Below are 243,793 nucleotides of genomic sequence, written 5' to 3' on the forward strand. Positions count from 1 at the left end.
CAAGCCCGTTCCTGGCATCAACTATGGTACTGGCCCCAACTTCCCTGTGAACTGGGAGCCCCGGTACGTCATGGCTGCTGGTATGGCTGCCCATCCTGATCACCGTGAGGACTACCGTGTCCGTAAGGACGGTCCCCGTGCCGCTGTTCTGAGGGTCCCTAATGAGACTGGCGGGAGAGAGATTTATGCCAACCCTGAAGATTCAACCAACGGTTTCGTAATCAACGGTACCATCCATACTGCTAGAGCCCGCGGTGTCCACTCGATGACCGACGTGCCTGTATATGCCCATGGCCCTTGCCAGTACGACTTTGGCGGTATCTACAACAATATCGACCTCTTCTACAAACTCGCCCAGTGTTTGGGCTTGGGTACAAATATTAATGCTGATGGCCAAGAAGACTCCCAGCATGAGGCCCGCTAGGCTACTAACCGCTTCTAAGAAGCACATGATCTTTACTGTTGCATTGGAGAGCGAGTAGGCGACAACTGTGTAGGGTTTAATGGGATTTACATTGCATTTTTTAGAGCATTTTCATTTTTATAACTTTTTTCTTTGTTAATTCGGTTTTAGGGGCAGGAGTAGATAGATAAGTGAGAAGAGCAGCTTCCAAACAAATGACATCACATTATTGATTACCATGCGTGATAAACGTGCGTCGCGCAACTCTCCCTCTTTCAACCTTGTTTCCCTCTCCATATACCTCAATCTCGACTGAGGACTGGCTTTTATGGCCATCGAGGAGCAGAACAGGATGTCGGCTATTCTTTCGCTTAGATGTACACCGATCGAAGTGCTTTAGCCACCCAAGACCTATATCATTACAAGCTCACTTAATTTGGGTCGTGCCAATAGCCCAATCACCCAGGAGGCAGCTGCTTTCCCACTACCTTGTTGAGATTGATTACCATTCTGTTGGCCAAGAAGGGCATGAGAATCCATCTGGCGTAACCTTGCGACAGTTGAGACTTAACTGCAAATTATTTTGAAGGCCCCGAAGGCCAAGAACCACATTAGCCTCGTTGTTTGGTTGCAGCATGGCCCCTGGTTGACAGAAATTTAATTGGACGTACAGAGGAGAGAATGGGGAATTTTTGATACACTCTCTCATCCAGACGTCATATGTAATGACGTACATATGAACTTCTTACTACTTACCACTGGTCCATGTAATAGATGGCCCCGTCACCAAGTATAAAGCTTCACATATGGATCACCCAGTCTCTCGTACTGCGCATTTGTCGCAGTTTTGTTTTCTACATGGCTAAATCCCTGGAAAGAAAGCTAGGGCGAGAGTGGGTAGCTAATATCGATCGATAACGAGTTCACCAAAAGTCTCCCAATCTCCCATCTTCATATCTAACAGTAGATATTAGGTGGACGTACTGAATGTCCTGTGAAGAAAAGGAAGAAGGAAGAAGTGATTATTGAAGTTGTTCTGTATCTGTCCAAGTCTAGTCTGAGGACCGCTTCTCAGCCGGTTTATATATCTAGGCACATGGGGCCTTGGAAGAAAACCCTTGATGTCTGATACTAACCCTAACATTTGGGCAAACTGGATCAGGGTCAGCAATACTGGTAACCATGACTCGTTGGCACGCGCTGGGGATCAACGTTCGTCAAGCGACACCCAGACCTCAAGACGTGTTTGTCGGAAATACGACTACTAGAGAGCTAAGTGCAAGGATCCAGCCCTTATTTGCGATTGGTTTAGGCTTGTGGAAAGCACAATTGCGAAGTATGGTATCAACGTAGCTGACATCTATAATTTTGATGAGACTGGCTTTACCATGGGCGTTCTTGCAAGTGGAATGGTTGTCACAGGCGTGGAAAGACATGGAAAGGCGAAATCAGTTCAGCCAGGAAACCGAGAATGGGTTAACGTCATCCAGGCGATCAATACTGAAGGCTGGGCAATCGCGCCGTTCATCGTGGTTGCAGGCCAATATCACCTCGCCAGCTTCTATCGAGAAAGCAACCTCCCGGACGATTGGGCTACTGCGACAACCCATAATGGCTGGTCTGATGATGAGACAGGTCTCGAGTGGCCAAGGCACTTTGACCGACATACCAAGGGCCAATCAACTGGTCACTATCGCCTTCTAATCCTCGATGGGCATGAAAGCCACTATTTAGTCGATTGTGAGCAATATTGTGAAGACAACCAAATAAGCACACCCTGTATGCCAGCTCATTCACACCTACTTCAGCCTCTTGATGTTCGGTGCTTTGGGCTACTTAAAAAGGCCTATGGTCGAGAAATTGAGCATCTAATCAGGTGCTCAATAATCCACGTTTCCAAGACTGATTTCTTCCTAGTCTTTTATGCTGCTCACTAAACAGCTATGACACAAAGTAATATCAGGGGGGTTTTAAAGGGGCTGAACTTGGTTCATTGAATGGAGAAAGTGTGATATCAAAGCTTGATGTGCAGCTACGAATTCCAACACCGATCGAGAAGGAGGCCGGCCTCCCTGACCCTTGGATTCCTAGGACCCCAAAGACAGCAATTGAAGCTAGCTCTCAGTTTGAATGCCTCTAAAGATGAATCAACAGGCATAAGAGCAGCTCGCCTGCATCTATCTTTGAGGCACTCACAAGGACCTTGGACAGGCAAATGAGATCCTCAGCAAGCGGCGCAGAGCCGAAAGAACCCGATTACATCATGAGGGGAAGATGGCTGTAGGTGAGGGAAAGGATAATATTAACCAGGAAGATGTTGATGCACAGGTGAGGGCGGAATTATCGAGAGTTGGGGGTTCGGGAAGCTCGGCAGCAGCGAGGGAAAGGCGATGTGGAAGATGTGGTACAGGTGGCCATAACTCAAGAACATGTCAAACTGCTGTTGAAAGGTCTAGAGAACAGAATAGTAGTTAATTTCAATTGATTCATGTTTTTTTTCTTTTCAACTTTATATAGAATCCTGTCCAGAGGGTGCCGATTTCTTTCCGACTTCCTATACTTTGCGACTTGCTATGCACATACGTTACTAATTTAGGCATATTATACTCCCTTGTGGGTGTTACGCCTGCGTCTATGATACGGCAGTTGTAACCCTGCAGCTATTGACCACAGTAAACAGAACGCTATAATCACTCACGGTTGATGCGTATGTACAGCAATCATATGTATATTTCGATTATTCTGATTCTTGATGCCAAAGGAAGAAAACTCCGCGACAGAGTTCCGAAGCTGACGCTTCGTAAGTCTATCTCAGAATAGGGTTAGTGTCAGACTGTCATCTGACCCTGAACACACAACCCTGTGTGTTATTTCGATTCAGCACAACATTATATTGTAAGACGTGCTCTTGCCCGTATGCTCCCAAGTGAACCCGTGCATAGCGGATGAGCTGTTCTGGAAATGGCGTAGGGTAGATGGTACGTATTTAACTGTGGGAAACGAGTATAACGCGTCATGACTGGAGTCCTAAATAACGTCTTCCTTCGAATAGCCTTGGTTTTCGCAACATCTTGCTACCCAGGATGGGGGCAAAAAGGTCTAGACTACGGAAAAGAGGGGGGAAAGAGGTAAGCAATGGATGGAACAGATGTTACTAAGCAGATAGCGCTGGAACCGTTAAGGACTGGTGGTCGAGATAGGTGCGCGTGACTGGATGCTTGAGACTGTAGTTGAGAGAACTTTCGCCATCCTTCCGGATAGCCTTCGGGTAAACTGATTAGGGCCTGACTTATCAGAGGAAAGAGGAGGTGAATATGAATATAAGAATAAGGGATAGTTAAAATAACTTGGTATCTTAAAAGCATCAAAGACCAATTTTATCAAGTCCCCTCTCCCAGACCTTCGAACAGACGGATAATCCACAACAAATATCAGTAAGCCCCGAATATTCATCCTCGATCAAAGTATCAATTTCAACTATACTGTCTTCCTCAAGTTATTGCCCAGTGTCTGCGTTCATTTTTGAAGCTGACAAGGAGTTTTAGGTTGGCTATGAACCAGACAACATTTCTAAAACAAAAGCTCCTAGTTCAACACACCATCCTTGACGTCGCATATTATGGCAAACAATGGAGGTTCTATATCTCCAGAGGAGGAGATCCGCCAGCTTCGACAGGCCCTCCAAACCCAGAAAGAACAGGCCCGCATTGAGAAACAACGGGCCGACAAAGCAGAGGCAATCACTCGGCCCATGGAATTCTACGAATGCTTGGCATTTTGCCATAAGTTTTCTATGAACAAAAGGATGTTAACCATTCCCTGTACCACCTACAGCGCCACCAAACCAGAGGGTCGACTTCGCCCCGAATGCCTCAATCAATGGCTAGAATTTCCAGCCATGAAACTTGAAATGTTGAAGAAGGTCGGAGACGCTATCCCTCGAGGCACAAGAGTCTTTCTTTCCCAATCAGACATAGAGGCTGTAGTTAGTAACACCTCCTGTATGGTCATAGATTCTGAATCTAGCTTAGGATCTTTTCAGACAATACACCTCGAAAACCCTTTGACCACAATAGCGGAGCAACTACAGAGTATTCCTGAAGCCCGGCGAGTTCTCGCCGATACAAGCAGCCCGTTTTTCCGCTCAAGCACCAACAATGAATTCATTGACTTGTTTGAGGAGGAGAGGTTTGCGCAGGAAACTTCGTCTATGCTTGACATTTCGAGGCTACAGCCTAGCAGGGTTTGTCTAGCCAAAACAAATACCGGGGCAAATGCCGAAGTGGAAAGACTTGCCTATATTGTCAAGTGCAAGTCACCGGCAATCTTTACCATGGACCGTATCAGAGCTGCCATGCGCCCTATGGATCTTGCTCGGGAGGTTATAAACAAGAATGATACACCCACAGATGACACCGAGCTCTTTGTCCATCAATCTACCCATCACGTGGCTGCCGCGGTTGTGGAAACATATAACTGTATGATCTGTGGCGGGCTTGAGTATGGTCTGTTGACGACTGGCGAAGCTTATATATTTTTGAAGATTGATTGGGCAAATCCCAAAGTTGTCTACTATCACGTGGCTGACCCCGAAAGTGAGGTACGTGAGAATGGCGATGGTACCTTCTTGAGTGCTATTGCACAAGTTCTTGCGTTTTCCTTAATCGCACTTAATGCACCAATCCATGACCTCGACACGCGCAATAGGGTTATGGATGCACTTCCTACTTGGGGCGCTAATTCCGACGCAACGGATTCTTTGAACAATGAGAAAAGTCGGGGCAGTATGCACTCTAGACCACGCGGTCCTAATGATAAGCATAACTCACTGCAGCTAATTGGCCGTGATTCCGATATCGCAAGTTCCACAACGGGGCCCAACGCCGGCACCACCTCCACCATTCCTTATACAACAACAAACTCTGACTGCAGCTCCCAAAGCTCCTCCACATGGCGAGGCGATAGCCCACCACCCAATAAACATGGTTCTAGTGATGGCGATTGTACGCACGAAAGCACTCCAGTTCCCGGTGCTTGGCAAATGGCTCATAGTGATGTGACTTCTGCTACTGGAGGAACTGCACAAAATGAGAGCAATAGTCAAAGCCAGGGCCAAGACGGACAGGTCAGGCTAAACAAAGCAGCTATACCTCTATATTGCACTAGTAAGTGCCTCTCTGGACTTGTTAATGGGGCTGAGATGGACCCCCACTGCCCTAACTACCACCATCACCTCCATTGGCGACATCCCGGCGACATAGGGCCAACAGGCAACGAAGGCATCAAGTCGCAAGATAGGCATGGCGGTGAAAAGAAACTTGAACGCTTGCACCCAGTAGATCATACTACCTGGCTTTCTCTCTTACACACACAGCTCAGCCATACTGTTGTTCAAGGCGTTACGCCCTTGGGTATTGTGGGATCCTCTGGTGCGCTGTTCCGTCTGACGCTTATTGAGTATGGCTACACCTTTGTAGCAAAGGGGACAGTTGAGTGGATGATTTATAAGCTGAGACGTGAGGAGGATGCATACCGAGTGTTGAAGCCGATTCAGGGACAGCTTATTCCTGTTTATCTAGGGTCTGTGGACCTGCGATGTCTTCATACGAGGGTCTTCATAGACTTTGGCATTGACCTTGTTTACCTAGTTCTTCTTTCATATGGAGGAAGGGAGCTTAGATCGTTGTTGAAAGAAAGGACACAGGAGCAAGGCCAAGAGCTAGACAAGGAAACTCGACTTTCCATTGGTCAGCAAGTCGTTGATGCGGTCTTGGCGCTTCATGTTCTTGAAGTTGTGCATACTGACGTGCGGAGTGCAAACTTCTTGGTGGATGATTTGAACAATGTCATGGTAATCGACTTTGAACGAGCTTTAATACTGCCGTATTCTCTAGAAGCATGCCGTCGGCAGTTAAGGGAAGCACAGGAGAGTCAAGAGATGCAGGATTCGGAAGTTAGGAGCAGGAAGAAACCGAAGGCAAAACAGAACCAAAACAGAACCCAGCGCCCAAAAAGAAAGGGTCACACACGTCAATACAGATTTCTGTCAAGATGCGTTGGAACGAGCGAGCAAGATATTGGCTTGGCTAAGGGTTTACAGCGTGAGATTGAGGGTGAGTGAAGCGAGCTTTTCGTTTTTTCATGTAGGGTAGAGCGGGACATGGACATTTTCTTTTCAATTTCACGCACCAGGTTCTGTCCCTTGTTATCGGTCTTGCGACTCCGTTATTTAGTGCATTATTGAAACCTCGTATCGACTTTTATTTTGATATCATTGTACGGTAGCTTTAAACCCAGCCAATCATATCACATGAGCAGTTAAACCAGTCATAGTAAAGGCTCCGGTAAGTTCAGGGCGACGATGATACCGCAAGTAGCCTTGAGTTCAGTTATTAGCAAAGTAATTTATGTCTTTGTCAAGGCACACTCACTAATCGGTTTCCAGCTACCAGGGCGGATCGTGAACTGGTGCAATGATACATATTTTGGGGCCTATAAACCAGCAAACACTCATGTTTGGCACAAATGACGATATTTGGCTACGTAATACAGACCAATGGTGATTCGAGACGGTCAAGTGCGGGAGATCAGATGTGAACAACTTAAAAGCAATGCTGATGATATTTTGCTGGGTTTGCTGAAGCCTTTTTGTGATAACCTCGTCAAGATAACCCTTCTCATTGATATTGCTCTCTCTAGCTCTAAAAATGGGCACATCTCACATGAATGGCAACGTATCTTAGGGCTCCGGTGTTGTCAGAGACTTTGTTTTTCATAGGAAAATAATACTGTTGCAGCTCAGGCTATTTCAAGCCCTTTCGGTGCTCAAATGCCGTAGATTGAGAACGATCTTATTTGTGAGTATCCATTACCTACCATTGCTTGCCTTATGATATGCCCATTTTTGTCTTCAAGCTATGGCTTCGACCATTAATTTCACCAGGCATGAAATGAACTCCATGTACACCCATACAGTCTGAAATTCAGTGCGACCTACAACATTCACTATGTGAGTATTCATGATCTATCATGCAATGCTTACCAGCATTGAGTTAGTTGTACCAAACTAAACAATCTCGCTTTGTGAAGAGCAATACATTTTGCATAGTACAAGTTACCATCTACGGCTTCATGATGAGTATCAATTGCTTACCAGAGAAAGGGGAAGGCTATGGCTCAACTTTATCGTTATTAATACACCTTCTTCTGAAGAAGCCTTGCCATACTAACAGGTCTGCGGAGACGTTTCCTACGACCACTTCATCGTGTGGTTTAGCTAGCCTCTTGTTGATTCCGCCCATACTTGTTGACTGGTGTATCTAAATGCCCACAACTTTCACAAGTGATAACATTGAGCTCGGGATCTCCAACAATTCCACACATTACAGTTTGCGTTGGTTGATGCTGAGACACATTCTTGTACTAGTGCTAGTTTACTAGAACGTTCCATACAGCCCGCAAGACCATGAAGCTCAGCTGGCTCTGTATTCTTAGCATCATCTCCAAGAGATTGCGGCTGGCAACCGGGTTTCTTTGACGCTGCAGCAAGGTCTTACTGTAGTTCGTGCATTCATTCGGCTTGCCTGCCCACGCCAATTTGCCACAACCATTGTTGTAACCTTGGAGTCCAAATTTCGCCAGCCATTGACTTTTCCCGAAGCCTCAGCGAAAGTCTCAAGTTCCTGAAGTGTATCGTTCTGTAGTCCACGCGCAAAGAAAGGCTAAGCTTAGCGAGATGAAACTGTTAGGTGGCCAGCCCAGCTGCTCAGACGAGGCCAGCAAAAGTAACTATTTTTGTGTGGACCAATGGCTCATGAGCTAGACAGCCACGTCTGTGATATGCTGTGAGGGGATTGTATTCGAATGATTATACGCCCAAAGCCAGCACACACTACAACCCAAGTCGCCTTGTTTTTCCCAGCTTGCTCCTACAGCCAAGTTCTACAATTCACATGATCGTTGCATGCTTTTTACTTCTATTTATCGGCCTCGCAAGCAAACGCCACGGATGGCTCCAGCAGCCAATAAAGGTCACGAGGGGCAATAGTTGGTTCTTGGCAGGCATGTTGGAGCGCTCTTTCTGTCAAAGGCGGCTACCAATCCCCAACAAGTGTCAGCATTTTCGTAAATCTTGCAGCAGATAACGGCGTGAACTCGCTTCGTCGGAATGGCTTCTTTGAAACTATCCCAACATCTCAACGCACCAAATAGGCTCGCATAAAAGCAACCTAGCTTTGACTAGGTTCGCTTCAGTCACTCCAAAGATTACATTTGCAGTACAACTCAAGCAATCCACTTCTCGCCATCGTTTTTGGGGGTACTTTTGCTGCTTTTTGGCCGCATACATCTGCACAATTTTCTGAATGCGGCTACGTGCAGTGTTATACATACACGAGTAAGGCCGAAGGTACTCCTGTGTTGTGCATAGGTGGCCCAAGCTCACAGGCTGCCCGATGTAATGTACAGAGTCTTCGGAAACCAGCCCCTCATGGCTAGGAAACAAGGAGCCTTCTGTCAGCCACGCGACAGCGAGGTTACTGTCTTGTACGTTGTCTTGAACCTGAGCTTGAAACTATTCGCTGTCTTGACATTGACACACGCCATGTCGATGTAATGCTCGAAGGGGATCCATAATGCAGACTTTTGTGCACAGTCTTTGAGTGCTAATACCGGTGCCATATCAATGTGCTTTTACTTCGGGCTTTGGAGCAGTTCTTTGTGCCGCCAGGCCTGGGAGGATGCTATCCCTTGGCTGAGCCTAATGGCTTTGGGCTTATGTGGACTGATTGGCACCATCCTGACTTAAAAAGTCGGGGGCGGTAAAAAGGAGCATACCCTAGATAGGTAAACTCATTATAATGTTGGGCCAAGAGAAGAAGCCGAGGAGAGAAGCCGAGACGCGATGGTATCTGCATGTGTGCATACTTACGAAATTGATGAATAGCTGAATGGCTGAATGGCTGATTCCGAACCATGTCATACTGCATGTGGAAGTAATTATATTGTATTGATATTTAGTGCCTGTTAAAATGAGGCTGCCTGTGATGTGATAAGGACGTGGACAGGGAAGCAAGGTTTTGATGCCAGAGAGATGATGTGTACTTCTTTGATGTGATAGACACCCTGTAATGGGGCGACAAGACTAATTTGAGCCAAACCTAAAGTGGACCAATGGGAAGCAAGGTTATTTCACATCTGAGTGGACCCACCTCTCAACCAACATTTAAGTGGACCCAATAGACAGTGGGTCTTGATAGACCAATGACAGTCTATGGAACCCCGAAAGCCCATTGAACAGCGTGAGACAGCCCCACTCGGCTTTGTTAACCCGCCTCACCCCCCACTCGCTCTCATCTACCCCCGCCTTTAGTAGCTTAAAAGGGACGGATTTTACCACGTTGAATTCCTGCTGATCTTGTGCGAGGTCATCTCACTTACCATTCATTTCTATTTCTCTCTACCTGAGACTCTGTCTCTCTAAGATTAATATTCTCTCTCAGACTCTCTCTTTCTTATACTTCGTTCTTTCAGACTCTCATTCTTCTACTTGCCTCTCATTTTTTCAGACTCTCTTTCTTATACTTCCTTCGTTCTCTCAGACTCTCTTTCTTCTACTTGCCTCATTCTCTCAGACTCTTCTCTCAAACTCCCCCTTTTTTCTCAGATCCCCTTCCTTTAAGACTCCTAAGACTCTCTTCTATCCCCCTCCCCAGGCTCCTCCCAAACTTCTCTTCTGTCATATTCTTCTTTGGGGCCCCCTTTAAACCAGCCAGACCCTTTTTCAGTTTGGCAGACCAACTCATTTTTAAGACTCATCTTATTTTTCTTTTCTCTATTCCTTCATCAGTGGCAATCATTACCAATGAGCCTCATCCCACAGGACTCTAGGTTTTTGGTCCCATTCTACGTCTGCTCCTGAGCGGGCTGGAAGCTTCGATGCCCCAGGAAAATCCCCTGCGCTTTTTTTTTTTCCGCAAAGTCATCTGGGCCGTAGGGCTGTCAAAGCTAACTCTTATCAACCAACCAAATGGCCGTCCGCCTAGCGTGGGACTACTCAGTGGACAACAGGGAAGACCCCACCTTGGGAGAATCCTGACCCTTAGCCGCTACATCTTTGGTTTGGTTTGGTGAACCTGAGGCTCTGCGTTGAATCGGCCCACTATTCCGCCGGGTGCTCCCGCATGGACTGCATTGTTATGAAGCATACAGTCCTTGACTAGGTATTTTCTTTCCCCTTAATCCACACATTGGATCCTGTAACCTCCTTCAAATCCTCGAGCATCCAATTTTGCTGGCAACTTGAATTGCCAGGGATTCCCCTTGTACAAACTCCGTGGACCTAACTCTAACGCATCGGCGGTCGGCAAGCAATTGATCAACCATTTCTTTAACACCATGAAGCCGGGGGTGGGAAATCCTCACGAATCTAGGTCGAGAATAAAGTTCTCAGGGCTCTGTTCCTCTAGATCAGATTGTCGACGCGTTTTATTGAAGGTATCGCTTTGAGATTGGATGCCTTGCTGGCGGCGATGTAGTTGACGCTCATCAATTTTATAGGTCCTTGCGGCGCGTCGGATACTTAGATTTGGGTTATTTTGAAGGGCCTGAAGGGCAAGAAGGGTTCTGGCTTCAATAGTAGTAGCTGACATCTTGAGTTGTTGAGAATCAATTGATCACATGAAAAGTTAGGTGTTGAAGGGAAAAATACGGCGCTCTGTTGACTGCGGCGCTCGGGTTACATGTATGTTATTCGTTTTGTAAGTCGCTCCTTCCCTGTACTATATCCATGGGGGACCAATAGAATCTTTGGTTCAACCCCGCAGGAATCCACTAATGATACTATAAAAAGAAATGGAGTGAGTGGGGCGTCATGTACGCCTGTACATACATACCATGACCCCCTCCACCTACCTTAATGTTTCTTTTCTAAAAAAGACAATAAAGCATCTTATCAATCAAAACTAATTGCAATTATCTTCGCTAGATATCTCGAAAATAATCTGACATATTCTTGAGTTATGACCAGCCTTACTACATGTTCCACACCGCCTTTCCCTCGCTGGCCCCGATCTTCCCTAATCACCACGTCTGGATAATTCCACCATAATCTGCACATCAAAGTCTTTCTGTTCCATTCCATCCCTTCCCTCACCTACAGTGACTTTTCCTCCATTCTGTAGCCAGTTCCTTTTTGCTCTACACAGCTTACTAACAGTCACATTTGCCTGTCAAAGTATCTAGTTCTCAGACTTCAGTAAGGCATTCTAATGCATCAATGCCCTTGTTTCCTTTGAAAACTACTTGAGTGCCTCGAGAATTGACGATGGGGGGCTACTCTGATGCCGCCTCACTTGTCTTTCGTCTTTCGAGGTATTCAGATTGTGAGCTGGCCTCAAGCACTGTCCTTGGGGTCTTTGAGACCCAAGGGTCAGGGAGGCTGGCCTCCTCTGCAGCTGGTGTTGGAGTCTGTAGCTGAACATCAAGCTTTGATATGGCATTTTCTGCATTCATGGGAACAATTCCAGCCTCTAGAAAACCTCACTCTACTTTAGTTCTTGTAATGGCGGCTTCATGGGTGACATGAAAAGCTGAAAAGAACTCAGTCTTGGAAACATGGGTTATCAAACACCTGCTCAGGTGCTCAATTTCTCAGCCATATGCCTTTTTAAGTGGTCGAAAGCATCCATAATCAAGAGGCTAAAGTAGGTGAGACGAATGAGGCAGCATACAAAGTGTAATAATGTGGTTGTCTTCTCAATATTTCTCAAAATCAACTTAGCAGTGACTTTCATATCCATCGAGGATCACAAGACGATAGTGACCAGTTGAGCAGCCCTTAGTATGTCGGCCAAAGTGCCTTAGCCACTCAAGACCTGTCTAATTATCAGTCCAGCCATCGTGAGTTGTCTCAATAGCCCAATCGTTTGGGAGGTTGCTTTCTCGATACCAGCTGGCGAGGTGATATTGGCCCGCAACCACGATGAATGGCGCGACTGCCCAGCCTTCAGCATAATTCGCCCGGATGACTGTAGCACATTCTCGGTTTTCAGGTTGCACTCATTTTGCCTTTCCGTGTCTTTTCACGGCTGTGACAACCATTCCAGTTGCAATGACGCCCATCATAAAGCCAGTCTCATCAAAGCTGTAGATATCAGCTAGGCTGATATCATGCTTTGGGATTGTGTTCTTCATAAGTGTGAACCAACTGCGAATGACTCGATCTTCGCATTTAGCCCTCTTATGGTCGTATCTACGATTAAACCGCATCTTGAGGTCTGGCTGTCGCTTGACAAAGTTAGAAGTCCAGTCCTTGCCAACGAGTAACTCGTCGCAGTCGGCGAGCAAGTCGATTGGCCATTTATTCAATACTACACAGCCATAAGGGGAATCCTCATGAATCCAGGTCTAAAATGAAGTGAAAGATAATCTGCTCCTCTATATCGGATAGTCTTCGTGAGCCAGGAATGGCATCACGTCGTGAAGGGATGCCATTGCATCGGCGTCGTAGAGTGTGATGAGAGACCTTGTAGATCTCTGAAGCGCGATAGAGACTTAATTTAGGGTCTTTCTTAAGGGCTTGAAGGGCAAGATTGATATTTGCCCCATGAATTGATAATGGAATTATATGTGGTGCAGAAAATTCACTTGAAAGACAGGAAATGGTGGTTAGGAGAAAACTGGACGCTTACTTGTTTTGGGCAGTCACTCGTGATGTACGTTACAAGCAATTCTACAACACATTACTCCGCCAAAGCAAATGGGATCATCTTCAATTGAATCAAGGCTATTGCTAACTATTCAAGCTACAAAACGAGACCCTAAAATAAGCACTAGGGCAGTAGCAAATCTTTGTAATGTTCCAAGGACCGCTTTCGTTTACAGAATGAACGGCCGATGCGCTCGAAAGTATATCCGCCCCAGTTCAATGAAGTTGAGAGAGCTAGCAGAGAAGACTCTTCTTGAATACATCCTTGATATGGATTTGCGAAGATTCCTGCCCCGGCTTATTGATGTGGAAGATATGGCGAATGTCCTTATGGCTGAACGCGATTCAAAACACATTGGAAAGCTTTGGGCTTCGAACTTCATAAATGACAACCAGGCCTCCAGACGCTTTTTAATCGTGCATAATAGCCCTTTGTGGACATCCTGGCAGAATAAACGCATGGTTTACACTTGTTCAGAGCATGAAGGCTAGATACAGTATCCAAGATGCGGATTTGTACACATCCGATGATATCAGCTTTGCAATGGGCAGCATCACTTCATTCATGGTTGTTACACATGCTGAAAGACGTGGACAGCGTGTAAACCGTCAATGAATTACTGTGATCGAGGGTGTCAATGCGGCCGGTCAGTCGATCCAGCCGTTTATCATGAGTGCAAGCAGATATCACCTTGCCGATTGGTACCAAGGAATGCGACCTCCCCAGCGATTGGGTTATTGCATTGAGTGAAGATGGATGGAATAATAACAAGCCGGGTCTTGAGTGGCTAAAGCACTTTCATTGGGCTACAGCTAAGCGAACGAACAGTCGCTATCGCTTCTTGATCGTTGATGGTCACGAAAGTCAATACTCCATCTAATTCAAGGAATATTGCAAGGAGAACAAGATTATCACGCTCTGTATGCCTATTCATGTCTCTCGTTTACTTCAGCCTCTTGAAGTAGGGTGCTTTAGGCCGCTGGAAAAGGCATACAGTCAACAAATAGAGCATTTGATTAGATGCTCTATAACCCACACTTCCAAGACCGAGCTCTTTCCTGTCTTCCACGCCGCCCGCCAAGCTTCTATTAGAGAAAGCAATATCAAGGGAGGTTTTAGAGGAACTGGGCGTGCTCCCTTTGACCCAGAAAATGTCATCGCGAAGCTTGATGTGCAGCTACCGACTCCATTGAAGCCGTGAAGCATTTTGAGAAGGCAATAACTGTTATTATGCACGAGATGGTCTTACTACAGGAAAGGGTTCGACAACTTGAACAAGAGAAGAAGAGAGTAGGACGGGGCTGGAGAGGAAGAAGGACTAGGATACAAAAAGAGGGAGGGGCCTTTAACTGTAGGGGAAGCATCACAATCAATTGATCAGATAGATATTGATGTGCAAGGAAGAGTTGAATCCTCGAGAGGTGGTCGCGGACAGTCACAAGGAGCAAAGGTTTGGCAGTGTAGTGTTTGCAGCAAGACCAGACATAATGCAAGGACCTGTCAGGAGGCCATCGAGGTCAATAGAGAATAGTATAGTGATTAATTTTAATTGATGATATAGATTATAGTGTTTCTGTTGTGAGTTTAATTCGGAACGTTGATAAAAGTGCATCGCCTGCTTGTCAGTATTGCTTACTTATGAAGCACGTTATTTTGTCATTTTTGCAAGAGGGGGAGTTAGTGAGTTCTATATACTAGTGGCATTACTCAACAAAGAAAGGGTTTATATACAGAGATTTAGGGTCATTATATCACGTGTCTGTGACAATCTCTACGCCACCCGGTCCGTCCCTTACTACAGCCACAATCTCTGTGGCAAAAGAAATCAATATTTAGGCTGCAGGATGGATGCCTAGAGTTAGCGCCCTGTTATAGTGACTTTTTGGGAGATATAAAACTTGGTTGTTTTTGAATCCTGTTGTTTTGTTTCCATAATGTGAGAACCAACTTAGCGAGTAGTCTGAGTCTTTAGTGAAGACTTAGGTGCGGGAGCGTGTGTAAAGTTGATCCTTTATTGTCTGTCTGTTCTATCTGCTAACGAGTGATGGTACGAGCTACTTAAGTATCTGGAAGTGAACCCCTTCTCCTAACCATACCTGTCCTTGTGACTGAATCTCCAACCATTAGTTCACGATTAGTAGTTGGAGTATACGATTGTGACGTATGAAGAGTAGTCACGAGGGAAAGATGTGACATGGGTGATTTGCGCTCAGACCCATCCTTGCGATCACATGTTTGCAGCAGAGCCGAGGAAATGCTGCCGACGGAAGCCGAATTTTCACACATAATAGTTACATCTCCTTCTCAATGATCCAGTGCCACCTTGGCTCTAAAGACGAAATAATCAACTCTACATAATGGAAAATTTGGATTTCACTGATATAGAAGCAGTGAAGGCTGCAATTGCAGCTATTGAACAGTGTGTGAGATTTGAGAACATGGAAATAGATGGAATGCAATCTAACCTGAATGTCTGGTGGATAGAGTAACAGATGCTGAAAAGAAACGTGCTGATGCCGAAAAGACACGTGCTGATGCCGAAAAGGAGCGTGCCGATGCCGAAAAGAGGCGTGCCGATGCTGAAAAGACGCGTGCCGATGCTGAAAAGATGCGTGCCGATGCCGAAAAGAGGCGTGCCGATGCTGAAAAGAGGCGTGCTGATGCCGAAATAAGGCGTGCCGATGCCGAAAAGAGGCGTGCCGATGCTGAAAAGACGCGTGCCGATGCTGAAAAGATGCGTGTCAGTGCTGAAAAGACGTGTGCCGATGCTGAAAAACAACGCGCCGCTGCAATAGACAACCAAATGGCGGAACACAGAGATATGATGGCTGATGCGTCCCTTCACGAATACATTTACTACTTCTACGCACATGGCTTTCAATCTTTCAGAATGCGTCCAGAAGGAGAACCAAATACTTCCACAGGCCCTACATTTATCCCTGGTCGCAACTGTCCTAGAAAGCTTCTGCCATGGGATGGTTTCCCAGAGCTCCACCAGCAAGAATTTACCAATCTTTCTAAAGCCTTTGATAATAGGCTAATACTTCCAGGACTTTTATCACCTGTTGCCATGCAAGGGATGGCTGAAGTCAGATTTGGTGGTAGTCAACCTTCGATGTTCAACTCCTTGATTATTGAACTACCTGTCAGCAAAATCGCTAATGCCTGGCGTAGGATTGTGTCGGAAGAAGGGGAGGGAATTCAATTCTGCCCAAACAAAGCATTTATCAAAAACGTTTCCAGTCAGTTGTGGGAGTGCGATATGAAGGTCTCGGATGGTGAGGCTCCAGGAGACGGATGGCTGGATTTTTCGAGAATTGGGGCTGATCTTCCAGATCCGATGACTGTTGTATCTGTCTTTCCCTCGCTTGATGATAAACCAGCAAAGCATGCTGCTAACTCACCTCCCGATGCTGACGAAGCGTGGTCAATCAAAGCGCAGTCACCCGAGCGCAACATCAAGCCGAGTGCTACGAGTGTAAGAATGACAAATCAATCGCCAAACATGAAAACCCTTCTTGTCGTCAATCACAAGCCTGCACATGTTTTTACACCAGAATTACTACGGTCTGCATTTGAGAATATTGTTGATTCAGGTAGTAGCATATTTATCGAATCAAGCAATCCTGCGGCAAGTACATCGACGTCTAGCGACACTGAGGAAAAGAAAAGCCAAGATCACCCGGCTGGCTCTAAACTAGTCGCAGAGGCTTTAGTACAGACATACCATGCTATGGTTACACTAGGGATTTCGTATGGCTATATCTCAACTATTCAAGCCACAGTTTTGCTCCACATCAACTACAAAGAGCCATCAGAGCTTTATTTTCGTCTCTGCATACATCAAGAAGACGTTAGTAACATCCCATCTCGCACTGTTGAAGAAACTTCATGTGTTCCTCACAGTCAAATATCTTCAGCACTAGAGAATGGTATCAAGAACACACCGTACGCAATCATGATGACAATGATTCAACTGGCTTTTAATCATGAAAATATTTCACTACAACAAATTGCAAGTATACAGAGCAGCCTTTCTAGATACTATGGGTCTGAAAAGCCACCATCTGATCTATCTCCTGGTTGTGTTAAAGGGCATGGAAACGCAGACTCTGATTCGTCTTCGCTACGAAACCCAGATCCGCACATTTCGCCACCCGATGAAAGGTCATCAGGCCAACACGAGCATGATCCATTCAAAAAGCACAGAGCATATGTAGACCTGTGCCACAATTCTGGCACACATCGTCCCCCTCGACTTGAGTACTGCTCGCAACAGTGTCTCTTGGGTCTGGTCAATGGAGACTATCTTGATCAATCATGCCCAAATGTCGATCTCCACTGCAAAGATCCTGCCATCAAAACTACTTCTACCTCCATCCAGGAAAAACACCCAATCTCATTGTCCCAGCTTGTTGCTATTGTCAAGGCCCAGCTCAACACCAATCTGGACTCTGACTGTGAAGTCCAACACACTAAGTCCGGTCTCTTTGGCATCCTTGTCAAGCTCACAGCTCATCCCTATGGCTATACATTTGTTGGTAAGGGGGTGGTGAACTTTGCCTTGCCATTCATTCAGCACGAGCTAAAGGTATATGATCGGCTGAGACCTGTACAAGGAGACATTGTTCCGGTCTGCCTCGGTCATGTGCCAATGCAACAGAGACTGAATGTTGGGTTCTGGCCTATTAGGCAAATGCTCTTGCTATCATATGCGGGTGAACCGGTCATACAGATGGACCATGATGTTATTAGCAATCTCGAATCTAAACTTCTGACGCTTGGAGTCGTTCATGACAATATCTGGGCGCCGAATGTCACACATGATGTCAAGTCTGGGCGCACTATGGTAATTGGTTTCCATCGATCCCACATCATGCAGCGTTCTCCCGACTCTCCACTTGTTGAATGTGAAGATGCGACTGTGCAAACGAACAAAGGCGGAGATGCTTCGCCAGAAGGTAGACCTATGAAGAGAGTTCACTTGGAAATCTAACGTGAACAACTTTTAACGTGGTACCTAAGGAAACTTCTGCCTGTCCTGAATGTGGAGATGCTTTGAGGTTATAAATGTTGTCCATACTCACCAGACATTATAAATGTGCTGACTTGGTCATTATGTAATGTAACGTATGTGATAAGTGAGCGACGACTGTTTATCAACCCTCTGAATTAAATTTGCAATACAAACAACATAATCTATCTGATTAACTAAAATTAATCACTATACTATTCTCTATTGTCAATAACCTAAGTCACGGTTACCAAGTTGTTGACCCTGATCCAGTTCACCCTTACGTTAGGGTTAGCATCAAGACATCCAAGGCCCAAGCGCTCGACCCAGAACATGGTAGCGATGAACTTCTCAACGCTGCCGAAGACTTTGACATACTTTGGTCATCTGCCGACTCCATTCCACCCATTGAGTTCGCAAGAAGACTCACCAATATTTTTGGGCTCTTCACTTACCTAAAGGCACCCACTGATACAAAGGTCATCATTGCACTACTGGGTAACAAAATCGGAAAGAGAAACCCAGAATGGCTCAACAAGGTCCGAAGCCTCTTCTTTGAGAAGAAACCTGAAGAATGGATGACCCCTAGTGACATGGTACGGCACATCAATGGAAACCTGGGAAGACCAACCTATGCTGTCGAAACCCGCAACACCACTCCAGTTGCAATGGCCACCGTCAACCAAGATGACAAAAATAAAAAGAAGAAGAAAGGCAACTGCCCTCGTCACCCCAAGGGTGTTCATGACGATGAAGAATGCCGAGAGCACCCCGACAACAAGAAAGCAACCGAACCCTCCAAAGCTGTGACAATCGGACGATCATCTGGAACTGCTCTGTTCACCTCCGTCCTATCTTCAATTGAAGGGGATCCCGTTCATCCCGACCTTTGGTTTGTCGACTCCTGTGCCTCCTTCCACATGACAGGAAACAGGAGCCTCCTCGCCAACTTCAAACCAATTGAACGTATACTCATCGAAGGATCAGGAGGAATGCTGTATACACTAGGTGTAGGCAGCATTACGATCAACACCAGAACGTCCACAGGAACAAAAGTCCTGCTGACACTGGAAGACGTCCGGCACGTTCAAGGGCTCAGCAAAAATCTAATCTCCACATCACAACTGTGGCAGAATGGAGGAGTACACTTTGATCAACGGGTTCCTGCACTGAAGGGCCCACACTCCGAAGAGGAACTTGCCATTGTGCGCCCACTTGGAGGCGTTTACCACATTCTGGGTTTTGCTGAAGTTCAGCCAGAACCATCAGCACTCGCCACCACTGCGCAAAACAGACCTCAGCCGATAGAGAGATCAAACACCGCTCCGACAAAACTGAGTCTCTGGCACCGCCGTCTGGGACACATTTCTCCGGCTTACATTCAGAAGGCAGTGTCTCGAGCCAAGGGACTGGACATTTCGGACGCCGATGTAAAATCAGGAGACAAGTGCACCCCGTGCTGGACGGCAAATCCGGCCAAACAGACCTACGGCACAGCTCCTGAGACCCGCACACAGAAGCTGGGCGACCGGATCCATGCGGACCTCATCGGACCCATCACTCCAGCGTCGTCAGAAGGGTACCGCTACGTCCTCCTGATCATCGACGATGCAACGCGACACGTGTGGACAAAATTCCTTGTTACCAAGCAAACAGACAGTGTTGCCGAACATCTTCTTAATCTGATAAAAACACGTTTTGATGGCCGCATCCGAGCCTTTCACGTCGACGGGGGCACGGAATTCAAGTCTCTCTTGAAAACCCTGGAACAGCAAGGGACAGAAGTGCGGATAACACCGCCCTACTCCCCTAGCTCCAACGGTTTGGCTGAGCGATGGAACGGAATAATCACGGAAAGGGCCAGGGCCATGATCCACGACTCCAACCTGCCACACTCTTTCTGGCCATTCGCCTACTCTGTGGCGACATACGTAACGAACCGACTGCCATGCAAAGCCAATGACAACATGATCTCTCCATACGAAGCTGTTTTTGGAATACAGCCCTCGGTTGGACATCTTGTAGCCTTCGGGGCCGCTGCCTACGTGTACATTCCAGAAGAGCAAAGGGTTAAGTCTCAGAAAATGGCTCCGCGTATCAAGAATGGTATCTTTGTAGGATACCAAGGGGACACGACCTACTGGATCTACTTGCCTGGGGAGAACAAGGTCATTTCCTCACGATCAGTCAGATTCGACGAAAACATACGGCCAAGCGTCTCTAACCGTATTTCTCCACATACGACACAGCTAGGTCAAGGGGGCACCTTGAGTTCATCACTCATACCCTCTGGTTCCTTACCCAGACCACGTAACTCACCACCAATTACATCGGAGCGTCTTGCGCAGACTCCTTCACCACCAACTCCATCAGCGCCTCTCGCGCAAACCCCTTTACCACCACTAATTCCATTTGCGCCTCTTGCGCTGACTCCTTCAGCTCCTACTCCACCTGTGGATCCTCTCGGAGTAACGGAAACACCAAAAAACTTTAACTCTATCCTAAACGATGTGAACATAATCCATAAAAGCCAGCCTACTCATCCTATAAGAAGCCACACCGTCAATCGGCATCCAAGGATTCGCAGAACAGCTGCACAGATCGCTGCCGGCATCTCTGTTCAAGCAATTCGAGAGCAACGGAACCTAGCTCACCAGTCAAGACAAGCCGCTGAAGCTGCAGCACACGCCGCACAGGCAGCTGCCAACGCAGCTCTAACAGCGTCCAACGCTACTGAAATCTCGATAATTGCAAACGAGCAAGCAAACAGGGCTGCTGCGGAAGCACAGACATCTGTGGATCAGGCGGGAGAAACAGCTCGGTTTATCGACGCACGGGCTGCCGAGCAACTGCTTGCAATCGAAAGGGCGTCCAGAGCGACTCAAGTAGATGTCACCATCGAAGAGCCACCATCGCCTCCCTGCCCTGCTGTCCTTCCTGAAAGAATCGAACACTACAGTGATGAGACACACGGAGTGGTCCTTCGCCGAAGTCAGAGGCTCGCCGAACAGGACCAATGGCGCCTCGAACAGCAGCTAATCTCCGACACGCCGGAAAGTCCTCTCCCCGATCCGATGGACATGTCGAACTTTGCCTTTGCACTATCGACCATCTCCTCTGATCCAAACACCTATCGCCAGGCCATGAAAACAGATAACTCGACCCTCTGGCAAGAAGCTTGTGATCAAGAAATGAACGTCCACCTTAAGATTCCTACATTTAGCTACAGGATTCTCCCTCCGGGGGCGTCAGCCCTGCCTTCGCGATGGGTACTCCGAACGAAAGATACGCCCGGCCAACCGCTCCGCTTTAAAGCACGATGGGTAGTTTGTGGCAACTTCCAATTAGCATCCGAATTTGAGACCTTCTCTGCAGTTACAAGTGCCGACACACTCAGAACGATCCTTGCTATTGCAACCATTCACAAATGGAAAATTCGGCAAGCTGATGTCACAACAGCTTTCCTACACGGCAAACTCGATCCTAGTGAGAACATATATGTCCGTCTTCTCGACGGATATCGAAAACAAACAAAGGATGGAGATGAGCTTGTAGCTAAGCTCCAAAGGGCGCTGTACGGCCTTCGGCATGCTCCGCGAAGATGGTTCGAATCTCTTGAGAACCTTCTTCTGTCACTCGGCTTCTTCTCTCTCAACTCGGACCCTTGCGCTTTCATCTCGTCAGGATGCATCATTCTCGTCCATGTCGACGACATGTTGTTCCTCGGCCCGACAACTGAACGTCTCCAGGAAATCTACGATCGAATCCATAGAGTCTACCCCATGAAGGGTTTAGAACAAGTCTCGACATACTTGGGAATCCAAATAACTTCGAAACCTGGTGAAACCTCACTAAGGCAGACGAAGTACATCCATGACTTACTCTCAAGATTCGATATGCTGACACCGACCTCGAAGGCTCGATCAGTCCCCATGACTTCACAAGTGTTCTCGACAATCTCGACTTCCGTCGGCACTCCCCTCGACGATCCCGACACTCAACGTTACCAGCAAATTATCGGATCTCTCCAGTGGTTATCATGCATGACCAGGCCCGATATCACATTTGCAACAAGCTTTCTGGCCCGGTACAGCAACCAGCCTACAGAAAGCCACATGGAAGCGGTGAAAGGAATCATGAGATACCTACGTGCGACGAACCTTAGAGGCATTTGCTATTCTGAGAGTGCCAACCAAGGATTAGAGGCCTACACTGACGTGGCTTTCGGTGACCATCTCGATCGCAAAAGCACTTCCGGCTACCTGTTCAAACTTGCGGGCTCCCCGGTCTCTTGGAGAACAGTCAAACAAACTATCCAAGCAGGATCCACGGCCGATGCTGAATACATCGCGGCTACCTTAGCCACCAAACAGGCTCGTTTCCTCCGCAATCTCCTAGACGAGCTACCCGCTCGCGAAATCGCGAATCTACAGCAGCCTCTGGTTCTACACTGCGACAGCACGAACGCCATAGCAAACATGAACCGCCCCGAGATCACGAAGCGATCGTTACACATCGACGCCGCCTATCATTTTGTTCACGATGAAGTCCAACAAGGATGGATCAAACCAGTACACGTCAGCACTCAAGACATGGCGGCCGACGGCTTGACTAAAGCCCTAGATAAAGTGAAGCATGCAGAGTTCACTTGACTTCTCGGCCTCACTGATTTTCAGGTTCATAAAGGCGTGTCAGTAACCTAAGTCACGGTTACCAAGTTGTTGACCCTGATCCAGTTCACCCTTACGTTAGGGTTAGCATCAAGACATCAAGGGTCTTCATCCAAGGCCCAAGCGCTGGACCCAGAACATGGTAGCAATGGATATATGTAGGATAGATCTTAAATGTTGAATCAGTTGGTTTATTAAAGGAGTTAAGTCTATGCTACGTCCTGGAACTATTCCTTATGTATTGTGGTGTCAACCATGTCACGTGATCAGCCACAATAGGTTCGGATAAGTGGGGCACGTATGGGACGCCACTTGACATATATACCACGCCACGCAACAATATATAAACCGGCTGAGATCTGTCCCTGGGACTAGACTTAGATAGACATAGACAACATCAATAATCACTCATTCTCCCTTCTTTCTCTTCTTCACAGGACATTCAGTACGTCCTCCTAATATCTACTGTTATCTATTGACCTCGATAGCCTCCTAACAGGTCCTTGCATTATGTCTGGTCTTGCTGCAGACACTGCACTGCCAAACCTTTGCTCCTTGTGACCGTCTGCGACCACCTCTCGAGGATTCAACTCTTCCCTGCACATCAATATCTATCTGATCAATTGATTGTGATGCTTCCCCTACAGTTAAAGGCCCCTCCCTCTTTTTGTATCCTAGTCCTTTTTCCTCTCCAGCCCCGTCCTACTCTCTTATTCTCTTGTTCAAGTTGTCGAACCCTTTCCTGTTGTAAGACCATCTCGTGCATAATAACAGTCGTTGCCCTCTCAAAATGCTTTATGGCTTCAATTATTGACTCCAGGGAGCTGCTCTTATGATTCCTAATCCTTCCTTGCAGATAGTTAAAATGCGATTGGGTCTCTAGCACTGTCTTTGGGGTCCTGGCAGTCCAAGGGGTCGATGGTATCGTGACCTCTACGGGGGGCGTCGGAGTCCGTAGCTGCACATCAAGCTTCGAGATGACAGAAGGATTAGAAATCATAAGAGCAGTTCCCTGGAGTCAATAACTGTGGCTGTGAAGGATTATGAGTAGGCAAAAACCATCATTATGCATGAGATGGTCTTCCTACAGGAAAGCGTTCGACAACTTGAACAAGAGAATAAGACAATAGGGCCGCACGAGAGGGGGAAAAGGACTAAGATATAGAAAGAAGGGCCTTGAACCATAGGGGAAGCATCACAGTTAATTACTGATGTACAGGTAACAGCTGAATCCTCAAGAGGTAGTCGCGGACGGTCACAAGGAGCAAAGGTTCGACAGTGTAGTATTTGCAGAAAGACCAGACATAATGCAAGGACCTGTCAGGAGGCCATCGAGGTCAATAGAGAATAGTATAGTGATTAATTTTAATTGATGATATAGATTATGGTGTTTCTGTTGTGAATTTAATTCGGAACGTTGATAAAAGTGCATCGCCTGCTTGTCGGTATTGCTTACTTATGAAGCACGTTATTTTGTCATTTTTGCAAGAGAGGGAGTTAGTGAGTTCTATATACTAGTGGCATTACTCAACAAAGAAAGGGTTTATATACAGATATTTAGGGTCATTATATCACGTGTCTGTGACAATCACTACGCCACCCGGTCCCTTACTACAGCCACAATCTCTGTGGCAAAAGAAATCAATATTTAGGTTGCAGGATGGATGCCTAGAGTTAGCGCCCTGTTATAGTGACTTTTTGGAAGATATAAAACTTGGTTGTTTTTGAATCCTGTTGTTTTGTTTCCATAACAGTTACATCTCCTTCTCAATGATCCAGTGCCACCTTGGCTCTAAAGACGAAATAATCAACCCTACATAATGGAAAATTTGGATTTCACTGATATAGAAGCAGTGAAGGCTGCAATTGCAGCTCTTGAACAGTGTGTGAGATTTGAGAACATGGAAATAGATGGAATGCAATCTAACCTGAATGTCTGGTGGATAGAGTAACATATGCTGAAAAGAAGCGTGCTGATGCCGAAAAGACACGTGCCGATGCCGAAAAGACACGTGCTGATGCCGAAAAGGAGCGTGCTGATGCCGAAAAGAGGCGTGCTGATGCCGAAATAAGGCGTGCCGATGCCGAAAAGAGGCGTGCCGATGCTGAAAAGACGCGTGCCGATGCTGAAAAGATGCGTGTCAGTGCTGAAAAGACGTGTGCCGATGCTGAAAAACAACGCGCCGCTGCAATAGACAACCAAATGGCGGAACACAGAGATATGATGGCTGATGCGTCCCTTCACGAATACATTTACTACTTCTACGCACATGGCTTTCAATCTTTCAGAATGCGTCCAGAAGGAGAACCAAATACTTCCACAGGCCCTACATTTATCCCTGGTCGCAACTGTCCTAGAAAGCTTCTGCCATGGGATGGTTTCCCAGAGCTCCACCAGCAAGAATTTACCAATCTTTCTAAAGCCTTTGATAATAGGCTAATACTTCCAGGACTTTTATCACCTGTTGCCATGCAACGGATGGCTGAAGTCAGATTTGGTGGTAGTCAACCTTCGACGTTCAACTCCTTGATTATTGAACTACCTGTCAGCCAAATCGCTAATGCCTGGCGTAGGATTGTGTCGGAAGAAGGGGAGGGAATTCAATTCTGCCCAAACAAAGCATTTATCAAAAACGTTTCCAGTCAGTTGTGGGAGTGCGATATGAAGCTCTCGGATGGTGAGGCTCCAGGAGACGGATGGCTGGATTTTTCGAGAATTGGGGCTGATCTTCCAGATCCGATGACTGTTGTATCTGTCTTTCCCTCGCTTGATGATAAACCAGCAAAGCATGCTGCTAACTCACCTCCCGATGCTGACGAAGCGTGGTCAATCAAAGCGCAGTCACCCGAGCGCAACATCAAGCCGAGTGCTACGAGTGTAAGAATGACAAATCAATCGCCAAACATGAAAACCCTTCTTGTCATCAATCACAAGCCTGCACATGTTTTTACACCAGAATTACTACAGTCTGCATTTGAGAATATTGTTGATTCAGGTAGTAGCATATTTATCGAATCAAGCAATCCTGTGGCAAGTACGTCGACGTCTAGCGACACTGAGGAAAAGAAAAGCCAAGATCACCCGGCTGGCTCTAAACTAGTCGCAGAGGCTTTAGTACAGACATACCATGCTATGGTTACACTGGGGATTTCGTATGGCTATATCTCAACTATTCAAGCCACAGTTTTGCTCCACATCAACTACAAAGAGCCATCGGAGCTTTATTTTCGTCTCTGCATACATCAAGAAGACGTTAGTAACATCCCATCTCGCACCGTTGAAGAAACTTCATGTGTTCCTCACAGTCAAATATCTTCAGCACTAGAGAATGGTATCAAGAACACACCGTACGCAATCATGATGACAATGATTCAACTGGCTTTTGATCATGAAAATATTTCACTACAACAAATTGCAAGTATACAGAGCAGCCTTTCTAGATACTATGGGTCTGAAAAGTCACCATCTGATCTATCTCCTGGTTGTGTTAAAGGGCATGGAAACGCAGACTCTGATTCGTCTTCGCTACGAAACCCAGATCCGCACATTTTGCCACCCGATGAAAGGTCATCAGGCCAACACGAGCATGATCCATTCAAAAAGCACGGAGCACATGTAGACCTGTGCCACAATTCTGGCACACATCGTCCCCCTCGACTTGAGTACTGCTCGCAACAGTGTCTCTTGGGTCTGGTCAATGGAGACTATCTTGATCAATCATGCCCAAATGTCGATCTCCACCGCAAAGATCCTGCCATCAAAACTACTTCTACCTCCATCCAGGAAAAACACCCAATCTCATTGTCCCAGCTTGTTGCTATTGTCAAGGCCCAGCTCAACACCAATCTGGACTCTGACTGTGAAGTCCAACACACTAAGTCCGGTCTCTTTAGCATCCTTGTCAAGCTCACAGCTCATCCCTATGGCTATACATTTGTTGGTAAGGGGGTGGTGAACTTTGCCTTGCCATTCATTCAGCATGAGCTAAAGGTATATGATCGGCTGAGACCTGTACAAGGAGACATTGTTCCGGTCTGCCTCGGTCATGTGCCAATGCAACAGAGACTGAATGTTGGGTTCTGGCCTATTAGGCAAATGCTCTTGCTATCATATGCGGGTGAACCGGTCATACAGATGGACCATGATGTTATTAGCAATCTCGAATCTAAACTTCTGACGCTTGGAGTCGTTCATGACAATATCTGGGCGCCGAATGTCACACATGATGTCAAGTCTGGGCGCACTATGGTAATTGGTTTCCATCGATCCCACATCATGCGGCGTTCTCCCGACTCTCCACTTGTTGAATGTGAAGATGCGACTGTGCAAACGAACCAAGGCGGAGATGCTTCGCCAGAAGGTAGATCTATGAAGAGAGTTCGCTTGGAAATCTAGCGTGAACAACTTTTAACGTGGTACCTAAGGAAACTTCTGCCTGTCCTGAATGTGGAGATGCTTTGAGGTTATAAATGTTGTCCATACTCACCAGATATTATAAATGTGCTGACTTGGTCATTATGTAACGTAACGTATGTGATAAGCGAGCGACGACCGTTTATCAACCCTCTGAATTAAATTTGCAATACAAACACCATAATCCATCTGATTGACTAAAATTAATCACTATACTATTCTCTATTGACCTCGATAGCCTCCTAACAGGTCCTTGCATTATGTCTGGTCTTGCTGCAGACACTGCACTGCCAAACCTTTGCTCCTAGTGACCGTCAGCGACCACCTCTCGAGGATTCAACTCTTCCCTGCACATCAATATCTATCTGATCAATTGATTGTGATGCTTCCCCTACAGTTAAAGGCCCCTCCCTCTTTTTGTATCCTAGTCCTTTTTCCTCTCCAGCCCCGTCCTACTCTCTTATTCTCTTGTTCAAGTTGTCGAACCCTTTCCTGTAGTAAGACCATCTCGTGCATAATAACAGTCGTTGCCCTCTCAAAATGCTTTATGGCTTCAATTATTGACTCCAGGGAGCTGCTCTTATGATTCCTAATCCTTCCTTGCGGATAGTTAAAATGCGATTGGGTCTTTAGCACTGTCTTTGGGGTCCAGGCAGTCCAAGGGGTCGATGGTATCGTGACCTCTACGGGGGGCGTCGGAGTCCGTAGCTGCACATCAAGCTTCGAGATGACAGAAGGATTAGAAATCATAAGAGCAGTTCCCTGGAGTCAATAACTGTGGCTGTGAAGGATTATGAGTAGGCAAAAACCATCATTATGCATGAGATGGTCTTCCTACAGGAAAGCGTTCGACAACTTGAACAAGAGAATAAGACAGTAGGGCAGCACGAGAGGGGGAAAAGGACTAAGATATAGAAAGAAGGGCCTTGAACCATAGGGGAAGCATCACAGTTAATTACTGATGTACAGGTAACAGCTGAATCCTCGAGAGGTAGTCGCGGAAGTTCACAAGGAGCAAAGGTTCGACAGTGTAGTATTTGCATAAAGACCAGATATAATACAAGGACCTGTCAGTAGGCAATCTAGGTCAGCAGAGAATAGTATAGTGATTAATTTTAGGTGATCAGATAGATTATGGTGTTTCTATTGCGACTTTAATTCGGAGGGTTGATAAAAGTGCGTAGCTCACTTATCTGCATCGCTCGCTTATCACACACGCTGTCAGAATAATCTACTGAGTTCAGTTTTTCACTTGTCAAGTCACTCGTGATTCTGTACAACTGCCCGTGGAACCGTGCTGGTATACAGATTGATCGAATTCGTGAAGCTTGCCTCTTTATTCCTTTTTCTAAAGTGTTAAATTCTTCTATCATGCACAACTAAGCTCAGGTATTCATGTTTGGGCTTACCCAGGGTCAATCCGACTAAAGGCAGATTCCTCACAATACCTATCCTCCATGTAGCTCATCCAACACACGTTAATACTTATTCTCTTACTTTTGTGTAGGAGAGTTCGGAGAGTTCTATGTCTAGGTTTTACATACTAGTGGTGTTACTTGAAAAAGGGTTTGTACACTGATACTTAGGGTCATTGTATCACGTGTCAATGACAGCCTCAACGCCACCCAAGTCCCTTGCTACAGCCACGCGGCAGAATCTCCACAGCGAACTACATCATTATTGGGGCGTTTTGAATCTTGATAACTAGTTGTTTGTTTTATTTAACTAACAGTTAATTTTCCTTCTTGATAATCTAATAGCTACCACCTTTTCTCTAAAGACGAAATAATCAACTCTACGAATTGGTAAATTTAGATTTCACTAATATAGAAGCAGTGAAGGCTGCAATCGCAGCTTTTGAAAAGTGTGCGAGATTTGAGAACATGCAAATAGACGGGATCCAATCTAACCTGAATGTCTGGTGGATAGAGAAAAAGATGCAGAGGTTGCGGAGGCAAAGGCTCGAGCTGATGCCGATAAGAAACGCGCTGTGGAAAAGGACTCACTCATTGCAGAGGCTAACGCCCGTGCCGATGCCGAAAAACAACGCGCTGCCGAGAAAGACAACCAAATCGCAAAACAGAACGCCCTCAATGCCAAGGTGTCCCTTCACGCATACATTTACTACCTCTACGCGCACTCCTTTCAAACCCTTAGAATATGCCCAAAAGGCCCGGAAACCACTGCCGCAGGCTCAACGTCTGTTCTTGGCTATTCCTTCCGTCAGTTCCAGACACTTGTGTGCTGCAAAGGATGGCTGAAGAGTGGTTACATGCTAGTGAAAATGAATCTTCGAGGTTTTGTTCCCTCGTTATTGAAACCCCTGTCGCCAAAATCGTTAATACATGGCTTCAAATCGTGTCAGAAGGAGTGGAGGAAGTTCAATTCTGTACAAACACAGCATATATCAAGGGGTTTTGTGAACAGCTGCAGGAGCGCAAGATGAGGGCCCCGGATGGTGAGAGTTCAGGAGACGAATGCGTAGATATTTCGAGTATTGGGGCTGATATTCCAGAGCCGGTGACCGTCGTATTTGCCTCTGCCTCGCGTGGTCGTAGACCATCTCTAGATATCTCGAACACGGCACGTAATCCAAAGCGGCCTGCCAACTCACCTCCAGATTCTGACGGAACGCGGTCGATTAAAGCGCAGTCACCTGAGCGCAACATCAAGCCGGATGGTACATGTGTGAGAATAACAAATAAATCGCCAACGTTGAAAAACCTTCTTGTTATCGAACACAAGCCTGCGCATGTTTTCACTCCAGATTTACTCCGGTCTGCGTTTGAGAATATTGTTGATTCAGGTAGCAGAATATTTATCGAATCAGCAGATCCTAGAGCCAGCCCATCGACATCTGGTGACACTGAGGAAAAGAAAAGCCAAGATCACCCGGCTGGCTCCAAACTAGTCGCAAAGGCTTTAGTGCAGACGTACCATTATATGGTTACTCTCGGGCTTTCGTACGGCTACATCTCAACTGGCCAAGCCACGGTTTTGCTTTACATCAACTACAAAGAGCCATCGGAGCTTTATTTTCGTCTCTGCATCCACCAAAAAGACGTTAGTGGCATCCCATGTCGCGGTTCAGAAGATCCACCAGCTCGGGACAGTCAGATATCTTCAGCACTGGAGAATGGCATCAAAAACACACCGTACGCTATGCTTACGACAATGATTCAACTGGCTTTTAATCGCGCAAATCTTTCGGTCCAATAAATTGCAAGCATACAGAATAGACTTCCTCGATTCCATGGGTTTAAAAAGCCACCGTCTGATCCATCTTCCGGTTCCGGCAAAGGAAATGAACGTGGAGACGCTGGTTCGTCTTCGCTACGAAACGCATATCCGCAACTTCAACCACCCGATGGAAGGTCGTCAGGCCAACGTGAGCAAGATCCTTCTAAAAAGCACGCAGCAAATGTAGACTCATACAACAATTGTGTCACATATCGACTTCCTCGACTTGAGTACTGCTCGCAGAAATGTCTCCTGGGTCTGGCCAATGGAGGCTATCTTGACCAATCATGTCCAAATGTCCACATTCACCGCAAGGTGCCTGTTTTCGAGTCCTTTCCTGTCTCCGTCCATGAAAAGCATCAGATCTCGCTGTTCCAGCTTGTTGATATTGTCAAGGCCCAGCTCGATACCAATCTGGACTCTGACTGTGAAGTTCAACCCAATAAGTCTGGTCTACTTGGGATCGCAGCGACCAAGAACTCTGCACACTTGCAGATTTTAGTGGATGAAAGAACTCTCCACCATGCATGCAACTTGTCACAATCAAATAGAGGGTAGATTTTTGGCAGCTCTCCATAATTTATAAAATGGTTCAAAGCTTCAAGCTTTGCTGTAAATATCTATGTACTCAACCCTAACCCTAATCCTTTAACTAGCACAACGGCATACAAGGTTAGACCAATAGCATTGTCAAATCACATCAACTATCCAATGGATAGCAATAGATTATTGTGCAGCTCGCTGTCTAAGCAGATTCAGGAACATTTCTTCACTCCTGCATAGTGTTGAACAAATGACTAACCAGTTTCTTGCCGGCCGCGACGGCTCATGTCTTGGCAAGTTCTAGGCTTTGAATTTAGGTAAGCTATGGCTAGAACTTGAGATGCTTGTTTTCACAGCTACACCTATAACAGGGGAAAGTATAAAAACACGACAATCATCAGAGATTAGCATATAAGATCTTAAGCAAAAGAATTAGGTATCAAGGCGACGACACAGGCCAAAGAGAGCCCGATTATTAGAAGAGTGAGCAGTGAAGGTGGAGGAAGAAAGAGAAGCAACTGAACTAATGAACATCAATGTGCGGGTAGCGGCTGGATCGTCAGGAAGTCGGCAAACAAGGACAGTAGATGTGACTGAAGGAAGCACATAGCAAAACAGACAAAAAGTTCAGGCATAAGGCAATAACTGGTCAAGGAGGAGTCTGTGTATCTCTAGGAGCCTGATGCTATTGGGTGGGATCATTGGCAGTAGTTATATGCCGATTCCTATTTTGCAGGTTAAGCAAGTGATGACGTTACACGTCTTATCGTCATACTTATCAAGTGCATTACTGTCTTTTGTGTCACCTCTCATGTGTTATCTTGTGTAACATCTGCATGTCTGAGTTCTATTCTTAGAAGTGGGATCCATACGTAGTTCTCCACTCTAGTGTTATTTCTTCTATTACAGCATATGGTCAGCTCTGAAAGCTTTGATGGGCTTACCTATCCTTTGTATACTGTATAGGCATACCCCATTTGTATTTCAAGTTGTCGCCTGATGTGACGTAGTATTTCGTTTTGGGAAGGTGAATAGGGTAAATGTCTGATTCATTGCCATTCCTCTTGGCAATATCCCCTCCTGCACATAGTTGATGTAAGTGTTTAAACAGCTTTGGGTTAAATTGGATGCGGTGTGTCTTTTCACTTAGTGTACATTCTTCTCAGCTTACGGTTGCTTGTATAGGCAGAATTTCCATTTGTGTCTTAGTACGTTAAACATGCTTTCATGGCAGATGTTCTTTGATTGTCATGCATTGAGTGAGTGGCAATGTGTAGCAACCACTAGGATCGTTGAAGTAGGCATGTTTGCGACCTTTGCTAATGCATGCAACTCGTGCTTAGTGACAAGCTTCATTCTTTGGACGCGAATTTTGGCGAGATATTGTAATAAAATCTTCCTAAAGCATACATTCCTTACACCACATATTTCTTCCCACTCCAAAGATCATCCTAACACATTGAAATGGCGTTCTTGGCAACTAGTAAGGAGCCTACCTGTTTATTGTCATATATAATGGCAGTAAACGATCATGATAAAATTTGCGCTAGAGGGTCCTTGATAGAGATTAAAACGGCAACTACATGCTTTGGTCACTTTTATACCTTCATTTTAAAGAGAGGGGGTGGGAAACTTCTCATAGAGCCAAATAAGACTACTCTTTTCTTTAGATGTAAGGGCCTGGTAGGACTGAATATCAGCTCCAGATGAATGAAATTACTCCCTGTCTGTGATCCTTATCTTCAGTGATGTTTAACTTGAACTAGAGAGACAGGTTAGTTCAGCACTGGTTAGAATAGCAGAATATCTGGTAAGCGATATCTGGATTCTGAGATGTGTCTGGCAATGGCAGGGGGAATTAAGCATTTAGCTAGCTGGTTAACTGTCAAATATTGAGACGATCAAAGTCCTTCAAATTATTCTACAAAGTCCATGCACTTTATACCATAATTTACTAAAACGCTCACATTATAAGACGTACGCGTGCACTAGGCTCTAGTTTCTGCGTGTAACGTTTACAGAACTTTGAGAGAAATATGTAATATGTCACAAAGTAGACTAACCATCAAGTCTTGGTGTAATAAAACTATAAACGATGTACAAAGTCTGAGGAAATTATGGAAGAACAAGATTATTTAGAAAGATAGTCTATAAGTATGTACAGTTTAATCCAGAGCATCATCCTTAACATAATACCGCTGTCTAGCCTAGGGGAGCTTCATCTTTATACTAGGCTCTTCAAGCTAGTCAGAAGATTAAAACCCTATGATGATGACACGACCAGACCCAGTACCGAGCCCTAGTTTTGCGTGGCATACTGTGGATGCAGCAGCCCGGAACGATGGTGGCATCCAAAGCAGCCTTTGTCCATTCTCCATGATCCATGATCCATCTCCATTGATACTGTATGTGCAAGATTTAGAGCGAAGCGAAGAAGATTTGCTAGCTGGCAGCCCGGATGCTATCATTGCTCCATCATTTGAGAATATCTTTGGTGTCATGCTACTGCCATGGTCCGTAAGAGTCTCCAGACACGCACCAGAAGTCGCATCCCAGATCTTGGCTGTGCTGTCATCTGACCTTGATGCCAGTCGCTGTCCATCATTTGAGAACACAACTGATGCCACACTACGGCCATGACCCTCAAGGGTCTGCAGACACGCACCAGAATTCGCATCCCAGATCTTGACTGTGTTGTCCCAAGACCCTGATGCCAGTCGCTGTCCATCATTTGAGAACACGACTGATGCCACACTACGGCCATGACCCTCAAGGGTCTGCAGACACACACCAGAAGTCGCATCCCAGATCTTGACTGTGCTGTCCCAAGACCCTGATGCCAGTCGCTGTCCATCATTTGAGAACACGATTGATGACACAGTACGGTCATGGCCCTCAAGGGTCTGCAGACACGCACCAGAAGTCGCATCCCAGATCTTGACTGTGCTGTCATAAGACCCTGATGACAGTCGCTGTCCATCATTTGAGAACACGACTGATGTCACGTAATGGCCATGGCCCTCAAAAGTCTGCAGACACACACCAGAAGCCGCATCCCAGATCTTGACTGTGCTGTCATCTGACCCTGATGCCAGTCGCTGTCCATCATTTGAGAACACGACTGATGTCACCCAGTTATCATGGCCCTCAAGGGTCTGCAGACACACACCAGAAGTCGCATCCCAGATCTTGACTGTGCTGTCATCTGACCCTGATGCCAGTCGCTGTCCATCATTTGAGAACACGACTGATGTCACCCAGTTATCATGGCCCTCAAGGATCTGCAGACACGCACCAGAAGTCGCATCCCAGATCTTGACTGTGCTGTCATAAGACCCTGATGACAGTCGCTGTCCATCATTTGAGAACACGACTGATGTCACGTAATGGCCATGGCCCTCAAGGGTCTGCAGACACGCACCAGAAGTCGCATCCCAGATCTTGACTGTGCTGTCATAAGACCCTGATGCCAGTCGCTGTCCATCATTTGAGAACACGACTGATGCCACACTACGGCCATGGCCCTCAAGGGTCTGCAGACACGCACCAGAAGTCGCATCCCAGATCTTGACTGTGCTGTCATAAGACCCTGATGACAGTCGCTGTCCATCATTTGAGAACACGACTGATGTCACGTAATGGCCATGGCCCTCAAGGGTCTGCAGACACGCACCAGAAGCCGCATTCCAGATCTTGACTGTGCTGTCATAAGACCCTGATGCCAGTCGCTGTCCATCATTTGAGAACACGACTGATGCCACACTACGGCCATGGCCCTCAAGGGTCTGCAGACACGCACCAGAAGTCGCATCCCAGATCTTGACTGTGCTGTCACAAGACCCTGATGCCAGTCGCTGTCCATCATTTGAGAACACGACTGATGTCACACAATTGCCATGGCCCTCAAGGGTCTGCAGACACGCACCAGAAGTCGCATCCCAGATCTTGACTGTGCTGTCCCAAGACCCTGATGCCAGTCGCTGTCCATCATATGAGAACACGACTGATGACACACTGGCAACATGGCCCTCAAGAGTCTGCAGACACGCGCCAGAAGTCGCATCCCAGATCTTGACTGTCTTGTCATCTGACCCTGATGCCAGTCGCTGTCCATCATATGAGAACACGACTGATGACACACTGGCAACATGGCCCTCAAGAGTCTGTAGACAAGCATCCCAATCTGCTACAGCTCTTGGCTTCAACTTAATCCAGTCTGGTTCTTCGTGCGCAAATGTCCGCCTTATTATGCTGTTGGTAGGGCTGAATACAAGCGCTGATGCGTAAACTTGCAGCGGGGCAATTTCAATCCCCCCTGGATTGGATAAGAGAAATCGGCTAGCATCTTTGACAATATCGTGAAGGTCCGTTGATGCTTTTTTCTATTGTTAAATGTTAAACATTGCCTTTTCCAAATTCTATGCACTTCTTGCGGAGCCACTTACCAGACAAGTTTCTAATTTTCTAATTGCTCGCACTCCAGTATAGATGTTACCCATAAGACTGAGAGCCTCCAACCACTGAAGATACTTTTCTTTGAAGAAGGCCAGTATTTTATCGTTTTCACTGGCTATAACATTTGCAGATGAGTCATGAAGATGGTCAACCCAAAATATGCAAGAATATTGAATACCAGCCAATGGGTCAGGATCAGGAGCCGCTGAAATCTCACTTATAAGACATCCCGGGGCCTGCAGGTTGTAAATATCGCGTTTTAATGTTTGTTGAAGCAGTTCCAGCGATCGTACGAGGACCACCTGATGTTGATGCGAGATGCCAGAAGGCAGTACCTGGCCTAAGGCTTCACCCAGGAAATAGTCTTTTGCTGACTGGTGTACAAAAGAGACAGCATTGTTGTGAAGAGTAAAAAATGACGCACACGACGCGACGACTTCTTCTATATCCTTTATGTTGAAGTCTTTTAGGGCTTCAACCATAGCGCGTAGCTCTTCTAACGTGATCGGTCGGTAGACAACAAGAACTTTGGCAATGACCTCCTTGTACAGTTGAGCATGTGGCGACTCGGAGATCTCCTTTAGCATTTGTCCGTACAAAGCATCAAGCCCAGGCGGAAATGACTTTAGCTTAGCTAGGGTTTCCCATCTTCGTGTTTTTGAGCTGAAAAGCTCTTGACAAACTAGGGCCACCCACAGAAAAGTGCCATGAGAATTCGATTGCAAATATTCCAAGACGGCGTCCTTCACCTCGTCACCGTATCCCTTCTTCTGCACAAGCTGATTCACCTTGTACTTAATAAAAAAGTTGACTGCCATAGACACTGAATCCTCGTTTATTTCAAGGTGTATCTTGACTCTTTGTGTGGCATCATTTAGACTTTGCTCGATTTCCGGCCGGTTACGGCTTGATACGATCCATTTGGCACTCGAGGTCTTGATGAAGTCAAGTAAGAGCCCCTGGCCCACAGCACACTCATCCAAGGCATCGACGATTAAAATGGCATTCTTCATGCTTGGATCCTCCAGCATAGCAGTTGCTATCTTGCTGATATGATACCAAGCACCTTCATTTTCAAATTGGTTCTTGGCAGTAGGATCGTACCCCTTTCGCACATGCTCGATAAGTTGTGGATTGAGTTTTGTAAGGTGATAGACCAGGCCGCGTAGCACAGATGTGGCCGTATTTAGTCGACTACCACCCGTGTCTTGGCAAAAGAAATAGTAGGGTGACGTTGAATGGTCTGACTCCAACTCATTGATGATGCCACAAAGAAGCATTGTCTTGCCCTTGCCGGGATCCCCTTTGATCCAAAGAATTCGGCTTTCCGCTTCGTTTTTGAACTTCTTGAAGCCCTGGTGCTCGAGAATCCATTTGTATGAGTCTTTCAGCAAGCCGCCTTTTCTATTTTCGATAATCTCCTTGTCTATCCGAGGATCGGTTACGTAAAGTTCCCGCAGACATTCATTGTTCTTGTCGTCTTCTCGCGCCTTTGCTTGTTGTTCTGCTAGGCTCTGTACCGCTGTATGGATGTTTGCCACGTTGGCTTGCATAGCAGCTGTTGAATCGTTGAGCTTTTGCATTTGCTGTTGGCTCTCTTGGGTGTTGTACTGCTCTATATCATGCTGCACAGCCTTTTCGGCTTCCTTGATGCTAATGACCTGGCCTGCCCAGTTGTCGATCAGAAACATATCCCTTATAAAGCCAACGACCTTATTGCGACGGTAGAGACAGATGCTTCTAATCTGATACGAAAGGAGCTGTTGAAAGAGCTGTGTGATGCTCTCCTCCAGCGCGTCTCGTAGGACAGTCGCGGCTGTACTTTTCTTGTTTTTGTCAAGCAGCAAGCTGGTCAAGTTCCAATACCATTCTATTCTGCCTAGAACATACTGGATTCCTTGGCGATTTTCCAGCGCTTCGGTGATGGGATTTTTCAAAACCTGCTTGATGTTAGCCAAGAACGGAACGCTTTATGTTCTTTTACATGGGCAAGTGACATACCTCTATCCCAAGGCAAACGGTTGCCCATATCACAGCGGCTTCTGGGGCAGCGCGAATAGCGGTATCCACGATTCCCATGACAGCCTGGACTGCTTGCCAACCACGATCAAGTTCTTGCTTGACAGAAGCCTCTTTCTTCGTTCGTTCGATCCCCCTCTCAACAAACTTTCTCATTTGATGCGGTGTGACCGTCGGCTTCGCTGTCGCCTTGCCTTCGGTTCGGTCAGTAGGTTCAGCGCTATCGTCGTCGAGCTGGGGTTCGGAGAGAATAATCGACTCGAACGCTTCCACCAACTTTGGCTCTTCCGATTTTAAACCTTGGTACGCATTATCCCAAATTTTCTTTTGCAGAGTATGCAATGGCACTGACTCGGACTTGGCTGGCGGTGGGGAGATCGTAACTAGTGATGGCGATCCAGCTGTTCCAAGTGCAGGCTGTACTGGAACCGACGAGGAGGCGGTCGTTGATGTAGCTTGGCTTGACCTTCGAATAGGCGCCTTTCCCTTTCGGAAGCGACGTTTGAATGAGCTGCGAAATCCCATATTTCTGATTCTCAAGGAGCGTGTATGGCAATAGCAAACAAATGTTAAACTTGGATAATGAATCTGTCAAAGTTTCGAGTTTTTGGTCAGGATAGGAGAATTTTTGTTCAGTATAGGAAAGTTCTTGATCCCAGAAGCGGGGAGAACTGAGTTGGCGCCCAAGGCTAGGTTGGGTGTTTGTTGGACCAATAACATGGTATCGCTTCAGTGGTGACCCTCAAATATACATGCATGGCTGCCAGCCAATGAGCCAATACATGATATGCACCATGGATTTCGCCCAGCTAGAGGCGTGGGGGGCAGCGGTTGTACCATGGAGCTCATGCATTGCACATAGCTTTCTCGAGCATTGCACTGCTCTACATCGTGCACAGCCTTTCCGGATTGCTTGCACTATCCTGTTCACTCGTCAATCGAACACAGTGATAGCCTGATTGCGGTGGTAGAGGCTGATACCACTTTAACAGTGAATGTCCCGTGATTTTCTAGAGCTTCGGCGATGGTGATTGTCAAAACCTATCTAATGCTAGTGCATACTTTCCTTTAAGGGTGGCAATTGTTCATACAACAGCGTCTTCTGGCACGCCGCGAATAGCTCTATCGATGATTCCCATAATGGCACGCAGTGCTCGCAAACCACGATTAATTTTTTACTTGATGGAAGCCTCTTGTATCGTCAGTTTAGGCACTTTCTTGACGTCGCGTTGCCTTCAATCCGATTAGTCCCAATGCTAGCCGTGGGGTCAGGGTCAGATTGTCATGTGACCCTGGACCCTAAAACCCACAGTGCGCTACCCACACCCCCTGTTGAGTGGCGCTCCAAGCTTGCCTCAGGCACGTGACTGTCGCGTGGCGCTTTGACAAGCACCCTTAGGCAATTGTGCACAGACCTATCCACTGTGGCTGAAAATATACAGAAGTATAAAAGCTAGAAGAGCTGGAAAACGAATTTAGAAATGGATGAGAAAATAGTCAGCGATTTATAGAGTCAATAAACAATAACAGTGTTAGGTCTGTCTATTCAACACTTTGGCCTTGGAAGAAGACCCTTGATGTCTGATGCTAACCCTAATGCTTGGACGAACTGGATCAGGGTCAGCAATGGGAGATGTTTGCCTCTCACGCAATTTACTCCAGTCACGGCTTGACTTTCTCCGTGTATCTATCCAAGCAAATGGACACTTGTCAACATGACTACATTGGCTCTCGGCTGCATACGATTGCCAAGCGCTGCAAAATCAGCCACTCCACTACTCGTCATGCGAAGCCAGTAATATGATGTGATGGGGTGGTTTTCCTCCCAGCCCCGTGTATCCCATGCGATAGCGATATACTATGATATTCCACAGCCATGAGAGCAGGTCTAGAGGCCAGGTTATGTGACCAAAAGATCTCCAGCCTAGCCCGGTATCCAGATAGTGCGGTTGCCACGTTCTAAAAGCCACACCATGTTCAACTGCAGCGCCGCTGAGAAGGCCATCCACGATACCCGAGCTTGGATCTGTTTAGCATCTACGACAGGCGCTGGAATTGAGCAGCCCTGGGTTTGTTTTTGCCAGACGCATTGCGCAAGTTTAATTGGAGAAGCGCAAGGCCAGGCCAGAATCTGCCCGTAGCTTCTAAGCGCATAATCAATCTATAATGTCTTTTGTGTTAAGTTGGAGGCATCCCATACTCATACAAGCCATGGACAGTTTTGTTTCAAAAACGAGAGAAAAATAGCCAGATCGGCCAATCTAAGCCCCGGTTGTCTCGATCTAATAGCCACTGCATTTATGTAAAATTGCACAGCCAGCGTCTTGGGGGTTTGTATAGCAGGGCTTCTGTGTCTCTGGGTGCTTCGTGCGCCTTGTGGCCGTGGCAGAAGGGGAATCAAGTATTACATTAACATAGGCATAGGCATAAGCAAGTGCCAAAGGCCTTTATTGCAGGAAAAGAACATGCGGCATGTGGGTGCAGAGGAGGCATCAGAGGGCAAATCGTGGAGTGTAAGTGGAGATAAACTTGCAAGGCCATGCCACATGTTTGGGTAGAGCCAGCTGCGCCCGCACCAGCGCGCAATACGCAAACAGCATTCTGCCTTGAGACGGAGGGCCAATCGTCGAGCCACCTCCTCGTCTTTTCACTCCTTCGTCCCCCCGTTCCTCCGTCCATATTTCGCGGTCTTAATAGAGCGCACTTGGTGCCTCACCGTCATCCGTCTTTTCACATGTGCTGACTTGGAATAGCCAAGACACCAACCACCACTGCTATACCCATGAGGCCTATACCAGCGCCCGCTGGGTTGAGTCTGTTGGATTCTCCAGTTCTAAGGGTAGCGACTGCCGTATGCCCAGGGTTTTGCTTGGCCTTCATGCATGCTCGTACTGCAGCATGTGGATTTGGGGGGTGCATTGATAACCTTGCTGCCCACAATGTGACGATTCTAGTGCATCTGATGAGTTCCTGGCTGTTAAATACCATGGGACGCACATATAGACAATTTCAACATGTGCCAGTCTGGCCAATCGGAATTTTAGCTTCTGGTGTGGAGAGGAGAGCAACGGCAGTGTTGGTGTGTTGGTGGGTAGTGTGCGCAAGGTTTTTGAAGCGCCAGCCAGCCAGCCAGACAGCCAGCCAGACAGCCAGCCACCCTGGGGACATCCAGTGCGCAAGATTGTGTTCCAAAAGCGTAGGACATGGCACGGGCAACAGAAGAGCTTGGCGTTGGAGATATCCTGTATCGGGCGGCTACGCGGCCGCAACAGCCCGCGCATAATGGGTTTTATTTGATTATATTGAACGTCGACTGGGGTTACTAAGATCAAACGACGCGGTCCGCGCATAAGTTCAGTACGTGGCAGGAAAGTGAAAACGAAAACGAAGATGAACGCACCATCTCTTTGCACTCAGCACTTGCCGTAAGGTCCGCGTCTTTTTCGTCTCTCTTGAGTCGGCAAAACCAGCAAAGGCAAGGGAGCCAGCCTATGGGAGCAGGCCTGCAGACCAAGATCACAAACACCTCGATTGAGCTGAGCTAGAATTCGGTAAGCTCGATACATACACTATATTCCGGCTCTAAAACAACGATTGCAGCCCAGGACGGAGAATAGGAGGCGGCCGAGCTGGGCCAGGACGCGGTGAACAGTTCGTTACCCCATACTTTGACAGCCCCCTTTTACGACCCATCGTGCAGTGCAATCAAGATCCTTTACGTCCAATAGGAACATTGCACAATACGCCGTATCGGCGTATTAATAATTCTATTCTAGCTGCAGCCTTGGCATAGCAGCAATTTCAAGCAATGCCCGATAGGGAATACCTGCCCTCTTCATCTGCGTCTACGAAACGTATTTTCTCCTAGCCCCAGATTGTTTTTCCCAAGTCTTGGCCGAAACCTGCGGACTCTGGTGCTCTTTCAATCCCGCTTCCGCAGCAGGGCAGGACTCTTGGGCGTCCTGAAATGTGATGAATCAATGGCATTATTGTAGGTGCATTATTGCGTTTCTATCGAGGGCAGGTAGGCCAGCAAGTAAGTGCAAGCAAGCCAGGCAACTGATACGGCTTCACGTATATCTACTCCCCGGCACAGCACACGGCCCCTGATTAATTCTAATTCACATTTGCTGGCCCTCGATCGTTTTGTCTGCAAGTTCCCTGGTTTTGGACAGAACCATGGTAGCAGGCCATCCACGACACACCACTGTTATCCGGGCGTCAGGCGATGTGCTCTAGCAAGTGTGGTATGTATGGCCTTTTCTTGGGGGAGGTGTTTCTCCTTTTTTTAGAAAAAGAAAGAAGCAAAAAGAAGGGTGCCTGACAGGATCAATAGCATTGCCGCATGCTAGATAGATCTCGCACTAAACCTAATTCCGACGCTACCGAGACGAGACGGGCCAGCCAAGGACCACCAAGCACCACCAAGCACCACCACCAAATACAACCCTAACAATATTCAGAGACTCGAGTTAGGGTCAAGCACAGTAACACTATCTTCTACGACGCCTAAGCGATGCCAAATTTGCCTTCACAATACTCAGTACAAAATAAAGGCCCGCCAGAAAGGAAAGAAAAAAATTCCCTCCAACAAGCTTCTTACCATGCTACCCTACGCCCAATGCCAGTCGCAAAAGAAGCGAATCCTAGAAGCATAGAACGATTCTGGAGGTACCCTAGGTCCAAAAGCGGAGCCAACTCCAAGGGTCTCGCAACTCGCCGTCAAGATTAATGCCCAGATTCTGTATGAGATTAGACAATTAATGGATCGATAAAAGGCCTACTACTGTTAGGGTTGGCATTCGCCCGACTATCCGATCAAGGAGGTGTTCGACTCCAAGGTATACCCTGCAGGCCTGTATGGGGAGAGGGCAGAGGGGAGAGGGTTACACAACACCGCGGCAATTTCTAAGCTTGGGCCGCAGCTTTCCCCCTTTTGCCAAATACCTGGGGATCCAAGCGCATGCTATAGCTAATGGGAGGATAATGGGTTCCCTGTCAGGAGACGGTCACTCCTTGCAATGTAATATGTTCTCAGCTTAGCCAAGCCCCTAGACGTCGTTTCAAAAGCTTTAAATAGTAGCCAAATCCATCTAATCTTCTCTTTCGCATCGGGCGATTCTGTGGCTGTCTATGCAGTGCGTTTTACATGTGCTACGCGAGTCCTGCCAAGACATCTCAAGATTGGCCTTTGGACTGAGTTTTCGAGGCGGGAGGAGCTAGTGGGATGGATTGCGGGCGTGGTAAGTTGGGCTTGAGGGCTTGAGGGGAGGAGCAAGACTCGTCCGTGAGCCGTATGTTATCGCCGTGGGCTAGTGGTCTGTATTTAACTCCTTCCGCCTTAACTCCGTGCGCTCAGTAGTTGTGTGTGGATCTAGAGTCTGGTAGGAGAGTGTGTAGTGTAGTGCGATGGCGCTCTTTCTGACCATAGGCGCTATGATAGCGTGGTGGGCAGTATCGCTCTGTATCGGATTAGAAATCCAACGTAGACGTCGCCAAGAGCGTAAGATCGGACTCTTGGCTTGATTGATGCCTTTTTCTCATGCTTGGATACGAGATGATCTATACCAAGGGAAAGTATTCTATTGACATGTCCGTGGGTTTTAAGCTTTGGTAGTTGGGGGAAAAGCACGTATCATGTTGATATAGGGGAGGCATCATAGCAGAGCCCACGACTAGGGAGGGGGCGCATAAAAGAATTGGGGGGCGCGCATGTAGGCGCCCCCCCGGGTCGCCGGCGGAGACAACTCTGACGTGGCTATATCGGTTTGCCAAGGCCGAGTGAGCATCGAAAAACTTTAAAAGGCGGCTAGTTTCCCATCTTTCAAGTATCTGTCTGACTTCCATCTCCATCATCATTCTTTCATTCTCATTTTCATTTTCATTCCCATTCTCATTCTCATTCTTTGACAGAGCACATTCATTTTCTCATCTTCATCTTTTATCATCTTTCCCCTTCTTGCATACAGATATCATTCTTTCCTGACTATTCAGTCACCTTTTCCTATCTCATCTCTAAGCCTCCCCTCTACGTTTGTACATACCTGTCTGATACTGGTTATCAGACGATACTTACCTCTTCTGGCTTTTCTTCTTCTATACATACTTCAACTTTGTATTTAACCAACTTTATACTTCAACCGCAACTATGAAGTACAACACCATCGCTGCTCTTGCTGCCATCAGCACGCCTGCCATGGTCAGCGCTGCATCGGGAACCCTGAAGGTCCTCACTATCAACGTTGGCGGTGACGGCAACGGTGTCACTGGTGACAAGACTATCAATGCTCAGACCATTGGCACCCGCATTGCTGAAAACAAATATGACGTTGTCAACATGCAGTCGGTAAGTTTCTCAGCGCCAGCCGATACTTACTTCCCAAATAACAAGCGCTAACTCAGACTCACCAGGACTTCACCCACCATGACTCTATTTACCAGACTGACGACCATGCCCACCGCACTACCGCTTCCAGCGATGGTCTCAACACTATGTCCAGCATGCCTTTCACTGACTTCCGTCGTGTCAAGTGGAACAAGTGCTCCAATGCGGAGGGTGGCGACTGCGATACGCCCAAGGGTTTTACCTTCATGCGTACCCGTCTTGCTGACGGTGTTTACATCGACATGTACAACCTTCAAACCGACGGTGGCATGCAAGCCGATGACACTGCTGCACGTGCTGACAACATCGTTCAACTGTCCGAGTACATCAAGACCTGGTCTGGCGGCAACGCTGTTATGGTCTTTGGCGACACCAACTCCCTCTTCAGCCGTGGCGGTGACAACATTCGCATCTTGAACGACGACAACGGCATGTCGGATGCTTGGTTCAACCTGGTGCGCAAGGATGATGCTTCTGCTGATGTCACTTGCGAGAACCCTTCTGGTACCCTGAAGTGCGAGTTGGGAGACAAGGTCTTCTCGCGCGGCTCTTCGGTGCTTACTCTCGATGCTAATGCTTTTGAGTATGTCGGCAAGACTTTTGCCGGAACTGGCAACATTCTGACTGACCGCGACCCCGTCCAAGTCAGTCTGACCTGGACGCAGAGCGAGACTCTGCGCCAGTCTGACATCTTTGGTACTTCCCTGGGTCAGTCTTGGTTCAACGATGCTCCTCAAATGGCTACCAAGTCAAACCGTCCCAAGGCTTCCAAGATTACCTTGTATGGCAACGAGCGTGTCGATAAGGTGTCTGTGACCCTTGATGATGAAACCTTGTTTGAGCACGGTGGTAACGGCGGTGACGCGAAGGAAATCACCCTGGCAGCTGATGAATACTGGACTACTATCGATATTTGCCAGGCCACGGGAGAGAGCAACAACCGCATCGTTTATGTCAAGGCAACCACTACCGGCGAGAAATGGGTGGAGGTCGGTAGAACCTCGACGTCCTGCCAGAAGTACAGCGCCCCCAACGGCTTCCAGATCGTTGGATTTGTTGGCCAGGTTGGCGACGAAATTGACCAGCTCGGTGTTGTCTACGGTCTCCGGTAAATCACACGCACAGCATGGCTTTGACAGATGGGTTAATTTCATACCGGGTTGCGATCGAGGATGGGCCGGTGTCTAGAACATCCTGAAGCAATTCTGGCTGTCACATGCTAAAGGACGCACCTATATATACATAACTTCAATAAACCCCACATCTATTGATTGGAATTTGGTCGGGACAGTAGCCCTCAATGTGAACATGTGAATAAGTGAATATCTACTGAAATCTCCTTTATGAGATGATGCATGCGAGGCTTTTTGGAGTAGCAACAATCGCACAATACTAATGCTCATCGAGTTCAAGTTTGTTTGCGTCTCGGTCTCCTCTCCCCCGCACTTCAAGTAGCACTAAAGATGGAACGTCACTATTATTTTTTCGTTTGTTTGTATTATTCATCGTCTACCTACGGGATTATTGTTGTCATTGTATGATTTAACGTCTACAAGATGGTACGGGTACGGTACGGGTACGGTACGGGTACGGTACAGTACGTATATACCGGAACAAGCAACTACGTAACTATTTCGCCACTTTTCTGGCAAATGACGGCAATAGCCCGATTCGATTGGATTCGTTAGAACTTTTTGAGTGGCCGAGTTGCGTTGCTAAGAGGCGAAGAATGCTGCTGTCCTGCTGTCCTGCTGTCCTGCTGTCCCGTTGCCCCTCCTACGACTCGACGACTTGTTGCGAGACTTTCTGGCTTGGCCATGTATTATTTTCGTTTTTCATTTTTTTTTTCCTAGCAAAAGTTGACCATCACCAACCAAGCCCTTTTTCTTCCCTTTCTTGTCTTTGTTGTTCTATTTCTTCCCTTTGTTGTTCTCTTTCTTCTCTTTGTTGTTCTCTGTCTTCTTTTTCTTCTTTGTTGCTCTCTCCCCCCCCCCCCCCCCCGTCTCTCTCTCTCTTGCTCTCTTGCTTTCCCTCATTCTCTCATTCTCCCTTCCTCTCATTCTTCTTTTCCCCCTTGTTCCACTGCCGACAGTTCACCATATACTGAGCATGGCTGGCAGCATGAACTCTTCGAGAAATCGGCAAACTACGATGATATCCGCTAATATCGATGCGCTAGATTCGCCCTCAGCTCAACACACCAAGCTTCGGTCGCAAACCTTGAACCAAAAAAAGCCGCCTACTTCCCAAGCTACAATACCAAGGCAACCCAAAATGGAGGAAGCAGCTGGAGACAGCGAAATGGAGGACACAAAAGTCGCACTAGGAAATGACGAAAATGCAAGCCAGTGCCCCTTGGGCCAAAATCTGTCCATACCAGCGCATCCAAGACTTGTTGAAGTCATGGCTATGGCTCTCGCCGTGCTATCAAACCTCGGCGGTTGGTGGGTAGGATATACCTTACTTCAAGAGTGGGCCAAACCACAACTCGCAGGGGTGGTCTACCATCCACAACCTGAAGAACTAGGCTGGCTTATTGGCTGGAGAGTGTAAGTGGCAATCGATCGAATGAACCATGTTGTTGATGGAGTTGAGCCCTTTTTTTTCTTTTTTTTTCTTTTTTTTTATTCTTTCTTTCCTTTTTCTTCTTTTGATCTGATCATGTTCAACATCTACTGGTCTTCTCTTGTGTTTGTTACTGGGTCATAGATTCTAACAGAAGAAAAAAAACAGCTTCTACACAGCTAGTGCATGGCTGGCAGCCTGTGATGCTGCCGACATAGCAGCTATGGGTGTTCTTGGTGCCAGTCCTACGGTAAGCGTTATTTTCCGCATCCTTTGTATGCCTAGGGCTTGTTTTTACTAAACTACCACTTTTTCCCATCTTGTTATAGATGTATTTGCTCGCGACATTTTACCACGTCCCGCCGTTTCTAGCCCTTCTAGCACTCGCAATAGAGTTTCTCGTTGTGTTTGTATCATGGGGTGTTTTTAGAGGTTGGTCAGAGACAGGGAAATGCACCAATGTTGTCCGGTCAAAACACACTGTCACGTCAGATTTTCTAGTTCAAATCGCCACTACCTCCTTTGCTGCGGCTATCTATGGTGTAATACTATTCTTCGCGTTCCAGTCCTTTGCACCTCGTCTGGTTTTGGAGTTTTTTACCGGCGGCCAGGTTGTTACTACGGCATATCCGTTCGGTTATATCACCATTCTACCTGCGGCGTTGATCTGTGGTACTGCATTGAACTGGCTGGTGTTCGTGCCTTATGTCGATATAGGGCTACGTCCAGAAGATGAGGAACTGGCTTGCTTCAATCCGTCAACAGCAACCCTGTGGGAGACGATAGTTTTCAATTTCTGGGGCTACACAACTCGCACCAAGGTTGGCCTAGGACGAATTCTAGCCGCTATGCTGTCTTCGGGCGTTGGGACGTGCATGTTGTTACAGTACGGCCTCAAAACTACCTACCAAGGCGCTGTTGCATACTCAAGTATCTGGGTGGTAGCTGCGCTTCTTGCTGGGATTGGAATGGGATATACTGGCAAACTGTGAGATGATGTGGAATGAGGCAGGCTTTTTTTTTCTTTTTTTTCTTTTTTCTTTTTTCATTTTTACGGTACTTTGAATGCGCATTTCACAATCTTGCGGCAGCTTTGGTATGTAATTTTACCATTTTGAGTTATCAAGGACTAGATGATGGAGAGGAGAAGTTGCACTGTACGCATATATGACGCGCCCTTATTCTACAAAAACATATACATGGGGAAAAAGAAAAAAGTCAGTACTCTGTGCCTATACAAGCACGTCGAAAATTCCAGCTACTGCAGGCGACGGGCAATGTCAAACCCGTAGGCAACTGTTGCGACAAAGGAACCCAAATTAAAGATGGACGAGATTCCATGAAGCTTGCCGAAGCGTTTGTTCAAGGCAGACATCTCGTCGGAGTGCGGGGCGGGGTCGTAACTGCGCTTGCCGTCTTTCTTTTCTGTTTCATGTGTTAATACCTGGTAATTCAATCGTGCATGACCAAGATAATAAAAGCTTACCCTGTGCCCAGCGGTCTGCCATGCACTGGGTCACGAGTGGCTCCATGACCAGCAGGTTAGCCGCACCGCAAGTAAGCATGGCCGCGAGGGGAGCCAAGGCGGTCCAGCGATTGCTATCATGGAAAATGCCTGCAAGACCTCCCGCGATGCCACGGAGCTTAGAGGCAGGGAAGGTCAGGGCTAAAAACAATGGAATGAAGGTCTGCGCGGAGAAATAGATGGGGAATATCTTCCGTTGCACAGCAGAGAAGTCAGGCCGTTGTAGCGTGCGGAACATGATAATGCCATTGACGAAGCTATGGAAGAAAGTGGTTCCTAGTAGTGTGCCGTAGGATATAATGTGGTACGGTGCCACGGAAAACAAAATGGAGGTTGCCATTGTTGCTGGGGAGTGTTCAGCTAAATTCCGGGATGCAGGGTGTCAATTTTTTGTAGATTTAGATTGTGGACGTTGAGATGATGAGATGATGAAAACGAAAATGGTAAACCTCGCCTTGACATTTCCAAACGTTGCATAGTACTATCAAACCTTGGTTTCATAGGAGGGAGGGGAGTGTTGTGTGGCACCATGCCATATTGATTAGTCATGCTTTATGTGGCGCGGGAGTGTGGCGCAGAGGGAAGGCAGCTGATTTTTCGATGACGATGTTCGCAAAAGCGGAAAAAAAAAAAAGAGCAGCGCCAAAACGGCCGTCACAGCCGCCCGATAAATTTGATTATTTCGCCGTCTCTAACGTTGCTGTTCCTGTGAACCCAAGATCCCAACATTCCTTGGATACCTCGACTTATTCATCATGACTAGCGTTCTTGCTATTGGAGCTGGTGCTGCCGTCGCAGCGTTCCTGGTATGTTCTTGGTTTCCCTTTTCACGCCACGCCACTTTCGCTCGTCACTTGCAGGAACATAGGCCAGTCATTTCTCATGGCAGCATAGCTAACATGATATTGTAAATTACAGGGCCGGGCGGGATTAGTTGCGTGGCGCCGTTCTCGCGGCGGTGTTGGTGCCCTAGGCAAGGCCTTTTACAAGGGCGGTTTTGAGTCGAAGATGACCAAGCGCGAAGCCTCATTGATTCTGTCGCTCAAGTATGTCCTCTGCAGCCGACAAACCGTAGGCTATTGTAACGATCCTGCAGGCTAACATATTATAACTTATCATAGCGAGCGTGGCATTAGTAAGGACAAGATTCGCAAGGCACACCGGACGATGATGCTTCTCAATCACCCCGATCGCGGCGGCAGCCCGTATTTAGCTACCAAGGTCAATGAGGCCAAGGAATTGCTAGAGAAGACATCCTGAACAATCACAAGCCAATAACTGTTCCAGGGCTGAATTGAATTGAATGTACGATGGCAACGAAGGTGTGATGTGACAATGGGCGAGGATGAATGGGGGTGCCGAGAGAACAGTCTCGTGTGTATTTATATTCCGACTTTGGCTTTTTATTTAGTTTTATTTTTTTAAGGGGGCGAGAAATCCAACGAGCGAAATCAGGGCAGCAGAGCAATATAAAGCATAGCAGGAAATTATCATGGAATTAGAACAAGGAATACAACTTGAGTACCGCTCTAATGACGAAGCAGCCCGATGACGAGGGAAACAACCTTTTGGCTACACCAGGAAAAGAAAACAGATACCACCCATCGCCCTTTGTCTAATAGGAGCCCTCTTTGTGACTAAAACACAACCAGGCTGTTTGGCTGCCTAGGGCTTTTATTTAATAATGATATGAAGCTTCAATATCCTATCTTTTTTTTTTTTTTTTTTTTTTTTTTAGATATATCGGACTTCCTTCTTTTCATTGCATCTTCGTTGCATTTCTTCTTTTAACCCCTCTTCCCTAGTCTCCTTTTATTCCTCTCCTAATCCCGTCATTATAATCAGTGTTGGTTGAAGATGGCGGAAAAAGAAGCACTAGTCTTTGTCATTGATCTTGGCCAAACTATGGCGGCTCACGAGTCCGGCCGCGATGAAAGCAACTTTGACTGGGGGATGCGGTACGTATGGGATAAGATTTCTCATATTGCGTCAATGAATCGCAAGACGCTCAATGTTGGCATCTTGGGGTTTCGGACTGAGGAGACAAACAACATCATGGAAGATGATGCATCGTATCACCACATTAAGGTCATCCAACCCTTGGGTCCTTGCATGATGAGTGATCTGCAGAAATTCAGACAGGCCATGAAGCCATCTCAGGAATTCATGGGTGATGCCATTTCAGCGCTAATTCTGGCGACATCTATGATCAATGAATTTACAAAGAAGCTCAAGTACATACGCCACATTATTCTAGTGACAGATGGCCGTGCCCCGATGGATGACAGTGACTTGCCGGCTCTTACTCAGCAAATGCGAGACTGCGGAATCAAACTAACTATTTTGTACGTGTTATCCCACACAAGTTTAGCGTTCTTGACTAATACGTTGCCTCTCTCTCTCTCTTTTTTTTCTTCTTCTCAGGGGCATTGACTTTGACGATGCAGATCAAGGGTTTAAAGAAGAGGATAAGGATGAAATCAAGGTAAGAAATAAGCCTTGAGGGTGGCGATGGTCTAGAAGGATGGGGCTCACAAATGCAATAGAAACAAAACGAAGCTTCTTTTAGGCAACTAGCGCTTCAAACGAATGGCGAGTGTGCCAATATTGACGAAGCTATCAACGAGCTCGATATCCCAGTAGTCAAGACCACGCGTCCCTACAAAGCCTATGACGGCTTTCTCAGTCTGGGCACCGAAGGGCATGCACCCACTGAATATGCGCCAAACAACTTGATGATTGGCGTAGAGCGTTATTTTAGAACAAAGATAGCAGCTCCAATGGTTGCCACAACCATAGTAGCCCGCCGTGACGGCCAAGAAAGCCTCAAGAATCCCACTGCCGAAGATGCGGACACGGGGATCCCCAGCCTTGAGGCAGTCAAGATGTCCAGAACGTACGTTATCAAGGATCCCAACGCTCCAGGCGGCAAGAGGGACGTTCCTTTCGAGAAGCTGGCAAAGGGATACGAGTACGGAAGGACTGCTGTGTATATCAGCAAATCAGACGAGAATGTCACGAATCTTGAAACCAAAAAGTCGTTCAGCATATTGGGCTTTGTCGAGAAGTCATCGGTAAGGACCGCGACGCTCCATAAGCTACTGCTTTAGACGAGATGTTCCTAGAGCATAATCTTACTATCAGCTAGGAATCTTACTAACTCTGGTTCTAGTATGATACTGTTTTAAACATGGGCGAGTCATGTGTTATTCATGCACGCTCAAGCGAACCGTCCTCCGCACTGAAGTTGGCTGCTCTAGCGACTGCTATGGAAAATTCCGGTGCATACGCAGTCGCAAGATATGTCGCCAAGGATTGGAAAGAGCCGCAGCTGTTGATCCTCATTCCAGATAGCCAAGAGCAATGTCTGTATGATGTGCCACTGCCATTCTCGGAAGACGTGAGGCGCTACCAATTTCCGCCTCTTGACAGGGTGCCGACTGTCGGTGGGGGTTCGTTGACAAAGCATCAGCTATTGCCCGAAAAGGCGCTAGACGATGCTATGAGTGACTTTGTGGATAGCATGGACCTATCCCAATGGGCCATAGACGAAGATGGGTAAGCTATTCACATCGCCAGCCCATGTGCTTGGGGTTTTGCAACAGCTGTATGGCTTTTCCATAAGCTTGTAGTCTCACCGGCTAACATTATTATTTATTTGCAGCAATCCCGCTGAATATATCACCACCGAAAACAGCTTTAACCCGCTCCTGCACAGAATTAAGATGGCGGTTCAAAATCGCGGAGTATACCCTGAGCGTCCTGTCTCCGGGATCCCTCCCAGTCTAATACAGTTCTCGCTTCCAGCCGATGAGCTTGTAGCGAGCGTCGAAAAGCAGATAAACGCCTTAGTAAAAGCCGCTGAGGTCAAGAAGGTTCCGCCCAAGGCGAAGGGTAAGCACCACAAGGAAGTCGCCAAGCCGCTCTCTAATCTCGATATTGATAGCTTGCTTGGCGTGCCAAAGAAGAGCGGCTTGTCCAACAAGAATGCGATTCCCGATTTTATCCGGCTCCTCGAGACTGCCAACGACAACTCGGACGTTGCAGATGCGGTCCAGCAAATGGGCTCCATTGTCTGTTCTCTAATTACCGACGGGTTTGGTGAAAATACCGATGATCGCATTATCGAAACCCTTGGGGTCATGCGTCGAGAGATGATTAGCCTAGAGCAACCTGCGCTCTACAACGACTTTCTCCGGGGCCTTAAAGCGCGCCTAATCTCGGGCGAGCTTGGTGGGGATCGCCGCGAGCTATGGTTCAAAGCCATCAAGATTGCCAGGCTGAGCCTCATTCGCAGCGACCAGTGCCAGAGTTCTACTGTCTCGGTACAGGAAGCAGCAGAGGTGAGTTTCCATTATAGCAACTCCTGCTTCCATTCCGTACTTAGCTCATTGCTAACACATATCGTAGTTTTATAATTCCAAGGAGATATAAACTCTTTGAAGTGATGCCCCAAGCAATAAAACAGGTTGCTCATGGAGCGCACAGAGCTAGGACTATTTGCTTTTTTGACGTCTCCCGAGATCCCCCCCCCCCCCCCCATTTTTCAGTTTGCGTTTAATATTGAGATTCACGCTTTTGTTAGCACAGGGAGATTGATAAACTGGCATTGCTCGCACCATCTAAAACGCTACAAAACACAGTCAATGCCTTAGCTTTAGTGACAGCTCTATAGTGTGTCTAGCAAGCATTGCTCTTGGTCAAAGTATCCACTGTCCATAATTTCGTTTTCCAAGTAATTTACTCATTTCATTTCAAACACACTCTTACATCATTAAGATGTTGTTGGTTGTATCATTTCGTGATGCACTTCAAATAAAAAACCTAACCACTGAGCGAGCTCTTTGAGATAAAAGTGGGCCAATAAGTCTAGCCAATCAGCTAAGGATACCCGGCCGATCTTTATGTAGCGTTAGTGCAAACGTTGTTCAAATTATCCTTATACACCTTATCAAAGATAGAAGGATTCTTGTCTTATCGATTAGATTAGAATCCGGCAAAAAAAATCTTGTCCCCATCTTCCTCCATTATTTCGGATCACCACAACTGGCATAACATTACCAACCCATTCAGTACTTAATCGTCACCAAAAATCGCCCAAGATGAGGTATGTCTACTCCTTTTTTTTTTCCATATCACCAGCTGGAATTATTGCTTCATTGAGCTCTGTTAAACCTAACATGATGCAACTATAGAATCGAAACCTGCTACTTCTGCTCTCGGCCGGCCTATCCCAGCAAAGGCATCACCTTTGTCCGCAACGATGCCAAGGTCTTTCGGTTTTGCCGCAGCAAATGTCACAAGAACGTATGTTTTTCCTCACTCAGTACCTAATAACCTTTTTGCCTGCCATCTCCAGCATATCCAAACGGGGTTTCACGCTACGCAAAGCCGATGCGATGTGATTCCAAGGCGGCCATAACATATATCCACCCCCCACAATCCAAGGCAGTCAAGTTAACAAATCCCCCCCTTTTTTTTCTCTGGTCATGAATAGTTCAAGATGAAGCGTAACCCTCGCAAGCTCAAGTGGACCAAGGCCTTCCGCAAGGCTTCTGGCAAAGAGTTGACTGTCGACAGCACATTGCAGTTTGCCGCTCGCCGCAATGTTCCTGTCCGCTACGACCGCGATCTTATGGCCAAGACCGTCAAGGCCATGGAGCGCATTTCCGAAATTCGTGCCCGCCGCGAGAGACGGCACTACAAGCAGCGCATGGCTGGAAACAAGCAGCGCGAACTTGCCCTTGCCCGCGAACTTGTCGCCAAGAACGAGCACCTGCTGCCCCGCCTGCGTGGAAGCGAAAAGCGTCGTCTCGCCGAGGCTGGTCTTACGGAAGAGGAAATCGCACAGATCGAGCCAGAGGCCCAGAAGTCCAAGGTGTGGGGTAAGGAGCTACGCCGCAAGGCTAAGCTTGTTGAGACCGCAGATGGAGATGTTGAGGAGGAGGCTATGGAGGCCGAGGGTGGCGATGGTTGGGACGATGAAGATGACAATGACGAGGAAGACGTCGACATGGACGAGTAAAGGATCCCTGCGACTAGCTGAATCCTTTTCGTCTTACTTTTTTTTGTTCTCCAAAAAAGAAGGAAACGAAGAAGTCGCGTCAGCAGGGTCGACGACATTCTTGCTAGCGCCCTTCTTACAAACGATGTCATCATCAAAAGTTAGGGGTTCTCTGCCTCTCTCCTGGGACTTGTTTCTTCTGCTTTCTCTTTCCGTTATGGCATGGCGTTTTTGGGACCTGGTTTCGGTCATTTTGATCACTATCATTCTATCAAATTATTTGCAACTCGTCGTTCAATGCTTCCAGGACAAAGCAAAACAACACACATGACAATTCAATTCATTGCTGGCTATAGATGGTTTTTTTGTAATGTAAATGGCGCAACTATCGCAGAATAAACAGTTCACTAGCAGAGCACATGGTTCGTCAATGCCCTGAGTATGCCTTGGGTGGTGCAGCGAGGTCACAGTTGACCATTTCCTCAACCTTGGCATCAATAGTAGCCATCATTTTTTGTCTGGCTGCTTCAGCCTGGCGATTAGTTTCCAATGAAGCTTCGGCGCTCCAGTTTCCAGCACCACCACGACCTGACCGCCCAGCTCCACTTGAGACTGAGGCGCGAGTCCGGGCCTGAACAGCATCTTCGAGTTGCTCGGTAAGGCTACCCGCATTATCGGATGGAGCAGCAAAGTTTCCCGCCCCGCCACGGCCACCACTCACATACTGAGATGGTTCTCTCTTCTTCGGGATACTATACGACTCATGAGTCTAAAGGAAACAAAGGAACAAGCAAGGAAGAATTCGGTTAATAACGCATTATCATCAATAGAAAGATGCATCGGAGCAATGGGCAATATTACTACAGCGCGACAGATAGTTAAGGTGGCTTGAAGTTCAGGGTCACGGACGAACCTCTAGACAATTGTTGAGGGACTCTTGACTTTGTAGGTTCCCGGCGCCTCCACGTCCGACACGTGTAATTTTTGGGGCCTCCATGGACAGCAAGCGATCGACGAGTTATGTTAGGCGGATGCTGGGTCCGACAGGGTTAAAATATCCGATAGGGTTATAACTATGAGGGGTTAACGTGACGTGGTGATTTATTGGACTTTTGAATTATGCAAAGTAGAGGACAAAAGAAATCCTGATGAACGTGAGACGAAAATAGAAGGGACAAGAAGAATAAGAGAAGTCTAGACCAACACAAGCCAATCCCCAAAAAAAAAGTACAAAAAGCAACCTGACAATGCAAACCGTTATTTTTTTTTATTTAAAATCAGGCCAAAGCCAAGGATAATGGCCCAACCTATGTTATCGTTACACACTACCTTGGTCCTATCACGGATGATAATTCCCGGCCTATCATAAGGCCGAAAGAAAGAAGGTCTGGTCCCATGAAGTTCCGGTGGGGTAATGAGAAGCTGCTGGTGAGTGGTTATTCCATCCTTCCTTTTCTTGTGCTCTAGTGTTGTTGACGTCCCGTTGGAGTTCTGTTGAAGTTCTGCTGAACCTGTGCGTGAATATTGGATGGGCTGATTTCTTCAGGGCAATTTAAATTACTTCACGCCTTAGTAGAGAGAGACAGGAGTAAGGCAAGGCCATTTGAACCTGCAAAACATCGATGAAATGTTCGGGCTTGGAATTTGCACTAAGCAGGTTGTGGGGTGGTATTGGAATGTTGATTGGAAGAGGGTGGTCATGAGAAGTTTGGTCTGAAGCCTAGAGAGGCGAAAGCGAGAGCCTAGTTACAGTGCTTCCCGTGGTCAAGTGATACGGCCAAGGGTCATTTGTGGTGTGTTCTAGCTGAAGTGGACCCCAGGTGATATTAGGTGGCCGCCCAATTCACAATCTCGCCTTCTATTTCCATGTTGGGTTAGACCTGGCCTTCAAAACTTTCTAGCACTAAGGATAATATGTTTTGTTTGCACTTTGGAAAAAAAAAATGAGGGGTTGAAAGAAGGGCTCTGACTAGTGTACGTATAACACTCCTAATTTCTAGGAGCATACACAGCAGTGAGGGGGTTTTGGAGAGTTGTGCTCTTCTTGTGTACAGGTCCAAAACGGGTTGCTTTGGAAGTTTGACGGAAGTTTGAAGCACTGACTTTGTTTGACATAACATGAAGGCGAAGCGGAATAGCAAACAAACAAATGGCAAAAAACTAGTTACAGGTGTGATGAAAATGCAAGAAGGGAAGAAGAGGGAAGGCATTATCACAAGCCTATTGGGTGTGTTTGGCTGCCTAACCTAGATGGGGCGGCCCGGCATTCACCATATTTTCTGCTGTTCTTCTATGTGTTTCTTTTTGCCCTGTGATTTGGTTTTACGTCTTTTTGACCCTGTCTACTTTTCATCTGGCTCCGCCATTCCTCCCTCATTCGGAAAGAACTAGGGGCTGCCTTTGACTCATAACGCCATTTTTCTTCCAGCCCACCACACAAGGCAGGCGCGCAAAAATACGGCCAGTACAGTGACCGTCATTGCCTTGTTTTTTTTTTATCTTTTTTTCATGTTTGTAAAAAGCCACGTAGTTGCTTATTCTCCCCATTTCTTCCCTTTCCCCTTCTATCTTTCTCAATTTTTTTTCTTCCCTTTTCCCTTTTCCCTTTTTCCTATCCTATTTCCCATTCCTTTTCTTTCCCCTTTAGCACCGTACGTTCTTTTATTGGAACGCTCGCTGGGCTACATCCCGGGAAAGGAACAACTAGCCACTAAAGTGGTTTACCCCGCTGTTGAGGCCCTTGGGCCTTACTTTTACTTTCTACGCCTTTCTGGGACCCGCTTCGTGACTCGTAAGATGAACTAGAGTCGTGATTGGATAGTTTTTTTGCAGGAAGATATCTCTTTTCTAATTGCTGCTTGCTCTGCTGGCTCTGTTGGCTCTGTTAGAACGTATCATTTTACTGTAGGAAGACGCTTCGCTGGACAGGTATTCTCTATTCCCTGTATTTTCCCCAACACAAGTTATTATTATAGGCTTGCTGTATTTCAGGTCCTTGTTTTTCTTTTCTAGATTGTGGCATGTGTGTTTGAAACCACTGTGTTGGGTGTGGATAATGCAACGTGTGGTACATGCAGGAATAAAAAAAACCACAAGTACATAGCCCGCAATTACACACGTAGGTAGACGCATAAGAGCACTACAGTATGGCAAATATCCTACCAAATGCAAATTCCTCCTTGTCTAACCCGCTGTGCCACTTCGCCTGGCTAGGCTCGCTTTTCATTCTGCTTTGTTGTTCTTCCGAACCGGAGCCCACGTACAAGTTCCCAATGTTTGACATCGCTTCTTTTGCTCAGTGCTTTACCAAAAGGAGATTTAATGTTTACCCCATGCTCTCAGTAGAACAAAAAGGGATGAGACGAGTGACAAGGGTTGCAGGTAGTAGCAGGGCCGGCACAGGGCTACAAAGCCTTGGGCTCAGGAGCGAAAAGAGCGAAAACCAGGGGAGAGCCGTTATCGCATCGCCATATCACTGGGGGCTCACTGTTTACAGCTTACTGATTAGATAAGCCATTGCACGTTCTGCTGAGGGAAGGGCATTCCAAAATTAACTAGTTACACCAACATGAGCAACATGTTGTTGACAGTCAAGATTACAGATGAACTTTGCAAACAAAAATTCCATGTTTTGAATAGCGCTATATGCTGCCTAAAACTGTTGTTCTGGGTGATTTTTATGCATGTTACTCTCAAGCAGGACTTTAACTGTCAAATGGGTTATCAAAATCCTGCCTGTTGGGGAGGGAGGGGGAGGGAGAGAGAAAGTGCATGGGTCCAGATTGAATTGCGACTTTCAATGCACATACGCCCACCCCCCTCTCATTACAGTAGACGCGATCTGGGCTAAGCCTGCCTTTAGGCCCTTGAAAGTTCCCAGCAAAATCAGCGGAAAGTCTTCATCCACGCCTTGTTTAACCCGAATGCCTGTGAGGCATTATCACCTAGAAGATAGATCATCAACAAAAGGCACAACTTTCTGTGTGCTAGGAGTTAGGGGACAGAAAATACGGGAGAAATTTAATAAGATAACATGGGGAATAGCTGATTAGCGGTATTATCATCAAGGCAGTCAAAATGTATTTCCCTGGGAAGCCTTTTGAGGAGGAAAACCTGGCGCAGGGCGACTCCGTCCGTGAAAGAGGAGAAGCGCAAAGCCAGTGAGTGTCCAGCCCGTGATCAGACGTAGCTGTATCACGGCCAGCAATAGTTAATCTGGAAAATCTCCTTCATTTTCCATTCTCTATAGAACTTAATGTAAGCGCAAGTGTCCGGCACGCCCGTTTAATATGGGATCAGGGAATGAAAAGATAATTTATACGATGTTTATATCTCGTCCCTTTCTCTCCTTTACCTCTCAAATCAGTCGTCTAAAAAAAGCACGAGATTGCTTATTACTAACGAGCCAACACGCATCATGTCCTAATACTACTAACTAAACCTACCGATTTTTCTCGTTCATGTAGTCTCACGAGGACGTATGTCATTGGTAGAACTTTGACGTCGTTTTATGTGTAGTTAGCGGTCCAGCCAGCTGGTCAGCCAGCCGACTTGCTCACTAGGAGGGCTTGCTGCCTACAGTAGAATCTTACAAAGAATCAATCATCACGATTAATGTGGAATGGTGTGTTTGGGTGTACGTGGGGAGAAGCAGGAAAAGACATCATCTGCGTGATAGTAGTTTCTTTGTCTACTACAGCACCTGTATACCAGTCCATCGCTCATCCGCTAACTCTCGCTAAATACCATTGCTAGCTCTCACTAACTTTTACTATCTCTTGATTTCTTTGTTATTTTCATTTCCTGTGTTCCAACAGGCATCCTCTTTTCGCCCTCTATCCTCCTTCCCCTCCCCTCCTTTCTTTGCCCTTCTTTCACCACTTTTGTTTCGGGGCTTGACCCCTAAGGAAATATACCTCTTTGGCAACACAAAGCACAAACCTAACTCTTAAGCCCTATCCTAAATAGACAGCTGTGGAAATGTCTGTATACTTGTGGTCCCATCTCCTCCACTTTGAGAACCTGGAGCTTAGCCTATGAAATCTCATAGTCTTATTTGTCTCCATAATTTATTTACCAACTGCTAGGCTATCCTATTCTGTCTCCCTTTTTGTACCTTTGCATCAAACCTGCTTCAAGGCCTTTCATACGTTGCAAGCTGGTGCAGAAGCTCAATGAAAGTACAGTACTTCCTGTTTACTAAACAAATTTCATTATCATGTTTGCCACGAGATTGCTCAAGCGCCACTTGTCCCACTGTTGCTTCACAAAAAAAAGTATATGGGAGTCCCACTTACCTCAAACATCAAAGAGAGTTCCACTCAATGGGGTTGTACTTGGTACATTCACGCCACACCCACACAGCCCTCACTCCCTATCCCCCTTCCTTCCTTGGCTTCCATAGTCTCCTGCTTGTTTCGTTCCGCCCCCTTCCAAGTCGGGTCAGTTATTATTGTCTGTGTGAATGTTCATGTGCCTCGTGCTTTCCTTTGACCTGATCTGAGTTTAAGTTCGTTTTTGGGAAAAAAAAACAGTTGCGACCTGCTCAACTTTTTTTTCTCCCATTTCTTTCCTTAACCACACCGATTCATATCCTCTTCTAGCTTCTTTCAACATCAAAGAACGACCGTATCTCTGCCTTCATATTCTTCTTTTAACGCCATTGACCCGCCCCTTCATCTGACTACCTCTTCATCATCAACACTACGGCTTTCGATTTCGAGTTAACCGGCCCGCTATACTATACTCTCAACTGTTTCTCCCCTCCCCCACTTCTCGTGCTATACTTATCCTGCCCCTCTTAACATCCTCACGTCTAGCAACTCTTGTGTTGTATATTGTCGGTTAGCACCGCTGCCGCCGCCGCCGTTGTCGTCGTCGTCTTTGTCGTTTTCTGTACTCTCTATTTACTCTAGGCTTGTCTTGTCACATTATCTCAACCACGGCAGGCGGACGTGTTACATGACCAGCTTCTCGTCGCTTGTATAAACACGCACCCGCCTTACTCGCAAGTTTCCTCTTCGGTAGCTATTCTGTTCCAAGGAAATAGGACTAGCAATGGCTTCGTCCAATGTAGGTTGAACCACCATTGCTGTGATGTCCTTGCCCTTGGCTCAACACAACATGCAGAGCTCCCTGCCATGTTCTGCTTTGTGCGATGCCGTTCTCTCCCCGTCTTTGAGTCCCCTCCCCCCTTCCGAGCGACTGACTCCTGAGCCCCCTGTGACTTGCTGCATTCATGTGAAAGAAGACACAATGTGGTGTCCTAACCAGCCCTTGTCCCGTCTACTTGTTGGTCTATGAACAAAATCACTGACTATCGGTTGCTCGCTTTGTCCCACCAGGAAATGCACCAGTCATCGAGGCCTTTTGCACAAGCTCAAACCTCGACTCTCTCAACTATGCCTGTGACTACGACTATGCCTTCTTCCACCCCTACGTTCGCCTCTGTCTCCGTGCCCGCCTCTGCTTCGGGCTTGGCTCCGGCTCCCACACCTATCACTGGCCTGCTGCTTCGTCCTGCTCATACTCGAACACCTTCTCATACATATACTCCTCTGGCGATTTCTCCTATGAACTCAAACAACCGGATCAACAGACGCAAGTCTGTTAGCAGTGTAACACACAGTACTGTTGCGGCTGTTGCTTCGGCTCTGGAGTCTTCGCCATTGGCTCTTCCAGGCCCAAGCTCGAAGCGCTATATGGCAACGGCACCAATGCCTTTGTCGTCATCAATGGGATGTGTCAACTCTGGAAGCTCTATGTCCCCCCCCCTCTGCTCAAAATTTTGCTACATCTGTCCCTAGAGTGAAGAAGGAATCTATTGAGCTTGGCGAGGATCGAATGTCTCAGACGCCACTGAGCCATGGCTCGCTTTCTCCTCCTGCTCCAGACACGTCTCTCGAGGAGCAAAGCCGCCTGCGCAGAGCTAGTGACGGACAACCGCTAGTTCGTGAAGGTGGAAAACGGTTCAACCGGGTTGAACTTCGCTGCGAAACGTGCGGGAAGAGCTACAAGCACAGCAGCTGCTTGACAAAGCATCTGTTAGTGACCCTATTCCTCCTCCCCCTCCCCCCTCCTGAAAGCCGAAGAGCTGAGGCTGCTCAGCGTTGGTATACCCCTTTCCCTACTGAATACGCCATTTGTCTGCATGTGATGTAGGATGTAATGCTTGTACGGTCAAATGACTGTTTAGTTGCATGCGTCCAAATCTTTACGAATGAGAGAAAAGGCAGTACAGCCCTTCCCCTGTATGTGTTTTCACGCTGAAATGCACAACAGCTACATGTCGGATACTGTCTGCCTTAAATCTTTGCTTAAAAATGGGGAAACAGAAAAGAGCGTTGAAGGCTTTGTTTTTCTACAGACTCGCTCCTAGATCTGAGCTCGTACCTTCGCTCTTGATCTAGTCGGTGCATGTCAGCTCGATTTTTGACCTCGCCATCACCCAGAACTCATTTACACGTGCACATATTTCTCCGCTACTACCGCAACTGGGAATTGACGGCTGACTTGGGTTTTCCTTTTTTTTTTTTTTTCCTTTCAGGTGGGAGCACACTCCAGAATGGTCCTACACTTCTAAGCTCCTCATTTCCAAGCACCAACAGGTACAACTACTTGAGGCTGCAAGTGTTCTGGTTGCTATGAATCACAACGACCCCAAATCCGACTCTATGTCGGAATCACTTTCAGACTCTACTAGTGGCTTCCATAGTGAGTCCGATTCTGTATCCACAGCAGATTCTGTTCTAAATCGCCATGAACGAACAAGCTCAACTGAGACTACTCCACCACCCATGGAAGGTCTGGGCTTGAAACTTAACTCTCATCAGTTTTCAGCAAAGCGCTACAGCACTGGTGGTATTTCCAAAGCGTACAAACTAGGAAACCACAAACCATCTACGAGCATACTTCAGGGTATTGCCTCCTCGGGTCCCAATGGGAGTTCGTCTAGCCATGGCCGCAAACGCAGTGAGGATATCCGCCCAACTTCATCAGGCCGTAGTTCTACGGGAAAGGTAGACCGGGAACTGGCTGCCGCAGTTGAGCTCCTTAGTTGTAGCTTCACCAGCAACAACGCAAAGTCGCCGTCTACGACTACCCTTGCACCTCCAGTTCCTGCGTTGCCTATTCAGTATCTTGAGCAATCTACGTCCTTTGCTAGCTCGGGCTTCCTCAGCAGCTTCCCTAGCCGACAACCAGAGAGTTTTACGCGCGGTGAAAGCTTCATTCGTGGCAGCAAGTCATTGCGCTCTGATGATGTGGATATGAATGACAGTAGCAATGAAAGTGTGTTAGGGGATTTTGATGATGATGATGTGCGGAGAGCACGCAATGATGAGGATGATGATGGTGTTTTTGGCCACATGGAAGAGTGAAGTTAGCTTCCATGTGTATGTCTTTGTTTTCTTTTTCTTTTGGCTTTTTTTTTGCTTGTTTCTTTTTGGGGGTATTTACGGTGCGGGTTCGTGTTTGTCTTATTCTCTACATTTGGGACGATGTCTTTTTTCCCCATTCTGTCCATGTCCCTCTTTTTCCCAATGTTTATAGCTTGACATGGGGATTTGCTCCTCGTTCTTTTTGTTTCCTTTTTTTTCTTTCTTTTTTCCCTCCTCTTGTTATCCTTTCCAGAGATACTGTTTACGATAACCGGTTGTGGTTTATCGTTTCCATATTCATGTTTCTATTATATTTGTCGAAGCTCTTTTGGGCTTAGATTATTGCGCAGGCGACAGTAGAATAATCTACTGCTTTTATTACATAACATATTTATTAATGACCTAGAGTGTTAAAAACTGATTTCAATATGATGAGTGAGGTGTTGAGACTGGTTCCGTGTAAAATTTCGTTACTATTTTTCCCCGTTGATAAAAAAAAAAGCCCCTCTTGATGCACAATCAAAGCGACTGTGCACTTTGTTTGCTGCAGAGCAACCCCTCTCTCTAGCTATGTTTGATTGGATAAGAGGAGCAGCAATAAACGGCTAGCAGCTCGTTTCCAGGAGGCGAGTGAAGCGCTATCACGTTTTCTGCCAGGCTGGCATCTACAAAGCGCCTCACCCTCTCCTACTAAATCACAATCAGCGAACATTCATCATCATGGGAGGAAACAAAAAATCACGAGAAAAACGGCGAGAGGAGAAGCATCAGCAACGGCAACACATGCTGCAGCAGTTGCAAGATGTCCTCGGCCTCACTCACCCGGAATTCCAGTCTTTCGACAGCTTGCCGCAAATCAACAGGCCAAAGGAAGAATGCCCAGTCCTGGTGGCTATCGATTTCGAACTTTGGGAGGTGAATGGCAGCACTATTACCGAGATCGGTCTCGCTGTTCTAGATCCTTTGCTCTTACGTGGCCTTGCTCCGGGCGATCGCGGCGCAAATTGGTGGTCTCTCGTATATGCAAAGCACATCTGGATAAAGGAGTGCCAGCATATGGTCAATCGCGAATATGTTTCTGGATGTCCCGAAAGCTTCAACTTTGGGTGAGTTAATTGCATGTGCCTGTTTCGCCCATGCGCCGCTTTGTCCACATGGAAACGGATGTCGTAAGCTAACACTTCTTGATCTCTACTAGTAAAACTGATATAATCCCACAACGCATCAAACTTGAGCTTACAAAATCCTTCCTCGAGGAGATACTCGTCCCCAGGCGTCCACTTTATGTAGTTGGACATGATGTTGGTCAAGATATTCAGTCCTTTGACAACATGGGGCTGATGTTGGAGTCACTAACCTCTGAGCTTACGCTGATTGACTCAAGGGAGATATATACGCTCCTTGCCAACACACATCAGGGTCCCTCCCTTGGCTCAGCGCTCACGGGACTGAACATGGACTCCCGCAACCTCCATAATGCGGGGAACGACGCTGTTTATACCTTGAGGGCGTGTCTAGCTCTGGCCCTCATCCTCAAAGAAAGTGACCCCCAAGCATACAAGACAAGAGAACTCTTAGATTGGAAGTAGAGGTCACGGATTATTTGCCAAGGCCAACTAGATAGCTCAATCAAAGCACATATGCTTCCTTTTGATACTAGCTACTATTTTTTGCTCTGGAGGCATGCAACGATGGGCCGTAGATAAGCCTATGTAGTGATAGCAGAAAAGAATGGTTGGCATTGGCTTCAAAACGACATGGCATGATGGATGGACAAGATAAAACAGAGGAAACAACCCCGGACTGCTACTGCCACTGTTGCTAGTTGTTGGCTAGTAATAATCAAAAGGGCGCTGCACATGCCTAGTGTATAGACTACCTACTAGCCTTCTTAGCTTAGCACTGAACCATCAGGTGTGTAACAAGTCACCGCATTTTCCCGTTTCCTTTATTCTTTTTCACTCTAATATTGACGTCATATTCTATGCTCTGTTGTTCTTCGCATATCTTTAGGCAGCTTTGAAGTTATCATGTTATGGCTTTACATTCACCTTATTATCGTACTAGAAGAGGTTTGAAGTAACATGGTTCTTTCAAGATTACTATTCAAGCGGCGAATAGCGTTAGCCTTTCTTCCCCTCAGGATATTTAGAATCTTTCATTCATGTGCAGATTGGCCTAAGGGTGTCTCAGTTCCGCCATTATTTGATCAGCTCATCTGATATGAGTTCAAGTCGGAGATTCGAGCTACCAGTTTTCAATAGGCAATCAATACACACTCTCAGGCTGTAAAATGGGGCTCGGAATAACTAAAAGAAACAAGCGCTACGTCAATCTTCACAACTTCAAAGCCCTTCTTGTCCTGAAGGGCACCTTTCAAGATGGAGCGCTCTCCCAGCCATCCTTCCGGATACTACCGATCAACAATGCCACAACTCTTGAAGCCAAGGAAGTGATTCACTAATCCAAAGAATCGTTCAGTGGGTGCTATACCTCTTCACTCTTCAGGTATTAAACGATTTTACGAAAAGGATTCAAAGATCCCGAAGAGTTCCATTAATCCTACCATTCTGGCAGTGCTGGGCTTTGTGAGATGCACTTGAATGCCAGTTTATAGAAACATACTGAAACTATTTGATTATCCCCTGACATACACAACGATTTCTACTTTTCTTGGCACGGAGAAAACATAGATACTGTCGAGCAGCTTACTGTCGAACATGATAAACATGTAACGTATCTCTGCTCCTAAACAGCCAATGTTCTTTCAAGCCTTGAATTGCCTATGCCTATCTCATTCTAGGAAACCTGGAGAAAGTGAATCTTGCATCCCGCCTCCTCGGCTAGTGCCTTGGAATAGTGTGAAAACAGTCTCTCATACTCGAGACACTCTTGCATTCGCCATATCAGCCTATGCCTCTAGAGTTAGCCTGAAGGAACCTTTCAATTCCTAGCCTGACTAAGGCTGTGCTTACAATGCAAATCGCGGGGAGTTTGCTAGTCCGTCATCAGGAACTTTATCCCTAAATCCAAATTGAACAATTGCATCACGGATGTAGTCTGTATCGTCCTGGAGTTTAAGGATGGATGTCGGGGTCTGTCGACGGCAAATACGGTGGAAAGAGAGTTTTCCAAAAGAGATCATTCTTCCATAGCGAGATACCGGCCTTGAAGATGATTTGAGCTGGTTTATCACAGACACTCCAAACAATTTTCTCCAAGGAAACTTTTGACAGAAATAGTACCAAGATCCTCACCTCGGCGCTCTTCAGCCATAACTGTATGGCGTGTAATAAGGGGAATAAGTCCCGCAACGAACTCAGTCCTATTTACACTAATAAAGCGCCGGTCAAGGGCGTCTCGGTAATCAAATGCGGCCTCACACGGGTTCCGCATGGCTATTAGGCCGGGGAGGATGGAGTCATCAGGCGGTGTCACCAAAAGCTGCTCCCTATTGGAATTTTAGACTGAGGAGGGACAGAGGGGACGGACCTCGAAAACAACGCAATCCCCCTTCAAGATCTCTGGCTTTGATTCCTGGTCATCAGCCAGCGGATTATCTAATGACATGATTTGGGTGGGCTCCGATGTCACAGGCCTGGGGAACTGGAAGAAAGGTGGGAAAAGCCTTTGGCATTCTAGCCTGTCGTTGGGTGGCCGCTGATCCGGGTCTTGATAAAAAGCAGGAAACAGCTTGGTTATTTCAGCTGACTTATCGACAAACATCGCGTTGCAACTGGACTAGTAAACATCTTTCTTTTGGCTACTACAATCACAGCCAACAAAGGAGAGATGACTGAAAAGAAAAAAAAAAAATGTGATAAGGTTAGCTGGGGCTAGTTTTGCAGTGACACGGTGCTGTTGTCTCCTACACAGTGTAAACAACTTTTTCGCGCACTGTTGGTACCGGTATTTTGGCCTTGCAGGCCTATTACCACTCGGCTCTAAACTCCTCTTCAGGACGGGCTGTTTCTACAAAGCTGTCCCGCCCAAATGCCCAGTGTCCTTCTTCAATGCCCCCGCAGTCCTATGTAACTCCATGCATCTAGCCATCTAGGCCAACCTTGTGTGAGTGGGTACGTGTTAACAACTTGCTGGCCAAGCAAGTCAGATGACAAGAACAGCAATTTCTTCGAACCTTAAGCAAATGTATGTGCACTGACTGATACAATAGCCGACTCAGAATATAGTTGCACAAGTGAGACCGTATTTCCCCATCAAGCCTGTGTTGTGTTATAGAGACTCTTCCTGTGTAACACACACTCTCTTTGTTCTCTTTGTTCTCTTTGCTTCCCAACGTAACCCTTATTTTCCCCTAAACCCCCTTCTCCGGCACAAATCCCGCCGGTATATTCGAGTTGCTGCATCAATCACGTTGCATATGACTAGGGCTTAGGAATTACCTAAGATGCTGTGCGTACCTTGCTCTCTCGTACTCCACCGGTCGGCCTATGCCTTCCTCGTCAGCCCGACGTGCTGTGTGCAGACAGGGGCAGGCGAGCTTCTTTGAGAAGAAGCAAGAAGCAAGAAGCAAGCAGCATGCAAGATGATGCAACTTCTTCGTTTTATCGCTATCTTTTTTTTTTCATTGGCCCTTGTGCACCGGGAATCTGGTTCTTGTTTCGAGTAATGCTCCTCCTCTTTTTTCATGCATCGTTCTAAATCATAGTATTTCTGTGCCTGCCTCCTTGACCGGTCTGTCCTTGTCCTTGCTCGCTCGTCTATCCCCGCCTATCTTTGTCTTGTGCTGCTCTGCCTTGTACTGTGCTGTGTTGTAATCTGTATGTACCTTCCTCTTTCATACACTACAACACGTAGCTGCCCCGATTTCTGCGCTGGCCTGATTGCGTTTGCTTGTCCTTGGAGGGTTCCTTCCTTTTTGTTGAAATATTCGCATGTCTCCCTTACAGTTTTCGTGTCCCCCGTCCCCTCTCCCTCCTTTCCCTTTGCTTCACCGTTCTTCTCTCCTTAACCTGCGTATTCCAAGTTCGTCCTGTCTCGTTTGTTCCCTATATTTACGGACTAATTTTTTACGTGTTAATAAGAGCGATTTGCCAGCAAAATGACATTCACTTATCGCTCGACCACAGCAGGCATTATTAACGAGCTGAAATACACATCTCCCCCGATCGAGTACCTTCGGATATACTGGAATGATCTAAGCTCAATTCCCCGTGCCCGTGTTTTCCCCATTGATCGGGTTCTGGATGCTTTAAACAACGAAGAACTCCATGTCGGCATAGCCAGTGCATGGACCGGACTTATGCCTGACGACAACTACATCGGAGACTCTGCTGCTGGCGAGCTCGATTTGTTCCCAGATTGGTCGAGTCTCCGAATCGGACCTCGCGATGGTCATGCTTCAGTGCAGGGCGAGTTCCGCAATAAGGATGGCAGCCAAAGCCGGCTGTGCCCCCGCTCGGAGCTTCGCCGGGTCGTACGCGAGGCCAAGGCTATTGGTCTGGACTTCCGGGTTGGGTTTGAGATGGAGTTCATGATCCTCGAGCGGGATCCTTCTGGAAAGCTGACCTCTAAATACCAGGGGTCTTGGTCCTACGCACGTGCCCTAGACACAGGCTACGCGAGACGGGTGATTGAGCCGACCATCAAAAAATTGAAGGAGAGTGGCATCAAAGTTGAGCAGTACCATGCTGAAGCTGCAAGCAGTCAATATGAGATTATCTTGCCCCATAAGCCACCCACAGAAGCCATTGATAATCTCCTGCATGCCCGTGAAATTCTCCATGCCACTGCCCTAAGCGAGGGCTTAGTTGTCACCTTCCATCCCAAATTTGACAGCGCTAAATGCGGTTCTGGAAGCCATGTTCACTTGTCTCTCTGCCAGCTCAATAACAATAAGAGCGCGTACGAGTCGTTTTATGCTGGTATCTTGAGCGAGCTGCCTACTTTGCTGGCCTTTACCTACTCCTCTCCGGCTAGCTATCTACGAATGCGCGACTTTTACTGGGCCGGAGGCTCGACAGTTACTTGGGGCAAACAGGACAAGGAGGCTGCACTGCGTGTAATTGAAGACAGCCATTGGGAGATGAAAACGATGGACGGCATGGCAAATCCATACTTGGCTCTAACTGCTGTTCTTACGGCAGGTCGCTTGGGCTACATGCAGAAGATGAAGCTGAGCATGGATGAGTGTACTACGAATGATGTCATTAAGCAGCCCGCTAGCGCTGTGAACAATGACCCTGGAAGAAGCCGCAGGCCACTCCCTCGGTCACTGAAAGACGCGCTCGGTGTCCTCAAGGAGTCAAGTCTAAAAGACTCATTGAGCCCTTTACTGATTCAACACTACATCAAGGTCAAGGAAGCAGAGATTGCAATGTACGAAAAAATGGACGAGGATGAGATGAGAGAGTTCATCTGTCGCCGTTACTAATCAAACGGATGAGATCCATGAGATATTATAAAAACGCATATCTACGCGACTCATACATATTAGCTAATACATTATTGAGATTTTTATTTGTTCCATTTAAATATACAGCGCTACAGATGCCCCCAACATCAATGCCAAATGCCAGGCCTTTCTCACCACCACCACCATACAATGCAACAACAGTACTACAACTTACTAACGGCACCTAAGCCAGCTAACAGTAGCTAGGGAGAAAACAGCACGGAAAGCCAGCATAGAAGCAAAAGTCAAACAATAAAGACCAATGACAAAGGAATAAGATGCAGGAAAAGCAAAACAAGACTTTTGGCTTTCAAAATCGAAATAATGACTATGCATCAACCTCCATCGCCACCGCAGGTGAAATAGCAGCGGCAGTCTTGGCGGCATACCGGTCTTGCTTTTGCGCCTGAGCCGTCTTTGAGTTCCGGCCAAAGCGCTTGTCATAACGCTTTTTGTCATCTTCGGCAAGCTCAACCTTGAGATCACGGCCCTTGAGCCGGGACACGTGCCACTTGCGCATAGCCGGCTTCTTCGACTTCACTTCCGTCGTTTGGCCGCCCTCGGACTTGGCCTCGGCTGCGGCAATAGCCGCTTTCTCCTCCTCAGTTTGGAAATCCTCCGGGTTATCTTCGGTCTGGGGGATTCGGACCCAGCCCTTGACGGCAGAGGCAGCAGCGGTAGGCTCCTTGAACTTGACCCAGCCATAGCCTTTGCACTTTCCAGAGTCTTCAAAATTAGCCACCTTGACCCAGTCAATCTCGCCACATTTCTCAAACAGCGTGTAAAGGTCATCTTCTGTCGCTGTGAATGGCATATTGCCTACATAAATCTTTTTGCAAGCATTGCGCTCACTCTTAGTCTGAGGTTTGGTCTCCTTGGCCGCCATTTGATCTGCGTTGGCACCTGTCACCGCTGTCGCGTCAGCCGCAGGCTTGGGCCGGCCCTCAAACGATGTAGAATCTTTGATCAGCAGCTTGCGAGTGCCAATCGAGTTTTCAGATAGCGCAATAGCAGCAACCTTGGCACCTAGGGTGTCAAAGTCGACATACGCAAAGCCCTTATTCTGGCTCTGGCCATTGGGAAGTTTGTGCTCCTTGCTGCTGGGCATCTTGACACGCGTGATAGAGTCCTCGAGGATTACGCCACCTGAGTTGTCTACCAGCCACTTGCGGAGCTCGGTGGTAGTTACTTGGAACGGCAAGTTACCAACCCACACGCAGTGCTCGGAACGGGGTCTCTTAGCGCTTTGCTTTTTGTCCCCATTCTTATCGGCATCCTCATCGTCGCCGGGACCAACGTCGAGCAGATCTTCATCACTGGCAGCGGCCTTCTTTTTCGCTTTGGATAGGGCGGTGGGATCCTTGCCCTTCTTCATCAGACGCTTGGCCTTCTTAGACGGTGGTTCGGGCAGGGTTAGATCGACTTGGATTTCCTCGAGATCAGCTTTGCGCTTCTTGGACGATGTGACTTCGGCATCGGTAGGAGGGGTGGAAGAAGCGGCGGGTGCCTCAGTAGTGGTTGCTATCTCGTCTTTTATCTTAGCCTCATCGGTGTCTTGGGAAGAGGTCTTGGAATTCTTCTTGTCGGACTTGTTCTTCTTGCTCTTCTTGACGGGGGTCTCGGCATTGGCGACAGCCGCCTCCAACTCCTGCTTCGCGGCGGCAGCAGCCTCCTCGGTCATGCGAACGCGCTTGCCCATTATGTTGTAGAATCAAATATCGGAATAAAATGTAGCCACAGAAGGAGAGTGAGGTTCGGGGGTCCGGACTACGAATTAAGTCCTGATGGTATGAAGTCAGAAAATAGCCTGATGGGTGACCGCCTAAACTTCTGGAGAGCTTCTAGTATGTCTACGACAAAAAAAAAAAAGTTTCTGCCACAAAGGCGGCGATAGCGATAAGATAAGCGGGAGGATAAAAGGCAATCAAAGTAGCCGCCCAACCTTAAATAGTGGCGCATTGTGGCTGCGGCGCCGCTTCCCTTTTTCTGCTGCTCTCATGGTAGCCCCACTATTTCTGTCTTAGGATCTGTTTATGACGTTAGACATGATGAAATTAGGCCCTGTGACAAGTCCCAAGTCACTAGACAAGAAGCTGATGATAGGATGGGGGTCATGACGTAGCTTTGGGGCTTTAGTTGACTTGAGTAGAGTAGAGAAGACGGTCTAGAAATTCACCATAGGATGCAGAGCTTTGGGGGTGCCTTGTCTGTAAAGTTGTGCACATGCATGCACATAATATTAAGTTAAAACGGATATTTAAACGATTACCTGCAATGTAGAATATGTTTATGTGAGAAAAAATAGCACAGCTAGCCTAGGCAGCCAGCCATGCTAGCCAAACTTTCACCAGTGATCAACCAATCCAAACACAGATTGTCATGATATGAGCCAACCACCATTTTTTCACCCGGCAGATTTATTGATGCGACTTACTGTTGTACTGTAGGCATGTCTGCATATCTAGGAGGGGCTGGGCCAGAGTTCTAGTTTGGATATGGATTAGAACCACTCCTCCAAGTGAAGGGCCCTAGCTCAGGCTGCAGGAAGAACAACAAAACCTACGATGAAGAAAAAAACAAAAAAAAAGAGGAGACAAGGCGAGACCGGTTAGAAACAGAAAAAAAAGGGAATCCCGCGGCATCCCATATTCATGCCTTCGAAAACGTGTTCTTTTGTTTCGTGAAGCTTTACATGCACACCACACTGCTCTACCATTGTGCTTGTTTCGTTTGGTGGGCGGATGGACAGACGTTAAAAAAGGACTCTGGTTGCTTGGCCATTAAGTGGGTCCTTGATTTTTAAGGTAGAGCCAAGTACGTCCTTCAGAGGGGGAAAAGAGAGGAGGGAGAAAAGAAAGGAGAGCAAGCTGAAGAACATCGTTCCATGCAGGCAGGTAAGGGCGAATAATTCTGCGCCAGGTGGTGCCAGTTGGCCCAGTCAGAGGGCTATAAAGGGGTGCCAAAAATCGAGCAAGGCAAGTCCAACATCTGTTTGTAGCATGTCGTTGTACCTGCTGGGCTTTGAGATTAGATGCATGAACCACCTACATGTACACACTGTGAGCAAGTGAGGTGTAATACTGTGGGTCTTTGCTGTATAGAAGGCTAATTTTTACAGTGCGATTTGCTGCCACTACAGCCGGACCATGCCGAGAATGAGATCAAGGCTCACTGAGAACAGGGCAGGGGAGGGCAGGACAGGACAGGACAGGCAAGGGGCTTTGGCACAGCTAGTTTGTAGCAGAATAGGAAAAATAGAAAATAGGGAGAATAAAGGGCAAAGCGCTGAGAATGAGGATAAGTCACGTGATGTATACAGCTGAAGCCTGTGTTATGGAGCTTCGCAGAATTTCGTAGTGGCTTTTCATTCTTCTACGACTCAAAGTAACATGGTAGAGGTAGGAGTGGAAAAAAAATAAAGCTCAAGAATAGATAGGGAGTGATGCCAAATTGAGAATGGGAGCCGTCAGGTCGCAGCGATAATATAGGGGGAAGAGCTTCCTGGGAGTCATAATCCGATATGCACTATTATATACACGATACGTAGTAGCACGTCGTTAAAAAGTCCAAATATACATTTCTCGGGTACTTAAGTAGCCTGGAATTGGACAGCCCCTAAGGTTAGGCCTTGGCTCGTCAAGTCCATTGTCACAGGTAAAATAGGCCAGCCATTGCAACACCAATCAAGATGCTAGCCCCACTTTCCAGGCCATAGGCTGCGGACCATTAATGGACGTGGGTATGGGTGTTAGTGTGATCAATTGTGAAGCAAGAGCCTTGAGTGTGTATGGCAATAGCATGGCCCATGTGCAATCTCATATGTATCATAAACAAGGAAGTGTGTAAATGTGTACAAGTGACGAGTGAGTGTATCAAAGGCTAGCAACTGCAACTGCACTACTTACTTAGAGTAGCACTTCCTTCCACCAACAAGCCACCAGTGGTCCTTGCTTCCTTCCGCCTTTGCTCGCTTTTGGCTATGACCCTTTTTTTTCTCGTAGTTTTTTATATCCCTGATCCCTGCGCCTGTTGAGTTCCTTCTCTTGTTTTTCCTGTGCCTGCCGTTTCTTTTCCTTTCTTACTAGCGCTACTATTTCCCTCCTTTTGTTGTTGTGTGCAAAATCTCTCCTTGTTTCTTTCTTCTTTTTTCTTCAACCTTCTTTTTTTTTCTTTTCGCTCCCTCTACCTTGGCCAACTACAATCAACAACCCATCCCACGAAGAAAGTCATAGCCAAGGCCAGACACCAGCAAGACTCATAATAAACCGAGCGAACTCCCGCCGTCCAGCGACCCAACGGGTCTTTATCACGAGAATCAGGCAACTGCCTCACAACATTTTGCTACACTGCCGTTGCGGCTAACGATCACGACTTTTTTGCTCGTCATTCTTTTCCTGTTCATTACAACAAGAAAGCCAACTCAAACGATCGCGAGACTTTGACCCGATCGACATATTCCCTAAACTACACATACACATACGTATTTCTATTTACTTCGCTGGGCCTGGCCGGTGGGCTCTCACTGTTCTTTGATATCTGGAACCTTCTACCATAAATCCAAGACGTCAACCTTTGAAACCACAGAAGAAAGAATACTTTTCCTTCATCTGTTGTGGTGTTGTGTTGGTACCTAGCAATAGATTATTTTATATTCTTTTACCACTAGGCTACCTCACCACTTCCCTTCTCCCAGTACATCCCATTTTCATATCTTTCCCATCATGAGTGCCGTTCTTCCCCCTCATAACGTCGTCTTCCCTCACAACCACGAGGCTCCCCGCCGCTCACCCCAGCGATCTAGTAAGTTGTATTGTCATCTTGTTTCTACTATCCCCGGTTTTCTAACTGCGTTCGACTCTCGTTGTAGTGTCTCCCTTCAATATGTCTACCTCTACCTCCCGCAAGAGAAAGGCTGATGATGATGATGAAATGACCATCTCGCCCTCTGCCTCGCCTGCTATCTCCCAACGTCAAATTTTACGGCCACAAAAGAGAAACCGTCAATCAGAGCTTGTCGGCCGCCAACTTTCCATGCCTAGATTACTCGAGACTCTCGATCCCGCCCAACTACGGACTGTCCTTGGACAAATATGCCAGCACCATCCAGAAATCGGCCATCAAGTGGCCATGTCAGCCCCCAGGCCAACCGTATCATCGGTTCTTGGCCTTCTCGACGAATACATGGGCCGTCTAAAAGATGCTATGCCATACGGCAACTCATCGCCCGACTACACGTACAATCGTGTAAAGCAGCCTCTGATTGCCCTTATCGACGCCCTTGCAGATTTCACCATGCAGTTCCTGCCGCCTGTTGAATCTCAGGTCTCTGCCTCGCTGCAGTTCCTCGATGGTGCCACCAAAATTATCCACTCCTTGCCCAACTGGGAGTCACCCTCATACACTCACCACAAAGATACCGCCTACGATGAAATTGCCAAAGCCTGGGCTCTCGTTTTCAATGAGGCCTCGAGCCGTGGCGCTGGCTTTCAGCTCTCTACCGGTGGCTGGGAACAGACCATTAACCGACACAATTCCCAGTCCGGTGGTCGTCTTGCTTCTGCCGTGACTGCTATGCAGGGTGCTGCCAACTGGTCCACACCTAACAACAGTGTTAACGATGCTAGCTGTATCAGAAACCAAATCATGTCTGGGACTTATGGTCTCCCCAGTGTTCGTGTGGGACCGTGGTAGTGGTGAACAAGTTCCAGACCTTTTTTGATCTCTCAAGACTGCTGTTATGCTCTCAATTCGGGACACCAGCTTTTTCTTTTCCCTTCTTTCTTTTACCTCTGCCTGGCCCATATTTTCCTGGGCGTCATTTAACGTCTCACATGTTTTCTCACAGAACTTGACCAAACTATTCTTCTCTCTTCTCATCTCTTTGTTCTTCCTTACATCCGGCATTTTTTTTCCACATCTTCCATTGCATCAACAACGCCATAGTTATCCCGTACTCCCTCATTATACGACGACCTTATTCCATCCCGTTATACGACCACTTTTCGGCCAGGCCATAATACCAATGCTGGTACAATCTTTGGCTGAGCTTAGCACGATAGTCATGCCAACAAATCAGCTCTTGTGTGCTCTGGGCCAACACCCTTGACGCACTGTCATGGATTGTCAAAGGGATTTCAATTTTGCCAGCTTACGCAAACTACGTAACGACTGTTTTTGGTTCTTTTTTATCTGTTTCTAGCCACGATACGCCCTGACTCACAATATGATGGCTGTGCTTTTATTATTCTTTGGTCTTTTCCTAGCTGCTATTCCGTTGGATTATTTTTATTTCTTCCTTTCCCTTGACTTTTTGGTTAGGATTGCGTCACAAGTGTTCACTCGTTATTTGCCTCTATCTCTTTTTTTTTGTGCTTTCGCTGACCCTCTTGGTCCCGTCTTTCATATGGCATGGACTTGTTATTTTTTTTGTCTTTGTGTCTTGGCTTGTTTTTCTGCGTCTTTTCGTTTGGGGGTTTCAGGTGTTTGATTTTGTTCTTGGGCATAGATTCTGAGCAAGAGGGAATAGGTGGTCTAGTTATTTCTTATTTCTTTGCATTTTTGTTGTTGTCTGAAACTTGCACTACTACACCGAGAGGCGGCAAGAACATGTTCCGAAAAAACAGCTAAAAAAATGAACCTTACCTGTTGGTCACGTTCTTGGTTACTCTTCTTTCTCTACTACCCATATTCTTAGTGACTGTTGCCGCTTGCTTTGTGCGACAACTGATATGGCGTTGTGTACATCAACATCAAGTTCTTTTGTTTGTTCTTATAATCCCTCTGTGTCGTGAATGGTAATGCCATGAATGTGTTTGTGTTTGTGGCTGTGACTGAATGCAATTATTGCATATCAACGGAGTCGTAGCATGCATGCAGCTATCACATACGTACCCTCCCTATATCGGTCACCCTACTCCCCCTTGCTTTTACAGACGCAATCCAAAACTAGGTAGCCAAACAAATGTCTAAACAGCCCAAGCTACAGGGGAAAGACCACATGGCTTGCATATCAGCCCAAGACTTGCCTCATCCTCTTCCTCTTTATTACTGCTCCTCCAGTTCCGCTTTGCCACCACAAGCCAAGCTAAATGCATCTATGTGCTGCAGGCCTGGCTGTATCAGCTTTCGTTTTGCGCCGCTTCAAGCATATCATGAATTTCTGCTCTCCAAAAAACATATATTGAGGTCAAGGTGAGAAAAGAAAAGTGGGCCTTCTATCCAATTGAGCTAACCCAAGCTTTACCCACCCAAGCTCTCAATTAAGGGTTATGCTCTTTACTTTAGTCACGCTTCCCCGGATTTTCTATCGATACCTGTCACGTGATTACCCGTCGCATCAGCCTTCCCTCGCCGCGTCGGCTGCCTAGAGCCAGCGCGTTCCGACAGCTCAAAATCAACCTTCACCTCCCAATAGCCAGCAACTGTCCGTTATCAAAGTGCAAAGCGCCTTCCCTTCTATCTTCATCTCTAACTTTCATCTCCATATCTCAGTGATCCGTTCTCCGCATCCCTTCCCCTTGTAATTGTTAATCTTTGACCTCCATACGCTCTTATTTTCAACTTTGTCCCGTTTATTATTAGTGAGGGGTGCCTCAATTCTCTTGGGCAATTGCCAAAACATCACCGAGCGGCACTGGGAATAGCCAGTCAGGAAGGAGGTGAAGTTTCTTAATTTTTCTATTGAATGAGAGGAAATATATGAGCTAAACAGCGCGCCTTTTGTTCTTTTGCTTCTCCTTTTGATCCTCTTCCCTTGTTAGCATCTTCTTTGCATCGACGTCTACCCTGACTGGAGCGGCCAGTCAGCCTTATCTTGGATACAGATAAATAGAGGCTCAATTACTTTTCTCATGTCGACCTAACTACGAATCGAGGCTCATACATCATACTACTCCCCAATCTCCTATTCAACCCTCACGATGCCTGCGTAAGCTATCCTTTCCCTCCTGAACATTGGCTTGACTAATTGCTGACCCAACATTTTCGCAGTGTGGGAGACCAACATCAGGTTGGCATCGTCAACCCATTTGAAGAAGTTCAGCCTCGCGTTTCCGTCTATACTGCCGAAGAAATTGCTCTTCTCCAGTATCGTCTAGACAAACAACTAGGCCCAGAGTATATATCCAATAGACAAGGCCCCGGCGGCGGTCGAGTACATTATCTTGCTGCTGACAAGGTCATCAATCTTGCCAACGAAGTACTTGGCTTCAATGGTTGGTCCAGCTCTATCCAAAATATCCAGGTTGACTTTGTGGACGAAAACCCCCAGACCGCACGTGTTAGCTTGGGCTTGTCAGTCATTATGCGGGTGACTCTCCGCGACGGCACCTTTCACGAAGACGTTGGCTATGGGCATATTGAGAATGCCAAGGGGAAAGCAGCCGCCTTCGAAAAGGCAAAAAAAGAAGGAACAACTGATGCTTTAAAGCGTGCACTTCGCAACTTCGGAAATGTCCTCGGAAACTGTATCTACGACAAGGAATATCTGTCAAAGGTCACCAAAGTGAAACATATGCCTGCCAAGTTCGATGAGCAAAATTTATACCGCCATGGAGACAGAAATCGGCTTAACCGCATCGAATCTGCATCTTCGGCTTCACGTCCCCAGATTACCACTCCTGTTACTGCACCATCCAGGCCATCATCCGTACCACCAGGGGGGCTCAAGTCAGCTCCTACTGCTCCTTTACAACAGATTACCGCCGTTGCCAACGGGGTTCAATCTAGATCTGCATCACCTGCACCCCTTATTGACTCCATAGATGACCTAGATAGCCTCATGGATGGTGTGTTCCCTTTTTCTCCTACCACATCCTCTTTCTTATGCTAATTCCTCCTCATTATAGATATCGATGATGCTGATCTATGCATGGCTGAAGAAGGACATCCGGACGAGATAATACTCCCGGGCACCACAGAGATTCTTAATGGAGGCAACCAAAACAGCAGTGGGGGTAGCAACTTGGCTCTTCAACAACCAAACAAGCAAGCCTACCAACCCGCTGCGCCACAAACACCCATACCTAACTCTCGCCAGATACCCCCAAAGCCTAATGGTAATGGTGCGGCAGCTGGGCGTGTCATGCCTTCGACACGCGCCCCACAGTTCAACCAAAACCCCAATTCCAATGGTCAAGCACAAAACGGCCCTGGCCCTGGCCTTCCCAAGCCACCAACTGGGAATGAGCCAGTCGCCTTCTTTTCTGCGCGCGCCTTTAGTCAACTCCCTGAAACCACTATCAACAATCCCGCCTCTATCCCTGTAGCACAATGCATCTTTAATCCCAAGGCTGAAAGTCCCTCAATCCGTAAGACTCCGGGCGTGGACCACACGTCTTCGAAGCCCGTGGCCCGTAACTTGCAACACGTGCCCCCGGCGTCTTCGCAGAAGGAACAAATAGCTATCGGACCCGGGCCTGGGCTCGGGTCCGGGTCTGCTCAACAACAGCAATATATGCAGCAGGCTGCTCAAAGCCCCTCACTCCAGCGATCCATGAACAACGCTCCTCCGCGAAACGGCGCAAATGTTGTCAACCCTCACCTAGATCAGACCCGCCGCATTGGTGCGCCTATGGCTGCCAACGCCAGCCCTCTAGGCAATAGAGGTCAATACAAACCACCCAAGATGATGAAACGCCTACCACCAGGTGTTCCACAGTATCCGCAGCTGCAGCACCAGCAGCAGTATAACCAGCAGAATGGAGGCGGCAGCAACAATGGATCAGACATGACAGAGCGTCAGGCACTGTCGGAAGTCACGAATAATAACCCTGTTCTGGGCGGTGGTCCGATAGCTCCAGACAACAAAAGACCTCGGTTGGCATAGAAAATGATTGTGTAGCTTTTTTTCCCGTTTCCCTTTTTTTTTTCATTTTCCCTCCTTGCCATGGTAATGGCCATGCATTCACCCGTCAGTCTCTTGGCCTTCAGTTGTTTAGTCTTCCCAGCCGTCTTTCATTTTTCACTCTGTGCTTTCTGTCTTTCTTGTCTCCCTTGACCTGCTACGAGATTCATGACACATACCATTCTTCCTTGTTCCTACCTACCTCCAGACTCTTGTCGCAGTTTCTGCTGCTTACGTATACTCACTTGTTGCTTGTTTCCCTTGCTTTCCTTGCTTTCCATATAGCTCCTTTATCTGACCGGCACATCACCATGTCTAGAGTTTGTTCAAGTCTTTTGGTCACGGCGTCTGGCGTTTGATCCTTGTTTCTTCCTTTCAGATTCACGTGGCTGCATGTCTTCATGTCTCCTATTCATTTTAAATCTATTTATGTAAAGTTGGAATTTTTACTTGATTCAGCCATGTTGGAATTGCCTCTTGTCCATATTGAAATCATCAACAAATCCATGAGCCTCAAGCCCTTTGAAAACAAAGGAAGCAGTCGGTTTTTCTTCTGCATCAGCAAAAGAGTATAAACACCATGCTAATGACCACAATAAACCAAGAATAAATGAAATCCAATACAATATACAATATCTATACAAATTATGCCTATCATTTACCACTTCTAATAGCTCTTACTCAGATACGATGGCAGTAGCTGCAGCGCCAATACTGTCATTGTGGACATGCAAGGTTCGGGAGAGGCCAGAGCTAATCCCCAAGGCTCTCCGAGCATAGATCCACCACTCAAACACGTTGAGCTTCATTTCAACACGCCAAAATGATAGCCAGGCTGCCAAATAGTTGATGGCGGTTGGAGGCCACAGCATCGACGTACCATTCATCTTTATGGCATCGATGCTCTCTTGAAAAACAGTACGTGCACAGTACCGAGCCAAAATCATAAAAGAGCGAATGGGACCCTGGCGCGTATGCAGGTTCTCATCCAAGCTACGAGTCAGATCATTGGTCTTTAGGATAAGCAGAATCACTGGTGGCACTTTGCCGAGCAAGTGCACAAGGTCAACAATCAGACCATCCTTCAACATGGTACTCATCCGCTTTTGCTCTGCATCAGTGCGTTTTTTGAACATGCTCCCACTAGTGCGCACGACACGATAATCACGTCCGGTGATTGCAGAGGCAAAAAGAGGAAAGTCCTTTTCTTCAATGTTGGCAACCTCCATGGCGTATTTGCACATACGATCCATATCGCCATCAACAGCGGCAATCCACATCTTAGCATAAGATCGACGCATGTCTTCGGGGATATCGCGGTATAAACCATGATCGTACAAAATCACATCGAAATTATGGCCGCGGCGGTGGTTGTTTTTGCGAATAGCCAGATTTCCACCGTGGGGGTCGCAGTGGAGAGGGGCATTGTGACCGAAAATCATTTCGTTGAATATGCGCGCCAGTGAAGCAGACACTTCATCGCGGTCAATTCCATTTTCATCCATGTACTCAAGATCGTCGAGGCGGTGGCCCTTTTCAGCGGCCATGACCAATATGCGGCGTTTGGCCCAAACAACGTCGGGGATAACCAGTGGTAGTTCCGGGATGTGCGAAAAATACTCCTTAGTCCTCTGGGCATTACGTGCCTCCTCACGAAAGTCGAGCTCACGAGGGAGTGACTCTTCCATCTCCTTGGCCAACCATTCTAGGTCATATTCGGGGAAGACCTTTTTAAGAATGCTGAAGGTAAAAGATGTCAACTTGATATCCAGATGAGAAAAGACATCAAGCGAGGGGTGTTGAACTTTTACGGCAACCTCCTCTGTCGTCCCCTTTAACTTAGCCATGTGCACCTGTGCTAATGAAGCAGCACCGATAGGAACGGGGTTGAAATCTGTAAATAATTCCGATATCTCGGAGCCTGTATCCTTTCGGAACATTTCCTGGACAGATTCAAGCGATGATATAGGGCATTTGTCCTGCAATGGAATGAAAGTTGTGGTCCATTCGACAGGTAGCAGGTAATTCATGGCACTCTATAAAATGCGTCAGTCTTGATATTAGAGGAAACAGTGAAATAATGAGCGTAACATACCAAGTGTTGGCCAAGCTTAATAAAAATCCCGCCATTCTTCTCAAGAACCTTGAGTGTCCTATTTGCACAGCGCTGGTGACAAGAATGAAGTTCCTTATTCTTTTCTTCGGTGTCTGTAATCTTTTCCATTTTGTTTAACGTCACCCGATAGCTGCAGATAGCAAATTAGAAACAGAGAACCCCCATAGCAAACTGTGACAGTAAACTCACTCATTGACGCAAATAGCCAAGGCGACGCCTACGCGGGTGCTCCTCTCAGCAGTTTCATAACCATTTTTTATGTCTTCTGAGAAAACAGCAGCAGTGGTTCCAAGAGCAGCCGTTCCGGAAGCCAATAGCACAGTACGCCGGCTTTTAGGCTGGGACTTGGAGTGAGAATGAGATTGAGATTGAGAATGAGACTGGGACTGGGACTGGGATGAATAGAAGCGATTTTTGCGGGAATGCAGTCGTGACAAGCAGTTATGTGAGCCGCATGAGAACCTAGTTAAAATTTGGGTGTGATTGGTGGTCGAAAGCCGAGCCCAGGAGCGCAATGGGCTATGCATAGCGACAGTGACGAAAAAGAGAAAGAAAAATGGACACAAGATGCTTGAAGTGGTGAAATTCAATGTACAAGCAAAGGAAAAAAGAGTAGCTTAGAGATGGTGTAAAATCGGGTTTCTTCTATCGGATCGTCATTAGAAGCAAAAGAGACGAAAATGAAGAGGAGAAATCAACAGGGAAAAGCCAGGTATGCTAGAATTGCATTCATCAGTTAAATCAAGAAGCTGCAAAGATTTTAGGCGCACAAAACTATGTTGGCGAATATAGCAACACGTAGCAACTGCTGTTTTGTTCTTGTTGTTTCCAATTACTCAGCTCAACTGGTTCATTTCCTCATATACATGAGCATCTCACTTCTGCACCCTGGAGTTAATACTACAGATGTTGCGAATTAGTAATTGCTAAATTAGCAAGCAAGGGTTAATTAAGTGCCCTCGTGTGCTACTCCTCCTTTCGACCCGTCGCATAAATCACGTGATACCGTGAGCTCAATATTATAGTTTGCACTCAGTCTAACGCGTCAGGTACCCTCCTTCTATATTCCTCATCCTATCGACCTTCACGTCGAGTACTTTCCTTTATTTAGCTAATAGCTATTTCCCACAACTATTACCACAACTTGACCTTGAAATCTACCTTGGTTGAGTATCCGTCTACCGCAATCGAACAGCTAATTTGCTACTAAGAACACCCATTATAGTCATCGCGACGCGCAATGTTCTCAATTTCTACGATGCCATCTTTGACTCCTTGCGATTGGGCTTGTCACCAACCGCCTATTTCTTCTCCATTACGACCATCACGGCCTACAGAACAAACTGCATTTTTTAAATCATCCCCCCCCGGCTCGCCCACTCGCTCATCGCCAATCCGGCCTTCTATGACAAACTCTGAGGGGCTGTCCCTTGGTACAGCCCGGCAGTCTCTGTTTAGCTCATTCAATTATGAAGATAATAATGGCAGTCAGAGCAGCAATCGCAAGTTTCCAGCATCATCCCCAATAAGAGGGGTTGACAGGTTTTCGCGGTTTTCCGATCGCCAAATACGACCAAATCCTGTGATACGTAAGAGGGAAGATGAACAGACAACTCGTAGACGTCTGTTTCTTAAGACAGTGCGCGATAGAGCGGACGATCAGCGCTTCGAAAAACGCTCGATTGAAGCCCAGGTATGTTTTATGTTCCGTACTTGACACCTGAACATGTCAAAGATTCGCTAACATCCCTTCTCTTTTTATAGGCTATCCGATCTTGGCATGAAGAGCATCAACAGTATTTAGCTTGTAAAGCTCGTGAGGCATCGGGAAACGACTTGGAAATGGATTCTTACATCGACGATGCTATCAACGCACAGCAACAGCAACAGCTGGATTATGAAGATCTTCCCGAAATTTACATGGACGATTACCCTGCAGATCTCGAATACGAAGCCATGATGAAGGACGATGAGAATGCTGGGCTAATGTCAGAATGGGATCTTGACGATGACATGCTATTAGATTTGATTCGTGCTGAGGAGCAGAAGCAAGGCGACACGGACATGTCATGAAAACAGCAGCTTGTTTGTGGTATCTTGGGTTAATGTAATGGCGTCCGCAGGCGTTAAAAGGCTTTTTTTTTCGGGATGGGGTTCTTTTTTATATGAATTGGAGAGTATTTAGATCGCAGTGCCAGTCTGTGATCAGAACAAGTCGAAATCCCATACATAGTAGACTGAAACATAATGTGCCAGATTTTCACTCTCTGGGATTTACGGCAATCTTTTGTTCGCCTGGGACACTGGGTATATATGGTGCTCAATTGCCGCAACCAAAAAAAAATACAAAAAAACAAATTAAGCTTAGTATGAGCACTATACAGAAATTAAGTCGATAGATGTAGGACCGGCTCGCTCGCCCGTTGGTGCCCTAGGACATGCTACTGCGGATTGCATGCCTCATCGTCTGGAGCTCCAAGAGCATCCTGTGCGGAGGGCATATCCCCGACAAGGTCTGGTGGTGGTGAGCCAGCATCTTGCATCTAAGGAAGGAGTTTGTTAGTGGTTAATAAACCCTTTAATACGGGGTTTCTCTAGGATAGACTTACTTTTTGCATGCGCTCGACAATGTACTGACGGTCGGCCGCATTGTCATCAGAGAACTTTGGGTCATCGAATTTGGCGACAATCTCCTTGACTAGCTTCTGCTGGGTCTGGTATCTCTGTGTGTCTTCAGCCGAAATTTTGTCTTGGTTCTCCGCCATCCATGCTGGGAAGCGGTCATTAAGCTCTTTCATGGGTTCATATAGAATATCTTTGTTCGTCAATTGCTCCATCATGCCCATTAGCATCTTGGAAAAGTCTTCTTCTCCTCCACCGTCTAGACCTGGGATTCCCGCGCCGCCACTTCCACCGCCCATCTGTTTTAGCATCTCCGTAAGAAAATCGTCGCTGCCGTTAGCTGCTGCAGCAGCTGTTGCTTGATCACCCGAGGTTTGCATTCGTTCAATTGTTTTGCGGATAGTTTCTTGAAAATCGCTAGCGTTATCACTGCGGGCTGTAGATGGTCTTGAAGGAATCTTTGGAGCCGGGGCTGTAGCTGGAGATGCTGTGTCTGTGGTGGCGGCAGCAGCCGTGGCTGCTGCTTCTGTGCTTATTTGCTTGAAGATATCTTCGAACTGGGCTTGCATTTCCTTCTGTTCATATACTCTTGTTAGTAAGTCATGTCCTGTCGCTGATTAGAGCATGTTTTTCTCAAGTTTTATCTAACTAATTGAACTTACTGAATCAGCCCCCATGCCGCCTAGCAAGTTTGCCATACTCTCTTGGAGCTGTTTTGCAAACTCTTCCTCTGAAATATCGTCATCTGGGCTAAACTGACTACTTTCAGGCTTAGGAGGAGTCAAAGATCCCGCATTAGCGGTGCTTCTAGGGGGCACTACGGAGGGAATAGAGGGAATAGAACCCGGCGCATTGGAAAGGTTTGCCGCCGAGAACTCATCAAGCATATCTGGAGATATGGTTAGGATTTGCACGCGTTGCCAGTATTATTGCGTTGGTAGATTTCTCACCATCTAAATCGTCTAGATCATCTTCATCGGGATCGGGAACATCATCGTCGTCTTCAAATGTTGGCTTGGGGGGAGGATGAGCTGACATCATAGGATATTGAAGGTTGAACGTGGGGGTTTGGTGGATGATATAAGGCTGAAGACGAAAACTAGTGGGGAGTTATCAACACCTGTACATATAAAGCTAGAAAAGGCGAGATAATGACTTGATTAGAGTAACGGAATAATATTAGTTACCTCAATATGAGACAGTGCAGGCGAAGCCTCCTACGCTTTATATCAGCATTAAAAGAGGCGATTGATCACATGCAAAGAGCAAGTCAGAAGCTCTGTCCAATTTGCCTGCCCAAGCCCAGCCTGGTGGCTTGCAGCACCCCCTTGTTGACTTTTTGTACCTGATATATGCATATTCTTTTGTCTGTAGGGTGCCAGTAAACAAATTTGGTGGGGACAGGGTGGAGGAGCTGTCACATTAGCCGCGGTACACGCATTTACTCGGATTGTTGTATAGTGGGGCAAGCAGCGACAAATAGTAGAAGGCTGAAATCGCTTTGGATGTACTTAGAATTGATTTTAAAGTGCCTAAAATTGAACAAAAATAACAACAGCAGAGGTTCAGAAAAACCCCTATTTGCTTCGTTTGTAGGATCCAAAATAACTTAGATATGCGCTTTAGTAGTGTAGACAACGTTAAAAGCTCATATCTATTTCATCTGCGTGCAAAAAATATGTTTGCATATCCCTGTGCTCATCTGGTCCATCTCTATTGTAGGGCTCAAGCGGCCGGGTTTTCACGGACTATGCGTTTGATACGCTTCTCATACTCTCCTCTGTCACGTCTGAATAGGTTGTATGCTTCTGCTTGTGCCGGTGAGTCGGGGTTCGGGTCGTTTAGCAGGTCCTGGATCCCAATCAAGATTTGTTTCATGGTGATGGCTGGCTTCCAGGCTTCATCTTCGTTGAGAATTGACAAGCATACGGTGCCAGAGGGGTAGACATTGGGATGAAATAGAGGTGGTACGAACTTGCCTAAAAAATAGCGGACAGCGTTAGTTGCAAGCTTGGAATAAGCCGCATATTTCATGATTTATTAGGCCCGGGGTTTCTTGGGGGCCGAATGAGAGCTTACACTTGGGAGGCTTGGTTGGGTATTCTGTACTTAAGGCTGCGTTAGTAGAGTAATGTAAAAGTAGAACCAGCGGGTGCGAAACTTGCCTTCGGGAAATGTAATCACTAGCTTGAACAAACCGCCCTCCCAAATCGTCTTTTCTTTGCCTGGGATTCCGCACTCCCACACCTTAATATCGAGCTGGCCTTGGGAATTACGCTGCGGCCTGGCATAAAACCCAAACGGATGGCCTTTACGCCATTGTTTCCTGCAAAAGTCGCAAGAGAGCAAGAGACGCGAAACACAGGTCAGAACTCTATTTTTTTTTGACTGCCACAATCAACCATACAACTCGGATGGATTTACCTTTCCTCTTGAAGGCGGTTTTGACAGAGGCTCATGGTGGAAAGTCAGCAAGGCTGGGGGTGAGGCTGATACAAGTAGTGGATCTGCGGCTTGCGGTATGTTTGGCTTTGTTCGTCGCGCGGGGAGGCAGGTGGGCTTTATAGTCGCCGGTCCGTGAGGAGTGTTTGGAAAAGAGCGATAGATAGTAAGAAGATGGGCTTCTCGTGAAGATGGTAAAGAGACTGGGCAGATTAAGATTTAGTAGGAAGAAGAGTTTGACAGGCCTGGTTTCTTTAGATGGGCCAAGGAAAGAGGAAAGAGCGGAATAGAGAGATGAAAGAAGCGATAACTTCTTGCCCTTATTTTAAGAGAAAGGGAAAATCAAACGATGGGCGAGGATAGGCAGATTCGTATGCCAAGTTGATGGAAGAAAGTATTGGTTCGGTGACCTTCAATAAAGCATTCAAGTCCTCCAAATTTGTTCTGTTGAAATGAGATGACATCGGCGCATACGGTGCGAAGGATATGATAATGTTATCGGCACAGTACGAGCCTCCTCATCACGTGACTATTGTTAAGATTATCTATGTTACACTAGACTTGCGTACTACTTACTACATGTGTTAGTGCAACTCGCACTGGCACAAGAGTAAGGAAAATGAACTTGTTTCAAACGAAGAGCTTCAAAGAAAAGTAAAACGTATTTCACGAGAGAAAGTTGTATAGATTTTGCAAGATTTCACAGCTGTTTTATCATGACTCTCATAGGCCGTTAGCAGAGCTTTCAGCTAAAACTTGCTGTTTGTAAGGTGCTAGAACACTGGGGCGTAGTATTAGGCCTAAAACTTGGTGTTATCTTAAATATTGCTAGCAACTAACAGATAGCAAAAATAACATCCTATGATGACAATCTTTGCCGGAAAATGGTTGAGCCTTGTAGGGACAAGGAAAAAGAAGCTATCGAGCTCATGTTATTTTTATATAAGGCAACAATATAAACAGTGGTATGGGCCAGCGTGTGATATAACTAGAGGTTGCATGACATTGGCCATCTTGTCAAAAGATGCTGCAATGCTGCAACACCAAAACGGATGTTATTTTCAGTCAATAGTTTTCTCATGCTCTGGTAGAGGGAGCTTAGAGTCTGGGGTTCTGAAACCAGGGCAAACGTAGGAGAAGTGACATTCGTAGTTGGTAGGATTAGAATATGCGGGAGAGAATACGATTTGTTGCTTTACTTCTCTTCGTTTTTGAATTGATTTTGATTCACAAGACTTCAGGACAGTTGGTATGGCTCTCGGTGCGGTTAGGGTTTAAAACTGAAAGGATTTCAGATTCCGGATTCGGCCCCCGTATTAGGGTTTGTGGTATCGATAAGCAAATAAATGCCTGAGCACCGATTGTTCCTGTGTATGACTCCTCTGATAAGTGACCATGATCTCTCCTGCTGTTGTACATGCGATTTTAAAATGCACGTGTGACACAGAATCTGTAACATCAAGAAGCGAAGAGAACGTGCACAGGCCATATAACTGCAAGAAGTTGTGGTACCTGTTAAAGTATTGATACGATACAGCACTGGAGATAAGAATAACAGTTAGGACTACTAGGCACATTACATTAGTGTTTCCTTATCAGTCAAGTGCCCAAGTTTTTCATGCTCATTTCTACACAGCACTTTCCTTCTTGCAGCCATTGGCCAATGATATGTTTTGGTTTATATATACACCAATATTCCGAGATCGGGGTTTCTTTCACTAAAAGACAGTAGTTATAGGCTTCGTCTCTAGTAAAAGTCCTCTGTAAAAAAAGAAAAACCTTTCCTTTTCCTGAACGCTTTTCCTCGGATAACGCAGGCCATCGTCCCACAATAACAGTTAAGAAAATCGACTACCCTATCAATGTCAGTACTTCCTTATGACTCCTCAGTGCGTCCTGCTTCGTCGTTTTCAATCTCTGCAAGAAGAAATCTAGCTTCGTGATTCATTGGGTTGATTCACATGACGGGTAGTCTCCTGCTGGCCCCAGCGTAATCTAGACTAAATGGCTATGTTGGACTCACTATCTCTTCTTTTTCTCTGCTTTCAATCCATCGAAAATCCTATGACCCTCTGTCCCTAGTTCTGCAGACCCACCCCTTGCTATCTATGACTCTCAGCCGCAGCAATTTAGTTGTCCGCCGACGCCTTTAGATTTACCTAGCCTTGCCATGTACATGTACTTATTTATAAAGGGCCCCACAGGCTCTACAGGGCGCATGTTATCCATCCTTTCGTTTTGGTCTTCCACCTTCGCTTTCTCTTCCTCTTCTTGATTTTCTTTTTCTTCCGCTCTGGCTGACTTCTTACTCGTTTTCGCGATACCCTTTGTATAGTCTTTTTTGATATCACGGCAATCTCTCCGGGCCTCCCTAATCCAATCTCTGTGCTACATACATCCATCTCTCCACATCTATACACTATGTGTGGCATTTTTGCGTGTCACCGGTACGTTTGACGCACACTATTATCCGCTGCAATGGCATGCAATATCAAGCGCGCATGTTGGAAGCGTTTGGCTGTTGCCATTCTAAGACCTAATATCTGCGGTATTGCAGTAGAATGAGGTGTTCAGAATTGCAACTTCCATTCTTGCCGACTTCTATTAGGGCTTGATTGCATGGAGGGGCTTTTTTTTTTTACTTCTTCAGGGGTGCCCCTCCATTATCTTGTTTGATCTATCCTGCAGGCTCTCACCATGCCAGCTAAAATCAGGAGTCTGGTCTTTATATCATGTCCATAGCAATTGCAACTGACTCTTTTTGTGAATTTTATCTATAGTCACCCTGACGTCCAGGCCTTCAAGCCTACTGCGCTGAAGCTGTCTAAGCTGTAAGTTGAATTTTCCTCGTTATCGCCCTGTGATAATCTAGGTTTCCACCCTACACCCCACTGTTATCTAAACTTTTTACTAATATGCAGTTGCTACTTAGGATCCGCCATCGTGGTCCCGATTGGAGTGAGTTTCTTCCAGTTTTCGCGAATTCCCTCCTTATACGGCTTCTCGCAATCAATTCCATCTTTACGCCAGTTGGTTTGGCCCACTCAAAGCTCCTCTGAGTCCAATATGAATATGCCTGTGGGCTATGTAAGGCAAGAAGGGGGACGCGGAATTTCCAGAGCTCAATTTTCCAAAGGGCACTCTTTTGTTTTATTGAATTCAGTGGTTGTTCTGAGTTGGGTCAAATCAATTCACCGAGAAATCAAGGCCATCGATGGGGAATAGAACATTGGCCTCTTAGGACCGTGCTGGCGATCAAATCAATAGGCCATGGGATGAGTTTGCACCGGGTTTCTCTTTCTGCAATTATGCTAACCTCATGTTTATTTATCTAGGCGGCAGCGTCATCTCCAACAACACTAGTAAGTCAATCTACCTCCATCGGCTCCCAGCCCAGGTAACATCAGACACCTAACCAACTATTCTAGTCCTTTGCCATGAACGTCTCTCCATTGTTGGTGTTGAGTCTGGCGCTCAACCCCTGACCAACTCCGATGAAACTATAATCCTTGCTGTCAATGGCGAAATCTACAACCACCGTTCAATTCGCAAGAACTTGCACAACTCCTACCACTTCAAGACAGCCTCTGATTGCGAAGTTGTCATTCCCCTGGTAAGCTGAGACTTGAGCTACTGCCAACCTCGAACTGGGTATTGCGAGATTGTAGTTATTAACAAGACTCTCTTTGTAGTATGAAAAATACGGCAAGGATGCCCCCAACCATCTGGATGGTATGTTCTCATTTGTCCTGTACGACAAGAAGCAAGACAGAATCATTGCAGCCCGCGACCCTATTGGTATTACCACTCTGTACCAGGGTTGGTCTTCCAAGGAGCCCGAGACCGTTTACTTTGCTTCCGAGCTCAAGTCTCTGGCCCCTGTTTGCGACAAGATCGAAGCCTTCCCTCCCGGCCACGTTTTCGACTCCCTGACTGGCGAGCGTACTCGCTACTTCAACCCCTCATGGTGGGAGCCGTCCCGTGTCCCTACTAGCCCTCTTGACTTGACCGCCATCCGCGAGTCTCTCGAGAAGTCAGTGCGAAAGCGCCTCATGGCCGAGGTCCCCTATGGTGTTTTGCTGTCTGGTGGTCTAGACTCTTCACTGGTCGCTTCCATTGCCCAGCGTGAAACCTTGAGACTCAAGGAGGCTGCTCTTGCTAGCAAGGGAGAGCAGACCCAGAACCCTGACACTGGTGAGGGCCTGGTCGGTATGGATGATGAGAACCATTTGGACACTGTGACATATCTGCCCCAGCTCAACTCTTTCTCTATTGGTCTTCCTGGCTCTCCTGACAATGAGGCTGCTCTCAAGGTTGCCAAGTTTTTGGGCACCAAGCACCACGTCATGACTTTCACAATCGAGGATGGTCTCAACGCTCTGTCTGACGTCATCTACCATCTGGAAACATATGATGTCACCACCATCCGTGCCTCTACTCCTATGTACTTGCTGTCCCGCAAGATCAAGGCTATGGGCATCAAGATGGTTTTGTCTGGCGAGGGCTCTGATGAGATCTTCGGTGGCTACCTGTATTTCCACGCTGCGCCCGACGCCAAGTCTTTCCACGAAGAGACGGTAAGCCGTGTGCGCAACCTGCACCTTGCTGACTGCCTGCGCGCCAACAAGTCTACTTCTGCCTGGGGCCTGGAGGCGCGTGTGCCCTTCCTGGACAAGGAGTTCTTGGAGACTTGCATGAACATAGACCCCAAGGAGAAAATGATTACTGAGGGAAAGATTGAGAAGCACATTCTACGCAAGGCCTTTGACACAAAGGAGAAGCCGTACCTGCCAGATGATATTCTTTGGCGCCAGAAGGAACAGTTCTCCGACGGTGTTGGATACGGATGGATTGACGCGCTCAAGGACAACGCCGAGCTACAAGTGACGGACGAGATGATGAAGAACCCCAAGGCCGAGTGGGGCACTGACATCCCCGATACTAAGGAGGCCTACTGGTACCGCTTGATGTTTGATGAGCTCTTCCCCCAGACGTGTGCATCGACTGTGATGCGCTGGACGCCGAAGTGGTCTAAACAGACGGACCCTTCTGGCCGTTCAATTTCTATTCACAACGCCAAGTACGAGACTACCGACTGAAGGAGGCGGTCTTGTGGCCATAGCGAATAAAAAATAAAAATAGACTAAAATGACTTCTTTTTGAATCTTAGCACGAAGCCCAAGCGCGAGCTTGGAAATGAAATGAGAAGGCGAGGGAGACCCAGAATTTAGAAGGTAATAGTCTTATGCCTTTGCGATTTGTTACTCGGGGCCGTGTCCCTCCAACCCATAATATGAGGGCTGTATTGACTACTCGGCTGTGCTAAGCCTGAAGCTTGATGAGAAGGTTCCCTTTGGCGAGGGTTGGGTGTTGTTGTTGTAATGGTCGTTGTGATGAGGGTTTATTGCCTCTTTCACCTAATGTATCATGATGGATGATTATTAGTATAGTAGTCTAGACTATTGGCTGCTACGGAATAAAAATAGTCAAATAGAATAACAGAACAATGGCCACGTGCCCGCGGTCTGGTGCTTAGAAAAATCGGCCATGTGGTTGAGAGAGGGGAAGAAAGTGATGAGATAGAGTGGGGTTTGCCTTAGAGCCGAACAAGAAAGTCAAGGAATATCCGCAATCTGCCGAGAACGAGAAAGAGAGAGTAGCTGTAGCAACTAGTAGTAAAACAAAATAGGGTTAAAGAAGAAAAAGGAAGAAAAAGGAAGAAAAGAAGGGGCCCAAAGATATTATTGATTGCGTGGATCAAACATCAGTCGTTTGCGAGGTTATTTTAGGCATGAAGGTTTCCCAACAAGAGGCATAAGAGTGAAAGCAAGCCCGTATTTCTCCTTCTTCCGTTGCTTTGGTGTTGGTGTATTTCCATATGGCGCTTGCTATATGGCTACTAAGAAATAGCTCGATGGGAATAGGATATATGGATAGAACCAAAACAACGCATAACAGAATAAATAAAGCACAACATGGTGATATATGGTGTTTTTCTTCTTCTGTTCTACTCCCTAGCTATTTTGGAGGGGCAACAATTCAAAGAACCCAGCCCTCATATTAAATTAAGGTTTCAAGCGCAAGCGCAGCAGGCCAAGTAAGAGTTGGTGCCAGCCCACCAAGATTGCACATGATCGTTGGGCCTGTACAGAAGGAAGCCCCTCCAAAGCGGGGCTGGGCTTGTCTGTAGCTGGAGTAGGTAGTTGGATGGGCAACAGCCTAAGCAACGTTCTAGTCGTCGAGTAACTTGCAGCTGCCAAACCTGGGCAGTACAAGACTCACAGCTTCAATTTTTTACCCGACAACTGAAAGGAAGAAGAAGGGTCCCTTTGCCCCCAGTCAGCCAACCAGACCAACGGATGTTCCTGCCCTTTCTTAATTTTCTCTTCTTTTTGGACCTTCTTTTATTTCCTTTTTTTTTTTTAAATTTCTCTTCTTTCCTTCATCTCTTTTCCTTTCCTTTTGTCCTTTATACAAACCACATCTTCATCCACCTTCTTCACAATGGCTGTCCCTGCTTTCACCGATATCGCCAAGCCGGCTAACGATGTGCGTTCTTTCCTTCCTTTTCTTGCCGACGATGGGCAATAGTGGCGATGTTGGCAGTCACAATAGCCTGCGTCTTGGCCAGCACTATTGCGAGCTTCATATCACTTAGAGCAAGCAATTGGCTTGTCTGTCAGCCCTTTATGCCCTAGAATCCGTACTGACCTTCCGCCCTGCTGATAAATAGCTCCTCAACCGGGATTTCTACCACGCTGCCGCCTCGACCTTTGAGTTCAAGAGCAACACTCCCAACAACGTTGCCTTCAAGGTCACTGGCAAGTCTTCGCACGAGAAGGCCACTAGCGGTGCTGTAAGTACTTCCTTTGTTATTTGTCTCTTCGACTTGACTAGACCGCTAGATTTTCTAACCCATCATTGCCTACTACACAGCTCGAGGGAAAATACACTGACAAGCCTTCCGGTACGCATCAAATATCATACTACTCTCGCCAATCCAATCCTTCCCGCCCTAGACAAGAAAGACAACAAGCAAACAACGGGCGTGAAGCTGGCCTGGTCTGGTCTGATGACACTGCTTAAGATGGCTTTAGACTCCAAGAATGTGTTTAGAAGAAAATCGCACTGGTCAAATGTTGCAGATTAAGCAGATCTTGGCTAATGGAACGCCGTCATGACCATGGATCAAAGGGCAGGCTATGATGCCTTTTTTTTTTGGCTCCCGGCCCACGCTCGTCTTTCTTGTCAGGATCCTCCTTCGAAAGCCTTCGGCCGCTAACGTTCTATCTTCCTCTCCCACTGTAGGCCTGACTCTGACCCAAACCTGGAACACTGCCAACGCTCTCGACACCAAGCTTGAGCTCTCGGACACTCTAGCCAAGGGCCTTAAGGCTGAGGGTCTCTTCACCTTCCTGCCCGCATCGCAGAAGAAGGGTGCCAAGCTCAACCTGTACTTCAAGCAGTCTAACTTCCATGGCCGTGCTTTCTTCAACCTGCTGAGCGGCCCCACCGCTGCCATTGACGCTGTTGTTGGCCACGAGGGCTTCCTGGCTGGTGCTTCGGCTGGCTATGACGTTGGCAAGGCTACCATCAGCTCCTACAACGCTGCCGTTGGCTACAGCGCCCCCGCTTACAGTGCCGCTATCACCGCCACTGACAACCTGTCTGTTTTCTCGGCCTCTTTCTACCAGAAGGTCAACTCGCAGGTTGAGGCCGGCTGCAAGGCCTCGTGGAACTCCAAGACTGGCTCTGCCGTTGGTCTGGAGATTGCCTCCAAGTACCGCATTGACCCCGTCTCGTTTGCCAAGGTGAGTTTAGATGCGCGTGGAGAACGGGCGTATATTCCATGAACACACGCAGATCCACCCATTTGCTAACATATATTCTTACTCTCCTCATAGGCCAAGATCAACGACCGCGGTATTGCTGCCCTGTCTTACAACGTCCTTCTCCGTGACGGTGTGACTCTGGGTCTGGGTGCGTCCGTTGACACTCAGAAGCTGGACCAGGCCACCCACAAGATCGGCACCTCTTTCACCTTCTCTTCGTAGATTTCTGCCCTACCTGCCTTGACTTACCAATACCATGTCTCCATGCCCATCTCTCAGCTAGCCCTGTCTAGTACTTCGTCAGTTGAAACACCGACAAAATAAATACTTTGAACATAACCAACCAGCCAGGCAAACGTGCAATAAAACGGGCAGTCAAACAACTGAGCGTGTATGCTTGCTGCGTGTCTATCTAGCTTTTTATCCATGCTTTGTAACGCGTCCATTCGTAACAATATCGAAGCCAAGCTGAGAACAGTGGTTGTTATGTGTTCCTTCCTATGTTATAAAATGCATGTATTTACAACGAAATAGGCTAAACAGTTCCTATCAGCCATCCTTGGGCCTGTGTCCCGTATGTAGCCAACCTGCCGCCAATATCGCTAGGCTCTCGTTTTTTTATTTCATTTTCGTACTGTGGGAATCAATAGCGGCACCATCACCATACCGCCCACCATCATGGCTAGAATCAAAAAGATCTTGGTGCCCGATGAGACCTCGTCGAAGTCCTTTTCACGTGCCGAATTCACCGCTCGCCGCCGATTCAACATCACCTGTTGACGCATATGAGTCTGGAAGTGGGCTGCAGCATTAAAATGTGCCATTCGGCCAACCGAGTGTAGCGGGTCAGGACCGGGACCCGTTCCAGGCCAGTATGTCCCTTGCGAAGACCCGGGTTTTGACGTCGAAGCATCTTGGGCCGCCTGGCGCTTGGCATAGTGTGTGCTCCAGCCACCAGCCCGGTAGAACGACGGCGGAGGCCCGGTGAAAGCCGATTTGCGATTTGACAACCCTGACGGTGGACGGCCGCCGGCAGGATTGGATGATGAATATGACCCGCCGCGACGTGATTGTTGCTGGTCCCGGTGCTGCTGTTGGCGATGCACAGCCGGTATGCTACGGTCATAGGCACTACGTTTAGCCGGCACGGAAAGAACAGCATAGGCTTCGGAGATGCGCAGGAAACGTGCTTTAGCACTAGGATTATCGGGGTTGAGGTCCGGGTGGTAGGTTTTAGAGAGTGCGTAAAAGGCCTTCTTGATGGCAGCTGGCGAGGCGGTGACTGGCACGGCGAGCACGTCGTAATGGGTTTGAGTCTGGGATGTGCTAGGCTTGTGGTTGGAGAAGAAGAAGCGGTGGGAAATTGAGAACAAAGGAGAAGTGGATGCAAAGCCGGGGGGAAATGCTGATGGGAGGCACGGGGCTTGGAGCCGGGGAAGGGCGCGTTTCGATGGGGTGTGGAGAGGCATCGTGAACAAAACAGGGGTTTGGTGGATCTGAATCCGGCTGGTTGGCTTGAAGCGAAGCGCAATTGACTCGTCGGGGATGTAAAGAGAATAAGCGCATTAAAGATGAAACTAGAACCGCGGTTAGGTCAATCAATTGAGGTGAAACTCAATAAGACTATGGTTCTATAAGGACGGGATGCAGGACTGGCTGTCGCTTGCTGCTCGACTAAGATTAGGCAGCCTATTTATTATTTTTCGCTTATTGAGTGATAGTTTCTTGTTTGTTGGCCAGCCAAGTGAACACCAGAGCTCTGAGGATGTAGATGATCATTTATCGATTGATAAGAATATATCCCCACTTTTTATTCATTTTAGGGTTATGCAATGAAACCGGATGGCTACTCTCATTATAGAAAGTTCATGGGCTAAAAATGACAAGGTAAGCTCGTGGAAAAGAATATCAAATCAATAGAAGAAAAGTGGGCTACATAAACTACGACGCCGGCGCCGGTGCTGGGCGTGGAAATGCATGGGCTTCAGTGTTAAACACGTAATCGTCTAGGCTCATGACCTCTGGATCGTCAAAGATCAGATAAAAGTACTTCATGGTCTCAGCAAACCAAAACGATTCCATCGAGTCTAGGTAGGCAAGTTTATCTCCCTTTTTCACATGGACGTTGGCAATGCCCGAGTGGCCGAATCTCGAGCGTGTGGCCTTCTCGATCGCTTTCCACATTGCCCAGGCCATGTCTCGATACTCCTCCTTGCCGGTGATTCGATAAGCATAAAATATGCTTTCGATGGCTTCTGGTCGCATAATATATCGCGCATCATTGATTTGGGAGAAGCCATTAGGGAGTGTTGTTGTAGAGCTATCACTATTGCTTGGATGTGATGTTGGGGGTTTGAACTCACATGCAGCAAAGTCCGGCGCGTATGACTCGTTTCTCGGGCACGCTAGAAGCTCGAATACTTCGGGCATGATACCAGTAGAGAACTGTGCATAAGCCCAAGCACAGCCTCGAGCTAGGCGTTCGCCAACGCTCAGGTAATTAGTCTGATTGTAGATCTGACCTGAGAGCAGAAACATGCCTCCCACAAAGCATGTCAAATGCTCGCTTTGGTGACGGATTTGAGGCACACCGTCTTTGTCGACAGTCACGCGTCCAGAAAAGAGCACATCAGCTTGGTCGATCGTCATTGGTCGAAAGACAAGGTTGGACAAGGCAGTATCCAAAGATTTCAGCGCCATTTCACGCCATGAATCATCGCGACCAGCGAGAAGCAAGTCCATTTTGGGGAGGTACTCATATAGAGAGTCAGCACCGCCACCAAGGGTAAATATAGCATTACCAACACGTTCGTTCTGGAAATCGATCAGAAGCGGCCACATGCCAGGTAATAGACTCTGGCTTTGTGTGCGTTTGAAAAAAAGCCTGATGCGATCAATGGCATCGTAGTACTTATCGTCACCAGTAAGGCGCGACAGTTCCGAAAACTCCATGCTAAGAGTGCCGATAGCAGCCGATGGCTCTCGTCCTCCTGCAACTTGGCGGCCCTGCCTAGCCATGGCAAAAGTGAGCCAGAAAGCTGGGATGTGGTTTGGGGTATCAAAGGCCATGTACAGCATATCGCCAAGCTCTACAGCCTTCGCTAACAGCACAGGGTCTCCGCTCAGCTGGTGGGCCGAGAGAAGGCCACCTAGGTGTCGAATCGTGGTTTCGAACAGATTGAGACTGATGGATCTCGTGCGAGCCCAATCAATTTGCGCAACAGCTTGCACAGCCTCGTTGAACTCGCTCTTCAAGCCCACGATCCATAATGAATCTAGAGAGTCGATTGCCGTGGCTGCCCAGCCACCAAATGGATTCTGTGGCTTTCCAGCAATAGGCTTTAGCTCGTCCTGCATCCAAGCATAGCGACGATACAGAGCCCAGTCTCGCTTAAAGACGGAAAACACGGCGTTTCGGCGCTTGGTATTGATCTTGCGCGCCTTAGCAGTGGCCTTGTCATCCAGAAAGTGGAATTGGACACGGGGAAACACGCGGGGAGGACCGGACGGCGGCGAGGCATAGGAGTCTACAGGAAAATATCGAAGGGCAGTAGACCAATCGTAGCTAATGCGGCGAACAGGGATGCCGTTGATGGAGAAAGGTTCTGGGGCTTCTGAGAGGCTTTGGCCAGATCCGTGAACACCCTGGCTACTGCTTCGGTAGTCCCTATCCAAGCAATCATTGACAAAGAAGAAGGGCACTAGAATATATGCAAACATACAGGCCAGGACAATGGGCAGCATGTGCAGGTGCTGTTGCACAAGACCCGGCATATTGTCTAAGGAACCAAGACAACAGCAACGGCGGGCCTAATACGGGGCTAGCAAGTAAAGTCCCGGCAATAGATTATAGGGATGCTGATTAAATATATGGTGAGTTGCCCTTGGAAGGACACTATCGCTGGTTTACGTTCCGAACATGTGGCTAAAGGTAATTGGAGCTTTGTTCGAGTTTAGTGAGAGAAGAAGAGAACGAATCCAAAAGGGGAAAATGACGAGAAAGACAAGATACAAGATAACAGGGCTGAGGAAAATTGACAACAGGCAATAAAATAGATAATGGTTCAGCCTTGTGAATCAGAGATTCAAGAAAGGAAGGACTCTTGACAGAAAGGAGGTACAGTGACAGTGTGAATTACAAAGATGGTTTATTATACTGTGTATAGGACAATAATGAGTACTTGATAAGAAATCTCCGGATACTAGACAATTAATTACAGGTAAATCGGCAGAAAATAAAAAGATCAGGGGAGAGTCACAGAAATGCAAGAGTACTAAATGCCTCCTGCCTTGTTTCAACCCGCTGCGGGCTCTAAGCTTCAAGCATCAAGCTTAAAACCTTGTGTTAGCACCAACGTTAAATAAAGCCCCTACGCTAAGCCATTAACAACACCATTCACTCTGTAAGATCCCACCGCAAACTCAACAATGATATTATTGCGTTGCCCCGCAAGAAGTATTATAGATAAACTGATGTAGTAACAAAGATACAGGACAATACATGGCATGGAGATAACGCCCTCGGCCAGCACCAAAGTTAAATGTTTCCCAGTCCTAGATTAAGTAGAGCCTCCACCGCCATATGGCTGACGTCACCCCGTCTTCCCTTCAGTTTCGCTCGCTCTTGGTCTCTCTTTCCTTCCCTTCTCTTCCCTCATCGCTTACTTCAGACCAACGCCTAGACCAATTCCCAGGGCCAGGGCTAGTATAATAACCACTACGATCCACGTGCAGTACCACTTCAACTTGCGTGTGTGTCGAGCCTTGGCCGTAGCCTCGTCAACATGCTTGTTACCGGCCTCCATGTTGTCGACGGCCTCGCTGGCCTTAATATCGACCGCCTCGATTGCTGCGCCTTGAGACACAACCATGCTGTCGATCTGGCCGATTAAGAGTGCGAGTTTTTGGATACTGCGCTCAATGTTCTGCAAGTCGTTGTGGCGCGCACGCACAGCGCCAAGAGAGTCTTGAGCATTACGGATGCGGGAATCGTGAAGCTAAAAGAGGGAAGAAAATCGTTAGCAGGGGTTTATTTTCTTGGCATCTTGTTATCGTTGCTGTTGCTGTCGCTCTATCTCTTTTTCTTTCTAGATTCCCTCTTCTCCGGATACGTACCGCTGTTTGGAAAACTCCCTCGTGAGACCTGTCCTGTTCTGTTGCTGCTTGCACCTCTTCCTCTGTTGCCCCGGGATTGGCTACGCGATATTGACGGGCAATCTGCTTGCGGTACTTGCGCGAATAGTCGGCCTCAGTCTGCATCAACCGTTGCACCGTTTCCTGCAACTGCTTCTTCAGCGTGCTGTACTGGCCTGATTTGGCCTGGGCGGCCGATCCTGCCGGCGTCCGGCTAATGTCCTGGTTCAGTTGCGCCAATGAATTCTTCAGCTGGATAGCCTTGTCCTGCGCCGCTGATACTGCGCTATCTACATCGCTAGCATTGGTGTCTGTTGAATCCAACGCACGCTGATGCAGTGCTGCGATACTCCCAATGTCGCTGTTTAAAGAGTCGATTTTTGTGTGGAGAGACGATGCCTCGTTGAGAAAGGCGTTCCGATCAAGAGGACCAGAGGCCTGGGGCTGGACCTGGGTTTGTGGCTGTGCGTAGTTGGCCATTTCATACTGCTGATTCTGCGCCTGGTCGTCATATTGAGCATATGGGCTGGCGTTTACGGCATGGTTAGCGCCGCTTTCAACATTGTTGGCTTCCTCGTACGGATTACCTCCGTAGCCCGAGTACTGGTTCGACATGTTTTATAGAGGGTTTGGGGATTTAGTAACGCTTCGGGTGAACGATATTATCCCGTGCGAATCCCGACAGTGCCGGGAGTGTAAAAGTGATGATATAAATATTAGGGTTTAGTAAATAAAGAGAAACAGCTTATATGAAAGAGTGTAACTCTTAAAAGTAAGGGAAGAAAAACGAGGCGAGACAAATGTGAAGAATAAAAATGATGCAAAGTCAATAGGAGAATCTGCAGTGAGAATGGGGATAATTAGAAGAAATAAGTTAAAGATGAGGATGACGTTGTGAGAAATTTTCCCTGGCAAAAGAAAGAGAAGTTACGGAAAGAGCAAGACCAAAATCGGTGGTGATCACTCGTAGACAAACCCGGTTATAAATCTTTTTTCTTTTTTTCCTTTTCCTTCCTGCACCTCTTTCCGCATTAGAACTACCTTCCTGCCTGTTCTCTCTTACTCCTCTTACCTTTCCGCCTTTCTTACTACGCCGATGACCCGTGTCAATAAAAGTACCTTCAGGTACCTTGGAGCAAGTCCAAGCATAGCCTCCTCTTGTGGTCGGGCTCGTAAAAGAATGAAAACGCTCATGGAAATCTGCTGGGGAACTGCTTTTGGGCTGCGGAAGCTGCGGTAAGGATGGCCCTATTGCATCACAATTTTGAGGGTGGATTTCTCAAGCAACATTCTGCATAGTAACATCAAGGTACATTACAGTACATGTGGACCCATGACATCTTTTCTAATTGCAGTTGCCTTCCAGTGCTGCAATACAAGAAGCTGTGCTGCTTATATTGCGCACTTTGTGGGCGTATCTTCTCTTTGCATGCGTGTCTTTCTACGAAGTTGTGGCCAGTATTTATCCTTATTTTTATGTATTGATCTTTAACACTCCTCCCCCTTTTGCTACGCCAAGCAGTAGCCATAGCTTTTCCTTGAGAGAAGAGGGAAGCGCTTCTAGCTTTGAGAAAGCTGTGTTGCAAGCATACGAACGAAACTTTTTACTACTAAGACGAAGTTTGCCACCTGCCAAACACCCCACTGCTTTTAAAGACCAGCCAATATAGCGGATCCCTCCTGAGCTAGAATCAGGCGGAGCAGCCTGCTTCAACATATGACCAACTTGCATAGAAGGCAGGTAGAAGATGGATAGGCAAGAGAGTAGAACCCATATGGGCTGCACTCAACAACGTTAACCCAGCCAACACACGTATATTGAATTCAATTGAACGCCCTTTATTACACCCTAACGCCCGAGAGTGTCCATATGCATGTAGTAGCAAATAACGGAAAATCAGAAGCAGCGAAACCAAACGCAAAATAAAACAAAACAGACAAATCTAAGGCCTGCTAGAAGGAAATATTGGGATATAGGATAGGCATGTGCTCCTCTTTCCCCTTTCCTCTTTTCCTCCCTCATACCGCTTACAGATAATTCTTTTTGCGACCAGTCCGCGTGTACTGCGACAGATGCCATTCCACATCCCCGTCCTTGTTCTCTAATGTACTGTTGCGAATCTCAAAGGCTCGCATCGTCATGCGAGGTCCGACCTCGGCTAGCTCTACGCTATCGTGGCCTGTTCGCACAAATACATGGTGTCGTACCTCAATACTGTCGTCCATGTTTTTGAATGTCACCACACGGCTACCTAGCTGCGACTTGCTAGTTAGAGGTTCGCGAGGCGGGAAAAGATGTTTGAGAATCTTGACTACACGCTTGCCTAGAGGTGTGGTGAATCCGTCAAAGATAAGATGTGGGTAAGCTTCGCTGACAGTACCGCGGACACTGCCAGGGATGTCGTGACGCAGAACAACGTTATGCAGGGAAAAGGATCTATGAGATGAGCAAATTGCGGGGAAAGTTACATTAGTTAATTGACGGCCTAGAGAGTAAAGAGTGAAGATTAAGAACCTCCAACCCAATGCCTTTTTCGCTGGAGGTGGTGATACGTACATAGTAGGCCCATGAGGCAAATGCGAAACTGACATGGCCGTTGGCGTACCACGGTGCTCATGAAGAAGCACCACATCTGATAGACCATTGCTTTTACACGAGTGCACTAGCTCGGGCAGGATCAAGTTGCCTCTGTTCAGGCGAATGGCGGTTGGGAATAGAAGGCGGATCTCTTTAGAAAAGGCAGCAAGGCGCGTGCTAGGATCGCGAGACGTCGTCACCATAACGCGTGGCTCGACGATACCCGACAATTCGGCGTATTCATCGTCCATGTCCAAGCGTTCGTGCGTAGTCAAATCGGGTTGCGACTCATCGTACGGCAGGTCTTTGCGTAGGCCAGTGTCCTTAGCAATGGAAGGGTCGAGGGGCTTGCCGGAGGCCAGCGAGGCTCTGAGTTTGGCACGCTTCTCTGAGATTTCAGCATCACGGAGAGTGATAGCGCGGCGATGGAGATCTAGAGCAAGGGCGGAGTGTTAGTACTAAAGGAAGCGCAATGTGTAGTAGCTGAGAGACGAGGTTGGATTGGATTAGGACTGAAACAGGGACTAGAGTAACTGTTGAAGTCGACGTACAATCTCTCCGTTGACGAGCTTGTTTCCGAATCATGATGGATACAAGGAGGAAGAATAAACAATGAAAAATAGAGGAAGTATCGTTATCCGTAGGTCAGCCTCCAAACAAACAGGAAAAGCCAGCGGTTTCGTCAAGCTGCAAGCCATACAGAAAAGTTTCCCCGCGATAAGGTCTTATCGTGGTTATCAGCTTATCACTTTAGCCGAAGGACATCCGACAGCACCCCCACACAAAGCGGTAATTCATCCAAAAGCGTCATCCTCACTGTTTTATTTATTTCTCCCCTCACCTACCCACACACACGGCTTGTTGTCTCTCTACCATTGAAAATCTTATCGTGACAGCATTTGAGTGGCTTCTGTTTTTTTTTTGGCTACTCTTTGTTGTGCTGCATCTCTCACCGCCTCGCCAAACACCGTTAATATGTGATTCTTTGCTTGACTCAATGCTTCTTTTCTTCTCTTCATCTTCTCAGCAAGCAAGCTCAGCTTTTCCAAGCTTCTAAAATCTCGTCCTCAAATAAGGCTCCTATCAGGGTCTTTATAGCCCGCTAATTTTGCTCTATCAATCTCGACTCGACCCTGCCAATTCCACATTCAAACCCTTGAAATTCCTGCTCGGTATTTCAAGCAAGTCGCCATCAAACCCTGATCAATCAGCTCTGGTGTTCCCAGCTGCCTGGTCTTCTCTTACTCTGATTAGCAAATCAGTCGTAGCCGCGTTATCGATTGTTAGTTTTTCCTTTTCTTTTTTTTTTCCTTCTTTTGTCTCTCCCCTTGTCGCATATTAGGTGCACAGGTGAGTTACGATATTTCCTATCACCAACCGCCTAAGAACTACCTATAAAAGAGACATGACCCCTCCTCCACTTCCCTCGCCCCTCCAGCAAGGCACACAAAAGTTGATGATATCCGTGTGCGACATTCGAGCAGTCGACCGTCCTTTTACGTTTATTTATTGATTTTTAATCCATCTTCCTTCGCCCGCTCCACTAAAAAATTACTCCTCTTTTTCCGTCTCGACTCTTTGCTAACTTAACCTACTGCCTGTGCTCGTTGTCATTATAGCATACATTCTACCTATCTCGCCCCCAATCGACCTTTCGTCCAGGTATCATGGACGACAAAGCTGACGCTAGCGTCACACACCAAAACTTTGACTCACAATCTGTCGCCGACCCTGACAATGAAGAAACTCTCTTGTTTTCTGGTCTCGCCGGCCGTCGCCGCACTAACGACGAAGACAACCTGATTGACGATGATTCTGCCTCAGAGGATAACAATCATGATCATGATCATGATCACGACAACGACAACGACAGTTCTGTGAGCGCTGCTATCGACGACCTTGACCGTCTTAGCATAACTGCTCCTGAGGAACCTGTTCTTCCTGCTCATGCCTGCAGCTACTGCGAAATCCACAATCCTAGCTGCGTCGTTAAATGTCTTGTCTGCAATAAATGGTTTTGCAACGGTCGTACTAGAGGCCGCTCCGCCCACATCATCAACCACCTGGTCCGCTCTCGCCACAAGGAGGTTTCTCTTCATCCTGACTCTACTCTTGGAGGCACTACTCTGGAGTGCTACGTCTGTGGAATCAAAAACGTCTTTCTGCTTGGCTTTATCCCTGCAAAGGCTGACTCTGTTGTTGTTCTTTTGTGTCGCAGCCCTTGTGCCTCTGACCCCTCACGCAAGGAGGCTACTTGGGACATCACTAAGTGGCAGCCGCTTATTGAAGACCGCACGTTTTTACCCTGGCTGGTTCATTTACCTTCTGAAGAAGAAAAAATGCGGTCTCGCCACATCACCAATGACCAAATGTCTAGCCTTGAAACCCTCTGGAAGACCAACCCCGAACGTGGCATTGACTTTCTCAACTGCACTGATGACATTGAAGATGAACCTCTTCCTGTTCTTCTCAACTACAATGACCCTTATCACTATCACAGTGTCTTTGGTCCACTCGTCACCATGGAAAGCGACTATGACAAGGAACTAAAAGAGGCTCAGACCGAGGACGACCTGACAATTACCTGGGATCAGGCACTTAATACCAGGACAACGGCACGCTTTAAGCTGCGCAAAATCGAACTTGGTGATGTTAAGCTTGCTGTTGGAGACGAAATGCGCCTTCACTACTCGTCTGGCAACCGCCTTATTTGGGAGGGCGTTGGCTACGTCATTAAGATTCCTAATAACGAGTCAGCAACCGTTACACTTGAATTGCGCAAAACAGGCAATGATAAGCCTGTGCCTCAGCATCTTGAGACAGGCTTCTCGGCTGACTACGTATGGAAGGCCACTTCCTATGAGCGTATGTTGTGGGCTCTCAACACATTCCAGCGTGATGAAAAGTCGATCCACGGCTACATTTTCCACAAACTTCTGGGCCACGATGTTACCCCAAAGCCCAAGGACCGTGGCCGCCACCAAAATCTCAGCCGTAAAATACATGCTCCTGGTCTTCCTGCGCTTAATGATAGCCAAAGCAATGCTGTGCGTACTGTCCTCCAGCAGCCTCTCAGCCTGATCCAAGGCCCCCCTGGAACCGGCAAGACTGTTACGTCTGCTACTATTATCTACAATATGGCAAAGCAGTCTGGCGGGGAGCCTGTTCTTGTGTGTGCACCATCCAACGTCGCTGTTGACCAGCTTTGTGAGCGCATTAGCTTAACTGGTCTCAAAGTCGTCCGTCTCACTGCCAAGTCACGCGAGGATGTTGAATCTTCGGTGAACCACTTGTCTCTCCACGAGCAAGTGCGCCAGGGTCAGACGAACTCGGAACTTGCCAGATTACTGCAGCTACAGACAGAAATCGGAGAACTGACGAGCGAAGATGAGAAGCGTTACCGTAAGCTTTTGCGCAAGGCTGAAAAGGACTTTCTTAACAATGCCGATGTTATTTGCTGTACCTGTGTTGGTGCTGGCGATCCTCGTCTTCTGAAAAAGAGTTTCCGCCATGTGCTGATTGATGAGTCGACGCAATCTGCTGAGCCAGAATGTCTTATCCCCATCGTCCATGGTGCTACCCAAGTCGTACTGGTTGGTGATCACAAGCAGTTAGGTCCTGTAATCATGAACAAAAAGGCTGCTCGTGCCGGCCTGAACCAGTCGCTTTTCGAGCGCCTTGTGCACCTGGGAATGAACCCTATTCGTCTCAATGTGCAGTACCGCATGCACCCCTGCCTTTCAGACTTCCCATCCAACATGTTCTACGACGGCGATTTGCAGAATGGCATCGGCTACGAGTCTCGTATCCGGAATGACATTGACTTCCCTTGGCCGGTTAAGGAATCACCCATGATGTTCTGGGCTAACATGGGCAACGAGGAAATCTCAGCATCGGGTACTTCGTACCTGAACCGCACCGAAGCGTCTAATGTTGAAAAAGTTGTCACGCGCTTCCTCAAAGAGGGCGTCCAGCCTACTGACATTGGCGTCATAACCCCATACGAAGGCCAGCGCAGTTTCTTGGTTACAACAATGCAGACTACTGGCACTTGCAATAAGGACCTTTATAAGCGCGTTGAGGTAGCTTCGGTCGATGCATTCCAGGGTCGTGAAAAGGATTGGATTGTGCTGTCTTGTGTTCGCTCGAACGACAACCAGGGCATTGGCTTCTTGTCTGACCCACGTCGTCTCAATGTAGCACTCACTCGTGCCAAATATGGTCTGGTAATAATTGGTAACCCCAAGGCTCTGTCTAAAAACGAGCTTTGGCACAGCCTTCTGAGTCACTATAAGGACAAGAACTGCTTTGTTGAGGGTCCTCTTTCAAATTTGCAAAAGTCTTTAATGCAGTTTAGTCGGCCTCGCCCTTCTTTCCGGCCCCGCAACAACAATCCAGGCCATAACGCCGGACTGAATGCTAACCACCAGCCACACGGTATCTACGGACCTACTAGCAGTGCTAGCACTGTTGGTGGTTCTGGAGGGCTTGGCAACGGCAGTAGCAGCCGCTTCGGCTCTGGCTCTGGCCGTGATTTCGATACAGGCTCAATGATGTCATATATCCCCGATGACGCGTCATCTCTGCATGGATCAATTTACAATGGAGCGTCTTTGAACCTCAAGTTCAATAACGGGTTTCTTGCTGGTCTCGCCCCTGAGATGTGGCCTGGGCTTCCTGGTGTTCCTGCTCTTCCACGGGGCAGTCGGCGTCATGCTCGCCCTGCTGAGAGCATTGCTGGTGAAAGCGATGCCACGTCGGAGTTTACCGATGCTACATCAGTAGTTGGGGGCAATGGAGTTGGCCAGGGTGGAGTTAGCTTGAACCTTGGTAGCAACGGAGCCCCAGGTGGTTTGCATCCTCACCAACAGCCACACCACCACCATGCTTTGAGTGGTAGTAGCAGTGCTCAAAAGGACCGCTTCAACCGATATATTCAGAATGGTGGCCGCATGGGCGTTAACCGGCCGCTCGATGATGATGAAAAAAGCGTTAGTACTGCGTTCCAGAGCCAAATAGGTGACCCTAGACGCGGAGGCCCTGGCTCAACTGTGGGACGGCCTGGAAGCTTGCGTAAGGGCACTCCCGCACAAGCAGAGAGCAAGAGCCGTAGAGCCAACGGAAAAAAGACAGCCAAGGAATGAGCAATAAAGTGGCAATGACTTTATTGAGCAGCAAGGCAACGGGACGAGTCAGAGAAGAGGTCATGATCCAGATATATGTTGATACATCAGTTGGAATATGGCTTTAAGTCTGTCTATTGTCAGCTAGAGTCCCTGGGGACCAAGATCGCTGTGCAGCCCAGACTGCGGCAAGATCTTGCCTGTCTTTCTACTTGGACTATGTAGCTGACTATGGCGAGCGCAAAAGGCTATGCCACTTGAGCCTGTTGTGCTGTATCAAGCATCAGGCACTGATTGATCGAGATTGGAGGGAGCTTTACATCTTTTTTCTCCAGGAACTCTCAGTTGTTGCTCATAATAGCCTAGGACCCATGGTAGTATCTAGCTGATTGGGTGGTTATTTCTAGCTGCTCTTAGTTAGATTGGCTGACGGCTTGTCATGTGTGTCTTTGATGGAAATGGTGTAGTGCCATATCAACTAAGTAGTGATGCTGCCACGTGACATTTTATGTGTCATCATGTAAACTATGGGCGCGTTTTTTCTTAGCTAAGCTTTTAACTTGAATAAAAATGTCACATTGATAGGAAGAATTCGACATTGTAAACCTACTCTGTGAGTGATTTCAGCATCTAGAGAGCGCAATTATATTATGGTAGGCTCTGTTTTGAATAACACTACAAATTGAGTACCCTGAAATGCAGAGTAATGAGAGACACCCCAGGCACTAACATAATGGCAACCTTGGCGTTTAAAACTACTAATAATAACAGATTCGGCTTGACAAGGTTCCTGAATAAGATAATTTTCCCAAAAGAATGAAGTTTCTGGGGGGCTCACTGTTAAAGAATCGCCAGTTTGATTATTGACCCAACTTTCGTGAGGCTCTTAAGATAATCTAAACAATACGATATCCAGCAAAGCTCCCGCTTCAGTCATCTCTGTACAAACCTCGGAGCAACTGAACCCTTCTCATGAGCTAACACTAGAGCCCTTCCACATGATGATGAAAACTGCGAATCTTAGGCATGGTAGTTTAACCTAACTAACCTAAGAATAAGGAAATCTAGACGGAGGAAAGTTGATATGTGACCAAGTCTTTCCCAGCTTATATGCAATATAATATGACGACAAGCTTGCTTCAAGGTAGGCTATCGAAATTCAGTGGAGCAGGCATTTATTTCCTCTCGGACTTTGGGACATAATGATAGAGTCTTTTGGCACGTTAAGCAGTCAGAAGGAAGATTCCCAGATGGTAGAAATGTACTCTGATCCTGAAATGTAGTTGAAGCAGAATCGTGAATAACGGGCATTAGAACTAATAGCTAAAATGGCTGTATAAATGTCAAAGCATTCTTTGAATCAGTGCCAGAGTCATGAAGACATAAGCCACATCACCGATATACTTGAAAAAAGAAGAAATAATAACCCTCCAAGTCATTAGTGACGTAGACCTTTTCTAAAACCCTACACCTTGGCATATGAGCTTTGAGGTTTATATTTGATGAGTTAGTGCATTGTGTTGTTCCGACATTATGGCTAGAGTGTAAACTTCCCACAATATCGCCGATATAACACCACAGATGGTGTTATAAATGAGTCCATCAGGTTTCCCTCCCTTAGTTTCCGGAACCCAAGCTACAGCTTCAAAGTAATGTCATCTCTCCATAGTCACTACACTACATTAACAGCATACATGAGTGGGGCTTATGAATAAACTCAGTAGAGAGCCAGTAACAAAGGGCAAGCTGTCAATTCTGATGAGCACAGTACAAAGCCAATTTTCGGCCTGTATTTTTGTACAGATGGTGAAGTAATGGTTTAAAACTGACACCGTAAACCCCGTGCTAACATTGAAAGTTGCATCCGGAGAACTCAAGGCAGGATAGCGTTATCGGGGAAATGGCATCATCAAGTTAAAAAAACTATTTCTAATGTCGATGCTTAGTAAATCAAACAACGACAAAGAAAACAGAAATCAAGTGTGCCAAAGCCTGAACGATAGCCGACCTGTAGCGATATGTAGGATCCTCATGACGCCGGTGATCACGTGACACAGAGGCCCCACATGTAGTAGTTACACGAAGAATGACCTTACCGACGTTTACAGTCCTTGTTTCGCAATCTCTACTTGCAATAAATATGTATTCTAGTAGCACAGACTTGAAAGGGGGACAGTCTCATGAGGCCCTTTGCTTTCATCCCGAGAAGATGTTTATAAAGACAATGTGTGAACTGGCTTCCCTCAAACTTATATGCTAGCTCCTGTAAGGCTAAAATCCTTCTAAACATGATCACACCAACACAAAGTACGGAGTATAAACCGGTATGGAAGCCCTTAGGCCCCGGTCTTGGATGGCCTATTTTTCTCAAATAGCATCATGGCCACTCTCTTCCTATTTTACCCACTATCTTATCCCGCTCAAGGAACCTTAGCATTAGGCCTCCCCTCGATGTTTGATTGTCTAGATTGATGGGTAGATTCTCTATAGTAATCTTGAAGCTTTGCAGAGCAATAATGTTGCTTATTGCATGGCAAGATGCTGGACTACAAAGCAGAAGCGCGCGTTAATTGAGGCGGCCTCTGGGTAGACACCCCGCGCCTATACGGCGCCGCAGGGCCGTACTTCTTACATAGCCTAATACCAGCAAACTATAGATATTAAAGTCAAGGGCTCTAATTCTATGGCTCCAATGCTAGCTTTAGTTTTGAACTTTGGAAGATTATGGGTATGGGGCTAACTATGTTTAATATGCTGTAACAAGTCCAATTCCAACTATGACAAGACAGCTGTTGTCCAAGACGAAGTCTATTAGTATGTACATACCAACCCTAACAGAGGCCCAGTATTGACGTAACCCTCCCCACTTTTATAACAGCTTACGTCAGGACAGGTTTACCGGAGTTTCTCATTGCATTAAGAAGCTCCAGTCAATCAATGCTAGCTTCTAGGTCTCAGCTTATCATATACCTAGTTACCTACCTTTTCTCGTCTGATTTATATCCATAGTATCAAAGAGAGGTCGCAATTAGTTTCACAATGGACGAGAAACAAAGGGCCGAGAAGCTGGCGGCTGCCCGCAAAAAGGTAGGGTCATCATCTTCAGAGCTTCAAATGAGCTGCCTGTAAGTTTGAATACTAACCAGAATTGTGCGATTTAGGCGCAGCAGATGAAGAAGGCGAAGAAGGAAAAAAAGGAAAAGGTTGCCGAGGGAACTGCCGACAAACCGGTAGATCAGGAGAACCCGAAGAAGAAAGACGCCCAGGAAGACGCCGTGGATGCAGAGCCGTCCAAAGCCGGGGATAGCAAGGCTCCCGAGGAGCCTACTGAAGACATTGAACCTGCCGATGATACGGCAGCCGCGACTACTATAACATCAGATGATTCCTCCGATAAACCACCCGCCGATAATAACGATGCCTCTTCTAATACCGCTTCACTCGCCGAACAGTCCAAGATGCGCTCATCTAGCTTCCGAAAAAATTCGACTACATCTATGTCGCCACCGCCACAAAGCGCAGGGCTTGCTGGGGTGGCCGAGGCTGAAGCCAGGGCAGCCGACATCTACCGGAAACAGACAGCACGCATAGAGGAGCTTGAGAAGGAGAACAAACGACTCGGTAGAGATGCAGCGGATGCTGAAAAACGCTGGAAGAAGGCGGAAGAAGAGCTAGAAGATTTACGAGAGCAGGACGGGGGAAATAATGACGACGATGAAGTTGCTAAGTTGGTATGCTTTAGCATGATTGTTCTTGTTTTTGTCTTGCATTGAAGGCAATTATACGCTAACATTTCGCAGAAAGAGGATAACGAAAGCCTTGAGCGTCAGATCAAGCAGTTGCAATCGCAACTCACTCGGCGCCAAAGCTCATCAGCTGCCCCTTTGCCGGCCGGCCTGTCGCCAACCGCCTTGCAGGAGCAAATAGACTCCAAGACGACTATTATCGAGTCGATGGAGGCCGAACTCTCGACTTTACGCGGCAAACTCGAACGCACGGAATCCGGTAGCTCTTCGGAAAAGGAGCAAATCACGGCCCTAGAGGAAAAGCTCTTGTCAGCGGAGAAGAAAGCAGAAGAGGCTCAAAACGAGCTTGTAGAGCTGAAGAAGAATATTGATCGCACAGCTGAAAAGGCTGTTCGTGAGGGCAGTGAGCGGACAAGCATCGAGACTAAACTGCACGCGTTAGAGAATGAGCTAGCTGAGAAGCAAGCTGCACTGGTAGAGGCTGAAAAAAAGGTTGATGCACTCGAAAAGAAGATCTCTGCGCTGACAACGCTACACAAGGAGCAGGAAACGCGGTCGCAAGGCCTGCGTAAGGAGAAGGAGGCTGCTGACAAGCAGCTTCTCGATCTTAAACTCAAGCTTGAACGCGCCGACAGTGAAAACCTACGTCTTAAGACCCGCAAGTCTACAGACGGTGGGGGTGGCTTGGACGACGATGGAGTTGACGAGCTCGAGGACGAAGGGCGCCGACGTCTAGAGCAGCAGGTACGCGACATGGAAGCCGAAATCTCGGAGCTGCGACGTGGAATCTGGCGTACCCGGCGCAAGTCGCTTGCTAGCGGCGCTGATGGAACCAACGCAGCATTCCATGATGTCGATCTCAACTCGGCACCGCCTACACACTCGCATTCACGCAAGCCGACACAAACGGGCAGCGGCTTTGGCGAATTTCTGACTAGTGGACTTAATGCACTAGCAGGCACGGGTGGCCATGACGGTGGTCTAGAAGAAGACGACTCGTTCCTCTCAGATGACGACGAAGCGGGGTTGGATTTCGACGAAGATGCATTCCGCCATGCCCAAGCTGAGGAGGCCAAAGTGCGCTTAGAGCGCATGAAGGAGCTGAAACGCGGGCTGAAGAACTGGGAGGGCTGGAGGCTGGATCTGGTAGATACGCGGAAGGGCGTGCAAGGGTTTGGCGATGTGTTCGAGATTTAGAAGGGCGCTTGGGGAAGGAGAGAGAAGAAAGAAGCAAAGAAGCAAAGAACAAACCTGTACCAAACAATGTTGTAGTATCAATGTATCACATAATGCTCTTCTAGAGAACAAGTAGCTAGTAAAAGCGGGGCGTTGAGACTACAGGATCTAATTGCGATACGTTTGTGCGACTACATGTAAAATCTTTGGTTAGGTGACAACAACTCATCGTTGGCATGACATGCTGTGTTAAGCATAGTATTCTAGTAGAAGAACCCCCCTACGTAGTCATTTCATGACAAGAAGCACATAGAAAGCCCATGAAAATCCATTAACAAAATCAAGATAACAAGATGAGGAAAGAGAAAAAAAAAAAAGACGTAGATGAACCAATAAAAAAGACAACCGGAGAAAGAAGAATGGGAAAGAAAGACCGTGAAGAGCTACAGATATTGTACAGGATCGGTTCCAGGGTGGAGGATCAGAAAAGCAAGGGCAGAGGGAGGGGAAGAGAAACGAGGGCAACTAAAACCCAGGAAGAAAGAAGAATGGTACACGACAGATGACAGATGACAGAAAGGGGGAAGAAACAGAAAAAAGCAGGCAACATATGAAGCAAAAAGGAGAGCAGCCCCCCGCATTGTGTACGCTACGACGGAGGTGAGATAAGGGCAGAAAAAAAAAAGACAAAAGCACGGCACCACATCATGCGTTCTTCATATCTTGTTCTCTATGTAGAGTAGAGCACCCATGTTTCTTGTTTTTCTTCTTTCTCTGAGGCCCTTGTGTCGTGTCGTGTTGCTCGTGGCAACCATGAGGAGTAATAAAAAGAGAACCCGCTAACCTTCTTTTTGTACCCTTCAAGTTTTATTTCTGCTTCTCTTCCGCACAAGAAAAGACTGAATTTGTATTCCTTTTTTCTTCTTCTTGTTTTGATGAGTCTACTTGAGTGCAGCCGCAGCACCAGGGTTCATCATGGCTAACTTGGCAGCCAGTTCGGGGTACTTCTCCTGCACCTCCAGCTGGGTTGACGTGGCCTCGGCATAGGAAAGCGCGTTAACAATCTCGCCTTCGGTGCGAGCGATTTCAGCAGCACGGCGGAAGTATTTGAGGGCTTCGACAGTTTTGCCTTGCTGCAGCAGAAGCTGGGCCATGGTGGCAACAGCGATATCACACTCAGGATCAACTATTACAGGAGAGATCACATGGTTAGTCATAACTGAAGTACAAAGGGAACTTTGGGATACAAAGCTAGTAAGACAGAGGAAGATGACAAAAAAGAAAGGAACTTACTAATTAGCGCCTTCTGGCACAGGCCCTCGGCCTCGGCAAAGTCCTGTTTCCACTGGAAAATAGCCAATGCCTTGTTGATAAGCGGCAGCACGTTCATAGACATAGGCGAGGCTGACTTCTCAATTTTGATGGCCTCGTCAAACTTTTCAATAGCCTCATTGAAGTTGCCCTGGTCGAGGAGCAGCTCGCCGTAGTAGTTGTAGACATCGGGCACATCGGGGAAATTCTTGACGCAACGGCGGAAGGTGGCCATCGACGACGCCACAGAGCCCATCTTGTACTGGGTGACTCCCAGCTGGATGTGCGAGAAGATAAAGTCACGGTCAAGGTCGATGCTCTTCTGGTAGTCCTTGGCCGCCTCGTTGAACTCTGACTTGATGAAGTGCAACTGAGCGCGATGATAGTAGACATCGGGGTCATTGGGGTCTTTGGCAGCGACAGTCTGGAAATCGGCGGTGGCTTCCTCAGGACGGCCTAGTGGGAATGGAAGTAATAGACAGTTAGTCAAGTTAGTGCTAGGGGAAAGGGGATATCATGCAACTAAACATATGGCGCAAAGGGAAAGCCTCACCTAGCTCCAGATTCATGCTCGCCCGCTTAATGTAACTTTGCGTCATGGAATCATCCAGTTCAATGCTCTTAGTGACGTCTTCCATAGCCTCCTCGTGTTTGCCAACTAGACATCTGAAGGTGCCACGCATGTTGTAGGCCAAAGCCTCGTAATCGCCTAGATCGCCTAGCTGCAGAGCCTTCTCAAAGGCCTGTCTCGCCTCCTCGTAGCCCTCGGCAGTACGCTTCTCCTGCGACAAAAGACCCAACTGCAGCTGGCCCTTGCCAGTGTCCCTGGACAGCTCGACAGAATCCTCCAGACCGGCAGGACGGGGCTTTGTGCGGAAGCTCTGCAAGTAGTTTCGCACAAAGGTATGGGATGGTAGATGTTCCGATCGGGCAGCCATCATTTCCTTAGCCTTGTCTTCGGCTACACGGCGAAGCAGGCGCTCGACAGATTCGGCATTGGCTTGGCTGCGGAAGTTGTCGATGATGCACGAAGTGGTGTAGTCTAGTAGAGCCTCGCGATAGCGGCCAGTCTTATCGTAGGCGTGGGCACGGCGGTTGAGGGCCTTGACATACTGTGAGTCAATGGCAATAGCAGCCGTAGTGTCTTCAATGACCTTGTCCCATTCATTCCGGGCACTGTAGCAGGCAGCACGGTTGCTGTAGAAGATAGAGTCGTCGGACTTGCAAAGAATGGCACGAGTGTACAGGTCAATAGCGCGTGTATAGTTCTTGTCGCCATAAGCTTTGTTCCCGGCCTTCTTGAGCCGGTCTGCATACTCCTTGCGTGTCGAGGCCGAGAGGCCGGCCAGCGAGGCCTCGGTGACTTCGGGCAGGTCGTCATCGGCGGCAGTTACGGAAGCGGAGGGGGCTGAAGAGGAAGTTGCTGAACGGGCCGAAGAACCATCAGACTTCTTGGACTTTTCACTTTTGGCAGCATCGCGAAGACGCTTGCGGTCCTTTTTAGTGAGCTTGGCGGGCTTCTATTACAGGGGAAGAAAAGGAAGGAAAAAAGACAATTGGGTTAGTATTGGCGACCTTATGACATTATGACATGGTACGATGACGCAGGGTATTGCGGGCCCTGTTAAGACCCTCGGAATCACAAGACATACCGGATCGCTTGTGCTGTTATAGTACACCACTCCAGCTCCTGTAACTACTACCACGACACCAGCTATCGTGTACACAGCCACCTTGTTCTCCGACACCCACGACGATATCCGGTCCCATACCGATGGGGACGCCTGCGAAGCGGGAATGGAAAGGATCGGCCGGAGGGGCGGGGCCGAAGATGGCGACGGCAGGGACATTTCGGGCTCGGGAAATGATTGGCGACTTCAAGAGCAAAAGAAAGAGAAGGGTTCTGGGGGGGGGGGGGAGATGAAAAGAGATGGAGAGTAGAAGCTTGGAGAGCGGGGAGAAGGGGACAGAAAGGGGAGAAAAGAAGACGAGACTCTTGACTAATCAAGGAGGCCAAGGGAAAATTAAACGGAGATAGAAACCGTTGAGATGAGGGTGAATGGCAAGGCTGAGAGACTTAATGGGTGATAATAAAAAAGGTTTTTTTCCCTTTTATTTAAAAAAAATCACACGAAGTTGATTCAAAAGTGGGCGAGACAAGGCTGACAAAAAAAGCAGTGCAAAAGGCTGAAAGAAAAAGCCGCCAAAGAAGGAAGTTTCTGGGGAAATCGGATAAAGACAAGATCCAGACGGCAAGAGCAGCCGACGAGACAAGCCAATTGAGAACGTGGAGTGAGAAAGAAGAAAAAGGGCAGCCAGAAGACAACTTGCGGGAAATCGTTTTCAAGCGGAGCAAATATGGAAGTTTTAGAACGGAGCTTTTCGTCTTTCGTTTTCTATCTTTCTGCAAGCAGCAGACGAGCAAGGAAAAAAAGTCGAGTTATCGAAGAAGCAAAGTCCGAAAAAATCAGGTTGGCAGATGAACCGCCAGGGCTATATGTATCTATTCATTTTTGGCTTGTGGGCTGATGCATGAACTGACCCCAAAACGGTGGAGCACAAGCCATAAGCCTTTGCAAGCTTGCTGTTCACGGCCATGCTTTATCGCAACTACTACCTCTCGTCTCTCTATCCACCTTATGCTGTCAACTTGGGAGGCTGCAGAGTTTTCGTCCTTCATTTTCCAATTAATTCCTGCTCTTCTACATAGAAACCCATTGGGATATTTCCATATATCTAAGACAACAATTGCTCCTTCCGCCTAGATACCCATAGTTCTTTTTCGTTGGCTACAAGCAATGGAAACTTGAAGCGCATTACATATATCATAATTTCACAATCAAATCAACTGATAACCAGCCACTTTCCTTAGCGCTCTGCTATATCACACCACCTGCTACTTATTAATAATTATAATAAAAGAACAAAAAATTCGAGGCCTCATTGCTGTAAACAAGCTTTATTTCCAATTTGGTCTCCAACAAGAAAAGAAGCTTTTCCCAATAACCCCAACCCCTCATCTGAAGTTCTATGTTCCAACCCCCATTTGGCTTTACACGTGTAGTGAGTAGTGCAGGCAGCTGCCCTGTTCGGCACCTTGCAAATCAAGATAAGCGCCATCTCGAGGGAGGGGCATTAGCTTTCTGTAGCTTCGTTTTTTTTTTTTTTTTTTTTTTTTTTTTTTTTTTTTCGTTCAGCCTTGTGTTTTGTTTCTTGCGCATTTTGGAGAGGAACCTTTCCCAGACGAAACAAAACAAAGAAAGTAATTACATTCCCTGTCTTCTTGGATTGTTTCAGCCCTGGTGCAAAAAGAGAAAAGAAGGAGCTAAAGAAGGGTTTCTGTAAGTCCTCACTCAGTTGTATGCATGTACTGAAGCCCTCAAAAGGTTCGTCACTACATCGGGTACATGCATAATACACAGCTTTGATTCTGTGACTTACATCATTACATTCTCGACTTATAATCTCTCGATCTTATGTTTCTTACCCATAAACACGCGCACCCACAGTATGGCTGAAGAATTTAACATCATTTCTTCCATCCGTTACGATCCTCTCCTGGAGGCTGCCTATCAGAATCCCGACTTCCCCCATGCCGCCTGGAACTCTACCCACCGCTCACGGCACTACATGCTCGACTTCCACCGTGATCGCCTGAACCGCGCTGCTACTCACTGGGTCTGGAACACGGCTCGCGATACAATCAGTGGGCCGGGCGGACTTGCTAATCTTGCCAGTATTATTGACGCCGCTGTGCAGGATGCTGGGGCTCAGGACCGTGCTCAGGCCGTCCGGCTCGAGCTCTTGCGTGACGGTTCTCTCAAGGCTGTGCTTCGTGATGTCGGCCCGGCCACTTTAGAGGACTTGTACCCTAGCGAGTTTGCGACACCGGCATTAGCACCAGTAACAAGTGCTGCACTAACTGAGGTTGCTCTGCCGTCGTTCACAGTACATCTAGACACGTGTGCCACGGAGGCGTCACCATTCACGCACTACAAGACGACAAAGCGAGATATGTACAATGCAGCACGTGGGCGGCTGGGCATCACAGCCGGCGATTCAGCAGAAGTTCTAATCATGAATAACCGTGGTGAGGTCATGGAGGGAAGTATTACGACACCCTTTTTCTGGCGTGGAGGCCGTTGGGTGACACCACCAATCCCAGCTGCGTATCAGGATCATCTTGGTGCCGGTGGGCAGGACGGTACAACAAGGCGATGGGCTCTAGAGCAGTAAGTTGTGCTGAGGCAGTGGGGAGAATACTGAGAGAACCATGGCTACAGATATTATGCCCGAAGAGAGTATGACTAACACGTAGGTTATAGAGGCTTTGCTGTCCAAGACACAGTGCATGTTGACTCGATCCAAGATGGAGAAGTTATCTGGATCAGCAACGGCGCCCGAGGATTTTTTAAGGCCACAGTACGAAGGGAGCCCTTAGTCGCCAGAGCAACGGAATAAGGGTTAAAAGCTATCTTGAGGATGTTTAGAGCAAGAACTCAGTTGTCCTGTGACTTAAAGCTTCTTGCGCCATACTACGTTACGATGGCCGTGGCACTTCTTCTGCTTAGCCTTGTTTGTTACGTGATTCATGAAATATTGAGATTGATCAGTTGATAATTGATATACAGGGGACTCCGCCTACATAGGCGGGAAACGAAGATCAGAGTTAAACGAAGATGAAGGGAATAAAAAGCAAAAGCGTTTAAACTGGGTCGTCTCAAGGTCCAGAAAGAGGAGATGGTGCGTTTTTTTGTGGTAAAAAAAGTAGAAAGAGAAGAGAGGGCAGAACAAAGATGGAAATGAAGCAAATGGTATCTGTAGTGGAGGCAGCAGAGCAATGAAGACAAAAAAGAATCGGAAATAGAGGCTGTAGTCGTGAGGGTAGTAGTAGTGAGAAGCTTGCTGAAGAGCGAGCCTACCGCTTACATGAGAGAACGAGAAAGGCAGAGATGAATAATAATAATACAAGGCCACAAGAAAGTATTTTATACGTCGCATGGCGTTTGCGCAACTGACGAATAGAAAGAGAAATGAAAAACAGACACGGGGAGGTTATCAATGCTATCGTTTTTGGCGCGGAATGAAAAGGCCCCTCAATAGACAAGCTATTGAACTCTAACCCTCATGCAAAGGAGATGGACAAAGAAGAGAAGAAATAGGGAGAGGCGATGGAGAGAAGAAAGGGCCTCTCTTTTTTTACAGCACTGGCGGCGGTGAATTTGAACTAGCATTGTTCAGTCGCAATGCGCCCTGAAGCTCTGTAATTTGTGCCATCATAGACAGCTGCTCCTGTTGGAATTGCGTACGCAGATCCTGGTTCTCTTGCTGAAGACGCTTGACCTGCTCACGCAACTCTAAGACTTCATCTGAAGACGTTCCGTCGCCGCCGGCATTCTCGGCATCAATCTCACCAGTGCTAGCAGCCACTCCGGTACTGCTTCCAGGAGCTGGGCGCTTCCGGACAGCTGGCAGGTCGCCTAGTCCACCCTTCTCACTTTCATCACTAAGCGACTGTGCCTCGTCGGGAGGTGAGGCAATACCAGACGTGTCCGACGTGTGCACACGACGCAAGTGCTCGTTGAGGTTTTCCTGGCGTGAAAAGCCCTTGCCAGTGTGCCGCTTGCAAGATAGATGGGGGCAGTTGACAGTTTTTTTTGGACCGCCATGTTTGCCGTGAACCTCACGCTGGTGGCGAAGTAGGCCACCCGAATAGGTGAAACCAGGAAGCTTGTCGCACCCAGGCTGATCGCACCGATATGGACGCTCATGTTTGTCCATATGTTTGCTATTTAGGTAGACTGTTAGCAAGAGACAAGAAAAGGAGGGGGGCTTGAGCAGCAAAATGGAATAGACACAAAAAAACATTGGCCAATGGTGTTGGAGACTTACTTCCACTCGCATTTGCGATTAAAGGCCCGCTGTGCATCCGAGCAATATTCATATGTGCAGTGATACTTGCCGTCACTCTGTTTTTCTACCTCCCGTTCTGGCTTTGTTATGAGCCACATACGCAACATGGCTTTACCAGGGCTCAGAGGCGGTCTAGACGGATACGTACTTGATGTCAATATCTGCTGCTGCGGAAACATGTCAACATCAAGCGCGTCGTCTTCGTTAATTTCGGCGTCGGCGTTGGAGCTAGAGACGCCAGCATCGCCAACAGATTCGGGCTCCTGACCAGGCTCGTGTTCAGGTTCTAGTTCAGTCTCAGGCCCAGGCCCGGGCTCATGCTCAGTCTCGGGTTCTGCTTGAATATCTACACGATTGTTCATGGTTTCGGGCTCTTCTATATGCGGGCTTCTGCTCTCGGCCTCGGGGCTCTTGAGATCGGACAGGTGGAGCTCGGTATGTTCAGCCAGAGCTGGCATTCCTGCTAATGCAGCGATGGATAGGTTTGGGATTGGAGCAGTGGACAGGTCAAGGTGAGCGTGCTCGGCTACAGAGACGGCAATAGCCATGGCAGCCTCTTCTTCTATAATATTGCGCTCGTGGTCCTCGACAGGGAGCAATGGGGGCGACGGTCCAGGAACTGATACATTAAATGACAGATCAGGGACGGCATCGTTGCTATAAGGATCCGGAAGACTAGCAGAAGGATCGTTATCAGCTATAGATGAGTAGGAAGTCTCGTGGATGAACTGCCGCGGTTCGTACGCCACAGGCATTATGGAGGCAAAGACATCTGACTCAGCTTCGGGGTCATTAAAGAGGTGAGTGTCATGATGGCTGTTATGGTGGTTGTTGTGACTATTGCTGTGACTATGGCTGTAGCTGTAGCTGTGGTTGTGGCTGTGGTTGTGGACATGGCTTTGATTGTGGTTGTAGTTTTGAGTTTGATGTTGGCATTGGCTATGGGGTTGATTTTGGATCTGGACTTGAATTTGGTTATAATTGTGGTTATGATGTGGGGTTTGACCAAAACTTTGGCCAATCCCAAGGCTATGCCCAAGGTTGGAGGGCGGCTTTGACGGCACCGGATCAGGCAAAAGGCGGGAGCCGCCATGGCTGCCACGATGTAAGGGCTGATAGCTTGGAGGCGCATGCGGGTGCGAAGTTGGATGTGAGTGGGGTGGGGGGTGCTGCTGCAGCTGCTGGGGATGGAGCGAGACGGCCGAGCCAACAGGCGACGGCGTCGAAAGCAGCGCGTGGATAGCTGGGACCGCCGTGGTTGCTACTAAGCCCGTGGCCGACGACGGAGCCGGTGGCGGCCTATGTTGGTGCTGGATGTCGTGCTGGTCCCGGTTTCGGTACCAGTGTCGGTGCTCCGTAGCTGCAGCTGGGGTGGGTACTGGAACTGACGACAAAGATGAGTCTGAGGCCAAGGAAGAGTTGGGGCCAAAGGGAGGAGGAGGTCGGTCGTCACGATTATGCCGTGAAAGAAAATGATCCACAGTGCAAACAGCCGGCGCTCATATGCAGGGCGCCGAAAAACTGCGGAGGTCTAGAAGGCAAGAGCAATAGGATGGGCCGGGCCGGGCCGAAGAGAGACGCAGAACAGATGGGAAACAGGCAATTTTTAGCCACAGTAGGAAGGCGAGCTATCGTGAAACCTTGTGGGTCTGATCGCGAGGGAAAAAAAGAATAAGAAAATAAGAAGCCGTGCGAAGAGAAATAGAAATAAACAAAAACAAACAACTAATGACGCTGCAAGATCTCGTGATAATTGATCGGTGCTGAAAAAATGATTATCACGGTCAAATTCCTGTCAATAATTGTTGCGATGGATGGAGGAGTGAAGCACCCTTTGTGATTTATTAGCCGATAATCAGCCGATGACCGGAGGCTCAACAAGTGCACGTGACCTCATATTGAGGCGCCGCCGGGCGGCTAGCACCCTCTGGGGGACCGCAAAAAGGGGTCTTGCCGTGGATCGAACACGGGACCTCTCGCATGCGGTGCTTTAGGGTTAACCCTAAGCGAGAATCATACCACTAGACCACAAGACCGTATTAATATGAATGACGTAAAGAGCGAGTCTTAGCAACACTTAAAAAAACGCATTTGGAAAGAGCAGAATTTTTTTTAATAAATTAATATTTTTGTGAAAAAAAGGGGGCAAATAACGAGTGGCTAGTATCTATAGAATATGAAAGCTCTGACCGATGTCATTTGTTGAAGTTTTCCTTCGCATATATAGCTTACTTTAAGCCATACTCTTTTTTCTACATCGCTTCTGGAAGACCCAAGGAGAGGGATTCGCCTAGACGCAGTGACAATAAAAGAATCCGCCAAACTATGCATGTGCGGTTATAAGCGTAGTGGCACCCCTGGATGAATAACGACAGATCGATAAGACCCCTTGCCCTCTTCCACAGATGCTACTACTAGCTTATTTCTGCTGTTGATCAGTGGCTTGTCTGTGGTGCCTATCAACCCAGACCTCGGGACCTGGCAGGACCGATCCGGTCTACAAAGGCTTTGCTCTCCCCTCTCTGCTCCTCTCGCCGCTATAGGAAGCATGGCCTTTGCCGGGCTAATAGGGAAAAAAGCGCCTAGAGAGGGGGAGTTATTTTTAGGCAGGCGGCCAATCAGACTTTTGAGGGCTTTAGTCCGTTTTAGCATCTCCACTTGCTTGGATCTGACAATCACGTCAAAGACGCACGCGCAGGTTTGTAGAGGGCGCATGCGTTCGGCCCAGCTTAGAGAGATGTTGTGCGTATATCAGGAACTTCGGCTGCGCTCGCAAGATCTGGCTGCAGCGCTGGCATTTGCATGACTCCAGCCAAGGGCTTTCTTCTGACTGCCTTCTTCCGGTGGTTCTTCTCCTCTCACTACTGCCTTTTCCTCCTATGGAGCTGCTCTGCTTGCTGGCTCTGATAATCTCGCTCGCACGCTTTCAAGGCCTGCTTCACTATCCGTCCTCGCCAGTCTTGCTTCTCTTTTTCTTTTTCTTTTCCTTTTTATCCCTACGCCAGTCACCTCTGCACACTCAGTCGGTAGTAAGCCTTGCTTCCGCTCCTCCATCATCGGCCATATATTGCCTGTAATAAGGAAAGCTCAGATCATTTTCTTTCCTCGTTCTCTGCTTTGTCTCGGTTCATTCCCATTTTTCCTGACGCAAACAACTCATCGCGCGCGCGTACTTTCTTTTGATATCTTCATCGACTTTTATACTATTTCCTGGCATATTCACGGCCTCTGTTTTGCCCTGTGTCTGGCTGTGATTTGTAATGAGCAGCGGTTATTGAGAAAAATAATGGCGATCCTTTGTTCTAATTGTCCCTTAGTCACCGTTTCAACCTTCACTCACTCTCCCTTTTATTGACCCGCCCCTTCCCCTTCTCTCGTCTTCTACCTCCTCCTCTTCACCATCTTCTTCTTAATCTACACTCTTCCTCTTCTTGCAAGCCATGTCCTTGTCCATCCGCGGTCCCCAAGCGGACCCTGAGCCTGCAGCCAAGCCAGCACCTCTTGTTTCTGCAGACCATGCCAAAAGCCTGCCAACGGTGGAATATTCCGCCGAAGAGGCCGAGCGCATGTACCGCCGGCTTGACTGGCGCATTATCCCAGGTAGGCTTGTCCTCTTGCGCTTTAGTAACACCATCTTCTCTATGCTAACCCTATCTCTCTGCTCAGCTTTCTGGGCCCTCTTTTTCTTGTGCTCCGGCATTCGCTCCAACATAGGTGTTGCGCAGACTATGAACCGGAAGGAAGGCCATGATCTGATGAGCGAGCTGGAGCTGACTTCGAAGGACACTTCTACTGCCTTGGCATTGTTCTATATTGCCTACACCATCTTTGACGTCCCATCCAATCTCGTCATGACGCGGTTCAGTCCCCGCGTGTGGATGGCCCGAATTGTAACTGCCACTGGAATAATTGGCACCTGTTTTGCTGCTGTCCAGGATGCCTGGAGTCTCAAGCTACTCCGGTTTTTGCTGGGTGCCGTGATTGCCGGCATGTGGTCGGGCATGGCTTTCTATTTGACCATGTTCTATCCGCCATCGCATAGCGGCAAGCGCATTGGTATGTACTATACCGCAGCCCAGGCCTCAGCGGCCGTTGTAGGCCTGGTCTCGGCTGGCTTCCAGAAAATGGATGGTATAGGGGGACTGGCTGGGTTTCAGTGGATGTTTCTGTTGTGGGGGTTTGTGACTACAGCCGTTGGCGTATCACTGTTGTGGTGGCTGCCTGACCGGCCCTTGGTGCCTGGCCAGGCGCGGCTGCGCAAGGGCTTTGTGCGCTTCATCCCCGCAACCCCTGAGGCTCTGACGGGCCGAGATGCACAGATACACTACCAAGACCTACGCCGCGTCTACCACACACGGCGATGGAAGCTCCATGACCTAGGCCGTGTGCTGATTGACTGGCGGCTGTGGCCATTAATGCTCATGTATTTTGGCGTAGTGGGTGTGGGCATTGGCACTCAGCTCTACGGGTCCGTCATAATTGCCTCAATCCAGCCCAGCGCCAGTACAATCGTTGTGTCGCTGCTAGTTGCGCCTATTTGGATCATCGACCTGTGTTCCATCCTGCTGGTCGTGCCCTTGTCGGATCGTTACCGCCAATACCGGCCCTTTTTCTTTGTTGGTGGCGCGTGTATCCAAATTGCCGGCCTTCTCACCACCACATTTGCCATGGAAAACGGCTGGGCACGTTACAGCGGCCTGTTGATGGTCGGTTTTGGCCTTGGGCCGACTATTCCCATTTGTATGGCATGGACTACGCAGATTTTCCAGAAACGCCACGGCGATATTGGTGTGGCGGCAGCTACTGCTGTGGTATCTGGACTAGGAAATCTTGGCAGCATCACTACGACATATGGCCTGTACACTGGCTGGGATGACGATGCCAAGCCGGGGCCCTACCGCTTTCGCAAAAGCAACTTGGCTATGGTCGGCATTCTGTGCATGAGCATCCTTAGTAGCCTAGTTATGTTTGTCCTGCTGAGGGTCTTTGGTGCCCCACCCATCCAAGAGCTTAACGCCGATATCGCAGATGATGCGGAAGCCGAGGCCGAAATTGCGTGTAAGAGCCAGCGCTCGCCTAGCGATATGGCAAGCAGCGATCAAGAAAAGAAGAGTGGCTTGAGTGAGGCAGTGTTAGTGCGTCAAGAACGTGCTTGAAAAGAAAGATGGAGGGACCTGAGTCTGCCTTTTTTTGTTTCCATTTTTTTTGGCGTTTTGGCCTCTTGTGCTTCTTTATTTCTTGTTTGTTTGTGTGGCGAGCGCCCCGCAGGACTAAGGAGGCTGGTGCTCCTGTACATGTAATTGCACATGCACACGTATGACGAGAGTGAAATATAGACGTTTTAACTGCCTCGTGGTACTTTGGACATATCCCCAAGGCGTCTTTTTGGCATCTGTTTGTATTTCCCGCTTGCTGTTTCCAGTTCTCCAATGCTATTTGGGCGCTCCTTTTTGTTCACTTGTTGCGAGATATGCCCCCCTCCCCCCCTCGTTTCCCCTAGCCATGGACAGACACACCACGCCTTTTCCTAATCTGCTAGTAAGCATTGAAAAGAAGCTTCTTTGCCTAATTTCTTGCTCACTCGTCGATCTCCTTCCCGCTCGTTCCTAGCCCGCAAATAACCTTCCTAATACAAACATCATGCGTTAAAAGAATAAGCAGTGCATACACGTGAGGCTGAATGATCCGCTCCTCAAAAACTCAAATAATAGGACATGTATGTAACACAAGACGTGGAGTGGAACCAACCCTACCTCGGTCTCGAGGTCGAAATCCTTCGCAAGCTTCATACAGCAACTGCTTCCTGTATTATTAGGGTTAGAAAATAGCTGGCCTTGCCCAACGCCGAGATGACAGCATGACTACGTGGTGACACAAGCACAAAATAGACCCCTAACATCGAAGCCTTCGGTCATACGCCCAGCTTGGATGCGCAGGTTTTTCACATTCATTTAGCCGTCCTCTATTTTATTCTATTTTTATCATCTGAGACATTGCATACACGATAGAAGCACACGTGAAGGCTATTCGCTGGCTACTCCCTTGGTTGTTCCTTCCTCTTTGCCTGCTTACTATGTGCGTTTTCTTTTCTTGTTTCTTTCTTTTGTCCCTTTTTACCCTATCCCGCCCCTTCTTCCCCTCCAGCCTGGCCGTATATGCAGATGCACAGTGACAACGACTAATGCATGTGCATTTGAAAGATACAACCTACCAGCTGTGACGACAAAGGCTTCTCCAACAGCACTGCATGTTTCGCCCATCCTTTGCTAAGTGGTAAAGAGAATACAAATAACCTGAACACTTAGCCCGCGTTGCATCGAGTACGCTCGCTCGAACGGCTGGTGTAAATAAGTGAGCGGGTGGTGCATCCTTTCGGGGCCAGTCTTGGGGAAGAAAACACACCTGTCCGATAGTTTCCTCTCCTCTCCTCTTTTTTATCAAAGAGGCCCTTTAGCTTTCAAGCTTAAGAGACTCTACTCGGAGAGGAGAAAAGCGGAGACCCGCGTCCGATGTAAGGCTGACGGGATCTGCAGTGTAGCTATCGCTGAGGGGATTCCTCTATCGGGCCTCTCTGGGCCTAGTCTAGGCTCAAGGTAAGCTAGTAGGGCGGAAAGTGGAAATAGATAGGTGACCGTCTCTGTAGCATCGAGGGTACGTCTAAGTCCATGTATGTCTCTGTATTTTGTCTCTGTTTGTGTCTCTCGCTGCCCTTGAACTGAATCCTGCGTGTGCTAAGGAATAGTCAGCTGCTGCATGGGGGGCAATGCCCAACGCCCCATATCTGTACTCCTAAGCTCAAGCAATGTCCTCTGTGAGTCTGGTTCTCCCACTCCGCTCCGGCTTTCCCGCTTCTTGCTACTGGGTTATGGCCTGTGTTTGGTTGAGTTCAGGAGAAAAGACTAGCCACTCCAAACAAACATGACCACAAACCAAACTTTTGTATGCGCATTTTGTGCCTGTACCATTCTGTTTTCACATAGCACGACGGGCTACAAAAAACAGGTCAGAACACAGGCCTTGCATGTCAGCCGCCACACACGGAGACTTAGCTGGTTAGACTACAGCCAAGACTCCAGATGCAGCGTCAACCCATCACGACGCACCCAAGCTTCGCCCTCTCGAAGTTTGGTTGACATACTAGAAAGGCTTGGCAAAATAGCTATGCGGGCGACTTTGGCTGTTTCTTTTGCTTTTGCACACGGCTCACATAAGACGGAGAGAGGGAAAGAAGGCTGGGCTACGGAGCTGCAGAAAAGACAAAACATGTGTGGGGTAGCAGCAAGATGATCAGGACGCGCGGACAAAAAGAATGCAAAGAAATAGAGAGGAAGAAGGGTATGAAAGGAAGAGGAGAACGAGGCAAGGCAAGAAGCCAAGAGCCTTTTCACTTGTGAGCTGGGGAAACGAAAAGAAAGAAGCCAGCAATAGGGCACCACAGATGCCTAGAGCGATTGGATTGGAAAAGAGACGAAATAGCATTCGTATCCATATCGAGAGGTGGGGATGTGCGGGTGTACTGCATGCTGTTGGCTTGGCCTTCTTGACCTTTTGGCACATCTTGATACTGGGTTGACCTGTTGTCATTTCTGCCCTGCGCAACAGCCACGGCCTGTCTATCTGAGCTGTGCTAGAAATCACGTCAGAGATGGCTTGCTTGTCGTTTGTTCTAGGGCAAATCAGGGCAAGAAGATGAATGCTACAGTCTGCAGCTAGTGTGAACGGAGTTTATGCCTGGATTTGGGACTGCATGCGAGTGTGACGTCGTACCCAGTAGAGTTTCGAGGTGGGAGAGAACCGATCGTAGCCTGATAGACCCATGGTTGACATACGACGTCTGCTTGGTAAAGCAAGAAGAGGCTAAGCTAAGTCAGACCAAAGCATATAAGCTACGCAAGTCTCGCAAATCTCATGTCCTGTTTCTCTCCCTCCTCTCTCCTCACCACCGCAGCTAAGACTCGCCTTTCTCAAGCCCTTGTGTGTGATCTGCCTCAGCTCGCGCGGTTTTCCCATTGCATTCTTTGTCTTACTTCCTTCTTCTCTCTCCTCTTCTTCACCTAAAAAGAAAACACAATGAGGTTCTCTCTGGGTCTTCTGGGCCTTGCACTGTCGGCTTCGGCCGCTAAAGGAGGTGGCTCTGGCCATGACAGCCCCAAGCAGGCCATCACAGCGACCACGTACGAGATGACAACTGTCTGCCCGGTGACTAACACCGTGACGTGGGGAGGATCGTGAGTATACCCCAAAAACTAGGAAAAGCCTTGGGTAGAATCGTAGCCCTTGCTGACAGTACATCTTTCTTTTGTATAGGACCAAGGTCTGGACCACCCTCACTACTTCAACTATCACTGTTACCAAGGGCGATGACAAGACTGTTACTGTTCATCATCCGGACACGACCGTTGGCACTACCACTGAGGTGGAGCTCACTTATGTAAGAGGCCGGCCGGAAACCTTGATGTTTTTTTTAGCGGCGCTGGGGAGAAATACTAACCTCTCAATAGACCACTGTCTGCCCCGTCACCGAGACGATCACAAAGGGCGGGTCAACGGTGACTTCGACCTACACCACCACGTCGGCCGTTGTCACAAAGGTCCCTACAACCGTCTATGAAACAGCCACTCTGCCCGATGTGACTGCGGTTGCCAACACCCTCGTGTTAACAACTTACACCAAGAAGATCCCCGTGACCAAGACAACGTTGGTTGGCGGCAAGACTGAGACAGTGACTTACACGGCCACTTCGACCATTATCACCAAGGTCCCTGAGACCAAGGTCGTGACTGACAAGGCCCCGGACGTCACTGAGCATGCAACTGCCTGGAAGACCGTGACTGAGACTCACAAGGTGCCTGTAGTCTCAACTTTTGTTGTTGATGGCAAGACCGTGTACAACACATACACGAAGTACACCACTGAGGTCCTGACTGTCCCCTTCACCAAGGTCATCACTAGCCAGGGTCCTGACGTCACCCAGCACGTCGACCAGTGGAAGACGATAACCGAGACCAAGAAGATTCCTGTAGTCTCCACTGTTGTCGTTGATGGAAAGACTGTGTACAATACATACACCAAGTTCACCACACAGACCCAGGTTGTGCCTGTGACCAAGGTCGTCACTAGCAAGGGCCCTGACGTCACCCAGCACGTCGACCAGTGGAAGACGATCACCGAGACCAAGAAGATTCCTGTAGTCTCAACTGTTGTCGTTGATGGAAAGACCGTGTACAATACATACACCAAGTTCACCACACAGACCCAGGTTGTGCCCGTGACCAAGGTCGTCACTAGCAAGGGCCCTGACGTGACCCAAGGCGTGACGCAGTGGCAGACAGTCACCTCCACCAAGGAAATACCCACTGTGTCAACCACGGTTATCAACGGCGAGACCATCTACAAGACCTACACTGTCTTCAAGACCGAGGTGGTCACTATTCCCGTGACGTCCGTTGTGACTTCTGAGCTGCCTGATGTGACTTCTGTCGTGAAGAAGTATGACACCCTCACGCTGACCAAGAACGTCCCTGTGACTTCGTACGTTGTTGAGAACGGCGAGACCATCTACAAGACCTACACCAAGCAGGTGACGATTGAGACCACCGTACCTCACACTGTTGTCGTCACCTCTGAGCTTCCTGATGTGACTTCTGTCGTGGAGAAGTATGACACAATCACGCTGACCAAGAACGTCCCTGTGACTTCGTACACTGTTGATAACGGCGAGACCATCTACAAGACCTACACCAAGCAGGTGACGATTGAGACCACCGTACCTCACACTGTTGTCGTCACCTCTGAGCTTCCTGATGTGACTTCCGTCGTGGAGAAGTATGACACTATCACGCTGACCAAGAACGTCCCTGTGACTTCGTACACTGTTGATAACGGCGAGACCATCTACAAGACCTACACCAAGCAGGTGACGATTGAGACTACCGTACCCCACACTGTTGTCGTCACCTCTGAGCTGCCCGACGTGACCTCTGTCGTCAAGCAGTACGACACGGTGGTTTTGACCAAGAACATTCCCGTGACCTCGTACATTGTTGATAACGGCGAGACCATCTACAAGACTTACACCAAGCAGGTCACTGTAGAGACCACCATCCCTCACGTTGTCCTGGTCACCTCTGAGCTTCCTGATGTGACTTCTGTTATTAAGGAGTACGACACCGTGGTATTGACCAAGAACGTTCCCGTAACTTCGTACACTGTCGAGAACGGCGAGACTATCTACAAGACCTACACCAAGCAGGTGACGATTGAGACCACTGTACCTCACACTGTTGTTGTTACCTCTGAGCTTCCAGATGTCACCCATACCAAGGACGTCGAGGCCACTGCCGTCGTCACCGAATTTGCGGCGACCACCAAGACCAACTTTGTCGGCGGTGAGACTGACTACGTGGTCCAGACCAAGTACAAGACATCCACTGTTACTGTGCCTACCACAGTGATTGAGTACGTGACTTACGGCACAACCGTCACCAAGCAGACCGATCTGTACACTACCACTACCTGCCTTGTGGCTACGACCACCACCGTTGCCGAGAATACCACTGTGACCGTGTACCAGACCGACTACAAGACCCTCACGTACACCAAGGCCAAGACCTGGACTGATGTTGCGCCAACCACTCTGACCACCACTGTGCACGTCACCGAGACCAGCAAGGTCCCAGGCTACGACAAGGACTACACCGCACCTCCCGTTATTGTCACCGTGACCAAGACCAACTGGGCTTCTATCCCAGGCAGTAAGTGGACCAAGTCCAGCGAGCCCACCACCCTGTACACCACCACGACGGTGCCGGGAGATAGCAAGAGTTATGCCCATAAGAAGCGTGCAACGGACGACACTGGCTCTCTCCTGACTGAGACGGAAGTAGTTGCTCCTGAGGTTACCGACATTGCTGAAAGCTTGTCCGGAACCGATGTTCTGCCTAGCATTACCGCTGGAACTGTGGATACGCCTGACATCATTGCTAGCATTCCTGGAACCACTGTAGTGCCTGACCCCATTGCAAGTGCCTCCGGAACCGTGGATATGCCTGACATCATTGCTAGCATTCCTGGAACCACTATTGTACCGGATGTCACCGCGAGCGCCTCTGAAACTGATGTTGTAACCGACTCCCCCACGGATGCTGTCTTGCCTACAGCCACAAACTCGAGCCCCTCCTCAGCGGAGACCTCTGGCTCCGACACTAGCAGCAGTTCCAGTGGCAGCGCCGCCACCACTACTGCCCCAATCACAGCTGGAGCCCAGGCTGTCGGTGGCTCGCCTACTCTGGCTCTGACGATTGCCGGTATCTTTGCAGTTGCGCTAATGATCTAAGGCAGACAAAGTGCATCTCGGCCCAAATATAGGATAGGCCCATGACATGGCTGCGAAAACGAACAAGATTCTGGCTGAGCTCTGGCTTGAGAGGAAGAGAAAAGCTCTTCAGGGATAGTGTGAACACGTTGTCACGATGTTCTCCTTCTCTTGTGGCCCTTTCCCTTTTATCATTTTCAAGCTCTATCAGGTTCTATTGTTTTCTCTTGCCGACCAGCTCTGTGTCTTCCTTTCCTGCTTCTCTTGCTTTCTGCTATCCAAACATGAAAGCCTTTCCTTCTTTTGTTGCTTTCTCTCTTCACCGCTGTTCTTCCCGGCTCCCCCCGTCTTTGCCTTTACATCGCACACACTATTTTCTTCTGATAAGTTTACTTTTCCCCTTTGTAGCTGCCCCTCTTCCTCGTGCCGTACCATAGCCCCCTTTTCTTCCTTGTCTTCTCTTTCTTTTCTCTGCTTGATACTTCTTGTTATGATTCTACCTTTTCGGTCCTGCAACGCCGCGACTGACAGTTAATATTATCTTCTTCCCGCCTCCGTATATAACGTTCTATAGTATTGCAAGGCTGTATAACTTATCCATATCAATAATACAAAACACCAGTTATGCACCGTCTATGCTTTCTTGGTAGCGCATTTCAAGTAGTAGCACTAATTGTAACGGTAATGAGGTAGCATAATTCAAGGCACTGTACACACAGTCATGTCATAAAAAAGAGCTAATTTACATGCTAGCAAGCCTCCACGTTAGCACCACCAAAGTCAACTAATATCGATGCTAACCACTGCTCAGCCATCCTCTCTCCAAACCCGCCTCGCATTGGGGGGGGGGGGGGGCTCTCTTCAGTAGTAGGACATGAGAGACAACTCGAGCTAAGCGCCCTTATCTTTTCACGCCCACTTACTCTTTATCATTTCATGGCGGCATTAAATAGACAAACAGCATAGGGAGACTACGCTTTTTCGTATCCGGCCTCTCTCCTTACTGGGCCAGGATCTTGTTCAACTCGACCACAACGGCATCACCCATGGCAGCTGTGCCGACAGAGCCACCCAGATCTTTGGTGCGGGCACCACCATCAATAGCACGCTTAACGGCCTCTTCAACGGCGGCAGCTTCTTCGGGGAGGTTAAGCGAGAAGCGGAGCATCATAGCCACTGACAGAATGGTGCCGATGGGGTTGACGATACCCTTGCCAGAAATGTCAGGGGCAGAGCCTGCGTGTAAGTGGAGAGCCGTTAGCAATGTGTCTGGGAAGTGAGGTGAAGCTAACAAGTAAAGGAAAGGCTATAGGTGATATGCCATGGGCTTTGGATGGAATGACTTTGACATACCGTGAATAGGCTCGTAGATACCGTTGCACTTGCTCTTGCCATCGGGAATGCCGCTCAGACTAGCACTAGGCAGAAGACCGATAGAGCCAGGAATGACGCTAGCCTCGTCAGAAATAATGTCGCCAAACAGGTTGCTAGTGACAACCACACCGTTGAGAGCACGGGGGTTCTTGACCAGAATCATGGCAGCCGAGTCAATCAGCTGGTGTTCGAGCTTCAGGGTAGGGAATTCCTTTTCGAACACCTCGGTGATAACCTTGCGCCACAGGCGGCTAGTTGCTAGCACGTTGGCCTTGTCCAGCGACCAGACCGTCTTGTCGCCACGACGCAGAGCCAGGAAGCCAGCCAGGCGAGCAATACGCTCAACCTCGGCCCGGGAGTAGGGCTCGGTGTCCCAAGCAAGGCCGTCGCCTTCATCCTCCTTGCGCTCTCCAAAGTAGATGCCACCGGTGAGCTCGCGAACAATCATCATGTCGGTGCCGCGGCAAACGTCAGCCTTGAGAGGCGAAAAGTCGACCAACGACTCGGAGGCAAAGCTGCACGGGCGCAGGTTGCCATAGGTGCACATTTCCTTGCGGATGCGCAGAATGCCCTGCTCGGGACGGACCTTGCCAGTGCCCCACTCGGGACCTCCAATAGCACCGAGGAGGACGGCATCAGCGGCCTTGGCAGCGTTCAGAGCTTCGTCGGTGAGGGGGGTGCCATGAGCATCGATGGAGCACTACAGGATAAGGTTCAATCAGAGGTTAGTAAAGCGAAAGCAAAAGAAAACAGACAGATAGTAGCCTAAAAGCGGCCGGAGGAGTAGAGGCAAGACTCACGCCACCCATTAAATGGTTTTGCAGATTGAACTTGATGGGGCGGGCAGCCTCGAGAGCTTTGAGAACCTAAAGTATAAACGAAGAAGCCAGCTAGTCAGTGAACTGGACGGTGTTGAGAGAGTGGAGCCGGTGGTATGAGAGAACGAGCAATTGGCCAGGGCGCAAATTGCCTGCCCATTGTGCGCCGGCATCGTCCTCTTGCCGTCGCAGTCGCAGTCGCAGGCGCAGTCGCAGGCGCAGTCGCAGCCACCATTTGTCGTGTATCTGTGGGTCGTGTGTTGTGAAATACCGGATAGCAAGGGAAAACAAGCAATGGCTCTCATACCTTGACGCCCTCGGCTACGCACTATCAAGACAAAACAACAATCGGGTTAGCTTAGAGAACCATCCACTAAGTCATGCACTGCAAAAGTGTGCAAAAAGCTGCTGCGTACTTACCTCCGGACCGCTGTGGTCACCACCAAACACAACAATGTTAAACTCGCTCATTTTATATGGTAAAATAAATATAAAATGGATGAATAGAAGGAGAAAGAAAAGGATTAAGAATCAAATATGAGGGTTTTATAAGACGAGCACAAAGAAGAGGAAATAGGAAGTGAAAAAAAGAGGAAGAAATAAAACAGGAAGGAGGAAAGGCTGACAAAGAAAAAGCGGATATATTGAAATTCTGACTCCGGTTAACAAAGCGTGAGAGTCAATTGTCTACGTTATCAATGGGATCAGACGAAGAGATACAAAAACTACCAGGTAGAAAATAGAAATCTGTCAACACAATCAGGCAACAGCATAGGTCGATCGCCAGTTGATGGCGCATCTGCTGTGCTAATAAGCACAGCTTGTTCTACTTTGCTTCCTTCTGCCTACCCCCCTTCCCTTTGCTGCTCAAAAATTCAAACTCCGTCCCCTCCTCCGCCAAATCCGAGATCGGAGCCCCATTCTCCCCTGCTTCTGGCCCCATATTTAACGGCAGTCATATCAAAGCGAGCCCCGTTTTGAACCTCCGCAGGCTTTACCCCCTCAACACCCTACCACCGCTCCACCCAACAATACCAATTATGTGTTCATTTCTTTTACTGCTTGTATAAAAAATCAAGTCGTTAGGAATTTTTATTACATCAACTTCGTCGTATCGTTAGAAATTGTTACCTGTTGGTGTGACTCACACGACCCTTCCTCGTCCCCCTCCTGTTCTTTGTATTCCACCACTGATAAAAGAAAATTACACAAAATGACTCGCTATCATGATAATAATATAATACCTGGGCCAAAAAAAACCCCTACAAAATACTAACCAGCCGCAATAAAAGGAGACAAGACTGGATAGCCTGCCTAGCTACATACGCGGTCGTTATCGCATATCAGCCCCAGCAGCCTGTACAGTCACTGGTGCAGGAACTGGCACTGGAACTACAGAGACTGTTGCAGGAGCTAATACTTTAGCCGTCTCTGCGCTTGCCTTCGACTTGCCCTTTGCTTTTGGCTTTGGCCCAGGCTTTGCTCTTAACTTAGACCCAGGCTTCGGCCCAGGCTTGCCCCTTATCGTCGCAGTTTGTAGTGTCGGACTCGGCTTTGCTGGGGGTACCGCCTGTGTCGCCTTGGAGGATACGTCAACACAGAACGCGCATTTATAGGTTGTGGATCTAGTTTGCGCGGAAACGTTGATACATGCTCCGTGCAACCACTTCTGGCACGAGTTGCTATAATAACGCCTTCCGTGTTAGCTAAACAGACGCTCGCAACTCACAAGATTCTCGTTGAGATCATCGCTTACCAGTTCACCATAAATTGACTTCCAACCTGCTCCGGGGCGTCTTGCTGACATATACAACGGATAGTGCTTGTGGTAGCCCCTGGTGTTGTACCTTGTCCAACCTTTCCTCCCACTGTTGCCTGGATCAACGGAGCCATGGCGATGTTTAGACCCGGCTGTACATCATGGCACTGGGTCGCTATAGGCGCCTGCGAATTTGGGAACTTCATGTGGATAAAAGAGATGTCGAGCCCGGACCGCGCTTCTGTAGGCCGTGATCCCAGTTTCGTGGCAAAATTTGTGCCATTGGAACTTCCATTTTTAATACTTGCAGCGTTGTTCATTTTTGCGGCGCTCTTATTGTTTTTGTTTGGAATTCCATCGACGCTGCCACCCATTATCGATACCATGACCTCGCTTGAGTGCTTGCGCCGACTCTCCCGAACCTTTAGCAGTTCGCACATTGCATTGCCTTCTCTAGCACCCCTACCGTTGTCTGTGCTCAAGGAAGCACGCTCTTTATCCATTGATTCTGAATCCAAATCGCTATCGTCCAGTTCTAATGGGGAGTTGCTATAATGTGCTTCTGAAGGCGTAGCTCGTGTGCTTCCACTATAGCTATCAGGGCTTCTGCGGTATGATGACAAGGGATTATACGTTGTAGATCTGCGGTCATCTGAGCCACCAAGCTTGGAGCCGCGTCCGGGAATGATTATAGGTTCGTCATCGCTGGAAGAGTCATAGTATTCAGCAGGACTGTAACTGCGCGATCTCCTGTCTTGCTCGCGGCCAGGGTGTCGGCGAGAAGGCTTTGGTGGCGGTGGAGGGGGGAGTGCCTCAGCATGTGCACGGCCCATAGCATCAATGACAAATTTAACCGATGGACTAGCTGGTCTAGATCTAGAGACAGCGGGCTTCTGCGACACATCAGAAGATGTCAATTGGGCTAACCTCAAAGACCTTGCAGAGACTACTCTATCACCAGACATTGAACGAGATCCAATCAGTGGTCTAGTGGGCTTAACTCCATTTACACCAATGCCGGGAGACTTGGAACGGATAGCGGGAGCAAGGGTTGAGAGATTAGCAGGCCGTGCAAGAGAGCGCTTAGAGCGGGCATCACTAAAGCTCCGCTGTAAATTGGGCCTTGAAAGCTTGGCTGCAGCTACATTCATAGTCGACTTATTCTCTTTCAAACTTGTCGACCGATATAGCTCACGTGCGGAGCTAGATCTAGAAATAGGGTCAAGGCCGCTGTTTCCAGCATAGCCTATAGAAGAGGAATCAGCCATGGCGACAGCGCCATCTGGAATTGTCGATTCTAGAGGTGGTGGCTGGGGGTGGGAAATGGGGGCAAAGCTGCTAGGAGAATCTAGAATGCAAGGAGACTGAGAATAGATAAGACCAGGATTGACTGCAGTGGGATTCTCAAGCATAGGAGACGGAAACGTTGGTGACATTGCTGCAATATCAGCTGCAACGCTAGTATTTATGGCAGAAGGCAGTGGCTTTGCGGCTAAGGGGCGTCTTCGTTTAACGGGCAAAACCATTGTCATGGGCAAAGATGCTGGTACTGGTGGCGAAGTCGAAGCTAAGGTCTTGGAGCGAGCATTTTGTTGCATTTGTTGTGGACTGCCTGCAGGAAGAGGAAGAGATAGGGACCCAGCAGTAGCGATGGAGTGGCTATTGAACATCTGAGTATCCTGGTTATTCCAAGAGTCGAAGCTTGATATAGCGCTGTTTTGGGTAAAGGGATTTTGAGGGTGTAGTTGAAGATGTTGTAGATGTTGCTGCTGCTGGTGCTGCTGTGGCTGTAGCTGTGGCTCCGAGTGTTGCTGCTGTTGCTGAGGGAAATGTTGCTGTGCAAACAACTGTACATCGTCGTCAGTAAAGTCGATGTCCATATTCAGCGGCATATCAGGGTCCCAAATGGGGTTGGTTCCCATAGCAGAGACCGACAGGCCACTCTGGTTCTGGTTCATATAGGGGTCATCCTGGCCGGCATGGATATACGCAGACATGTCGGGCTGGTTTCTATCTGAAGGGTCGCCATGGGCAAAGTTCAGTTGGTTGTTTTGCATAGTAATCTGCGCCTCAAGTTGGCCGCCCTCGTGGGTGCTACTCTCACGGATAGACAGGCCGGGAGAAGCCTTTGTAGTGGTAACTGCGGTGCAGACCCTCTTTTGTTGTCTAGGGCTAGAAGGTGCTGGTTCTGAGAGTGCAATCTCATGTGTTTGCTGTGGGTTTATAGCAGGATAGCCAGTACGAAAAGGTGTATTATGGGCAGGAGAAGCACTGATCGAAAGTCGCCGTTTCGCAGAAAGGCAGTTTGTGTGAGGCGGAATGGCGAGCACGGTAGGAGTGCCACAGATCAAGTCGATCACGGGCGAATTAGAAGACTCGAAGGATGGCAAATCGTCTGGAATACGGCTGTTCAAAAGCAAGGCAGTGCTTGGATCGACTTCTATATTAATAGCAGGTTTACAGATTGTCGGTAGAGACTCGAGCACGAGTGCAGCAGCGGGCTCAGATAAGGATGTGGGGGTTGCGATATCCGAGCTCAGTTGACTTGGTGTTGGAGGTTGGGAGCTCGATTGTTGAAGACTGAGACAGGATAGGAAGGTTAACTTTTGAGGACGGGAGAGGATAGTAATAATGGAAGGGGTGGGGGGGGGGGGGGCTTATAAGGAGTGGCTAGAAGCGAGGTATTCCAAGAAGCCTAAGGTGTAATTCAGTGGAGAGAAATAATGGAGAAAAAAAAGATGGAGAAAGAAAAGATGAAGAACAAGAAAGACTCATGTCGACAGGGCAGTCAGCTTGCAAAAGTACTGAAGTTGTGGACAGACAGTTCTAGGCATTGGTGGGGGTAGATAGGTGTCGTCGTAGCTACAGAACAAACCAAACTAAGCGGGCAAACGGACAAGGCAAAGGAAACAATGAAGGATGAAGGGTCCCTCAAGCAGGAAAGAAGTCACGGGCAGGCATTTGGTGAAGATTAAGAGAGGCCAGGAGAGCAATGGCAAAGAGTTGACACAAGGTTGACGACGGTAAAGACTTGGGGAAGGAGAATAGAGCAAAATAGATGGCATCATAGACGTACCTTGGGAGCAGAAGATCGGTATGCATCGCTCCGATATTAAAGAGGATCTATAGCTTTGTATGTCTGGATGGGCGGGTCGAATTAAAGCATAAGACAAAAATCAAAAAGGCCGACTCAGAGAGAAGTGTAGGCAACTTAATAGGTATATGATCAAAAAGAAACAACCAACATGCCGTTAAACTTCCAAAGTCGTAAAAGAAGGCTGGCGAGCAGCAACAAGCGTAAGAGAGAGCAAGAACAAGAACAAAAAGAAACAAGGCCGAAGGTTGAAGCCAAGGCTAAAAAAGAAGAGGGAACAAAAAAATAAAATAAAAACAAGAAGCAAACAGAGAACAATCAAGAACGAAAAGAACAGGGCCCAGGCCTAGGATTCAGACGCAGGGTAGGGAGAGCCCGTATCACATAGGAAAAGTAACAAGAGAAAAGAAGAGAGGGATAGAGTAAAAAAGCCCAAAAAAACGGACGAAGGCGGTGTAGGCGAGGAAGCTATGATGCTATCAGTGCCCCTGGCGAGATGGAAGAAGTTGAGCAAGGGGACGACGGCAGCGGTAAAAATACCAGGCCGAACAGGACGAAGCAGCAGGGCAACAGTGACAAAGAGGTAGCGAGTTCAAGGAAGGAACGACTGGAGAAAAAGAGGGGGGAGAAGCGAGTAGTTGGCCGTGTGAGTTGTGAGCTATTGTGGTGATATTGTGTGAAATGTTGTGGGTGGTGTTCTTATTTTTTTTAGCTAGTCGCTCAGACGTTCTTTGTTCCGTTGCTATGAGGAAAGCTCGCAAAAAAATTGTCAACAAAACAATGCAAAACAAAACAAAAAAGAGCTTAAAAAGAGAAGAGCGAGACAAGAGAGAGATGAAGCCGAGGGATCGATCCTTTCAGTATCTGTTTTGGGATCAAGCGGCGGCGATAAACACAACCGGACAGAAATAAACGGAAACTAGTAAGTAGCTTAAGAGTGTGCAGAAATTTCTGCTCGACTCAAACTTTCACTAGTCAAAAAGTAATGATTTCAACGCGGCGATGATCTGACAAGATGGAGGGGAGCAAGAGAAGGAAAAACAAACAGATTCTTCTTCTCTTCGGCCTTCAGTCTTCAGCCTTCAGCCTTCAGCCTTGTCTTCAGCCTAGTCTTGCAGCCTAGCCCAGCCTAAAGGGCTCTTTTCTGAACAGAAAGTGGGGAAGTGGAGGTGGAGGGATGCTGGCTGCTGAGTGCTGTGATTCGCTGGATTTGTTGGATGGACTGGAGCTGCCGGCCAGCATCTTTTCTCTTTTCTCTTCGACGTCAATTAACGCACATGTACAATACAGCAACCTCTAATTTTGCGCCTCTAAACCTCACGCATCATTAGTCTAACCCGCCACCACTATCACGGAATCACCAAACATGACGGTCAGCAAAAATTGCCCCTCCCCCTCCTAAAGGGAAGCCTCTCCTAGTATCCATTCCAATGGAGGAAAGAAGCGTGAAAGGCAAGCAAGACAACTAGACCCCAACTTGGCAAAAAGCCGTCGCTCTTTGTTTCTCGTCTGCTTGTTCTATTGTTTGACTCTATGTAGATGTAGATGCATTGGGCTGGTCCTAAATTGGTCCTTCTCGATTCCTTCCCCGTCCTTCACATCCAGAATTCTACTTTTAGTCAAAGTCAGGCACATTCCAACCTTAGCCAAGCCCCAACCCTAAATGACGCTCAACTACACCCTCGCCTACTGCATCCTCCTTGCCTCCCTTCACACAACGCCTCATCGCACCACATCTTTGCTTGCGTTGTACAACATGTGCAACATGCATATGCATATTGCCCCTCCATACCTTCTATCCCGCTCACATATTCTTTCTTTAGCCAATCTTCCTTCAAATACACTGTCAATGTCTCGATTGGATCAATATTGTGACAAAAGAACGTAAGGATATATAATGGTGCTCATCATTAACGCTTTCGACTGCACTAAAGTTGCTAAAATAGACCTCCTTTTGTCCGCTTCTCACGTCCTTACTCACGGCCCACCCGCCCCGTTATGCTAACAACAGCCACCGCAATACAAACGGGCTTTCTGTTCTCTACCCCTTATCCTGCTTAGAGACGCTCACAACTTTCCCCCTTCGTAGATAGAAGAGCCGTAGGAAACTGTGGACATTGGTGATGCTGAAAATACGGAAGACACGGATGGCGATGACTGCTGACCACCATCAAATTCATCGTCAGCTATGGAGCGACCATGACCCTGTCCGAACGATTGCAACTTGTCGTTCAGCAGATACTCGGCTGTCTCATTATCAGAATTGGACTCTGACGTCTCCAAGTCAACGGAATTCATTTCATCTTCAAATGTGATTCTCCCACAAGACAAGATGCGCGGAAGCGTGCCGTCTTGAACTTCGTCCTTTGGGGTGATCGGCGATGAGACTCGGCTTTTACGTGGAATATGTAGTGGGCCAAGTGTTGTCTCAGAACCACCATTTGCAACATGAATGAGGAACGATGTTAGGTACTCGATTTGACTTTTCAGAGCCTCGGGATTGATTTTGCCCGAGCCATCTTCGGCATCTGGAGGAACGTGGACATGGAATAGGAGGGCTCCTGGCTTGCCAAGGTTAGGGATTGCGAGAAATATAATTGCTTCGCAAGTGGAAATGTATCCATAGTGAGACTTGGAGCTGAGCATTCCGCCATATGCTCTTATCAAGACTGAAGCCAGGCTAGCGTCTCGCCAGAGACTCATATCGGTATCACCGGCATAAGTTTGCAGGTCCCGATTAAAATCTGTCCAGTTCTGGCCCATGAGGGCTTCTTTAATGCTTGAAGATGGCAGATTTCCAGGCGGGATGGCTAATCCCCAGATACAGTTCTCTGTAGATTCCCTGTCAAGCAATGTTTTGACCCAGAGCTTTTCAGCAATAGGGAAAAGAAGCGGCTGGATTCGAGGCTCAATGTTTGTTTTTCCTGCTATGCGACAATTGATTTTGACCGAAGCCATGTGCTGGTTGACCAGCTTCTGAGCAGGAGACTCGAGGTAGATAAAGTTGCGCCACTAGACATCTAGAGCTGTTTCGAGGGGAAAATCGGACGCATCAGATATGGAAGACATGGCTTTGTCAATAATTGCTTTTGTATCTAAGCTGTTGTTTGCTTGAACTTCGTCGAACAAGTGCTGTTGCAATATAGGAAAAACTTTCCATGGAACAAGGCTTTCTAGCTGAGCCGAGGATGGAATTGTGCGATTAGTAGGGCTTTTGAGGAGAGATGAGTGGCTAGAGTCGGAGATAGGACTAGAGGGCGAGCTAGAGGTGGGGCTTGATCCGGAGTTGGTACCGGGGCTGGAGTCGGGGTTGGAGCCCGAGCCAGAAGCGAAACCGGTATCATTTGCCGGGGGCGAGGTGAAGGCAGGGACAGGGGCAGGGTCAGAGTCTGAATGAGTGTCAGAAATGGGGCCGGAGTCATAGCCAGAGCTAGAATTGCAGCTGCTACTGCGGCTTCTGCTGTGGCAGTGAGAGATAGCTGATAGAATGGTAGCCATATTGGACAAAAAAAAGAATAAGATTAAGATAGGAGTAAGATATATGGGAAGTAAAGAAAGATGTAATATGCGACGAAAGGATAACGACAAAAGAAGACAATTGAAGATGTGTGGGGGAGAGACAGAAGAATGGCAAAAGAAGAGCGAAAATAGTGATATAAACAAAAAAAAAAAAAAAGACCACATATGTTGTACAGTAGAAAAAGGCAACTACCTTTGGGATACAGCGTTATATGTATCACGATGTCTTGCTTAAAAGTAAAGCGGAGCAAAAATTTGGGACTTGTTGTTGACAAGACTGGGACTCGAACCCAGGCGGATTTCTCCATCAGGAAACTTGCGTTAAGGAACGACCTTAACCTGACGCCATAACCAACTCGGCCATCTTGCCAATTTGTCGCCGGGAAAATGGGTGCTGATCCGGAGCTATGAAGCTGCGGAAATTTGGGGGCCGGCCGGCGATCGCGGAGGCGAAGCAACTAAGCGAGCGACAGCTCGCGAAGGAGCTGGAGAAATCTGGCTGTGTCTAGACAACAGAGGAGTTGTGGACCGACTCCGCAATGCAGCCACCAAAAACAGCACATCACAGGAAGCGGTAGACGAGACAAGACGGATCCAAAAGCCTGGGAAAACGAGACACCTGGAAGACTTGCCCGAGTGCTATGGGTTCTAGGACACATGAGCATTAGAGGCAATGAGCTATCCGACACCCAGGCCAAGTTAGGATGCCAGGGACTGGTAACAGAACACCACTTCAGCCTCGCAGGAGCACGGAGATGGAGAAGAGACCGGTTACGTCTCGACTATGAAGGGTGATGGAAAGAACAAAAAGGATACCGTCCACTTGAAACCGGCGTCCCCACTGAACCCCCCCTCAAGACAGGTGGAGAGGCAGGTCACTGCCGCCACATACTACAAAGGATCGATCACGACAAGGGCAGCCTAGGATGACAAAACTAACCCTGAGACAGGAAAGGCAACAACGAAGAATGGGCCAACGAGGATGAAGATGAGAGGGAAGGGGAGAGATGGGAGGAGGAAACGCTTGCAGGACCGGAAGGAGATGTCGAGAAAGGCTCTGTGAGAAGATGCTGAGGGAGCTCTACTGCCAACCACCAGCAAAACGAAAAAAAGGATTACACGATGCGGCATCAGCCATGGATATAGAAGGACAAAACCGCGGTACTCCATCTGGGCTCGTCCCCCGTGCCGAAAGCCGGCGGCCTTTTATACTAGTTTACACGCGGTCGTCGCAGACCAGAAATACTAGGAATCCAATCCTAGAACCCCGCAGGCACGCCCTAGGGCTACGCTGGACAGAGCCCGCCGGACCCTAAAAAGTCACAGGAGTCGCTCGAAATCTAAGCAAACCCGCAACTGCTGACCGCCCAGGAGTTACGGGAAGATGACATCAGTCAGCAACTCCTGCCCGGAACACGCAGTCGTATTGTAGCGGAATAACAGTAGGTAGACGTAAAATAATACAACAACAACAAGGGCTAACCGGCGAATACAGAAGCCGGGCACTCCACAGCTCAGAGTAGACGAGATCTGCCGCATCCTGTCAGGGTGGGAAGATAGCTCTAACACCCTGGTGCTGGAGAAGTCGTTCGGCAAGATATATTGGGCCCCAGAACACTGCCAAGTCCTAGGTAATGAAGTAGTCGACTAACTAGCCAAAGCGGGCTGCAAGAACCAATACCTCTTGGTCTCAAGGGCGACGATTTCACTGACAGCAGCGGGGCGGTGGAGGAATGAAGCCTTCAAAGCAGATTTCCATGACTAGATAAAAGATAACTGCCTAAAGATAAGACACCTCAGTAAAGCACCAAAACACCCCATGTTCAATGAGATCTACGGGATAAAGGAAATGTCCAGAGGCGGTCGCTCGAATTCTGGCAGCGCCCCCGGGACACGGATACTTTGAAGAATATCACGTGCGGCCCAAGCACGTGGGTGTGAAAATGCGGTGTCCGATCCTAGGTTGCAAGCGGCCCAGAACTTTTAGCCATCCATGGGAATTCCGGGGTGATGACAAGAAGCTGTCCACGGGATTAATGCGAAAGCCTCTCTCAGGAGATAGGAGTTGCATATATCTGACGAAGATACTTGACGCCAAGTGAGGTATATGCTATGCTGCATTTGCATCTAAAGGGGGATGGCGTAGCTATATGAGCGTGTCTTCCCGGAAGTGGGAGTGCTAAGCTACAAGTAATTTTCCTACTATTCTTTGGTTTTGCATCTTGTTTACTATTTGGTTGTTCTTCCTTTCCTACTACAACCACAATAGAGCGGAAACGGGCAAGTTAGCTTGGGAGCAATTCCTCCTAGCTTGTTGACACTCTATGATGACCCTTGCAGAGGCTCTATTCTGACTGATAGCCAAGCCAGCGTTGTTTGGCCTCTGCAGACGCCAGATGTATTCAAGCTGAAATTCATGGAGGGCTATAAAAGGAGAAATGAAGACTATACGACAACACACACCATATGGCAGACACATACTTCAAGGACCGCAATACAACCGAGTGGTGGAAAGACTACTACGTAAGCTGCTGTCAACTCAAATGGAAAAGCGCTACAAACTAATACCAATATCAGATGGGCCCAGCATGCCGCCCCAAATGTGACCCAGCAAGGCGGGAGAAACAAAGAGGCACCAGGCAGAAATCTAGAGTGCCTCATTGAATACTTGATGAATCGAAAGATGGGAACGGCACCAGACAGCACAAGCTCAAGGGAGCGATCATCAAGAATAGTGCTACTCTAAAAGCAGACCATGCAGCTTTAGAAAAATGTATGGGAGTGACATATGTAAAAAATGGTCGGCGCTCTTAAGGCAGCAAAGCGAGTCGCAGCTCGTGAAGCTAGTGATATGTGGCTGTGTTTAGACAACAGAATGGTAGACTGCCTCCACAACTCACACATCAGAAACAGCACAGCACAGGATGCTCTATACGAGGCAAAGCCAGCCGCAAACACTTGGGTAGATGGGATACCTAGAAAGCTCCTCCTAGAGCTACCAGTTCTAGACCATGTAGGCATAGAAGGCAGATGCTCAAGCAAAGTTAGGGTGCCAAGAAACAGCAACAGAATAATGCATCAACTTTGCAGGAGCAAGGGGAGGTAGTATAAATCAATTACATCCCGGCCATGTGGAATGGTGGAAAAAACAACAAGGATGCCGTCCATGTGTAATTGATGTGCTAACCGAAATCCCCTTCCGTGTTTCCCGATACAAGGGCCTCGCCAGAGCGGGGATAGGTCATGTTCTAGCGACTAGACCTGATTGCGGAGACTTCAACAAGTACCACCGGCGATGGGAACACAGCTGCCTACTTAGGTGCGAGGCCTGTAACCACCCAAAATAACGAGGCCATTGATGGATATGAAAGGCGCTATCAACGCCGTGGAACCAGGGGTTTGCGGACAAGCTTCCGGGAAGCACAAAAGCGGAAAGTCTTACTGACGACATGCTACGCCACAGCTCCAGGTTCCTCCAGAAAAAAACGGTCGCTAGATTCTGCGTTGAATGCCAGGCTCTGCCGAGAAAGCCCCCTCAAACCAAGGAGAAGCAGACCACTGCTCCCACCAGCGGTAGATGAGCTTTTGCAGCACTCTAGACATCCCAGGAATACCCAGTCACTGACCAAGGCAGGCAGACATGGCCTAGAGCGGATGACAGGGGGGCAGACGAAGAAGAGGAATGAAGGAGAAGGAGACAGGGTAGGACCTGGCCCCATAAGATCAGGAGGAGATGTCGAAAGGGACACTACTCGGAAAGGTACCGCCAAGAAAAACAATACGCTCCGACAGTTACACCTATGGAAGAAAGCCGATGGTCCACCGCAGACAATGCCCCTGCTGAGCGATAGTAGATTCTAGAAACCGGCAGATACGGCTTAGGGCTAAGCTAGGAAGAGATCCCTCCTAGCCCTAGTACCAGTACCCAAAGCGCCATAGGAGACACTTGAAATCTAGGCGCATCTGCAATTGCTAGCTATCCGGGGCTACCCATCTCATTGCTGTGAGATAACAGTAGGCAGACGTTGAAGGATGCAGCAAAGTACAATGCAATATAATCGAGGGGTGGAGGGCTCCTACTGCATCGTTTGATGTTACCGACTCCCGTTGCCGTTAGCCGGGTCCATATTGGGTAGTTTCTCTACCCTTGAGGCGTCAAGCTGATTGGTCAAGTGAATCCTTTATCTGCGCCCTACAACGACTTTGAAGATAGCCAACCAATCAGCCACCTTACCTTGCTCTGGTCTGATTTATGCAACCCTAACTCCATAGGGTCATCCACTTACACCGACCTTTCGAGGCTTTCCTCCTATCTTCCCTGAGTCCGTTGATCGTCTTCTTTCTTCAGCTTGTCATCCAAAAAGCACAGACGCAAAACACGCACAAGCAAAACGAGATAACGGGAAAATAGAGGGTAAAAAAAAAGTTTTCCTCTTTTTCACACACCAGGTAATCCGTGCTTTTTGTTGTTCTTCCTTCGCCCCCCCCCCTTCTTGACTGATGCCTGGAGACGCGGCCTTGGCCCAGCAGTTCTATCTCTTTCTCTTCTCCTAATGAAGCCAGGCTAGGTACATTGGGTCTGGAGACCACTGTGACTACTGCGACCCTTATCAGATACAAGCGGGGAATAGGCGGTCAATGAGCCAAGTGTCCGACAATACCCTCACTACGAAGGGCCAAAAGGTCAAAGGAAGCACCGGGATGTAGATATGTGTATGTACATACATATGCATGTATGTATCTGTATTTTATATGTACTGCTACTAAGGCGAGTCCGGGGCCTAGCCAAGTAGAGATAGACGCAAAAGCACCAAAAGCAAAAACATGAGGCTGAGTTGCTCGGTCCAAGCTCAACCCAAGTCAACAAAAGCCAATGCATTGAATTTCTCTTTCTTTTCTCTGGGGGCCTTTGTCTGGTCAGATTATCGGACTCCCCAGACTTGGTGGTAGTGTCTTCTTGTAGGCATCCCGTAGGATTGGCTACAAGCTGGTGCTCTCAGAAGTTATCATACATTCTAGAAGCTCGGGGCAAGTGTGGCAAAGAGGAGATTGGCTGGGCTGAATCTGGCGGCTGCCGGGGTCGCAGAAGGACTATGGGGCGGCAAGCACGTCTTTGCTAGGCATGTAGTAGTAGACGTCTGTGTTGTGGTTATTCTAGTGTCTTTTCTCTAGGCCTGGTCTGATCTGGTGCAATGTGATCTGACTCTTATTTGCTCTCTAGAATGGGGCGTTGTAGCATCGTATATTCGGAGAGACCTTGGTTGTTATACGGATACACCCCCTCCCTCCCCACGACCGGCTAGGGAGATGGTCAAGGACAAGGGTGCAGATGTGGAGTGGACAGACTTGTCACGGGAATCGAATGTACAGTACGTGTATGCGCACTTGTGAAAATTTGCGTCCGTGTCTGTGGAAACCCACACGTGTTGACGTCAACACTCCACCTCCACATAGAAAAACAATGTAGACGTACGATATGCGTATGTGTACGCATATATATGTACACATAAAATTCATATGGCGCATACAACACGCACACACACCTAATCCTCAGCCTCGGTCTCCATAACCCCGGGCCAGAGCCGTGACACTTTGCAGACGCAGCTTTCTTCACGGGTGGTACGCATCAAGACTCCATTATCCAGAAAGTCAGCCTCGGCGCCCCTTCCACTATTCCGCCCCCCCCCCCTCCCCCGCGCGCGCGCCTCATCTCCACCCCCCGATGCCTGGGCCGCATTCCGGCCCTTGTATCTACCCTGCTCATCATCCCACATGCTTTCCCCAGCCTGTCTCTCACACCAACCCACACCCTCGGTTTCAACTGAAATGCAGCCAGCCAACCAAAGCTCTGGAGAGTACATCGAGCCATGGGAGAGTATGCGCACGGAGCAGTAGAGAATACCAGCGGTAGTGTCGAGGCGTCGGACTTGACTACTAAGAAGGGAGGGAGGGGGAAGGAGAAGGAAGACAATCAGGGGAAAGCAGAATAAGGACGGGGCAGCTCCTGAGTTGTCTCCGTTTCTAAGGCTTGGGCTTAGCTTCGTACTGCTGAAAGAAAGGCAAGGGCCTGGCTGGCGTAATCCACGTCAATATGTTATTATAGCAGGATAATCTTATACAGCACTACCAGCCACCATAAAACATGAAACAAGGGCGCTTGTAGTCGCCGCTGGCTTCTGTCAAGGACCGGAAGCATGTACTGAGTTGTGATGTAAGCAGAGCGAGAAGTCCCATAAGAGCTAAGAGGGAGGTGAAAAAAAGAGAACACAAAACGCTATACTGCCTTGCGCCTTGGCGAGCTCCAGATTGGGGTTATCTATCATGCAAGCAAACAGATACACAAGCACGAGCACAGGCACAGGCCACAATTGCATTCGCATATTCATGTGGAATCACGTTGAGCATTTGGTATCTTAACGATCTATCTAAGTAACACACAAAAAGCGTATGGAAAAGACCAACAAATGAAGACAATAACAAAATAAAAAGAAAATGCATTAGCTCTCTCGTAGTTCCAAGCAGACAAGAAGAGCCCCCCCACACCAACAACACCAAGAAACAGGACAGTCAAGCCGTGGTTTCCAGGGCCATGACCACCCTTCACGGCCTAACTAGGCTATCTAGACAAGTACAAAGAAAGAGCAGAAAGACAAGTAGAAAAGGAAAAGAAGGAGGGAATAAAGGAAGCAAGTAAGTGTATGTATCGAGAGAGCACAAGCATAAAGAGAATTTCGAGAACCAAGGCGTAACAGAAAATAAGAAGACGAAAAAAAGAAAGAGGAAAAAGCAGTGTCCCAAGAGTACGAGCTAACAAGCTAGTACCGAAGGAGAGGGAAAGCAAAAAAATGAAAAATGAAAAGGCTAAAAAGAAAACACGAAGCCCCGGGTCCTCTCATTCCTTCTGTGCCCATTGAGTGAGTCCAGACGGGCAAAGAGAGAGAACCCGGAAAATGACGATGATAATGATGGATGATGACAATAGAGGGGAGTGACAATGCAATTGTTTATGTTCTCATTCTTCGTTGGGTATCGGGGATTTCGTAAGGTAACAAGACATTTGTCCTCAACAGAGGCACAGAAAAGACAAGCAAAACCAAAACAAAACATAGGGGGGAGGGGAGTAGGGCATAAGCGGGCATGAAGAAACAAGAAAAGGAAACCAAGAAAAAAAAAAGGAAAAAAAACCGTTCTACTTTTCTTCATTTCTCCCTTTCGTTGTTCTTTCTTTCTTTCTTTCTCTTATCTTTTATTTATCGTCAGATCATTCCCGGAGGCGCCCCCTCGGAAATTGGTGGCGGCAAACCTCGGGAGAATTGGCCGACAGGTCTCATTGGCGGTGCTGATACATGTGGAGGTGTTGGCTGTGATAGATGTGCTGGTGTGCTGCCAGTTGACATCATGTGTGTTGGTATCATCGACATCGACATCGTTGCTGGAGGCATAGAGAGCGCCGCCGCCCCAGTGTCACCACCTGAAGTGCCAGTTCCTCCCATGGCCATTGCTGGATTGGGGTCCATGTGCTGTCCCGGCGGGGTGTGCGGCATCTGTGGCTCAACCTTGGGCTTGGCCATAGTCGAAGCCGCCAGCGAGCGATTCTGGTTGCTTTCACGGCGGCGCTTGGGCGCGTCCTTAATTTTTGGGTGCGTGTGACACTTGTATGCGTGTCGGAACCACGTAGTGCCCTTCTTCTTGCTGCTCACAAGCGCAATCCAGTCGTTGCAGCTACCACACAGGCCCTCCCAGACATCGGGGTTGCCATCCATGCGCCGGGTCTCCAGGGGCTCCTGGAATGGGCTACCAGTGGTGGCGCTAATGCCGTGCGTGAATGATTTGTCGTACCAGTATGCCGAGTTCTTGAGTACAAGCCAGCGGCCAGGCTTGCAGATGCCGCACCAACCCTCACGCTTGTTGCCGTGGCCACGAACCCAGCGGGGAGTATACAAGTCACCCTCAAAACGCAGCTCCTGCTCATGGGGAACCAGGTCGGGGTCTGAAGGGTTCATGTCCTCAGGCGGAGGAGGGATCTGCTGCTCGTTCAGAGCCGAGTACAGATCCGGAGGGTCAGAGAGATCGCCATAATGGCCTGGCATGGCATATGGGTCGCCGTTGCTTTGCAGCATCCGGAACAGGCCGTGTGACATGAGGGGAGGCGGGACGTGCAGGGCGTTCATGTCGGTGGAGTAGGTGTGCGACGGTACTTGTGAGGGCAGCTGAGTAGGAAGAAGCATACTATTACGGTAGGGCGTGCCAGTGAGCATGTAGGGGTTCTGCTGGGCTGCTGGCATGGCGCTGTATTCGAGAGGCATGCCACCGGCAACGGTAGAAGAGTCCTGGGTCGTAGGCATAGCATGGTACATGCTGTAGGGGACAGCGTTGCGGTTCTGCTGGGTTCCATAGGAGCCGGTCGACCAGCGCTTGTTGTTGGCACGGCCGACATCGATGTTGTAGGGCGTAGAGCGCACATTCGGGCGGGGCGAAGGCGAGGCATGACCGCGGCTCTGGGTGCGGACCAACTCAGTGCGGCCGCCCTGGCTAGACATGCGCGGAGAAGCAACGGGCGAAAGCTGGGTGCACGATGATAGAAGAGAGGTCCGGTTAGAAGGCGGGGGGTAATCTGAGCTCAGGGAAGGAGCTTCGGAGAGAGCACTGGAAAAGTCTTCGTAAGAAGGCATGTCAGACAGGGTGCCATTCGTTGACATGGTAAAGGAAGAGCCAGACATGCGTCTGGGAGCAATAGTGCCATCCATACCCTCTGTTTGTGGGTTCTGGAAACGCAGATCCAGAATAGGGATAGCCTCATCGGCCGTGTAAGCTTGGCCGATTTGCATATCAGGGAACTCCAAGCCTTCGTCGCACTTGCGTGACGCCCAAGAGCCTAGATAGATGGATGGTGTTAGAGGATGTCATTTGAGAGGAGTAAGGGAGGGGGGAGGGGTCTTGAACGTACTGTAGTCCGAATTCATGGGATTCAGGAAGTCCTGGTGCATGGAGACGGGACGGGACGAGTACAGAGTGTCGCTAGGGGTCTGCTGGAGGGACATGGTAGAAGAGTCCCAGGCAGGCAGCGATCTGTGGTCGTCGCCCGTGCAGCAGGAGGAGAAGCCTTCATGGATGGTGGCAGGGCGGGGGCGAATAGCGGAGGCAGGAGTCTGCCACATGCCGGGAGACACAGTGGCCTCGGTCTTGATAGCAATGTCACCGGGAGTCATAGTCACCATTGGAGTAGAGCGAGGCGGGTCGTCATGACGGTACTTGACAGGCGCCGGTGTGCTGAAGGCAAAGCTACTAGCGTCTAGGTGAGACTGAGACTGCTGCTGACTGTGGGGCGGTGTTAGTTTTGCCCATCTGGCGAGAAGGGAGCTTGGAAGACAACTTACATCTGTGACTCGCTATTATCCATTTTGACAAAAGCCGATCTGGTGGGTCTTGGGAATGACGACTATAAAATTGGCGCGTGTAAGTCGGGCTGGCCAAGTACAAACAACAAGGGGGGGGGGGGGGGGGGGGAAGCAAAAGAGACCAAAGAAAGAAGGGTCGTACAGTTTGTATTGGTGTACTGGGAGTGTCCAACCAAGCAATTCCGGCTAGTATAAACCACCAAATAGATGAGACCACAGCAAGTTGCGGTTAGCTGTTGTGTTGCTGCCGCTGTTGTTGTTTCTGCTGCTGCTGCTGCTGTTGAGGCTGGTGAAGAGTGATGTTGGTAATGGCAGCAGGTGTCCTGTTAAAGCCGGGAAGAGTCTAGAGTCTAGAAGTTGGAGTCGACGGAAGATGCAGATGACGAACAGGCGGAGGCAGAAAAGAACCAAACAACACAAAAGGTGACTAAGAAGCAAGTGTGGCTGGTTGCTGTTGGATGTAGAAGAAGCAGGCGAAGATGAAGTAAAAACAAAAAGGAGCAAAAATAAATAACAAAAGAAGAAGAAGAATGAAAAGAAGAGAGGTTGAAGTCGAAGCAGAAAGCGATGGAAAAGAGCGTAGAGGGGAGGAGGGGGGGGGCGTCGTATAATTCCAATTCGTTTCGCTGTGAATGAAATCAAAGCTGATTCTTTCAAACTGGAAACTCAGAAGGCAGAGGGAGAGGAAAAAAGAGGTGCCAGCTCTTGGGTATATGTATAATTGGTTCTTGCGAGGGGAGGGGAAGGGGCAGAGAGAGAAAGAGAGAAAGAGAAAGAGACTTAGAGGCGAGAGGGAAGACAAGGACGACTTGAGACAGAAGGGGGTGCAAAAAGAGTCCATGAGGAGCATGGGAGAGATGGAAGAGAGAAGATGGCAAAGACGGGAGGGGGGGGTACGTAAAAGAGGGCCAAGCAGCCAGAAGACGGGGGTGGAATCATCAGCTTTGGGTGTGAAGCGTAGAAGGGTAAGGTCTGTGCCTATGTTGTCTGTGGACGGACCAAGTCTGATATTATAGGATGGAGGTATTATAGGCTTCATGTGGCAGGGTTACCCAGCCAGGGACGGAGTGCAAAAGAGGAACAGGGGAGACAAGAAAATAGAGCCAGAGAAAGTGAAGGAAGCTTTTTAGAATGCCAAGTGATGCTTCTCCTTCTGGACATAAGTTCAGAGCAGAAAGATAAATGTAGAGATAAAAGTAAGAATAAATAGCAACATTAGCGGGTTTAGAGGGACCAGGGCAGGCCGTATGAGCCGATTTAGCGTGGCAAGAGAGAGAGAGCGAGGAACACGATGGACAAACGCCGCAGCCGTAGATGAAGATAGATGGAGAGGGGGGGGGGGGGGGGAGAAGAGAGACCAGTCCATGTGCCAGCCGGCGAGGCCATGACGGCGAAGAATAGCAAGTAGTGGTGCTAGCCTAGATTTGGTTTACTGGTGGGTTTGGATGGGGATGGATACGTGAAAGGAAAGGATATCAGGCGGGCGGGCAGGCGGGCAGGCGGGCGGACGACGATGCAAGACTGGGGGACGCCATGATACAGTATTAATTGGGAGGGCATGGAGGCAAGCGGCGTGTCAAAGAGGAAGGACTTGCCCCCGAGACAAGGCGACTGCAAAGAGCAAAATAACAAGCCCAGGCGCCAGACTATCCGCCATCAACGTCTTGGGGTCTTCAGGCCAGACAGACTGACAGACACAGCGCAGCATAGCCTAGCACACGACACAGCACACAGCACACGGCACACAGCACAGGGTTGGATAGCGCAGCGCAGCAGCATATCACAGCACCACACATCCCCATCATCCCCATGGCTAAAAAAGGAATAGCCAGCAAGGGAGGAAAAGAAGTAGCAAGATGGAGAAAAGGAAGAAAAACAAGCACAACGGGTTCGCACAATCGACCAAGGTATTGTGAAGCGGGAGAAAAAAGGCCAGAAAAAGGTGAGCAACATGAACAAGGGTCCCTCCCCCTTCCTGCTACTCCTCCTCCTCCTCCTCCTCCTCCCCTCCTCCATCTCCCACTTGCACTCCTCATGCCCAAACTGCTCTCCCACCCCTGGCCTGGCCATCTACAAGGTAGCCTCGGAAAACAGTGCACGTACGCCTGGAGTCGTATTGTCGACAAGGCCTGCCCGACGTAGAGCTATTGTGGGCGATTAGTGCGAAAAAAGAGGAAAACAGGCGAGTCAAAGACCATGGCCAAGGTCGTAAGGGCAGGAAAAAATAGCAAAGCCAAACAAAAAAGAGCTCAATGTCTGTGGCATTTCTTTTGACCGCTAGCTCCAGGGCTCGCACCTCTAGTGCCCGTATATCTCTTATTCGGTGTTGTTCTTATTTTCGAGCAAACGTGAGGCTAGCCAAGCCCCAGCGCTGCAACATAGCAGCAAATGCTCTGAATAGCGCAGTGCCGCGAACAATGGGATCGCTCGATAGAAGGTAGGACGCCGGTGCTGACAGACGAAAATGATGGAATCGGGAGCAGGCAGAAGAACAGAAGAAAGAAGAAAAGGATTTGAAAACGGAGGGTGAAGAAGAAAAACAAGAATAAAAAAGACGAAAAAAATCTGCCAATATGGGTAGCAGCAGTCCTGCACAGCGCTAAACGGCCGACCACTGCTGATACGCCGGCATCACGAACACCACGGACACCACGAACAGGCGTCGGAAGGGCGCTTGCTTTGCGTTTACTGCCCTGTGTCTTGTGTGTCTATCAGGCCTTGGCCAGCCCCGGCCGGCAGCCAGATTCCCATGCCGTACAGACTCGCGGCAGACGAGCAGCGGGGGCTGCAAGCCGCGATAGAGCAGATCGCATTAGCTGTGCCAGCAGCGGCAGCAAGTCAGTCAGCATCTGTACTACAGAAGAACAGGCAGGCAGCATGTTTTGTGCAATGCCACGCCCGCACTGCAGAAGCAGAGCATGGCTATTCTAGAGAGGATAAGGAGATCTATGAAGGATTAACTCCGTCTCTTGTTTGGGAGAATTTTTTATTTCTTTTTTTTTCTTTTTTTGCTTTTTTTGGTTCCTTCCTATCTTCTTTTTCTCTCGGGTGGGTCTATCTTTGCCTTGGCTGCGGCCATGATGCAGACAAACCCCAACCCTACTGGGCAGGATCAGAGTTTTCCAGCAGCAAGTCAAAACAGCTTGCGGAAAACACAAGAGGCAGAACGGCTGAAACTAACATACAATACTAACAATGCAGAATGACACAGGCTGCATGATGGCGCGCTATCGAAGCTGGAAGAAGATTGGGCTGGTTGGGTTGGAGCAAGCCGCGCCTTTCAGACTCGGAACTATGGGCGGGGTTGCCACAGCCAGGTTATAACCCCCCAAGAGACCCCCGGAAGTCTTCAAGCTAGACGGCCTCAGTGTCACCATGACGCTAGTTGATGCCCGTCTGGACGTAAAGAACGCCACAGAATATGCCAGTGAGTGCGTGCTGCAGAAGGCAGGAGGCAAACAGCATCACACGAGTCCGAATAATCCAAGCCAGAGCGGAAAGGGAAGAAGGCTAGAAAAGAGTAAAAATTAAGAATAAAAGGGAAGTAAAAGCAGCTTCGAGGGGCAAAAAGGACCCTCTTGCTGCTGTGTAGGGATAAGGATGTCCCCCTCCCCCCCGATTTGGGCAAGACCTGCGAACAGGCCCAGGCTTAGAAAAGAGAAAACAGAACAAGCACAAGCTGCGCAGTGGGCAAGAGGCAAGAATGCGCCCACCAGCCCAACTTCAGCCAGCCATCAAGATATCTACGAATCAAGGCTCGCGGTTCGAGGCCGCACTATCCAGCACGCCGGCAGGAGGGGGCTCTGCTGCCCCCCGTGGCCGGCCCACGCCCTGGATTGGGTTGGCTATCAGCACACACAGAGACACGCTAGCGAAGCAAGCACACACGCCCACACACTGACCACGCTGACATTATGGGTCCTGGTCCTGGTCCTGGTGTAAGTCCAAGTCTAATGGTCCTTTGGTGTGGCAGTCAAGGCAGCAAAGCCGGCACTAGGAAGCTAAAAAAGTGAAAAGAAGAAAAAAAAACGAAAAAAAGTCAGACCTGCTGGCTGGCCAAGGCCAAGACCAAGACACTACAACAAAGCGCTTGCTAGGGCTCGACTAGGAAAGAAAGCAAAGACAAGCTTGCTTCCCCTTCCACTTTCCTGCCTCTCGACAATGAACCTTTGGTTTTGGGGCGGCCAAACCCAGGCGGAGACCCTGTCGTCAGCCAGGTAGCACATCGGCATGAAATACAGGAGCCAGGATGTAATTGGCTTAATATGAGATGGGATGGGAGTCGTATAGACACCTATGGCGGGGTTCTCTTGGGGTCAGGAAGACGGGGGGGGGGGGGCCTTTTCCAACCAGAATGCGCTGGCAAAACCCAGGCGTGATAAGGCCAAGCAGCGCAAGAGAAAAAAAAATAGACGATAAATTCTCTGATAATGCCGGCTGTTCGTCGAGCAAAGCAGAGAAAGAAAAAAAAAAAAAAACCGCCACAATAAAAGAAGGTTAAAGACGTGCCAGACGATCACAAGCGCTATGCCACCAAATGAAGAGGCACGAAGAATGTCTGGGCGTTAAACCTTTTTTTGGGATTACAAGAAAGGAAATCCCAATCTTATTTGCGAGCCTGGGCGAGATATTTCGCCAATGTGCCCGAGCCAAGGAGGGCAGCCTCTATTTCGACAAGCGGCTTGGGCCTGAGAGCAAGATACGAGGCGGCCATGTTGTTGCTGGAGCACGCAATTTACTGGCCATCTCCAGACGACTGCTGCTTGGCACTAGCTACGCAGCCAAGCATAAACACACACACACACACACAGCTGGCTGCTATAGTATGACGCACAATGCGGCAGACGCCTTCTTGCACATGGGTTCTGGCATTTTTATTTCTACATGTGTTTGTTTGCACATGCAAGCCGGCTACGCACAATGGAGGAAGACAGAAGTGAGGGACAGCGGCTCGGCAGTGTCAGTCCAACGTGTGCAGTGCATTGTGAGTCTATCCGACTCCCATTGTTTTAAAGGAGGGATGGGAAGATATGGCGACAGCTCCTGGCTGTCGTGTCACGACAAACCTGCTCCCTGGCTGTCTGGGACCCTTTCGGCTGGCGCGGTCACGGCCGACGCCACAGACAGCACGCAAAAAGCAGAGGGGAATGGGCTAGGCCAGCACGGCAAGAGAGCAGGGTTGTCCCTTTGTGTGCTTATGTACGCACAAAAGTTCGCAGGCTGGGCAGGCGTGCAATAATCAATAGGCCGGTACTTTGGCCTGCCAGGCCCATGACAGGCTGGCTATTGTGAGAGCGGAGGCGTGCGGGTGTACCAGCCCTTGGATGTACGAATGTACGAACGTGCGGATATAGGGAAAGCCAGATATTGAGCAACCTCATGTGTTTGGTGGTGGTGGTGGTGGTGCTGCTGCTTGCTTGCTTGCTGGCTGGCTGCACCCCACCACCCAGCACCAAAGCCAATCCCAATTCCAATCCCGGCTCTGCCTGCCCTCCCTCTCCCAGTCAACTGGGTATCCCAAAAAGGATAATACAGTTGTGCTAGAAGCCCCATAGAAGCCCCCAGCCCTTGCTTCTTTTTTAACCGAGCCCTCGGAGAACAGCACTAGAAAAGCCAAGCGGCCCAAATAGGGCTTGCTTTTACCTCTGTACCTCTGTACCTGCGTTGTATCAAAAGTCTTATTTCTTTTTTTTTTTTTTTTTTTTCCTTTTCCTTTTTTATCTTTTCTTAGAGAGAGCGATTTTTCCCTCAGTCAGTTACTTAAATGGTACCCAAGGGGGAAATTAGGCAGTGGTAATTTAGGAGAGAAGGTAAAAATAAAAACAACCATCCGCAGATTACCTAGCCGCTGCTCTTGTCTGTGGTCTAGATTTGTCAGCCCAACCCGCTCCAAGCACAGAGACAGAACCTCGCCACCCTTTGTTTATTCATATTCAAAATTTAAAGCGCTGTCCATTGTCTACACCAGGCTAGGCAGAGAACACTATCCACCGGGATAGAAAAAAAAAAAGCTAATCGACAAAGTGATGCACATATAAGTCCAGGTGTAGATAGCCTTGTAAGTGGCCTTGCAAGATAAGCAGCGGGTGCAGACGCCAACCGTCGTGGTTACATTACACTTAGACTTGGACCTGGAGCTTGCTGGTTCAGTCGAACGACGACAGATAGACGATCTGACGGGCGCATGTAGACGTCACGCGAGGGAGAGAAATATACATTGTGTATGCACCTACCAAAGCCTCGCATGCCGTCCTGCTCAGCGGAGGTCAAGATGGAGGTTGTGATGGTAACGGCTAGCTCTCAAAGTGCCTGCTGCCCATTGTGACTGGCAGCATTGGGCATGTATTTATTTCCTTGTTTATGCGTCGCCCCGTCGTAAACATCAACAATCAACAGCCTCCCTGCATCAGAGGCATCATTCGCCAATGAGCTCAGACCTGCTTGCCTGCCAGGGGAAGCCTTAGCGGCAAGGAAGGCGAAAGGCACAAAGGCCCATCAGCAAGTAATCGGTTGGCAAGTTCAGGGAAAAGAGGAGAGGGGAGGGGCAGAAAATGAGCGAGGGGACACTGCGCTTGCTATCGCCGTATCCTTCTCATGTTCCTACTACTACTGCTGCTGCTGCTGCTGCTGCTGCTACATACCACAATACTAACCCTGTATTGCCGGGTCTGTGGAGTCAGAAAGTCCGTTGCATTGTCCAAGTCTCTCTGTCCAAATCACAGTGCCATTGAGTCCGTTAGCCCCTTTTGTCTTGTCCACTTGAGCAAATCACAAGCCAGAAGTCCTGAGAAGCTCTCCCCCCCCCCCCCCCCCCCTCTCTCTCTCTCTAAAAGCACTGTCCATTTCCATGCTATATGCTATAAGTCCCCAAAGAGCCCACCACCGTTCCACTGGGGATGCAAGCCCCTTGAAAAAAAAGAAAAAAAAAAAAGAAAGCAACGCAACGCAATAGTATAACAGAAAGGTTTTATCAGAACCCAGAGTCAGCCTATCAGCCTATCAGCCTATCAGCCTATCAGCCTAGCCAGCCACCGCCTACCTATAACACGGCGCAATACACGATGAGTTGGCCGTGGCTCTGCTCTCTCTATCAACCGTACTTTTGTGGAATCTTTTGTTTTTCTTGCTCTCAGGACTGTCCTGTCCACCCACCTGTCCACGTCACTCACTAATCAGAAACGGGCAACAGGCAACAGACAACAGGCAACAGGCAACAAGGCAACGAGTAACACACGAGCCCGACAAGGATAGGGCAACTCTTGCAGTGGCTGCTTCCTCCCCCTCTTTCCCTGTCTCTAGGAGCGCACAACCGCTTCTGCTCGGAAGAAGCTGCCGGAACTGCCGCTGGCGGCCTCATTTGAAGCTTTGCCCAAGTTGTAAAGGTTCAAGGGCAGAAGAGAAGATGCTTGAACAAGAAGGGGAACGAACAACAGGATGCAACAGCACAGACGGAATATCAAAGACCCTGGACCCCTGATCGTGTTGTAAGCCCAGGGTTCTTTCTGCGTTGATGGCACACGTACTAGTAGCAATTGCAAAGTGCTCTTGTCACTTGACTTTCTAACCCTTGTCCCCAGTCCGACCCTTCGCTGCATGTCCTGGGGTTGTTGTCATAGGGTGGGTGCCCTCTACCTCTGCTGCTTTGTCTGGTGGTATTTGTTGCGGGTTTACTACGGTGCTTGGCGGCTGTTGACGTTCCTGGTTCCTGTAAAAGAAAATCACAAGACAAAAGGCCTTGGCTACGTTGCTTGTAGTCAGCCAGGAAATTAAAAGCAAAAGGAAAGAGAAGAAAAAGAAAAGAAAAAGTCTCTCAAAAATATTGTCAAAAAAGCCTGATTTCTTTCCTCCCTAGCTAGACTATACCCAATCAAGATAAACACTACTGAAGAAGAAAAGCCTGGCCCCGTCTCATATCTGTCACAGATGCCGGAAACCCCTGTCGATGTCTCAGAGCGGGAGATCCACAGACAAAAACACCAGGAGGAAAATAGAGACTTATTTCGTACCGAGAAACGCGTTGGGAAATCAGATTCGAACTTGAAATATACAGCGACCGCAGGTTTTGGAATCTATTCTTAGGGTTTACAGCCGGCTTGCGCCCGGCACGCTCGCAAAAAAGGCAAAAAAACCAAAAAATCAATGCTCTCACCAACCGAAGTCGAATCGGTGACCTTTCGATGGCAATTCTTTACAAGTTACAGTCGAACGTGATAACCAGCTACACCATGGTGAGTATCGACAGTGGTTAACCACTGCGCATGGCTTTCTCGAAAATTTCCGGCGATAATGGAGCTTATATTGGCAGCCTGACAGCGGCAGCGGCAGCGGCAGTTGTTTCCTCACGAAGCCGAACGAAGGACCATTTCTTAGCCACAGGAAACAACAACCCACGAAAAGAAGATAGAGCACGCATGTTCCTCCTGCCTGCTTTTCATGCCCAAAAAATCCGGCTTTGAGGCAGTCCTCTTTCCCCTCTCTCCCTCCCTCCCTCCCTCATCTCCCCCGGCCCAAGAAGTTTGAAAGCTCGGTTGGGTTGAAACGCAAAAACTGCTGGATCGACGAATCCGCAGCTGTTCCAGCCTGTGGCTTACAGAAGGGGCCGTGCCATCTAGCACGCCAGCAGGAAAAAAAAAGAAGAAAAAAGACGAGACGCACATAGCGACAGAGACCGAATGGTGTGCCTGTCTTCCTCCTGGCGCCTCCCATGCATGTCTCTCTTTTCCATATGTCTTATCCTTCCTTTCCTTCTTTTTCCTTTTCTTCTGCCACACTTACTGCTTCATTGCCGTGTTGTCTCAGGACATCCATTGTTTGAGAGCATCCAAACCCAAAGGCAAGTTGAGAGCAAAAATGACAAGGTCATGTTGGATGTTCAGGTCCAACCTCTGAAAACAGCTACAGGCGGCTGATAGCCAAAGGGTGCCTGAAATACAGGCACCCGACCCCTGGGATTTACTGCGACTGCGCTCTGGCAGTACCTTTGGACCCATTGTAATACAGTACCCCGCTATCCGGAACGGCTTATAGGCTCATATACATACTGGGTGTAGGATCTTAGTTTTACAGTGTTGTTACACCGTTACACAGTCAGACAAAGAGTGAACTCGGCCCAGTGCAGGCCTCGGGAAGCGGCATGATACTTGTTTCTTGCTGCTGCCCCTTCTCTCTGTCTTGTTATTTTTTTTTCTGGTGCGGCTGACAGTGTTTGGCATTTTGTAGCTGTCAGACTATAGTCGCGGGCTGCAAAGAACGAAAGAAGGAACAAATGGCCATAGGACACTTAGGGGTAAATGCTAGTGGAATCTAGACATGCACGCTCTAGAGTCTCTACAGTAGTGTACGTCTATATGCAGCAGAACAGCCATGCGTTCATCGTACCTGTCACACGCACAACACGCAGACACAAGTCCAGCATCACAAACATCGGAAACCTGCAGAATTGCAATACCTACACTTCACTGCATGCGTAGGACAGAACAACACATCTCTTCGGGAGAGGGGGAGGGGGAGGGGGAGGAGACCCTCTATCCTGTAGACACTGGATGACAGCTTAGCATGTAGCACCATGCGACAGAAGTCTCGCTTCTTTCTGTATTAGACCCTGACGTACTCCTATAAGTCTTTTACCTTCTTTGTCTCTGTTTTTGGGCCTCTTTTTCTGGAGCCGGATGCACCACGCGCACGCATATATCGACGGGACTCTGGGGTTTAGTTTTCTTGAACCCCCCCCCCCCCCCCTTCCAGTGTCTGTACTGACATTGTGGTCAGGTCGGGGTGAAAACCAAGGGAGGCAGGATCGCGATGGCATGAGGGGCAGGAGGCACAGCAAAGAAGACCGGGGGAACAAAAAGACATAAAAAGGCAGAAAAGGCGCAGTCTTGTTTTATAGGACCGCGGGAACACAAATAGAAAAATGGCCGAGCCAGAAACAACAACATCAACAAAAACAACGATAAAGTAGATCCTTTTGTTCATATCCACCGGTACCAAGCTACAGTCCGACACTTGTTGACTTGTCGAATATTCTCCGTGCCAAGGCTCGTTTGGTAGGTCGAAGGGGAAATGAAGATGGATATAAAAAGCAGGCGTGGCGGCTGAGGCTCGTAGCAACAGTCTGCCGAGCCTCTGTTTTGTATACGGCCTGAGAGTATCGGGATTTCGCTTTTTGATATACACACAATCTCGATTGTATTCATCCTGCATTGTGTTGTGTCGCAGCTCTCTTCACTTCTTGACATCGTTGTGAGCAAGGCACAGACATTCTTCCTCCCAGCCCTTTTTTTTTTTTTTTCCCCTTGGTCAAAAAAAGATGCTGCCGATCTTCTGGAGGTACACGCCACATATGGTGCTGGCACTGCACAGAAATTGTACTGACTCCAAATGCAGTGGCCGACAGACTGCAACTTGCTAGTGGAGACAAAGTTGAAGATGCAAAGTTGGCGGTGTATGACCTGTACTCTTGTACCTAGGTATCTCACTTGTATCTTTCCCCCTCCCCTCCAAAAAAAACCAAAAGGGAAGGCGAGAAAACAAAACTTGCAACTGCAGCAAGAATAGAAACGCTGATACTAAACCCCCCCCCCCCCCTCCCAAAAAAAAAATCTTTTATTTGTCCTCTTTTCCTCGCCTTTTGGTCTCCTAAATTTTCTCCGCGCGGCGACTCGGCGCTGTTTCTCTAAAATCGCACTTGCCCACTAGAATAGAAACCTACTCCACCCCTCTCTCTCCCAAACCTTGTAGTTGCTCCCTGTTCCCTGCCCCTCTATACTCGTCTCTCGTCTCTTTTCCTTCCTACTTTTCTCTACACCTTCCAAGCCTAAGAGAGCTCAGTGGGACTAAACTAAAAAAGTACAGTTATAGCAGCTACTTTATTGCCTATCGCCTCCCCCCCCCCCCCCAAAGTCCTCACTCTTTTCTTGCTCTGTTTCTATCATGTTCTATTTTGGACGGGGCAGTTTAGCCTGAGCCAAGTTACTTATATCCAGGAAACAAACAATGGGCTGATTGGCTGGTTGTTGCACATATAGATATAGACCGACTACCTTGCAAGTATATCAATCAACTAAGACTGGCTTGTGCGTGAATTTGTAGTGTCACATGTCTAGTATTGGCTATCGAAGTACGAATCGTCGCTGCCTTGCCCTTTTCTTTCCCCCCTCTTACCCTCTTATGTCTGATGGTGTGAATAAGGCCGTCTTGCTATTGATCCATTGGGTAGAGAAAGAAAGGAAGAGCGACGGAGATGTAGAAAGAACCCCTCGAGATCGACGTCATCCCTCAAACAGTAAAAGGAAGGAAGCAAAAATTGCAGTTGTAAAATGGTAAAAATAAAAATAAATAAAAAATCTTTTGCCGTGTATGCCGGTAGAAGCCCGGCTAAACCAAGAGTACTACACTCCTACCTGGTCTTGTTACATCCTCGCCGTCCCCGAAGCGAGCAGGAGGAAGAGAGATGCGATGGGGCCATGACACTATCTTGCCTTTGGGTTCTTCACCGCTCCGGCTCGGCTCTGTAGTAATGGCCGAGCCTGGCGGAACTTCATTGTGACCCGAATGGTGAGAGAGTGGCTGACATAGAGAGACAATAGAGTAAGGAGATATAGAAAGAGAGAGAAGGGGGCGGTTTTTCCTGTGCACGAGCCTCTTTGGGCAGCCTTCTTTGTGTTCTCATGTGTGGGTGGGTGTTGCTGTGGGATTTCCATCCTCTCTTCTTCTCGTGCGGAGAATAGGCTACATAAAGACTGGACAGTTAAGTGAACTTGCCGTGAACAAGCAGAAACGAGCTGTTCCTGCGTTGTTGCTCTCGGATGTTTTTGGGCTGCTGGGTGAGAGCTGGGAACAGATTGGCTGGTGGACAAGGCGGGCAGATGGAAAAGCATAATAGTTGCGTGTAATAGCAGCTGCGCAATAGTGGAGTTATCCGCTGGCATTGGCGTTTGTGTCGACGGGTTCATGGCCTCTATAGGACCGCTTCAAAATGGAGTGGACCTACTTGTGTGATTGTATTGATTGATATCGCTTTGATATCTGCAACGGTGTGATGTAGGGCGAGTGTGAGCGTGAATGTGATGCCAGTGCCTAGGGCTGCATTTCAATGCCAGACACCTCTGTATCATGACATCATGGCTTGGGTCTAGATGCCTAGAGTACGTCTCTCTTTTCTCCCACGCCCCATGCTATTCACCTGGGTAAACAAAAAGGTCGGCTAGCCAATCAGTCAGTCAGCCTTTTCGCCTAGACTGGTATTGATTCGGTTCCACATCTCCTCTTCTGCCATTGCAAACTTTTGTGATGCTGCCGCCACAAAATGTCTCGTCATATTCCAGCCTGATGTTGTAGCGTCCGACTCGTGGCTAAGCACGTCCAGGTCATATGCAAGCTTGTACTTGTGCAAAGAAGCTTCCTGTGCAGCGCGCTGGTCGGCCGTGTACTCAAATGCGTGGATGTTCTGCTGGTAGCCTTGAGGATGCGATAGGTCGGCATCCAGGCCATGGGCGCCCTCAAAGTCCAGTGGCATCTGCGTCAGCTCTGAGTACCGCGGCTTGAGTTCTGGCAGCTGAGTGTTTTCAAGCTCCTCCTCGATCACTTGGGTATAGTTTCTGGGGCAGCTAGCACAGGCGTCGCCCATGGCGGAGTCGGTTTTGCCGCCACGGTAGGCAATTACCATGGCTGAACTAGGCCCAGAGTCAACTCCTCCTAGGTTCGGGCTAGCGAGGCTCGGAAATGTGCTTCGCTTATTCTTATTCGTCGTGCATAGGGAATCAATGGGCGACATGCAAGTGGAGGCTTGCTGTTGGGTGGGCGAGTTCTTGAGGATACCCTTGAGAGGCAGGCTGCCGGCAGCGGGCCTTGGACTCATTTGAGAAGACGGGCAGACTATCGGAGGTTCGGTAATGGGCAGCATACTGTTACCGACATTGCTAGTGGCGGGGAGCGCCGTAGTAGAGGTAGTGACAATAGGGTTTAGATTGGCGCTGGTACCGCGGCGGGTACTACATGGGATAGTGGTATTTTTAGGACGAATAGGGCTTGATGAGTGAATGGCTACGGGAGAGACTTCCTGATGCAAAGGTTGATCAGTGGTAATGGGTTTGATGGGGCTTTTGGAGTAGACAGGAATTGAGGACATGAGTGAAAGTGTTAACACTTGTTGGTATTAGAGAAAACAATATGAGGGTGATAGATAGAAGTCAGGTTGGTGCAGTTGTTATGAGCATATAGGTATTAAAGGTTAATATAAGACATAAAGAATCAGAGATTTGAGAGTTGAGGGGAAAGAAAAGAGTGAGTGACAGCGCTACTGTCAGCGAACTTGTATGATATCTTGCCGCCCGCCACTGGAGGGTGTAAGTCAGGTGCATCGTGTATGCTAGGGTTAGTCATCAAAATAGGGTTCGTAAATTGAAGGATAGCATCACGTGATAGCAAGATATAAACAGTGTATCTCGCCCAAGATCTCCGTCTAGCTTTGTGTTGTACGCGCGCAAAGACATCACCAACATAGCAATCAATCCCCTCCCAAGTCTTTTTTTTTTCTAGGACAGGCAGGATCTGTGTTTACCTTTCCTCCATAATCCCCTTTGGCTGTCCGCTTTTTTCTATTCTCTCCTTTTCTTTGCTTCCAGTTTTACAGACGCTCTCTCACGTTAAAATGGTCGGCAAAGTCAGTGAGCGAGTCCTCTTGCGCGAGGGTAAATTTATCGCCAACTTATTTGCAGCTATAGAGGCGCATGTACTGACTACGGGTATTTTTTAGGTCTCGAGAGGACCGACAATGGCATGAAACAGACAACATGGCCCGAGGTGGTGCCTATCAACCAGAAAAACTACTACACGTAAGAACTATGCAGGGAAGGAGTGGAGGGAAGAACAGCTGCGGCTTGCTTGCCCGCTTGCCGTGGCCTTGTAGACGAGGCTAGCTAAGCTAACGGGACAGCTGCAAACGAACAGCGACTATATGAAGCGCGATGACCAAGTTCTCGCGCTAAGATTACAAGGCGACGCGGCGCGCGAGCAGATAATACAAAGCACTAAAGACCGCGAACGGATACTGGTCCAATGGGTAGCCAAGGACGAGGACGGCGATGGAAAGACCGAGCCTATAGCCAAGAGCGATGACGACGGCGATGACGATGATGACAAGTCCGAACAAGACAAAACCGAGGCCGACTACATAGACCTCGAAAACCCCGCACGAATGATTGTGATTCACCCCGGAAGCCAGAATTTGCGCATTGGTTTTGCCAGCGACCCTTTGCCCAAGACGGTGCCCATGGTTCTTGCTAACAAAGCGCCACACACGGAATCCGAGGAGTACGATTCATTGCCACGGCGCAGGTTTGAAGAGCAGACATTGGAGGGCCAGTTTGGCGAGGAGTGGAGTAAAAAGTATCGCAAGCTGTCGGAAGATCTCAAGATGGAAATGCGGGCAAACAAGCACAAGGTGCTGCCCAACAGCAAGGATCTGGTTGTCAATTACAACCGACGCTCCGATCCAGAGCGTATTCCCGTGCACAATGACCCATTGCAGGTTGAGTGGACCGAGATCCCGGCATCAGAGACGGCATGTGCTGGAAATGAGGCGCTGCGCATTCCCGAGGACTCTAAACCCAAGTACAAGCTGTGGTGGCCCATGCAACAGGGTTGGTTCAACGAAAACGACTACGGCACGTCAGAACACTTGTACGATGACTTTGAGACGATCATCGAAAAGGCTATTCGCACAGAGCTCGGGCTCAAGAGCAGCATGCAGTGGAAAAAGTATAGCTGCATCTTCATCATCCCCGATCTGTACGACAAAAAGTACGTGGAGCAGATGCTCGAGTCGTGCCTGACATGGTTCGAGTTCAATCGCGTGTGCTTCATCCAGGAGAGCATGGCAGCCACGTTTGGTGCAGGCTACACACAGGCATGTGTGGTTGATGTGGGTGCACAAAAGACGTCAATCACGTGCGTGGAAGACGGCATGTGCCTAGAGGACTCACGTATCAATCTCAAATATGGTGGCTGGGACGTGACCGAGACGTTTTTGCGCATGATGCTCTTTGACAATTTCCCCTACGAGGAAATAAACCTGCGCCGCCGCTACGACTGGCTGTTGGCCGAGGAGCTCAAAATTAAGCACTGCTCGCTAGCACAGAACCTTGTCTCCGTACAGCTCATGACCTTCCACGTGCGCACGCCTAACCAGCCCACGCGCAAGTACCAGGCCAAGATGTACGATGAAGCATATCTATCAGCCATGGGTTTCTACCACCCAACCATTTTCGACCACAGTGCCAAGCTGCGTGGCCGCCGCAGCTTGATTGATATGTCGTACAACTGCTACGAGTCTGACCTGCCGGACGACCCTTCGTCGGCTGCCCAGCTGGCCATCCTCACCATGGTCAAGCCGTCGCTCAAGAACAACATGGTGCTGACTGCTCAACCGAACCTACTCGTTCAGGCTTCGTCTGGTGGCAATGGTGTGTCTACGCCCATCAAGGACCGCTCACAGCCGTTCAACTTCCTAGCCAAGGTTAACGAAGGCCTCAGCTCCACTCCGGCTACGTCTAATGCACCGTCGCCGGGTCCTGGGGCTGGGCCGGACGGCACATCGACGCCTGTGCCTCCGGTCTTTGTTTTCGGTCGCGACACGGCAACGGGGAGCCCCGCGCCGGCCAGCGTGCGCAATGGCACACCCACGCCCTCTCTGCCAGGAGCAGGGGCTGGTGCGGCCAACAGTGTTGCTGGTGCTTCTGCCTCAGATGCGGGTGCGTCTGCTAACGCCACATCTGCAGCCACAGTGCCACAGCCGCTGCCGCGTTACTCAGCCACCGAGCTTGCGAATGAGCGCGACTTGGTGCTGCCCATTGCTCCGCTAGACGTGGCCGTGTTGACGAGCATTTCGCACGCGGCGCGCGGAGACGAGAAAAAGCTCCGCGAGCTGCTAGGCAGCGTGATGGTGGTGGGTGGCGGAGCTAAAATCCCGCTGTTTGGCAGCGTGCTGGAAGACAAACTACGTGCGCATCGGCCGGATCTAAGCGACAAGATCTTAGTTAGTACTAGTGCCCGTGATATGGACGAGCAGGTGGTTACATGGAAGGGCGCGAGCGTGTTTGCAAAGCTGTCGACAAATGATAGCTGGATTACGCCGTTTGAGTATGAGCGGCTAGGGCCGCGTATTTTGCATCACAAGGTGATGTGGTCGTGGTGAGGCTGGGGAGGGCTGCTACAGGAGGGCCACCAGAGGTCGAGGTGAGCCGAGTTGCAATCAGGCTGTCGCCACGTACAGTATGGGCACTGTCAACCTCATTTGTCTTATTTTCGCCTTATTTTCGCCTTAGCTTTTCGTTCATGTTTCCGGCTTCTATGGTGTATTGGTTGTTTTTAGGGAGCTATTAGTTAGCTATTACTGTTCTTGCTTTTGTACTTGGGGATTCATTGTTGTCTTCTACTGATACCTGATACCTGATCCCTTTTTCTTTCTTTTTTTGCTACCTCGCTCGCTTGCATTCCCTGCTTGCGCCTTTTGCTATCTATCAAGTCTCGGTGTCTGCGGCGCCTTTCCTCCCATTAAATCCTTGATATTCACATGCGTCCCTCCTTCCCTCCTTCTGGCGTCCTTTGCTATCTATCTGTTCTAATGATCGTCCATTTTTTTTTCGCCTTGGGCTGCAAATTCAAAGCCCAAAGTGCGAATTCACCAACCCCTTCTTCATCTTCGCCTCCTCTTCCCGCCTCCCCCACCCCTTGTCCTGTGCTTGTGAAAGCTGTTTAAAATGATAGCCAGAGAGGATAGATAGCTAGAGCCCATCTTGATCCAATGCCCCCTCTAAACTTTAGAAGCAAAAAAAAAACAAAAAAAAAAGGCTAGGGCCAATGCCAATGCCAGACAAGAGAGCCCAAGCCTAAGCCAGCCTCAGAAAACAGGGCGGTGTAATGCTGTTTAATCTGTATTAAAACACAGCCCGTGTAAAAAAAAATGACTAAGCGCCTATTGATCCTTCGTGTCGAGTTGTTTGATGCCTTTAGGCATTTGTTATTCTTCGCTGTTGTATTGGGGGTCTTTTTTTTTTTTTTTTTTTTTTTTTTTCTTTATGTATATTGACGTAGCGAAAGGCCTAGTTTATAGACCCCCTTCTTCTCCTCCTCTCCCCTTATCACGTCTTATTTTCTGTGGTTTCTCCTTTCTCCCTCCCTCTTGGCTCTTTGATTGCAAGCTTCTGTTTTTTTGTGGTGCTGCTCTTGTTTACTGTTCTCTGTGTGGTTGGTACTTTGACGTCACACGCTTTGCCGCTTCAGTCTCCTGAAAGCTTGATAGCTAGCTGCAAGCTGGAAGCTGGAAGCTGATGCTCAAGCTCAAGCTCAAGCTTGCCTCCTTCCTAGCGCTTCTTGCACCGCATTACGCAACTTCGAAACGCTTTCTCAAACGCCTCTGTTTCTTTTGGACGCTGCCAACGGATAGGCAAATAAATCGGCAAACTCTCGAGTGTCGCTTCGGCTTCCTCTCTACCTCTCTCTCTTCACCAGCACCTTGGCCTTTTGCCCAAACCTCAGCCTCTATTTTTCGCAGTCTCTCTCCCCCCCCCCCCCATTCTTCCCCCTGACCGCCCATGGCATCTCTCTGTCGTTACATGCGGGCCTTGCTGCCCTTCAGCCCCACAACCACCGGCTTGCAGGCTGCCACATATCTGTTGGGAATATCGCTCTTTTCCATCTCTTTCCTGGTCTTCCTTAACAGCAGTGTTTCATTTGTCATCACTGATCTGATTGGCCGGAAAAAGGGTGTTGGAGATGTTGTCGGCACGCTCGGTTTTGCTGACGAGGCCGTGGCCCTGGTTATGTGTCCAGTGTGGGGGCTAGTTTCTGATCGCCTCGGAGTGCGCTGGGTGGCCGTACTCGGCTATGTCATTGTCGGCATCGCGCTTGTTGTGTTCGTGCAGGCCCGCAACGTTTACCCGCAGTTGCTTCTGGCGCGCGTGTTTTTCGCCTTGGGCGCTACCGCATGGTAAGTCTCGGTTGGATCTGTCCTTCGCAATTGGGCTCTCCTTCACTCCCCCTTGCTTTGTTCCTTCTTCCCCGTTCATCCGGCGTCACCCCCACTAATCGCCCTTCGCCGCAGTGCTACCATGGTCACTGCCATCCTCCCTTCATTGGCTGACGACTCTCCGCCACCATCGGGCTCTCCCTTTGGTTCTGGAGGACATGAAGAACCGGAAGAAGAAACTTCCCCATTTTCTGCGCCTACGGCCCGCGAGAAGCCGCCCGTTCTGGCCGGCTTCGTTGGCCTGTTTACCGGATGTGGAGCTCTCGTCGCTCTTCTAGTCTTCCTTCCTCTCCCTGCTCGCTTTTCTGAGCAAGATGGCGTATCGCAGAGCGAAGCTGTTACGCGCAGCTTCTATGTTGTCGCTGCTGTGGCGCTGTGTGTAGCTGGCTTTGTAGCTGTTGGCTTGCGCGGGCTCAAGGGTGAGGAGGACAAGGGCTGGCGAACGCTGTTTGGCCTGGAGTCTAAGATCGCTGAAGACGACGGCGATGGCTGTGCCGGTGGCAGCCTGACCTACATACCTGGTCGCCGCCCACTACCTTACCTGCACCTAATGCGCGCGGCTGTGCGACTAGGCTTTGTCGATGCTGACATCGGTCTAGGCTACCTGGGTGGTTTTGTTGCGCGAGCATCGACAGTAGCTATTTCACTGTTTGTGCCGCTGTTTATCAACACCTTTTTTATCAGCAATGGCTTCTGCCACGGTTCGCCACATGACCCCTCGCCTGAGCTGAAGAAAGAATGCCGTACCGCATATATCCTCGCCTCGGTATTAACTGGCGTTGCCCAGTTAATGGGTTTTGTGTGTGCTCCGCTGTTCGGCTATCTTGCCCGTCGCCCTGGCAAGTGGAACATTCCGCTGATTATTTCCACGCTCAGTGGTGTGGCTGGTTACACTGCCTTTCCACTCCTACGAAGCCCTGAGCTCCGCGATGTTGATGGTCGCGGTGGTAGCCGGTGGGTTCTTGTGCCCGTAGCATTGATGGGCATCAGCCAGATAGGTGCCATTGTATGCAGTCTTGGGTTGCTGGGCCGTGGCATCATCGACTCGTCACCATCCGCAGCCCCTTTTGGAGCTGCTACAATCGTCGCACAGACGGATTCAGTCCCGAGCCATCACGATGACGCAAGTGACGCCGAGTACTGCGAGGAATGCGTTGCCGAAGAGGGCGACTGCCTGCTTCCCGGCGGCTCGCACGCGGTGGCGGCTGCGTCACGCATCCAGCTCAAGGGCTCAATCGCTGGTCTATATTCATGGTGTGGCGGTGCGGCTATCCTCCTGCTGACCAAGGCCGGCGGGCACCTTTTCGATGTGCTCTCGACCGGTGCCCCATTCTATATGATGGCCGGCTTCAATGCGATGCTTCTAGCTGCTGTCGTCGCCGTTGATATAGCGCGTCTGGGGAAATGCTAATCCGTGAGCAGGGCTGTCCGTCTATCTCTGTCCCTGCCCCTTTGCGCTCATCTCGCTCTGATAGGCCTGGAAACAAGCCTAATCAACCCGAATTTGTAGCCTCAGACTAACGCACCTTTTGAAATCCCCTTTGAAATGCTTCTCACGACTTTTGCTCCTTCCATTTGCTATTTCCTTTTTTTTTTTTTTTTTCCGTTTGCGCCTTCCCTTAGTTTCACTCGCTCATGCCCATGTTTGATTTGTTTTTTTTTTCTTTTCGCTCTTGTACATATATTGATTCCTATGCTTCAAATTGCCTGATATCACATGCGTACCACCCCGCCTTTGCTATATAGTTTCTTTGTTTTACGACATGTCTACCGGAAAAAAATACTGATTTCGTATTCAATACATATTTCTTCTTTTTCTTTGTTCATAACTTCTTGGGAGTCTTGCATATACTTGTCCAACGTCGCCTTCGCCAAGTGATTGGACGGCGTTTTGATCACGTAAAAAAGAAGTGACGGTATCTATTGTCTGTGCCAAGTTAGGTAACACAGACTCATCTATGAGCAACCTACACACATCTCATTCACTCGTTATCACTATCCATGTTTCTCTTCCTCTCCTCTCTATCCCGATGTTGTTAGTTTCTTTAATTTTTTTTGGTTTCTCTTCCTGTTTTTTTTTGCTGGGCATCTATCTAAGACGAACGAAAAGAAAACATAATTTGGTACGATGACGCCATCTAATGCCTTCGCCCAACCAGTCATTCAAGAAAAGAAGAGTTGGCCATGAAGCAGCGACGCACACACACGCACAATAACAACGATCCAATGCTTGTTGTTTGTTGCCCCCTTCTTTTTCTTCTTGTGGTTACTCATCAAAGTTTTGTTGTGCTTAAGCACCCAGCGAAGGGAAAGCAGCCTCGTCCGAGGTGTTGATAGCCTGCTTAGCAGCACGAGGGCCAGGGCCAGGGGCAGCGCTGCGGGGGCCACCACGGGCGCCGCCACGGCCGCCACGGCCTTCACCGCGGAAGCCACCACGGGGACCACCGCGGCCACCGCGGCCACCCTCAGAACGGGAGGAACGCTCAGCCTCAACGAAACGGGGCTCGATGTCAATGGTCTGCTTGACCTTGCGCTCACGCTGGCGGGTGGCCTTGCCGGTGCCAGGGGTGAAGTAGTCAGACTCTTCGTTGACGACCTGCTTAGCGGTCTCCCACTTCTTGTTGGCCTTGGTGCCCTCGTTGGCCTGGCGCAGAGACAGAGATTCGCCCAGAGCAAGCTTCTTCTCAGCCTTCTCAGCCAGGAAATCGTCGAAAGATTTGACCTTCTCCTCAGGCTCGGCGGCCTCGGCGACCTCCTCCTCCGTCTTATCAGCGGCAGCGATCTCCTCACCGGCGATCTCATCCTTTAGCTCAGCGTTGCCCTCATTGGCACCCCAGGCCTTGTCAGCCTGCTTCTCGCCGGGGCCACTGCACATTTTTGTTAGCAAGCTAAGACACAAGATGACTGAGACTAGTGATGAAAACTTACCCAACGCTCTTGGAGTGACGGTCGTCCTTCTCGCGGGGGAAGCGAGAGCCACGGCCTGGTGTTGAAGGTCAGTCTTATTTCTTGGCATGTGCATAGGGAGAGTGTCAAGCTTACCACCACGGGGACCACCGCGGCCGCGGCGGGCACCGGACTCGTCGGTAGGCTTGCCGCGGTTGTTCTCACGGCCAGCGTTCTTGTCACGGAAGGCTGATGCAAAAGTTACGTCAGTACAAGGAGACCACAACAACCATTTTTAGAATGAGAAAGAAATGTACGTACCGGCATCGTTGCCACCGCGACGGGCGGGGGCAGCAGCAGCAGGCTTGGGGGCTTGCTTCTTAGGGGCCGCGGCAGGGGCGGCAGGGCTTTCGCCGTCGCCTATAATTTACAGGTTAGTTCCAACACCAACATCGATACGAAGCAATCGCAAAGTCCTCAAAAGGGGTCTTGGTTGTGTTCGGTTCGGCATATCGAGATCACTCGCGCTCTGCTCAAATACAAGTTTCCGTGGCTTAGGTCCATGCGCCATCGCTCCACTAGATAGATTTGCTAGGATAAACCAACTGACAAATCGGAAACAATTCCCCCGCTCTAGCTCATGCCCAGCCATTGGGACCACTGCAGAAAGCAATGGAATGAAAAAAGGACAGAGACTTGAGCAAAAGAGAACATTGTGACCGTATATTTGTGCAGCCATGAAAAAGTTCAATGCGCTATTTTCTCTGCCAGACAAATCTAGCCTCTCAAGATACACAGAATGGTTCATCCACTTGACAGCTTGATGTGAGGCTCACAGAAACGAGGGCCGGAAATAAACGGAAAGCAAAATGATCGTGAATTCATAGGGGTGGAGACGTACCGAGCAGGTCAAAGGGGTTCTGCAACACAATTAATTGTTAGCTTGGGAACTGAGGACGCAGGGAAAAGAGCTAATCCAGTTTGTTCTGGATTAGGAAGCAGTTATCAAGGCGCTTTGTATGTCGCATACAAAGAGCGAACATCTTTTTTCTTGCTTGGGTAATTTTTCTTCTTGCATCACCGTCATTCTTCGCTTGTGCCCCGCCCTGCATCCAATCCAACCAAAGGTAAAAAAAATTGACCCTGAAGAAAAAGAGCAGAGCATTTGCCTGTTTAGCGAGAAGTAAAAAAGACCAAGACGGACGGGCATACAACGCCGATGAGAGAAGAAAAAAGACCCAGCGACAAGACAGTGACGGCGATTCTCTGTAAACTCTATCTTGATCGCCGGCATGGCCTCTTCAAGCAGCAAGAAAGGCAAACGAAAATAAAGAAAACAACAACAGCTGAGAAGACATACCTTGGAGACAACCGACATTTTGTCTCTTGATTCTTGTTTAAACGCCTAGGAGGCGGAGAGTATAAAAAGTCACAAGGTGGGTGGGAAGGGGGGGATGAGGTGAGAGAGGAAAAAAAAAAAAAGAATCGGAAAAAAGTGTGGGAGGAGAGGAGGTTTGGAAAAGAGAAGTGGGCAGGTAGTGTAGGAGGATGGATGGTTGTGCAGGGAATGAGTGGGTTACTACCATTAATTTTTTTTTCCCTTTTTTAAAAATTACTTTTGTAAAATATTTCTCTTCACTGAACGGGAGAATTCATTAACATCAGCACACAGTTCTATCACGCCATCACCGAACAAATATATGCCCCTTCATTCAGCCATTGATTCAGTAATATCTTTTTATTCTTACGCAAAGTCTGTCAAAACATGCGAAAGAAGTGTTTTTTTTTTAAAAAAAAAAAAAATAAGCATGCTAAACAAAAGCCTTCAATCTTGCCCCTCTTGCTCACGAACTTTTTGTCAATCAATCCTTCTTGTCTTCATGCACTAACTTAAAGACCATGGTAAAACCCCGGCAAATTCCAGAGGCCAACCTAATTTTTTCAAGCTCAGATTAAGCCAAGGAAAAAATACAGTGTGTTTTGCTGTAATTTGTGGAACATCCTCTCGTTACGCAACAGTGTGCACACAGTATACTTACACACAAAACTTTTCCCATCAATTCAGGTTGCTTCAAGCCCTACTCTTATTTTTTCGAAGGAGCGAAAGTTTCTTAGAGAAGACTCAACCTCTCAGCCACGCTAAAGCTAGCTCTGAGAAAAGTGGCGGTGGCTGATATGCTTTTTTTCATTTGTTCTTGTATCAAATCGAAGCTCTGCATAAAGATGAGTATTGTATTACTATGAGCATAACTCAATGCTTGACTTATTCATAAATTAGCCTAAACTGAAAGCCACCCCCATGGCTTGCGCCAAATAGGACCTGTCCTCGTGATGTTGGTGAAAAGCACGGTACAAGAAAATCATGCCATTACGATGAAAACATGCAAGACAGCGACTATCGGAGAACCAGGAACTTTTTGATGTGTATATCAGCAAAGATAGAATTGTATATCACGAACCATAAAAAAAAGGTAACGCCCAAAAAATAGCGATATCAACAACACTATATATCAAAACGCCCGAACAGGAGAAAAACCAAAAAGCGCCGTAACCATGTTCAATCCGGATTGAACAATAAAGGAAGGGGAGACGAGAAGGTTTGAGGAGGGAGTTGAAGCATGAAAAATCAAACAGCGCCAACTCATACTCGAGGTAGGGCATTAAATAAAAGGAAAAGCAGCGTATACAAAGAAATAAAAAGACATTAATAGGATAAATATACCAAAAAGAAAACGACAGCGCTATAAAAAAGACTTTTGTGGCGGTATGAGATGAGAAGTGACGTTGCTAGAGGACATCAAATCATGGAAGGAAAGAGGAAAGCATACTGAAAACAGATTTTCTCTCTCACTTTCTTCATCCCCTGTCTCCCTTACCGCATGTTACTTTGATCAAAAGCAAATGGAGTGGGGAAGGCCATGCTGGCGCTGAGACCGAATGGATCCCACTCCATGCCCGAGTCAAGCAGTTGGTTCATAGACGGGTACTGGCCGCCGTTTGCTCCAGGCTGTTGTGGTTGTTGTGCTTGGGGTTGCGGTTGTTGTGGTTGCTGCTGCTGTGGCTGCATGGCTTCTGACTGACTTTGAGCATGTGACCCCCTTGTGGAAGCAGGCGAAGGCATTATGGATGGTGCCGCAGAGTAAGTAGAATAGCCCCCATTGCCACTAGATGGCTCCAGTTCAGAGTCATCCATCATTTCATTTTGAGCGTCGTATTCTTGCTCTGTAGGAACAGTTTATAGTTAGTTGGTGGTTTCAAAACGAATATACGTGATATAGTCATATATAAAATTGACTCTCACCAAGGCATACACTTTGCACTTACCTAGCTGTTCAATGTGGCTTTGGAAGCCGGGTGTCGGGTAATAAGGTGTCTGCTGTGTTGCTCTGCTTTGACCATGTGATTGCTGGTGTGTTGCCATGACTTGTGAGGGCGCGGGCATGGAGTTTATTGGACTCATATGAGGCGGCTTAATAGATGGAGGAACCGAGGTTCGAGAGGACATGTAGTCTGAAGCAGCAGGTGACAGTGCTGCGGGGCCGCCAAATGTGGGCGCCGATGCGGTAGGGGAGTTTGAGTGGTTTGAGGAGGGTACGGGCCTGCTGCGCGGAGACGGCAATGCTCCTAACCCACCTTGGTGAAGCGGCGGTGGGAGAGGACTGATAGGGGTGGTATCTAACTTGGTAGCAATAGAAGCTGGTCTGCGGTTTTGGTTATGGCGATTCATGATAGCACGCTGGATAGGCGGTGGTTGTACCATGTTTTGAGGCATGTGGGTTGGGCCAAGGTTCGGACTGCCGGTCTTGGCACGGAGTTCAGCCTGCACATCAATCCCTACACAAGTGGGGGATAAGGTGATTTATGTGTTAGCTACAAGGGAGTCGTCGCGAGTGGGGATGGCAAAAAAATGGAAGGGACAAACCTTTCTCAAGCAGGATGCGCTCAAGCAAAGAGTTCTTATAACGAAGCATGAGACACTCATCTGCAGCGTTCCTATGAGCAGCTTGAAGATTTTGGAGGTTGCTTTCATGAACTCTAATGGTTTCCTCTAACTGTTTGATATATTCCGTACGTCTTTCGCGAAAAGCTGCTTGTGCCTGACGATTGCGCTGCTTGCGTTCCTCGGAAGTGGCGTATATCTAGGAGCAGCTGTTAGCAGTAGTACATTTATACATGTTATGGCCAAGGACTACAAGGAATCAAAGAAGGGGAAAGAAACAAAGTATGACAATTGTGGACAAAGAGAAAGAAAGAAACTCACCGGCTTCCGGCCACCTTTGCGCTTCGGCTGCTGAACTTCTTGGGCATTGCTAACACTAGATGGCGTGGTGGTACTAGCAGTCGCCTGTTCAGCCTCTGGAGTAGATTCCATGGATTCTTCACCGCCTGTGTCCTCCTTGACCTTGACCTTTTCTTTGTTATGTTTGGTAATGGACATGGCGTCGTTCATATTCATGAATTTCTATAAGCGAAAGACGTTGTTGAATATGGATAACGGGCTGTAAGGATGTAAGGATGTAATAGTTGCCGCCTGCAGCAGATATGTAGGTATGTAGCGAGTAGCAACGAGACAAGAGCTAGACCGGGCCGGACTGGGAGAGAAGTGAGACAAGCACAGAAACCCCCAAAAAAAATGACGTAGTAGCAAAGTAAAGAAAAAAAAAAGGCTGTAAAAAAAACAGGAATATTGGTCGTTGTTGTTTGTTGGTTTTGCTTTTATCCGCTGTAAACGAGTTTAGCTCCGAGCAAATCAACGAAGACTGGCAAAGAGTGAACGGGATTGCGAATCGAGATGAAGAATACCCAAGTGCAAAAATACACAAACACAGATGAGGGGTGAGGGGTGGGAATGGAGATAATGTGTTTATCAAGGAGACGAGACGACAACAAAGGACCGAGTCACTCCGTTTGTCAGAGCTGGACAACACAGGGTAAAAGGCAAAGGGTTCCAATGGTAGCCTGCAGTAAAGAGCTAAGAAAGCTGTTTGCAAAAGCGAGGCAGGACAATGCAAATGCAAAGTGACAAAGGGTGAGAAGGTGGACGGGAACGAGTAGGAAGGGAGAAAGAGGGAAGAGAAAGGTCTAGAGTCGTGCTACAATATATGGCAATATGGGACAGACCAGGGTCAGTCAAAAGAAGCTGTGCTACAATATACGGCGGTATGTATGGTTGAGTATAGTGAGAGCAGAGTACTCTAGTATAGCGACTCCTATGTGGATTCAGTGCAGTCCAGCAAGGGTTCAGTGCACTGTCCCAGGAGCAGTAGAGGAACAGTACAGCAAAGCTACAGTGAAGTGCGTACTCTGTATGGCCCACTTCAGTACACTACAGTGCAGTGGAGCACAGAGGCCTAGCAGCTGACGTAGACGAGCTGTGGTTTTCGTTTGGAGATTAGGCCCACCAAATTTTAGGGCGGCCAGGTGATGTAAAAGGCAACAGTGAAGAATATCTGCGATATCAAAACCAAAAGAGAACCAAAATCGAGGATGAAAAGAAAAGAGATCCTCGGTCGCCGTCAAAATAGCCAGAGACCAGGATGTCTCAGTCGAACTGTCGTCGAAAATGGAGACCAAGGCTATCCTCTCACAAGGAGAAGAAAGGATGACTTGCGGGCGCAAAATCGAGCAAGCCAGCCCTGTAGCCGTCGAATAAATAGAAGCGAAAAAAAAGGAGATATTATGCCTGCAAGACAGGTAGAGCAGGGCAGAACAGAAGAGTCAGCCAAAAAGGAAGCCTTTATTTGGTCAACTTTTGGTTCTGTCCGCCGGGTTGCAGCGTCTAAATGTGAGACGATGAGAGAGAAGAAAAGAAGAGAAAGAAAGATATAGAGAAATAGACGCCGCTAAGCGTAACGCGAAAAGAAAAAATAAATGAATAAATCGATGGTAGCTTTAATGACTTGATAAAAATAAAGGATGAAAAAGATCACTACATGCAAGTCATGCGTGAGAGTGCGGGCGCAAGAACAAGGCACAAGCACAGCAATGGAAGCAGCCGAAGAAAGTCTGTGACAAAGAAAAACAAGGCAAGTCAAAGCAAACAAGTCAGGACGAGACAATAGAACAGAAAAACAGAGTTAAGAGTTTAAGGGTCGAGTGCCAATCAATCTTTGTCGAGTGCCGGTGCGGGCGTTTGATTGCTGATGTAGACGTATATCTGGGACTGTACTGTATGCTGTATGTGCGAGTAAAGGGACAGATGGAGAGGGGAAGAGCGTGTGTGCGGGCGCAAAATCAAGGTAGAGGATTCTGGAATAAGAAAACCGGAAGGAGGAAGGGGGCAAAAGGGAAAAAGAAATACGTAGTTGTGGTTGATTTCGATAGGAAACCACACACATTCGCACACGCAAAGATTGATCCAGAATAGAGATGGCGGGAGAAGCGTAACAAGAGACACGACAACTAGGAAAGGCCAGGGAGGACAAGCAAGACAGGCGTATATTCGGGTTCGACTTTGGCTTTGATTTGGAGGAGAGAAGGAAAGTAGCAAGCAATACGACAAACCGCTAACTTTCAGGCAAAGAAAATCAAGAGAAGCAAGAGCGGCCAGCAAGCGTTTTATGTAATAAGAACGTAAGGGCAGGGCCGTAGGGTGGCTTGAGTGGCTGTTGGCTTTTACTGGGTGAGTGGAAGAGGATAGAGAGAGAAGGGAATTGGAAAAAGAAAGAGAGGAAGAGGAGAAGGAGGGGGTTTTCCCAGGCTGGCTCCGACCGAACGGCGTGCAGGTAAAGGAATATAGCAAGACAAGAAAAGAGACAAGGGACAAGGCTAGACAGGACGAGGAAGGAAGGAAGGAAGGAGGACTGAAGAACAGACAAGAAGCGAGGGTACATGGCGGGTTATTGCCCGGTCGGGCTGGGTTGCCTGTTTATGCCTAGGAGCTATGTATGTTCTGTACATTATGGATGTACATGCAAGTACACATGTAGCATGCAGCATGCAGCATGGGTATGGAGAGGAAGGTGGAGAGCTATGTGGGCATGTGGGCATGTGTGCATGTGTGCATGTGTGCATGTGGGCTGGGTGTATGGTTGGCAATGGTGTAGGCCGTGATAGTGTGCTGCAAAAATGAAACTGAAAAAAAAAACCAAATAATCCACGGTGGAAAAAGGCGAAAAAGAGAAAAAAAAAAACGAAAAAAAAAAGCGAAAAGGACACAAACATACCAAGACACAAGGGCGGAGGAGAGGGTATGCAGAGCCCAGCCAGTGTGGCAGCGGGTAGGCGGTACCTGGCCAGTGGGTGCTAGGGCCCGCACAGTCCAAGTCCTCGGTACATCCAGAGTATCCATACATAGTACGTACGGATGGGATCCTGGCTCTGGAACTATAGACCTAGGCAGGCGACGAGAACTGGAACTTGGAAGCATGACATGAGCGTGACATGGGTGTGGGCACATCACATCATGGACAACATGCAAGCTGCAGGGCAGCGCAAGGCAGAGCATGACCGGCCATATAATGAGGAGCAGTGCGTGGCAGTTGTCTATATGGCATTGGCTATTCCGTAGCTTGTTCTACTCCCATATGTGTGCCTTGTTCGCTTCCCCCCGATTTCTATCTCATATTTCTTCTATTCCTGCATCAAGACAGACTGGAGTGGGGCATAACAAAAAAGAGAAGCAGAAAAGCGGAGTCTTTTGACGGATTTTCGTGTGTGGGTGGAGACGTTGTTACTTTGTGTGTGCACAAGCCCCCTCTATAACTGTCCATATCTCGTTCTTCCTCCAGGACGTGAGAAAGATACACAACGGTCGATAGCAACGAGGGCAGGAAAGGCAGACAATACGGATATGGAAGGTATGGCGCAGCAGATAAAAAGGACTACAAAAGGCTGCAGAAGGAGAATAAAATAAAAGCCCTACAAGCACATAAAAAGCCGGGAAAAGCGGGCATATTTCCCCAGATTCTACGGCGATGGCGTTGCCTGTTATTAACACATATTTCCTTTTTTAAATTCATTTTATTATTTTTACTCCACCCACAAATTGTTCACTTTTTCTTCATTCACCTTTCCTAGTTACACATTCGTTTTTCCTTCCCTTAATGCTGCAAGGTGTGAGAGAAAAACATCACCGTTCGCCCGTTTTTGAACGTTCTGTCTCTCGTTCCCAACCAAGCTAATTTTCGCCAGGCTATTTTATTTTGTTGTGGCCTCTTGGCCTGTTCCGGCTTAGCTTACATGCAAGAGCTGCTCGACGGAACTTAAAAAAAATATACAAGCATTACCCAGCCAGCAACGAGGAATCAAAGACTCGAGTGTCAGACTGCTACTGACTTGGCTGATTGTGCTCTCGTCCCTTTCTCCCGCTCTCGCTTCCAGGCTCGGGCAACCAGGCATGTTATGCGCGCAACTGTAATGCAACTAGTGTTTCTGCTGCTCGACTTCTCTCATCGATCAAGAAGCTGGGAACACGTCCCCCCCCTAATCGTCTCTCACCCCCCCCCCCCCCCGCCCCCGCCGTATGGAACCTAGCCAGGTCGTAGCAATGATGATAATAATATATCAGCAGATACACATTTCCCCCCATGAAGTCCACCGAGCCGAAGTCCACCCCCCCGGTCTAGAAAGAAAGGAAGCAGGCAGCTTTCCCTCTTGAATTATAACCGTCAGCGTCAATATGCCAGAGTTTGCCTCTCTCGTCCTCTTAAGAAGTGAAACGAGACAGTTTTAGCATTGATCATAATGTGAACTATGTGGTTATTTCATCCAGCCCTTCCAGTCTTCTAGATGTTTAACCTGGCCCTGGCTTTGCCTCGCCTCGCCTCGCCTCGCTTGGCTTTTCTGTTACTGATTTCAGTTTATAGCATACAACTATAACGTTAAGGTTGTAGCTCTTCTCGTGCTAGCTGCTGGCTCTGGCTTCAGCTTTGGCTATGGCTCTGGCTATGGCTTTTGCTCCTGCTCTAGCTCTGATTTAGGCAAATTGCAACGTTCTACCCCCTTAGAAAAGAAAAACCCGCCCACTTCTCAAGTCGAGTCACAACCTCGGTGAAGTCCGAAGTCGCCTTTTTTCCTCTTTTCTGAGAGTTCTTTATCCATGTTCTATTTTCTTTGTTTCTATTGTCCTTTGGATCTCCTGTTTGTTCCCCGGCGGAAACATAAAAGAAGAGAAAATATTCGGCGGAGAGGCCCACAACCTACGAGTCAGCTAACTGGCCCTCCTTTTCCTCCTCTTTGTGTCGTTACATTCAGAAAAATCAGGTCACTCAAGTCCCACAAAAGAATTCAACGAAACAACGAATGAAAAAAAGACGACAAACCCCGTCTTTCATCCGAGCCAACTCGCTCTTCCATCCTTGGCCACTATTCTTAGTACTTATTCTCCATCAGCGTCGTCTTCTTTTCTTTCACCCAGTCATCGATTTGGAGCTAAAACCCCCAGCATCCAGCCTAGTCTGAAGCTATTAGTTCTTTTTTGGATGCAGAATTTCAGAGGACTCTTGCTTTTCTCTTTTTAAGTGAGTTCAACTCCGTGTTTGGCCCCTACTTGTTTGCTTTTCCCTCAAACGGACTCACTTGCCTATATCACCAGTGCTCCGGTGATCCAGCGCTTTCCGATTTTGCGCGGCGATCAATAAAATTAAGATTGATCCCATCAAGGTTGGAGAACAAAAGGAAAAGAAAAAAAGGCATGTCCTTGATTCGGGTGCCTTTGCGCGCCTCGTGTATCTTGTGGCTCTAGCTTTTTGTTCTGGAAAAGAATAGCTGCAAGGGTCGGTCGGTAAGGAGAGCGAGGCGAAGGCAAGGTCAAAGGCGACGACGCATGGACGGGGCAAAGGGCAAGGCAAAAGAAGTTTACGATCCCTTTTGGGGGGAAAGAAATGGGAGAGAAGCCTGGGTGAGCTGGTCCTAGCTTTGGCCAGTGGGCCAACTTCTGACCCAGGCTTCGCCTTGGATTTTTGGTTTCGCATGGCTTTGTTCCAGTTCTGGCTGGGGCTCTTTGTCGGCATAGCCATAATGATGGTCTACGAGGGCCAACGGGGCCAGCGGGGCCAACGGGGAAGATGGAAGAGGAGAGCTGGGAGATGGGAGGAATTCCCGTGTCTGTTCCTCGCCTCCCCTTGCTTTCTTTTTTCTAGGCTCTTCATGTGTCCAAATCCAAAATTATACCTGTTCTTGCCTACGCATTTATGTAGCGGCTCTCCGACAAATGAAGCATCGACAGGGGGACAAGACAAGCCCGTTATCGTCATGCCTGAGCAGAAGGTTCGCAAGTTCGGGATCTACCTCCTATTCTTCTTGTCTTCAAGCTGGCAGAAATCCTCCCTCTTAGTCTAGATTAACCTCCGGACTCCTAGAAGCGACTAAAAGTAGCGAAATGGAAATTTGCGACTACGAACGGCGAAATGCCGGCCAGAAGATCCTTGAAAGAGAGATGAAGAACTTTTTTCCAGTGGCTTATCTGATCTAATTGTCGTGAGAATGGACATGGAATAAAGAGGAGTTAAAGAAACAGAATAGGTTCATCGTTTTGCTCGTTCATTAGACACGCCTAGAGGCTTAATGAGTGGGTAATGCGGCGTGGATGGACGGCTATTATGTACACATATGTCGGCTATTGCATGTCCATACTACGTTGGTAACACATTGACGCCTACCAACACCAGTAGCCTAGTCCGCCCTAGTCTAGTCTGTTCAAGTCCGGCTTCTGCCCTTGTCTAACTTGCCCTAGATGTCCACGTAGTATGTGTTGCTTTGAATACAATGCCACATTAATACAGAGACACAGACGCAGACGCAGGTGCAAGCGCAAACACAGACGTAGAGATATATGAACAGACACCCACCCATAGGCAAATCAAGCCTTATTCTTAAATCAAATAGAATAGGCATAACCTACCTGTTTCGCCTATTCCATCCATTTTCCATATATATAAATGTATATCTGCCTGCTTGTTTTGTACCATTGTTTGTTTGAAAGCACTGTTATATTTCCAAAAGACAAAGTGTGGGCTCGAGTGTTTTTATGCAAAGGCGGTGGCGGCCAAACTGCCCAAGAACTTTTGTTGAAGACCAGGTGATGTTGAGAGTAAAGGACGAAAAAAAAAGGGCGAAGCTTCACACAGAAAATGCGCTGATTTCTAGGCACGTGATTCTGAAAAACTTTCCCTTTTCGGCATTAGAGCAGTTGTGGAGAATCTCTCCCTGTTTGGTAGAACACCGGCTAGGTCCATGATGCATTGCAGCGTGAGATGAAATTTGAAAGCGCAACAAAAACCGTTCTCTGGTTAAGTCGACTGTAGGGTTATTTAGGGTTTGTATGAGACATCAAGGTATGCAAAGGTGTACAGGGTTGCTGTGGGAACCAAGGAAGGAGTATCGTGACTTCATGAACTAGAGCGCAAAGTTAAAGTCATGTCGAAAAGAGGTAGGGTGATGTTGGCAGGCGCGTAAAGATGATGCTGTACTTTTGTCCTTCAACAAGGCTACAACTTGCGTGTCAGTTGTCGACTCTATGGCATTGAAGCCAAGTTTAACAGTTTGAAGTGTGCAAAACACGGCATACAGTACACAGACAGTGAATACACTGTGAGGAGACAGTGTGGGGGGGGGATTAACCAGATAACTTGTCATGCTGTCCAACAATAACAATAGCAGATCACAAACAAAGGCACGCACATTTTTATTTATTCTGTTTTATTTTCTTTTGATGATCAGGCAGTTGGTTCTATTCCTCCCACAAAAACACCAAGAATAGCCATCGAGAACGCGTTGATTTCATAAAAAACCATTACGCGTTTCCCTTGACTCTTCATCTTCGCAATAATTTCCTATTTGCTTTGTTCTACTACTTTCTCAGCTCTGCCTTGAATCAATTTGTCTTTCTCCTCATAAAGACGCGTCTCACTGGCCACCGAATACTTCAGCCTCATTGCACATGGCATAATCCACATTCACCGTCTGTGCTTTTTGCCTTGTCTTTCATTCCTGACTTGATATTGCTGTGGTCGCAAGGCCTTGATTTTATTGCATTAACGGCTCTGACAAGGCAACCTAACAAGGCAACTGTCAACGTGTCTGGCTCTTTGCTCCTGTTACCTTTCTTTATTGTGTTCTAGCGAGAGCAATATTTGCAGCAAATTCCTTGCTATTTATTCCCTCTGCCATGACGTCGTCTACTATGACGCCTCCGCCGCGCCGCCGCTCGGCGCGTTTGGCCAGTACTTCCAAGGCAAGTCAAAGTTAGCCCCGGTTAATGATAAAATATAACTGGCCTCTGTTCTTGTTGCTAATGTTATATAGACCAAGGCTACTCAGCCCCAGGCCACCCTTTCCACCGTTTCCGAGCATGGCGAACCGGCCTCAGCTGCCGGCAGTAGCCCGCGTCTTCCTCGTCCTATTCCCAAGGAGCCACAGACTTCGCCTGTATCTAAAACCAGGCATCAGCCTTCCACCCCTTCTACTAGTGTGGCTAGGCCTCCGGCCTCCGAGATGCACCCCAGCAAGATTCATCGTCCAAGTCTCGTGCCATCCTCTGCCATTAAGCATGGATTCCGTGATCTTAATCCAACTACCCGTACTGAGCAGCTTCTTGCTGCTGCTCAGGCCACTCCCACAAAATCTCGTGAAACACATGCTAGACATCACCACGCCATGCCCTCATCGCCCTTTACCTTTAGTGTCACCCATCCCAGCGGCGTTGAAAAGGGCTTGAGTAATGAGGCTCTAAAAATTATGGATGGCTTACGTGAAGAAGCTGCTAAAATCAAGGCTGGTCTTATTGCTGATCGTGAACGCGATCGTGAACAGGCCGAGTCCTTGGCTGACCGAAAGTTTGCTCAGCCCAAGGGCAAGAGCAACAGGTACAGTGCCGTTCATATGGCCGAGTTCAAGAAAATGGACTCTATTGAAAACCACCCTTCAGCGTTCCGTGCGGCTCCAGGCCGCTTCACCCCTGTGAAAGCTCTTAAGCGTAAGCCCTCCAAGGCTAACCTTGATGATGCTACTGAGCCAACTATTCGTCAAGTCGGAATTAAGCGTTCTCCGTCCAAGGCTAGCCTTGCTGATGAAGTTGCTGCCACCCCCTCCACGCCTAGTAAAATCACTGGGCCTGGAGGCTTGCGTTCTGGCATTTCTAGCGTGAAACGTCTTAAGCAAAAACTCGAAGATGATGCTGCAACTACTCGCCCTGTATCGCGTGATGGAACAAACACCTCGAGTGCTATCCCTCGGCCAGTATCGAATGGCGACTCGCCATTAAAGCAACAGTCGCAGAGGCAGCCTAATTCAGCTACGTCCTTCGGGACGCCTACGAAATCGGGTATTGCCCGCCCCACCGACTTCAGCTCTACTATCAGGCTAGTGAGGTCTGCCTCCAAGTCGGATCTTGTCGCCGAGTCTAGGGCTCCGACTCAAGCCCCAGCTACCCCCTCGGCGATCCCTCGTTCTGCGGCTTCTGCAGCAACCTCGACTCAGACTAAAGCTTCAGGCACTCCAGGACGCTTTGAGCGCATCAAGTCTATCTTGAAGAAGACGACTATTCCTAGTGCTGCTCCTGGAACCGCTACTAACATTATGTGTGATACGGCCGCCCAAAAGTCTAGTGAGAAGACAACTAGCAACGACGCCGTTTTTGACACCCCCTCAAAGGCTCTCACCGGATCTCGTCTGCCTGAAAAGGTTGTGACTACACCTAGCCACCGGCTCACAAAGCATAGTGTCAATACTCCTCGTCTGACTACTGTCACCCCTACAAGTCACGTGTCGCCCTCGTTCAAGTCAGCCATGAAGCGTGTCCGTATGGTTGTACCTGGTGACGAGTGCCCTACTATGGAGTCAGTACTCTCCAAGGCTGAGACGGCTCTCGAGGTCAAGTATCCTGATCTCACGACGTTTAGTGGACTGCTCGAGAATGATTTAGATATGCCTGACATCGATGAGGCTAAGTCCCCAGCTGTACCTGGCACATTTTCCTTCCGCAGTGATAAGACAATTGATTTTGGAATATCGAAGCCTTCTTTTGGGTCGTCTGCTGGACAGGCAAGCATTCGCCAAGTGCGACGGTCAGTGTTTGGTGGCCTTTCAAGTGGTGCTTCGGCTGGAATTCCTGGAGGCTTCCCTAAGAGCCAGCTCGAGGTGATGCCTGATGCGCCGACTATGAGCCCTACGGAGACTGATGTTGCTAAGGACGCCGGCGGAAGCAATAAAGAAAACGATACGCCCATGTCTGCTAGCAAGTTGGATGGCAAGTACCGCGCTATCTCTCACGGTATCGGAAATAAGAAGCGCAACAGACCGTCAACTGATGAAGATGACCAGGCCCGTGATGTTGAGAGGGGCAACAAGAAGCGTCGTAACGAAGACCTTCCACTGGGCATCTCTGTTACATCTACCCAGACTGCTACTACAGCTGCTGGCTCCTTTGAAACTAGGCCTAAGACGCCATCAGCAAGTGTTGTCAATACCACCACTACTATGGCTACTGCCACTCCGACGCGGACACCCGGATATGCTGCTGCTACCTCAGCCGTGAAGAACAAGGAGTTCCTCACCCGCAAGATCAGAAAGCCTGTCCGGCCCACAGAAAAGCTCAAAACCGCAGCCGTGGCCAAGACTGTCAACAAGTCCGCTTCCGCTACCCCATCTCGGGTTGTTCCACCTCGAGCAGGCTCATCACGCATAGGAGCCCCAACACCTTCTCGTTTGACTGCACCGACCGCAGCATCCCGAGCAACTGCTACTGCTAATCCTAGCCGTACTAAGACGACCGCATCTGGAGCTGCTGCCTCGCCAGCTCGGTCACAAGTACGTGCTACTCCTTCAATCAGTGCATCACGTTTGGCCATGCTTGCTACGCCAAAGCGGAGATAGAATGGGACTTGTCTCTTTAAATGCTTACATACGGTTTGTTCTTTTCTCTTCATTTCACTGTCTTCTATTCTAGCTCGGCAGCCTAGGAGAGACACTTTATTTTACGTACTACCTTGTCTTTTATTTCTCATTTCTCTTTTTACCTATTCTTATTACTTGGTGTACTTTGTACTTTTTTTCTTCTACCTTTTAACTGGCTACATGCATACCAACAACCACATACATCTTGACATATTCCGAGGCGAGATACTTTTGCTTCGTCTTGGGCGTTTTTTTTTCTTGCTTTTTTGGAGAACCGGTTTTTGGAAATATTTTGACAGGCGTTTTTGACTTAGACTTCATATTTTTATTTCATGTACATTTTATAAAACAGAATGCGTTTTATGCTTGAACGTAGCAAGCTTCTCTTCACTATCTCTCTTGCTATGAATGACCAAAAGATGCCTAGATAAGATCATGGCTCCTTGTCAGGTCGCCAGAACAACTAACTCTAATATAACGACAGTATCTATTATACAGAAAAACTACAGTTTGAGAAAGACTTGAAGAAATCCCACCTCACACCATCCCTGGCCCGGCTCCTAGGGTCTCCTTGGCAACCTGCCAGAACCGATGATTCCAATACCGTCCATCTGCACACGTCTCATTTTCAGTGGCATAGTCGATCTCGCGGTTAACTAGCTCTAGCGCCTGTTTGTGTAGATTTAATTCGACAAGCATTAAGAGGACTTCAGCTTGCATGGCTAATGACATGTGCACATGCGGCCACAGCTTGCGGTAGACGGAGAGATAATGCATAGCGTACACATGATCGTGCAATGCAATGAAGCCGCTGATGACAGACTCCCAAAACACACTGTCGAGCATGGTGCCGGGCCCGCGAGTGGTAAGTTTCCATTCCTTGATGAGGCCATCTACGGCGGCGCCATCGCCTTGTGAAAAGAACTTGTCCACAAGAATGGTGAATATATGTGTGCTGGGCTGTACTTTGTGAGCTTCCATGTGCTGGAGAATGACACGAGCTGCTTTGGCGCTGGTGGCACCACCAACGGTAAACACTACATGTAGCATCTTGGCATATGTAGCTGTCTGCATAGCAATCTCGGAATCGGCAAACACGGAAAAGCTATTGAGTACAGCCTGGATTTGTTCTTCAGCCGATGTGCCCGACGCAGCATTGGAAAGAGCGTGCTCAAGAAGGATAGTATATGTGGCAATGTCAGGCTCAATTTTGCGGTCTCGCATGGCTTCTATAATCTTGGGCGTCTCGGCGGCTAAATCACAGCGAAACAAGCCCTCAAGAAGAGTATTGTATGTGATGACATCAGGCTCGATCTTGCGCTCGCCGGCCCATGCGAGGATTCGCCGAGCACCCTCAGCATCTTGACGGCGGAAAAGACTGGCCAGGGCTGAATTTACGGCACCAATAGATGGGGCTGCATGTATCTGTGGTTTCGCCTTATGAGTGGCATCCATCTCGAAGAGTACGTTGACTGCCTCGCGATTAAGACCCAGGTGGCCCAGTGCACTAATGCGTGCCGCCCAAAATATATCGTCAACAGGCACGTCATTGGCCTTGAGCATGCGCCAAAGAGCCTCGATTTTTTGCGGTTCACGGGATTTCTTCCAGCCATTGATCATGGCAGTGTATGTTTTGGAATCAATATCAAAGCCTGAATCCGCCAAAAAGGTTAGCACTCTGTCGACATAGTGGCCGTTCTTCAAAGCGCAAAAACCGTAGGCAAAATAATTAAGCATGAGACGCTGCTCTTCACGTTCTTCCTTTGTAATGTGTGTATGCCCCACAAAGGCAGCAGTGGGAAACTGATGGAACAGTTGCTGGGCCTGGTAAACATCACGGGTGCGTAAGCTTTCCGATAGTTGCTTGTGGAAGGAACTAATGACTACTGTAGGATTAATGACATTGTCCGCTTTTGAAGGTAAAGTACTGGCTAGGCTGTTCATTCCCTGTAGCAACTTTGGATGGTCGGATAACATGTAGGAAATATCGGCTTGGCCAATATCGAGAGCGGCCATAATGCTGTCTAAAAATGGCTTGATTAGGACAAACCGGGTTTCTGGAGATGCTATGACGTGCGAGCACAGCGAGAAGATAATGTACCATGTCATCAAGGACCGGGTTAGGGTTGGGATCGATGTGGGATTGTGCCATGGCAGAAGCATTTCTAGAGCTTTTGATAGAGTCACTCCGGCGCTCTTGAATTCGGATACTATCGCGGGAGTGACCTTGGGAACATCCAAAGAGCCGGCAACCTCAGGAACCCCAGGAGGTGCCGGTTTTGTGATGACTAGTTTCCAGAAGGCGTCCTGGTCATCTATTATGGCGTCGCGAGGATCTTTGGGTAGCATGGATTCACGCAGAGGAAGCTTGGCTGAGTCTAAGAGTATGCTAATTAGAGGCTCGGCTTGGCTGAGGCTGATTTCAAAGAGCACATTGACACTGTGCTGCAGGCCAAAGGCTATCTGAACCTGGTAAAGGCTTGTGATAGATGGTAAGCTTTTTTCCATGGGTTCCTGCAGTTTGGCTCTGCATATCTGTGACAGCAATTCAGATACATAGTTGCGAATAGTTGGATGCTCTCGCACACTTCTATGGAGCGGCAGCAAGTTCTCTTCTACCTGCCTAAACAGGGCTGATAGGGAACTTCTACTATCATCCTTGAGGTTTCTGATAAAATCTATCGCCCACACTCCTTGTAGATCGGCTGGCTTTTTTGCAATTGCAGGCTCGTGTATGGTGACATAAGGCCATGAATCTGGAAGAGATCTTGGTGCTTTGTGGGATGGTTTCGGAGGCTCTGTTTCGTATTTGGACGGGTGTTTCGTAGTTGGCGCTTTGGAGTGTTTCTTGGCTTGGCCCTTGTGTTGATTCTGACTCGTCCGGTTTTTAGAAAGAGCATGTTTTCTGTTGTGGCTTCCTGATAGCTTTGGAGGGCACTGGCTCTGGCTTTGCTGCTGTCGCGACTGTCCCGCATTATGCGAGTTTGGATGTGGTTGTAGCTGACTCTGTTGTGGCATCAACATGGCGGCTGATGACGGTATCGGCTGGCGATGGCCCACTGCATGGCTTTCTTGATTGCGTGGCTGCGATGTTGAGCCTGCGCGGATATGAATAGTAGTGGGAGTGCAGGCCCGCGATATCTGTGACTGCAATTGCGGCCGGCCTTGTCTAGCCAGGCTGACGCGTCTAGCACAAAGACGATGCATTGTTTGTTGTATAGGGTTGATATTAGAACCGATTTGATCAATTGGTCTTACAAGCCCGTGACGATGCTCAAAATATAGCAATTCGCCGGTTACTAGTGGGTGCAAAGGACCCCCAAAGACCATAAAAGTGACGTTGATTGAGCTAAGAAGAAGCGAGTTGCTTTATTCTCGTATTACTGCATACCCCCGCATTATGCAACAATAGGGGCTATGTGAAGGCTCCTTGGCTTTGACTGGGGCTGTCGCACGACAGCACCAACCTCTACAAAAAAGGAAAGAGGGGGTAAGTAAAATCTGCATGGATATTGAATTGATAAGATACATTAGGAAAATGTCTACAAAGAGCGGAAAAAAAAACATAAGGAAATCTGGCAAAAAGAAAGGGTCTTGCCGTGGATCGAACACGGGACCTCTCGCAAGCTATGCTGTAGGGTTAACCCTAAGCGAGAATCATACCACTAGACCACAAGACCAAGGGTTAATGAGATACTTGCGTATCTCACGTGACTGGGGCAAACCGGGATTGAACCAGTGACCTTTAAACTCTCCCTCTTACAACCCTCGGGGGGGTACCTTTGAGGTCTGGTGCCTCCCCTTCTTCCGGGCTGCTGGAGGACGACGTCTATGACACTGATAAGCGTCTTTCATTCTTTTCTTCTTCTTTGACTCTGTCATGGATCTTGACAATGAGCTGTGGAGCCTTGAGGCCGCACTTACCCAACTTTGAGGATAACCTCGTCGTCGACTCGCCCCCTTTTTCACGACAACTTTTGCGATCGCCAACTCCTCATCGCCGCAACACCACTCCAACTCAAGGAGTTCACCTTCACGCTCAGGACTGAATTTTGAGAGTTCACACAGTCCGCACCTTTTTTTTTTTTTTTTGTTTTGTTTTCTTTCTTGCGCTCCTCTGTCCTCGGATAGACTGGTGACTGTGGCATGTCACTAGAAAGGGGGCTGTCTGGCGCCTCATCCACACGCGCAAGGCAGCGGCCACCAGAAAAGTGGAAGGATATACCACGAGCCCTCGGATGCTCACACAGTCTGGTTTTTTCTCGTCTTTGGGGGGTTTTCCCAGGCTGCACTGGATGCTGCCGTCTTGCTCTCGTGATTTTCACGACTTCAGGAAGCGTGGCAGGTTTTTCAGAGGAACGAATGTTTGTGGGGAAGTTGGGGGTTAGCCCCACTACTTCTGGGCTTAGGGTATATCTGGGGATTTCCTTTTTTTTTTTTTTTTTTTTTTTTTTGTTTCTGACGACTACAGGTGGAAGACGAGTAACAAGCTTGCTTGGGAGCATACGAGCTTCTCTCGTCCAAAACCCGTGGTCAGCCCTGCAGAAGGGTTAATTCTGTCCGGTAACCAATCCGGCGTCGTTTGATCTTAGTGATTCCAGTAGACGTTAAATAAATTCAAATTCAAATTCAAATTCAAATTCAACCAGTGACCTTTAGATAACCGAACCACTGAAGTTGTGCTTCAGTCTAACGCGCTCCCAACTGCGCCATTGCCCCGAAGCCGGAATCGCTGATTTTTCATGTCCGTGTGGACTCTATGTAGTTTCCGGAGCCGCGGCCGGAGCACAATCCGTCGTACCCTCGCAAGATGGCAAGGCGGATCAGACAACCTGGCCCTGAAAGAGCCGGTCGGCAAGGTGCACTGGGTCCCAGGACACTGCGAAGTCCCGGGCAATGAAGCAGTCGACCAGCTGGCCAAAGCGGGTTGCAAGAACGAAGACCTTCTGGTCCCAAAGGCGACAATGTCACCGACGGCAGCAAGAAGGTGAAGGAACGAAGCCTTTAAAGCAGATTTCCGAAACTGGATGAAAGAAAACTGCCCGAAGATCAAGCATTTCGGTGGAGCGCTGGGCTGGCCGAGACCATATGACATCGGCTGGATAAAAGGGCTGGCTACACAGAGGTACAGTCGCCCGGATCCTGGCAGCGCGCTCCGGACACGGCGACTTTACAGAGTATCACACACGAATGCAGAAATACGTTGCCCAGTCGCAGGGTGCGACCAAGTCAAGACCTTTAGCCATCCGTGGGAGTGCCGAGGCAACGAGAAGAAACTGTTCATGAGAGTGCCGAGCTGTTGCTTGTTGTTTTTGATACTTTTCTTTTGAACTGGTTCTACGTCTTCAATTTCTTCATCCTCTTGTTCCTTTGTACTACAACTACAATAGAGCGGACGCAAGCAACAACTTAGCTTGGGAGCAATTGCGCTTTGCTCGTCAAAGCCCTACAGTGAAGCTTGAATGGGGTTAATTCTTTGAGGTATCCAATCTAGCGTTGCTTGATCTCTGTGATTCCCGTAGATGTTGGATAAATTTAAGTTCAAGTTCAGATCAACGCTCACTTGCAATGGCTGGCTGCCGGGAAGTAGTGTTGGAAGATGACAATATCTAAGCTGCTTCCATCCCAAGCATGTCATCGTATTGACGTGGAAATCCAGTAGGTAGACGTCAAACAATACGAGCAAGCATACATATAAAAGTAAACCCAAATTGCAAAAGGGGAGAACCAAATCCCTCCACTTTCAAGCTCTTGTCTCGACTATCTCTTCTTATCGTCTCCCAACACTACATAAACCTACTTGCTGCTTTAACCCTCTTACTTGGTCACAATTTAACACCCTACTCGCTGTCCTTTCCTCCAATAACATGGCTGCGAGGCTTCCTAACTTCAACGACCTATTTGCGGGCGCCTCTCAGGAGGTGGACTGCAGTGCCCCTGAGGACGCCACTCTGCCTATTCTTCCCATTCCCAATGAGACAGATGATCTGGCCACAGCTACACATAAGTTTGAGGCCCTTGCTGCGCTGGTCAAGTCCGGCAAGAATCTAGCAGTACACACCGCTTACGCATGCACCCCCTATCAAACGCGAGACCCAGCTGAGCTAGCCAAGCTATCCATGACTCCCGCCCAGCTGAAGCAATTTGAGGCCTGGCGCAAAGGCATCAAAATGCCGGCCTTTGATTGGGCTAACTTCAAGGAGCCCGTTCAAGACACCAATGCTAGTCGTAAGCGCTATGAGCAGCGCGCTCGCGCTATGAATGCGATTTGGAAGACGACCCTTGCAACCCCCGAGAACGCCATGTATGTCTCCATGCATATGGTATATGCGGTTCCCCTCTTGGTGGCCGTGGCGAAGGTGGAGAGTGCCCAGAGGGCGCTAGTAGGCGGTTCTACAGGACTAACGGAGATGGAACTTGCAGAGCTCCAGACCTTGCGTAAGATTATTGCTATAAACAATAGAAACGTAAACAGGAATATGAAGCGGAGGTGCCCGTTGTTGGTTGCTAGATTGAATTTGGCGAAGGAAATACTAAAGAGGAGGGCGAACGCTCTGAAACAATACTAAATAAAACACACAAAGTTGACCGTCGTACCACCAAGGAAAATTAGTGAGTAGACGTCAAACAGTACAAATAAAAAGCATATTTGGCATATTCTCGCAGTGAGAAGGCGGGACATGAATCTTGTTGAGGGGCATAATCACTAGAATACACCAAAATCTATGAACATGAATGAACATTGCCATAGTAATCAAAGTACTACATAGTACTGGGAGTACTTGGAGACAATATTGGTAAAACACAGTAAGAGGGTAGAAGAACATACGACATCACTAACAAGAATTACTTTACTTAACCGCCTAAGGGAAAAATAAAAATGCCGAACTCAAGGCAATCCGTTGATTTGCTAGATAATTGATCAAGGCATTAGGAGTGTCGATGCAAGTGGTCTTTTGTACCGTGACACAACCGTAGCTTTATCACAGCCTTATTGGAAATCGAGATACCAAAGGCATGACACGATGGCTTGAGCCTTTGTCCCTCCCCTCGTCTAATAAAAGTGTTGTGTACACCGAAAAGAAAGGGGACTTGGCTGCCTGGTTAACTATGCATGTTAAGGAGTACTCGTTCCACTGGCAGTCAGCTCCCGGATCAAATAGACTGGGTATCAGACAGAACGTATTCCTAGTCGCTCATTTTCACGTCCTCGTCTGACACGGGCGCTGTAGCTGTCGCAATTGAAGTCGCTGTATCTGAAGCTGACAGGGTAGCCAGTGTCACTGCCATATTCTGAGAGCCCAATCTATTTGATGGTCCATCTGACTCCGTGACATCTCCCAGGCCCAAGGCGGCACTTCGGTTTGATGATCTCACATCAAAATGGCTATTCGTATCTTCCCCAAGCTTTTTGCCCATAAAGCATGCCCGCAACGAGTCCTTAGTCACTTGGTCCATTTCCGACGTACCTGATGCGGCCAGCATAGGCTCTAGGTCAGCTATGTTCAAGCCAATCAACCGCAACGCATTCCGGAGGTTATCTTCAAATCGCATTGCCCGTACCGCTGTGAGATAGAGCACATTTGTGGTAGTAGATTTGGGTTGCGAAGTAACGAGCTAGTCGATTAGTATCTAGAAGTTAGCACGCCAATAATTATCTGATACTACAAGAATGAAGAAAACGAGGAAAGAGCTACTCCAACTCACCCCATCGATAGTATTGATACGCGCCTGCAGGTGTCCCTGGCGAATCAATGTCTTGAGTTCGTCAATGATGCTCTTATCCCTTTCTCCAAAGACGCTTTGCAGGCTTTTGATGGTAATTTTGGAGAACGGCCTGCAGTACTCTCGGATGCACTTGGTACGAATTTTGCCGTAGAGGATATTGACATGCTTGCTTAGATAGAGGTCCAACAAGTAATCGGGCCGGCAATCTTCTAGGATAGATAAACACAAGCCATAACGGCCTGCCACAAATGCCACAATAGCCTTGCGGAGGTTTGGCTCGATGCCCAAAAACGAGCGAAACTGTGGGTTGCCCAGCACCTTTTCCTGTAGCATTTCGCGGTCCATCATAGCTAATGATAGCAGACTCCCATACACGGCAATGTCATTAGGTGAGGCATAACCGCTGTATGGTGAGTTCTGGGTTGCCAAGCCTACATGGAGAAATGCATTGGCACTTTCTTGGTACTCGCCCCTGTTCATGTGCGTGAGGCCCATGCAGACATGAATGGCAGCCTCTTCGTCGTTATTTAGGTTCTCGATTGTAGCGGCAATGCCGGCCATTTTACTAATGTGTGACATGGCAACGTGCCAATCACGCATGTAGAAACCAACCCGCACACACATGGCATGTACGGACAGTAATTGTTTTGGAGTAACAGACTCGGGTCGGCAGAGGCTAAATTGTTCGAGAGCGAGCGTTGACTTTCCGATTCTCTCGTAATGCGTGCCCAAAAAGAGATAGGTGAGCTAGCGGCCGTTGAGTTAGCGTTAGGGTGGGTTTTTCTTCCTTTCCTGTTGTTCATCTAGTGATGCTTACTCGTATAGACTCTTGGTTCATGTTACGCCGGTGTAATTTGAGTTCTTTCTGAAGCCGAGCCGTCTCCTCGGTCACCGCGGCTATAGTTGTAGAAACCCAGTCAGCATCCTCGGTAGCATCGGGATCATTAGGCGCGACTTTAGCTAGAGTTTTCACAGCGTTCTTGTATAGTAGAACATCACTGCCATTCTTTGCTTCAGCGACGGCAAGCTTCAACGCCGGGATGCATAACGATACACTAGTACATCCAATAAAGTGAAGTCTCTCATATCGGGTGCGTCCTAAATTTTTATCGTGGCATATGCCGTACAGGGTCAGCTTCGGAATTTTTGTAGGCATGTGAAGAGGATAACGGCCGGTTAGTTTGTCTACGGCGCCAAAGGAGTGGAAAATGGACGTACCCTCATAGTTTGCGAGGTAGCTTTCAAGTTCGATGTTGCCAGGGCCTAGATATACAATTAATTGTGTCTTGTCAGCAAACGCAAGTCCAGGCGTACAGATACAGCTCAAAGCCATCCAGCGTTGTCGTCATTAGTTTATTAGATATGCTCAAAGAGGGACCGTCACGATTAGGAGAGGCTTGAGCCGTGGGGTAGGAAACATACCGTCTACAACAGGGCGGCCCTCCCTGCGAAGCTCGTCAAAGAATACTGATACTAACTCTGAAGACGCCATGATCCGTCGCGGTGATAATGTAGATAAATGTAGGGCAAGGCCAAGGCAGCATGTTGATACAAGCGAGCTACAGGCAGGGAAGCCTTGAAGCTTAAGCTTCCCGCATGTGAGTTCCCCACCAACGGCCAACGCTTGCAGCTGGCAGTAGCTGGTAGTGCCCCCGGCTGCCAGCCGTCATAAATACAGTGTTATTCTTCACAGTGTCTCCATATTAAATACTGTATCTGCACAAGTCGCTCTGTTTAACCCTAAAGTAGACTAGAGACCCTCGAAACGAGATTAGCTATCTTGGTGTGACCATCTAAAAGACCCCAACCCAAATTACGATGCTTCTGTCAAGTATGTTCAAAGTAATTACCTACCTATTGCCTTCGAAGGCTGAGTTTGGTACTAAAAATAACTCGGGTTGAATTTTAGTAAGCCCTCTATCTTAGATAAAACCTGCCAGCGGGATGTTCTGATCGGTTGCCGGAGAATGGGAAGTGAAGAGTCCAAGGCACATAGAGGCCTTACACATCACGCAAAGCACATACCAATACCAGTGTGGCGGTGTCTTTTCTCTTTTTTTTTTTTTTTTCTTCTCTTTTTAGTGAGAGCCAGGGAAATATTTAGAGAGGGATTAGTGGGACTGAGTAGGCAAGGATGGATTGACAGAGAAGGTGAGAGCTTTTTTTTGACAGCAAGAATTGTGCATTGCTTGTTTGTTGTGGTTGTGCTATGAGAGGGACGTTATTGGTATGATATCTGATGAGCTTTGCTCAAGAGAGGAGATAGGAACACGGAAAAAAAAACGCGAAGAATATAATATGAAAGAAAGTTGAGGGAATAGAAGAGGCTAAGCCGCATAGTGAGGTAGATGAAATGACACAAGGTTTTAGTGGCTCTTGTTCGTCCGTTGTTTTTCCCAGCCTTGTCGTTTCATTTGCATTGCTTCTATACTTTCTGAGAGACTTCTACCTTCCTTGCTTATTCTATTGTTCTTCTTTTGTCGCTGCCCCACTTTTTGTCACATTATTGATGTCCAAGATACAGGCATGTATTAGCCTAATGGCCTTGTCTTCCTCCCCTTCGACCTATATGTACATTATACATGTACGTATGTGTGCATCACTCCCGCTCTGGGCAAGCAAATGCCTTTGCACAGGCCTTGACCGTCTTGGCAAGCTGTAAGTAAAAGGAAAGACAACAAAAAGTCCTTTCCAGAAGGGGACAGTCAGCCCTCTTTTTTATTCTACGAAGTACCTGTGACTGGCTGTTGACCGATTTAGTTATCTACTAGCCTGAAATCCATTCTCGATTTCAAGTCGATTTGTGGAAGAAAGCGCATCAACGAAGTAGCCTAGACAAAACAAAGATCGCCAATTCTGATCGATTAAGAAGGGCGAGATAGTATAATATGCGCCAAGTGCGTGCTGGCACAGCGCTAATTAGATACTTGGATGTACCTGGTAAGCCTCCATGTCGCACAAAACGGGAGGAGCTAGTAACAGTAGCAATAGGCTCTTTCCGAACAAACGGCAAAATTACGGCTTTTTATCCGATCGCCGTCCTCTTTTCTAATATCCCGCCAACATCTTTGCAATTTCCCCCGGCAATACAGGAAAAAAAAACTTTTCCTTCCTTCCACTCTTACGCTTCCTAAACTTCTCGTACCACCGGAATAAAGGGCAGCTAGGCAAGCCCCCCATTTCCTTGCCTTGAATTGTATTAAACAACAAGCGATGCAAGTCCCACCTCATACTTGTATGTCTGTCTATCTTATACCTTGCTCATACGCCACCGGTGAATCTAAAGCTGGTTTCAAATGATATCATGCTAACTAGCCCTAGCTGACTACTTACTTTGCTATGCTAAGTATGCCTCGAGCTTTGGTTGTCTGGCCCACTAACTGGGGTCTACAGCCTTTCTCGATCTTAGCCGCCTTGTGCCTGAGGCTGTGAAGAAAACGTGTCATTTCCTGACTTCTATGCTGAGTTTCATCCGCGGTTTTCTTCCCATCCTACTCTTGCTTACTATCCCTGTAGCCCGTTGAGTTCGCCCGCAAAAGCTCAATTGACCATCTGGACTAATCTAGAATTCTGCAGGTCAATGTCAACCTAGATGATGATGTCTATGCAGTACTACAGTGGTGCTGCAGCGCTACAGTGCTATAGCCATGCATGGGCCTGATCCCACCAACCTCCACAACCTGTTAAGCTAAGCTGCAGCGTCCACGCCGGTTGACTGGCTTGGCTGTTAGGATTCATACTCTTCTCTTCTCTTCTCTCCGTCTTCTCCTTATGCCCTTTTCTTTCACAAGCAAGCTTCACTCCCCTTTCCCCTCACCCCCCCTTCTTCTCCAATTGTTCTTCCATCTTCACCCATATTGCTTGGAGCTTTCCTCTTCTTTTTTCTGATATCTCCTTTCTTTCTTTTCTCCAAGCCGCTCTTCCTATCATGCTTCTAGGCCAACCCTTCACCCCATATCACCCAACTATCTGCTACCTACCGTACGCATACACACCCGGCCTTACACTTCCTCACTTTTCGTGGGCAGCCTGCTAGGATATGTTTTGTTCAAAATCTAGGCCTATTCCAAGTTAACATGCCGTCAATTTTGTCTCGTCTCTGAGCGTCATTCTCTGTTGGTTGGCTTTGCCTTGTTTCTCTCTTTAGAACAATAATTCTCAAGTCTTTCATTTCTACCACAACCACTGCTAAGCTTCTTAGCGGTTTCTGTACGGACTAATCTATCTAATACGCTAGCGTAGCCGTTTTTTATCAACCTACCTAGCATACCTCTATCCACCTTGAATGAAACAGTGTACAAGGCTACCCTACATTCAAGCCCCTCCTCCTTTCCCCCTCCCTAGTCGATGGGAGCCAGTCCCACGAGTTGAGTAGCTTGTGTGGAGCAACACCACAAATGGCTGCATGGCTGTTGATTCTTGATACTGAGGAGCTCGCTCTACTTTTGCCAAACCAACTTGCCCGGGAACCTATTGGATTCCTCGTCTGATTGGATCTATGCGGCGAACGACTCTACAATTACTCGTTTATCGGAACACTGGCTTAGCCATAAATACTTCATCTTATCTACTAGTCCTAGTAACAGGGCGTGCTCCATACGCTACCAGGGATGCCTTCACCTTCGACTTCTTCAAGTGTCTCCAAGCATGCTTCAAAATCCAAGCCCCTAAAAGGCGAATCTTCCACACAACACAGCACTGAGACTGTCTCTCCGTTCAAAAGCCCGCATGGCGAGTCTGAGGACGGCGAAGAAGATGGCTTTTACAGATTTCAACTACAAGATCAGAATTCCAATGAACCTGCACAAAAGCGCCGAAGAGTCACCAGGGCCTGCGACGAATGTCGCCAAAAGAAGATCAAATGCGACGGCAAACAACCGTGCAGCCATTGCTTTGTCTACAGCTACAGTAAGTATCCTCCGATATCATGGCATTTAGCTCAACTTAATTCCCAACCTTATAACCAACTTTTTGTTTTCTCAATTTCTAGAGTGCACCTACATAAAGCCTTCAAATCGCAGACGAAACCCCACCCCACAGTATATTGAGGCACTTGAAAGCCAGCTTCAGCGCGCCGAAAGCCTGCTAAGGAAATATATTCCAGATGTCGACTTGGCTGATCCCGCTCTAGACCCTGCGGTGCAACAAGAGATTCGTGCCCGGCAGCTGGCTCGCAAGCAAACTGGCAAAGCCCGAGTCACTCATGAAAAAGAGAGGTCTTCAACGGACAAGTCTATTGCATCTATCGCCGGACCTATGGGGGATCTTAATCTCAACAGCTATGGTACCTGGGAATTTTACGGCTCTTCTTCTAGTACGGTGTTTTTCTTGTGGATTAGGGATCACTTCCATGGTATGCTCGGCCTAGAGCTTGAAGAGGTCGATTTTCACTGCCGACCAAACTACTCTCCCAAGCTTGCAAAACCTGTCGTGCCAAATCATGGATGTGAGCTTGGTGAGCAGCCTTCAATGTTAATCAAGGCACATGGTCTTCCACTCAAAGAAACAGCTCGCTCTCTTTGTTATTACTACACCCTGAACAGTACAAGCCATTTGATTCGAATACTCCACATCCCATCGCTATATGAGCTTCTGGATCAAATCTACGATAGTCCACCGGGAGATGATGCAAACATTGTCCAGCGCCATAACCTTGCGCTGATCCATTCTGTGTTTGCTTTGGGATACACATACCAAACGATGGATGCTGCCTTTGCCATGGATTCTAGGTATCGGGACTATAAGACGGAAGGGTAAGTAAATCTGCTTGTTCATAGAGAAATATGAACCCATATTATCAAGGTCTTTTATGCAGCATCTAACACACACACTCTATCTTTATAGACTTAAGCACTACGAAATCTCACAGCATCTTCTACAACAAACATCGGGGTATTGCAATCTGAAATCTCTTCAAACTCTGTTGCATATGATACTCTTTCTTCAGGGCTCATCCGACCTTACGCAAGGGTACGTCCTTATTGGGATGGCCCTTCGCATGTGCATACGTATGGGTCTTCATCGCAATTTACACCATTCAGATATGAGCTGTATCGAGATTGAAGAACGGCGCCGTGCGTTTTTTGTAGTCCGCCACTTGGACATCAACGTATCTCATGTGCTAGGATTTCCGATTCTATTACACGAAGATGATGTCGATCAAGAGCCTCCGAGTGAAGTTGACGACGAGTTTATTCTCCATGATCAAATTCTGACCCAGCCGCCAGAAACACAATCTTTTTTTGAAGCCTCCAATGCACATGCACGCTTGCTGGAAATTATGGTCAGAGTAACAAAGCATGTGTATCCAATTAAAAGAGTCCGAAAGTCCGAACCCAGCAGCGCATGCTCTCGAGTGCTTCGTATTAGCTATGAAAAGGTTCAGGAGATTGAGAAAGATTTGCAGCAATGGTTTGAGGATCTTCCTATGGCGTGGCGGCCCGGATCTAAGGGCACAATTGAGGTGGTTCGGTAAGAAGCATACAACCCGATGTTACTAGCTGTGTCGTGGTACTTATACTGACCCATCACTTAGTGTGCAACATTTACTACGCTTTTTCTATGCCCATGTACAGCTCGCTCTATATCGCCCATTCCTTCAGTACACAGCTCCCAGACTAGTGGAAGACCAAGACATAGATGAAGCTGCATTTGCATACGCTGCCGCAGCCATAAGCGTGTCCCGAAACATTGTGCATATCGGCAACGAAATGCAAAAGCAGGGTGTGTTAGTCGGGCCGTACTGGCTACTGTTATCAACCGAACTATTTGCTGTTCTCACCCTAGTTTTTCATGTGTCGGAAAATCCGAACACGCAAGATTCTATGGAAATCTTAGAAGATGCATATGCTGGGTGGGATCTGATCACAAAGCTGACCAAACACGATATTGAGGCGCATGGCGTGTGTCGAGCTCTAAAGGTAAGCTAAGCACATCCTGGCAATTTGGGCTATTGAGAACCCCTAGCTAACACGAGGCGTGGCTAGCTGACATTCAAATGTCTATCCGCGCATCTAAGTTCTAAGCAAACCCAAGCACCAATTCCATCTGCTCGAAAGCGGTCGGCTCCTTACTTTGAGAAACACGATTTTAGATATCTGCAAAGTAGCAAGCCCGGTAGCCAGACTTCTCCCAAGCAAGTTTCAAGAGCGAGCAGAATTGCAATAGCCGTGGAAGACAAAGCAGTCTCAGGCCCCCCCACTCCCAGAGCTAACAGCCACAAGCCTACTGATGCTCTGCCGCATTCGGAGCCGAAATTAACAACGAAGGTCGATAGACCAAATGAATCTGATGCATTTCCTGCGTTGTCCAACAGCATCACAATAGACGATTTAGATTCACTAGATTTCTCACCTGAAGATGGATTCAAGTACACAGCAACACCCCTTGACTTGGACTTGGCAGAGAATATGGCCCAGGCCGAAGCACATTCACGCTGTACCCAAAGCACAGCTGGAAGCTCTCTTCTCAACCAGAGTACCTATCACTACGACTACGGCTATGATTACAGTACACTGAATGTAGATCTTGACCCGGGCGCGGCTAGCCACACGTCACTGCCAGCATTCATGACACGTCAAATTGGTGGGCAGATAGGCAGGGGAGAGGCAGCAGGAGCAGGATATACAGGCCACCTGTTTGACCATGGAACGGCTGTAGCTTGCTCTGTGCCGGGGACAACAACAGCAACAACAGCAGCGGTGTCGACACCAGTAATAGGGTCAGGTATGGGTGTGGATATGAACATAGATATGGGGATCAACATGGGTGTAAGTGTAGATATGAGTCAAGCTGATGTCCATGTTAGAGAATCGCTGCTCGCAGGATATACCAAAGCAGGGCTTGGGGCAGAGGAATGGAGCGGATTTACGGGGGTGTTTGGAGGCAACGGAAACAGCGGTGATGGACTAGGAGAAGAGGCCGAGAGATAGAGTTGAACAAGACAGGTTAGATAGGGAAAACCTATAGAAGAAGAAATGAAAATGGCGACATGCAAGATGCCCTGCCATTTTCCGAGAACACTAGACTAGCGTTGCTATACCGCAGGATTGGCGAAACCGTATCGTGCAGCAAGATTGCTACAAGAGGCAATTAAAGTAACTATCAACGTGACTGTTTCTAGAACCTCGACTGAAAGGGGTCCTACAAACGAATTCCAACTTTGACATCTCCTTACTACCCACCTAGGCCTTCCTAAAGTTCCACTATTCGGCGAAGGGGAAAGCCTCACAATTATTGAGCCGTACCATACAGGAGGCAGCGGCAGATGAACGAATGAAGTAGTGGATATATTGCTTAAACCAAACAGCGAATAGACGACGAAGCAGCATGGCAATCATGAACAACTCTTAGCTATACTGTGACTTATGGGATGTGACATGGCGTCTACCTGAGAAGCAAGAGTGTCAGTTGATAGGCCTAACTGGAATGTAGCATAAAATAATGATACGTCTTCTCAAGGGCAAGTGACACATCAAGCACTACTCTGAATCACGGCAATCCAAGGTTGGACCCGTCATACTCCACTCATACGATGGGCTAGTTTATACGCTAGCCTTTATCATATAGCTACTATCCCATTGAAAAGTGGCATCTATGCTATAATGATCTGAACACAGAGTACCTATGTGTATGTGTGCTCAAACGATGTACTTCTAACTTCTACGCCCCCCCCTCCCCCCCCCCTCCGAAGCCGAAATCTTCAAAACGAGCAACATTACAATGCACGCAAGCTACGTTTCCGCGCAAGTCTACTCTGCAAGCTCAGACCTTCCATCGTATGTCACATTCTCATAGCGGATGTTGCCGTAGATGTCTATAAAAGCCAAGGGTTGAGATTCGATATCGTCAGCAACATTCTCGTGGAATTTGAGGATTGGCTAACCTGCAAACAACGCCAAAAGATTTTAGCAGATTGTCAGATAGAGAGACATCATGTATTGCCTGTTTTGTAGAGGCATGCCCAAGACATAATAGGACTAACAAGCCTGTATCTCATAGTGAATGAACAACACGCCAAGAGAGTCTCCTCTTGTAGAATAAAGAAAAGACCAAGAAAAGCCGAGGGACAGCACGGTTAACTGAAACGAAAGTAAAAATAGCTCAAAAGAAAAGGGAAGCGATAAAAGATGCCTCAGTTCCCAAAGCGCAGTCGAGCCGCTGCTCAGCCAGTGCTTCTTTAGTTCTTCGTTGAGTAAGATCATTGGTGGCCCGACCTAACCACGATTTGTGATTTAATTTTGCCAATGTTTTGCTACGTGGCATTGACTTTATAGGCAAGTAGAGGGCACTGTTTAACATGGATAGCATTCGTCTTTTTATCATATCGTCTTTTTCAAGTTAGCCGCGCTGTGTGTCAGTCTTCAGCCGGTCGTACAACTAGCCGGAGGAGTGGGCGACCCTGCTTCACCCTGCCAAGTTGATATAAACTTATATCTTAGAATGCCATCACTGGTATAATAATGTCGTAGCTCTCTTGTTTGCCGCCGCATACAGCGTCATGATGAAGCAAGCATATGACTCTCTCTTGCGATGCCTAAAAATCGTTTTGACCTTTAAAGCATATATGCATCCTCGTCAAGCTATACCTACTATACTATACAATTATTCAACCACACATATAAAAGAACTCTAGGCTAGACGATGACCTCATTCTTCGTTCCTGAATCTCACAGCACTCAAACTCGGGTTCTACTATTTCTAATACCACACTTAACCCGAATAAAGCCGGCGGGGGCAGGCTCTAGGTATCAGAGCTCGTATTTTTGAAGCTCCCAGGAGTTAGGTCCATCAATATGCTAAACCAAGCTTCAAGTGAGGCTCCGTCTCTAACTTTTCGCAGGCCTAGGTAGGTTGTATAGTCTCGCCTTTGCTTTCTCCATCGTCACGCAGAGTCAAGGACGCAATTTCCCTCCCCTATGCGAGCAAAACGGCCAGAGAATCAAGTACTTCTTCTACCAGAGAATAATTTATCTAGCAAAAGACATAGACCCAAGGCAATCCGTTTCTAGCATAAGCGAGCCAACAAAAGACCATCCCATGATGAGGCTTTAGAAAGCAGATAACGGCCGATGCGCCAAAGCAGTAGTGATAAAGTAGCGGCGTAGCCGAGGGTGAGATACTTTAGAGCATGTAGCCAGGCTGATTCTATAATTGGCAGCTGTAGTATCCTAGAAAGAGCCCTGCACCTCCGCTTAGTGTATCGTTTATTGAACATACTATCCTACGGCGCATGCTGGAGACACAGAGAACTGGCAGATGCGAAAGCAATCGCAGCCCTCAGAACAGCCAGGATCGCAGCTAAAATTGTCATATCACAAGCAGAGGGTATGAATCTGTGTGTGGACAACCTAGGAGTAGCGAAGCGAATAAGTAAGCAAATGAGGAAACCAGGCACTTCCCAGCTCGAAGTCGACGAGATCCGGCGCATTATCGCGATGTGGGAAGATGGGCCAGAAAGCCTAGCACTAGACAAGCCAACCGGCAGGGTCTACTGGGTCGCAGGGCATTGCGAAGTCCCAGGAAACGAGACAGTAGGCCAGCTGGCCATAGCGGGTTGCAAGAGCGCGGACTTGCTGGTTCCTAATAGGACGATGTCTCTGGCGGCGGTAAGGCGCTTGAAGAACGACGCGTTCAGGGCCGAACTCAAGAACTGGATGGGAGACAGCTGCCCAAACACCGATCGCCTTGGAGGAGTGCTGTGACTCCCAAAGCCATACAAGGCAAACTGTATGGAAGGGCTGAGCCGAGGCTCCGTCGCGAGAATCCTGGCGGCACGCTCCAGACATGGCGACTTCGAGGAGTATCACTTCAGATTCAACCATCAAAGCGTATGAACTTTAGCTATAGGGATAGTATTAGCCAGAAACTGCCAGCATTTCATCTTTCTCCTATGTTTGTTTTTCACATGTTACAGCCTCGTCCTCCGACTACTTCTATCTCGCCCTTATCTACCTGTTTGGCCGCTATTGCACCATACGTTTGGTATGGAGATGGCGTGCACCTCGATGTACTTGAATAGCCCGTAAAGTGCTCCGCGGGATAGAAATACAAGACCAACTTCTCGTACATTCTCGCCCCTAGTCTGACTTCTCGCCAGTTGATTCTTAGAGATAGAACATGGGACGGGCTAGGACGGAGAGAAGCGAGGCGTTCAGATCTTGTTTGGTAGTCATGCGGGGATACATGCACTTTTCTTTCTTTCCGGTAACCGGTCGTCTGGCGTCGCTTGATATTGGTGATTCTAGTAGACGTTCAATATATTCAAGTCAAATCAAAATCAAATCACATGTTGTAGAGATTCCAGCCCCACTCGGAATAACATCGGGTGAATGTGTGGTGTACCATGTTAGGAGATCTAGAACGTGGTCTTTAATACTCCAATAATATCTGTCGCCACCTCATGAGTATTTCGGATAAGCATCGGGTGAATTGATAATAGTCTAGATTATTAGATGTCGTGATCTGGATAACCTAAAATAAAAAATAGCCAGACGCTAACTTTAACACCATTCCTTTCACAACAACTAATCACTCCGTCATCTGGATCGCGCTCGCATTGCTCTGTCATATAGCCTACTAATGATTAGACGGTTGAATTTTGCAGTGCTACAGGTCCCTGTTTGCTTTAAAAACCCTCCGTTCCATGTGCAAGATCTGGCACACTGGACTCAGCATCAGCATAGGGCTGGGATTCGTTTTGTTTGCCCGTTTTGAGTTATAACCATGCAATTTTATTAGAGTATCCCATCACTGGAACTAAGCCCCAAGCCGGGCTTTCAAACAGGTCCTAGGCCTGGCTTCAAGCAAGATCCAATCCATCCTGAGGTAGCCTTGCGACTGTCAGTCTCGTCTTCTGAAGAAAGCTTGCGGACTAGCTAACGACTTCCTCAGACATAGCGAGAAACCACCGCTTCATCGGGCTTTGTGATGTCTTCTAACTCAGATCCAACATCACTACCATCATCCAAACCATTTGAACCATCGGAAGCCCCCTGCAGCTTGGTTCACACACGCTCAGGATTCGTATCAGTGCCCGGGCTGCCTTCAGCTTCAGGTTCAACATCGCTTTCGCTGGAAGGGCCAGAAAAGTTGCTTTCTTCATCCGGCAGCGTCTTGAACGAGAACCTGATGACCTCGGCAACGACAGCTGGGTAGCTGGTGCCAGACGACCGACGCTCTTGCCTCCGGATAATAATTTTATCCATTACAGCGTCAGGCACCATTTTGGCCGCTTCGACAGAGTAGTATTCATTGGCGAAAGTGTCCCAGTTTTCATCACCAAGCGTAACTCTGATCTCCTGCTTAGGGTCAATGCCATTAGCTTTCCGATAATCTCGCACGACTGAGGCAAAGAAATCATCATGTATATCCATGCGAATCCAGCCCATTTCGTTAAAGTCAATGCCGTGCTCATAGCAAAGGGCTTGGAAGATTTGATGAAGGTTTAAATTCATCCTGTGGGCTTTTTCATCACGTAGGCTGTTCTCATAGATCATGGCGATTTTGTGATCAGTGTCAAAGCGAATTCGCAGCATTTCTCTCTGATCTTGAGCGCGACCGGAATGAACGCTAATAGAGCCGTCTTTCTCAACCCAAGTAGAATATCCATGGCTGCTTAGGTAGTAGGGATAAGCCGGATCTGTGGGTAACAATTGTAGAATATCAATAGCATCAAGCCTAATAGTCCGGGTAGGATAAGCTACACTCGTCGGATCAGGATTGCAGTTCCCGAAGCGCGAAAAAGAGAGGCCAAAAAAAAGAAACGAAGAAAGCTTCATGTTGACAACGACGTGGACGAGGAAAGGAAAGGTGTGGATAGACAGCAGAGTGTGGTGGTGAATACCAGAGGAGGCATCAGTTCCCACACAGGGCAGGGCTTCCCACTGGTATTTATCGAGACGCCTCTACTTTCACATCCCATTATATTCTATGTTGTACTGCCACCCGTTTGCCGTGCTACGTTGCTGAGAAGATTGCGTTATGGTCTCAGTCCTATCAAAGCTATCTTGGGAGTAGAGAAAACGCGCCAAGTAGCCAGCTACAGCCCTGCAAAGCACACGAGCATCCATCCATGTGAGGAATCCAAGAGATTTCTAGAAAGACAGTGCCAACGTCCGGTCGGACCATGAGCCGGAGGCTACGTATAGCCTCCGGGCATTGAAAAAAATAAGACAGTGCAACATCTTTTTACTTGGTTGCACATACTTTGAAATCTCTGCCCCAGACTTTTGCTGTTAGAGTTAGTTCGGATGATAAAATACGACAGCCAATACGACTAACTGATGAGTCAAAAGCCATCCATACCGCCGTGTTTAATCCCAGATACAAGGGTGGTGTGGTTTCTTGACTCCTTTTTTGCAAAACCACATGCGCCTATTCACCTATTTAGCAGCAAAGCTCGCGTTGAAATCAACCTCCTAGCCGGGGAGAAAACAGCACTAAGGCGCTTATATTGCTATCTTACAGGGAGGGCCCTCGGCGTTACTACCAGGACTATGCATCCGAAGTATGTACGCTTGCATTAGAGAAGCTTATATTCGTTTCTTCCCGTTACCTCATTGCACGACATACGATACTCGGCATTGTGTGCGGCATAGCTAGCCCTTGATGCATATATTTCTCAGAAGAAGGAAGCTCCAAGCCCAATGCTTCATAGTTCACCTGCTGGTCATGTGGTAGTTCTTGTTGGGGATATTTTGCTTTCCAAAGCAAGCAGTAATGTCTACGCATATCTCAGAACAATGCATCTTGCAAGTTGCATTTACGCTTTGCGTGAAAGCCCCCGACAGCCATCGCGGTTAGATCCGACATCTGCAGAGAACATAATCAAGGCTCGTATACAAGAGGCCTGCCCACATGGCACCAGCGGAGTCCCCGCATAGCAGCATAGCAAAAGTCTTCCAGGGACAATCTACCAAGTTGCCCCGGATAGGGCAGCATGTCCGCAATACCCGTCTAGACTCTGCGCTAGTGCAGCACCACTTTTCGTCAAAGTGTTAGACATAGAGTGCGTATCAATGGCCGGAACTTGGTGAGTCTTGCAAGTTTGGTAAAGCTACCTGCCAACGCTATGCTGCAGTTATATCTCGTTGTTGTCTGGCTGCATGGTGCTGTATGCTGAGGTATTTTGGTCTCGCGTCAGAACGTGATCAAGTCAATTTAGGATGCATGTGTGGCTACGCTACGTAACTATAAGGCCATGAGAGCCCGGGCTTGTCTTCTCCATCAAAGCTCTCAACAAAACGCAAGATATGATAGAGGACATGGAGGGAAGATCATAGGAAGCTTGCAAGGCAGGGTCTGGAGCGCAGCAACTTGGGCCACGCAGCACGACATCCCGGATGCATTATCGCCTTGCTCCAATACTATTACTAATATCTAGCCTGGTCTCTCTGTATTTCCCCAGAAAGAACCACTCTTCTAATAACGTATGTTCGTATACTATAAATAGTAGGACTCGAGATTTGTCGTTCGTTACTTTTAACTCCAGTGTTGACTACTAATTTGAGTCGGTGGTTGAAGCACACTTTGTGTTATCCATGCTAGAAGCGGCCCAACCACAGCTCTTAGAGCAGCCCTCTTCACATGCAATCTACATGGTCTTTCCTTTAAAGTTAGACTACAACGTAGACTAGACATACGGGGGCTACCCTCCAGCTTAGAGTTGTGCGTGAGCTTGCTATTCATTAATGTCACACTATCTAGACTAGGGAACTTTTATGCAAGAAAGCTGCCAAAGAATCAACCAAGTGGATTAGTCGCGCTATCAGCATGCTCTTCGTCCAAGTTAACTCTCTCAGGCACCCAAGGGCTATGATGATATCCTATCGCAGTGGAGATTGTTGGTATGGGAGGTGGAGTAAGGGCCTCTATTCAATGGATCAACCCAGCATCAGCAAACTCGACTCTTGAGCTACAACACGCCTCCATAGTGCTCTGAAAGGGCTCTCAGAGCCTACTTTTATAATCAAAGACAACTTCTCCTCCCCTGCAAACTCCTACGGACAGATGCCTCTGACGTAGCTACCCAGACTCACAAACCTTTCATCAAACGGGCCTTGGGCTAATTCCTTGGGCTTCCTGATTCATATCGGGGTCAGACGAAGCACGTTTGGCACTTGGCGACAAATATCCTCATAAATCTATTCTCCAATGTATTTTATCTCCTAGAACTCGGAGGAGGCCAGTCAGGGTTGCTATGCTTGTTGGGCCGGTGTGAGGTCTAATTTCTCTTAGCCAACCAAGGGTCTACTATAGCTGAGCTACTATCCCACGGCACACTTCACATTATTTTACATGTACGTCCTGAGTATATTGCTTTTTTCTGCACATAGTGTTGCCTCTAATCTATAGAATCATCCACTTATGTTTGATAGGGCTTGAGCTTAGATATATTGAACGCCTCTCAGTCGGGTGCCTTTGTCATCTCCCAGTCAGGTCAACAGCAAAGATTTCGGTTTCTTTACGCCCTGTGAGTTCTCTCACCTTGAGTCAGTTAGCTTCCCTCGAGCATGTCTACTTACACACTTCCACATCCAATCTCCCCATATTGCATTAGGTAGGCCTGACCTATGCCGCCTACTTGTATGCTCTCGACCTTCGTCGCGAAGGGGTGGCGGTCGCTTCCACAATTGACCTCCTTCAAGGCTCTGGTGGCGCAAGTGGTGTGCTAGCGGCAAAAAGCCAGGGAGATTCCTTCTGAGCAAAACAGGCCCATTAAGTAGTGTCAATGGCCGGTTGTTTCTTCGCTCTCCTCCACAGCCTAGCCTCCTCCGTCCAGGAGGCGCTCGATCAGGCCGGTGTACTAGACCCATCTTCATGGCCTGGATTACATCAGTGTCTGGTTCCATGTGGTTTTTTTGATTTCGTTGCTCTTCTCAAGCAGGGTCGGTCGAACGACAGTCCTTGTTCGCTACGAAACCACTGCCTGTCTTCTAGACGTTCTTTAGAACTTTGCCTGACTCTAGGTTCAACTGCCTAAGCCTTACGAGCATTAGGGGGCTTACGCATTTGCTCATCTCCTTATCTAAACTAGTTCTTACTGGGACTTTGTTGTCCTAGTGGACTACCTCCTGTGAGAAGCGCCTAGTATTCTTGCCCCGGGCTACTCTCCTGTCAACCTTGTGGCACATGACAGTCTGTCACCCCGCTCTGCTTAACGGCCTTGTGGGATCGGAAAGCGGCAGTAGGTTTCTCTGTGCGCCCGCTGACTTTTGGGCGACATTCAAGATACTTGGTCTCTTTCGAAGCCTGGGCTTTTGACGGGCTTTCCTTTTCCGCCAGGTCCGGCTTAGCAGCCAGGAGGCTTTTCCGCCCGCCGTGACAACCACTACTTGAACTTGAACTTGAAAGACAGCACGACCTGTGGACTTACCACGTCAGTGTACTGCGTATAGTGAGCTCCCCACGGGACGAGGACAACCACTACCGTATTGTATTGTATTGTATTGTATTATTTTACGTCTACCTACCAATTATTTCGCGGTAATACGACGGCATATTCCGGACAGGAGCCGTTGGCTGATGTCAGCTTCCCGTGACTCCTCCTGGGCGGTCAGCAATTGCAGGTTTGCTTGGATTTCGAGCGCCTCCTATGACTTTTTAGGGTCCGGCGCTTGGGCCAGGATGGCTCTCTGTCCAGCATTGCCCTAGGGCGTGCCTGCGGGGTTCCAGGTATTTTTGGTCTGCGACGACCGCGTGTAATCTAGTCTAAAAGGCCGCCGGCTTTCAGCACGGGGGGTAGGCCCCGGCAGAGTACAGCGGTTTTGTCCTTCCGTATGCATGGCTGCTGCCGCATCGTTTTTAATAATTTTTCCCGTTCTGCTGGTGGTTGATAGCAGAGCTCCCTCCACACCTTCTCACGGAGCCCTCCTCGACATCTCCTTCCTGTCCTGCAAACGTTTCCTCCTCGTTCCTTGGCTTGGTTGCAGGCTCTGCATCCAAGTGGGCAGTTGTGTCCCCATCGCTCGTGGTATCTGTCGAAGTCTCCATCGCCAGTTCTAGCCGCGAGGATGTGGCCCAGCTCTATTCTAGTCAGCCCTTTGTAGCGGGAGTTGCGGAAGGGGGGTTCAGTGGGGACGCCGGTTCCAAGCGGACGGTATCCTTTTTGTTCTTTCCACCACCCTTCGTAGTCGAGACGTAGCTGGTCTCTTCTCCATCTCCGTGCTCCTGCAAGGCTGAAGCGGTGTTCCGTTACCAGTCCCTGGCTTCCTAACTTGGCCTGGGTATCGGCTAGCTCATTGCCTTTGATGCCCATGTGTCCTGGGACCCATAGCACTCGGGCGAGCCTTCCGGGTGTCTTGTCTGCCCAGGCTTTTAGGATTCGTCTGGTTTCGTCTACCGCTTCCTGTGATGTGCTGTTTTTGGTGGCAGCATTTCGGAGTCGGTCCACAACTCCTCTGTTGTCTAGACACAGCCAGATTTCTCCAGCTCCTTCGCGAGCTGTTGCTCGCTTAGTTGCCTCGAGAGCGCCAACTGCCTCCGGACAACCACTACCGGTGAGTTTGAAATGATATAAATACTACAATAAGACCAGATTTTAATATCGCAGTAGGGGACATGGTCTAGTGGTATGACGGATCCTTAGCATATTCTGAGCAATTGCACTCCAGTTGCCCTCAGGAGCCAATGGATCAGGTCCGGGGTTCGATTCCCCGTGTCTCCACTTCAATAGGTCATTCACACGAGAATGCGCCGTTCTTTTTTTTTTCTTAGCAGAAGTGGATTGGCTCTAGATCATACGACAATGCCAGCGATCAAACCTACTGCAACATTCTTATCTTATCTATGTATTATACCCCTCGCCTGCTATTTAGTTGGTTGAAAAAAAAAAACAAGATGGCATTCTGTGCTTCGCTGTCTTCCTTCTTATATCGCTATGCAGATCGGCTTCAAATCGTGCCCAAAAAGGTGGGCCGGCGGCTGTTCTTTGGCTGTCGTTGTCGTTGATTGATTGATTAATTGATTGATTGGTCATTGTCCTGGCTCTTTTTGTCAAGTCTTCTTTCTTCAATGATAGGTTTTATTTGTTCTGGAAGATTCGGAGGTGAGGGGCTGCAACAATGTGTATATGTACATCTACATGCACAAGTTTTCTGTGTACAGGTACTTACATATGTCGGTCGTTACATCGAGACATAAGGAAAAGAACAAAAACATATCGTCCGCTTGTACGTCTACTTCTTCCTACGGGGCTCTAGATTTAGCTTTAGCTCTGGACTCAGGCCGGCTGTGTTGTTTTATTGGCCCGTGATCAAAGACAAATAGTAAATTGACTGCTAACGGTTAAGTTGGCTGCTGCTTCTGTCCTGTGTGTGCCTTTTGTACCTACATTTGCCCTGATGTGTATGTGCATGGACAGTACTTGCATGCTTGAATCCAAGTGCGAGATGTACGGTACAATTACACAAGTACCTCCTACCTTGGTCCCGGTACCTTGTTGCCTTTCGGCTGTTTTTAAGCCCTTGGATTTGGTTTTCGTAGTATTTGTTTACATGATTGTCAACTATGGCCTATGGGTAGCAAGCCACCAGCAAAAGGAAGCGATAATGGAGATGCAAGAATCCAAAACCAAACAAGGGCCGGGGTTTGTGCCGTGCGATGACCGGGGTATCTGTTAACCGAGGACCGTTAAGTTCTATCAGAGGTTAGATGAAGGCAAAAACAAACACGAAGCTTTGTATTTTCTGTACATTAGAGAGGATCGATGAAACAAAGAGCCAAAGGTGTAGATTGAAAAGAAAAATGTTTGAGAAGAGGAGGGGGGAAGCGCTGTCCTTGAGGTACAAGTCAGGGTACAGACAGGTACAGACAGGTACAATACATGAAGAATAAGGCAAGCACTGAAAGGGCGAGGACCCCCCCCCCCCCTTTTGGGCCCGCTACTGGTGGCCAAAGCTTGTAGAGTCCAAACAAGTTAGTACCCGTACTGTGTGATTTACATGTTGCATAAGCGGATAAGGGGGAGGGGGAAGAGAAGGAGGAGGGGAGGAGAGGGGGAATAAAAGGAAGATGGGTACAGTGCATCGAGACTCTGGCAGACTGTGGCTTGGCTTTTTTTTTCAGTTGCTTTAGATAGGTCTAGTCAGGCTAGCTGGCTGGTTTGATGCTTGAGAGAGCTCCTCATAAGAGCTTTATCAGGAGGGGGGGGGTAGTGGGCTGGCCTGTGACTTGTGAACTCGAAACATTGGTGACTTGGCCGAGGGTGTCTGTGTTGTCTGCTCTGTTCGTGTAAAGAAATGGCGGCACAGGTCAAGCTTGAAATTCTAGCTTGAGCGGTTGTTAGTAGCACAAAAGAAGGGAAGAACAGAGAGGGGAGGAGAGAAGTGGTTCGCCGTTTTTGTCACCAACCACCTAGAGAGCAGAAAGAAGGGGTTCGTTCGGTACGTGATTGATTGGTTTACTCTGTCTATTCTGTCTCGGCGTCAAAGAAACCAGAGGTGAGCAAATCAAAAGCCAAAGAGAAAGGATGCCGCCGCAGAAGATAGAGGAAGTTTCTGGGTGTTATTGGGGCAATTAATTCGTTTCGTTTGTTAGAGAACAACATCGAAACTTAAAACCAAAGCGACCCTTTGACCTCTCTCCTGAGTGGACGAGATAACAAATGGAGGGAGAGAGGAGCAAATAGTTGCATCCACTTCCTTCGTTCCCCAGTCCGTCCTGTTTATCGAGCCAAAACAAAGAAGGTCCAGCCAGTCCATTTTTTTGCTGTCCAAGTAGGTTAGTCGATAATTAATAGTCCCATAGTGCACTAAACGGCAAATTGACAAGTAAAAAAGTCACAAGCCAGTCAGTAGCCAGGTTAGGAGCCAGCGCGGCGCCTGCCTCTTCAGATCGTGCAGTTTCTCCTTCTCTCCCCTCCTGCTCTCCTGCTCTCCTGCTCTCCTGCTCTCCTGCTCTCCTGCTGCTCTCCTTCCTGTCTTTTGTCCTTCTTTCTTTCCTTCTTCTTCTAGCCCCTTCCTCTCTCTCTTTCATTTCTTCCTTTCTTCCTTTTTCTCTCTTCTTTCCTTTTCCTGTTTTCTTGCCATTACCAGTGATTCTTCCCTATTCCATCCACGCTCAAAATATTTCTATTTATTTTATTCTTTTTTTTCTTCCTTCTTCCTCTTTCCAGCCTCGCCAAATTCAACCACTATCGACAATCGAAATTATCGCGATCCTCAATTCAGTTTATTTTTTCCTTGGGGCTCTTTCAAGCTTTTTAGGGTCGCTTGTTTCTCTCTTGCTTTATAGTCTCCGCACCTGCTTTATTTTTATAGGGGCACCCTTATTTTTCCTCTTCCTATTCCTTTCGAGTTTCCCTTCCGTCGCCAAACACCAAAGGAAAAATAAAAAACTCGAATTTCAAGCTGTCTCTTTCTTACATCGTCATCAAGCATATCGTCTTCTTTTTTCCTATTTCCTATTCTTCCCTCACACGTCGTTGTCTTTTCCATCTAATATCGCCCTCAGCCTTTATCTCGACGTCTCTATTTCTCGCCCTCTCATTGCGCGCCCCTTAACGCCCGCCTTTTTAATTTGTCACGGTAGCAAACAACAAACCTTGCCAATTTGTATCGCCCTTCTCCTTCTTTTTCATACGAGAACAACATACACCGGCTATTTGTTACATTTCCTTCTCGTCTCTGTATAATTGCTAGCCGTTAAATCCTCTTTTCTGTTTCTTGTGATACCAATTCATACACACTTACAATGGCCCAGCCTGGTGTTCAGTCTCTCAAGGTATGTCATCAACACCTTTCTCTCTTCCCCCTACTGTTACCACTACCCCCATCCAATCATGGCTGCTATCGTCGGGAGAAGAGACCCCCCCCCTTTGCATTTGCCGCGTCTCTGCCGCTATCGACATCACCATCATTCTTGGCTCGTGCTTGCCTCCGCTGCTTGCCTCCGCTGTCCCTTAATGCGCTAGCTAGCCTTGTCCCTCTCCTGTCTCTGTCTCTCGACCTTTACCCTCAGCCTCACCATCTCCTTTCTATCTCCAGTCCCAGTCTCTTTTATCTTTAGTGTCCAACCAGACTAACTCATCTCTTTTCCCATTCAGTGCGTCGTCACTGGTGATGGTGCCGTGGGCAAGGTAAATACAGTCCCTCCCCTTATCCCATTCCTCGCTCAACGACCATCCCGATTACTACACATGATGTGCATCCAACACATCTTCATCGAGCTGCCCATTGTCCATCTCCCGGCTTAGACGACGACAACGATAACAACGGCGAAGGCAACGATAACGGCAACAACACAATCAAACCCTCTATAGCTACAAAACCAACACAAAGCACGAGCCTTTTTTCTTCCCTTCCCCTTCTTTCAACACCTCTGTCACTTTTCCAGCTTGTTTCAGCACAGGCCGTCTTCTGCCCGCCCTGCCAGTAACAACAAGGCAACACAAGCCTACAACGACAAGCTCCTCCCTAGCTCTTATCTGTTTCGTCTCTACCGCCTACCCATTTCTCACGTTTTAGCCTAGATTATTCTATCAGTCATCGACCGGTGGCATCCACGCATGCACAAATGCACATCACACCCTCCTCTGCCCACCAGTCTCTTGCTTTTTTTTTTTCTCTTGACGTGTCCGAAAATTCTAACACTGCTTGCTTCCTTCTAGACTTGTCTACTCATCTCATACACCACTAATGCATTTCCCGGCGAATATGTTCCCACCGTGTTAGTCTCATCTCCTATCTCTCACCACTTCTCTCTATCTCGACTAAGCTAACCTTTCCACTACAGTTTTGATAACTACTCGGCAAGTGTAATGGTCGATGGTAAACCCATCAGCCTAGGTCTATGGGATACTGCCGGTCAGGAAGATTACGATCGCCTGCGTCCGCTGTCCTACCCTCAGTCTGATGTCTTCCTTATCTGTTTCTCCATTGTCAGCCCTCCTTCATTCGACAACGTCAAGGCCAAGGTATGTTTGGGCCCCGTAGAAAAAACGACAGACACGCAAGGAATCACTATGCTAACATGCTTTTAGTGGTATCCCGAAATTGGACATCATGCTCCCAACATCCCCATCATCCTTGTCGGTACTAAACTCGATCTTCGTGACGATAAGGATACACTCGAGCAGATGATGCAGAAGCGCATGGAGCCAGTCTCGTATGACCAGGCTCTTATTTGTGCCAGAGACATCAAAGCCCGCAAGTATCTCGAGTGCTCGGCCCTGACGCAGCGGAATCTGAAGAGTGTCTTTGACGAAGCCATTCGCGCCGTTCTGAGCCCCCGGCCTGTCAATGTCAAGCCAAAGAAACCCAAGTGCACCATTCTCTAGATTGATAGCCTCGTTTACAGGCGCATCTATTCCTTTCCTTCCTATCCTCGCTCTTCGTTTCTCCATACAAATCCATGCGTTGCCGAGACCTGCAGCCTATACGAAACGCCAGCAAACCCCTGCCATTCAACATCGACGCATTATTTCTTTCTCTATCATGTCTTGCAAACACACAACAGTCACGCGCATGGACCAACGCATCTCTGCATATCCCTCCATACGCCACAATATGCCCCTCCATCACAATACCCCTTCCCCCGCTTCTAGTCGTTGTCTGTTGAAATATTTGGTTTGTTTCTAGCTCGCTCTATCCCCCCACCCTTTCTCTATTTCATCCTCTTTGAATCACTACGCCATATTTTCTCGTCCTGTCTTTGGTTTGTTGTTGCCTTCCCTCTTTCCCTTTCCCTTTTTTGTTTCTTGTACGCCCCCAATTCTGCTATCTACTGCGTCTAGTTTATCTGTTGCTTTTTTTTATCGTTTTTAGTTGCTTCTTTTTGATCTTTTGGAATGGCGTCTTGGGTGGAGCTTCATATTCCCGATTTCTCTCTCGTTATCTCTTGATGTTTTAGCAGCTCAACTTCTTGCTCAACTGTATGTCGGGTTGTGTCTGTGTGTCTCTCCCTCTTGCACCTTGATGCTCTTTTGTGTCCTCGTATCCCCTCTCCACTACCCTCTTGGCCGAATAACCAATCAATGCAAGTAAATATTCACACAAATTAGTCTGAATACGTCTGATGATTTCTGTGTACCAAACCCAATGTATAATAGCCTGCCCAGTCGTTTTTAATGCCTGTTCCCCCTGCGTATGCGTATTATACAATAAAGAAAAAAAAAGGATACCCGACAACCATAAAAGACAAGCGCAACGAAACTCCCACACGCCAGCAAGAAGAAACACGATCACCACCTCCTTCTTTTCACTCCTTCCACAGCGCCTTACCGGCGCTGTCTCTTGAAGTCCCGGCCATCTCTATCACCACCACGTCCACCACCACGTCCACCCCCACCTCTCCCAAAGCCTCCCCTTCCGCGGCCACCGCCGAAACCACCACGTCCACGGCCGCCAAACCGGCCACCATTGCCACTGTTATTGCTATTGGTTTCCGGCGCACCGCCCTCCTTAATCTGCGCTAGCCGAGCGGGATGCATGCCGGTCTCTCGAGCAGTCTCAGCAGCCTCAATATCCTCCTTTTCTTTTCGCTGACTGCGCTCATCAGACTCGCGCTGAATTCGACGAGAGCGCGAAGCACGCAGCTTGTCATTCTTAGCCTTGATCTTGGCAGTGCGATGGGCAGTCTTGCCGCCACCACCAGCCGTCAGCTCAATATTTATTTTTCGCGCCGGAGAGAGGCCGTCGTCAAAAGTGCTGTGGTGGAATTTGTCCAGGCATGTGCGCATAGAGCGCCAGTGTGAAAATTCGATGAAAGCGATGCCGCGCGTTTTAGTCGGGTCCGATTTCGAGGTGAGCAAGCGGATTGATGAGGGCTCGAGAGAGGCAAAGTGTTTGCGTAGATGTTCTTCCTTGGCGGTGAAGGGAAGATTACCTATGATGATGGTGCGCGGTTAGTTAGGCTGGCAAAGAAAAGAAAAGAGCAAAGTCGGCCCTAATGCAAGGAAGCGCTTCGGGGTGAGAGAGGGGTAGAGACGTACCAACAAATACAATAAAACGCTCCTTTTTCTTTTTGTCATGTTCTTCATCCTGGTTCTCGTCGGTATCCTCGGCGTTCTCGCCTCCAGTATCACCATCAACCTTGATGATATCCTCTGCGGCATCGTCTATCCGGGCCTCCTCTTCGGCTTGAGTGTCCTGTGCAATCTCTGCTTTCTTCTTCTCACGCTCGGTAGTCTTGACAGCGTCCTTTTCAGAGATCTCCTTGGCTTTCTTAACCTTCTTTTCAAGCTTTTTCAGCTGTTTCTTGGATAATTGCTGCTTTGTCTCGTCGGCCGGTTTCTCTAGCACAGCGGCGCCATCGTCTTTGTCGCCAGCTGTCGCTACTTCTGGATCTTCGGCATTCTCAGTATCCTCATCGTTTTTCGCTTTCAACTTGGCCTTGACAGCCTTGGACTGGAAAGGCTTGTCCTTTTTGGAGGATTTCTTTGGTTTGGTCCCCACGGGGTTCTCCAAGTCGTATGCAGCGCTGGTAGCAGCTGCGACTTCTTCGTCGTCTTCGCGTCTACGTTTGACGGCCATTGTAAGTCTGAAAGAGTTATTGCGAGAAGATAATATACCAAGAGTCAGCGCAAGAAAAAAGCGACAAACTGTTTATCTGTCGTATGAGTGCCCAGAAGATTCCCTTGGAATAAACGGTTTCCCTTAATTTCCTATATTTAATCGGTTGTGTTTCGGTCCAAAGCTTTGTGAAAGCAGAAAAAGTACAACAAAGTCAAAGTCCTTCTCATGTTGGTTGTCGCGAACTATCAAAATTTCTTCACCGCCTAAACGGCAAAAAGAAAAAAAAAGATAATGCAGTTGCGCCCAAGAGATGATGACCCGCTTTAAATTACTAGCCCAGGCCAGCCAGGAGTAAGACCTTACAAGCATAGTCAGTATCAGTATAAATAGAGCCAGACTTGGCTGCAGATACTATTCGTATCGGGATTTGCGGATAGAAACAAGTTTGTGAGTTGTTGCTATGCCATCACCAGCAACTTAGTTTCACAGAATGTAAGTACAACTCAGCAACTTGCCCAGCAAGTCTTATCTTATCACAAATTCCCAGTCTTATTACAATAATTGGCCTTGCGCTCTACATGAAAACCCTACCATTTGTGACAGGACTAAACCAGGGTGTCATTATCAGCTGAATAGCCAATCAAAATCTCGTTGTCACCCTATTTTGAAGCTACATCTTGAATATTCTTCAACATTCTCTGCACCAACTGCAGGATTCATTCTTTACAAAAGTATATTCAGATTCACACCCCCGTCAGTTATTGTTCATGATTCAGTAAAATGTGCCAGTTTCTCCTCAGCATTCCCGTGTTTTATTGTAGCGCCAGCCTTTGATTCCGGTCCCGGAATGAGTGAATGAGTGGGGCATCAACCCTCGCATGGCGACGCGCTACTATTGGCTGGATCTTGGCTTTCCTATTGTTGCTCTCGTACATATCACGTGCCACGACAGGCAGTTGCTTCCAGCCACCCTACTTTGGGCATTCTGTGCACAGACCAAGAGAATACAACGGCCAATAAGATGAGGTATAGGGTTATAGTATTTTAGGGTAAAGGCCAGAACCACAAATTTCTCCCAACCCTTTCTGCCTCCCTCTCTCTTTTTTTTCCCTTTATATTTCCCCTCCGTTTCTTCCTCCCACTCAATCAACCCAAACCCCGACTTAACCCTTCTTTTTTTTTTCCTTCTCTCTCGTCCACCTCTTCTTCATCATCCTGCCATTTATCGAGTCTTGAGACGAAAAAAAAAGTGACACCTTTTTTTTCTCCGTGTGTGAGTTCAGCACAAATTTATTCTTTATTTCCTTTCATCAGAGGGTTTTTTTCTCCTTTACCGCTTGAATCAACAACAACAGGTGAGTCCGAAATTTATTAGCCGTAATATTTCCAGTACTGAGGGAGTTGCCCTCTTTTCCCGTCGTTGCTCTTGCCATAACAAAAAAATATGTATACCTGTTTGTTCAGGCATTAAAAAACCGTAGAGGCTGTTGCTAACGTGAATAATCCAGGGTTTTCTTTTTTAATATTCTTTTATTTCTTCGGGTTTGGGCCTCTTTTGTTCAACACGGTCTTCAAACCCTTCTTCACCGGCCGTTTCCTTACCCTTGGAAATTTCAACGCCTCTGATTAGTGAGACGCGTTTCTTTTTTGGCTAACACGCAAACCCAAACTTTTCAGGGTTAGCTAGTAACAGTGAAAACTATACTAGCGACGCGTTACGACTTCAACTGCACACGGAGGTCCAAATATTAACGAGCGGCCTTGAAGACGACATAAAAGAAGCGCCATTCCAATAGAGAGAAGACCTATAGGAAGGAAAAAAAAGAAAAAAGAAAAGCTGGCTATTATCAAAAATGGCTGGCAGGACACGATCTATGCGCGGACATGTCATCAAGGTCGATCCTTCTGATGAACAGGCCGCTGCTACAGCCGTGATGGCTTTATCTGAGAAGAAGAATGCCTTCAGGCCTTCTGACGAGTCTGTGATTGAAGCCGAGGCTGAAGGTGAGGAGGATCTTGAGGATGATGAGGATATGGATGATGATGCAGAGGCCGAAGGCGAGGATGATGATGCAGAGGCTGATGAGGCTGAAGAGAATGCTGGTGAAGAGGATGACGACGCTGAAGTTGACGTCGATACTTCTGGCTTGCCTGAGATGGCTATTGATCAGCAGCTCTCCCAGGTTGTACCTCCAATGTCTTCGTCGCGTCGTACTGCCACTGCTGATGAGAATGCCAGCATTGCTACCGACCTGCAAAATCTAAATGGACAAGCTGCTTTTGTGCAGTCTACTGCTGTCCCTAACCCTGCAGATATATTGCCCTCGGTGGACGCTATCCCTCGTCCAATGGGTTCCTCTAACGGCAAGGACCCTGCAGTCCTTGGCCTTTTGCTACCTGCCCTGAGATCAGATGCGCTCTCTCTCAAAAACCATTTGGCCCAGCCCTGCCCTAACAGTCCGTCATGGAGCCAGGTGTGGAACATCTTGCGTCAGGCCTTTGACCTTATAAAGGGCCCCTACATGACACCCGGTGATGCGCTGTTGAACCTCAACGAAATCCAAAACAGCTTTGAGGATAATGCTACAGCCGAAACGGCCTATTTGTCTATGTCTCTGGCAAACCTGGCTACTGTTTTAGACGCCCTCAACCGCCATGAAGAGGCAGATGATGACCTTAAGATCTTGCTACAAATCCTAGATACGGGATTCCCCTTTTCCATTGTGCACTCTACCGGTATTTCAGTCGACTGGTTAGATGCTAACGACTACATTGGCATGGCTTTGGATATTCGCACGCAACGCTGGATGCTGGAGCTCCATGGCTCGGATAAGTTTGAGGCAGTCAATATCTTCAAGAAAATCTTCCTCGATGAGTCTGAGGACCCGTCGCGTGACTGGGATGGTGACCGTCAGAAGCTACCCGGTGCTAATTGGAAGGATATCGGTGACTTTGACATGACTGAGTTTACCAACGACGAGAACGACGAGATGATCCGTCAAAAGACGATGCAGCGCGTCGATGCCGTATTTGAGTTTGCCGAGTCACAGAATGATCCCGATGGCACCCTAAACAAGTTTTCCGAGGTGCAGCCTTTTGTGCAAGAGTTGCGTCGCTTTATTGTCAAGATCTTTGAAGAAGTCGATCGCGCCTATCTGGCCAAGACGCGTCAAAAATTGCCTGATGGTGGTGAGGAGTACGACGATGGTATGAGCAGCACACAGCGGTCTGGATTCAACGAACCGTCTCGAAATCTATACGATGGTTTGTCTTCACTAAGTCGATTCTCCCGTCTGGGCTCATCCGACTATGCACGGAATCGGAAACGGCGTGTACCCGAAAATGACATTGACCAGGAGGCTGCCATTCGCAAAGTGCCCCAAAAGCGACAGCGCCGTAGCATGGCTACCCCATCTAGCCAACTAGCACAGCTTCAGGCTGTTGCTGCCGCATCAACTGCCCCGCAACAAACTGGCCATCCCATTGCCCCTTCATCAATTGTCTCTGGTGTCAGCGGCGTCAATGGTACTTCTATGCCGCCACCTACCGCATCTTCTGTAGTGCCTCATTCGCCCAGTAGCTCTGTCATGACCTCGCAAGGTGTTGCTGTGGATGGTACTTCAGGAAAGCGCAAAGAACTTCAGAAGCGCTTTTTCTGGGGTCCTAGTGATACCGAGAAACTTTGTGACTATATTGACCGCTATGGCTGCAACTGGGCACGCATTTCAAAGGAGGCTACTTTTGAGATCCCTAGAACACAGCAACAGTTGCGCGACAAGGCACGCAATCTCAAAGTCGATATGCTTCGTCATGACAAGATTCTCCTCCCTGGCTTCGACAACGTCGGCCTTCACTTGAAGGAACAGACCCTGGTGCGCAAACACAGCAAGAACCCGCATCGCACTGAGAAGGATGTTGACGAGCACAACATTCCCATTAACACTGAGTGGGAAGACGGAATGGACGAGGAATACGACGGCAGTACTGTCGGGGCTGCTATGTCTGTCGCCGGTACTCAGGTGGACACTACTATGGACACTGCATCTGTTACCGATCCTAGTCTTAGTCAGGCCACCGCCTCTATTGCCAACATGAGCGTTGCTATTGCTGATCCTTCTCACCCTGTTAACAATCCCTCGCACCCTGCTCGTGCTGCTGCCCAACAGGAGTTACATGCTCAGCTGCAGCAGACACCCGAGGAAATCCATGCCCGCATCCAGGAACGCTTTGGCCAGATGCATCAGGCCGCACAGCTCAGCTTTGCTCAGGCACAAGCGCAGCAGCAGCACAATGAAAATGAGGTTGCTGTCGCCGCTGCCGCCGCTGCTGCCGCTGTGGCAGCAGCAGCAGCAAACCAGGTTGATGTCGATGTCGACATGAACGGCGGTGCCCAACAGCAGCAGGATATGCAGATGGTGCCTGTCTCGGATACTGGGAACATGATGTAGATGGTGATTAGGAAAGAACAGGAATGCCACTGTTCCGTTGCGGGAGATGGGGAAGGGGAGAGGGGGATAGTCAAGGAGAGACAGAAAAGAAAAATGGAGGGGGGAGGCGGGGGGGAGGCGGAGAGCTTCTAATTACATTGCATTGCTCTTTTGACTCCATTTTCTTCCTTTTCCACACATCTTTCTTCTGCCCTCCCATTCTCCCCCGTGTTTCCTTTCATCTTCTCTCTCCAATGTACGGACCAACCAACCTGCCTGCCTGCCTGCCTACCAATACCAACAAAACATTCCTTATAGATACACCTATCATAACTTTGTCTTGCCAATTCACGCAATGCCCATCCATACATCTACATGCAATGCAATGCACTTTCACAACAAGGTCGGGATAAAAAAAAAGCAACAACAACAACAACGACGACAACGACAGCAGTAGTAGCCTGCGAATGAGGTATAATAAAAGAGTGGAGCAGCTCTTTCTTTTTGCTTCGCTTCATCTATCGCTCTTCTTCTCCCTTCTGCGTATTCCTTTATTTCCTCACGTAGTTCTAGTCCCATTTTTCTCTTCTCTTGTATGTCTTTTCTTCTTTGGCTTAATTTTTATGTTTCCCTCCATCTTCATCTTGTCCTCTTTTCTTGGGTTTTTTTTTTCATTATAGCTGCTTTATTCCAACTTGTTTTTTTTCTTGATATTAAGAGTAACATCCTTTTTCATTTTTGTTATGTGGTGCCTACAAACAGATATGACAACATTCTATCTTAAGAGTTGTACAATATGAATAGCTATCTCTAAGCCAATCGTGATGGATAATTAGAAAATAATCAAGATAAAACACGAGACTTCATATTTAGGGTGGCGCTAACAATAGACAAATCATGTGTAACCAAACAAAAACAACAATATAAAAAGAGGGAATCTCGGGTTAAAAGAAAAGAGAAATGACAAAGAAAAAAAGGGCCCCAACGTCGGAGAAAGAAAGAAAACAGTAAAAGGCAAAGTAAAAAAACGCCAAGCCAAAAAAGTCTTGCAGAAAATCATCTTAAAACAACCCCATACCATCATCGTCTTATGCTGTTGGAAGTACGCAGCTTAAGCCTACTTGTCCGCCAGCCCTCGTACCACTGTTCTCTGCTTAGCTCACGTAGATCCCCACGCCATTCAGAAAACACAGCTTCTTTGAGGCGTATGAAGTCGCAGTGCTCCTCGTTGTATGGGTCGGCGAAGCCCCAAGGGAACTGACGGCCCATTACGCCGGGTTCGTATAGATCTGGACTGATGATGGAGAGCGGCAGCATTGGTGTCTCATCTGACACGCTATTGCGATGAGAGGGGTCTGAAACGGCTCCATTGGAAGGGAGTTCATTGGGGTCTCCAATGGCGTGACCAATAGTCTCGTAGTTGACGTTATTGGGAGCACCATTGCTAGTGGCAATCTCGTATTCATCCGTCTCATCAATGCAGCTAGAGTCTGAGCCATCTTCATTGAGTCCTAGAGAAGATAGTGGATCGATATTGGCTCTCTTCAGGCTCTCAGCAACGCTTTTCTTCAATACGGCCATGTGCTTGGATGTGATGGTATCAGCCTTTGAAATGACAGGAATTACTGTCGTTTTTCGGTTTAGAGTGCGGAGGACCTGAAGGTCGAGGTCTTCATCTAAGCCGCCCAGGACACGTGCGTGGGGGCCTTTGAAGCTATTGGTGGCGGCGCGTGACGCAGAAATGTTTTGGTCCAATCTGACAGGGTCAAGCACTAAGAAGACAGCATGGATATGGGTATCCTGGACACCAGGCGAACGAACAACCTTCATCTCTTCGGTAAATGTGTCTTCAAACTTGCTTTCTAAAAAGGCCAGCATTTCACGAAGTTGGAGATCAACCACGTTCTTTTCGAGACCCTCGGAATCCCATAGGGTGAGACCAATGCGTTCGTTATCAATCTCCGTTTCTAAATAGTGAGGAATGAAGTTTCCTTGAGGCGCGCGGTAGACAGGCTCATCATCTTCCATTTTGCGAGATCTCTTCTTTGGTGGTAGAGCTAGCGCAGTCTTTAGGAATTCAAGAAAAGACGTTTTGCCAGAGTTACGAGATCCAATAACTAGGATGCTGCGAAGCAATCAGTATTGGTTGGACAACAAGATGGTTTATCAAAGGCTGCACTTACTTGAATGGGGTAGGATCCTTACGACGGCGCACACGGCGCGGACTGTTAATAGTGCTAATGGCACTGCTGGCATAGCTATAGCGGCCACGGTGGGTCATGCTCTCGGTCCTTGCGTATGGATCAAAGGGGATGGACTGGGGGACAGGTGGGGGAGGTTTAGAGACGACATAGCGGCCAGGTTCCATAGAAGTACGGGCTGAGTAAGGTTCAGTCGGCACTGAAACGATTGAAACGGCGTCATGTGACAAATGGGTGGCCCCGAATGCGTTAGAGAGTTGGTCTTGGGCTTTGTTGAACTCGGGGAGCTTGGGCGGCATTTTAGGGATAGCTTTCTGCTGCTGTTGGCGCAGAAGTTCCTGTTGCTCGCGGGCCTTTTTGCTCTTCAAGTCGCTCGACTTGCTTCTTCTTAGTAACATGATGAAATTTGCTTCGTTTAGTGCTGATGGGGAAACAAAGCTGAGGGGAGTTGGTAGTGTTGGCGATATTTAAATAGCCTAAGGAAGGAAGTATGGTAAATGGGATAGGAGATGTAAAGGAGGATTGAAAGAAGGTAGACAGGCGGGCTTTGAAATAAGATTCCAAAGTTTGCGAATACAAAGATCAAGGTGTTTGGGCGCAAGAGAAGGCCAAGGTTCCAAGGCGAGACAAGAACTCGTTTGTGTAAGTAGACGAGACGCAATACAAGTTTGTGGTAGAAGAAGGCGCTTAGGCTGTCGCAAACCGAGGGCGCTTGCAGTTGAATGTGATAAGGCGTACTTTATTTGCTGGTTGACTGCGTATGAAAAAGATGTGGTTAATATAGATGGTAAAAGAGAGGAAGATAGAGAATGCTCAAGGGCAGACGAGGACGCCTAGAGGAGGTGGGATTAGAACAGACTTAAAGCCTGTTTGGACTGCTATGGTGGATATTGGTTGGATGGATGTGAAGCATTTTGCGATCGGCGGTTTGCGACATCCCGAGGGTATTTTTGTATTTTGTTTGTGCCGACTTGGCCAGGTCTGGCGCAATTGCAAGCAAGTAGGTATATCAGATGGGGGGGGGTGGGGGACCCTGACTGAGCAGGATATGATGGTGATGGTTGTGTGGGTTGCGTTGTGAGTCGAGGGAGGGGCTGTTGTCAAGGAGGAGACAGAGGGAAGAGAATAGGAAGGGAGGTGTGTAGTCTAACTTACATCAATACTTTAGAAAGCGGAGAAAGAAAGAAGAAAAAAAGGGAAATAAGGTTGTGTAGACGGGAGCAAAGTGAAGACTCCGATGTGAGGTCATCTAGGACGGATGACGATGAATCGGGGATTGTTTAGAGTTTTTTTCGTCTTTTTTTTTTGTATTTTTTCCTTTAAAAGAGGGTGTCTCAGATTTCAGAGAGTTGGGAAAAGAAGAGAAATAAAAAAAACAAAAGAGACGACCGAAACAAGGCCCTGGGAAGGTTGATGTTGGGTTCTGGGGATTTGAGGGGGCCTTTCACCTAAAAGAAAAAAGCGAAACAGGGCCCTAGTGCTAAGAACTAGAAAACAGGGGAGAGGACGGGTTAGAACATGGACGTGGACGGGAGTAATAAGTCCAGAGGGAAAGAAAAAGACGATGATAGGCTTACAGGGAAGACCCAAGACGAGAGGGTGTGATTTTGAGGAAGTGGTTAATTGGATATTTTGGCGAGGAGGATGAGGGCCTAATAAGGCAAACAAGTAGAGAGAGAAATAAAATAAAATAAAATAGAATAATTAAAAGAGGGAGAGAAGAAACAAGAAAAAGGGGACTTCGAAAATTGACAAGGCTGTGGTTGTAGTGGCTTCTTTATAGTTGGCGATGGAAGTCACTCCTCGAAGACTTCTTTTTGATGGTGATGATGATAATGATGGCGGTGATGAGAGAAGAAGAGGGAGAAGAGGGGAAAGCCGAAAGAGGGGGCAAAGCAAACACCGAAACTTATTTTGTGCGCAGGCCTAGAGAGGCATGCGCTGACTGATCAATCGTGTATTTGCTAAGTGAAAGGCAAGAACCAAGAAGCAAGAAACACGGGAGGAAAGTGCCAGAGGAATGGATACCAGTGACCAGTGGTTGGATAGGAGCTCCTGCTGTACTGGAAAGTCTGGGCGTTCATGAGAGGGAAGGAAGGGACAAAGAGGTACATATGTGTGTGTGCAAGTACACAGATGCCCTATGTACCATTACTTCTATCACCTAGGTAGACATCTCAAATTTAAAATAAACCCTGCTGCTTGTATCTTGGGAAGTTCGGTCATAGAGTCTTTCGATCACGTGAAAAATACCACCAGTAGCAAAAGCCCAAGGTAGTATGATATCACGTAAACGATGAGGTATAGGTACATTGCCCAAGCCCATGCACCGAGCACCGAGCACAGAGCTTCTCCACGTATGCAAGAAAGCTTGCACTTACACATAGAGCCCAGATCGCTGCTTATTTCTCACTAGCTCTTTTTTCTTTTTCCTCTCTTTCTTCCCACCTTCCATGCCTTGGGCTGCGTCAGGGGGCTCGCTTCAGAGTAAGACAGCCTGAAGGAGTCGTAGAGGGGTAGCAGAGGAAGCCTCCATCTATGTCTGAGAGCACATACATACATACGCAGAAAGTTTGAGGATTCAGCCGGGCTTGTCTGGCTGTCTTGTTCCTGTCACCAGAAATAGATTCAGCATCAGAGGCCGAATAAGTAGCCTCAAAATACAGACGAGAACGAGACGACTTATTCCCGAGAGGAAGGGGAATCTGGAGCTTTGGGGGCATGAGCAGTTGCTTGTACTTGTGTTAGAGCACTTGTACTTGTACTTCTGTACGTACTTGTGGTTTGGGGGAAGGGAAGGGTTAGGCAATGGGGTGCATTGTCCCCACTGACCGAGAAATCTCCACTCTATCCTAAATATACAGCAACCAACTTATACTCCTATATCTCTGTGTCGCTGTGTCTCTGTGTCTCTGTATCTCTGTGTTAATCTGTCCTTATCATCTCCTTAATCGTTTCCCGTATCATTTCTTCTGTACCTGCCGCCCTCTCTTCCTTCATCTCCGCTCCTAACGAACCACAAAGCCAGAATCCAGAAGCTAACCCTGTTTGCCTGTCTGCTTGCCCACTTGCATTGCAAGTAGAATTCAGGGGCTGTACCACATTGCCATGAACAAGGATCACACTACTTCCCCCTAGTTGATATGAAACATGGCGTCTTGGGTCTTGCTGTGTTTTTAAGTACCTTGTACCTTTTTGCCCTCTGCCTTTTGCCTTGTACTTGTCTCATGCCTCAAAGCTTCTCACCTAACCTTGTTTGTATAGGCTTTCCCTCTACCTCTACACTATGCGAAAGCCTTCTTCTCTCTGCTTCTTGCATTTTTATTATTTTGCCTTTGCCTGAGAATACTCGCACAAAAAGGGCTTCTCTCCTATCCCTTCACTGGGCCCTCGCTGGCCGGCCTAGCCCTGTCGCCTCATTATCTAAGAGAATATTCTAGTCGGCTTCGCGAACAATAAAAATACCAAAAGAAAACGCCACAAGAAGAGCTAAGCAACAAGAAAGTAAGCAGGGTTTTTTTCTTTTTTTTTTTTTTTTTTTCTTTTCTGACAAAGAATGGACCTGCATGAAAGAAAGTAGCCCAGCCAACCCTCATATTATATTACGTCTGACATGGGGGGAGAGGGACTACTAACGTTGTATAGTGGCAACTATGCATATCCGCTTTCCTGGTATGCATATACGGCTTAAGTGCATTAATACCCTCTATGCATTTATCACGTTTATACGCTCATACATACTCGTGCCTTCCAACCCACGACTCCTTCATCCATTGAACACTTTATGCTGTAGATCAACGCCATACCCGCTGGCTACTTCTTTCATCCGTTCCTCAACCTCATCTTCCATGCCCTTGCCCCAGCCCAACATTTGTCTAACCCAGAACCAGTAAAACGCCACATCTGACACTACCATCACGACTTTAAACATCACGTGGCGCATGTAGTAGTCTATCCTGGCTAGCAGCGTCAAGTCAGCCTGCATGTAGAAGCTACGGCTTGCCCACTCTCCCATGAGCTTGACTCTGTTGACCGGCGATCCCATGGACTGGTTGATGCCCTGGACAATCCGCATATTGCGTCCGATGAAAATCAATTCTCTGGGCATCAACGTTTCGTCCTGGAGAAACTCGCGGGTTGTCTTCTTCATACGCTCGCGTGTCAGCACCTGCCGCTCCGCCCGACTCTTCCCCTTGAGCGAGTCTAGGAATCGCCGCGTATCATCTCCCTGGTATGGCCGCAATAATGTTGCGCTAGCAAGCACCTCGCCTGACCCGATCCCCCAGTTTCGGCTGATGCGCATGACGGTCGCTTTGTCCAGTGTCATGAGCGCTTTCCAGAACTGCGCATATTCTGCTCGGAACTTGGGCTGCATGTAGACGTACAGCCCGTGGTCGATAAGGACTACTTGGGCCTTGCCGTTTTCTAGCCTCCGTACAAACATATTGCCTGGATGTGGATCGCAGTGAACTACGCCCCAACGGAAGATCTGTGCTGCAAATAGATCCACGATGGTTCGCATAACTTCGGCTCGGGAAACACCAAGACCGCCTTGTCCGTTTTTACCACGCCACTCCTGGCGCGCAGGCTTGAGCTGTTCATTCAGCGACTGAACTCGAGGTTGTTGCCGGGACGTAGACGTTTCAGGAGTGGAAAGCGGGGAAGAGACACCTGGCGTGGAATTGCTAGTGCGGTCCAACCACGGCCTAGAGATTATTTCACGGTCATGTAGCCGAACTCCCTCGATCCATTCAGCAGTCATAACACGCCGAGTCGTCAGATCATCGTATATAGCAGGAATGTAAACGCGGTCGCGGAGTAATGGTTCAGAGTTGACCAAATCACGCATTTTACGAGAATTCGTAGCCTCATTGATGAAGTCCGTCTCTAGTTTCAACCGCTCGCAAATATACGGAACAAGGCTCATGAGTGGCAGTTCGAAAGCCCATGAGTAGATGCCGGTTATGGCTCTGGTAAGAAATGGGTTAGCTAAGAGCCTGAAAAGGCTGGAAATGGAAGCCTTACTTGAATGTCCACAAATCAAACGCCAGCTGCTTCACAATATCTCGCTTTTGGACCTTGATGGCAACCTCTCTCCCGTCACCAAGTTTTGCCCAATGAACTTGTGCCACGCTGGCACTTGCTCTGGCCCGCCTCTCCATCAGCCCTTTACCTTCATCGCCCGTGAAGCTTACACCGAAAACCTCTTCGACTGATCGGCCGCCAAAGTCTTCCCGTATGACTGCCTCGACATCGCTCCAACTATCCTGCGGGGCATCATCAAACATGCGCGCAAACATAGCCTGAAACTCGGGCGGCAGGATGGCTGTCTGCATCGCAATAGCCTGGCCGATTTTAAGGTATACGCCTCCATTGGTACGTATCAGCTGCGAAAGCCGCTCGGCATTGCGTCGGTGTAGCTCATGCGGATCCCCTGCAAACCATGGATCTGGCCGGAAGTTCAGCTTATAGTCCGCTGCAACCACCAAGCCCAATGCAAAGGTGCGCAGTGAACGCGTCATGCCACCAGCAAAAAAGTGCCTATCGCCTAGATATCCTGCGCCGCCAAGCGCCGTGGCCAACAGCAACCGCCGGCCCCATCGCCATTGCGTGGCGTATGTGCGTGCGGCATATGGCTTGCCGAGAGATTCAGGCGACGGCGGGCGTAGTGGCTCGAATCCTGAGTTTGGCGATTTTTGAGGTTGCTTCGGGGTAGTATGAAGACAATGTCGTGTACAATAGTTGGTTGCGTTGGCACCTGTGATGGTGGCCACGTGTGGGGGTGACGGCCGAAAGCCTCGTGCAATCCGAAGCATGATTGTACTGCTTTGTAATGACGATGGAATCTGGTGACCAGTAGAGAACAGGCCGACACTGCCATACAACAAAATGGTAGCGAGCAATGAAATAAACAGCCTTAATAATCAGGCCGCATTTTGTTAGCGTTCCAACCTTCATTTTTGTGCTCGCTTGATCTCAACCCAGAATGTGCTCTAACCCTAGGGTTTGTGGCGTTTTTAATGACGGTCTCTATTGTCTCCGTCTCCGTTTTTCCCGCGACTTCAGACGAACTCCTTCAGCTTCAGAAGGGCAAACTTAGGCCCGTCTCTCCAAAACTCGAATGGCAAATAGACGGCCTTGCTGTCTTGCAATACGACTACACACGGTTGTCAATTTCTCTGTCTCAATTTCTAACTCAGATTAGTCCGGTTTCCTCTTCTAAACTCAGGTAAAACACAGATGTGAGCATAGCCTTCACACGCACCTCTTGAAACAGTAGTAGAGGCAAGGCAACAGCTACTCAGCCCTCGCTCCCCACAATGCCTTGAGAGGAATGGATTGAGGGTTATAATAAGGAATAGGGTTTACATGACTCTAACGCCGAATGTTGGTGAGCCATGAGACAAACGACTCCGGCGAAGAGCTAAAACATGGCCAGCGATGAGCCTGGGGTTACTCTTATGCCGCCCTTTATCACTCACTCTATGCAACTCATTGTGCAACAACATTACGTTATTAGCTCTTGCTAATCTTCTTCCTGTTTTAGTCCGCCTCTTCTCTTGAATCTGCAGCATAAAAGAATCTATTAACATGAAGTTCCAGGTTTATGTTCCCATAATCACACGATACAGCAGCATCTTGTGGTCCCCAGAAACTCTGTACCATTACCATTGAAATACCCAAGATGCCACACATGTTGAACTTCTGGGTATTTGTAATCATAAAAAAGCCTCCGCCCCCAAAAGGAACCGATAAAATTTGTCCTTTCAAGGTCGCCGTATGAACGTGGCACTTTATCTTTGTCGGCCGTGCTTGGCTGGCCGTTGAAACATGGTATTTTATATACTATTATTTAGATTTGGATTTGTAAGTTAGCATACCCACAAGACTCACACTACGCTCGCTATCTCTTGCGAGCAAGCTGGCATCAAACCCATTGATGCAAGAGATGTTCCCGCTTCTCGAATCGACCCTTGGTTTGCCCTGAGGCTCAATGGCTATATGCTATATCGTTGGCCGCCGCAATAATGCTTCTTATGGATGGCTTGTGGAGTAGTGGAATGAAATCAAGGAATTCCAGATTCCAGTCTTGGATAATGGTTGTCGTCAAATAGTCTATATCAAGCAGGACAAAGTAGCCTATCTCAAGCTCTAGTCATTGATAAGACCGCAGGCCTTGTTGAAAATGCAGCAATATGTGGGAAGGCATGTCTTGAGATCTGTCTGGACAACCAGCTTGTCGTCAAAGGCCCTTGGGCCGTATGCTGGTTGGGATGAAGGCGATCTTGCTCGCGGCACTGCTGAAAAAGATGTGGTCAACATTGCCTGCTAGTACCGCCACGATACTGCCCATACGAGTAGCGTCATTGATGGTATCCGAGGCAGTGATAGTAGGGGAACCAATGTCATTAGCCTACAGAAATCAAGAGAGGCGCTGACATGGCTCTTCCTATTGGAAGCTAAGGTTATGCCGTTCTTGGCTCTTCAAAGAGAACGACAGCCGGCCATGTCTCTGATTCAAGCTACATGCTCCGTGAAGGAAAGCTTGTCACAAACTGCCGCGCCCATTCCCATATTGCTTCAAGACTTTTAAGCAGGTTTAGCCAGGTTTCTTGGGTGATGATCTCCATTATACTGTGAAGGATAGGACAGACAAACATTCTTTGTGTATGGCCTAGGATTCTTTGAGGTGCCATTTTTGGACATACATACTACAACGGTCCGGGTGGTGCCACAGTCTTTAAAACGCATGACAGCTGGAATTGCTGGCAATGCAAATACCTGCGGTGAACAACATGGCCATTGAATTCGCAGTAGTTAAGGTAGCCCACTTCCCAGTGCTGCTCATTTATAGAAGCCGTTATCTCCAAGTGGTACTGCCAAAAAACAGTTGGGCTCAGATACGGGGTAGTCTACAAAAGATGAAAACTTGGTAAGGCAAACTAAGTTGATAGATGGAATCAAGTGATAGTCCACATTTAGAATTCATAATTCAATCTTGAAGATGATTTCATCATACGCAAGGTAAGGGTGCTTATCGGCGGCTTTGTTATGGACTCCGCGTAGCCCTATGTGGCACTAGCCCGGGCCATATATAAGTAAGTATTATTCTCGTGTATGTTTGCTTCAAGTCTTATTCGTGCGTGCTATCGCTTTTCTGATATCTGCATCAACTTGTCAAAATAGCCTCGCTTCCAACATCGCTCGCTCCATTACATACATTGCCTAGAACAAATGCGTCTAGAAGTGAAAGTTTTGGACACCCTGCGATCTGGTGCCACATTATGTGGGCCTTGGGAGTTTTGGAATAGCCCCAAGGTATAGCCGGGGAGAGGCACGTCGACGATCTGTGCCAGTTCAAGTTCAATCATAGTGGCTGGATGGCCGATAGACCGACTGAGTGACCGACCAATTTGGGGGCTGCTACTATGACCAGCTCCGGCCAGGCCAAGATAAGGCCAGCTAGCCCTGGAGCATATCTAGTTTCATTCTTAAGTTCTCGTGTCTTTCATCGCTATAGCTTTAACTGACCGGTAATGACGTCCTTTATTGGGTTATCTGATCCAGGGGGTTGTTGGGGAAGGTTGGCAAGCGCGGATGGCCCTTCGTTGTTTTTCTTCGACATGAATTAGAATGATGGCATTGGACCCCTGATAAAATAAACAATGGCCACATGTAAAACAAGGGCTAATGTGCTGGGTCGGTCTATGCCAGATAAATAATATAACCTAACTTCAGGAACCAAACGAGAGAAGCAGGGGCTAGGCTGGAGACGGACATACAAATGAATATCTGAATTATCTCCCTAGATGAAAAGGTAGTATTGTACACCATGAAAGTAATATCTCTTATCACCGTAAGAAAGGACATTACTTTGTTTACGGGCTGTTTCACAGCCTTGTCTTGCGAATCTGAAGTTGACTGATGGGGGGGTATCATTACCTGGCTGCCTTGGCTATTATATGGGCTTTGTTTTAGGGCCCACGGGGCTACGAAACCAACACCATCTGTAAATCACCAAGCACCGAACCACCCTAGAAACAAAAACAACAACAATCCTAGCCTGTGGCTTATGGAGGCATGTAGCCCTCAAGGGAGAGAGAGCGGGAACCAAGCCTCGTGTCGTAACTGCTGTCCAACGTCTGACTGACGACGCAGCATGCGTAACGGCAGTCGAGGGCGACTGCAGCTTGCACAAGTAGCTTAGACAATGTAGGATAAGACGGATATCGTCAGCTTATTAGGATGACAGCGTAGCTGTGATTGGTGACTGATTATTAGCTGGCCCACCTTTGCTGAGATTAAATGATGACACAACCACACATTTTAGAGTTTGTCGATATTGAGCAAGACTCCTATTTCCCCCCCTCTGGACCGGAACTTCCCTGTCAACTCTTCTGTTGCGCGTTATTGCTTGCTTAGGAAAACTAGATATCAGGCTGGTACTGACATGGGGAGCAACATAACAGGATTTCGACTGTGTGCACTGTAGAAGGAAGCCAGCCAGGAGCAAGCCCCAAAGCCTCCTCTAAAAAAGGTGAAACCAAATATGGCTAGTGTCCAAGGGATCCTTCGTCCAGGCAAAAGACCCCAAAAAAAGACAGGAACAGAATAGATGCAAAAGAGAAACGGAAGAGAAGACAATGCAAATGCAGTATTGTGTAGACGTTCAGTAAGTTAGGGTTACAGGAAGGAGAGAAAAAAAGCAACGACGAGAGAAAGAGCAGGACGAAGAACAGAAAAGGAAACTACTTTTTTGGGCAGTGCGATGGCCTAATTAGGCCGAGAAGTGAATTGTGCAAATGGATACGTATCCCAGTGACGCACTTCAGCCTCGAGGAAGCTTAGCCTGAGTGTTTGTTTGCATACTGTAATTTGCGAGCAAGCTAATGACACATCGTGAATTCCCTCGAATCATCATCCAGGTCTTTCGACTGTCACCGGCCTGGCCTGGCGAAAGCTTTTTTAGTAATGTTGGCTGTCTGGCCCAGGCGCAATGGCTCTTGTTATATTTTCGTATGATGCTAGTTATACATTGACACAAAAAGGAGTGGGGAAACATGCAGCGCGGGCACAGCAACAGAAACAGAGAAAAGGGACAAGAAGCAACAGAAAGGCAGCAAAATAGGAATAAAAGTGGGAAGGAAAAAGAAGAGGAACGAACAAAGTGGAGCCCCAGGGATCGGTGACTTTTTTTTTTTTTTCTTTTTTTCGTACCTGCGTTTTGTAGTGCAGTGCAAGGTTCGGGGAAAGAGCGAGAGTAAGAAAGAGTAAGAAAGAAAGCAAAGCAACTACCGTGGGACAAGACAGGCTGACACAGCATGATACAAGAGCCAATTACCACTGTTGTACTTGGCTTGGTGCCTGGCACATTGCGTCTTGGTATAACAGCCATGGCGACAAACGCCCCAGCCCAAGAGAAAAAAAAAACCAAAGCTACCCTGGCTAGGACCGCATGCGTCTCCAAGTTCTATTTGTTCTTTCCTTCCTTTGTTTTCAAGCCGATGTCTCGCAGGTTGAAGATAACTAGACCGCAGCCAGCCGGCATGGGGGGGCCGGCTTTCTTGGTCTTCATTCTGGACTTAAGTCTGACATGGCCCTTGCTTTGTTGGAATCTCCGCTTAGGCTACTCGTATGTCTGTGCCTTTGAGTGGGTTGTCTTATCCAGTGTTACCCGCTCCTAATAACTTTGGGATAGTGGACAGGGGTATGTCGTGCTGCGTACAAGGAAAGAAGCGAGAGAAAGTTAGGAAGGGACAGAAGCTAGCCAGGCACCAGGCACAAGAAGGGAAAGAGGCAAGGTCGTCAGTGACGTTTTGGATGCTACTTTCCTTGTGCTTTCGTTCTTTCTCTGTTTTCGTGTCTTTTTTTTTTTTTTTTCTTTTCTTTATTCCTTGAATTTCTTTTTCTTTCCTCTTCGTTCACTCTTTTTGCTTGAACTTTGTTTCTTGCTTCACATTGTCTCTTGGCTGCCAACAGCAGCTCGTGACTGGAATCTCCACGCCTCCTCTTTCTCTCATTTTTTCTTCCCTCTTATTCCCTTTTTATCCTTCACGGCCGTCCGTCCAGCATTCCTGGCTTGCCTTTTATCCTAGACTTGGTCGCTTAACAACATCAACAAGCCCTCGCTGCTCCCTGTTGGCAGGCTTCCTCATCGATACTTTCTTATTTTTATCACCAATTTTTACTTCATCTATGTCTTCCATCTGCCATCAATCTTCGTTGAAATAATCACTCCATTCATACTACTGTCAGTCTCCAGAAGCTCTTCAAACTATCGTCGAATTCAACCAGCCTTCAAAGTGTCGAGCCGCTGTTGCTGGCATCCTCATTCTACGCGGCTGTCACAGATGGTCTGCTATCGCAACTTATAAAGCAACTAGTCACACCATTGTTACCACTGCTGCTACTCGACAGCTTCTTATGAAGCCGCGTCTTGAAGGCGCCGGCTTGTTTCTTTCGGTTGCTTCCTCCCTCTGGATCTTGGCCTTTTTGGATCTCCTGCCGCCATGCTTCGTCCAGCGACCCCATTGTCGTTAATCTTGGTGGTGGCTTTTGGCTTGCTGGTGCTTTCGGTGCTTTCGACGCCCGTTATCAAAGGCGTGCCTCTGGGCACCTTCAACGACTTTGACTATGGAGTCTTTGGCTTCTGCCATGTCGACGACTGTAGCGGCTTCCAGGTCGGCTACAAAGTCTGTAAGCTTTCCATCGATTTCGTCTGTGCTAAAATGATCGCCCTACTAACTTGGCATGCCACCCATCATAAGCTACCGATACTACTAAAGAATCCGACTTCAATCTGCCTAGCAACACCCGTAACAACTTGACGACTCTTCTCATTGTCCATCCTATCGCCTGCTTGTTGACTCTCGTTACCATGGTCATGGCTTTCACTTCCCACATCCGTTCCGCCGCCCACTCCTCACGTTATCTACTGGCCGTTACTATCATGAACTTTCTCTCTTTCCTTGTGTCTCTACTTGCATTCCTCGCCGATGTTCTTGTCTTCATCCCTCATCTAGGATGGGGTTCCTATGTTGTTCTTGGGGCTACCATTTTGCTTGGCTTAGGTTCAATTATGGCTTGTGCCATGCGTCGCACTCTGGTTAGTCGCAAGTCAAGAAAGAAGAAGATTGCTGAGCACGCTGAAATGAGCGGCGAGAACTTTTACAACCGCGAAAACGCCATCAAGGCCGCCAATGCGGCCGTAGCGCCGGTCCCTTCTATTCCTGCAATCCCTGCAATCCCTGCTGTCCCTAGCGTCAATAAGAGCACTTCGGATGGTCACACTGCATTTGCTACTTTTGAAAGCTCAAAGGAAAAGGCTAATAGTCAGGTTAGCGAAGAGCGCATACCTCTAACCTCCCAAAACTCCATTCACAGGATGAACTCTGCCGACCAAAACAACGACATGCCTCTGCCCCCTCCTCCTGTAAATATGGGAGGATATGGAGGCCCTCCTCGCTCCAACTCTGCCCCTCCCCAAGTTGACCAATACGGCAACCCCATTGACAATGGCCAGTCTATGTATGCTGGAAACTATAATGCCTCTGTCGATCGCTTCAACAACTACTCTGGCCGCGGCGGCCCTCAGAATTTCCGTGGGCGTGGTGGCTATGGTCGTGGCGGTAGCCGTGGAGGCTACAATGGTCCTAATAACTACCCCAACAATGGAAATGGATATGGCGGCCCCAGACGCGGTGATGGTAGCAGTTATGGCCCCCGAGGCGGATACGGACCAGGCCCCCGTGGCCCAGGGCGCCCCCGCCAGCCACCTGCCAACTATCAGAACGACAATGGCTACAACAACTACCAGGACACCTACAACATGCCTCACAACAATATGAACATGAACCAAGGTGGATACAATGACGGCTACGTAGACACTTACAACAACAACAACAACATGATCCCCAACAACGACGGCTACAACAATATTGGGAACAATAGCAATAATGACAACAACCCTAATAGCTATGTGCCTTACTCCCAGCAACAGCTTGTTATTGACAGCTACACCTCGGACAATGCCCAAAACCCCACAAACCCCATGCGGGAATTCAACTTTGAAACTGAAAATAACCCCGATGCAAGTGATCTCAACTTACCAAGGGCCGAGTCTCCTCCCCCTCTGCCTGCCGATCTTGCCGCCACAGCTCCACCAGCTAGTGGCAGCCCGGCACCTGTTGCGTTTGAGATGGAGGGTAGTCCTACTGAACCCAAGGCTAGCCTTAAGAGTGAGTCGCCTCAGGAAGCTAAGGTAGACGTTGAACTTGATGGAGCACCGCAACCCCCCCGTCTTGGTGATGGCCCCCGTCAGACCTTTGTCAGCGCTGCTAGCAAGTACAGCCAGGATGGTCCAGATGGACCTGATAATGGTTCTGTTCCCCCTAGTCCTAATAACGGTTGGGGGAATACCGCTCGTCCATCTGCCCTTCCGTCTCCGCTTGCTCTTGGCCGCGAGCCATCGCCGTCTAAAATCTCCGAAAATGGACCTCCTGGCCACGGTGCCTACTACGAGGACGTTGACCCCCGCTATGACAACCCACCAATATCGCCTATGCCTGTTGCACCGCCGTCTCATGAAATCATGATTACTCCGCCCGAGGTCACAATCGATGACATCCCTGGGAAGAGCGACCCGCGTAGTCCTGGTTGCGAGTCTGATGTGTCTAACTTTACATCCATCTCGCAGCGCGGAATCAACCCTCGCTGGAACCCTAATGCACCGCCAATGCCTCCATTTGGCGGCGGAGGGCCTATGGGAGGACCTAGGGGCCCCGGCCATGGCCCTGGTCCTAGACCTCGGCCTCGCCAAAATCTTGGTCCAGGTCCAGGACAGGGTGGTCCATGGGTAGGCGGCGGCGGCGGCTCTAGAAGACCACCTCCGGCTCAGCAGCGCCAGGACATGCTTCTTAACAGTAACCCTGACTTTGCGCTGCCTGGCCGGCGGTAGAAAAAAACCAACACTACAACGGTGGATGGTCGATACTACATGAGTCTTTTGTGGCTAGTCATTTTGCTTTTTTCTTCCCTACCCGCTTTCTACATTACCCATCCTTTTCCAAAAAAAGCATATACCGTTCGTCTATTTATGTCGTATGCTTGACAGTTTCTGGCCTGTTGATACCCTCTACCATTTGCATTTTTCACTCTTGGTATTTTTGCTTTTTTTTTTTCCACGTTGATTGGATCCTTTGTTTTTGTTGTTTTTTGCTATGTTTGGTTTGCGCCTATGAAGGTTTCTTTCCTTGGCATACCAACCGGCGTCTTGTGTTGTCTCTGTGCTTTTTTTTTCCCCCTCGATCTGGGTTGGCATCGTATTAGTGCTTTTATTTATTTGGCCATTTTTTGATATTCAAGTCCTGCTTTAGTTGTTTGATAGATTACACTGCAATCAATGTTGTGGAAATGAACATGGGCTTTGCTTTGCATGTTGATGTGATGAGAGTGAAGGATGGAAATCCGTGTGTAACGTAACATCCTATTATGTGTTGTTGATGACGTCATGGCCCCTTGGAGTAACTGTAGACTACTCTTTTGTTAGTTGCTTCCTTGATAAAACCACGTTGCTTGTACTCATTATACACATGCCTTGTATTGCTTTCTTCCCACATCACGCAATGGCGCTATGATGATGATTCGGTAGACACGCAACTGCCCTTTGCTTTGGCAGGTCGCCTTCCCTCTGCGAGACACTAGGAGTGATGTTGTTCGTTTAATTGGTAGATAGTTGCTTAGGATACTCACCCGCGGGGTAATTTCTTGAGCTACTGGTAATCATAAGTAAAGAGATAGGTAGCTACCTCATCATAAAGGGCGCGTATGCCGCCACAAGGCCCTCCGCTCGTGTTCATTGAGTGGTTGCCCGTTCATTTTGGCGATGATGCGCGCACTTGCCCCGTTAGAGACTGGATTTAGCGGGGATGTGGTGACATTGTAAACAATGGCTTGGGGCTAGGTTCGGAAGCCGAGGAACTGGAAGCTAGAAGCGAGGTCGACGGGAAGCTGCCAGATGGTAGCATCCGCGACGTAATCAACGTTAATGGGCCAGAGCTAGACGTGATCTGGCGAAAGTCGAGGGAAGCAATAGCAGAAACATAACATGGAACTTGTTGACTTGATTTTGGGACGCGCTCGAAATTGTTTACATATCTATAATAGAGGATGACATAGCCGTTCGAGATATATTTTTGCCTCAGGCCTGTCCCACCTCAATTACATCGTTGCTGCCACCGCTATCTCTACTGCTACTACTACCACTACGACTGCTATCTCTACTACTACTACTACTGCTACTGCTACTCCTACTACCGCTGCTACTACTGATACTACTACTACCACTACTACTTACTGCTACTTACCGCTACTACTACTACTACTACTACCACCACTACTACTACTACTACTACTGCTACTACTACTACTACTACTACTACTACTACTACTACTACTACTACTACTACTACTACTACTACTACCACTACTACTATTACCACTGCCGCTACTACTACTGATAATACTACATCTATCGTACCGCTTATATCTCCTCTAGCCATCTCTTCTTTGTTTCTGCCAGCCATGGCTGAGTCGTCTTCCGAGAAGCCACTACCGCTGCCGATCTCCAAGCCTGAAAAAAAGCCCCCGGTTGGCAACGTAGAGGAAGTAGCTAATGGGAGCATGAGAAAGCTCCTTTTATCAAACTTCACACTTAAGTCACTGTTTAGCCTCGCTTCATATCCCAATCCTAACCAAAACGAGGCTCGTGAAGTGATAATGGAAGTCTCGGGCTCTTCCAGTCAGCAGTCTTCCAGTCAGCATTCCTCCAGCCAGCATTCAGGAACTGGAGGACATAGCGCGACATGCTCGAGTGTTGATTCAAATTCTCATTCGGAGGAGATTGATAGTGGTGGTGTCCGTCTTGGCTTCCGCGAGTTCTCCATGTCTAGCGAGCCGGATGCTGAAGGAGATGCTGGTGCCGAGGGTGATAGAGCCAAGACACCGTTAAAAGACGGCAATCTACTCCCCACTGAGCGTTTCAAGGCTCTCCTGCTGACTAAGGCTGATTCGGAAATCGAAATCGAGGCAGACACACTCCGAAATTTCTCGCCTTCACGTACACCAGACCGGGCGTTAGCACGTTCATGCCCCGGTCTTCGGTCCTTGTCTGCTCTAGACATACACGACGGCAAGTCATACGGCCCAAACTATGACGGTGGCAATGATAAAGGCGAGCTGGTTGCCTTTCTTCCCCGTTATTTTCCGCTCATGTTTTTATGTTTCTAACACTTCTTTTTAATAGATTTGGACCCTGGTGGCTCTGCTAAAAAGGCATCACCCGCTTCTGTTTCAAGTTTGCGGCCGACTGCCGAGGAATTCACGACCAAGTGCGGCGGCGGTCTCGGTGGAAATGTGCGAAAGCCCGAGTATTTCTTTATGGGCATGTCAAATGTTGCTCTTAATGGACAGGCCCAGAGTGCGTCTTGTTCAGACAGGCTACAGCAACAACCACAACAACAACAGCAGCAACAGCAGCAACAACAACAGCATCTTTTCTGCTTCCCGCCTTTCGCTAGCCATAGCCACTCACCAGATTCAGATGGAGGTCAAAGTATCGACACATGCGCTCGATCACGTGCCTCGTCATCCTCGTGCTCGACTGCTGTTTTCGCAAACCACGAGTCTCGGTGTGACCGTCGACAGAACCGCAAGTCGGCGTTGAAGGGGATCTTTAGAGGCACTAGTACAAGCACAAGCGCAGGCACAGGTACAGGTACGGGTACGGGTGCTGACACAGACACGGATGCTGATCTCGAAGATGCTACAGAGCAGCCGAACTTTCCACCATCACATCGTTCGGTTAGTGCCTCCGCGTCAAGCTCGACCTTAGAGAGCCTTGGGAAGATGTTGGCATCGATGCCGCCAGCTGGCGAAAGAACTTGGAGCCAGCACACCGAGGCCTGCCATATTGAAAAGCAAATGGAAGACCTCCGAGAGTCCATCAAGATGCCACGGCAGCCTAGAGTTGCCTCGAAGCAGACCATGGCCTCTACTGCTCTAGACACACTCTCAATTAGCGGCGGTAGCACCAACAAGCCTCGATTTCGCCACGTCTCGGACATGGGCCAACCTCTGACTGCAACGCGTGTTCCCTCTTCTGAAGCACAACCTCGCCACTCTTTACCTACACAGTCGGCCAGCGATGTTGGAAGCTTCTACTATAATGGCCGGTCTAATATGGCCATAAGTGCTTTGACGAGGAGCCAGGGCATACCCAGCTTGCTGTCAGCTACTACACACAATCTAGGTATTGAAAATGCTACATGCACACCTTTGTCCCCTGCAGCTGTCGCTGACGGCTCAGGGCCTGTAGCCCCCACGCCCATGGCGGCTCAGACAGCCAAGTTTCTGGCCGATCCATCGGGCGGCTCCGCGTTGCAGGCTCTGCCGCCATTTATGGGTCAGCTGCCACTCTCTGGCATTTCTAGCACTCCTTCGATAGCGACAGTAGGGACGGCTATATCTTCCCGGTCTTATCCCGGGGTTCATCCTACTGGGACCCACACAGCGCCGCCTACAATCACACGACCTCAGCAGTTACAGCCATCGGGCTATATTCACCCCTACTGCGGCGAGCAGTTGGCACAGGCCCATCAACGGCCGCGTTATCCGCATTCACACTCGGAGAACCGGTCTCAACTTTTAGGCGGTGTTGGTAGCATAGTTGGAGGAGGTGGTACTAGTGGAAACGGATATTTTGGGATCCCACCGGGCTTTCAGCCCCATCATCCAATGGGCAACCTAAATGCACAGACTGCCCAAGTAAAGACCCACCAGTTGAGCCCTCAACATGGTGATGGCCAACTCCCGGTGACCGGCTATCAGTCGCTTGTGTCGGCTCAATCTCAGACAGTCCAGCAACAGCTTTCGTCTTACGCCCAGCCTCGACCTCAAATCCGTCACTACTATCCCCATGCCACACCAGAGAGCCAGGATGACTATTGCATATACTGCAGTTTCGAGGAGTACAGCCCCAAGTTCCAGCAGCTGCCTGTTGCGATGAACTACGACTGCAAGTTTGGGGGCCAGGGCCAGGGCCAGGGCCAAGACCCAGGACAGAATCAAAAGCTGGATAGACAAGACAATAGCGAGACAAGGAGATACTCCCCAGAAAACAAAGGATGTTCTCAACTTAACGCAACGTATCGGCCTCCCCAAGAGCTGATTGGAAGGATACATGCCCAGGTCCCAAAGCCATCATCGGCTTTTGGCGCGGCAGCTGGTCGGACAGAGGCGCTTGTTAGCTTTTCAGCTAAATTCCTAGTGCCTATCCCCGACGCTCCGTGGCCGTATGGGATCGGCGTCAATGCCAGCCAGAAGATGAAGGATAACCTCAGAGCGCAGGCATATCCGCTGTACATGAACGCAGCAGAGATCCAGGTTCTGGAGCGGCGGAAGCAGGCTGAGAGCGAGACTAGGGCCATTACTGTCCCATCTATGGCTAAATATCCAGCTCCTATGAGACCCGTAGACCTGGATATGCTGATTCCGAGCGGTCTGTGGAAGGTCGATGACGGATCATGGGAAACGCACCAGGGACGGCCTCATGCACAACGCGATTATGTTGGGAAGCAGCAGCCAGCTAGTGCAAGTTACCTCAATCCTGACCAGAGTCATGGCCATAGTCATGCCCTAGCAGGGCAATTCCCTGACCCGGTTTCCGTACTATCGACAGCTCGTATGTCTAGCACTATGCAAATCAATACTTCTCGGGTGCGGGACAAGGCCCATGATCAGCAGCAATCACAGCTACAGTCGCAGCCACCCCTGCCTCGCTTTGATGGCGAGACCGGCGGACTGCCACGCAAGAGCCCACATGGAGTTATCGGCCAGCATCTAGACGACCTTCACGATGGCTATAGATATCCTAACGAACCTGCAGCTTCCCCGGCACAACTGAATTTGGAGGCTGTTCTCGATATGATTCAGGTCCCGGGAGGGGTAGAAGTAGAAGTGGGGGCGGGGGCCGGAGCTGTCTACAACATGTCCAATTCCAATGCCCCGGTCAGGATTTGTGGCGGCCAAGGGATCAAGGAGCTGCTGGTTGGGTCTACGCGCGATGGCGATTAAGAGGCGCGGGGGAATATGGCTTGCTTATGATATAAGCCCATGCCATGCCCAAGCGGGTAAGGTCAGCACAAGTCTGGTGATCGTGCCTGTCTACGGCTGGCCAAGATGCACGATGATTGGTTGTTATTTTTGTTGCCTGTGTTGGTCTCTCAGCCTTGCTCCCTCCATCATCTTTCTTCTTTCTTTTTCCTTCTTTTCCTCTTCTTTCGTACTGTTTTTTCTGATGTCTAGATAAATTTTATTGCGACGTCTGTT

The 243,793-nt window shown here is 48.2% G+C and overlaps 60 protein-coding genes across 60 annotated transcripts in view; 34 read left to right on the forward strand and 26 right to left on the reverse strand.

Moving 5' to 3' along the window:
• Window positions 1–424, forward strand: part of HOO65_030612 (Alkaline phosphatase) — a gene marked incomplete at both ends in the record, with an annotated part of 2,088 nt that extends 1,664 nt beyond the window's left edge. The window contains one exon of the mRNA XM_071001991.1: window positions 1–424. This exon is cut by the window's left edge and continues 1,055 nt beyond it. Coding sequence (XP_070860291.1) covers window positions 1–424 — 424 coding nt within the window.
• A 1,367-nt stretch (window positions 425–1,791) lies between these two features.
• Window positions 1,792–2,340, forward strand: HOO65_030613 (uncharacterized protein; the record flags this gene model as incomplete). Its single annotated transcript, XM_071002415.1, has 2 exons — window positions 1,792–2,143; window positions 2,321–2,340. The coding sequence occupies 2 exons, from the start codon at window positions 1,792–1,794 to the stop codon at window positions 2,338–2,340; spliced, it is 372 nt and encodes a 123-aa protein (XP_070860292.1).
• Window positions 2,341–4,022: 1,682 nt separating this feature from the next.
• HOO65_030614 (Protein kinase-like domain protein) lies at window positions 4,023–6,524 on the forward strand (the record flags this gene model as incomplete). Its single annotated transcript, XM_071001919.1, has 2 exons — window positions 4,023–4,388; window positions 4,446–6,524. 2 exons carry the CDS (start codon window positions 4,023–4,025, stop codon window positions 6,522–6,524), a joined length of 2,445 nt encoding a protein of 814 aa, XP_070860293.1.
• Window positions 6,525–15,467: 8,943 nt separating this feature from the next.
• HOO65_030615 (Retrovirus-related Pol polyprotein from transposon TNT 1-94) lies at window positions 15,468–22,776 on the forward strand (the record flags this gene model as incomplete). Its single annotated transcript, XM_071001754.1, has 4 exons — window positions 15,468–15,529; window positions 15,595–17,058; window positions 17,152–18,071; window positions 18,398–22,776. 4 exons carry the CDS (start codon window positions 15,468–15,470, stop codon window positions 22,774–22,776), a joined length of 6,825 nt encoding a protein of 2,274 aa, XP_070860294.1.
• Window positions 22,777–24,614: 1,838 nt separating this feature from the next.
• HOO65_030616 (protein kinase-like domain) lies at window positions 24,615–27,190 on the forward strand (the record flags this gene model as incomplete). The annotated part of the gene is made up of 2 exons (XM_071001908.1): window positions 24,615–24,676; window positions 24,742–27,190. The coding sequence occupies 2 exons, from the start codon at window positions 24,615–24,617 to the stop codon at window positions 27,188–27,190; spliced, it is 2,511 nt and encodes an 836-aa protein (XP_070860295.1).
• A 1,624-nt stretch (window positions 27,191–28,814) lies between these two features.
• HOO65_030617 (phosphotransferase-like protein) lies at window positions 28,815–31,006 on the forward strand (the record flags this gene model as incomplete). Its single annotated transcript, XM_071001970.1, has 4 exons — window positions 28,815–28,837; window positions 29,138–29,430; window positions 29,610–30,363; window positions 30,448–31,006. The coding sequence occupies 4 exons, from the start codon at window positions 28,815–28,817 to the stop codon at window positions 31,004–31,006; spliced, it is 1,629 nt and encodes a 542-aa protein (XP_070860296.1).
• A 2,240-nt stretch (window positions 31,007–33,246) lies between these two features.
• On the reverse strand, window positions 33,247–37,990 carry HOO65_030618 (Vegetative incompatibility protein HET-E-1; the record flags this gene model as incomplete). Its single annotated transcript, XM_071001769.1, has 4 exons — window positions 33,247–35,373; window positions 35,437–37,294; window positions 37,337–37,386; window positions 37,448–37,990. 4 exons carry the CDS (start codon window positions 37,988–37,990, stop codon window positions 33,247–33,249), a joined length of 4,578 nt encoding a protein of 1,525 aa, XP_070860297.1.
• Window positions 37,991–43,613: 5,623 nt separating this feature from the next.
• On the forward strand, window positions 43,614–44,962 carry HOO65_030619 (endonuclease/exonuclease/phosphatase family protein; the record flags this gene model as incomplete). Its single annotated transcript, XM_071002211.1, has 2 exons — window positions 43,614–43,811; window positions 43,877–44,962. 2 exons carry the CDS (start codon window positions 43,614–43,616, stop codon window positions 44,960–44,962), a joined length of 1,284 nt encoding a protein of 427 aa, XP_070860298.1.
• Window positions 44,963–46,124: 1,162 nt separating this feature from the next.
• Window positions 46,125–47,407, forward strand: HOO65_030620 (uncharacterized protein; the record flags this gene model as incomplete). The annotated part of the gene is made up of 3 exons (XM_071002232.1): window positions 46,125–46,399; window positions 46,584–46,690; window positions 46,908–47,407. 3 exons carry the CDS (start codon window positions 46,125–46,127, stop codon window positions 47,405–47,407), a joined length of 882 nt encoding a protein of 293 aa, XP_070860299.1.
• Window positions 47,408–47,673: 266 nt separating this feature from the next.
• On the reverse strand, window positions 47,674–48,280 carry HOO65_030621 (putative mitochondrial outer membrane protein; the record flags this gene model as incomplete). The annotated part of the gene is made up of 2 exons (XM_071002408.1): window positions 47,674–47,840; window positions 47,902–48,280. The coding sequence occupies 2 exons, from the start codon at window positions 48,278–48,280 to the stop codon at window positions 47,674–47,676; spliced, it is 546 nt and encodes a 181-aa protein (XP_070860300.1).
• A 415-nt stretch (window positions 48,281–48,695) lies between these two features.
• Window positions 48,696–49,200, forward strand: HOO65_030622 (Heat shock protein DnaJ; the record flags this gene model as incomplete). Its single annotated transcript, XM_071002422.1, has 3 exons — window positions 48,696–48,746; window positions 48,859–48,986; window positions 49,062–49,200. The coding sequence occupies 3 exons, from the start codon at window positions 48,696–48,698 to the stop codon at window positions 49,198–49,200; spliced, it is 318 nt and encodes a 105-aa protein (XP_070860301.1).
• Window positions 49,201–49,797: 597 nt separating this feature from the next.
• Window positions 49,798–52,374, forward strand: HOO65_030623 (ATP-dependent DNA helicase 2 subunit 2; the record flags this gene model as incomplete). The annotated part of the gene is made up of 6 exons (XM_071001907.1): window positions 49,798–50,285; window positions 50,365–50,425; window positions 50,487–51,014; window positions 51,113–51,498; window positions 51,605–52,283; window positions 52,351–52,374. 6 exons carry the CDS (start codon window positions 49,798–49,800, stop codon window positions 52,372–52,374), a joined length of 2,166 nt encoding a protein of 721 aa, XP_070860302.1.
• Window positions 52,375–53,042: 668 nt separating this feature from the next.
• Window positions 53,043–53,965, forward strand: HOO65_030624 (50S ribosomal protein L24e; the record flags this gene model as incomplete). The annotated part of the gene is made up of 3 exons (XM_071002327.1): window positions 53,043–53,047; window positions 53,136–53,247; window positions 53,438–53,965. The coding sequence occupies 3 exons, from the start codon at window positions 53,043–53,045 to the stop codon at window positions 53,963–53,965; spliced, it is 645 nt and encodes a 214-aa protein (XP_070860303.1).
• Window positions 53,966–54,371: 406 nt separating this feature from the next.
• On the reverse strand, window positions 54,372–54,941 carry HOO65_030625 (uncharacterized protein; the record flags this gene model as incomplete). The annotated part of the gene is made up of 2 exons (XM_071002413.1): window positions 54,372–54,713; window positions 54,858–54,941. The coding sequence occupies 2 exons, from the start codon at window positions 54,939–54,941 to the stop codon at window positions 54,372–54,374; spliced, it is 426 nt and encodes a 141-aa protein (XP_070860304.1).
• Window positions 54,942–60,345: 5,404 nt separating this feature from the next.
• Window positions 60,346–62,322, forward strand: HOO65_030626 (c2h2 finger domain-containing; the record flags this gene model as incomplete). The annotated part of the gene is made up of 3 exons (XM_071002019.1): window positions 60,346–60,671; window positions 60,751–61,101; window positions 61,491–62,322. The coding sequence occupies 3 exons, from the start codon at window positions 60,346–60,348 to the stop codon at window positions 62,320–62,322; spliced, it is 1,509 nt and encodes a 502-aa protein (XP_070860305.1).
• A 720-nt stretch (window positions 62,323–63,042) lies between these two features.
• Window positions 63,043–63,911, forward strand: HOO65_030627 (QDE-2-interacting protein; the record flags this gene model as incomplete). Its single annotated transcript, XM_071002341.1, has 2 exons — window positions 63,043–63,428; window positions 63,521–63,911. The coding sequence occupies 2 exons, from the start codon at window positions 63,043–63,045 to the stop codon at window positions 63,909–63,911; spliced, it is 777 nt and encodes a 258-aa protein (XP_070860306.1).
• Window positions 63,912–67,384: 3,473 nt separating this feature from the next.
• HOO65_030628 (glutamine synthetase) lies at window positions 67,385–68,716 on the forward strand (the record flags this gene model as incomplete). The annotated part of the gene is made up of 1 exon (XM_071000456.1): window positions 67,385–68,716. One exon carries the CDS (start codon window positions 67,385–67,387, stop codon window positions 68,714–68,716), a length of 1,332 nt encoding a protein of 443 aa, XP_070860307.1.
• Window positions 68,717–69,065: 349 nt separating this feature from the next.
• Window positions 69,066–70,436, reverse strand: HOO65_030629 (Nucleotide-binding, alpha-beta plait; the record flags this gene model as incomplete). The annotated part of the gene is made up of 1 exon (XM_071000457.1): window positions 69,066–70,436. The coding sequence occupies one exon, from the start codon at window positions 70,434–70,436 to the stop codon at window positions 69,066–69,068; it is 1,371 nt and encodes a 456-aa protein (XP_070860308.1).
• Window positions 70,437–73,458: 3,022 nt separating this feature from the next.
• HOO65_030630 (Tethering factor for nuclear proteasome STS1) lies at window positions 73,459–74,428 on the forward strand (the record flags this gene model as incomplete). The annotated part of the gene is made up of 2 exons (XM_071002316.1): window positions 73,459–73,537; window positions 73,605–74,428. 2 exons carry the CDS (start codon window positions 73,459–73,461, stop codon window positions 74,426–74,428), a joined length of 903 nt encoding a protein of 300 aa, XP_070860309.1.
• A 2,228-nt stretch (window positions 74,429–76,656) lies between these two features.
• On the forward strand, window positions 76,657–78,563 carry HOO65_030631 (DNA repair and recombination protein rhm52; the record flags this gene model as incomplete). Its single annotated transcript, XM_071002040.1, has 3 exons — window positions 76,657–76,664; window positions 76,727–77,523; window positions 77,584–78,563. 3 exons carry the CDS (start codon window positions 76,657–76,659, stop codon window positions 78,561–78,563), a joined length of 1,785 nt encoding a protein of 594 aa, XP_070860310.1.
• Window positions 78,564–79,258: 695 nt separating this feature from the next.
• Window positions 79,259–80,805, reverse strand: HOO65_030632 (aarF domain-containing kinase; the record flags this gene model as incomplete). The annotated part of the gene is made up of 2 exons (XM_071002148.1): window positions 79,259–80,617; window positions 80,677–80,805. 2 exons carry the CDS (start codon window positions 80,803–80,805, stop codon window positions 79,259–79,261), a joined length of 1,488 nt encoding a protein of 495 aa, XP_070860311.1.
• Window positions 80,806–82,539: 1,734 nt separating this feature from the next.
• Window positions 82,540–82,770, forward strand: HOO65_030633 (uncharacterized protein; the record flags this gene model as incomplete). The annotated part of the gene is made up of 1 exon (XM_071000458.1): window positions 82,540–82,770. One exon carries the CDS (start codon window positions 82,540–82,542, stop codon window positions 82,768–82,770), a length of 231 nt encoding a protein of 76 aa, XP_070860312.1.
• A 368-nt stretch (window positions 82,771–83,138) lies between these two features.
• HOO65_030634 (Peroxisomal biogenesis factor 19) lies at window positions 83,139–84,357 on the reverse strand (the record flags this gene model as incomplete). The annotated part of the gene is made up of 4 exons (XM_071002248.1): window positions 83,139–83,240; window positions 83,307–83,894; window positions 83,982–84,208; window positions 84,270–84,357. The coding sequence occupies 4 exons, from the start codon at window positions 84,355–84,357 to the stop codon at window positions 83,139–83,141; spliced, it is 1,005 nt and encodes a 334-aa protein (XP_070860313.1).
• A 687-nt stretch (window positions 84,358–85,044) lies between these two features.
• Window positions 85,045–85,353, reverse strand: HOO65_030635 (SUMO-conjugating enzyme UBC9; the record flags this gene model as incomplete). Its single annotated transcript, XM_071000459.1, has 1 exon — window positions 85,045–85,353. The coding sequence occupies one exon, from the start codon at window positions 85,351–85,353 to the stop codon at window positions 85,045–85,047; it is 309 nt and encodes a 102-aa protein (XP_070860314.1).
• A 2,829-nt stretch (window positions 85,354–88,182) lies between these two features.
• On the forward strand, window positions 88,183–90,860 carry HOO65_030636 (asparagine synthase; the record flags this gene model as incomplete). Its single annotated transcript, XM_071001890.1, has 5 exons — window positions 88,183–88,208; window positions 88,542–88,592; window positions 89,029–89,123; window positions 89,190–89,374; window positions 89,454–90,860. The coding sequence occupies 5 exons, from the start codon at window positions 88,183–88,185 to the stop codon at window positions 90,858–90,860; spliced, it is 1,764 nt and encodes a 587-aa protein (XP_070860315.1).
• A 1,405-nt stretch (window positions 90,861–92,265) lies between these two features.
• On the forward strand, window positions 92,266–93,815 carry HOO65_030637 (outer mitochondrial membrane protein porin; the record flags this gene model as incomplete). Its single annotated transcript, XM_071002146.1, has 5 exons — window positions 92,266–92,310; window positions 92,495–92,617; window positions 92,659–92,728; window positions 92,956–93,572; window positions 93,666–93,815. 5 exons carry the CDS (start codon window positions 92,266–92,268, stop codon window positions 93,813–93,815), a joined length of 1,005 nt encoding a protein of 334 aa, XP_070860316.1.
• A 401-nt stretch (window positions 93,816–94,216) lies between these two features.
• On the reverse strand, window positions 94,217–95,062 carry HOO65_030638 (DnaJ domain-containing protein; the record flags this gene model as incomplete). Its single annotated transcript, XM_071000460.1, has 1 exon — window positions 94,217–95,062. The coding sequence occupies one exon, from the start codon at window positions 95,060–95,062 to the stop codon at window positions 94,217–94,219; it is 846 nt and encodes a 281-aa protein (XP_070860317.1).
• A 472-nt stretch (window positions 95,063–95,534) lies between these two features.
• HOO65_030639 (endoplasmic reticulum mannosyl-oligosaccharide 1,2-alpha-mannosidase) lies at window positions 95,535–97,367 on the reverse strand (the record flags this gene model as incomplete). Its single annotated transcript, XM_071000461.1, has 1 exon — window positions 95,535–97,367. One exon carries the CDS (start codon window positions 97,365–97,367, stop codon window positions 95,535–95,537), a length of 1,833 nt encoding a protein of 610 aa, XP_070860318.1.
• Window positions 97,368–98,254: 887 nt separating this feature from the next.
• On the reverse strand, window positions 98,255–99,341 carry HOO65_030640 (Syntaxin-like protein psy1; the record flags this gene model as incomplete). Its single annotated transcript, XM_071002288.1, has 2 exons — window positions 98,255–98,590; window positions 98,709–99,341. 2 exons carry the CDS (start codon window positions 99,339–99,341, stop codon window positions 98,255–98,257), a joined length of 969 nt encoding a protein of 322 aa, XP_070860319.1.
• A 1,413-nt stretch (window positions 99,342–100,754) lies between these two features.
• HOO65_030641 (U3 small nucleolar ribonucleoprotein IMP4) lies at window positions 100,755–101,889 on the reverse strand (the record flags this gene model as incomplete). Its single annotated transcript, XM_071002274.1, has 3 exons — window positions 100,755–101,163; window positions 101,284–101,737; window positions 101,856–101,889. The coding sequence occupies 3 exons, from the start codon at window positions 101,887–101,889 to the stop codon at window positions 100,755–100,757; spliced, it is 897 nt and encodes a 298-aa protein (XP_070860320.1).
• A 1,082-nt stretch (window positions 101,890–102,971) lies between these two features.
• Window positions 102,972–106,448, forward strand: HOO65_030642 (regulator-nonsense transcripts 1; the record flags this gene model as incomplete). Its single annotated transcript, XM_071000462.1, has 1 exon — window positions 102,972–106,448. The coding sequence occupies one exon, from the start codon at window positions 102,972–102,974 to the stop codon at window positions 106,446–106,448; it is 3,477 nt and encodes a 1,158-aa protein (XP_070860321.1).
• Window positions 106,449–109,466: 3,018 nt separating this feature from the next.
• HOO65_030643 (M protein repeat protein) lies at window positions 109,467–111,370 on the forward strand (the record flags this gene model as incomplete). Its single annotated transcript, XM_071002041.1, has 3 exons — window positions 109,467–109,514; window positions 109,589–110,158; window positions 110,228–111,370. The coding sequence occupies 3 exons, from the start codon at window positions 109,467–109,469 to the stop codon at window positions 111,368–111,370; spliced, it is 1,761 nt and encodes a 586-aa protein (XP_070860322.1).
• Window positions 111,371–112,290: 920 nt separating this feature from the next.
• HOO65_030644 (Mitochondrial import receptor subunit tom-70) lies at window positions 112,291–114,510 on the reverse strand (the record flags this gene model as incomplete). The annotated part of the gene is made up of 4 exons (XM_071001962.1): window positions 112,291–112,535; window positions 112,643–113,116; window positions 113,214–114,180; window positions 114,313–114,510. The coding sequence occupies 4 exons, from the start codon at window positions 114,508–114,510 to the stop codon at window positions 112,291–112,293; spliced, it is 1,884 nt and encodes a 627-aa protein (XP_070860323.1).
• Window positions 114,511–116,170: 1,660 nt separating this feature from the next.
• Window positions 116,171–117,121, forward strand: HOO65_030645 (aminodeoxychorismate lyase; the record flags this gene model as incomplete). The annotated part of the gene is made up of 2 exons (XM_071002322.1): window positions 116,171–116,892; window positions 116,986–117,121. 2 exons carry the CDS (start codon window positions 116,171–116,173, stop codon window positions 117,119–117,121), a joined length of 858 nt encoding a protein of 285 aa, XP_070860324.1.
• A 738-nt stretch (window positions 117,122–117,859) lies between these two features.
• On the reverse strand, window positions 117,860–119,328 carry HOO65_030646 (C2H2 transcription factor; the record flags this gene model as incomplete). The annotated part of the gene is made up of 2 exons (XM_071002174.1): window positions 117,860–118,448; window positions 118,553–119,328. The coding sequence occupies 2 exons, from the start codon at window positions 119,326–119,328 to the stop codon at window positions 117,860–117,862; spliced, it is 1,365 nt and encodes a 454-aa protein (XP_070860325.1).
• Window positions 119,329–122,013: 2,685 nt separating this feature from the next.
• HOO65_030647 (MFS transporter) lies at window positions 122,014–123,729 on the forward strand (the record flags this gene model as incomplete). Its single annotated transcript, XM_071000463.1, has 1 exon — window positions 122,014–123,729. The coding sequence occupies one exon, from the start codon at window positions 122,014–122,016 to the stop codon at window positions 123,727–123,729; it is 1,716 nt and encodes a 571-aa protein (XP_070860326.1).
• Window positions 123,730–126,643: 2,914 nt separating this feature from the next.
• On the forward strand, window positions 126,644–129,909 carry HOO65_030648 (Repetitive proline-rich cell wall protein; the record flags this gene model as incomplete). Its single annotated transcript, XM_071001832.1, has 3 exons — window positions 126,644–126,801; window positions 126,881–127,004; window positions 127,075–129,909. The coding sequence occupies 3 exons, from the start codon at window positions 126,644–126,646 to the stop codon at window positions 129,907–129,909; spliced, it is 3,117 nt and encodes a 1,038-aa protein (XP_070860327.1).
• A 979-nt stretch (window positions 129,910–130,888) lies between these two features.
• HOO65_030649 (3-isopropylmalate dehydrogenase) lies at window positions 130,889–132,551 on the reverse strand (the record flags this gene model as incomplete). Its single annotated transcript, XM_071002105.1, has 4 exons — window positions 130,889–131,124; window positions 131,242–131,962; window positions 132,018–132,128; window positions 132,501–132,551. The coding sequence occupies 4 exons, from the start codon at window positions 132,549–132,551 to the stop codon at window positions 130,889–130,891; spliced, it is 1,119 nt and encodes a 372-aa protein (XP_070860328.1).
• A 1,281-nt stretch (window positions 132,552–133,832) lies between these two features.
• HOO65_030650 (PHD finger protein 20) lies at window positions 133,833–136,941 on the reverse strand (the record flags this gene model as incomplete). Its single annotated transcript, XM_071001844.1, has 2 exons — window positions 133,833–136,419; window positions 136,916–136,941. 2 exons carry the CDS (start codon window positions 136,939–136,941, stop codon window positions 133,833–133,835), a joined length of 2,613 nt encoding a protein of 870 aa, XP_070860329.1.
• A 2,059-nt stretch (window positions 136,942–139,000) lies between these two features.
• On the reverse strand, window positions 139,001–140,431 carry HOO65_030651 (uncharacterized protein; the record flags this gene model as incomplete). Its single annotated transcript, XM_071002186.1, has 2 exons — window positions 139,001–139,945; window positions 140,087–140,431. The coding sequence occupies 2 exons, from the start codon at window positions 140,429–140,431 to the stop codon at window positions 139,001–139,003; spliced, it is 1,290 nt and encodes a 429-aa protein (XP_070860330.1).
• Window positions 140,432–147,708: 7,277 nt separating this feature from the next.
• On the reverse strand, window positions 147,709–149,852 carry HOO65_030652 (Meiotic expression up-regulated protein 26; the record flags this gene model as incomplete). Its single annotated transcript, XM_071001978.1, has 3 exons — window positions 147,709–149,327; window positions 149,400–149,770; window positions 149,830–149,852. The coding sequence occupies 3 exons, from the start codon at window positions 149,850–149,852 to the stop codon at window positions 147,709–147,711; spliced, it is 2,013 nt and encodes a 670-aa protein (XP_070860331.1).
• A 12,215-nt stretch (window positions 149,853–162,067) lies between these two features.
• Window positions 162,068–162,979, reverse strand: HOO65_030653 (uncharacterized protein; the record flags this gene model as incomplete). The annotated part of the gene is made up of 1 exon (XM_071000464.1): window positions 162,068–162,979. One exon carries the CDS (start codon window positions 162,977–162,979, stop codon window positions 162,068–162,070), a length of 912 nt encoding a protein of 303 aa, XP_070860332.1.
• Window positions 162,980–163,501: 522 nt separating this feature from the next.
• HOO65_030654 (putative arp8-like protein) lies at window positions 163,502–166,045 on the forward strand (the record flags this gene model as incomplete). Its single annotated transcript, XM_071001913.1, has 3 exons — window positions 163,502–163,541; window positions 163,607–163,685; window positions 163,801–166,045. The coding sequence occupies 3 exons, from the start codon at window positions 163,502–163,504 to the stop codon at window positions 166,043–166,045; spliced, it is 2,364 nt and encodes a 787-aa protein (XP_070860333.1).
• A 1,399-nt stretch (window positions 166,046–167,444) lies between these two features.
• Window positions 167,445–169,289, forward strand: HOO65_030655 (uncharacterized protein; the record flags this gene model as incomplete). Its single annotated transcript, XM_071002055.1, has 2 exons — window positions 167,445–167,839; window positions 167,954–169,289. 2 exons carry the CDS (start codon window positions 167,445–167,447, stop codon window positions 169,287–169,289), a joined length of 1,731 nt encoding a protein of 576 aa, XP_070860334.1.
• Window positions 169,290–170,168: 879 nt separating this feature from the next.
• HOO65_030656 (uncharacterized protein) lies at window positions 170,169–172,142 on the reverse strand (the record flags this gene model as incomplete). Its single annotated transcript, XM_071002020.1, has 6 exons — window positions 170,169–170,745; window positions 170,807–170,861; window positions 170,921–171,013; window positions 171,086–171,184; window positions 171,666–171,684; window positions 172,125–172,142. 6 exons carry the CDS (start codon window positions 172,140–172,142, stop codon window positions 170,169–170,171), a joined length of 861 nt encoding a protein of 286 aa, XP_070860335.1.
• A 1,494-nt stretch (window positions 172,143–173,636) lies between these two features.
• On the reverse strand, window positions 173,637–175,202 carry HOO65_030657 (bzip transcription factor; the record flags this gene model as incomplete). Its single annotated transcript, XM_071002137.1, has 4 exons — window positions 173,637–173,986; window positions 174,089–174,598; window positions 174,687–174,903; window positions 175,026–175,202. 4 exons carry the CDS (start codon window positions 175,200–175,202, stop codon window positions 173,637–173,639), a joined length of 1,254 nt encoding a protein of 417 aa, XP_070860336.1.
• A 7,997-nt stretch (window positions 175,203–183,199) lies between these two features.
• HOO65_030658 (uncharacterized protein) lies at window positions 183,200–185,578 on the forward strand (the record flags this gene model as incomplete). The annotated part of the gene is made up of 1 exon (XM_071000465.1): window positions 183,200–185,578. One exon carries the CDS (start codon window positions 183,200–183,202, stop codon window positions 185,576–185,578), a length of 2,379 nt encoding a protein of 792 aa, XP_070860337.1.
• Window positions 185,579–186,136: 558 nt separating this feature from the next.
• On the reverse strand, window positions 186,137–188,107 carry HOO65_030659 (glutathione S-transferase; the record flags this gene model as incomplete). Its single annotated transcript, XM_071000466.1, has 1 exon — window positions 186,137–188,107. The coding sequence occupies one exon, from the start codon at window positions 188,105–188,107 to the stop codon at window positions 186,137–186,139; it is 1,971 nt and encodes a 656-aa protein (XP_070860338.1).
• A 3,359-nt stretch (window positions 188,108–191,466) lies between these two features.
• Window positions 191,467–192,212, forward strand: HOO65_030660 (uncharacterized protein; the record flags this gene model as incomplete). Its single annotated transcript, XM_071002383.1, has 2 exons — window positions 191,467–192,037; window positions 192,184–192,212. The coding sequence occupies 2 exons, from the start codon at window positions 191,467–191,469 to the stop codon at window positions 192,210–192,212; spliced, it is 600 nt and encodes a 199-aa protein (XP_070860339.1).
• A 575-nt stretch (window positions 192,213–192,787) lies between these two features.
• HOO65_030661 (COP9 signalosome complex subunit 1) lies at window positions 192,788–194,819 on the reverse strand (the record flags this gene model as incomplete). Its single annotated transcript, XM_071002006.1, has 4 exons — window positions 192,788–193,216; window positions 193,307–194,074; window positions 194,145–194,590; window positions 194,750–194,819. 4 exons carry the CDS (start codon window positions 194,817–194,819, stop codon window positions 192,788–192,790), a joined length of 1,713 nt encoding a protein of 570 aa, XP_070860340.1.
• A 3,118-nt stretch (window positions 194,820–197,937) lies between these two features.
• HOO65_030662 (fungal specific transcription factor) lies at window positions 197,938–201,258 on the forward strand (the record flags this gene model as incomplete). The annotated part of the gene is made up of 6 exons (XM_071001825.1): window positions 197,938–198,235; window positions 198,432–199,080; window positions 199,172–199,798; window positions 199,863–200,050; window positions 200,114–200,247; window positions 200,314–201,258. The coding sequence occupies 6 exons, from the start codon at window positions 197,938–197,940 to the stop codon at window positions 201,256–201,258; spliced, it is 2,841 nt and encodes a 946-aa protein (XP_070860341.1).
• A 2,448-nt stretch (window positions 201,259–203,706) lies between these two features.
• HOO65_030663 (putative double-stranded RNA/RNA-DNA hybrid binding protein) lies at window positions 203,707–204,347 on the forward strand (the record flags this gene model as incomplete). The annotated part of the gene is made up of 2 exons (XM_071002404.1): window positions 203,707–203,859; window positions 203,916–204,347. 2 exons carry the CDS (start codon window positions 203,707–203,709, stop codon window positions 204,345–204,347), a joined length of 585 nt encoding a protein of 194 aa, XP_070860342.1.
• Window positions 204,348–205,332: 985 nt separating this feature from the next.
• HOO65_030664 (uncharacterized protein) lies at window positions 205,333–206,106 on the reverse strand (the record flags this gene model as incomplete). The annotated part of the gene is made up of 1 exon (XM_071000467.1): window positions 205,333–206,106. One exon carries the CDS (start codon window positions 206,104–206,106, stop codon window positions 205,333–205,335), a length of 774 nt encoding a protein of 257 aa, XP_070860343.1.
• Window positions 206,107–214,018: 7,912 nt separating this feature from the next.
• Window positions 214,019–215,603, forward strand: HOO65_030665 (Ras-like c3 botulinum toxin substrate 1; the record flags this gene model as incomplete). Its single annotated transcript, XM_071002127.1, has 5 exons — window positions 214,019–214,048; window positions 214,371–214,403; window positions 214,935–214,993; window positions 215,060–215,240; window positions 215,307–215,603. The coding sequence occupies 5 exons, from the start codon at window positions 214,019–214,021 to the stop codon at window positions 215,601–215,603; spliced, it is 600 nt and encodes a 199-aa protein (XP_070860344.1).
• A 939-nt stretch (window positions 215,604–216,542) lies between these two features.
• On the reverse strand, window positions 216,543–217,797 carry HOO65_030666 (RNA binding protein; the record flags this gene model as incomplete). Its single annotated transcript, XM_071002238.1, has 2 exons — window positions 216,543–217,150; window positions 217,257–217,797. 2 exons carry the CDS (start codon window positions 217,795–217,797, stop codon window positions 216,543–216,545), a joined length of 1,149 nt encoding a protein of 382 aa, XP_070860345.1.
• A 1,835-nt stretch (window positions 217,798–219,632) lies between these two features.
• Window positions 219,633–222,227, forward strand: HOO65_030667 (Myb DNA-binding domain protein; the record flags this gene model as incomplete). Its single annotated transcript, XM_071000468.1, has 1 exon — window positions 219,633–222,227. The coding sequence occupies one exon, from the start codon at window positions 219,633–219,635 to the stop codon at window positions 222,225–222,227; it is 2,595 nt and encodes an 864-aa protein (XP_070860346.1).
• Window positions 222,228–223,286: 1,059 nt separating this feature from the next.
• Window positions 223,287–224,805, reverse strand: HOO65_030668 (Neuronal-specific septin-3; the record flags this gene model as incomplete). The annotated part of the gene is made up of 2 exons (XM_071002157.1): window positions 223,287–224,331; window positions 224,390–224,805. The coding sequence occupies 2 exons, from the start codon at window positions 224,803–224,805 to the stop codon at window positions 223,287–223,289; spliced, it is 1,461 nt and encodes a 486-aa protein (XP_070860347.1).
• A 3,368-nt stretch (window positions 224,806–228,173) lies between these two features.
• On the reverse strand, window positions 228,174–230,223 carry HOO65_030669 (ABC1 family protein C10F6.14c; the record flags this gene model as incomplete). The annotated part of the gene is made up of 2 exons (XM_071002005.1): window positions 228,174–229,377; window positions 229,433–230,223. 2 exons carry the CDS (start codon window positions 230,221–230,223, stop codon window positions 228,174–228,176), a joined length of 1,995 nt encoding a protein of 664 aa, XP_070860348.1.
• A 5,694-nt stretch (window positions 230,224–235,917) lies between these two features.
• Window positions 235,918–238,364, forward strand: HOO65_030670 (pH-response regulator protein palI/RIM9; the record flags this gene model as incomplete). Its single annotated transcript, XM_071001931.1, has 2 exons — window positions 235,918–236,104; window positions 236,176–238,364. 2 exons carry the CDS (start codon window positions 235,918–235,920, stop codon window positions 238,362–238,364), a joined length of 2,376 nt encoding a protein of 791 aa, XP_070860349.1.
• A 1,625-nt stretch (window positions 238,365–239,989) lies between these two features.
• On the forward strand, window positions 239,990–243,538 carry HOO65_030671 (uncharacterized protein; the record flags this gene model as incomplete). The annotated part of the gene is made up of 2 exons (XM_071001809.1): window positions 239,990–240,662; window positions 240,711–243,538. The coding sequence occupies 2 exons, from the start codon at window positions 239,990–239,992 to the stop codon at window positions 243,536–243,538; spliced, it is 3,501 nt and encodes a 1,166-aa protein (XP_070860350.1).
• Between the last annotated feature and the right edge of the window lie 255 nt (window positions 243,539–243,793).

This window comes from Ceratocystis lukuohia (genome assembly GCF_044167205.1).
Source record: "Ceratocystis lukuohia strain C4212 chromosome Unknown Supercontig3_pilon, whole genome shotgun sequence".
NCBI lineage: Eukaryota > Fungi > Ascomycota > Sordariomycetes > Microascales > Ceratocystidaceae > Ceratocystis > Ceratocystis lukuohia.